This window comes from Leopardus geoffroyi, chromosome C3 (assembly GCF_018350155.1).
Source record: "Leopardus geoffroyi isolate Oge1 chromosome C3, O.geoffroyi_Oge1_pat1.0, whole genome shotgun sequence".
Classification (NCBI taxonomy): domain Eukaryota; kingdom Metazoa; phylum Chordata; class Mammalia; order Carnivora; family Felidae; genus Leopardus; species Leopardus geoffroyi.
Window position 1 is genome coordinate 48,197,883 of NC_059338.1, and position 246,079 is coordinate 48,443,961.

At 39.7% G+C, this 246,079-nt stretch overlaps 3 protein-coding genes, 2 long non-coding RNA genes, 1 other non-coding gene and 1 pseudogene across 13 annotated transcripts; 3 read left to right on the forward strand and 4 right to left on the reverse strand.

Annotated features, from left to right (window-relative positions):
• Positions 1-16,581: 16,581 nt before the first annotated feature.
• TDRD5 (tudor domain containing 5) lies at positions 16,582-123,076 on the reverse strand. Of its 5 annotated transcripts, XM_045452724.1 has the most exons (23): positions 122,888-123,076; positions 120,761-120,896; positions 120,460-120,511; positions 119,658-119,712; positions 118,327-118,331; positions 117,542-117,801; positions 111,935-112,172; positions 110,838-111,245; positions 108,620-108,816; positions 93,008-93,091; positions 90,178-90,234; positions 68,848-69,001; positions 59,485-59,693; positions 55,228-55,448; positions 49,681-49,893; positions 49,080-49,146; positions 44,706-44,906; positions 43,809-43,967; positions 40,867-41,028; positions 28,532-28,714; positions 27,625-27,768; positions 24,834-25,044; positions 16,582-17,149 (listed from the first exon to the last, which is right to left on the reverse strand). In XM_045452724.1, the coding sequence occupies exons 4-23, from the start codon at positions 119,660-119,662 to the stop codon at positions 16,905-16,907; spliced, it is 3,423 nt and encodes a 1,140-aa protein (XP_045308680.1). In that variant the 5' UTR covers positions 119,663-119,712; positions 120,460-120,511; positions 120,761-120,896; positions 122,888-123,076; the 3' UTR covers positions 16,582-16,904. The 5 variants fall into 5 exon arrangements, with proteins under 5 accessions (XP_045308680.1, XP_045308681.1, XP_045308679.1 ...); XM_045452725.1 differs by lacking the exon at positions 120,761-120,896 and having other exon boundaries at positions 40,867-41,025; XM_045452723.1 differs by lacking the exon at positions 120,761-120,896.
• A 152-nt stretch (positions 123,077-123,228) lies between these two features.
• NPHS2 (NPHS2 stomatin family member, podocin) lies at positions 123,229-143,145 on the forward strand. The gene is made up of 8 exons (XM_045452728.1): positions 123,229-123,577; positions 127,088-127,191; positions 131,557-131,629; positions 133,597-133,679; positions 136,718-136,921; positions 139,878-139,933; positions 141,419-141,497; positions 142,603-143,145. The coding sequence occupies exons 1-8, from the start codon at positions 123,319-123,321 to the stop codon at positions 142,879-142,881; spliced, it is 1,137 nt and encodes a 378-aa protein (XP_045308684.1). The 5' UTR covers positions 123,229-123,318; the 3' UTR covers positions 142,882-143,145.
• On the reverse strand, positions 136,947-137,808 carry LOC123584997. The gene is made up of 2 exons (XR_006705832.1): positions 137,514-137,808; positions 136,947-137,269 (listed from the first exon to the last, which is right to left on the reverse strand). It is a non-coding gene; the product is annotated as an uncharacterized LOC123584997 (long non-coding RNA).
• Positions 139,203-142,609, reverse strand: LOC123584998. 2 transcript variants are annotated; one of them, XR_006705834.1, is made up of 3 exons: positions 142,496-142,609; positions 139,838-139,903; positions 139,203-139,333 (listed from the first exon to the last, which is right to left on the reverse strand). It is a non-coding gene; the product is annotated as an uncharacterized LOC123584998 (long non-coding RNA). The 2 variants fall into 2 exon arrangements; XR_006705833.1 differs by lacking the exon at positions 142,496-142,609 and adding an exon at positions 140,330-140,978.
• An 8,137-nt stretch (positions 143,146-151,282) lies between the features above and the next one.
• On the reverse strand, positions 151,283-239,365 carry AXDND1 (axonemal dynein light chain domain containing 1). Of its 3 annotated transcripts, XM_045452730.1 has the most exons (26): positions 237,937-239,357; positions 237,299-237,504; positions 235,142-235,314; positions 233,983-234,086; positions 226,897-227,017; positions 226,239-226,324; positions 224,237-224,293; positions 223,344-223,446; positions 220,851-220,972; positions 195,835-195,975; positions 195,036-195,140; positions 188,434-188,554; positions 185,940-186,041; positions 184,702-184,865; positions 182,610-182,685; positions 180,279-180,513; positions 177,166-177,367; positions 176,259-176,352; positions 173,152-173,351; positions 172,209-172,305; positions 170,261-170,371; positions 163,555-163,668; positions 161,978-162,082; positions 155,538-155,620; positions 154,204-154,457; positions 151,283-151,570 (listed from the first exon to the last, which is right to left on the reverse strand). In XM_045452730.1, exons 2-26 carry the CDS (start codon positions 237,390-237,392, stop codon positions 151,491-151,493), a joined length of 3,144 nt encoding a protein of 1,047 aa, XP_045308686.1. In that variant the 5' UTR covers positions 237,393-237,504; positions 237,937-239,357; the 3' UTR covers positions 151,283-151,490. The 3 variants fall into 3 exon arrangements, with proteins under 3 accessions (XP_045308686.1, XP_045308687.1, XP_045308688.1); XM_045452731.1 differs by lacking the exon at positions 185,940-186,041 and having other exon boundaries at positions 237,937-239,361; XM_045452732.1 differs by lacking the exons at positions 161,978-162,082; positions 163,555-163,668 and having other exon boundaries at positions 237,937-239,365.
• LOC123585728 lies at positions 217,751-218,366 on the forward strand (annotated as a pseudogene).
• On the forward strand, positions 230,533-230,640 carry LOC123587061. Its single transcript, XR_006707127.1, has one exon. It is a non-coding gene; the product is annotated as a U6 spliceosomal RNA (small nuclear RNA).
• Positions 239,366-246,079: the final 6,714 nt, after the last annotated feature.

The window sequence follows — 246,079 nt, forward strand, 5'->3', positions numbered from 1 at the left end:
TCTCAGTACTTAAATACACATACAGAGTTAGATATAGCTGGAGAGGCCATATGTCAATGGATATTGTTCTCTGAATAGACTCAGACACATAGATACAATTATTGCTTGGTATTTTATTGTTGTCTCTTTATTTTCAGACAAATAGATGTGGAGACAAGACATGGAAAAGAGCTGTATTTTCTGATAAGATCTTTAGACTTTTTCCTTTTCAGAAAGAAGTAATCTGATCCTGTCTACCCCTTTTACCACCTTTAGACTTTCATTACTCCTACATGAATTATAAATTATTGCAATAACCTCTTAGCCAATGGCCCTATTTCCAGTCTTGTGTCTTTCAGACTAGGCTTCATATTTGGTGTCAAAGTGATCTTTATAAAGTGCATTTGAAATCCTTCAATTCATAAAAAAGAATTAAATCTTGCCATTTGCAATGACATGGATAGAGCTAGAGAGTATCATGCTAAGCAAAATAAGTCAGTCAGAGAAAGACAAAAACCATATGATTTCACTCATATGTGGAATTTAAGAAAAAAAAAAAAAACATCACAGGGGAAAAAAAGAGGCAAACCAAGACAGACTCTTAACTATACAGAACAAACTGATGGTTACCAGAGGGAGGTGGGTGGGGGGTTGGGTGAAATAGGTGATGGGGATTAAGGAAGGCACTTGTGATGAGCACTGAGTGTTGTATATACATATTGAATCACTAAACTGTACACCTAAAACTAATACTACACTGTATGTGAACTAACTGGAATTTAAATTAAAACTAAAAAAGAAAAAAAAAAAAAAGAAATCCTTCAATTACTCCCTATTGCTCTCAGAAATCACAACCCCTTTGCATGACCTGCAAGGCCCATTTTCATTTTGCCCCTGCCTGCTTGGGCAGCACTTTTTCTCCATTATCTTACCTGCACTCCGTGATTCAGCCATATTGATCTACTCGAAGCTCCTTAAACACCCTCTCCCCCTGCGCCCCACATCTCTGTGCCTCTGTACATGTAGTCCCTCTCCTTGGGGCATAGCTGCTCTCCATCTTATCTATCTATACACTTGTCCCTCACTGTGGGTGCAATGAATTAAGTGAAGAAGGAATGAACTCCTTTAAAAATATCCATGGACTCACTTAAAACTTACCCCGTTTAAATTCGTATCAAAACTTTTGGATTTTGTGATGGGCAAGAGAAGTAGAAAGTATCCCAATCATGGGATTGCACTGCTTCTGGAAGGATATAAGGTGATTTCCTGGCAGGTATACGTGTTCTCTATTGCTACATGACACTGTATGGTTCTGATGTTCTCAAGTTAATCTCTGTTGAATGTATATGCTTTTCTGAGAGTATCTTTAAACCAGAAGGAGAAGCACAAATTAACATTTCCACAGATTCCCTAGATGAAGCAGTGGAAAAATATCCTTATTAGTGCATATAGATGACAGAACAATAGTTGGAATTGCTGCCTAGATAAAAATGCCGAGTCTAGAGCATTACTGAATATCATAATTTTTCTTAGGATGGAAAAACAAAGGGTAGCTAATGACGGTTGGGTAACAACAGTAAATCAAATACCTATATTGAATAAACACTTCATGTACAGAATATGCTTTTATAATGAGCTACTTATTTTCTGCTCATACTTATCCATCAAGGTGTCATTCTCAAAATTTTAAACACTTGATTCTTAAACAAAAACCAGTGAGCTCATTGCAAAGTTATATTTATGTATAATGTGTTTATTTATATATAATGATGACACCAGCAGGATGTCAAAGCTATTTTCAAAGACTCTGTGAAAACTTGGGATATGAAAACTAAGGAATGAAGAAAAAAAATAGTGAAATAAATTTGCTAAGTTAGTTTCCAATTGGTTAATGCCCAACAGGCATTAACAGACAATAAACCACAACCCTTGGAGTTTCTTCTTTACATTGGCAGGAAAGAAAATCTCATTACAAATGTTACAGACTTGTAAAATGTTTAGGCCATGATTAGCTGTGCAAGTAAGAGTTGGGTAGGCTTATCAGAAAATTCCCTAGCTTAACATAAAAGATCATAAAATGATCTTTTACACGCTTAAAAGTTTGGGGTAATTTTCCTTAAACTGATTTTTTTTTAACTTTTTTCTTTTCCCAGCCAACTGGAATGTTATTTCCCAATGGTCTGTGTCTTCCTTTTGTGCTTTTTAAGTATCTTTTAAGTGTTTTTGAAATACCTTCCATGAACTAAAACTAGACACAGGTGTATGACCTTGAAAACCCGGCCTCGGTGGCAACTTCTGAAAAAACTCCCTGCAATGTATACTGCCCTCCAAACCTACGCTGGGTCAAGCTTTCTATGTGGCCAAGGGTGCCTGTACATGCTCCCTACGGCACTTATCACATCCTATTATGGTCGTCGATCTGCAAGTTCTCTCCACCCTGTCCACCCTCTCACCCAACTGTGAAACCCTTAAATATAGGAATAATCTTTTTTCTTTAGCATCTAGTACAACGCCTGGCACAGTGGGTCCTTGGCAATTATTTGCTTCTTGAAGGTGAGCGTTAGCCGTCCAGAAGCATCCAGACATTTATTAACACTTGTTTTAGCGTCTCTTGTTAGAGCTGATTCCTCAGTTTAAAATGGGTCCTTTGAGTTTGGAAGAGTTGGAGATTTAACATATCTTGGAAGAAAACTTTTAACCGCCATCTTTCATTTTGTGTGTGATTAAATTACACACTTTTTAATAACATGATGAAGAAATGCAACATCTTTTCATAGTTAAAATGATACCACTTTGTGTTACCATATATGAGCAATTAGAAACAAGGGAACTACTTAGTCACCGACATTTGTCTGAAACAGGGGAGGATTAAGAACTGAAAGTTGTGGGGCACCTGGGTGGCTCAGTCGGTTAAGTGTCTGACTTCGGCTCAGGTCATGATCTCACAGTCTGTGGGTTTGAGCCCCTTGTTGGGCTCTGTGCTGACAGCTCAGAGCCTGGAGCCTGTTTTGGATTCTGTGTCTCCCTCTCTCTCTGTCTCAAAAATAAATAAACGTTAAAAAAAAAATTTTTTTTTTAAAAAGAACTGAAAGTTGACTCCATTATGATGAGGGTCGATGGAATGTTCTCTCCTTGGTATAATGCTCAGAATTTCACTTAGTTTTCATATTACTCTGAAGCATAAAATCTAAGAAGGAATTATTTTGTCTTAGACACTTACAGCCTCACTTTCTTTATTCATTCATTGACTTTCCAAAAGTCAAGCTCTCCAGAAAGGGTTATATAAACTATTATAGTAATCAGTACTCCTTTTAATTTGGTTTTGTCACATTCCCCTGCTAGATAGCTGAGTTTCCTGGGAATTGTTATAGGGAGGAAGACTGGGGTTTGGGATAAAGTTTTAAGCAGATCCTGTGAGATCCTACTTTTTGTAGCTGTGGAAATTTTATTAACCTTTAAAATAAAAGTAACGGCACTAGACATTCATGCCTGAACATTCCCGATAGTTATGGGAGGTCTGACAGGCCTGCCCTGGGCATTTTGTTCTTGCGACATGATCTACCAGACTGATTGAAAACAGGGTTCTTATTTTGGTGCTCAAAGTGTAATTTTTTTCCAGTAAAATTATTTAATTTTAAAGAAAACCATTTTTTTTTTTTTTTGGCAATTCAATTCTTATTTACTTCCAGACTTCCACCCCATCGAGGTAGTAAGAATAATAAATGCACAGTGCCAAAATAAGTTTAAAATACTTCCCCACAGAACATTATTGTCAAGGAACAGAAAAGCATTATATTAGGGCAAGGATGAAGAGTGTTGAAGCAAGCACTCAGAGAGCATAGATTCTCTGCCTTTTTACGTACACTGCAAAGGAAAGGCAAGGGGCGGGGGAGGTTTAGTCAGGGACACATTTCACTAGAAGACGCTCATAGTTACTAAGTAATGAGTGGAAGTTTGGACTGGGTGGAGCTGCCTGGCTGTGCGGGAGGAATGCACCATGTGCCTGGGCAGGATGGAGTCAGCCAAGGGAAGGGAGTGGGGGATGAGGTCAGAGGCAATGGGGCGAGGGGCATATCACATGGGGCCTGTGGGTACCGCTGGCCGCTAAATCCTGACTCTAAGACGTGCACCGGGATGGGGCCGGGCCAGGCACTCTGTGGCCAGTTCTGGGTCACAGCGAGCAAATTTAGAAGGGAGAGTACTGGATCAGAATGGCTCATTCCCAGTCTTGCTGGGCCAGTTCACCTGATGAGGTCCGCTTCCCTCTATATCCCCGGGCTGTCCTGTGAGGTGTCCTGAGTTCTAGCTGGCACCCGGTCATTTTTTTTTTTTTAAAGAAAGAACAAGTTCTTGCTACTGGCATATAATAGATCCCAAGGCCTGTTTTTTTTTTTTTTTTTTTTTTTTTTTTTTAACGCCCTGGTAGGCCTGGTCAGTTGCACCAGGGAGCTATGTTCTTTGAGTAAAGGATGAGCTCTCTTAGTAAATTTAATACCATGGAAACAGGAAGTTACGCAGCCTGTGTCAAACAGGCCCACAATAAATTTTCATTGAATTAGAAAATGGCAGAACCTCTCATCTAGCGACAGATACATGCCGGCAGTTCACCTAGAATGTTGGGGAAGGCAGAAGAGAAAACCATCCTCCCCCAAAGAGATTTCTTTCCCCATCTTCCTAGTTTATGCATTTTAGCCATGTCACTAGGGCACTTCTGCGGCCTGCCCTAGATTTTCCTAGTTAGCAAATTGCATGTTCAGATAGTTCTCTGTTCGGTAATTCAGGAACATAATCGTGCAGAAACAAGGTGGGTTGAAAATTTCTACAAAGCCCCTGGGTAAGCATTACCACCCCAGTTTTAATGCTCTTTGCTCCTGGGACGTGGCGGGGCGGGGGGCAAGGATTCTCAGCTGCAGATCGGCTTCTCAGCGTCCGTGTGCGCACTCGCGCTCCCTCCACCTCCCGTACCACCTTCCTGTTGGCGTCATTCGAGACTGACGCCACTGGCGTCCTGCGCCTGCTGCAATTTATCTCTGAGAGCCACGGACCGGGGTCACAGAGAGGTTAGAGCAGTTGTTCTTCTCGCTTCTCCTGCTTCAAATTCGCTGGGATTTTCTCTCGGGGATTACCAAAGTAGGAAAAAAAAAAAAAAACCAAAAACAACAACAAAAAACCTAGGGGGAGAAGACAGGATACACGGGGCACACGGAAGCTCTCTTGTTTTATTAGGAAAGGCCCCATTCCCTATCATTTTGTCAGACAGGCGGGAACCTCACTGTAAGGTCCTTCTAAGTAGGAGTTACCTTGTTTATCCTCACAGCCTTGGAGTTTTGCATGAGGCCTGACATATAGAAAATAAACTTTTTTGTTACACAGAAGGCAATGCTGAGGGCGCAGGGACATGGTAGTTACCGAGCAGAGAGGCATGGACAGCCCTGTGCCTTGACCCAGAATGCCCCAGGATAAAAGAACTCACATCTGAGATGTGAGTGCTCTACCCGCCCCGCGCCGGCCTCCCCCATCACCTCTCCAGGCTCTACACCCTCTCAGGTTCTTGAAGTATTTGTCCTAAGACGAACTGAAACAGAGGGGCTATAATGCAACGGAAAGGAACACAGGCGTTTAAAATCATTCATTCAACAATTATTTATCAACAGAAATGCATCACGTACCTGTGTGCTCTCGTGTCAGCCTCTCGGGATACAATAATGAACAAAACAGACAAAAATACCTGCTTTGTGGGAAGTTTACATTGTGGTTGATGGACATAAAACAGAATGAAAAGGTGTAGCCTAAAAGTCAGGTGCTATGGGGAAAAAGTAGAGCAGGGCAAAGGGAGCCATGAGGAGAATGGAGATTAATCATTTTCAGAATGACCTCTTTGAGACAATGCAGACACTGGAGGGAGAGCAGCCAAGGCAGAGTCAAAGGTGGGAGCTGCCTGGTTGTGCGGGAGGGAACACACCGTCTGCCTGGGCAGGATGGAGTCAGCCAAGGGAAGGGAGTGGGGGATGAGGTCAGAGGCAATGGGGCGAGGGGCATATCACGTGGGGCCTGTGGGTACTGCTGGCCGACTTTGCAAATAAAAACATGGACTCCCAGTTAACCTGAATCTCAGAGTCCTAATATTTTAAAAGCATAATTATGTCCCAAATATTGCAGGAGACATACTAAAAAGTCATTCCCTGATAACCAAATTGAACTGGGCATCCTGCATCTTACCTAGCAATGCCACCACGCGAGCGCCATTGTAGGAACTTGGGAGTAAAACTGGGAGCCCTTGGAGGGTCCTGAGCAGAAGAGGGACTCCTTTAGACTTAGAGTTTGAATGGTTCCCTCCGGCTATTTTGTGGAAAACAGATGAAAGAGTAACGTAGGATGCAGGGAAACTAGATGAAGCTGGAGCAACCCAGACTAGACACCACGATTCAGACCAGGTGGTAGGAGTGCAAGTGGTGGGAAGGGTTGCAGATACATTTTGGAAGAATGCCCAATAGGATTTTCCGGCTCACTGGGTGCAGGGTAGGAGAGAAAGAGTCGGTGGTAACTCCAAGAATTTGGTCTGTGTAGTTGGAGTTGCAGCAACTAATTTACAGAAGGCTCTGTAGATGGCATGCTTTGGGGTATAGGTGGGACAAATACCATGAGTGCCATTTTGGACCTGTTAGGTCTGAAATGGCGTTTGGGTAGCTTGAGTGGAAACGTCACATAGGAATTTGAGTATGGAGCTCAGGAGAGAGCTCGGAGCTGGAGATCCAAATGTGGGCATCTTCAGAGTGTAGATGGTAATTAAAGCCATGAGCCTGGAGGAATTCAGCAAGTTCCTTAACGCTGCCCCTCAGCAGTAAGAGGTCAGGGAAGAGAGAAGGAGCCAGAAAAGGAGGAGTGGAGGACTGACCAACTCTCTAGGTGGGAACCCTAGAGAATGTGAGGTCACTGGAGGACATGTAAAGTGTCACATGCTACTGATAAGTCAGATGAGACGGAGGCTGAGGACTGACTACTGAATTCAGCAATACGGAGATCAGTGGATGCCTCAACAGGAGAATTTCTGGAAGAATGGCACAGGGAGAATTGGAGTGGGTTTAAGAGGGAACAGGGGAAGCATAATAGAAGACAATATAGATAGTTCCTGAAACTATCGAACTATAGTTCCTGCAACTCCCTAGATTGACTTTGGGTAAATTACTTAATCTTCTGAGCTACAAGTGTCTCCTCTTGTAAAAAAAAGAAATAGTAATAAGGATGCTGTGAAAATTAAATATGTAAAGGGCACAGCATATAAGTACTTAGTAAATTAACATTAACATTGTTACGACAGTATTAATTCCTGTCAGACTGTAGTAAGATACTTAAGCTTTCTGTGCTTCAATTTCCTTATCTGTAAAGTAAAAGTAATAATAGTACCCACCCCATAGTGTTGTTGTAATGATTAAATGAGATAATCTACATACAGCACTTGGAAGCAAATAACTTGTGGCAATAAAGCTCTGATTATCCAAGCAATTCTCTTGTGAATGTTGTAAATGCAGTGCTGCTCAGAAGTGAATGGGGTGCAGAACTTATAATTTCCTGTCAGATAATACTATCCTTGGGTAATGTGATCTAAATTCATTCACTGTTTTTTTTTAAGAGAGAGAGAGCGCCTGCAAGCATGTGCAAGCTGGGGAGAGGGAGAGAAGGAGTAAGAAAGGGGGGGGAGGGGGAGAGAGAGACAGAGGGAGAGAGAGAGGGAGAGGGAGAGGGAAAGGAAGTCTTAATCAGGCTCCATGGTCACTGCAAGACTCGATCACACAACCCTGGGATCATGACCTGAGCAGAAATCAAAAGTCGGACGCTCAACCGACTGAGCCACCCAGGCGCCCCTAACCTCATTAACTTTTGATGTCTTTTGATGTTTTAACAGCAGCTGTCTCTGCTGTTTTGTGATGTGTAAAGCCCTTTGCAAGTGATGGTTATTATAACTGACTCAGGATCTCATTGTGAGTTAAACCCACTCTCTACACCAGGGATCTTTGGGAGTGAAGTCGCAAAGGTTAACACTTGTTTTCCATCTCCCTGGAGAACCTGGGAAGCAGAGTCTTAGAACACAGGATGCAGAACTCATGCAGGCGTTCTTAATCATTTCTGAGAACCTGAGGAACCTTCCTCTGAAAACATACAAACACACAACATTTAATGCCTGGAATAAAATCCCTTTAAAGACTCAAAATGTGACTAAATCGTAAGAATTTTGCTTTTCTTTTTTTTCTACAACAGAAACTTAGAAAGGAGGTAAGAACCTGGAAAGTCCAAAATAAAGATGGAAAGGTGAATTTTTTTTCCTTACAATTTTTTTCAATGGAGCCAGAGAGAATTAGTAGCTGTCGCATCTGAATATGATAGAGGCCTGTTGTGTTTCCCCACTGCCTTCGAAGAGTAAAAATAACCATACAGTATTAAAGTCTAAGTTGTGTAAAAAGGCAGCTTCCTGTAAGGCCGAGTTGGAGAAATTTTAAACTGTGGGAAAGAGGATCCTATGAAAATTCCTCCAAGACCCTACCCCAATTCACTTGTCACTTAGCTTGTTTTCAAGTGAAAAGACGGGTTGGAGGAAGTGAACTCCAAGCTCCACTTCCAACTCAACAATTCTCCATACAGTGCCATGAAACAAAGGATTTATTTTTCCTTTTTGTGAAACAAAAGTATTTCAGGGAAAGGATTTGGCTCCGGGCTTGGCAATGGAACGCCTGTCCTAGAGCGCCACCCGGTGGTAAGGAGAAGGCAAGACTTACTCTGTAAAGAATACTTCATTTCACAAACTTTTTTGTTTTTTTTTTAATCCAGCGTTGGTGAAATATTCCTTTCACCAAATCTACTCTGGCGAGTAATTCAAGTAGAAACATTCTAGGTTTATAATCCCTACGTGAAAACTCCCCCGAGGTTTTCATACACTACCTCTGTTTCAGCAGCTGCTCCTGAAAGCTGGGTTGTGTGGAGTCTAGAAGGAAAGCCCCCAGCCAGTGCCCCATGACTACCAGACCACCCTGACATTCCTACAGACTCCTTCCAAAGACAGCAGGAAATTCAGTTTTGTTCAGGTTTCCTATCAAGCCTCCAAGGTAAAACGACCACTGTTTGGTTAACAATAAAAGGAGAGCGCTGCCCCCCCCCCCCCACAACTGTGGTGTGTGCTGCTTCAAAACTCTCTGGGCGCCATAACATTCGGTCCTCACTGGGCGGGGGTAAGGTCACCACAATTCAAGGACGCAACACCACCCACATTAAACCTTTATGATACTTAGTGGGAAGGTGCCATCACAGGATATAAAAGAACATGACAATCAACTTAAGATCATTGGGTGGGCAATGGGGAGTTGCTAATCAGTGGGGTTAAAACTTCAGTAAAGTAAGATGGAGAAGTTCTAGGATCCCCTGTACGACACTGTGCCTATAGTCAACATTGTCTTGTGTTCTTGAAAATCTGTTTGATGGGGGGTGGGGAAGAGGGGAAAATGGGTGATGGACATTGAGGAGGGCACCTGCTGGGATGAGCACTGGGTGTTGTAGGGAAACCAATTTGACAATAAATTACATATTAAAAAAAAAAAAAAGGAAAGGAAAATCTGTTTAGAGGGTAAAACCCCATGCTGTGTTCTTACTACGATTAAATAAAATCTAAACGATCAGCTGTAGTAGCCTGTCACTACCGTGTTTCTAACGCAGTTCTCAACTTCTTCCCACGCCAGTCTGTCCCAGCAGCTCACTGTGTCAGGGATGCCTGGGAGGAAAGGGAGGTTGGCTGGACGATGGGCTCCACCGGAGAGAGGCAAAGGGAAAGGAGGAAAGGGCAGGACCTTCGGGGATGTGATCCAAGCAAGTTTTTGAGCACTCCTCCAGGTGATTACCATACAAGGCCAGGCCTGCAAACTGCTGCCCTCCCTGCTGGCTCAGGGGTGCTTGGTAATGGTTAGTCACAGCATTTTATTTGTCAGTGGGAATCCAGAATTTAACCGGCTAACAAATTTAAAGCTAGAGGTAATTTCCTTGCTCATTTCTTTAGTTGCCTTAGTGATTTTTTTTTTTATCACATTTTCTCACACTACACTGAATTCAAAACAGGAAGCCTCACAATATTAAATCTTCAAAGTCAATATATTCTTTAAAAAAATTAATGGCAGAAAAGTCACCACAAAACCAGAAGGTGGGGGGAATCTTGCTAAGGAGAGCAGATTCTTCAGTTTCTCTCATTTTGCCTTTGCCCCTGGAGTCACAATCTGGCTCTGGCACAGTTCAGCACTGCCACAGGCCTGCCTCCCCCTCGTTACAACACAATTCAGCCCCAAATTGAGAGGCCACCAGAAAGTCCACAAAAAGCAGTTTGCGTCCAAACTAATACATTAACCCTAAAGAGCACTTTTAAATGAATTTGTTTCATCACTGAACTGGGGTCTATGGAACTGAAGGATTTTGATGTCAGAGATGTACTTCCAGGAACAAAGAACAATGAACTAAAAAGAGCCAATTTGATAAATTAAACTTTTCTGGAAGAAGGCCAAGAGGCTGATTGCTAAGAAGCTGCAAATCATTTTTTTTTTTTTTTGCCCTTTTCTTTCACAGCCCAAACCAGAAAAATAACCAAGTATGGTTTGTACAGAAGAATAACCTAGACAAAATATTTGGGTCTTTCTACTCTGTTCTCTTACCTGAGCAATGTGCTCTTCATTCAATTCTAAATGCAAAGTTTAAATTGGGTGTCTATTCGTGTTTGATTAAACTCTTCCCAATGAAGCCTTCTGTTTCATAGACATTCAGAACATAGCATGGTAGAAAAAAGATCAAGATGTTGGTGAACCTTATTTATATCCCATTCCATCCTGTTTACTCATTCACCCAATAAAACTTACTGAACATCTACCCCATGCCAGGAGAGACGTGAAATTGGCTTGACCTAAGGTGATGGCAGATTTACAGAAAAAAAAGGAGGGCTACTGAGATACCTAGCAGGGAGAATCTGACAGGATTCGACAATGGATCAAACGTGGGGATGAAGGGCCAGGAGTATTCAAGGACGATTCTACTCCTAGGTCTTTATCTGAAGCAACTAGTGGACAATGTGGGGAACACTGGAGGTGGAGGAGGGCTATCTTTCCAACTCCTCCTGTTCAAGAAAGTGTAGGGTAAGTTACAGGGGTCATGGACTCCTGGAAATTAGGAAATAATTTTGTATGAATGTGTACTTTCTCAGGAAACGGCCCTCAGTATTTGACATTTTAAATGAAGTTAATAACATCATAAAAGGTCAGGGATCACTGGTCCATTGCTTACAGAATTTGGTAATTTTTAGACATTCATGTCAAACAGATGATTCTACCAAGCTGCTCAAGCATATGGTCTTTAATAAGGCTATGTCTCGAGAGCATTCCATGCTTCTGACCCAGTACCAGAACAAAGTAGTACCAGTGATCACGGGTTACTTTCAATTTAGCCAAAAGACTTGACAAAACTTCCACCGAACTCCAGATTTGATACCACAAACTGATTTCCACAGTGTTGAAGGACTCTCTGACTCTGACAAGATCCTAAGCCAAGCCAAAACAGAAGGCAGGTTCACTGGTAATTAACTACACTGATGCCTGTGACACCTGATTTTGGCTTTCATTGAAATACTCACCATTTCTCTTAAATCAAGTTGCTGAGGCAACTTTTCCGAGCCTCATGAATCTGGGCAGAGTCCAGGTAATTGGACCAATTCCACGTAAAAACTACATAGAGACCAAAGAGTTTTCATGGAGTTCCATTTCTGAATCTAAAAAGTTTAGCAAAAATAAACCTACATCAATTGTAGAAAAGGTTGTTGAAGCTCACACTCTATCTGATCATAAACAGATGTTCCACTGCCAAAAGCATAAGGTGTAAAAAGGATGCTATCACTTAATTAGAGCCAAATGTTCCACCTCCCTACTCTCAATTTGCTTAACTATCCTACTCCAAATCAATACAGGAAGGCCATCACTTTTAAAATTCAGAAAAGAAAGGGTAAACTTTTGGCTCTGGCCCATATATGCTCACTTAAGTTCCTTCTAAGCAAAGGGAAAGACAGGTATCATGAGGAAGAAATAGAGAACAGAAGGATACGCTGTGCCTAACAGTCAATATCCTAAATGGTACACAGAGAGTCTTATCTGGCTGACAGGTTTTTTCGTATATATGGTATCAGAAGCAATTTTTGTAAGAATATATGAGTGACAATTGCAGTCCCAGGATACTTCTGTCAAGGAGTCATTTGTTCCAGTAAGAAACTGGCTTTGGTACCTACTTATAGTCCCATCGAATGACAGATTAAGTTTGTACCAAACCACCCAAATGGAGCCTGAGAACAGAAATCATCTGCTCCGGACAGAAGACCCACTGTAGCAAAGGCTCTGAATGTGGAATCAGGAAATCAGGTAAGCAACTGAGACAGCACTGAATGACAGCTGCAAGTGGAGACTAAACTGGTATTCAGTGTGTGGAACAGTCTCAGAAGAGAATTTAAGAAACTGGAACATGGCTTACAAGGGTTTGAGATGTTGCTATTAACGAGAAATAAAACAAGTCTGAGATGTAGCTGTCAGGCACTTAAGAAGTGGCTCTAGTGGGAATGAACTTCCAACTTCATGGAATAAAAGTCTTTACCTACAACACAGCAAAGGCTTACAAAGGTCAAGAACAAAAAGCTCGTGCCAAAAATGAAGACAAACGTTTTAATCAAGAAAACTGTCAAATCTCTGTTTTCATAACTATATAAGCAACCTTTGTATTTCAGTCAATTAAGTTCTTTGGGTCATATATTAAGTGAAATTTTCATTCCTGCAGAATCATCACAACATAAACTAGACAAAACAAATAAAAAACCTAGACATTTTTTGACAAAACAAATTCCAACTTCATAAATATATAGAAGTCAAACAAAATGCTGTTACAAACTCCAAAGAGCAGGCCAATCATAATTCCTTGATCCCAGTAACTTCCCATTAGTTCTATAACAAAAGTTTAGAGAGCAGAGAAAGGGTCAGAAGTTTGGTTTCCTCATCAAATTATTTATCTAAATTGCACTAAGAAGTAATAATAATCAAGTAAACATTGTTTCTTATATTTTTCCACAAAGTAAAAAAACATTTGAAAAAATGTTAACAGAAAATATAAAACAAAGTTTATATCAAACAGAAATCTAAAAAGCATTTCCTGAAAACTATGCTTATAACCAAGAAAATTTAGCTGTGAATGAATTCTCCACTCAGTTGTTAAGTGGGTCACTCAATTTCCTGTGAGAAGTGGCACCCAAGTCAATTGTGATTCCAAATGTTAGAGAAGACCTTCTTCACCGAGAAGTTAAAGTAATTTGTCTACATGCTTAAAAACGAGCAGAATTTAAAGTATTCTGGTTCCTGCAGAACCAGAGAGTAATGACACCAAGAACTTACCAGGCTGACTGGTGACTAAGTGAGACAAATGACACCTGTTAGGAAAAGGACTGTGTTCAAAGAATATAGACAGAACTTCACTGTCATCTTGTAAAACATCAAGATCTGAATGGGCTATAGGAAGTGAAAAATTTTTGATGTCTTAGTGATGGCTCCTGTAAAATTATGAATAACGCTGTCCATGGCACTGTATATATAAATAAAATGAATTTAATTCTGAAAAGAGGATCCAAAGTTTGTTAGAAAAGCCTTGCTACACATGTATAAATATAATAGGAAGCTTCAGAAAGACTGCTCTGTAAGATGTTGGTTTCTCATCCCTTACCATGCCCCCCACCCCATTTAGATTCTTTAGCCATAGAATTGGCCCACTGTCATTTAAGCTATCTACATTCAAGAATACAAGATGTTGTAAATCAATCATTCTCCCCTCCAACACCAGGGGTTTGCCCAGCTATCAGAACCACCATTCTAGGGGCACCTGGGTGGCTCAGTCAGTTAAGCGTCTGACTTCAGCTCAGGTCATGATCTCGCGGTTTGTGGGTTCAAGCCCTGCATCCAGCTCTGTGCTGACAGCTCAGAGCCTGGAGCCTGCTCCGGATTCTGTGTCTCCCTCTCTCTCTCAAAAATAAACAAATATTAATAAAAAAAAAAAAAAAAGAATCACCATTCTTTTGGACTTATGTAGTAAGCTTTGTCTTCTGGAACCAAATCATTTAAATTACAAAACACAGAGCTGCAATATTTTCCTTTGGAAAAGGCACTGACCCTAGAAGTCAGCAGATAAGGGAATTTGAGGCATGTGACCATAGACAAGTCAGTCTTTCTAGGCTTCAAATTTCTTCATCTAATATCAAGATGTAGATCAAAACTCTACAATTCTAAGTCTCTAGGTTAGACAGAGTCTGACAGTAGGCAGAAGCCTCTAGTTAGCCTCATACCTTAAACTGGGCAACTGGCATCTCAAATGTTTGCAAGTTAAAGGGTCAGTCCAGGCATGGCTGACTGCAGTGAGGAGGGCCCCTTTTGATATCCCGTGGGGTGTTTTTAGATGGAAGACAGGTATTGGCTACAAGCCACTGGTTTTAAAACCTGAATGGCTATTAGTAAAACTACTCCTTCTTCCATCCCTAAAGAGTTTATAACCAGAATTTTCCTTTATGTTCTTATACCCATTCCTTCTCACACACCTCAGGCCCCCACATCCCAGTCAACACTTGGGGACCTCCATCACTTCTAACAGATCTTTAACAACAAAAATACAGGGGGCGGGGTCTAAGTATATGTGTCAACCAATCTTTAGACAATAAAATATAGTTAACCCTAAACTACAGAGCAGCTACCTATTGTTTTAACATCTCTTATTGTTATCCCTGCCCATATACATAAATCTATTTACTCACGTTCAAATGATCTACTAAATTTTGTTGATGTGTTGGGCTATTTTAGTTAACTACCAAGCAAAACCCACCTTATGGGATAAACAAATTGGCAGACTGGCCGTCCCAAAGTCAAGTAGTCAAAATATGTACAAGCCTCTTGGAGGCTCATTCTTCACTCTGCTCACTCAGGATGTTAACTATTAATTGCCAAATAGGCTTCTTTCAAAGTATACTGACACTTGTTAGAGATGCCTCTGTCTAAATAATCATCTGGCCATTTGCAAAAGGATGGGAATATGAAAGAGCCTTAGCACAGTGATTCTGTAATCCCCATCAGGTTACCCAGTATTGGCAGAATCCCTACTGGTAGCTCAGTGCCATTACACAGAGTTACAGTGTAACCGATGAAATATAGAAACATCGCTTCTACCAGATTCACCTCACCCCAAGCCCGATGACTGCCCACCTGGAGAAGTCAAGTATATTATTCACACTTGGTTTCTTTAAAGGAAGAACTCTAAGAAGTGTGATTCTAAAATGAATCTTCTTCTTTAGAAACAAACTGTGGATAATTACCTAAACCTACAATGAAAACCAGAACTTTTCCAGTTCATATCACAGTTGAGTAGGATATTTAACTGGTCACACTGACCCTCCATATAACTTTTCAACTGTCTTCTCCAATAAAGATGTCTGATATAAAATCACAAAAGCCCAAATGGGAACTTGCTCTTTCTACTAGGCCAGCTATCGTGATGTTTCCAGATTATTATTTTTTTTGTCAATTAGAATATCATTCTTAAAGATATATTGGAATTAAAGGTGAATCTGGATTTTCAAATTTTATTGCATTAAATATGTTTTCTCTTAAGTTTTTAAACCAAAAGCCATCAGTATTTAGAGACTTTGGGTTTAACTTTGTTTCACGATTCTTAATCCTAATAAGTCCCAGCCAGTAATAGTCTAAATTTACTCTCATCTCATTCTCTTCCTCAGTGGACATTTTCCTGATTAAGTACTTGAGAAGAAGAGAAATCCTGTATTGTAGAGAGAGAGAGAAAGGAAGTAGGGGCCAGCTCTGGCATTTAATGCTGAAATAGGAGGCCTAGAAGAGGGGCTAGAAAGGTGAAACTCTAGTTATAAGTAGCACATCAGTAATTCACAGCTCTTTCTCAAATTTTAATTCTAAGAAATGATTCTGTATTGGATTTTTTAAATTTGGGGATAAGTCTAGTATTTTACCACAAAGAATTTAAATTAGTATCACTCACATTCTTTAATTTCACCTTTCAGTCTCTTGTTTGTTCTTGATGGTTCATTCTATAAACTTAACAAAATGTCCTATAGCGTTTCCCACAATTTGACTTCAGAGAGCATCATGTTACACAGATGCTTAAACAGTACCCTCCTGAATGACTACCACCCAGGAGCTCCTGGGAACCGTGAGTCCTACAGGGAAGGCTCAGTCAGCTAAGTGTGAACAACCGGTCTCTAGAATTGCATCATGAGTCTTCAAGAAACTGCCTGTACTGAAAGACAGCTTAATTTTTTTAATGTGAAAGTTCTTTCACGACCAAAGCCTCAGGATATGGATTTTCTCACCGAGCCTAGCATTTTAAAGAAATGATAGTGGTAAGAAGTGGAGCTCTGGATTATCTCCATGATCTAGAAAATTTCAAATGAGAAAAAAAAAAAAAAAAGCAGCCTTACAATTCAGACATCCTTTTTCTGAAGAATCAGAGATCATTTTTGTCTTACTAAATATGGATCACAAGACATCAGTTTTCCAGTTTTCATTTATCAGTCATGTTATGTACAAGAAAGACATTTATAGAAACACACACACAAATTCCTTTACACTACATTAAACTGAGGTGAACAAAACTATAGGGAAGAAACAATAAAAACTGAAACATTAAATATCAATACTTACACAACAAAGTGGACTGTTAGCATAACACAGCTAACATACAATCACACAGAAAGACATAAGCATCAACTATCAAAATACCGTTTTGTCTCAATACTGCCTTATTTTGGCCTTGGGAAATCACCAAGCCCTAAAGCACCTGGCTTATTGCTTTCTCCTCGACTTCCTCCCTCAAGTTTCCATCCTTTTCACAGTGGGATACCAATGTAGGAGGCTCCTGGATGTAGCCAGCCGCGCAGCAGCTCCTAAGGCGGCAGTGGCTGTACTCCGGGGAATGTAGAGCTTCTGGGAGATCTGGTGCTCAGGAGACAAAATCAAATACAGCTGGTCCATGGCTCTGTGACTCTTGTCTTTGAACACTGTAATAGCATGGTTACTAGAAAAATCATTCTTCAGGCGCTCTGGAGAGCTCTCCACTGAAAAAGAAAGAACACACAAGTCTTCTCAAGGGGTTCTCATACTCTGCCTTCTCTCTCCCATTCTAGTTCTTTATTAACGTGTGTTACAATCAACTTCTGTTACATGGTGATACCTTCTGTTACGATCAGAGATGAGCCTGGGAAACCAGTCAACAAATGGAAAAGAAATGAGGGTGGAGAGTCATGCGTTGAGATGAAGTAAATCCTTGTCAGAAGGAGGAGAGGGAAAGAGAGGGGGGAAACGTACTTATGAACAGGAAGGGAAATTTTCTCTCTAGGACAAGATAAAAATAAGTTGGATATGGGGCGCCTGGGTGGCTCAGTCCGTTGGGCGGCCGACTTCGGCTCAGGTCATGATCTTGCGGTCCGTGATTTCGAGCCCCGCGTCGGGCTCTGTGCTGACAGCTCAGAGCCTGGAGCCTGTTTCAGATTCTGTGTCTCCCTCTCTCTGACCCTCCCCCATTCATGCTCTGTCTCTCTCTGTCTCAAAAATAAATAAACGTTAAAAAAAAATTAAAAAAAAAAAAAGAAAAAGAAAAAAAAAATAAGTTGGATATGATTCCAACTCCAGGGAGGAGCCCTTAAGCTCCCCTATTTCCATCCGGCAATGAACACAAGTGTATCCCACGGGTGTTTTCTATTGCCAAAGTGGCTCCAATTTGAGACTGTGCCAGTGTAAAAACAAAATTGACCAAGATGTTTGTAAGAAGTTCCAAAAACCAGTTATCAGCCATAAAACAAATTCCTTAGGAATTAGTTTCAACCACGAAGAAAGAACCTTTTAAATGAAATAAATTCGCTGGGAACTCCAATGCCAAAAGTTCTGAACAGCAGGAAGGGATGCCAGGCATTCTCACGCGTCTACTCCAGGCCAGCACACCCGTTTACCGCCTGCTTACAATGAGAGAAGGCGCTCTGATGCCAGCATCTAAGCAAACACACTGCTTCCTTCAAGAAAGCTCTGCTTTAGTTAAAAAAAAAATCTAGGTGAGCTAAACAATGTCCATCATCACAAACACTTCCCAAACTGCCACTGGTATGATTACATTTTGTAAAGCATTGCCCTAGATCTTAAAAACACATATTTCAGAAAATCTAGAGAAAACGCAGGCATAATCAGTACTTTATTCATCTTTGCATTTTTAGCATCTAACATAGCAGCATGTGGCATATGTTCCATACATTTGTGGTGAATTACGTTCAAGAATTTGAGAGTAAGATTCTGATCAAAAAGTTGTAATTAATGCCCACGAGAGGGGAAAAGAGCTGGTGCATTCAAATAAAACCAAGTGGTTTTACACAAAGTTTGGGTGAGTTCAGATTTTAAAAGGGATAAAGAGTAGTGAAACTTCTGCTTCCGGACATAAGGTTAATTCAACAGGAATTGAAAAACAGTCTCTTCTGCCTTAAACAACTGGAAAACTGGACAAAATGTATGAAACAACAGCTTTTATACACTGAACAGCAAGCATGCAAGATAGTAATCCCTGAGAGAAGGGAAACAAATGGAGTGAGCTTTACAAGGGCCTCAGCTCACTGTTAAGATGATTTCCTGGCTTCAGTACAAGAAGGGAGAATCCAAACTGAGCCTGGAGATCTTACTGGGTTGAAAAGACAGAATTTGGAACTCATGGAGGCCAAGCTGCCTAGAATTTGTGGGAGGAAAGTACCAGAGAAGAAGCAGATGGAAATCTGCAGAGAGGTCCCTTTGAGTCTTAGGCTGGCTAGTGATCTGGTTCTGGCACGTGAGGAGACCATGAGGCCAAGGAGAAAACCATCCTGAAAGGAACAGGCAGAACAATCATTGTAGCTTCTGGGCAAAGTAGGTCGTGTTCCTACCAGACAGAGTGTAAAGAAATCCTAACATATGGAACATCTAGTCCTATCTCTACCCTCAGAATGGTACTGCCTAAATAGCAGGGCCAACAGACTAAAGACTTTTCTAGGCCAGCCTAATGAAACCTAAAAGAAATGCAAAAATGATAAAACCAATTTCGGGTGATTAAACTGCATCTTCCCCAATCCCCCCGCAACCAATTGGTGGATGGGTGGATAGAGAAAGAGAGAGAGAGAGATACAGAGAAGGAAGGAGAAAAGAAGGAGAGAAGGGGAGGGGAGGGAAAAGAAAAAGAGGCCCAGTCAATAATGTAAAATTCAGTGTCTGCCATATAATAAAAAGTTACCAGATGTGCACAGAAGAGAGAAAAATAGGACTTGTTCTCAGGAGAAAAAGCAACAGGTAGAAGCCAATTCAGCAATGACACAAATGACAGAAATGGTACACATGCCAGAATCACAAGGAAAGGGTATTAAAATAGCTGTTCTAAGAGTACTCCAGGTATAGGGGTACCTGGGTGGCTCAGTCGGTTGAGCGTTCAGCTTCGGCTCAGGTCATGATCTCACGGTTTGTGAGTTCGAGCCCTGCGTCGGGCTCTGTGCTGACGGCTCAGAGCCTGGAGCCTGTTTCAGATTCTGTGTCTCCCTCTCTCTCTGCTCCTCCCCTGCTCATGCTCTGTCTGTCTGTCTGTCTCTCTCTCTCTCTCAAAAACAAATAAACATTAAAAAAAATTTTTTTTAAAAAAGGGTACTCCAGGTATACAAGAAGGCAGAGAAAAACACAAGTATGATGAGGAAAAAAAAAAAAAAAAAGATTTAAAAAGACCCAAACCAAACCAGTAGAGATGAAAAATACAATTTCTGAGATGAAAAATATACTGGATGGGAAAAGAATATATTAATTACTGAACAAGAAAAGGTGAGCACCATTAAGAGACAGTAATAGAAACCATCCAAAGACTAGGGAAAAGAAGTATACCAGTAGGTGTAGAAAAAGTGACCTATCGCATATAATGTGTAAAACTGGAGTTAAAAAAAAAAAAAAAAAAAAAAAAGAAGGGGGAGTGACAGAAAAACACATTTGAAGAATAATGATTGAATTTTTTTCAGATTTAATGGCAACTATAAACTTGGAGGTCCAAGAGCTCAATGAACTCTATGCAGAAGAAATACAAAGAGAACTACACCAAGCCACCTTATAATCAGATTGTTGAAAATCAGTGATGTGGGAGAAAATCTTAAAAGCATCGAGAGAAAATAACACATTACAAAGGAACAAACACAAAAATGACAACAGACTTGACGTCAAAGTGACAAAGTGACATCTTTTAATGCAGTGACAAACCTACCAACCTATGACTTTATATCCAAAAAAACCCTTAAAGAAATGAAATGAAATGAAATAAAAATAAAGGCTTTGCCTAATGTGAAAGAACTGAGAAAAGACATCAGTAGCAGACCAGCACCACAAGATATGTAAGTTCTTCAAGCAAAAAAGAAAATAATGCTGGACAGAAACCTGGACCTACAAAGGTGTTGATAAACGACAGTCTGTGGGCCAAATCCAGCCTACCTACCACCTGGTTTTTAATAAAGTTTTATTGGAAAACAGCTATGTTCATTCATTTGTGTATTATTTATGGCTGCTTTGCTTTCCTAGAAACTCACACACTACCCAAACTGAAAGAGGAAGAAATAGGAAATTTGAACAGACCCATAACCAGCAAAGAAACTGAATCAGTAATCAAATCTCTCCCAACAAACAAGGGGCCTGGGTGGCTCAGTCTGTTAAGCCTTGACTTCAGCTCAGGTCATGATCTCCCAGTTCATGAGTTCGAGCCCATGTTGGTCTCGGCGCTGACAGCACAGAACCTGGAGCCTGCTTCGAGTTCTGTGTCTCCTGCTCTCTCTGCCCCTCTCCGTCTCATGCTCTGTGTCTCTCTCTCAAAAATAAATACACATTTTTTAAAAATTAAAAAAAAAGTCTCCCAACAAACAAAGGTCCAGGGCCAAATGGCTTACAGGAGAATGCTACCACACATTTAAAGAAGAGTTAACACTTACTCTTCTCAAACTGTTCCAAATAAACAGGAAAGGAAGGAAAATGTCCAAACTCATTCTATGAATCATTACCTTGATTCCAAAACCAGACAAAGACCCCACTAAATTACAGGCCAATACTCCTGATGAAACTGGATGCAAAAATTCTTTACAAGATACCAGAAAATTCAATCCAACAGTATACATTAAAAGAATTATTCACCACAATCAAGTGGGATTTATTCCTGGGCTACAGGGCTGGTTCAATATTTGCAAATCAACCAATGTGATATATCACATTAATAAAAGAAAGGATAAGAACTAGATGATCCTGTCAATAGATGCAGAAAATGCATTTGACAAAATACAGCATCCATTCTTGATAAAAACCCTCAACAAAGTAGAGATAGATGGAACATACCTCAACATAAAACACATATACAAAAGACCCACAGCTAGTATCAACTTCAATGGGGAAAAACTGAAAGCTTTCCCTCTACATCCAAGAACAAGACCGGGTAGTCCACTCTCACTTTTACTATTTAACACAGTACTGGAAGTCTTTGCCTCAGCAATAAAACAACAGAAAGAAATAAAAAGGCATCCAAATCAGCAAAGAAGTCAAATTTTCTCTATTTGCAGGTGACATGATACCCTATATAGAAAACTCAAGACTCCACCAAAAAAAAAATTGCTAGAATATATGAATTCAGCAAAGTCACAGGATATAAAATGAATGTGCAGAAATCTGTTGCATTTCTAGACACCAATAATGAAGCAGCAGAAAAAGAAATCAAGATACCTGGGAATAAACCTAACAAAAGAGGTAAAAGATCTGTACTCTGAAAACTATACAACGCTTATGAAGAAACTAGGATACAAAGAAATAGAAAAACATTCTTTGCTCATGGACTGGAAGAACAAACATTGTTAAAATGTCTATACTACCCTAAGCAATCCACACACTTGATGCAATCCCTATCAAAATACCAACAGCATTTTTCAAAAAGCTGTAACAAACAATCCTAATATTTGTATGTAAACACTAAAAGATCCCAAATAGCCAAAGCAATCCTGAAAAAGAAAAGCAGAGCTGAAGACACCACAATTTGGGGCTTCAAATTATACTACAAAGCTGCTATAATCAAAACAGTATGGTCCTGGTACAAAAATAGACACGTATATCAACAGAACAGAAAACCCAGAAATGAACCCACGATTATATATGGTCAATTAATCTTCAACAAAGCAGGAAAGAATCTTATCATTGGTCAAAGACAGACTCTTCAACAAATGGTGTTGTAAAAACTGGACAGCAACATGCAAAACAATGAAACGGGACCACTCTCTTACATCATACACAAAAATAAATTCAAAATGGATGAAAGACCTAAATATGAGACCTGAAACCTTAAAATCCTGGAGAAGAACACATGCAGTAAGCTCTTTGACATCAGTCATAGCTCTAGATAAGTCTCCAGAGGCAAGGGAAACAAAAGCAAAAATAAACTATTGGGACTTCATCAAAACAAAAAGCTTCTACACAGCAAAGGAAACAATCAAAAACCTAAAACCTCCCTGAATGGGAGAAGGTACCTACCTGCAAAGTGATGGAGGGTAAAGAGTGTACTTGTGATGAGCACCAGATGACATATGCAAGTGGTGAATAACTATATTGTACACCTGAAACTAATATTATAACATATGAAAAAAAACTCAATAAAAACTTAGCAAGCTTTGTGTAAATTTACATTAATCCTAAAATTCATATGGAAGGGGCTCCTGGGTGGCTCAGTCGGTTAAGTGTCCCACTCTTGATTTCGACTCAGGTCATGATCTCATGGTTCATGGGTTCAAGTCCTGCATTGAGCTCTGTGCTGACAGTGCAGAGCCTGCCTGCAATTCTGTCTCCTTCTCTCTGCCCCTCCCCAACTTGCGTGCACGCACGTTCTCTCTCAAAATAAATATTTAAAAATAATAAATAAAATTCATGTGGAAAATGACCTAAAATAGCCAAAACAATCTGATAAAGAACAAAATTGTATGATTTCATGACTTATAAAGCCACACTAATCAAGGCAATGGTATAAAGACATACAGACTACTAAAACATAATAGAAGTCTAGAAATAGACCCTCACATATACAGCCTGCTGACTTTTGACAAAGATATCAATGCAGTTTAAAAGTGAAATGACAGCCTTTTCTTTTTCTTTTTTAAAGTTTATTTATTTATTTTGAGAGACAGACAGCCAGCCAGCCAGGGAGGGGCAGAGAGAGAGAGAATCCCAAGCAGGCTCAGCTCAGAGCCCAATGTGGGAGCCCAAACCCATGAATCATGAGGTCATGACCTGAGCTGAAATCAAGAGTCAGATGCTTAACCGTTGAGTACCCCAGGCGCCCCAGAAAGGACAGCCTTTTCAAGAACTGGTGCTAAAAGTGAATATTTATATGCAGTCAAAATAAACATTAATCCTTATATCGCACCATAATAATAATAATAATAACAATACAAATAGTAACTCAAAAATTAACAAATTGGATCACAGATCTAATTGTAAGACCTAAAACTAGAACTTTCATATGAAAAAGAGAAAATCAGTTACTTGGGTTAAAAAAGATTTCTGAACAGGACACAAAAAGGTCAACCTTTACACTAAGAAAAAAATCAATCAGACTTCATCAAAACGAAAACTTTTGCTCTTCCAAAGATGCTGTTAAGGAAATAACACACTTGAAAATATTTGTGATGTATATATACATATACACACACACATATATATATCTGAAAAAAGCTGTTGTGTCAAGTATAATTTTTACACATCAATGAAAAGATGATAATTTAATGAAAATGAACAAATATTTGAACGTGCAATTCACTAAAGAAGATATACAGATTGCATGTAAGCACATGAAAAGACGGTCAACATCACTGGCAAAGAGGGAAATACAAATTAAAACCACAAGATACCATTACACACGCACTAGAATGGCAAAATTTTAAGACTGATAATATCATGTGTTGGCAAGGAGATGGAGCAATTGGAACTTTCATATATTACTGGTGTGAATAAAGAATGGTACAGCCACTTTGGAAAACATTTTGGCAGTTCTTAAGAAGTTAATCATGTAATGATCATGGGAGCCAGCAATTCTACTCCTTGGCATGTACTGAGTACGTGTACACAAAGAGCTGTATGTGAACGTTCACAGCTTTTTTCATAATGGCCCAAATCTGGAAACAACGCAGATGTCTGTCATGTAATGAACAAATTATGCTATATCCATACAATGGGGTACTACTTAGCAGTATATCAGAACGAACTTCTGACCTTGGCAACAATATAAATGAATCTCTAAAACATCCTAAGTGAAAAAGTTCAGACTTAAAAACTATACACTGTATGATTCTCTTTCTATGAAATTCTAGAAAAAGGAAAGTAACATGTCAGGAACCAGCAAGCAAGGGGAGTGAATGACTGCAGACCAACAGACACATGCGAGGAACTGGTGAAATTGCTCTATATCATGATGGTGGTGGTGGTGGTTACAAGACTGGATACATATGTCAAAACTCACAGAACTGTACACGTCAAAAGTGGCAAATTTCACTGTCTGTAAAACTGACTCCCCCAACCAAACTGCAAAAGAAAAAAAAAAAAGGGAGTGGCAAAATAAAGGGGAACAGTTGAGCCCAGAATAACGTAAAGACTTGAGACAAATGCTAAAGTCAGCAATTTTTCAAGTTATGTTCTGGAAAAGATAAATGACAAACCACCGTATCTGTCAATTGTATGTAAACCTACCTGAACCAGAGTGTTTTTCTGGGGAATCCATCCCTGTAGGGGTTGCGCTGAAGGCTGCTGGGGGTAGCTGGGTTTGCTTTGCCTGAGTCTGAGTGCTGCTGGGCTCAAACTGGCTCCCTTCTGCTGACTGCTGTGACTGGATAAGAGAGATGTAGAACTCTTCCAATTTGGGCAATGTGGAAGAGTCTGAAGAACTCTCTGAGCTTGGCTGCTGCAGTATGGGAAAAGTAGGGCAAAAGCATGAAAGGTAATTCTTAGCATAACAGGAAGAATTAACCCTGTTTTGGATCCTTATACACAAGACAAATATTTTTCATATCATCATTAATAAATGACTCACTTTTAAGAACCTAGATACTCTCCAGAAGAAACAAGTCCTTTTCTAACTTAGTGACCATCCATTCAATCCAGGAAGCATTTACTGAACACATGTTATAAGCAAACATGGTACTGTCTGCTGCCACACAGAGCTAAGGAAGAGTGGCAGGAAATGAGAAAGTGCACACGGCAGGCACACTGTCAGGCACAGCGTGAAGTTACTTGCACGTGCTTCTTCCTTTAAACCACAGTACAAGGCACTAGCTTAGGTGTTAGGTCTTCCTTACTGTGGGTCCTTTAACTTAGCATAATGCTTTTCACAAGAGGCTAAGTTATCCAAGGTCAACAAGTAGGAGACAAAACAGAGACCAGAACTCAGCCCAGTCCATGTTCTCTATGCCCCACCTTCCCACCTCCTAGTAAGAGAGGATCACTGTCCCTAAACTCACAGTCCTCAGTTAGGAAATAGCGTATGTGCTGCAGCGAGCCACGAATGGAGGCATTACCTACATGGAACATAAAGTAGTTAAAGGAAGACTCCTCAGAAGAGACAAAACGGAGCATTAAGAACTAGGATTTGAGAGAAAGAGATGAACATCCCATATGGAGACTAAATTTGGGCTTCAGTGAATGGAGTGTCAAATTTTAACCATGAGATCCTGTATCCTACTATACCATCATTGCTGAAGTAGATACAATCTATGTAACTTAGCACTTATCTTCTTCAATGTTAACTGGCATTAAGTTGTGATAAGGCTAAACCCTAAACTGCAGACCACTCAGACCAAGTGATTTTTACATTATGCCCTGCTGCCTTTTTTTAAGTTTGTTTTGAGAGAGAGAGCATGCACATGCAAGTGGGGGAGGGGCAGAGAGAGAGAGAATGAATCCCAAATGGGCTCCTCACGGATAGCACGGAGCCTGATATGGGGCTCAAACTCATAAACCGTGAGATCATGACCTGAACCGAAATAAAGAGTCGGGCACTCAGCCAACTGAGCCACCCAGGCACCCACACGTCTGCTGCCTATTTTTACAAGTTTAACAAAAATCAAAATCAGAAACAAGTTTTTAAAGCTATATTCTTTTTCTTTCCTAAGTGTGATTTTTGAAGAAAGATGCACTGTTAAAACGTATTTAAGATGCACTGTGATAGCTTCTCATTCTGAAAAAAAAAACAACAACCACCCCAAACCCATGGATGAATCCTTTCTAAATCTGTATGGTACTCTGAGACCAAGTACCTTCAGTCAACTTAAGCACTTAGCGACAATCAAGATTCCTTCTCCAAAGAGCGCTGTCCAGCCTTGCTGTTCAAAGTGTGGTTCGCCAACCAGCAGTAGCAGCATCAACCGGGAGCTTGTGTTAGATATGCACAACCTGTGTCCCCGTCCCAATGCCGCCCAGTCAGAACCCACATTTTTACAAGATTCTCCGGGCCATCTGTAGGCACATTATAGTTTGAGAAGCACTGTTCTGCCAAATTCAGCTCTCTCTAGTTGTTAATGACTGACTCCATCATAGTTATCTAGAAATATACCTCATGGAACTAGAGATTAATGACAGACTTTCAAGAAACATGTTCATGATTAACATATGCAATCAAAAGCATAGCCCCAAACCACAATAACATACAATTTCACACTCACGAGGATGATTATGATATATAGTTTGAGAAAGATTGAGAAGGTTAATTCTTTAAATGTTTGGTAGAATTCACCAGTGAAGTTATCTGATCCTTTTTTGGGGAGGGGGTGGGGTTTGGTTACTAATTCAATCTTACTTGTTATTGACCTATTTATTCAGTTTTCTATTCTTTGTGATTCAGTGTTGGTAGGTTGTTATGTTTGTAGGAATTTATCCATTTCTTCCAGGTTATCCAGTTTGTATGTAATTGTAGTAAGATCATTTTTTATTTCTTTGGCATCAAATTTGATGTTTCTTCTTTTATTTTGATATTTGAGTGAAGGTTTGCAAATTTTGTTTATAGCTTCAAAAATCTAGCTCTTAATTTCATTGATATTTTTCTGTTCTCTATTTCATAGATTTTTACTCTAATTTTTATTATTTCATGCCTTCTGCTCACTTTGGTCTTAGTTTGTTTTTATCATTGCTGTTTTGGTTTGTTTGTTTTAGTTCCCAAAGATATAAAGTTAAGTCGTGTGTCACTGTTCTTTTTTATGTACGCATTTATTGCTATAAACATTCCTTATGGCTAAATTATATGAAAATATCTGTTTTCTATTCCTCTAACATAGAGGTTTAATCAATCTTTCAATTCTAGGCTTAGGATTTTCTTCTGAAGAGATAAATATATTAAATTGACTGAAATTAATTTTGAATCAACATACATTTTGTGTATATGTATTCCACCAAATGCTCAGAGTGGGATCATTAACCAGAACTTTACTTTCTAAAAATGAAAGTACTTCCCCATAAGAATCTGTCACAGTAACATTCATTAGACATTTACCTTTTGAATTCTGGTTGTGCCAGTATTTTTCTCCTGAGCACCCAGTCCCTCTTGCTTTTGAGCTTCTACTTTCATTCCATTCACAAGGCCTGAAGGCTGCCATGAATCATCCCATGTATCTTTGGGTTTAGAAAAGCACCAATCCTATAGAGAAAAAAATGCTACAATAAACTCAGATACGTTTTAGAGTGCTTTAATTTATAGTTGCTGTATGAGTACATGATCCAAACAGAGAATAACTTGGGCAAGGGAAAGGCAAAGAGGCAAAGTCAATTAAACAAGAAAAAGTGTTTATTAAGTTTCTGTATCAGTGTGACTTTCCCCCCTTATTTTATTGGTCCACACCCAATACCTTGAATTCCTTGGAACACAGCTCTCATAGAAACAAATACAACTCTGGTTTGTATTATTTTCTTCAATACTGTTTTTCATGGCCAGATGATTTTTCATGATCATCTAGTATTTTAAACAGCACAAATAATAAGGAGCAATTTAACTATAGATATTTCTTCTAATAACCAGTGGGAAATAAATTTTAAGTATATAGTTAGGCCTAATATTAGCTAATATTCTCAATGCAGAGATTCAGAGATTATATTACAAGGCTAATAAAAATAAAATTAGGGAAAACAGTTCATTTATAGATCCTAAGGCCAAAGGTTCCCAGTGATAAAACAAAAATCATTAACAGTTGAAAGGACAGATGGGACAATAAGCCCATGATTTACTCTTCCCTGTTCCAACTTGTCCTCTTCCCGACCACTGCCATCTTGAGGGAAAAAAATGAATTCTTGGGAATTATCATCTGACAGATGCTTCTGAATACCCGAGTGTATAGATTTCTTGAGGAAATTTACATTTCCGTTTTTCAGTAATGATAAGCTTTCTGTTTTCCCAGGGATCTAACCTTCTGTGGCATTTCCTCACATGACGGATAAGGCTTCTTTCCACCAAGGCTTGAGGTAAATAAGTGGGAGGCAGCATCACCTCCTTTTCCCATTTTAGCCTGCAAAGGTAGCCAGTTCTCATCCCAAACATCATCACCAATAGTCACTGATTCTAGGCATGGCATTCCAGTGGGGATCTCATCCTAGAATGTATCAGAAGACAAAGTAAAACTTTAATTTACAGTTGCTATATGAGTACATTTTAAAATTTAGGTTTACAATTTTTTTCCTGACTCCAGGTAAAGATGGCAGTTTGCCATAATTTATAAATACATAATTTATTACTGTCTTTCTTCTGAAACATCACCAAAATAAACAGATTTAGGTATAAACTCATAAAGAGAAAAGAGGAGAAAACACCACCTACAATTATAGATACAGGAAAACAGACAAGTGACAACTTACTAAGCAGTCCTGAAAAACTAGAATCCTGAGCTTATAGGCAGGAAAAACTGAGAAGCAACCCAAATTTATACTACAGATACTATAAACCCTCAGGAATTGCTACTACAAGGTTTTTGGAAGTGAGAATGTAAAGTGGGAATGAAAACAAAAGCACTGGTTGAAAGTCTGTGTAAAAAGCAGTTAGCTCTTCAGACACCCTCCCCTATTTCACAAACCCAAGAAACTATACTTTTTTTTCCCACTGGAAAACCAGAGGGTCTTCTTGGGGGATAAAACTGAGGGTAAGGCAAGCATAATAAAAACAGGGGAATTAAGTGAAGGTTTTTATCCTGAATATCAAGACCCCCCTAGCTCTGTTTTCAATAGCAGGACAGAGATGAGAGTAAACAATGTGAGTAAACAATGCATGAACTTGAAGACAGATCTAATAAAAACAACAAAGAGAAAAAAACTGGGAAAACAAAAGCAAACAGAGCCTTGGGGACAATACCAAAGGCTTAACATTTGTTTCATGGGAGTCCCAGAATGAGGAAAGGGAAGAGTGCAGTGCAGAAAATTATTTGAGGAAATGTCTGAAAACTTCACAAATTTGATGAAAGACATAAACTTACAGAGTCAAAAAGCTTAGTAAACAGGATAAACCCACAGAAATTCATGTCTAGATAGATTATAATCTACCTGCTAAAAACTAAAGACAAAGACACCATCTAAAATGTAGCCAAAAGAAAATGATAATTATAAAGGAACAACAATTTCAATACTGCAGATTTTTCATCACAAATTATTAAAGCCAGAAGGAAGTGGAATGAAATCTTTAAAGGGGTCTGAAAGAAAGGAACTAGTAATCCAGAATTCCACATCCAGCAAAAATATCTTTCAAGAATGAAGATGAAATACATTCTGAATGAAGAAAACTAAAAAAATTCTTTGTCAGCAGACATACTCTAAAGGTATTTCAAAAGGAAGTTCCTTGGACAGAAAGGAGGGGATACCAGAAGGACGATTGGAGTATCAGAAATAAAGAATAACAGAAATGATAAGTACCTGAGTAAGTACAATGGGCTATTTTTCTCCTAAATCATCTATATGTTTGAAGGTGTAAAGCAAAAAAATTTAGCATTATAAATTCTCAACATCTATAGCATAAAGGACGTGGGAAGGGGTAAAACACCTACATGGTGGCTAAGATATCTATATTCCACTTGAAATGGTAAATACGGATTATGTCTATTGTGAAAAGTCAAAGATGTATATTGTAATTCCTAGAGTAACTAGTAAAAACACTACATAAGTAGATATAATAAAAATATAATAAACTAAAATGGACTACTAAGAAAGTACTAAATAAAAAAAATACTGAAAAAGAATACTACTAAAAGAAGGAAGAAAAAGCAAAAACACGAAAAGCAGAAGGAGCAAACAGAAACATAATAAAATGGCAGACCTATCATCAAAACATACCGATAATGATATTAAATGTAAAATGTTTAAACATATTAATTAAAATTCAGATAATTAGAATGGATTAAAAAATGTCCAAGCTTCATGCTGTCTCAAAAAACACTTCAAATATAATGATATAGGTAGGTTAAGTTAGAGGTAAAAGGATGAAAAAAGATCCACTACGTCAAGAATAAAAAAATAAAGCTAGAGTGGCTATCCTGATACTAGACAATGTGGGCATCAGTGCAAAGAAAGTAACTATGAATAAAGAAAGACATTTCATAATGATAAAAGGGTCAGTTCACCAAGAAAACATACCAATCCTAACTAGATAGCACCTGACAATAAAGCTTTAAAATACATAAGGAAAAAATAAGAAGGAGAAATGGCTATAATCCAAGATTATAGTTGATGACTTCAACATCCTTTTCAGTAATGAGTAAACTAGTAGTCAGCAAGGATACGGAAGTAAATAATACCACCAATCAACTAGATCTAATTGACCTTTATAGAACACTCCACTCAACAAAGGAGAATATACAGTCTCTTGAAAGGCACATGGGACATTCACCAAGGTAGGTCACATCCTGTGTCAACAAACCTTCACAAATTTAAAAAACTGAAGTGATACAATGTAAGTCTCAGATTAGAGAATTAAACTGTAAACAAGTAAGAGAAAGATAACACGAAAATGTCTAAACACTTGGAAACTAAGCAACACACTTCTAAACAATCCATATGTATATGACCCACTGTTACACGCCCCATATAACAATTATGGGTCATATAATGAGTCAAAGATGACAGCTCAAAAGATATAACCAAATATTTGAAATGAATGAAAATATAATAGATTCAAACTTGTGAGATGTAGTTAAAGTGGTGTTTAGAAGATCATAGCATGAAATGCTTACATTAGAAGAAAAAAGTCTCAAATCAATAATCTAGGTTTCCATCTTTAAAAAAAAATTTTTTTTAATGTTTATTTATTTTTGAGATAGAGCATGAGCAGGAGACGGGCAGAGAGGGAGGGAGACACAGAATTCAAAGCAGGCTTCAGGCTCCAAGCAGTCAGCACAGAGCCCGACATGGAGATTGAACCCACAGACCGTGAGATCATGACCTGAGCCGAAGTCGGATGATTAACCAACTGAGCCACCCAGGCACTCCTCTAGGTTTCCATCTTAAGAAAGTAGAAAAAGGGGGCGCCTGGGTGGCGCAGTCGGTTGAGCGTCCGACTTCAGCCAGGTCACGATCTCGCGGTCCGTGAGTTCGAGCCCCGCGTCGGGCTCTGGGCTGATGGCTCAGAGCCTGGAGCCTGTTTCCGATTCTGTGTCTCCCTCTCTCTCTGCCCCTCCCCCGTTCATGCTCTGTCTCTCTCTGTCCCAAAAATAAATAAACGTTGAAAAAAAAAAAAAAATTTTTTTAAAAAAAAAGAAAGTAGAAAAAGAAATGAAAATAAACCCAAAGAAAGCAAAAAGAGCAATGAACAACATTGAACACTGAACAACAAAAATGAACTTGAAAACAGAAAAACAGATAAAATCAATGACACCAAAAGCTGATTATTTGGAAAAAATTCACTCAAATTGATAAACCTCTAGTAAAACTGACAAAAAAATAAAAGATACAAATTCCCAGGATCAGGAATGCAAGAGGGTATCACTGCTGCAGGATAATAAAGGAATACTATTAACAATTCTATGTAGACACATAGAATTGACAATTTAAATTAAATGAACCAATTCCTCAAAAAACACAAAATACTAACCCAAAACACTAAAACTAACCCAAAATGAAACAGTCACCTTTAATAATCTTTCATCTATTAAAGCAATGAATTAAATCTTCTGAAAAAGAAATCTCCAGGCCAGACAGTTTTACTGAAGTAATCTACAAACCATGTAAAGATTTAACCTCCACCCACCCACAAAAAAGGATCCAATTTTTACATAATCTCTTCCAGGAAATAAAAGGCAACATTTCTTTTCAACTCCTTTTATGAAGATAGTGTACTGATACTACAACCCTGATACTACAACCATACATGATAGTACAAAAAACAAAAACAAAAACCAACTACAGACTAGTATCTGTCATGAACTGAGATGCAAAATCCTCAATAAAACATTAGCAAAGCAAATATAACAATATATAAAAGAATTATATACCATGACCAGGTGCTATTATTATAGGTATGCCAAGCTAGTTTAACATGTGAAACTCAAACAGTGTAACCCACTATATGAACAATCTAAAGAAGAAAAATAATATGGTAACAATCAATGAAAAAGCATTTGATAAAATTCAGCACACACTTTTGAGAAAAACTCCCAGAAAAATAGGAATAGAGGGGAATTTCTCACCTTGATAAAAAAAAAAAAATCTTAAAAAAAAACAAAATTATATTTAATGCTTTTCTCCCCAAAATTAGGAATCAGGCAAGTTTGTCTCTCACCACTCCTATTCAACATAGTGCTAGGAAATAAAAGGCATGCAGATCAGAAAGGAAGAAACAAAACCTCCCTATTTGCAGATGACACAGTTGTCTATGTAAAAAAATGCCAAGGAATCTACAAAAAATCTGAGCAATGTCACAGAATACAAGATTGGTATAGAAAGATCAAATGCATTTCTATATGCCAGCAATGAGCATACAAAACTAAAATTTAAACACAACACCATTTACAGTCATTCCAAATAATATGAAATAAATAGGTCATACTTAAAGCATGTACAGGACCTATACATTGAAAATTACAAAATGTTGATGTAAAGATTCAAAGAAGATCTAGATAAATGTAGAAACATGTTTGTATATTATAAGGCTCAACATAGTAAAGATGTCAACTGTCCCCCACTGATGAGTAAGTGTAATGTAATTCCTAGCAAAATCCCAGCAAGGTATTTTGTTGAAGTAGACAACTTATACCAAAATTTATATGGAAAGGCACAAACCCTCAAATAGCTAAAATAATCTCGACAAAGAAAAATAATGTGAGAGGAATCACTCTAGCAGATATTAAAGCATACTATATAGCTACAGTAATCGGGTAGTATTGGTCGAGAGAGAGACATATGGATCAATGAAACAGAACAGAGAACCTGGAAATAAACCAATGCAAATATGCTCAACTGACTTTTTACAAAGGTGCATAAACAATTTAATGGAGAAAAGTAGTCTTTTAATCAAATGTTGTTAGAACGAGTGGGTATCAACAGGTACAATAATAATAGAAATAATAATAAAGCCTTGACTGGGGTGCCTGGGTAGGTCAGTCAGTTGAGCGTCCAACTTTGTCTTAGGTCATGATCTCACAGTTCATGAGTTCAAGCCCCACATCAGGCTCTTAGCTGTCAGTGCAGAGCCCATTTCAGATCCTCTGCACCCCTCTCTCTCTGCCCCTCCCCTACTTGTGCTCTCTCCCTCTCAAAAATAACCATTTATATATATAAATATAAATAAAAGCCTTGGCCTAAACTTCCTGTTTTATACAAAAATTAAGTGGATAGATTTATAAGCTAGTCAGAGAGTCTTCAGTCTTCACATCAAAATCACAATCCATCAAAAGAAAATCTGATGGCTCCGTCAACTGCATGTCTGACTTTGGCTCAGGTCACCATCTCACAGTTCATGAGTTCAAGCCGCGTGACCAGCTCTGGGCTGACAGTTCAGAGCCTGGAGCCTGCTTTTGATTCTGTCTCCCTCTCTGCCCCTCTCCCTCCCTCCCTCCCTTTCTCTCTCTTTCTCTCTCTCAAAAATAAACATTGAAAAAAAATCTGATAAAGAAAAATAAAGCTGGAAAAATCACAATCCAATTCCAAATCATACTACAAAGCTATGGTAATCTAAACAATATGGTACTGGCACAAAAATAGGCATATAAAGCAATGGAATAGAACAGGAAGCCCAGAAATAAACCTACATTTATATGGCCAATTAATCTTCAACAAAGGAGGAAAGAATATGCAATGGGGAAAAAGTCTCTTCAACAAATGGTGTTGGAAAAACAGGACAGCTACATGCAAAAGAATGAAACTAAACCACTGGCCTATGCCCAACACAAAGATAAATTCAAAATGGATTAAAGACCTAAATATGAGACCTGAAACTATAAAAATTCTAGAATAGAGCACAGACAGCAATTTCTCTGACACTGGACATAACAAATTTTTTCTAGATATTGTCTCCTAAGACAAAGTAAACAGAAGCAAAAATAAACTATTAGGACTGTAGTGAAATAAAAAGCTCCTACACAGCAAAGGAAACAGTCAACAAAACTAAGAGATCACCTACTGAATGGGAGAAGATATCTGCAAATGACATCTCTGATGAAGGGTTAGCACCCAAAATATACAAAGAACTTATACAACTCAACACCCCAAAAATAATCCAATTTAAAAATGGGTAAAAGACATGAACAGACATTTCTCCAAAGATGACATACAGATGGCCAACAGACACATGAAAAGATGCTCAACATTATTCATCATCAGAGAAATGCAAATCAAAACCACAATGAGCTATCACCTCACACCTGTCAGAATGACTAAAGTCAAAAACACAAACAACAAGTGTTGGAGAGTATATGGAAAAAGGAGAATCTTTGTGCACTGTAAGTAGGAATGCAAACTGGTACAGCCACTCTGGAAGACGGTATGTAGGTTCCTCAAAAGTTAAAAATGGAACTACCCTATGATCCAGTAATTGCACTACTGGGTATTTACCCAAAAACACTCATTCAAAGGGATACATGCACCTGTATATTTATTGCAGCATTAATTATAAGAGCCAAATTATGGAAGCAGCCCAAGGGTCTATCAATAGATGAATGGATAATGAGGTGGTGTGTGTGTATGGTGTGTAAAGAGTGGTGTCTGTTATATATATGTGTGTATACATATACACATATACATATATATACATATAAATATATAAACAATATTATTCAGCCATAAAAAAGAATGATATCTTGCCATTTACAACCACATGGATGGAGCTAGACAGTATAACGTAAGCAAAATAAGCCAGTCAGAGAAAGACAAATACCATATGGTGTCACTCATGTGTGGAATTTAAGAAACAAAACAAATGAGCAAAGGAAAAAATAAAAAAGGAGAGAGAAAGACAAACCAAGAAACAGACTTTTAACTACAGAGAACAAACTGATGGTTACCAGAGGGGAAGTGGGTGGAAGTGGGTACACTTACCATGATGGGCGCAGAGTAATGTATAGAACTTTGAATCACTATATTGTACACTTGAAACTAATATAACACTTTATTATCAACTATATTAGAATTAAAATTAAAAACTTAAAAAATGAAAATTAAAAAAAGAAAATGTGTTAAAATAGACTATATCAAAATTAAAAAATGTTTTCTCTGCAAAAGCCCATGTAAAGAGGACAAAGGATACAAACTGGGAGAAAATATTAGCAAACCAAATATCTAATAAAGGAGTGGGATCCAGAATATAAAGAACTCTCATAATTCAAGAGTAAAAACATCAAAAAAAAAAAAAAACAATTAGAAAATGGGAAAAAGACATTTCACCAAGGATGATACACAGAGGGCAAATATGCCATTAGGGAAATGCCAATAAAAGTACTGTATACCTAACAAAAGGGCTAAAAAATAGTGACAACACCAAATGCCAATAAGGATGTAGAGAAACTGGATTACTCAATACTTGGCTGGAGGTAATGTAAAGTAGTACAGCCTCTCTGGAGAACAGGATGGCTGTTTCTTATCAAACCAAACATGTAATTACCTCACAACCTAGCAATTTCGCTCCTGAATATTTATTCCAGAGGACTTATGTTCACCCAACAACCTGTATACAAATGTTCATCACAGCTTTCCAATAGCTAAACCTCCAAACATCCCAAATATTCTTCAAAGGGCTAATGGTGAAACACCGTGACATGTACATGTACATGGAACGCTACTCAGCAAAAAAAGGAAAAGAACAATTTGTGCAATAACTCAGATAAGTTATACTGAGCAAAAAATGCCAACTATATGATTTCATTTATACAGCAGTTTTAAAATGACAAAATTTTTAAAATGTAGAAATGGTTAGTGGTTGCCAGGGGTTAGGGATTATGGAGAGAGGATGAGTGTGGTTGTAATAGGACAATACAATTCTCATGAGGATGGAAGTGTTCAGTATCTTTAAAAAAAATTTTTTTAATGTTTTTATTTATTTTTGAGACACAGAGAGACAGAGCATGAGCAGGGGAGGAGCAAAGAGAGAGGGAGACACAGAACCTGAAACAGGCTCCAGGCTCCAGGCTCCAAGCTGTCAGCACAGAGCCCGAAGCAGGGCTCAAAATCACAGACTATGAGATCATGACCTGAGCTGAAGTTGACGCTAACCGACTGAGCCACCCAGGTGCCTCCGGAAGTGCTCAGTATCTTGACTGTGCTGCTGGATACACGAACCCACACATGTACTAACACTATATAAAACTACACGCACACACACACACACACACACACACACACACAAATACAATTAAAACTGGAGAAATTTGAATAAGATAGGCAGATTTTATCAATGTCGATATCCCAGTTGCAATACTTACTACAATTTTTTAAAATGTGGCCATTGGAGAAAATGGGCAAAGATTACAGAAGATCTCTCTGTATTATTTCTTATAATTGCACAAGAATCTTCAGTTACCACAAAATGTCAATTAAAAATAAAAAAGAAATAAAACTAATTTTATATAATCTTTTCCAGAAAATAGAAAAGAAAAAGAACACTTCCAAATCTATTTTATGAAGCCAGCAGTACTCAGGTACTAAAACCAGGCAAAGGGAGGGGAGGGTGGGTGATGGGTATTGAGGAGGGCACCTTTTGGGATGAGCACTGGGTGTTGTATGGAAACCAATTTGACAATAAACTTCATATGTTGAAAAAAAAATAAAATAAAATAAAATAAAAACAGGCAAAGACCGTACAAGAAAACTACAGACCAGTATCTTTCATGAAAACAGACATAAAACACCAAATATTAGCAAATGGAATCAAGCAATATAAATAGAATAATACACCATGATCAAGTCGGATTTATCCCAAGAATTCCAGTCTTCTGCAATATTTGATCAAAAGAAATCAACATGATCACATCAATACGTACAGAAAAACCATTTAACAAAATTCACACCCATGTATTCATGATAAAACCATTCAGCAGGACAACAAGATGTCCTCTCCCACAACTCTTGTTCAACATCATATTTGAAATTCTAGCCAGTATAATTATTAATAAGACAGGAAGAAAGATTAAGACATACAGATTGGAAAGGAAGAAATAAAACTGTCCCAATTCAGACATTATCATCTTTGTAGAAAATCTCAAAGGAAATCCATAAAGCACCTCCTAGTTTTGCTAGTTCATAGGATTAAGGTCAAAATACAAAACTCAACTTGTATTTATTAGCAATGAAAATATGGAAACAAAAAGGTATCACAACTGCTCCCAAAACAAGTGAAATATTTAGGCATAAAGCTAATAAAACATGTCTTGTATACTGAAATTGTAACACCCTGACAAAGGTATAAAAGAAAACCTACAGAGAGAAATATGTTGTGTTCACAGATTAAAGATGTTAATTCTCCTTGAACTTATCTATAGATTTAATGTAATTCCAATCAAAATCTCAGATATAAATTGATTCTAAAATTTACATGAAAAGTAAAAGGAAGGTGAGTATTAAAAACAAGTTTGAGGGACACCTGGGTGGCTCAGTCGGTTAAGTGGCCGACTTCAGCTCAGGTCATGATCTCATGGTTTGTGGGTTCAAGCCCCTTTCAGGCTCTGTGCTGACAGCTCAGAGCCTGGATGCTGCTTCAGATTCTGTGTCTCCCTCTCTCTCTGCCCCTCCCCTGCCTGCTCTCTGTCTCTCTCTAAAATAAACAAACATTAAAAAAATAAAAATAAAAATAATAAATAATAAATAAATAAAAACAAGTTTGAAAAAGAATAAAGGAGGAGGAATCCTACTACCTGACTTTAAGAGGTATTATAAAGCTACAGTAATCAAGACAGTGTGTGGTATTACTGAAGAGACAGGTAGATCGATGGAGCAGAACACAGAGTCCAGAAACAGACACACACAAATGTAGACAACTGATTTTTGCCAAGTCTACAAAGGCTATTCATCAATGGAGAAAGCACTGTCTTTTCAAATGATACTAAAACAACTGGACATCCATACATAACAAAATTAATATTGACCTAATCCTCATACCTTACACTAAAATTAACTCAAGATGTCTTGATACAGAAAACACTGTACATAGAAGAAAAATACTGATAAACTGGAATTTCTCAAAATTAAAAACTTTTGCCAAATAAAAGACACTATTAAGAGCATATCTGATATGCTACAAGTAGAATACATTTGAAAATCACATATCTGACAAAGCACTTGTATTCAGAATATTTAAAGAAAAAAAATGACCCAACCAAAAAATGGGCAAAACACTTGGACATTTCACCAAGAACTATGTATTATAGATGGCAAGTAAGCACATGGAAGGATGTTCAACAAGTCATTAGGGAAATGCAAATTCACACTGTGACGCTACTACATATTTGAATAGCTAAAAATAAAAATTATTAATAATATCTACTGCTCTCCAGATAAGAACAGTTTGGCATACACTTATCATATTACTCCTGATTACGTTTATAAAGAAATCTGTACACAAATATTTACAGAGGCTCTATTCATAATTACTCAAAACTGAAACAACCCAAATATTTTTCAATAAGTGAGGATACACAAATTATGGTATATCCATTCAATAAACTACTACTCATCCATCAAAAGGAACAAACTATTGATATATGCAACAATTTGGATAAATCCCAAAGGTACCATGCTAAACTGAAGACACCAGTCTCAAACAGTTACATAGTCTATGATTCCACTTACATGACACCTTAGAAATGGAAAACTCACATAGTGACGGAAAACAAATCAATGGTTGCTAAGAGTTGAGGATGTGGGAAGACTGATTATAAAGGGATAGCACCAGGGAGGTTTGTCCGGTGATTGAACCATCTTGTATCCTGATTATAATGACAGTTACACAAATTGATACATGTATTAAAGTTTATAGGACAATACACCAGAAGAAAGTCAATTTTACTCTACGTTGATTTAAAAAGAAAGAAATCCTAACACTAGAGAAAATAAAAAGTCATTCTGGAAAGGAAAAGTTGCTACAGCATACTACTTGACTGTCAATAGCATTCACAGTCATAATAATGTAAATATTGATCTAATTGAAAGCGTGGTATATAACAAGATTAGCAACGGGCGCCTGGGTGGCTCAGTCGTTAAGTGTCCGACTTCAGCTCAGGTCATGATCTCGCGGTTCGTGAGTTCGAGCCTGGCCCCACGACAGGCTCTGTGCTGACAGCTCAGAGCCTAGAGCCTGCTTCGGATTCTGTGTCTCCCTCTCTCTCTGCTCCTCCCCCACTCACACTCTGTCTCTCTCTCAAAAATAAACATTAAAAAAAAAAGTTTAACAACATTAGTAAGATGGAGGGGGAGGGGGCAGAAAGGATGTGTGTGTGTGTGTGTGTGTGTGTGTGTGTGTGTGTGTGTGTGTGGTGAGGTGAAGGGATTAAAGAGAACTAAACCCTCATCATTCATAGAGGGACATAACACAGAAAATTCAGTAAATAACAACATAAGCATGTTATTTAATGAAAGAAATAGAAGTAAATTCCAAAAGCAGCAGCTAAAAGAGATGAAATGGTTGCTCTGTGAAATACAAAATGTAGAGGAAGGGATTATAGGTCACTCTAAGGTAGGTGTACATAAACATTTGATTAAAATAAAAATAAGGGGTGCCTGGGTGTCTCAATTGGTTAAGCATCCAACCCTTGATTTCAAATAAGGTCATGATCTCACGATTTGTGGGATCGGACCTGCATCAGGGTCTGTGCTGACAGCATGGAACCTGCTTGGGATTCTCTCACCCCCTTTCTCTCTGCCTCTCCTTCGCTCACTCTAGTACACATGTTCTCTCTCTCTGCCTCTGAAAATAAACATTTTAAAACATAAGAAAATCAAAATACAATACATCCTCCAATAATGCTGTCAACACTTTTCCTCTTGGGTTTTCCCAATATTGTTTCTCAATACTAGTTTCTAATCACTACACAATTCTTGAAGACCATCCGAAGCAACAAGATAGAAACTAACACATCAAAGCCAGATGCCTTTCCTTTTTTGTGATCAAGACTATGTTGCTTCAACTTTGGTGTTGGTGACAGTTGTAGAGAAAATGTAATTCATCTGTGAAAGGTGCTCTGATGGCACCGAAAGCAGAATGTAAAGAGCTATTTTATTCCAATCCCCTTCACTTGTGAATTAATTATATTAATCACATTTTCAAAAAAATCCTTCCTTCTCCTACCTCATTTTCTTCCTTCAGATCCTTCAACTCTGGGAAGGACCACTTGGGATCTTCTCCACAGCAATTATCTTGGGTTTTCAAAGAACTGAATTCAGAATCCTTTAATGGCTCCTTTAACTCAGATTTAAGGTGACTGAAAGCCTTTTCATCATTAATATCCTGCTTGTAAATATGAAAGAAGGAATTATTTTCTAAAATAATTATTTTAGAAATTATTTTCTACAGGGGCACCTGGGTGGCTCAGTCAGTCAAGTGTCCGACTTCAGCTCAGGTCATGATCTCATGGTTTGTGGGTTCAAGCCCCATGTCAGGCTCTGTGTTGACAGCTCAGAGCCTGGAGCCTGCGTCGAATTCTGTGCCCCTCTCAGCCCCTCCCCCACTCTGCCCCTCGCCCACTCATGCTGTCTCAAAAATAAATGGTAAAAAAAAAACTGTTTTAAAGAAATTATTTTCTACACTAATGCTGTTTCTAAAATCTGTATGCCCATACATTCTAGGAGGAATTTTTCACTATGGGTCACACAAATGCTACATTATTTTCTAACTTTATCCATGACGCTGTATCTTCCTATCCTGCTAAACTGTCCAAGCCAACAAGCATTTGTTGAGCACACATTATGAAATGTACACAGGGTAGCTCTGTGGATACAGAGATGAGTGCAGCATGTCCCAGCTCTTAAGGAACTCAAAATATAGAAGGAAGACACACAATCAGATAATCAACATACAACCTTCAGTGTAGAACCATCACAGAGACATGACCAAAATATTGCTGGGGAGGAAGACGCCTGAGAAGATGCAATGAAAGAGGTAACACAAACTGTCAGGATGCTTAAAAGAAGAGTAGGAATTATAAGGAACCAGGTATATGGCGGGTGGGCGGGGGGGGGGCGTGCCAGGGGCTGGGTTTCGGGGGTGGGGGAGGGTCTTAAAATGTTAAAATATAGGTGGGGGTGGGATGCGAGAATTTTAAGTCTTATCTCTTTTGCAGAAAAGATGGCCTTATTTCATTTTCGGGACTGAACTATGATCAATACAATAATGACAGGATATTCTAAAATTACAAAGGTTGTATTCAAGCCACTATTTAAGAATGAGGAAATATAATTGTTCTAATCAAGTAATAAATATTAAGAAAATTCAGGCTTCAGAAAGTGTTATGGGCCAAACAAGCCTAAAATTTTAACATAAACTAGAAATCTAAAACTCTTTTACTGTTTCAAACATGCAGCAATAAACATTCATACATATTTTCCAGAACAGGTTAATCTCCCAGTGGTCAAACTGGCCTTCTGTTTTTATCAAATACTTTGTACATGTCTACTAAAAATATTAAGATCATATCCACAATTTGATTTTACAAGTCAAATATATAAATCCTATTTAAGCAAAATACCCTTTTCTTATTTTCTTCAAAGAGAGTAAAAAGGCTTGCTGTGCTCAAAACATGTTTGGCTCTCAAATTGAAAACACCCTGTATTCGTAGCCCAATACTTGTTGTTGTCATGAGGAATAGAAGACTCAGAGGACATACTGATTTGTTCAAAAATCATTTAAGTTCTTACTATGTGCTTCACTTTACTTATATCTAAAACAGAGATACTAAAATACCAAGCTGGTAAAAGTGATCGTGAAGACTAAATTAACCAGTACATGTGAGTGCTTCAAACAGCCCCTCCCATGTAGTACAAGTTCAATAAAGGTTGCTGTTGCTAATTTTTTTTAATTTTATTTAATTTGTTGGCTGGAATAATACCTAATTACAATAGTAGTAGTAATGATACTAATATTGTTATTATTGTGGGTGGGAGTCACCAAGGTTTACAGAGAAAGAAATAAAGTATGAAGAGTCTGAAGTGTGCAGAGGGAAGAACAGCATTTGGATGAGTATAGGTAAACTCACAAATGCACCAAGGCAGCCATGGGATTTAGCATATGCAAGAAATAATACAGAAGAAAGCATGACTGAAGCAAAGACTTCTGGGTTTTAAGTGTATTTATTCATTTTGAGAGAGTGAGAGAGAGAGGGAGAGAGGGAGGGAGGAAGAGAGAAAGAAAGAGGAGACAGAGAGAGAGAGAGAGAGAGAGAGAGAGAACGAGCAGGGGAGGAGAAGAATGAGAAGGAGAGAGAAAGAGAATCCCAAGCAGGCTCTACACCATCAGCACAGAGCCCAACACTGGGCTCGAACTCACGAACCAGGAGATCATGACCTGAGGTGAAATCAAGAGTCACTCAAATCAAGAGACGTTCAACCAAGTGAACCACCCAGGCATTCCTGAAGCAAAGTTTCAAACCAAATAATGAGAGACAAGGAACTGTTAAGATCATTGCATAAAGTTTCCAAAGTTTCCTAGGTTTGGAAAGCCTCAGATCCTCATCTATAAAATAAGGATTGGGCGCCTGGGTGACTCAGTCAGTTAAGTGTCTGACTCTTGATTTCGGACGGTTGTCATCTCACGGTTGTGAGATTGAGCCCCGTGTCGTGAAGCCTGCTCGGGATTCTCTCTCTCCCTCTCTCTCTGCCCACCCCCCAAATAAATAATTAAAAAAATAAATTTTATTTTTATTATTTTATTTTTGAGACAGAGAGACAGAGCGCAAGTGGGAGAGGGACAGAGAGATAATGAGACACAGAATCTAAAGTAGGCTCCAGGCTCTGAGATGTCAGCACAGAGCCCAACATAGGGCTGGAACCCACAAACCTCAAGAATATGACCTGAGCCGAGGTCAGATGCTTAACCGACTGAGCCACCGAGGCGTCCCCAAAAATAAATTTTAAAATAAGAACAATTATGGTAACTTTATCACAGGGATTTTATAAGAATTAAATAACACATTATGCTGAAAAGTGCTTTTTATAGGGGCTGGCATATAGCAGGTACTCATTAAATGTTAATAATAATGAAAACAATTATAATAATATTTGCAAAAAAACTCTTACCAGGGTATCTAACTCACTCTCCTTTGATTGTGGACTTATCTCTCGGTCTTTGTTAAAATAGCGTTGCTGGGAAGGATAACCCAGTTCTGTCAGGACCACGTCCTCTGGTCCTGCACCAGACTCAGTATATAAAGCTAAAGGGTTGAATTCTCTGAAACCCTAGGATTAAAAAAAGAAGGAAGAGGTTAATTAGAGAAAACAATTAAAAAGTTAGCACTTCATAATTTTCAAGTGTTGTGGAAATGTATTATCTTCAAAAACTTAACAGTTAAAAAAATTTTCCATAGTGACAATTTTTCCTAGTCACAAAAATTATCAACATCAATATTAACAGTGATACAGACATCACTATCAATATTTGCAAAATAAGAGACTGCTGTCTTCTCTAAGATGACCTCCAAGAAAATAGTCTGAGGTGGGGTGCCTGGGTGGCTCAGTCGGTTGGGCGTCCGACTTCGGCTCAGGTCATGATCTCGCGGTCCGTGAGTTCGAGCCCCGCATTGGGCTCTGGGCTGACAGCTCAGAGCCTGGAGCCTGTTTCCGATTCTGTGTCTCCCTCTCTCTCTGACCCTCCCCTGCTCATGCTCTGTCTCCTTCTGTCTCAAAAATAAATAAATGTTAAAAAAAAAAAAAAAGAAAATAGTCTGAGGTAAGATTGAATCCTCCAATCAATTATTTAAAATACAAGCACTCACATTCTAAAGAACAACAAGCCAAATGTATTTTTTGTGGTTATTTGAAAATTAAGAGAGTGCTCTGCATTAAGAGGGCAGGAATCTTACAAATGTCTCCAAGATTAAAGAGTATATCAAATAACCTCCTGCATTAAATTCTCTTACACCTTCAAGGGCTGAGATTAAATAAAATCTATTACACAATACATCCCGACTGATCCACCTTAGAAGGGACATTTTCTCGGCATACAATAGCATGGCCCTCTGTTCTCAAGACATGATGGAAGTAGATGTCTTCATTTGAGGATGTATCACAGAGAAAAATGTTAAGGATTCCATCTACATATTCATCCACTACCCCCACTAATGGCTTCAAACCACACAACTTCTGGAACTGCAAAATAGCTCTGGACGTCCAGTGTTCCTGAAATAGAATCAAGACATGAGATTTAGATGATAAATTCAAACATTAATTATAGTAACCATATACAAAAATAAATTCCTAATGAACTAGAGGTTTTAGTCGAAAAACAAAACCATAACAGTACTAGAATAACACACTTCAGGATAGTTATGATTGGGAATGAGAAAAGTAAGAAAAAAGGAAAAATTATGAAAAATGTGACTGTAGAAAATCTTTTATCATTTATGTGGTGAAAAACTTCCGTTTTCAGAAATGGTTAAATTACTGGACTAACTCTCCCACAGAAACAACTGAAATTTCTAAAGTATTTTTAAAATATGTCCAAAAGTATCCAAGAACTATCAAGAGTAACATTATTATCAGGACAAAATTAAAGGGAAAGTGGGAACTATTTTACCTTAAAAAGGAAAAGAAATAAACTAGCCTTCACATGGATTTGCAGTTCAATTTTCACATCACCTGGACAGTACACAAATCCTCAAGTTGTTCATCTAAATTAAGGTGATTCCAGACTGGTAGTATTCCTAGGCACCTGGTAGGAACAATGCAGATCTCTCTAGAGGTAGGCAGTCTCAGCCCGTATTATTCAAACATTCTTACAAATAATTTTTCAAAGACAATGAAAACTATGCAGGCAAAGATAAAAGGCACACAAAGAAACAACAAATCACAAGTAAGAACAAGGAGGAACAACATAAACCTTCAAAAACTTTAGGTATTTGATTTCCCAGACAATTATAAACAACTAGACTTACTACACTTCAAGCAAAAACAAAAAAGATTTGAAAGCTTTTGCAAGTATCAGCAATCTATAAAAATTTATCTAGCAAAATTACAGGTCAAAGAGAACTTTTAGAAAGTAACAACACAATAACCAAAACTTAAAACCCAACAGGTTGATTCAGTAGCGATTTGGTAGAATTAAAGAGTAAATCAGTAAAGTGGAAGATAATTTGGGAAAAAAATACCCAGAATGCAACATGGAAAGACAGAAATAGGTAAAATACAGAAGAGAGGTTAAAAAATACAGAAGATAAATTGAGAAAGTTTAACATACGTTCAATTGTGGTCCTGGAAAAACAGACATAAAAACAGAGACAGATGGAATATAAATATGAATAATGGGAAAGACAATAAATAACTGAAGAGATAATGGCTGGGAATTTGCCAGATTTAATAAAAAGTAACAAAGCACGGATAAAATGGAATTCAATGAACCACAAAGTAGGATAAATAAGAATAAATTCACACATAAAGATACTAACACTGAAGCTCCAAGCAACCAACAGGAAATGTTACAAAGAGCTACAGACAAAAAGGACACTGCCTTCAAAGGAACATCCATCAGACCGACTACTGACCTCTCCAATAAGGTAAGGGAGACCAGAAGCCACTGTGATGAGATCTTCAATTCACTAAATGTATTACCTGCCAACCTAAAATTCTACACCTAGTGAATGTATCTTCCAAAATTAAGTGCAAAGTTATGTTTCCAGGTAAACATAACTAAGTTTGCCATCAGCAAACCCTCACAAAATGAAATCTTAAAGGATACAGTTTAAATACAAGCAAAATGTTCCCGTAGGGTTTGAGTGGTGAGAACAAAGGGCCAAGAAACTGAGAAATACATGACTAAATCTAAATGCACATTATTTTATGTGGTCAATTTGTTGAGGGGTTAAAAACGATAACAATAATTATACAACAAAAACAGATCAGCAGAGGAGGTTAAAGAAGAAAGTGTTTTTAATGTTCTTGCATCTTTACATACAGATGTGTTTATGTCCTAGAGGAATCCCTAAAATAATATAGTGTGTTACTTAATGGAATTATTTAAAAACTTCCAAATGATGCATGCAGGGTGAGAAAAAGAAAGAATAGGTAAGCCAGTGATTTTTCACCAGGGCCACTAGGTTCTCCTAGCACCAGCAGAGTTTAGTAATCAACTAAGGATTTGGGCAGATTGCATGCACTGATTTTGGAACACCCATTCTGTGGCTCCCTCCCTTCAAGCATTTCTCCCTTAACTCTCAGCTTCAGCCAGTCCCAAATGATGTCTTCTAACTCTTCAAGCCAGCAAGGCTATGGACTGGGGAGTGACCCCAGGATAGAAGCTGAAAATTTCCTGATCTTACCTACTGCAGCTTGACCTCCAAGGATAGATTTCTGCTTCTCTGCCTGCTTTGGATTTTGTCTATGGGAGCAGTCATCCCACCATGCTACTCTATTGCTACTCTGCCATTACCAAATGCATTTACTATTTTTGAAACCAGGAAAAAGATGCAGAAATACAGTGAGAGTCACTCACTTAGTTATAAACATTAAGCACCTACCATAAAACAACCATTCATCTAAGCATCAGAGGTACAGTGGTAAAGAGACAATGCCCCTCATCTCAGGAGCTTACCCTGTGTATGTGAACAAATAATTAAGATCATACCCGACAGTATTATAAAGATAAAGTGACAATGAACGAAGTGGAAATGTGTACTTTCAATTGGCACCATGGTCAAGAAAGTCCTTCTTGGGGAAATAACATCTGAGCTTAAATCTGAATGACAAAAAGGAACCACCCATGAGAGTTCTTTGAACAAGCTATTCCAATGATCAGAATTGGCAAAAGCCCTAAGGTCAGAAGAATTTCAAGAAGGAAATAAGAAAACAAAAAGAGAAACAAAAATGGAAGCCATCTGAATAATATGAGAATAATGACCACTACCTACAAGTGGGTCACAAATTTAGCCCTGAGCTTCCTGGTAGTAGTAAAGAGAAGCCTGGTCAAGGCTAACATGCACCCTAGAAAACAATCCTGAATACTGACTTGCACAAAAGTCGTAACTGCATACATTATTCACAATAACATCAAAACAGATTGAATGTCTAACAATAAAGGGACAGTTAACCTATGGTAGACACTTACCCTAAGAGATTACTGTGAATCTATGAAAATTGAGAACTATGGCAACACATAAATTTATGCTATAATAATGCTGAGTGAAGAATATGATTACTATTTTATGTAACCCTGGAAACCCTACAAAAACCCTGACCCCCCAATATCCAATAAACTAAATTGAAAGGAACACACATCAAATTTCTAAACTGAATGTGTCTGAATGGTAGAAAAACAGGTCATGTTTTCTTCTTTTTCTTTCCTTTTACTGCGTTTTCCAGATAAAAAAAAGTTTTAAGGAATAATGCATGTACATGTAAGCAAATGATAAGGTAAGCAAATGTGGTGTAATAAGTGTGTATGCCACATGTATTTAAGCGTTCTGAGGGAAAAACACAAAGTCAGGTGCACGATAATCTTAATTACATAAACAAATGTATCTCTGTGGATGAGGACGCCTCCTGCTTCATCCCACTCACCTCGCGCAACTACATTACTAGAGAATTCTTAAAAAACCCCCACATAACTGAGTACGGCAGTTCCTGAGGTACGCCCTTCAGTTGCTCCCCCATATCTACAGGACAACGCGTAGACTCCTGAACATGGACACGGATCCCCACCACAGGGCCCTATTTCTCTGGCATAGCTTGCCGTCCATCAACTCCAGCTCACGTGCCACCACAGAGACAGAGCCACTTAACATTTCTCAAATTCAAGATGTTTTATGTTACTTTTCCCTTTGTCTGGAATGTTCTTCCTTTTGTGTCCAGTTATAGTCCTACTCTTCCTTCAAAGTTCCACTCTACCACAGGGTCATCCCTGACCAGCCTCAACAGAGATGTAAGCACAGTCCTCTCTTTGCACATCTGGCACATGCTTTTTTTTTTTTTTTTTTTTTAACATTTATTTATTATTGAGAGACAAAGACAGAGCATGAGCATGGGAGGGGCAGACAGAGGAGGAGACAGAATCTGAAGCAGGCTCCAGGCTCCGAGCTGAGCCCAACGTGAGGCTCAAACTCACAAACTGCTAGATCATGACCTAAGCCGAAGCTGGACACTTAAGCGACTGAGCCACCCAGGCACCCCTGGCACACACTATTAAATATCCCTACAGCGAATGTGACGCAGCACAGGACTGACTTCTGGCTCCATGTCCACCTTCCAGACTATCTACAACGATTTCTTTTAGGGCCCATTCCAGGTTTTGTTTTTGTATCCTGAGATCCTCAGACTGTTCTCAGCACCAAATGTTTGCTGATTAAATGGGAACAGGCATACCTGTACTGGTCTCACCCAAGCCAAGGAACAAGGAATGGCCTGAGCCGGGAGCTTTGTGTAGCAGCACCTGCAAGAGATGATCACAAACCCCAATATTCCATCATGTTTTAAAACTGCATTTTATGGAATCTCTAATCCACTCTTGATTTTAGCTGTTTACAGCACTTCAGACTATTTTACTCATGCATCTTTAAATTAATGCCTTACACTTCAACGCATTCTAAGTAATAAAAATTTTAAACATCATAGTCCTTGAAACCCATGCAATTAAAATATAGGTAGGAACAGACCAACCTTCATGCTATATAAATGCAATTCTTAGCATCACCCCAAGAATCATTTTCTTAATAAGAGATTGTTTTTTAGAGTTTCATGGTCCATTCAGATTTAGTCATGTGAAAGAAGACCTAAGAGATTATAATCCCAACGTGAAACTAAGGGACCATATGCCAAGTTCATTTGCACTAAAAAAAAAAAAAAAAAAGAGGGATGGAAGAAAGGAAGGCAAGAGAAAAGAGCAATCTTAACCCCATGCAGCTTTAGCATTATGAGCATTATGATTCAAAACTTAGTAATAATTTAACCAGATTTGTTAACTCACTTGAGAAACCTTAGGGAGGACTTCTGAACAGTTCCAATATTTCCGAAGTCTGGGTAGAATACTTCAACTTCCTGTTTCCCGAGGACTTGATGGATAATGACCCGATACCACCACTTATCCTCAGAAATCCTGACACAACAGAGATGTCCCGGCTGGATAAAATACTCCGGCATGGCATATCGATCAGAAACCAGCTGATTGGAATAGCAGCGCCTGTAGAATTCCATAAAACAGGGAATTTCAAAGAGGGAGAAAATATCATTTGATGCATCAAGACCAAGAAAGTCTTGGCAAAAAGCAGGAAAAAAAAATCCTCCTTTTCCTGATTGGTTAATGCTTATTAATACCAACTAATTTTATTTTCCTCTTTCTTTTCCAAATCCCTTCTCTTCATCAATAAACTTCTTCACATGGAAAGTTATACACTCATTTTACCTCATATTCTCTGAACAAAATGCAATCCAACTTTATTCCTCAGCACTTCCTAAAACAGACATTTTTAAGACACCAATGGCCCCTTAATTCCCAAATCCAATAGCCTGTCTCGCCAGCTTTCGATATACTTCTTTCTCTGCAACATGACCCTGATCCTATCCTCTTTCAAACTCTATCCTACTTAGTTTCCAAGACACTATTTGCTCCTACTTCTTCTCTGTCAATAATTATTCTTATATTGGCTCTCTAATTGCCTTTAAAGTTTAGGTTCTCTGGGATCTTACATTTAGGAAGTATAAAATAATAAGAGCTCAGGCTTTGAGCCCAGTCACATGAGCTCAAATCGTGACTCCATCATTTACTAGCTGTGTGACTTTATCTTTCTGTGCTTCAGTTTACTTGTTGAGCATGGAGAGGACAATAAAACCTTAGCAAAAATAGATGAATGCTAAGCACAGAGTCCAAATACAGTTAAGTACCCATTAACTATTACTATTCTTTCTGTACACCATCTCATCCATTTTCATATCTTTATACCACTACAAATAAAACGATTCTCCATCTTGATCTTTAAACTCTGAATCACTTCGGAACTTTAAAACTTTATTTCCAGCTGTACAGAGAAGATGCTAGTTGTTCCCCAATTTTCATTCTCCTAATAGAATCCCAAATTTTAACTGAGTATATAGCCATTCAGACTTCCCAGATTCCTTAGCATCTAGATGTGAATACTAAGTCCTGAGCAATGAGATGTGAGAAAAAGTGTGCATGATTAGGATGGTTAAATTTTATGTGTATTTTACCACAATTAAAGTAAAAGTATAGAAATTCTAGCTCATGTCTTTCAAAGAAAACGGCACATCTCCAACCACCTACCTTCTTCTCATTCTCCTTCCCACTGGCTGAAATGAGGATCTCATGGATGTGATGGCGAGCTACATGCTGGACCATGTAGATGGGGCAACACACTGTCTGGGACAGCAAGACAGAAAACACTTGTGTCCCTAACACCAGGGAGCTACCTTATCCACCTTTACTGCTTACATATGGACTACTATGGGAAGAAGAAATAAATTTTTATCTTTTTTAAGGTACTATGTCTTAGGCTAAGTTATGTCTCTGTAGCAGTGGCTAAACCTAATCCTAACTATTACTGTCCACTCAACATTGTCAATTCACTACTCCATGGTCACCTTAGATGCACCAGGTGTAAACTTCTAGCCCCGGCTCAAACCTACTCAATCTCTAAAGTCAACACAGGTTTCATATTCTCCTTTTCTCCTTCATCTTTCTCAAACCCATTCTTGTCACCAAGACCTGACAACTACTTCCCCAAATTTTTTCCAATTTCTTTCAACTCTCACTCTCTTACCAAGACTAGCATATTAATGGATGCTCTCCTGTTCACTCACCCATCTTCCACACTGCAACGAGAGTTATCTTGCTAAAATACAAACCTGCTGATTCCCCTACCTTCTTAAACCTTCAGAGGCTCCACACTGTCTACAGAATAAGTCAGAATTCCCGCCCATGGTGTTCATACTCCAGCTCTTCCCCAGTATTCCAGTTTCACGTTCAGTCACTGTCACCCAACCTCATGCAGTGGTGCTTCACTCCCCTATTTGTTGCTCCCAGAACACCACGCTACTCTGTTGTCAACAGTGGCCTTGGTGCCAGTGACTGGATCTACACATACCCACTCACACCTTTTTGACTGGCAAATTCTTACTTGTTTTTTAAGCCTAGCTCAAATATCTCCTTTTGTGAAGCTTTTTTCCACCTTCAACAGGCAGAATTACTGCCTCATGCAGTACCCCACTTATCCGCTCTCTGTATCCCCAGATAATCGTGGTGTTCACAAAGGCAAAGACCATGTCTGTCTTCTCCTCATACTGCTCATGCCCAAATCCCAAGCACACAGCAGATGTGGTATTAGTAACAATAGCAGCCAACAGGTGAGCTAGACTCCATTCTTTTTTTTTTTTTTTTTTTCAACGTTTATTTATTTTTGGGACAGAGAGAGACAGAGCATGAACGGGGGAGGGGCAGAGAGAGAGGGAGACACAGAATCGGAAACGGGCTCCAGGCTCTGAGCCATCAGCCCAGAGCCTGATGCGGGGCTCGAACCCACGGACCGCGAGATCGTGACCTGGCTGAAGTCGGACGCTTAACCGACTGCGCCACCCAGGCGCCCCAAGCTAGACTCCATTCTAAGTGCTTGAATCTTCCCAACTCTGTGAGGCAGGTATGAGTACTATCCCTACTTTGGAGATAAGGAGACTAGGCCCAGAGTTAAAAGTAACTTCAAGGCCATACAGCCAGTACGTGTGCTTTAAAACATGTACGAAATCTTACAGGCATACTGGAATGGAATATATAATATTTTTACTAAGTGTTTATTATGTGACTTACATTATACCAGGTGTTCTTGGGTGAGAGGAGTTGATAATGCAGTAAAATTAGATTAAAAGATGGAATGCTCTTGGATAAATAAATACATTATTCTTATATACGACATCAATGTAAAAATCAGACACTGTTGTTCATGAATAAATCTAAAGTGACTGCAAATGTACACATTTTACAGGGTGTTTTACTAAGAAAGGACATGATATTTCAGCAGATAAAAGAGATTAACTAGAGTAGTCGTTCTCCAAGTGCAGTTCACAAACCCCCAGGACCGTGATGCCCTTTTAACAAGTCCATAAGGTCAAGACTAATTTAATATTTTAGTGTTACTATGAAAATAGTTATTTGCCCTTTTCACTGCATTAACATTTGTAATGAAGGTGTAAAAGCAAGGTGCCTTAGCCAAATCAAGGCAGTGTCACCAAACTTTACTAGCAGTCACTTGTCACCGCCATGCACTCACAACAAAAGACAAAGAAGAAGAAAAAAAAGAGGCCAATGTCACGTAAGAATGTCCTTCATAAACCAATAAAACTTAAGCATATTAAATCTCAACCACTGAGTGACCATCTTTTCAATATTCTATGTGACAAAAAAGGAAGTAATAGACACATAAAACACTGCTCAAGTTGTCTTAAGAAAAGCAATTATGCATCTGAGAACTGAACTAGCTGTTTTTGTGGAACATTTTTACTTGGAAGAGGAACTAGACATTTTTTTCATGGAACATCATTTTTGCTTGAAATGACTACTATCAAACTATGTTTATTCAGACTTGAGTATCTGATGCACATTTTCTCAAAAATGAAGTGACCCTGTCACTTCAAGAAAAACACTGACAGTATTTGTCATCAATGTTAAAATTCAAGACTTTCGAGTGAAAATTTAGATTCTGGAAATGTTGCATCCACCACGAGTTTGACAGCTTCCTAATACGTAATACTTCTCTGATGAGATCAGTGGTGATATTAAAGAATGTGATTTTTTATACTATGTGATGAAATGTGTCAACATTTGGAAGACCTACATAACTCAGTGAACCAGTATTTTCCAATGCATGATGTTTTGAAATTATACATGAAGGTGCTTTCAGGGCTGGTTACACTGAGTGCCTTATGCTTGCTTTAATGTTCTGCTATTGCTGTCTTGAAATACTTAATAATTTTACAACTTGGAGACTTGCATTTTAATTTTGCACTGGAACCTGAAACAGCATAACCAAACCTGAATCTGTTCAAAGTACAAAGGAAGACCAATGAATTTTAACAGCAGCGTATGAAAAGTTCAAATTCCACATTGCAACCAATCTTTAAGAAACTACCACTTGTCAAGTTTTGGAATGTTCACAAATTTCCTTAAATATCAAAGATTATTCACAAATTTCTAAAAAGGCTACTAAAATACTCCTTTTCCCATGAGGACAAAGGGGAACCGTCTTGCAGTGTAGGTGGGAATGCAAACTGGTGCAGCCACTTTGGAAAACAGTATGGAGGTTCCTCAGAAAGTTAAAAATAGAACTACCTTATGATCCAGAACTTGCACTACTAGGTATTTACCCAAAGGATACAAAAATACAGATTCAAGGAAGTATATGCACTCTGACGTTTATAGCAGCATTATTAACAATAGCCAAACTATGGAGAGAGCCCAAATGTCCACTGACTGATGAATGGATAAAGAAGATGTGCTATATATATGCAATCATTCATCCATCAAAAAGAATGAAATCTTGCCATTTTCAATAATGTGGATGGAGCAAAAATGTATTACACTAAACAAAATAAGACAGTCACAGAAAGACAAACACCATATGATTTCACTCATATATGGAATTTAAGAAACAGATGATCACATGGGAAGGGAGAAAAACAGAGAAACCACAAGAGACTCTTGAATACAGAGAACAAACTGAGGGTTAATGGAGGGAAATGGGTGGGGGATGGGCTAGATGGGGGATGGGTATTAAGGAGGGCACTTGTGATGAGCACTGGGTGTTGTATGTAAGTGATGAATCAGTGAATTCTACTCCTGAAACCAATATTACACTGTATGTTTAACTAACTAAAATTAAAATAAAAATTTGAAAAGAGGGGTGCCTGGGTGGTTCAGTCGGTTGAGCATCCAACTTTTCATTTTGGCTTGGGTCATGATCCCAGGGTTATGGGATTAAATCCCACATCAGGCTCCATGACTGAGCATGGAGCCTGCTCAAGATTCTCTCTCTCCCCCTCTGCCCTTCACCCCCACTCACATGCTCTCTAAAATAAAAATAGGTTTTTTTGGCAAAAGCAAGAAAATACTCCTCTTCACAACTATGTATCTGTGTGACCAGATGTTTTCATACACTACAATCAAAACAACGAAGCTCAAGACATTAAAGATGAAAGCAGACATTAAAATCAAACTTTCCCCTATTAAGACAGATAATAAAGAGATCAGCAAAATGTAAAATAATGTCACTATTCTAATTTCCAGAAAGTAGTTACTGTTCATAGAAATATGTTATTTATATCCACACAAATGGACTTACTGTTTTTTTAAACAAAATTTTTTTACATGCTGCAGTTTTAATTTCTAAGATAAATATCAGTAAACAAAAGCTCTCAAGTCCTTAACTGCTAAAAGCTCTAAAACCAAAATGCTGACAAGTACTGATTTAGAATGAGATACATGAAAAATACACTGAAAACAACAGATTCCTACCGCATTTCAATCATCATGTCTTCAAGTAACTCTGATGAATCCCTGCTATAGATTCGGATGTAGAATTGACTAGGAGAGATGATATACTCCACAAAGACCCCCACAAGGGTACTGGTATCTAATGGTGGCAGTCTGCATAATTTCTTGTCCCGTACAGCATCTGGTGGGATATCATGGTTTGCAATTGCCAGGCTGAGCTGTGACTTATTAACTTCCAATTGCTACAAGTTAAAAAAAGAAATAAAAGAAATCTTTGGGTGAAATTTCAAACTCTATGATGACATTTCCCTAAGTATATTTCATGAGTCATCTGTATCAGAATCACCTGGGAAATTATAAAAACAAAGCTTCTTAGGCTTATTCCAGACTTACTAATTCAGAATACCTAGAAGTGGGACCCATAATTATGTATTAAAAAAATTCCCTAGAGGGGCGCCTGGGTGGCTCAGTCGGTTAAGCGGCCGACTTCGGCTCAGGTCATGATCTCGTGGTCCGTGAGTTCGAGCCCCGCGTCGGGCTCTGTGCTGACAGCTCAGAGCCTGGAGCCTGTTTCAGATTCTGTGTCTCCCTCTCTCTGACCCTCCCCTGTTCATGCTCTGTCTCTGTCTCAAAAATAAATAAACATTAAAAAAAAAATTAAAAAAAAAAAAAATTCCCTAGAGGGTACTGGGAGGCTCAGTAAGTTGAGTGTCTGACCCCAGATTTCGGCCCAGGTCATATCTCATGGTTCATGACATTGAGTCTCATGTTGAGCGTGGAGCCTGCCTGAGATTTCTCTCTCTCTCCCTCTGTCCCTCTCCCCAGCTAGTGCTATCTCAAAATTTAAAAAAACAAAATTCCCTATCATCAAAACAGTACGGTATTGGCACAAAAACAGACACTCAGATCAATGGAACAGAACAGGGAACCCAGAAATGGATCCACAAACATATGGCCAACTAATCTTTGACAAAGGAGAAAGAATATCCAATGGAATAAAGGCAGTCTCTTCAGCAAGTGGTGCTGGGAAAACTGGACAGCGATATGCAGAAGAATAAACCTGGACCACTTTCTTACACCATGCACGAAAATAAACTCAAAATGGATGAAAGACCAAAATGTAACAGGAAGCCATCAAAATCCTTGAGGAGAAAGCAGGCAAAAACCTCTTTGATCTTGGCCACAGCAACTTCTTACTCAACACGTCTCCAGAGGCAAGGGAAACAAAAGCAAAAATGAACAATTGGGACCTCATCAAAATAAAAAGCTTCTGCACAGCGAAGGAAACAATCAGCAAAACTAAAAGGCAACCTACAGAACAGGAGAAGATACTTGCAAACAACACATCAGATAAAGGGTTAGTATCCAAAATCTATAAAGAACTTATCAAACTCAACACCCAAGAAAACAAATAATCAAGTGAAGAAATGGGCAGAAGACATGAATAGACACTTCCCCAAAGAAGACATCCAGATGGCCAACTGACACATGAAAAAATGCTCCACATCACTCATCATCAGGGAAATACAAATCAAAACCACAATGAGACCTTACACCAGTCAGAATGGCTAACATTAACAACTCAGGCAACAACAGATGTTGGAGAGGATGTGGAGAAAGGATCTCTTTGCACTGCTGGTGTGAATACAAACTGGTGCAGCCACTCTGGAAAACAGTTTGGAGGTTCTTCAAAAAAAAAAACTAGAACTATCCTACGACCCAGCAATTGCCCTACTAGGTATTTATCCAAGGATACAGGTATGCTGTTTCAAAGGGACACATGCACCCCAATGTTTGTAGCAGCACTATCAACAATAGCCAAAGTATGGAAAGAGCCCAAATGTCCACCGATGAATGAATGGATAAAGAAGATGTGGTGTACACACACACACACACACACACACACACACACACACACACACACACACACACACGGAGTACTACTCGGCAACCAAAAAGAATTAAATCTTGCCATTTACAATATGTGGATGGAACTAGAGGTTATTATGCTAAGCAAAATTAGTCAGAGAAAGACAAATACCATATGACTTTACTCATATGAGGACTTTAAAACACAGAACAGATGAACACAAGGGAAGGGAAGCAAAAATAATATAAAAACATGGAGGGGACAAAACATAAGAGACTCTTAAATAAAGAGAACAGAGGGTTACTGGAGGGATTATGGGAGAGGGGATGGGCAAAATGGGTAAGGGGCATTAAAGAATCTACCCCTGAAATCATTGTTGCACTACATGCTAACTAACTTGGATGTAAATTTAAAAAATTAAATTAAAAAAAATTCCCTAGGTGATCCTTACCTACATTAATATATGAAAACTGCCTTATGAAATTAAGAGTCAAAAGTATGTTATACAACTGCCCCATTCAAAATTGAAAATATGGTACTTTAAATATTCAGGCTAAACGAAGACAGTCTTCCTACCCAACCCTACCAACAAAGGTAACTTTAAAGTATAAATTTCACACTAATCTTCCAATCAACAATAGTTTCTCAGGGCACCTGGGTGGCTCAGGAGGTTGAGTGTCCAAGTCTTCATTTTGGCTCAGGTCATGATCTCACAGCTGTGGGATGGAGGCCCACATTGGGCTCAGACCTGAGCGTGGAAGCTGCTTGGGACTCTCCCTCCCCTGCGCTCTCTGATCCTCCCCCATTCACATGCTCACCTGCACTTTCTCTCAAAAACTTAAAAATTATTTTTATATTTTTTAATTTAATTTTTTAAAATTTACATCCAAATCAGTTAGCATATAGTGCAACAATGATTTCAGGAGTAGATTCCTTAGTGCCCCTTACCAATTAGCCCATCCCCCCCGCAACCCCTCCAGTAACCCTCAGTTTGTTCTCCATATTTATGAGTCTCTTCTGTTTTGTCCCCCTCCCTGTTTTTATATTGTTTCCCTTCCCTTATGTTCATCTGTTTTGTCTCTTAAAGTCCTCATATGAGTGAAGTCATAAGATTTTTGTCTTTCTCTGACTAATTTCACTTGGCATAACATCCTCCAGTTCCATCCACATAGTTGCAAATGGCAAGATCTCATTGTTTTTGATTGCCGAGTAATACTCCATTGTGTGTGTGTGTGTGTGTCTATATATATATATATATATATATATATATATATAGACACACACACACACCATGTCTTCTTTATCCACTCATCCATCGATGGACACTTGGGCTCTTTCCATGCTTTGGCTATTGTAGATAGTGCTGTTGTAAACATTGGGGTGCATGTGTCCCTTCGAAACAGCATATCTGTATCCCTTGGATAAATACCTAGTAGGGCAATTGCTGGGTCATAGGGTAGTTCTATTTTTAGTTTTTTGAGGACCCTTCATACTGTTTTCCAAGGTGGCTGCACCAGCTTGCATTCCCCCCCCCAAAATTGTTTTAAATAGGGTTTCTCAAACATTTTCATTCTAAAATCTATTATTTTCCTTTAGACTTTTCTCTCACCCTCTGTAAAATATGTAGCAGTCTCTTGAAACAAAATGTTTTCCTTCCATGAAAGAAGCCAGTTACAGACGATAGAAGAAAAGAAGTGTAAGCAATTAATTCCTTAATAACAACAAAATAAATAACAGAAGATGAGAACACAAAAAAGGAAAATTGTGTGTGGAAATGTAATGAAAAATAAAAAATAAATACACCCTATAATTGAGTACACGAGCAGGGGCAATTTGCAGCAATTATTGAGACATATAGCTAAAACAAAGCTCCTCAAATCTTCCCTCTGAAGCCCTTAAGGGTTTTCCAGCCCACATTTTCAAAAACATGGACAGACCATTGGCTTTATCATCCTGAGAAAACTGGCAAATCTTCAAACCCATCTGAAAACTTTAAAATGAGAGTTGAAAGTTAGTTATACAAAAGATTGAAAACAAGAATAAATGCCGTATAAGGTGATTTCAGACCAAAACTCTGCTCTCTTCTAAAAAATCATGCATCTTGAAACAAGATTTTCCTGAATAGAATTTTGATGTAAGGAAATACTCATTTAGGGGTGCCTGTGTGGCTCAGTCACTTAAGTGTCTAACTTCAGCTCAGGTCATGATCTCATGGTTAGTGAGTTCGAGCCCATTAGGCTCTTTGCTGTCAGCACAGAGCCCACTTCAGATCCTCTGTCCTCTCTTTCTGCCCCTCCCCCACTTTCTCTCTTTCTCAAAAATAAATAAAACATTAAAAAAAGAAATATTCATTTAGTTACTTTCCATAATGCTGATCTCCAGTGTACAAAGTGTTTACACCTACTCACCAGCTGTAAAGGCTTTACCACCAGATTAGGCTTTTTGCAAATCTTCTTTTCTGGCTCTTTAGGGTTTTTAGGAAGACAATCCCAGGCAGTCTCCTTGATAGCAGCAGTAGACAGTGAATTTCTAGGGGGACTGGAGACACAAGCTTTGACTTCTATTTTCTTATCTGATTGAACTAAACATGAATTTTTGACTGATGAAATGGGTTCATCTGAAAAAATCAACAGAGTAGCCTGTGGATAGCCATTATAGTAATTTGTCTAACTGTTACAAAGCACATTCTATGGCCCAGGCACTGGGCAAATAATGACAAATGAGAGATATGAACCTAACTTTATAGACCTTTCAGTATGGAGAAACGAAATGAAGTTCTAGATGGGAACAAATCTTAAATTACTTACATTGGCAGGGAAAGGGCAAGTTTCTTGAACTTTGGTTAAAGGTTTTGTTTTTCAATATCCTGATTTCAATTTACTTCCTGCTCAACTTTCGCAGTGAATATGCATAGTTACTTAATGTATTAATGTGACTACTGAATATCCCATAATATAATGCCTTAATTTTTAGGGGATTACCAAATCAATCACATATTGTGTTCAAATTTACATGTGTATGATGATTTTAAGAGACTGACACCTTAAAACAGACCCAGATAGACCTAAAACCATAGTGGCTCCTACAGAAAAACTAGTAAGTGCACAAAGATGGAGGTACAAGAATGTTTATCACTGTATCTTTTATAATGGCAAAAAATAAATACACTCTATATGTCTGTCAACAGGAGACTAAATCAATTATAATACAGTCACATAAAAGAATTATATGTAGTTAAAAAGGATGAAATAAACTTACATATGCTGATATGGAAAAACATCCATAACATACGAAGTATAAAAAGAACATATATATACAGAACACTATCTTATGCAAGAAAATTCTACATGTAATAGATAACTATGGTATTATACAAGAGGTCCAGAAAAAAGACCTATTAAAATAATTACTAGTTACCAATCTACCTTACTGGAATTTTTGAATATTGCTTTTATAATTTTTTAAAAAATCTACGTATGCTTACATATTCATTGAAAAAAATCTCAAAGACTAATAAAAATTCTAACAGATTTTTTCAGGGAAGTAAAATGATGGGAAATATTCACTTTCAACTTATTAAAATAACACGAGTTATTTACACATTATTTATAACTCATGTTATTTTAATCAGAAAAATCAACAAAGTGGGTATGTATGTATCAAAGATACACTGATATTCTGGAAAAAAAGTTGTGATCCATCAAAACCACTTTTAGAAGCTTATAAAAATACAAGGACCCTGAACACTGCAGCATTTAGGGGCATCAACCCCCAATGCAGTCAAAAATCTGCATATAACTTTTGATTCCCCCAATATTTAACTACTAGAGCCTACTGCTGACCAGAAGCCTTACTGATAATATAAAGAGTTGATTAACATATATTTTATGTATGTATTATATACTATATTCTTTTTTCCCTCCATTACAGTTTATTTTTTTAATATGAAATTTATTTTCAAATTGGTTTCCATACAACACCCAGTGCTCATCCCAACAGGTGCCCTCCTCAATGCCCATTCTTAGAATAAAGTAAGCCAGAGAAAAGAAAATGTTAAGAAAATCATAAGGAAGAGAAATTACATTTACAATATTATACTGATTTTACCATAAAAAATCCACATATAAGTGGACCTATGCAACTCAAACCCATGTTATTTAAGAGTCAACTGTACCTTACACTACTATAATTTGGCAACATGTTACCACTGAGGGAACAAAATAAAGAATACATGGAACCTCCCTGTATTAGTTTTTAACGGTATATAAGCCTACAATACGCTCAATAAAAATTTCAAAAGAAAAACCCAAAAAACAAAAATCAAGTGCCTTAAATGCAGTGTGGTATCCTGAAGTGGATCCAGAAACAGAAAAAGAACAATTGTGAGAAAGCTGGTAAAACCTAAATAAAATCTGCAGTTTAGCTAATAATAATATATCAGAATTAATTTCTTAGTTTTGATAAATGTATCATAGTAATTAATGTAAGATGTTAATATTAGATAGATGAAAGGCACAAGAGAATCTATAATATCTTTGCAACTTTTCTGTAAACCTAAGATAATTTTTAGTTTTAGGTTTGAAAAAGTTTGTTTAAAAAACAAATACATGTGCTAGGTTCCAATGCACACCCATTTATCAAAAATGTCCTTGTATTTCTAAAAAGCTTTCTGATACACAGCCAGAGTTAACAACCGCTGATCTAGCACTTCCCCGTCGGATCACTGTTTCAGAAAACTGGTTTCTTCAAAGTTATAGAAAAATCTGGATAATGAAGAAAGTATATTTAAAAAAGTCAGATAGATGGTCTTTATTAATAATACCGATTACCCTTATTACAATAAGTATCACCAGAAAGGTCATCATATACAAAATGTTTTCAAGGCTAACGTGTAATCTGTCTGGTTCATATGCTTACAATAAAGAATATTACATAATCATGCTTTATTTTCCTTGTCCTTACAAAGACAATTAAAAATCAGGTTAGCATCTCCCAGCATACTCCAGGCCCATGCCCACTTCAGCTACAGACAACTCACCGGGGCACCCACTATGCAGAGCACTCTGGGAACTCCCAACCCACACTCATTTCAGCTCCAACTGTCCCTCCAGAATACCCCCTGTATGAAGAGCACCAGGATCCCCTGGTGTGTACCTGCTTCAGCTCCAGCCATACCACCAGGGTAGTCCCAGCACAAAGTGCCATGGGACAACCAGCCTGTACCTGCTAAAGATTAAGCCAGCCAGCCAAAGCTGCCACACACACACAGTCTACATAGAGGATGTTCCGCATAAGGCAATTCCTTCAAGTCTAGGAGAAGTAGTTGTTCCACCTAATTCATAGGAAAACAGAGCGTCAAATAAAATGAGACAGAATAACATACTTCAAATCAAAGAACAAGACAAAACCTCAAAAAAGAACTCAACAAAATGGAGATAAGCAAACTATCTTATAAATTCAAGATAATGATCATAAAGATGCTCACCTGACTTCAGAGAAGAGTGCATAAACTCAGTGAAACTTCAACAAACAGATAATATAAAAAAGAGCCAATCAGAGCTGAAGAATACAGTAAATGAAATGCAAAATACTCTAGAGGGAATCAACAGCATATCAGAGGATGCAGAAGAATGGATCAATGATATGGAAAACAGTAATAGAAAGCACCCACACTAAACAGAAAAATGTTTTTTCAAATGAGGATAAGTTTAAGAAAACTCAGATAAGTTTAAGAGATCTCTTGGACAATATCCAGCATTCTAACATTCGTATTATAAGGGTCCCAAAGAGAGAGAGAGAGACAGAGAGAGAGAGAGAGAGAGAGACAGAGAGAGACAGCACACACACAGGCGCACAGAAAAATAACTTGAAAAAATAATAGCTGAAAACTTCCTTGACCTGGAGAAGAAAACAGACATCCAAGTCCAGGAATCACAGAGAACCTCAAACAAGGACGCAAAGAGGTCCACATTAGTTAAAATGTCAAAAATTAAAGATAAAGAGAAAATCTAAAAAGTAGCAAAAGAAAAGCAACAAGTCATGTACAAGGGAAACCCCATAGGAGTATCAGCTCTGATGGGAATGGCATGGTATATTCAAACTGATGAAAGGAAAAAAAAAAAAAAACAGTAACAAAGAATATTCTGCCCAGCAAGGTTATCATTCAGAATTTAGTAAGAACTAGTTTCCCAGCAAACAAAAGTTCATCATCACCAAAACAGACTTACAAGCAATGTTAAAGAGACTTCTTTAAGTGGAAAGGAAAAGACCATAATTAGAAGAAAATTATAAAAAGAAAAAAGTTCACAAGTAAAAGCAAACAGAGAGTAGTAAATCAATCTCTTATAAAACTAGTATGAAGGTTAAAAGACAGAAGTAGTAAAATCGATGTTATCTAAAAAATTAGTTAAGGGCCTCATGAAATAAACAGATACAAAATATGATATACACAAAACAAAAATGTCTATTTTTAGAATGTGTTCAAACTTACCATCAACTAAAAATATAAAATAGACTGCTACATACACAGGATGTTATATATGAGCCTCATGGTAATCACTAAACAAAAACCTCTACCAGATACACAAAAAATAAGGAGAAAAGAATCCAAGCACACCACTGAAGGAGGTCATCACAAGGAGAGATAGAGAAGAAAAACAGAAAACTATAAAAACAACCAGAAAACAAAAACAAAATGGCAGTAAGTACATACTTAACCAATAATTACTTTAAATGTAAATGCACTAACTGCTCCAAGACAAGGGTGACTGAATGGATTAAAAAAAAAAAAAAAAAAAAAAAAAAGACATCTATAGCTGCCCATAAGAGACTCACTCCAAGCCTAAAGACATGCAGACTGAAAGTGAAGACCTGGAAAAACTTATACCATGCAAATGGAAGCAAAAAAAAAAAAAAAAAAAAAAAAAAAAAAATTTAAAGCCAGTGTAGCAATACATCAGATAAAATGGACTTTAAAATAAAGACTGTAATGAGACAAATAAGGGCAGTGTATAATGTTATAAAGATCAATCCAACAAGAAAACAGAGCCATTGTAAGTATCTACACACCCAACACAGGAGCACCTAAATAAGCAAATATGAAAAGACACAAAGGGAGAAACTGATATTAACACAGTAATAGTAGGGGACTTTATCAGCTCACTTACATTAACGATCAGATCATTCAAACACAAAATCAATAAGGAAGCAATGGCTTTGAACAACACATTAAACCAGATAGACTTAATATACACAGAACATTCCATCCAAAAACAGAATATACATTCTTTTCAAGTTTTTTCCTTCTCTATATCACGTTAAGCCACACAACAAGACTCAATAAATTTAAGAAAACTGAAATCATATAAAGCATCTTTTCCAAACACAACAGTATGAAACTGGAAATCAACTACAAGCAAGACTGCAAAAAACACCAAAACATGGAGGCCAAACAACATGCTATTAACCAAAAAAATCAATGAAGTAATTAAATAGGAAATGAAAAAAAAACAAAGACAAATGAAAATGAAAATATAATGGGGCGCCTGGGTGGCTCAGTCGGTTGGGCGTCCGACTTCGGCTCAGGTCAGGATCTCGCGGTCCGTGAGTTCGAGCCCCACGTCGGATTCTGTGCTGACAGCTCAGAGCCTGGAGCCTGTTTCAGATTCTGTGTCTCCCTCTCTCTCTGACCTTCCCCCATTCATGCTCTGTCTCTCTCTGTCTCAAAAATGAATAAACGTTAAAAAAAAATTTTTTTTTTTTTAAAGAAAATGAAAATATAATGGTCCAAAATCTTTGGGATGTAGCAAAAGCAGCTTTAAGAGGGAAGTTTATAGGGATACGGCCCTATCTCAAGAAACAAGAAAAATTTCAAGTAAACAATTATTCTTACATCTTAAGGAACTAGGAAAAGAATAAACAATGCCCAAAGTTAGTAAGAGGAAGGAAATAATGAAGATGAGAACAGAAATAAATGAAATGGAGACTAAAAAGTAACAGAGAAGATGAATAATGAAAGCAAGGGGGGCCTGGGTAGCTCAGTCGGTTAAGTCTCTGACTTTGGCTCAGGTCATGATCTCACGGTTTGTGGGTTTGAGCCCCGCATCAGGTTCTGTGCTGACAGCTCAGAGCCTGGAGCGTGTTTCAGATTCTGTGTCTCCCTCTCTCTCTGACCCCCCCTGTTCATGCTCTGTCTCTTTCTGTCTCAAAAATAAATAAACATTAAAAAAATAATAATAATGAAACCAAGAGCTGGTTCTTTGAAAAGAGAAACAAAATTGATAAATCTTTAGCCAGATTCACCAAGGGAAAAAAAGAGGTTTCAAACAAATAACATCAGAATGAAACACAAAACAACCAACATCACAGAAATACAAAGGATTATAAGAGAACACTACAAAAAAATTATATACCAACCAATTGGACAACCAATGGACAACCAATTAGAAGAAATGAATTAACTAAATCAGAAAGAAACAGAATATATCAACAGACCAATTATTAGTAACAGAATTGAATAGGTAATCAAAAAACTCCCAACAAATGAAAATCCAGGACTGGATGGCTTCACAGGTGAAGTCTATCAAACATTTAAATAATTAACAGCCACTCTTTCGAACTGTGCCAAAAATAAAAGAGGAAGGAGAGCTTCCATATTCATTCAATGAGCAAGCATTGCTCTGAAACCAAAGCCAAAGACATTACAAAAAAGACAGAAAGACAGACAGAAAGTGTGTGGGGGGAAGGGGGGAGGAGAGTGAGAAAACTACAGGTTAATATCCCTGATGAACATACAATGGAAAAATCCTCCACAAAATATTAGCAAACCAAATTCAACAATATATTAAAAGGATCATTCACCACAATCAAGTGGTGGGATTTACTCCAGGAACGGAAGAGTGTTTCAATATCCACAAATCAATCAACTTTATATATCACATTAACAAAATGAAGAGATAAAAACCATATGGTCATCTCAACAGATGCAGAAAAAGCATTTGACAAAATCTGACATCTGTTCATGATAAATTCTCAACAAAGTGTATATAGAGGGACATAATTCAATATAATAAAGGCCATATATGACAAACCCACAGCTAACATCAAAATCAATGGTGAAAAACTGAAAGATTTCCTCTCAGGAACAAAAGAAGAATGTCTACTCTTGTCATTTTTATTTAACATAGTACTGGAAGTCCCAGCTACAGCAATCAGAAAAGAAAAAGGCATCCAAATTGATTATGAAGAAATGTAACTGTCTCTACTCACAGATGACATGATACTATATATACAACACCTTTAAAACTCCACCAAAAATCTATTAGAATAAATGAATTCAGGGGCGCCTGGGTGGCTCAGTCGGTTAAGCGTCTGACTTCGGCTCAGGTCATGATCTCGCAGTCCGTGGGTTCGAGCCCCATGTCGGGCTCTGTGCTGACAGCTCAGAGCCTGGAGCCTGTTTCAGATCCTGCATCTCCCTCTTTCTCTGACCCTCCCCTGTTCATGCTCTCTCTCTCTCTCTCTCTCTGTCTCAAAAATAAATGTTAAAAAAAAATTAAAAAAAAAAAAAAAAGAATAAATGAATTCAGTAAAGTTGCAGGATACAAAATTAATATACAGAAATCTGTTGCATTTCTATACCATAATGAAGTAAGCTGAAACAAATTAAGAAAATGGTCCCATTTACAACTACACCAAAAAGAACAGAATACCTTGGAATAAATTTAACCAAGTGAAAGTTCTGTACTGTGAAAACTATAAAACACTGATGAAAGAAAATGAAGATGACACAAATGAAAAGATATACCATCCTCATGAATTAGAAGAACCAATATTGTTAAAACATCCATACTACCCAAAGCAATCTACAAATTCAATCCAATTCTCATCAAAATACCCATAGGACTTTTCACAGAACTAAACAAACAATTCTAAAATTTATGCAGAACTACAAAAGACTCTAAATAGCCAAAGCAATCTTGAAAAAGAACAAACACAGAGGTATCACAATCCCAGATTTCAAGACATACCACAAAGCTATGGTAATCAAGAGTATGGTACTGGCACAAAAACAGACACACAGAGCAATAGAAGAGAGAGCCTAGAAATAAACCCATGCTTACATGGTCAATTAATCTATGACATAGGAGGTAACAATATACAATGGGGAAAAGACAGTCTCTTCGTGCAAAAGAATGAAAATGGACCACTTATACCAAACACAAAAATAAACTCAAGACAGATTAAACACCTAAATATGAGACCTGAAGCCATAAAGCTCCTCAAAGAAAACATATGCAGTAATCTCTTGGACATCAGCCTTAGCAATGTATTTATGAATATGTTTTCTCAGACAAGGGAAACAAAAGCACAAATAAAATATTGGGACTACATCAAACTAAAAACCTTTTGCACAACAAAGGAAACTATCAGCAAAACAATAAGGCAATCTCCTGGATGGGAGAATACATTTGCAAATGATATATCCAATAAGGGATTCATACCCAAAATACATAGAGAACTTCTACAATCCAATACCAAGAAAACACAAAGAATCCAAAAAAAATGGGCAGAAGATCTTAATAGACATTTTTCCAAAGGCAACATACAGGTAGCCAACAGACACATAAAAAGATGTTGACCGTCAGTAATCATCCGAGAAATGCAAAACCAAAACCACAGTAAGAAATCACCTTATACCTTTCAGAATGGCTAATATCAAGACAAGAAATAGACAAGTGTCGGCAAGGATGTGGAGAAGAGAGAACACTTGTGCACTGTTGGTGGGAATGTAAATTGGTGCAACCACTGTGAAAAACACTGTAAAGTTACCTTAAAAAAATGAAAAATAAAAATAACATATGATCCAGTATTCCACTACTGGGTTATTTGCCCCCCCCCCCAAAAAAAATGAAAACACTAATTAAAAAAGATATATACGGGACACCTGGGTGGCTCAGTCAGTTGAGCCTCCGACTTCGGCTCAAGTCATGATCTCGCAGTTTGTGAGTTTGAACCCCATATCGGGCTCTGTGCTGACAGCTCAGAGCCTGAAGCCTGCTTTGGATTCTGTGTCTCCCTCTCTCTCTGCCCCTCCCCCCGTTCATGCTCTGTCTCTCTCTCTCAAAGATGAATAAACGTTAAAAAAAATTTTTTTTAAAAGACATATGCAACCCTATCTTTACTGCAGTATTATTTACAATTGCCAAGTTATGTAAGCAACCTAAGTGTCCATCGATAGATGAATGGATAAAGATGTAGTATATATACAATGGAATATTACTCAGCTATAAAAAGAACGAAATCTTGCCATTTGTGACAACAGGGATGAACCTAGAGGATATTAGACTAAGTAAAACAAGTCAGACAGAGAAAGACAATACTGCATGATTTCATTTATATGTGGAATGTAAACAACAAAACAAACAAAAATGGAAACAGAATCATAAATACAAAGAACTGGTAGTTGCCACAGGGGAGGATAACAGGGGAGGAGCAAAACGGGTGATGGGCATTAAGAGGCACAAACCTCCAGTTATAAAATAAATAAGTCACAGAAATGAAATACACAGCATAGGGAATATAGCCAATAATATTGTGATAATATTCTATAGTGACAGATGGTAACTACATTCATCATGGTGAGCACAGCAAAATGTATGAAATTGTCAAAACACTATGTTGTACCCCTGAAACTAATATAAATGGATGTTAACTATACTTCAATTTAAAAAGAAAAAACCAGGTTTGCATCATATTGTGATTCAACTCACCAGGTGGGAGTGGCTTCATATCAGCATCAAACACCACTAAGTCTTGTTCTCCTTCCCTGAACTCAACACGCAGAATGTCACTAAGAGCTCCAACGAGTTCTGTCACATTTAAGAAGCCCAATTTTTTTGGTGAAAGTTGCTCTTTAAAGATTATCTGCCACAAAAGAAACAAAAATAACATAAAACATTAGATAAATGGAATACAATATATACAGATACATACACAGATTAAAACAATGTCTTAATTTTATTTTAGTCAGGGGCGCCTGGGTGGCTCAGTCGGTTGAGCACCCGACTTCAGCTCAGGTCATGATCTCACAGTCTGTGAATTCAAGCCCCGCATCGGGGTCTGTGCTGACGGCTCAGAGCCTGGAGCCTGCTTCGGATTCTGTGTCTCCCTCTCTCTCTGCCCCTCCCCTGCTCATGCTCTGTCTCTGTCTCAAAAATAAATAAAAACATTAAGAAAAAAAAAATTTTTTTTTAAATTTTTGGTTTAGTCAAACTAAATTTGTAAGGGTCAGCAATCTCAGGTATTACAGTAAAGGCTTGTTTCCATATAGGTATAGTCCAAACCTAGAGACCTACAACATAAAACTTCCAGGCCAGTTTCAACTTCCTTTTAAAGTATATGGTGGGGCACCTGGGTGGCTCTGTCAATTAAGCCTCTAAATCCTGATTACGGCTCAGGTCATGATCTAACAGTTTCATGAGTTTGAGCCCCATGTTGGGCTCTGCACTGACAGTGTGAAGCCTGCTTGGGATTCTCTCTCTCCCTCTTCCCTTCCTCCACTTGCTGTCTCTCTCAAAATAAATAAATAAACTTTATAAATAAATATAGTATGTGGTACAATGAAGTGAAAATCAGGGTACTTTTTACCTCTTGTTCTTAACAATGTCTAATTATAAAGCAAAAGAATAAAGGGGGGTACACAAAATAAAAAAGTCATAATAAAACTTGATATTTCTCAGTTTTGAAAGTATTCACTACCATTTTCAACATGCAATAAATATGATTTTAAAATATTTCCTTAAAATTCTAGGATTTCACCCTAGAAACTGAGATGAATAAGCAGGTATCAGTGTATCACCCACAATATTGTTTCTCTTGCCTTAGGAAAAAATTATACCAAATAAAAAAATGTATATACGGGGTATATACTAAATATGTTTGGTTTAAACTGCACAGTAAATTGGAAGTTTGCCCTTTTTAGTAAGATCTCCTATTAAATTGTTCAAATTCTTGGAGCATCTGGGTGGCTCAGTTGAGCAACTGACTCTTGATTTCAGCTCAGGTAATGATCTCACGGTTCATGAGTTTGAGCACCACACAGGGTTCTGCACACCCTCCCTCTGCCTCTCCCTCTCTCTCCCCTATTCTCAGGCTCCCTCTAAAGAGAAAAAAATGTTCAAATTGTCAAACTTTTCTCTCCCTAACCAAGGTAAAGCAGTTGAGCTATTCATAGTTCTTTTTCTGTTCCTCCAACTTCGAGTAGGAAATAAACTTTCTCTGACTTAATAACCTTAGGGAAAAATCAATAGAAACACAGAAAGCAAACCCTCTAAAAGAATGGACCTCCAATAGAGGATGGGACAGCTGTATACCTTCTTGTTGATGGATGCTGAGACCCAACTCTACTCTTTATGACTTCTCCCAAAACACTTGAAAAATGAGGGCCCAGCATCAGCCAAGTCATGGTTTTAAACAGTCATTAATATCACCTCTATAACCAATCGTGAAAATACCAAGAGAGAAAGGTTTGGTAGAAGACAGGGGACACATAATGGTAAATGACACTGTATCTCTACTTTTTTTAAAGTTTATTTATTTTGAGGGACAGTATGTGCACAGGGGAGGGGCAGAGAGAGAATCCCAAGCAGGCTCTGCACTGTCAGCACAGAGCCTGACAGAGGGCTTGAACTCACAAACCATGACATTATGACCTGAGCCAAAATCAAAAGTCCAACACTTGACTAAGCCACCCACACAACCTTTATGTCTCTACTTCTTTGCACACTACATATTATGACTTCTTTACCTTTTATGTTCATTAGTCTCTTTAATGGTTTCTTTACCTTGTCTGTAAGTACCTAGTACTATGAACATGCAAGTCAGTCAAATACAAGACTAAGATGGAAAGGATTTTATTACTTTTTTAATACATGATATTTAGAAGGTTCAAAAAAACATACAGCAAAAACTACGTTTCTGGCCCACTCCCAACCCTCAGTGGTCCAGGAGATCACTTCCCTGGAGATAACCATTATTACCAGTTTCTTGCACAAACCAAAATCACCAGTTTCTTAGGCAACTTTCTAGAAATCGTCAAAACATGAATACACATCATGCTTCAACATATATTTATTGTGCCCATTTTTGCTTTCAGTTAATACAGAGAGAATTCCATATCAGTACATGAAAAATTGAATTTTGCTTTGTGATTCTGAAAATCAGTTTTAGTAAGTTGGTTCTGTCCACTGATTGGTATGTCAGATATATTTTTTCCTAATTTCTTTGTTATGCCTCCAGGTTGATACAGACTCCCAACCATAAGCAAGGAAGAATTGATGTATTTCTACTCCCACTTTCCTTGATTTCTCTCTTCCATCTCCAATTTTAGCTATATTATTTCTTCCATAGAGTTTATATTTATGCCTTCAAATATATGAATATTTCCTATTAACCTGATTTCATTTCCTCACTGTGTGGATTTTGCAGATGACATACTCATAGTGCAAACACTATTTTCTGCAAACTGACAGCTAGATCCAAAGGCTTGGTCAGACTCCTGCTCCATGACTGTAAGTGATGCTGTATTTATGAAGAGGCATGTAACATCTAGCTGTCTCTTTTCTGATGGTGTTAGTAGCCATTTCTGGTCAATGCCTAGATACACTATTTTACTAAGAGAAATTGTAGAGTGAAATTGTATCAATTCTTTTTTGTTATTTAGTTGGAACATTTTATAGAGATATGCTCCACTCATCTGCTGCTTGGTTACCCAGTCATACCAGATTATTTGGAAAACAGGGATAAGTGATTGGCTCCTTCTTTTAATCTTTTTTCAAGAAAATAAATTGGTACTCTATCATCCTCCAAGATAAACAATTAGTTTTCAATATCAGAGCAACTCAAAGAGTTAAACATACTTTGTGGGTTTCAAAAACACTGCAAGTATTATCATTATTGAAACCTCAACTAACTCAAGTGGATTCCTAAGCCATCCTGATGTGAACCTAGTCATTAATAAGCTTCCTTGCTAGTCTGGAATGACAAGACATTCCAGATTCTGCATATGCAACTAGACTATGTACACAATAAAAATTATCCCATAATTAATCCCATATATTCCATAGTTATTCAATGCTCTATACAATACACAACAGTCTCAAAATTGAATAGCAGTACTAACATCAATACCATTAATAAAAGCAATCAAACGTTTTTGCCTGTGCTGACCCCTTCTCTTTCTACCATTTTGTGTAATTGTTCTTTATCTACATTATCAGAGTATATAGCCATTATATATTCTCTCATTTCTAACTCTCATTTGGTCTTAGTTTTATAAGTAACACAGATTAATTCTTCTGTTGGTATCACTCAACATTTCTGGTTATCTGAAGTTCATTGTCCGGTAGACTCCTTGAGAAGGGCTCATCAGAACAACAGTTCTTAAATTCTTACATGGTGATAATAGCTTCGTTGGCTTTCTATAGTTCAAAGTCAATTTTGCTAGTTATAAAATCCTTGACCTACATTTTGTTTCCTTGAGTATAGGAAATATGTTACTCTCTTTTCTTCTAGTATAAAACACTACTGTGAAAATATCTATAACCTAATTCTGTCTCCCTTATAAGTCACTTGCTCTTTTTGTTTTAGATGCCCAAAGGACTGTTGTTTAAGTCCAGTAATTTTGGTGTGGGTCATTCTGGTCAACATTCTCACATATGTCATGTGTTCTTTCAATATATAGTTTCACAATTTCCATTTCAGTAAAGTTCACTCAAATGACAGTTTTCAGTATTTGTTCTGTTCCATTCTTTGGTTTTATTACTTCTATATTGGCTCTTCTTGGCATGTTTTCAAAATCTGTTACTTTCTCTTAAATCGTTTTCTTTGTTCATTTTTTTCCAGCATTTTCTTATGAAAAATTTCAAACACAACAAAAGGTGAAAGAGTTAGACAGTGAACATCTACCACCTACCATCTACCACCATAATTACTAGTATTCCACTAAATTTGCCTTATCATCTATCAATCCATCCACCTACCAATCCATCTTATCTTTTTATACATTTCAAAGGAACCTGCCCTTCACCCCAAAATAAGTTACCATGTACATAATTAGCTGAGTTCAAGATCTGTTCATTTTTTTAAGGTAAAAATTTACATACAGTGAAATGTTTAAAACTTAAGCTTACAATTAAATTAGCTTTGAAAAAGTGAAAGTATTCAAGATCTAGAACATTTCCAACAGTCCAGTAAGTTCTCCCTTTCCCAGAGACAAACAACTCTTTTTCACCACAGATTAACTTTGGCTATTTTGCACTTCAAATGGAACACATCCAATAATACTCCATTGTGTGAGATTTCGCTCCACAGCGTTTCTCAGATTCATCCATGTTGGTTCATGTGTCAGTAGCTTATCTCTTTTTAAAAAATTTTTAACGTTTATTTTTGAGAGACAGAGTGCAAGTGGGGGAGGGGCAGAGAGAGAAGGAGACACAGAATCCAAAGGAGTAGCTTATCTCTTAATGTTGAATAAGTATTTCATTGTAGTAGAATGTATCATAATATCTTTATTCATTTTCCCATTGATGAATAATAGCATTTTCAATTTGGGCTATTAAGCAAGTATAAAGCTGCTATATTATATAGAAGTCTTTGGCGGGAGGGAGGGAGCACAGGCTTTGATTTTTCTTGGGTAAATATCTAAGAGTATAATTCTGGGTCAAAGGGTACATATATAATTATTTTATAAGAAACAGGACATTTTCCAAAGTAATTGCACCATTTTATATTCGTACCAAAAATACAAGTTTACCATCATTTGTGCTTTATGCTATTAATCACTCACATATCTACATCTGTAAAGCGTTCAAATCTTTATGCAATTTAATGGAGTTGTCTGCCTTTCTGTAATGGAGCTACAGAAGGCTCTTTATGCATTCTAGATTTAAACCTTTTAGATGATGGTTTTAAGTATTTCTTCCGAGTCTGTAGTCTGTGCCTCTCCCAGAGAGAGTTTTAATAAAGCCTCATTGTCAATTTTCCTTTAAACAATTATTGCTACGTCCTAAGAAAGAAACTCTTATCCAAACCCAGATTGTGAATATGTGTTTTCTTCTAGATGTTTAAATTTTCATTTGGGTCTATGATGCATCTCAAATTAACTTTTGTACACAGTATGAAGTTGGGGCTGAGGTTCATTTTTTTCCTTTATGGATATTCAGATGTTCCAGAATCATTTGCTGAACAGATTTTCCTTTCCCCACTTAATTCCTTTGACACCTCTGTCAAAAATCATTTGAGTGCATCTGAGTAGATCTCTTCAAGTATACTCATATATGACTAATCCGTGGGTTTTTCAAGATTTACACATAGCCTTCAGGAATTATAATGGCAAATGTAATGAATCTAGCAATTAATAACAATACTGAGACTTCTCAGCCATAAATGTGTTACAGCTCTCTATTTAAATTCTTCTCTGTAGTAGAGGCTAAAGTCTGGGATTGTGATGCTTCCCGCTTTGGTTTTCTTTTTCAATATTACTTTGGCTATTCAGGGTCTTTTGTGGTTCCATACAAATTTTAGGATTGTTTGTTCAAGTTTTGAGAAGAATGCTGGTGCAATTTTGATTGGGATTGCATTGAATGTGTAGATTGCTTTGGGTAGTATTGACATTTTAACAGTATATTCTTCCAATCCATGAGCATGGAATGTTTTTCCCTTTCTTTGTGTCTTCTTCAATTTCCTTCATAAGTTTTCTATAGTTTTCAGCATACAGATCTTTTACATCTTTGGTTAGGTAACCGATGGAATGGGAGAAGATATTTACAAATGATGTATCAGATAAAGGGTTAGTACCCAAAATCTATAAAGAACTTACCAAACTCAAGACCTGAAAAACAAATAATCCAGGGAAGAAATGGGCAGAAGACATAAACAGACACTTTTCCAAACAAGACATCCAGATGGCAAACAGACACATGAAAAGATCCTCAAGTCAACATCACTCATCATCAGGGAAATACAAATCAAAGCCACACTGAGATACCACCTCACACCAGTCTGAGTGGCTAAAATTAACTAAGGAAACAACAGATGTTGGTGAGGATGTGGAGAAAATGGAACCCTCTCGCACTGCTGGTGGAAATGCAAACTGGTGCAGCCACTCTGGAAAACAGTATAGGGGTTCCTCAAAAAATTAAAAATAGAACTATCCTATGACCCAGCAATTGTACTACCATGAATTTATCCACAGGATACAGGAGTGCTGATTCATACGGGCACATATACCCCAATGTTTACAGCAGCGCTTTCAACAACAGCCGAATAATGGAAGGAGTCTAAATGTCAATCAACTAATGAATGGATATAAAAGATGTGGGTTATATATACAATGGAATACTACTTGGCAATGAGAAAGAATGAAATCATGCCATTTGCAACAACGTGGATGGAACTGGAAGGTATTATGCTAAGTGAAATAAGTCAGTCAGAGAAAGACAGATATCGTACGTTTTCACTCCTAAGTGGAACTCAAGAAACTTAACAGAAGACCATGGGGGGAGGTAAGGGGGAAAAATAGTTACAAACAGAGAGGGAAGGAGGCAAACCATAAGAGACTCTTAAATACAAAGAACTGAGGGTTGATGGCGGGGGGGGGGGGCGGGGGAGAGGGGGAAAATGGGTGGTGGACACTGAGGAGGACGCTTGTTGGGATGAGCACTGGGTATTGTATGTAAGCAATGAACCAGGGGAATCTACCCCCAAAACCAAGAGCCAACTGTACAAACTGTATGTTAGCCAACTTGACAATACATTATATTTAAAAATTAAATTTAAAAAAATAAATTCTTCTTGCATTTCTCTCAGCAGTGTTTAGCAGTTTTCAGTGTAAATGTTTTATGTTTCTTAATCTTATCTTCAAGTAATTTGACACTATTGTAAATAGGAATTTCTAAATTTCATTTTCCAATTGTTTTCTGCTTTATCGGGAAATGTAACAGATTTTTTAAATATTAAACCATGAACCTTTGGTCTCAGTAAATTCACTTATTATAGTAGCTTTTTCTTGGATTCCTTAATATATTCTACAGACAATCATGTTTTCTGCAAATAAAGACAATTTTATTTCTCCTCTTCAGGTTCAATTTGCCTTTTGTAGAACTTGCCCATTTCATCTAAGTTGTCAAATGACTGGCACAGTTTATAAATTCCCTTACTGTCATTTTAGTACCTGTAGAATACTAAATTATCTATAATGGCAAAATCTTCTTCCTTCATAATACTGCAATCTGTGTCCTCTCTTTTTATTCCTAAGTATTCAGTGGTTCATCAGTTTTGGTGAATCAACATTTGGCTTTGTTAACTTTCTCTTAATTGGTAATTTATTGATTTCTATCCTTAGCTTCCTCCTACTTGTTGAGTTTACTTTGCTCCTCTTTCTCTAGCCTTCTTAAGGTAAACCCCTAGATCAGTGATGGTTTTATACCTTTCTCCTTTTCTAATCTGGGCATTTCAGAGCTATAAATTCCCATATGACGACTGCTTTGGCTGCATCTCAGGGATGATATGTTCCATTTTCATTACGGTGCAGCTGGAAATATTTTCTAATTTCCCTGTAATTTCTTCTCTAATAATTATTTAGAAGAACGCTACTTAATTTCCAAATTATCTGAAGGGTTAATTCTTAATTTATTGATTTGTAATTTAATTCCTTCTTAATAAGAGAACATACTCTATGATTTCAGTATTTTGAAATTTTTTAAGACTTCATTCTATAGCTAACTCTATTCTATGTTCTATTTTGGCAAATGTCCCATGTATACTTGGATAGAATGTGTATTCTGCAACTGCGGAGTCTAGTGTTCTATAAAATAGATCAAAATGGTAAAGAGGTGTTTCAGATTTTCTATGTCCTTATTCATTTCTTTTACTATCCCATCAACTGCTGGGGAAAAAAATCTGTTTATGGAAATAATTGTTCTGTCCATTTTTGGACCATTTATTTTAAAATAATAGGTAAACACATATTTAACTGTTGTGTCTTCCTAATAAATCGATCCTTTACCCTTACGAAAGGGACCTCTGATAATATACTTTGTCTTGAACTCTGCTTTACCTGATTTTCTTAAATATTTTATTTTATTTTTTAAGTAAGCTCTATACTCAACATGGGGCTCAAACTCACAGCCCTGAGATCAAGAGTTGCACACTTCCACAGAGTGAGCCAGCCAGGTGCCCCTATCTGATTTTTTTAAATCAATTCAGTCCAGGGACGCCTGGGTGGCGCAGTCGGTTAAGCATCCGACTTCAGCCAGGTCACGATCTCGCGGTCCGGGAGTTCGAGCCCCGCATCAGGCTCTGGGCTGATGGCTCAGAGCCTGGAGCCTGTTTCCGATTCTGTGTCTCCCTCTCTCTCTGCCCCTCCCCCGTTCATGCTCTGTCTCTCTCTCTCCCAAAAATAAATAAACGTTGAAAAAAAAAATTTTAAATCAATTCAGTCCTTTTATGCTTACTGCATGTACCTGTACATGTTATTCACCTTTTCCTTTCAGTCTCTGTCTTTATATTTACAGTGTGTTTCTTATGGATGACAGCTAGTTGTACCTTGCCTTTTCACCCTGTCTTATAATTGCATTAAACCAAATATTTAGTATACTTACATTTATGAAATTAATGTAATTGGATTTACAGCTACCACTTTTCTCTTCAATTTTTTCTGATACTATCTGAATTCTGTTCCTCTCAGACTTTGTTCCTTCACCATCTTTCAAGCAAGAGAGCTGATCGGTAAGCCCTATCTTCCTTGGGGTTTACGAAGTATTTTTATATAATTCCATTTTAATTTGTCTACTGGTTTTATAGCTGCAAATCTGCATTTTTATGGCTTCTTTATAGAGCCTTAACTTTTCAGTATGACTGTACAACCTCATATAAATTATAAAGAACCTTGAAACCTATAGCTCCATGCACTCCACTCATTATGCTATAGTTTTCACATGTATTGCACCTACACGTTACAAACCCAATTATGTAATAATTTTTGCTTTAAGCAGTCATATATTTAATTGATGAAAGAAGTCATATACACCAAAAACCGTAAAATACCTAGGAATAAATTTAACCAAAGAGGTGAAAAATCTATACACTGAAAACCATAGAAAGCTTATGAAATAAATTGAAGACGACACAAAAAAATGGAAAAATATTCCATGTTCCTGGATAAGAACAAATATTGTTAAAATGTTAATACTACCCAAAGCAATCTACATATTCAATGCAATCCCTATCAAAATAACACAAGCATTCTTCACCGAGCTAGAACAAACAGCCCTAAAATTTGTATGGAACCAGAAAAGACCCCAAATAGCCAAAGCAATCTTAAAAAAGAAAACCAAAGCAGGAGGCATCACAATTCTGGACTTCAAGCTGTATTACAAAGCTGTAATCATCAAGACAGTATGGTACTGGCACAAGAATGGACATTCAGACCAATGGAACAGAGAACCCAGAAATGGACCCACAAACGTATGGCCAACTAATCTCTGACAAGGCAGTAAAGAATATTCAGTGGAATAAAGACAGTCTCTTTAGCAAGTGGTGCTGGGAAAACTGGACAGCGACATGCAGAAAAATGAACCTGGACAACTTTCTTACACCATACACAAAAATAAACTCAAAATGGATCAAAGACCTAAATATAACAGGAAGTCACCAAAATCCTTGAGGAGAGGGGCACCTGGGTGGCTCAGTTGGTTAGGCGACCGACTTTGGTTCAGGTCATGATCTCACAGTCTGTGAGTTCAAGCCCCATGTCGGGCTCTGTGCTGACAGTTCAGGGCCTGGCGCCTATTTCAGATTCTGTGTCTCCCCACACCATCCCTCCCCCACTCATGCTTTGTGTCTGTCTCTCAATAATAAACATTAAAAAAAAATTTTTTTTAAATCCTTGAGAAGTAGGCAAAAACCTCTTTGATCTTAGCAACAGCAATTTCTTACTCAACACTTCTCCAGAGGCAAGGGAAACAAATGCAAAAATGAACAATTGGGACCTCATCAACATAAAAAGCTTCTGCACAGTGAAGGAAAACAATCAGCAAAACTAAAAGGCACCTGACAGAATGGGAGAAGATACTTGCAAACAACCTATCAGATAAAGGGTTAGTATCCAAAATCTATAAAGAACTTATCAAACTCAACACCCAAAAAACAAATAATCTAGTGAAGAAATGGGCAGAAGACATGAATAGACACTTCCCCAAAGAAGACATCCAGATGGCCAACTGACACATGAAAAAATGCTCCACATCACTCATCATCAGGGAAATACAAATCAAAACCACAATGAGATACCACCTCACACCCGTCAGAATGGCTAACATTAACAACTCAGGCAACAACAGATGTTGGAGAGGATGTGGAGAAAGAGGATCTCTTTTGCACTGCTGGTGGAATACAAACTGGTGCAGCCACTCTGGAAAATAGTATGGAGGTTCTTCAAAAAATTAAAAATAGAACTACCCTACGACCCAGCAATTGCCCTACTAGGTATTTATCCAAGGGATACAGGTATGCTGTTTCAAAGGGACACATGCACCCCAATGTTTGTAGCAGCACTATCAACAATAGCCAAAGTATGGAAAGAGCCCAAATGTCCACCAATGAATGAATGGATAAAGAAGATGTGGTGTACACACACACACACACACACACACACACACACACACACACGCACGGAGTACTACTCGGCAACCAAAAAGAATTAAATCTTGCCATTTACAATATGTGGATGGAATTAGAGGTTATTATGCTAAGCAAAATTAGTCAGAGAAAGACAAATACCATATGACTTTACTCATATGAAGACTTTAAGACACAGAACAGATGAACACAAGGGAAGCAAAAATAATATAAAAACATGGAGGGGACAAAACATAAGAGACTCTTAAATATAGAGAACAAACAGAGGGCTACTAGAGGGGTTGTGGAAGGGGGGATGGGCTAAATGGGTAACTAACCCTGAAATCATTGTTGCACTATATGCTAACTAAATTGGATGTAAATTAAAAAATAAATAAAAAGAAAACTCATATATACCCATTTCCTGTGCTCTTCAATTCTTCCTGCAGATTTAAGTCCAATCTAGAATCATTTCATTGCTCCTGAAGAAAGTTCTTTAGAATTTCTTATAGTGCAAGACTGCTCACTATTCTCAATTTTTGATTATTTGAAAATGTCTTTATTTTACTTTCATTCTTAAAAGATATCATTGGATGGGCACCTGGGTCTCTCAGTCAGTTGAGCGTCTCACTCTTGATTTTGGCTCAGATCATGATCTTACAGGTGTGAAACAGAGCCCCACGTCAGACTCCACACTGAGTGTGGAGCCTGCTTAAGATTCTCCCCCTCTACCCCTCCCTTGCTTGAGTGGTCTCTCAATAAATAAAAGAAAAAATTAATTACATTAAAAAAGACACTATCACTGGATACAAAATATTGGCCTAACATTTTTCCTTTGAGCACTTTAAAGATATACTTCCACTATCTTCTAGTTATTGTTTTTAAATTTTTTTTTTCAACGTTTATTTATTTTTGGGACAGAGAGAGACAGAGCATGAACGGGGGAGGGGCAGAGAGAGAGGGAGACACAGAATCGGAAACAGGCTCCAGGCTCTGAGCCATCAGCCCAGAGCCTGACGCGGGGCTCGAACTCACGGACCGCGAGATCGTGACCTGGCTGAAGTCGGACGCTTAACCGACTGAGCCACCCAGGCCCCCCTAGTTATTGTTTTTAATGAGAAGTCAGTCATCATTTGTATCATTGTTCAACCGTGTGCATTTTGTTGGGTGCTTTCAGGATTTTCTCTGAAAATCATTTTTCTCTGGCTTCTTTCAGAATTTTCTAATTATCTTTGGTTTACTGCAGTTTGACTAGAATGTGCCTGTGTAAGGTTTTCTTTGTATTCACTGTGTGGGATTATCTGGGCTTCTTAAATATATAAACTTTTCATAAAATTTGGAATATTTCCAGCCATATTTTCAAATATTTTGCCCTTTCTCTCCACACCAATTACACATATGTTACACCACTTGGTATTTTCCCAGCAGTCTCTCAGACTCTGCTTTTTTTCTTATCTTTATTTTCTCTGTCCTTCAGATTGAATTATTTATGTTGATCTGTCTTAAAGTTCACTGATGGTTTCTTCTGCCATTTCCAATTTGTTAAGATACTACAGTGAATTTTTTACTTCTATTATTTTCAGTTCTAGAAAATCATTTTTCTCCATTAACATATGTTATCTGTTCATTCAATAAGAGCATATGTATTTTTTTAAATAGGTAAAAATCTTAGATATCGTATTAGTATAAGCAGAGATGCTGTAACAAAATGCCACAAATGGGGGGGCTTAAACAACAGACATTTATATTTTCTCACAGGTCTGGAGGCTGGAAAGCCCAAGATCAAATACATGGCAAGGAGGCTTCTCCTTGGCTTGCTGACAGCTGCTTTTTCACTGTGCCCTCATATGGACTTTACTCTGCACTCACGCACTCCTAGTATCTCTTGCTCTTCTTAAAAGGACACCAGTCTTACTGGATTAGAGCCTCACCCCATGACTTCATTTAACTTTATTTTCTTATTTTTTAAGTTTTCATCAATATTTAGTTCTGTAGAAAACAGTGGATGGTTACATGAGAAAGAAAAATTCGTAAGGATTGTCATCAATTGTGATTACACATATAAATTCCAGTAAGTTAAAAATTTATACTCCATTTCATAACTATTCAACTTAAAAACATCTGAGGAATACTCAAGATGGTGAAAAATATTACCAATAAAAACAAACAACACAGTTAAAAAATTTTGTTCTTGTCATATTGAATGAAGCCACTGTAAAAATAACTTGCAATTCATATTAGCATTAACTTCAAAACCCTCCAATCAGCTTTTGCTTTGTCATTACCAAAGGTTTTCTTGGTTTTCAATGAGAAGAATCCTCAAAAAATTTTAGTGTAGTAATCATAAAATAACTTTAATGTATCAAACTACATTGGAATTCCCCACTAGGAATTCATTTTTACAGAGTAAAATTGCTTAATATTCATATCAGTGACAATAAAGTGTTTTTTTAATTTACATTTAAATTTACAATTTATATGTTAGCATATAGTGCACTTATGATTTGAGGAGTAGAATCCAGTGATTGATTCCCTACATAGAACACCCAGGGCTCATCCCAGTAGGTGTCTTCCTTAATGCCCCCTGACCATTAGCCCATCCCCCCCACCCATAACCCTGCAACAACACTTAGTTTGTTCTTTATATTTAAGAGTCTCTTATGTTTTGTCCCCCTCTCTGTTTTATATTATTTTTGCTTCCCTTCCCTTACGTTCATCTGTTTTGTATCTTAAATTCCACACGAGTGAAATTGTGATACTTGTCTTTCTCTAGTTTTGTTTAGCATAATACACTCTAGTTCCATCCACATTGTTGCAAATGGAAAGATTTCATTCTTTTTGATTGCCGAGTAGTACTCCATTGTGTGTGTGTGTGTGTGTGTGTGTGTGTGTGTGTGTGTGTGTGTATACACACCATATCTTTTTTATCCATTCATCTGTCAATGAACACTTGGGCTCTTTCTATACTTTGGCCATTGTTGACAGCGCTGCTATAAACATTGAGGTGTATGTGCCCCTTCGAAACAACACACCTGTATCCTTTGTATAAATACTTAGTGGAATTGCTGGGTCATAGAATAGTTCTATTCTTAATTTTTCAAGGAACCTCCATACTGTTTTCCAGAGTGGCTGCACCAGTTTGCATTCCCACCAGCAGTATAAAAGGGTTCCTCTTTATCCACATCCTCTCCAACATCTGTTGTTGCCTGAGTTGTTAATGTTAGCCATTCTGACGGGTGTGAGGTGGTATCTCATTGTGGTTTTGATTTGTATTTCCCTGATGATGAGTGATGTGGAGCATTTTTTCATGTGTCAGTTGGCCATCTGGATGTCTTCCTTGGAGAAGTGTCTATTCATGTCTTTTGCCCATTTCTTCGCTGGATTATTTGTTTTTTGGGTGTTGAGTTTGATAAGTTCTTTATAGATTTTGGATACTAACCCTTTATCTGATAGGTTGTTTGCAAGTATCTTCTCCCATTCTGTCAGGTGCCTTTTAGTTTTGCTGATTGTTTCCTTCACTGTGCAGAAGCTTTTTATCTTGATGAGATCCCAGTAGTTCATTTTTGCTTTTGTTTCCCTTGCCTCCAGAGATGTGTTGATGCAGCCTAGGTCACAGAGGGTTCTGCCTTTCTCCTCGAGGATTTTGATGGCTTCTGGTCTTACATTGAGGTCTTTCATCCATTTTATTTTTGTGTATGGTGTAAGAAAGTGGTCCAGGTTCATTTTTCTGCATGCCGCTGTCCAGTTTTCCCAGCACCACTTGCTGAAGACACTGTCTTTATTCCATTGGATATTCTTTCTGCTTTGTCAGAGATCAATTGGCCATAGGTTTGTGGGTCCATTTCTGGGTTCTCTGTTCTGTGCCACTGATCTGAGTGTCTGTTCTTGTGCCAGTACCATACTGTCTTGATGATTACAGCTTTGTAATACAGCTTGAAGTCCAGAATTGTGATGCCTCCTGCTTTGGTTTTCTTTTTCAAGATTGCTTTGGCTATTTGGGGTCTTTTCTGGTTCCATACAAATTTTAGGACTGTTTGTTCCAGCTGGGTGAAGAATGCTTGTGTTATTTTGATAGGGATTGCATTGAATATGTAGATTACTTTCGGTAGTATTGACATTTTAACAATATTTGCTCTTCTTATCCAGGAGCATGGAGTATTTTTACTTTTTTGTGTCGTCTTCAATTTATTTCATAAGCTTTCTATGGTTTTCAGTGTATAAATTTTTTACCTCTTCAGTCAGGTTTATTCCTAGATATTTTATGGGTTTTGGTGCAATTGTAAACGGGATCAATTCCTTGATTTCTCTTTCTGCTACTTCATTATTGGTATATAGAAATGCAACCAATTTCTGTGCATTGATTTTATATACTGTGACGCTGCTGAATTCATGGATCAGTTCTAGCAGTTTTTTAGTGGAATCTTATGGGTTTTCCATATAGAGTATCATGTCACCTGCAAAGAGTAAAACGTTTTGACTTCCTCTGTGAGTTGGAAGCCTTTCATTTCTTTGTGTTGTCTGATTGCTGAGGCTAAGACTTCCAATACCATGTTGATTAACAGTGGTGAGAGTGGACATCCCTGTTGTGTTCCTGATCTTAGGGGGAAAGCTCTCAGGTTTTTGCCATTGAGGATGATATTAGCAGTGTGTCTTTCATATACAGCTCTTATGATCTTGAGGTATGATCCTTCTATCCCTACTTTCTTGAGGGTTTTTATCAAGAAAGGATGCCATATTTTGTCAAATCCTTTCTCTGCATCTATTGAGAGGATCATGTGGTTCTTGTCCTTTCTTTTATTAATGTGCCGTATCACACTGATTGATTTGTGGATACTGAACCAGCCCTGCAGCCCAGGAATGAACCCCACTTGATCATGGTGAATAAATTTTTTTAACGTATTGTTGGATCCAGTTGGCTAATATCTTCTTGAGAATTTTTCCATCCATGTTCATCAGGAAAACTGGTCTGTAGCTTTCCTTTTTAATGGGATCTTTGTCTGGTTTTGAAATCAAGGTAATGCTGAAAACATGTATTTCTTTATATCCTTTTATGTGACTATAAAAGTGCCTTTAAAACGCTTTTTCTAACTTCAACATCTGCGTTACCAATGTTTGCATTGATTACTTTTTCTCTTCACCAAGGATCACATTTTCTTGTTTCTTAATATATTTAGTAATTTGTTTCGTATCCTGGACATCATGAATTATATAGTGTAAAGACTTAGGAATCATTTATATTCCTTTTAAGACTATTGCTTTTTGCTTTGTTTCAGCAGGGAATTAATTTGGCTGAACTTAAACACAAAGTTTGCCTCTCTGTAATGGTCAACAGCCAAAATATATTCAGTTCTTTTAGCCTTAGTAGGCTGCTTTGAGCCTACCCTAACTATGTGCAGTTCAACTGTCAGCCAGAGATTTGGGCAGAATTTACATGCAGAATTTGATGCAACTTCTCTGTAGCTGTCTCCATCCTAAAATTTCTCATTTCTCAGCTGCTTATGTAGCTCCTTTGGTTACTTAAGGAAGTAAAAACTTCTGATTTTTTGTCCAAATTCCAAACATTGGATGGGGACCACCATCAGGACAAAATCTAGGCAAACAAGAGGTGCCAAAACAAAAACAGGGTGGGAGCCTTCCCTCCTGCCAATACTGAATCGTGTCCAGTTTCTGCCTACTTTTAGGTATTGATCTAGTAACTTCAGATAGTTTTTTTACGCTACGTCCAGAATTGGTAATACCTTCAAGACTGTTCCAATATATGCTACTCAGACACAGTATCATCTTTATTTATTTGCATACCTGAGTTTCTCACTAGATTTCAAAAACCTTACAGACTTTTTTATGCCTGGATGCCCAGTGTTTCCTTCATTTCCTTTTGATTTTCAAAAGCTTCCTCATATTTATTTGTTTTTCTGAGAGCATTATCTGTTGCATTTTTGCTCTTGTCATCTTTGCAGTTTAGTCTTCATTTTGGAAATGACTTTTTCTTTCATTTCCCATTCTTTCCAGTCTATTATTACCTTATTTTCAAACTCATGTATTTTGGATTTATGTTTTATATCATGTTTTATATCACTTTCTCAATGTATCATTTTGAAAAAGAAGATTCAGTTTTGATCAGTATAGGGGCATGTGTTTCTGATATACTTTCACTACCTGTAAATATATTCTACTTCTTCTTCTCTTTTTTCTTAACACAATGAAGAGGTTTGACCCTGATCCTCTTCTGTTGCATATTTTAGGAGAAATTCTTTCTCCTAATTTGTAAAACATCACTCTGGATGGCTTTTGTGCTACACAGAGTTCCTTCTTCTACTATTTTCATATACTGTTAAAAAATATAGTATCCTACTATAACCACTGTAGATATCCCTCAAAAAATTAAAAATAGAAATACAGGATGATCCAATAATTCCGCTAATGGGCAATTTACCCAAAGAAAATGAAAACACTAATTTATGCACCCCTATATTTATTGCAGCATTATTTACAATATCCAAGATATGGAAGCAACCTAAGAATCCATCAGTAGATGAATGGATAAGGAAGATGTGGTGTACACACACACACAATTACCCAATCATAAAAAAGAATGGGATCTTGCCAACAACATGGATGGATCTAAAAAATATTATGCTAAGTGAAATAAGTCAGAGACAAATACCATATAAGTTCACTATATGTGAAATCTAAAAGCAAACAAACAAACAAACAAACAACAAAAAGCAGAATCAGACTTGTAAACACACAGAACAAACTGATGGCTTCCAGAAGGGAGGGAATGGAATGGAGGGGCCAAATGGGTAAAGGGAAGTGGGAGATACAAGCTTCTAGTTACGGAATAAGTCACAGAAATTAAGGCACAGCACAAGAAATACAGTCCATGATATTATAAGTGTTGTATGGTGACAGATGGTAGCTACACTTTCAGTAAACACAGCATTATATTTAAACTTGTCAAGTTGCTATGTGGTACACCTGAAACTAATGCAACGTTGTCAACTACATTCAAATTTAAAAATGAATAAAAATATATATATATAGTAGCTTGTTTTTGAAGCGTCCTGGCTCTTTTCCCTTAATCCTATTTACATCTGGACTCTTCTTTTTCTATGGTCTCTATCCTGCTCAATTTCTCCCTCATTTTTGGTCCTATCTGGAAGAGAGTTCTGACCTCTCCATTTCAAGAATTCACAGGTAACTATATGTTCCAGCCTAATTCAAGGCTTACCATGAAACACTCCCTGCTTTTAGATACATGTGCTTTGCACTCTCTGCTATTAGATATATCAAAATATTATCCAGTCTCAGCTGCTGTTTTCAAAATGGCTTGCTGTACTATCTAGTGAATATCTGATGGTTATTTCATAGTTTTTTGTTTCTAGATCCATCAGACATTGGCTCCCCTGCTTCCCTCTTTTATCCTGACACAGACACTGGTATCAGTAAGACCTTGTGGCTGCTGGTAACTACTCCCCACACAATTGTTCTTGGAAAATATATTATCCAGTTTTGTTGTAGATATTATCAGTGGAGTTCTGGTTTTGCTATCTGGTTTTCTCTCTTTATGTGGAGCCTCAGGAGAAGCCAAAAACTATGCTGCCACTGCACTATATCTTCCCTTCAATTAGCAATTTAACAAGGGATCTTGAACAAATGACAGACTACTCACCAGGTATTTCAAGAGAGCAAATCATAAAGGTAGCTTTTATATCACGTTGGATAAATAAAGGTTAAGCAAGTGTTTCCACAAGTTAGAACAAAAGTTAAATTAAATCTATACTTAGTATATACTTCTAATCATCAAGGTGAATTTCTGCATAAATCTGTTTACTAGGAAGAGCAAAGAGCTCTGCCGTAACATTAAAAGGTTTTTTTTTTTTTCAATATATGAAATTTTTTTCAAATTGGTTTCCATACAACACCCAGTGCTCATCCCAAAAGGTACCCTCCTCAATACCCATCACCCACCCCCCATCAACCCTCAGTTTGTTCTCAGTTTTTAAGAGTCTCTTATGCTTTGGCTTTCTCCCACTCTAACCTCTTTTTTTTTTTTTCCTTCCCCTCCCCCATGGGTTTCTGTTAAGCTTCTCAGGATCCACATAAGAGTGAAAACATATGGTATCTGTCTTTCTCTGTATGGCTTATTTCACTTAGCATCACACTCTCCAGTTCCATCCACGTTGCTACAAAGGGCCATATTTCATTCTTTCTCATTGCCACATAGTACTCCATTGTGTATATAAACCATAATTTCTTTATCCATTCATCAGTTGATGGACATTTAGGCTCTTTCCATACTTTGGCTATTGTTGAGAGTGCTGCTATAAACATTGGGGTACAAGTGCCCCTATGCATCAGTACTCCTGTATCTCTTGGGTAAATTCCTAGCAGTGCTACTGCTGGGTCATAGGGTAGGTCTATTTTTAATTTTTTGAGGAACCTCCACACTGTCTTCCAGAGTGGCTGCACCAATTTGCATTCCCACCAACAGTGCAAGAGGGTTCCCGTTTCTCCACATCCTCTCCAGCATCTATAGTCTCCTGATTTGTTCATTTTGGCCACTCTGACTGGCGTGAGGTGATATCTGAGTGTGGTTTTGATTTGTATTTCCCTGATGAGGAGCGACGTTGAGCATCTTTTCATGTGCCTGTTGGCCATCTGGATGTCTTCTTTAGAGAAGTGTCTGTTCATGTTTTCTGCCCATTTCTTCACTGGGTTATTTGTTTTTCGGGTGTGGAGTTTGGTGAGCTCTTTACAGATTTTGGATACTAACCTAAAAGGTTTGTTTTAATTTCTCCAAGATTGCTGACTTGCAACCTTAATGCCATGAACTTTATCATAAGCTACATTTGTGGTATAAAACTATTCACTTTGAGTTATGAATCTCGCATAGGAGACTGATTTCATCCATAAATTTGTGATAATTAAGTCATATTCTCTTATAGACTTTTTTGTGGAATTTCATTAGATAAGTTAATTTTCTGGTTAAAAAAAAAAAAGAGCCCTTGTTTAAGTTCATTTGAAATAAACTGTGTGGCTCTAAAAGATTCATTTTTTTAAACAGAGTTAAGCTTTCTCTATCACTACCCCAAGCCATGATGTGTGTCTTTTCAATCTTTCTTTTTCTTCTAAGAGTTAATATTTATTGAGCAATGGCAGGCACTGTTCTAAGCATTTCATTTTGAAGTCATTACAACTTCACAAAACTGAGTAAATAATATCCTGACTTTACATATCATTTATAAACTAGCACAGGGGCGCCTGGGTGGCCCAGTCAGTTAAGCATCTGAGTCATGATCTCGCTGTTCATGGGTTTGAGCCCCGGGTCAGGCTCTGTGCTGACAGCTCAGAGCCTAGAGCCTGGAGCCTCCTTCAGATTCTGTATCTCCCTCTCTCTCTCTGCCCCTCCCCCACTCATGCTCTGCCTCTCTCAGTCTCTCAAAAATAAACATTAAAACAAATTTTTTTTACCTAGCACATAAAGGTTAATGTATCTTAACTATTATGTGGTAGTATATCACAATATCTGTGTTTATATCTGCGAATATATGACAGTTTTCATGGCACAGTAGTTAAGATTTAGGATTCTGAAGCCAGGATGCCTGGGGTTCAAATCCTGGATCTACCTGTTACTGGCTATGTGACCCTTAGGCAAGTCACTGCTCTGTGCCTCAGTCTGTTGTGAAAGTCAAATGAATTACAATATGAAAAGCAGTCAGAATGCAGCTTGGCATAGAACTTATACAGGTCTTAGCATTCTTTTAATTGGATTTACAGTAATAACTGAATTACCATTCTGCAGCTTGATTTTTTTCACTCAACAGATGGCTCCAAAAATGATCTGCATTGCACAACAAACCTAGTTCATTTTATCTACTGTGTATTATTCCAGTGCATCAATGTCCACCTCAATTTATCCATCTTCCTATGACAGTCGTTTAATCTGTTTCCAGTTTTTACTCTGCTGCCACGTGCACGTCTTACATATGTGTGCATGTGCACACATGCAGCAGTTTCTCTAGAGTATACATTAGAAGTGGAAATGCTGGATCACTGGGGGTGCAAATCTTCAACTTTACTTGATACTGACAAAATGCTCTCCAAAGGGGCTCTGTTGCACAAGCAGTGGAGGACGTATTTGGTTTCTCCACATGCCGACTAACACTTAGTATTGTCAGGCCTTAAAAATAAATTAACTTTGATTCTAATAATAATTCTAAGTTGTAAAGATATCCTTCCTATGTATAATGAAGTACTTACAAAGCACCATATTCTTAACTCTTTTGGTAAAGAAAAGGATACCAAAATGCAAAACAAAATATTTAAGTTCTAGGGCACACACTTGGAAGATCCCAGGAGTGGCAACAAAATTTCTATCCATCACAAGAAACATAAGCCATTAAAAAAAAAAAAATACTCACCTCAAACTCTCCAAGAAGTTTAGAAATAAGCAAACCCTCTGGAAATTTGGATACAACCTAATAGAAAATAAAATGCAATATAAATAGACACCATTAGGGTGCTGCTAACAAAGTATTAAAATAAAACAGTATAAACTTAAATAGCAATAAAGTAAAAAAAAATTATTAAGTGAATGAATTAAAAGTCACAATAATTTAGATCAGTTTCCAGTTTTAAAAAAGGTTATAACCGGGCGCTTGGGTGGCGCAGTCGGTTAAGCGTCCGACTTCAGCCAGGTCACGATCTCGCGGTCCGTGAGTTCGAGCCCTGCGTCGGGCTCTGGGCTGATGGCTCAGAGCCTGGAGCCTGTTTCCGATTCTGTGTCTCCCTCTCTCTCTGCCCCTCCCCCGTTCATGCTCTGTCTCTCTCTGTCCCAAAAATAAATAAACGTTGAAAAAAAAAATTTAAAAAAGGTTATAACCAAACGAAGGCAGTGATTTCCAATGTTTCCAGAGTGGGAAATCATTCTTACATAACACTGCAATGCCACAGCTCTCCAGAAATTCCTACAAATCTTTAGCAAACCTATTTAGCTTTAGCTCACATAAAATAAATACCCTACAGCATAGCTTCAAGTATTTTAAATGGAAGGAAAAAATATAATGGACACTATAGAAAACTTTGAAAAAATACCATTAAGCAAAGAAAAAAATTATCCATAGTCATCGTTGCCCATATGCACATAAAAATATCTATATTTAGTATAAAAAATAAGGTCATTTCCATAACAAGTTTTTATTATCATACCACCATCTTTCCATGGCAGTAAATATGGATCAACATATTTACTGGTTATAGGGTTTTCTAATAATTCAATATATTTATATTTACTAGATCCTCTCTTTATGGTTGTGTCCTGTTTGTTATCATCACAATTCTTATAATTATTCTCTTATTTGCATCTTTCACACTTGTCCAATTTTTAGGAAAAATTCCTAAAAGCAAACTTATTCTAACCCCTTAAAGTATAAAAAGCTTTGTTTTCCCAGATTTTTCCAAATTTTACATATTTAATTAAAAAGTCTAAATCAAGTTTCAGAAAAACATAAAAATGACTCCAAAATCCTGTGACCCAGAGATAGCTGCTGCTGGTTTTCAGAAATCATCCTTTCAGAAACCCCTTTATGTACACACACATTACACATGATTTTACATGAAAGGACAACACTTAACATGCTGTTCTATAGGGGCGCCTGGGTGGCGCAGTCGGTTGGGCGTCCGACTTCAGCCAGGTCACGATCTCGCGGTCCGTGAGTTCGAGCCCCGCGTCGGGCTCTGGGCTGATGGCTCAGAGCCTGGAGCCTGTTTCCGATTCTGTGTCTCCCTCTCTCTCTGCCCCTCCCCTGTTCGTGCTCTGTCTCTCTCTGTCCCAAAAATAAATAAACGTTGAAAAAAAAAATTAAAAAAAAAAAAAAAAAAAAATAACATGCTGTTCTATAAACCCTGTTTTTAAAGTCTAACAATATGTCAAGAAAATACTTCCGTGTAAATTAAGTGAGATATAAAGAAACATTTTTATGAGCCACATGATGTTGTCTAGTTTGGGTAGTTAATTTAACCAATGCTTTACCAGTGAATACTTAATTTTTCTCCTTTTTATTACCATAAAAAAATCATATTCAACATCCTTAAATAATCGTTGGATACATGGTCAAATGTCCAAACAAAAAAGCAGGATTTGAATGCACCATGGTTTTTGCATTTCTCCCAGTAAAATCATGACATCAGAAATGGAATAACTTCAAAAGCATAAGAGTTGTAATGGCACTCTGATCATTCAAATAAGAATAGCTCCTGCCAAAATTTCAAGTGTACATACCCTTTAGCGTGATACGTAACAGGCAAATAACTTTCACAAGTTAATAGGGAAAAACAACACATTAAGCCAAAGACAAGAAAAAGCAATTCACATAAGAAATACAAATGGCTACTAAGCATATGAAAAGATGCTCAATGTAAAAATCAAGGGGTATAAACTACAAAAACCCAATTGGATAGTAACATTTCACGGTCACTTGGGGTGTCAATCTGTTCAAACCTTTTAGAGGGTAATTAGGTATTAATGACCAAAACTACACTATTCAATACCTTTGGCAAGTCTACTTCTAGATACATGTTTGAGGACATTACCTGTAGTATTTTTTAATAGCCAAGGCTAGAATAACCCAATTTAATTAACTGCACATCTTATAAATGAAACATAGTACATCGACAGAGTAAAATGCCAGGTAACTTTTAGAATATTTGACATACATATGTACGAAACTGATACTGTAAAGATCTTGAACTGTTTGCTAACAATTTACTGGGGTAAGGGGAAGAACAAAAGGCAGGCAGCATTTCTGGCACTTCAATTTTTAAAATAATTTTGAAAACATTAAAAAATTTTAGGAGTGGGTATTTTTTTTCCTGATCTTAAACGAATAGCCACTCCATTTGCTATATATTTGAAAAGATCAGGTATAAGTGTAAAACTAATAAATATTTACAGGCAAATTAAATTCAACCACAAATGAGATCTAAATATATAATTAGAGGTGCCTGGGTGGCTTAGTCTGTTCAACGCCAACTTTTCAGCTCAGGTCATGATCTAGCAGTTTGTGAGTTTGAGTCCCACATCTGTCTCTGTGCTGACAGCTGAGAGCCTGGAGCCTGCTGTGGATTCTGTGTCTCCCTCTCTCTCTACCCCTCCCTTGTTCGTGCTCTTTCAAAAACAAACCAACATTAAAAAATTTTTAAATTGTACAATCAATCATCCCTATTCATTTCCCAGAAACAGAAAATACTTACCAATTTTATCTTATGTTTTAGTTCTGGATTGATAGTCCCTCCAGGCCCAATTTGTGCAATAACTGATTTGAATGTGTTCTCCAACTATGAAAAAAAAAAAAAAGTTCAGGTTATAATCCAAAAAGATCAAAGATAAATATGAACAATATGTAAAAGGAAACATCTACCACAGGAAATTTTATTTCAATCAAATGAAATAAAATATTATTTTTTAATATTATTAACATTCTCTTTAACAATTAGATTCTAGAGTATCCAATTTTTCAATCTCCTACTCGTACCCAGAAAGGATTCTTGTTACTAGTTTCCTTCTATTTATTTTTATTTTATTTATTTTTTTATTTAAAAAAAATTTTTTTAACATTTATTTATTTTTGAGACAGAGAGAGACAGAGCATGAACGGGGGAGGGGCAGAGAGAGAGGGAGACACAGAATCGGAAGCAGGCTCCAGGCTCTGAGCCATCAGCCCAGAGCCCGACGCGGGGCTCGAACTCACGGACCGTGAGATCGTGACCTGAGCCGAAGTCGGACGCTCAACCGACTGAGCCACCCAGGCGCCCCTAGTTTCCTTCTATTTAAAAAAATTCAGTGTTTACTAAACATATGCTTAGTGAATGCCAAATGCAAGGAAGAGACTGGATGATGGAAGGTCCCTGGGAGGCAGGAAAGCACCTGAGCCTGGTAAGAAGGAAAAGCTCTTCTGCTGTAGTAGAAAAAAAAGGGAGAAAGAACCAGGAGGCATATGATACAGAATGTGGGGTCAGGTGGAGTTACTACCTGATGACTTCAGTATTCTCTGTGAGTTGGGCAGCAAGGCCCATTCCTAAGAGTTAGAGGGAAGGGGAAGAAAGTTCAGGCAGTTGAGACAGTAGAAAAATAAAGGCGAGAAAATGATGAAGGACTGTGCAAGGGCAACAGGCCGGCAGTTCTAAAGGAAAACAGGAGAGGCCAAAGTTAAGACAACAGGGGACTCAGGATTTTAGCTGAGAGAAGCCAATGGCATGGAGAGGCCCCAGTAAGGCAGAAGATGTACAGGAATACTTGGAAAAGCAAGCTGGAAGCACAGGTAAGCATGGTCAGAGAAGCACGGAGCATATGCAGACAGCCCACACCCAGGGAACAGCTACAGCAGGGAGATCTAAAGTGGAATGAAAGATCATGGAGTTATGTTTAAAGACAATGAGTGGATAAAATATGTTAGAAAAGACACAAAAGAGAAAAACAACAAATTACCTAAAATTTTATCACACAGACGCAAACATTATTAATACTTTTTCCTTCTAAACTTTGCATTTTTTCATCTTTCTTCTTGTTGACACTTGGCCTGTTATTAGTTACAAACTGTGTAACCTTTTTAGGTCTCGGTTTCCTCATCTGAAAAATGAATTTCCCTATCTCTTAAGGTTGACAGGGAAACGGGATGGGGGCGCGGATTAGGTTCCTAAGATTATTATATCACTAGCTTTCACAAAAAGCCTCAGCCCTTGGGCTTATGTTCTTCATACATCTTCTGAATCGCCATGAGATAACCCCCTAAAGCTCCCCCAGTGAACAGTAAGAGCATCTAAAGGTAACGGATTCTTCACATCCCAACATGCTCCCCTCATTTGCAGATTCAATACAACAACTTCTTATCACTGTGCTAGGTGTTTCAGGGGACACACACACACACACACACACAGTCACCTCAGTGCCCTTCTTCTCAAGCCCCTTAAAATTAAGTAGGGAAAGGAGATAAATGGATAAACCACTATAAGCTAAGGCTGACTCTGAGCATCACTGAAGAGGTGCAGAATTGCACAAGGACATATTATCACACTAAGTTATAAATATAACGAAGGCTTCCTTTTTGAAGAGCCGGGGAACACCACAGAGAAGGGCGGTAGAGAAGGCAATAAAGGTATAAGGAACTTCATGAACACAGGAAAAAAGGAAAAAAATAATAATAATTTGCCTGCAGGGAATAAGGAAAGAGCGGAAGACAACACTGACAAAAGGAGAAGGAAGTACTACAGAATACCTCAGACGCCAAACTAAGGAGTTGCACCGGGTTATGTAGACAAATCCATATGTTGGAGATTTTTAGCAGGGGAGAGGCATCATCAGAAGTTTAATCTGGCAGCAGCAGAAAATGATACTGGGAGGGTGGACGACCAACTGGGAGGCCACGAAAACTGAGGGCAGGCATCTTCACCAGGGCACTAAGCAAGTCAGACTAGAGAGAGGGGGCACGACAAAGGTGGGACATGGAATCCGGGAAATTAGGAAAGAACACCGTGCAAAGGAGGGAACTGCTGAGGGATGAATAGGAAGAGGCCAGGGAAACAGCCTCAAAGACTATACGGTTTAGAAGGAAAAAGGACCTGGGAACACAGAGATAGGATTTTGCTGTTTTTCAATCAATTCCAAAAGCTTGAGAAACTGGGAGGTAACAGGATGAGGATTACAAATGTCATTTTTCCCTCTGAACTATGGCTTGTAACAGGCAAATCACAAGCTAAAAATTGTCTCAACATTTTTAAACAGCTAGGGGAGAAAATAATATTTTGTGACACATGAAAATTATATGAAATTCAAATTCCAGTATTCATAAAGTTTTAATGGAACATGGCCACACTCACTCATTTACACATTACCCACATGATTGCTTTTCGCACCACAAGGGCAGAGTTGGGTGGTTATAACAGCGCCTCAAATATTTACCATGTGGCCCTTTAGAGAAAACAGTTACCAAGCCTGGGTTTACAATGCTCTTACCTAGGAACAGAGTGTTTCTCAAGAAGGAAAAAAAAAAAAAAAAAACACGACAGAGGCGCCTGGGTGGCTCAGTCGGTTAAGTGTCTTGACTTCAGCTCAGGTCATGATCTCACAGTTCCTGAGTTTGAGCCCCACATCAGGCTCTGTATCGACAGCTTGGAGCCTGGAGCCTGCTTTTGGATTCTGTATCTCCCTCTCTCTCTGCCCTTCCCTCTCTCTCTCTCAAAAATAAACATTAAAAAAATTTTTTTCTTCAGGGCGCCTGGGTGGCTCAGTTGTTTAAATGTCTGACTTTGGCTCACGTCATAAGCTCGTGGTTGGTGAGTTCAAGCCCCACATCAGGCTCTGTGCTGACAGCTCAGAGCCTGGAGCCTCCTTCAGATTCTGTATCTCCTCCTCTCTCTGCCCCCAACCCCAGGTGTGCTCTGTCTCTCTCTCTCTCAAATGTGAATAAACATTAAAAAAATTTTTTTTTTATTTTTTTTTTTAAAAGTAAAAAAATGGGTTTTAGCCTCAAGCTAGACCACTATATTAAGCTAACTTTAAACTGAATGGGGTGGGGAGATTTTTTAAAGTCCAGTTAATCTTGGGGATATCTATAATTGGAGGGTAGAAATTAAAATGGGGGCCGGGGGCAGGGGTAAGAAAGGAAGGTAATGAGTGACTGACATAAGGAAAGTAATCAAGAGGGGCCTCTGATTTCAATAATCCTCCAGTCCCAGATGCCTAAATACCAAACAAAAAGAATGAATAAATCAAGTGAACAAAACATTATCAGAGCATAAAGATGGAAAGTGATGCGAAAAAATACCATATTCAGAGAGGAGCCTCTAGGAACAGAGAAGAGGCAGAGAAGAACTTTGAATCAAAAAGATGGACTCCTCAGAAAAAAGGATAAAGACGTAAATAGGCAACTGATAAATATTAAGCAATAAAAGCATCAAGCTCATAAAAAGACAATAGTCCAATATAGTTACCTATCATATTGGAAAATTAATTTTATAATAATGCCCATTCATTCAACAAAAATGTACTGAACACATACTATGTGCTGCACACTGTAGGGGTCAATAAACTAGATATGGTCACTGCCCTCCTGCAACTTGCAGTCTGGTGTGGAGAGACAGACATGAAACAATCATAAATATAATTGCAATTATAAAAAATATCATGAAAAGATCCACAGAGTGTTATGAAAGGATAATATGCCAGAAGGCATTAGAAAAGCACTGGGAGACCGAACATACTGGGTTGGTGGCGAGGGAGAGATCATTTATACTGAGTATCATCAAAGGTACAAGAAGCACATTCCTTACGCACCTTATCTCGGTGCTACCTGAAACTTTTACGAGGACAACTTAACTATATAAAAATACACACTCCTTTTGATGCAGTGACTGTTGCTCTAGAAATTTATTCTGTGGAGTAGCGGATATATGCAAATTTGAACACGATTTTCATCACAAGGCTATTTTTATTTTTTTAACTAGGCTCCATGCCCAACGTGGAGCTTAAACTCATGACCCTGAGATTAAGACTCACACACTCTACCGACTGAACCAGCGAGGTGCCCCCACAAGGCTATTTTTAATAGCAAACACTAGAAACAGCCTTAGTGCCTAACAAAAGTTACAAGTTAAACAAATTATGGTGCATCCTACTCCCATTAAAAATTGTATTGGTGGGGCACCTGGGTGGTTCAGTCGGTTAAGTGTCCACCTTCGGCTCAGGTCATGATCTCACGGTTCCTCAGTTTGAGCCCCACGTTGAGCTCTGTGCTGACAGCTCAGAGCCTGGAGTCTGCTTCGAGTTGTGTCTCCCTCTTTCTCTGTCCCTCCCCTGCTCATGCTCTGTCTCTCTCTGTCTCTCTCTCTCTCTCAAAAATAGACACTAAAAAAATTTTTTTAATTATGTTGCATTACAATATTTAACAGTGTGGGATGTTCACAATTCACAGTTATGACTTAAAAAAGCAGGTCACAAACCTGGACCAGAATGATTCTATTTAAAAAAAGAAAAAGTCACTTAGCATAATACTCTCTAGCTCTATGTACATCACTGGAAATGGCAAGATTTCATTCTTTTTTATGGTTGAATAATATTCCAGTGTATGTATATACCACATCTTCCTTATCCATTCATCAGTCAATGGACACAGGCTATTTCCATAATTTGGCTATTGTAGATAATGATATTATAAACATCTGAGTGTAGGTATCCTTTTTGAAATAAGTCAGGGCAAGAAAAATACCATATGATTCCACTCATATGTGAACTTGAAGAAACAAAACAAACAAGCAAAGAGGGGGGAAAAGAGGCACACCAAGAAACAGACCTTTAACTGCAGAGAACCAGATGATGGCTAGAGAGGCGAAGGGGTCAATAGGTGATAGGGATTAAGGAGGGCACTTGCAATGAGCACCAGGTGTTGTATGAAGGGCTGAATCACTGTATTAAACACCTGAAACTAATTACACTATGTTAGCGAACTGGAATTTAAATTAAAAAATCAGCTTTTCTGGATGATAAAAGTACAGGTGATTTTTATTTTCTTCTGTGCCTTCTTGTATTTCAAGTTTTCTATAATCAATCTATATTACTTTTGTAATAAGAAAAAAAAGGTTTTAAAAACAGACACCTGGGTGCTATTTAGAAACATGAGGGTGGAAGCATTTTGAAAAGAAGGAAGGTACAGAAGTGACATCTTAGAGGAATATACTCCAGCCCTTTGGCCATATGGTACAACATGAACACATTTCTGATAAAGATCACAAAACTGGCACCAATACACACACGGAAGCAAAGCTTTCAACTGCTTAAATATTTGCCAGATACCTCATCTGACTAAAAGCCAGGCAGCACGGAATGTGACTTGCCATACTAAAAACTTCACCCAAACTAACAAGAAAACGAGATAGTGAACAGCTACTTTGAGTTGGCCAGAGAACACAACTTCCGGAGAACTGCATTAATGAAGCCAGGAACGGCTCCTGCAGACAGGAACTGTTTAGCGTATCCAGCTGCTTGTTGAGGGAAGATACTCTTACAGGATAGTTGAGCCAGGTCACCAAGTGAGATAAAAGAAGTATCCTTTCTTATATGCAATAACCAAGCACACCTCCTTATTCACACAGAAACTACCAAATTGTTTGGTTGCAAATTAAAAGTTAGGTGCAAACTAACACCCAGCCCTGATTTTTAATTCGTTTAAGGCGAGATCTTTTTTATAATTCCAGGTTTACCTACTTTAAACCTCATGCTGAATGTTACAATGAAGTTTTCCACTATGTAAGATGGGGTAGGGTGGGGTAGGGTGGGATGGGGTACTCTTAAAGCTAGACAACCTAGAAATGTCAGATCCCTGTTCCCGGACCAACCCTGGCCATTGTTACAGGCCATGACCTATTCACAATAACAGTAACACTATGGTTACCTGTGATGTAGGACTACACAAAGCTTCATTCACTAGAAAATACAGCTAATCCATTCTCACCTACTCACATTTGCATCTCCATCCAAACTTCCCTTCAGTCAATCTAAAGGAAATTTAATAGAATGTGGTAAAAAGATTATTCGTATCTTGCAAAAGAGGCTTTAAACTGTTCTAACCATTTCCTTTGTGAAACAAAGCATTACAATGGACAAAGGGTAGATACTAGTGACCACCCTGGCTGTTTCTCTTGAAGGTGAAAGGTGAAAAAATACTAACCCTCATTTTACAAAGGAGAAACTTATTTTTCTTCTTTTTAATAACATGTTTTCCTTATTACAAAATAACGTGCTCACTGGAAATATGTGAAATACAGATGATCAAAAAGTCTGTAAATTCATAATTTAAATTTGTTATAGATCTGTTCTTTTTCTATGCTCATAAATACATGTGGAGTTTTGATCAAAAACACATAGCAAACTGATCTAAAATTTTGAAGAAATGGAATTTGTACTTTTTAGAAATAGGATTATGTAAGATCTGGTAATTATGTAGAGTATGGTCTCCTACCAAAGTGAAATACATAGTTCAAGAATGAGAGCCAACTCTTTGGAACAAGATTTAAATAGTTCCAATGGCAAAAACTTCACCCAGAAGTGAAATGTGGTTATTAGACAGCAGCTACGAGGAATTCTTGGAGCTGCAAAACACAGGATGAAACTCAAAGGAGAAAAGATATAGAAGTGTATGTGCATCTTTCTCACCCTTCTCCCTGGAGCCATGCCAGGAGCAAAGGTCCTAGACTTTGCATTTGTTATTCCCTGGCTCTGATGGCTAAACGCACAGTCGTCCCACCCAATTCTATAAAGTCTCCAAAAAACATGCTATATCATTCTCTAATATTTTGTTCGGGAATTTTTAATCAATACAATAAATTTGGAAAACGGAAATAACTTCAAACATTGGAAAAGCCAAAACAAACTTATTCATTGTGGAGCTTCACACAGTTAATTTATTTGGACTCAATCATTCTGAGTTTTGCTTTGTTAGGATAGGTATTATGTTTCCTAAAATTCATATTTTAAAAGCCTAACCCCCAATGTAATTTTTTTTTTTTTTTTGTGGTGAGGTATGAGGGTGAAGCCTTCGTGATGGGATTAGCACCCCTACAAAAAGAGAAACCAGAGAGCTTGGTCTCCTCCATGTGCACACACTGAGGAAAGGCCATGTGAGCACACTGCGAGAAGGGGCAAGCCAGCAAGAGAACTCTCAGCAGAACGCAGCTACGTTATCACCCCAGTCTGGAACTTCCAGCCTTCACAACTGTGAGAAAATAAATTTCTGTTGTTTAAAGCTACCTGATCTAAGTTACTTTATTATGGAAGCACTAGCGACTAAGACAGTCCAGAGAAAACCTTCAGTCTAGAGCTACCCACAAAGGTATTACCTTTCTGAAGATCCTATTTATAAAAGTACAACTTGCCATTTCTTCAAAATTATAGAGGAGTTTACTAGCTGTTCCTACTCAAAACTCTACAAGTATATATGTTTCCTTTATAAGCATAGAAGAATAGATTTATAACAATATTAAATGATATTATACATGGAAAACCCAACAGACTCCACCAAAAGTCTGCTAGAAGTGATACATGAATTCAGGAAAGTTGCAGGATACAAAATCAATGTACAGAAATCAGTTGCTTTCTTATACACTAATAATGAAGCAACAGAAAGACAAAGAAACTGATCCCCTTCACAATTGCACCAAGAAGCATAAAATACCTAGGAATAAACCTAACTAAAGATATAAAAGATCTATATGCTGAAAACTATACAAAGCTTATGAAGGAAATTGAAGAAGATATAAAGAAATGGAAAAACATTCCGTGCTCATGGACTGGAAGAATAAATATTGTCAAAATGTCAATGCTACCCAAAGCAATCTACACATTCAATGCAATCCCAATCAAAATTGCACCAGCATTCTTCTCGGAGCTAGAACAAGCAATCATAAAATTTGTATGGAATCACAAAAGACCCTGAATAGCCAAAGTAATATTGAAGACCAAAGTGGGAGGCATCACAATCCCAGACTTTAGCCTCTACTACAAAGCTGTAATCATCAAGACAGCATGGTATTGGCACAAAAACAGACACATAGACCAATGGAATAGGATAGAAACCCCAGAATTAGACCCACAAAAGTATGGCCAACTAATCTTTGACAAAGCAGGAAAGAATATCCAATGGAAAAAAGACAGTCCCTTTAACCAATGGTGCTGGGAGAACTGGACAGCAACAGGAAGAATGAAACTAGACCACTTTCTTACACCATGCACAAAAATAAACCCAAAATGGATAAAGGACCTGAATGTGAGACAGGAAACTATCAAAACCCTAGAGGAGAAAGCAGGAAATAATGTTTATAGCAGCACTCTCAACAATAGCCAAATTATGGAAAGAGCCTAAATGTCCATCAACTGATGAATGGATAAAGAAATTGTGGTTTATATACACAATGGAGTACTACGTGGCAATGAGAAAGAATGAAATCTGGCCCTTTGTAGCAACATGGATGGAACTGGAAAGTGTTATGCTAAGTGAAATAAGTCATACAGAGAAACAGATACCATATGTTTTCACTCTTATGTGGATCCTGAGAAACTTAACAGAAGACCATGGAGAAGGGGAAGAAAAAAAAAAATGTTAGAAAGGGAGGGAGCCAAAACATAAAAGACCCTTAAAAACTGAGAACTGAGGGTTGATGGGGGGGAGGGTGGGAGGGAGGGAAGGGGGGGTGCGCCCCCCCCATTGGGATGAACACTGGGTGTTGTATGGAAACCAATTTGACAATAAATTTCATATTAAAAATAAAAAATAAAAAAACGCCAAATAAATAAATAAATAAAAGAAAAACTTCCCAATTCCTTTTAAGAGGCCTGTATTACTTGGATTATAATTTTTTTATAATTATAATAATTTTTCTTTAGAAAAGAAAAGCACTATAGAATTCTGACTCGAATTACATGTATGTGGATTTTATCCCACACTCAAGCAATTCTCCAACATCAGCTGGGTATCTTGTACTTCAATTCATGTCTATCTACCTGGCATTACATCAGCTTCCATAAATTAAGGGCCAAGTCCAACAAGATTGTGCCCCACCCCCACCACAATTCCAAGTCCAGGTTATTATCTGTGCTTCTGATCAAGTTACTATAAATCAGAAGTTCCATGACACCCTCCTTGGGTTCAACCGAGTTGCTAAAGCAGCCACAGAACTCATAAACATTTTACTTACTGATTTATTACTGGTTTATTATAAAACAATATAATGCTACACCCACAAAAACTCAAAAAGGATTAAAATTGAATGTAAGATGTGAAACCATACAAACCCTAAAAAAAAAAAACCCACAGATGGTAAGTTCCTTGATACCATTCTGCGCAGTGATTTTTTAGATTAGACACCAAAAGTACCAAAAGCAAAAATAAACAAATGGGACCACATCAAAAAAGCTTCTACACAGCAAAGGAAACCATCAACAAAATCAAAAGGCAACCTACTTAAAAGGAGAAAAAATTTCTAAGTCCAATATTTGATAAGGGGTTAATATCCCAAATACATAAAGAACTTATACAACTCAACAGCAAGAAAACAACCAAATTTTAAAATGGGCAGAGGATCTGAATAGACATTTTTCCAAGGAAGACATACAGATGACAAACAGGTACATGAAAACGTGCTCCACATCACTAATCATCATAAAAATGCAAAGCAAAACCACAATGAAGTATTACCTCACACCTGTTAGAATGGCTATTATCAAAAGGACAAGAAACAGTAAGTGCTGGTGAGGATATGGAGAAAAAGGAACCCTGGGGCAAGTTGGTGGAATGTAAATTGGTGTAGCCACTATGGAAAACATTACAGAGGTTCCTCAAAAAAATTACACTACCACATGATCCAGCAACTTCAGTTCTGGGTACTTATCCAAAGGAAATAAAAACACTAACTCAAAAAAATATCTGAATCCCTATGTTCATTGCAGCATTATTTACAATAGCCAAGACATGGAAACAACCTAAGCATTCATCAGCGGATGAATGGACAAAGATGGTATGATACACACACACACACACACACACACACACACACACACACACACACAGGAATATTATTAAGCCATAAAAAAAAAAGCAAGGAAATCCTACCATTTGTGACAATATGAACGGACCTTGAGGGCATCACACTAAGGAAAATAAGTCAGAGAAAGACAACTGTATGATCTCACTTATACGCAGAATCTAAAAAACAAAATAAAAATAAATAAATAAAAACTTGAGTTCATAGATATAGAGAACAGATGGATGATAGCCAGAAGCAGGTATTTGGGAGTGGGTAGAATAGGTGGACAGGGTCAAAAGGTATAAAATTCCAGTTATAAAATAATTAAGTCCTGTACAGCATGTAATATACAGCATGGTAACTATAGTTCATAATGTATTAATAAATATAAAGCTACATGACACATTATACAATTATAATAATATGTATTATATATGTTACTACAGAAAATTGCTAAGACAGTAAATCTTAAGACATCACAAAAAGAATTTCTAACTATATGTGCTGATGGATGTTAAGTAGACATACTGTGATTTCCCATTATACACATATCAAAGCATCGTGTACATCTGAAACTAATATATCAACTGTATCTTAAATTGTTTTTAAAAAATCAGTTAAAAATTTTTTTAAAGATAGAACTCAGAAATAGTGAGATGGAGAAGATGCATACAGCCAGATAACTGGGAAGAGGCACAGAGCTCCATACCTTCTCCAGGCATGCCAGTCTCCCCCAAAACTCTACTGTTCACTAGCTTAAAAGCTCTCCAAATCCAGTATTTTGGGGTTTTATGGAGGTTTTACTACAACAGCACAACTGATTGATTCATTCACTAGGGGCCAGTGATTCTATCTGTAGCCCCCTTCCTCTCTCAGGAGGTTGGGGTAGGACTAAAAGTTCAGACCCTCTAATGACATCGTTTGCTCCAACTGGCAACCAGCCCCCATCCTTAGGTCCTTTCTAAAGACACTTCATTAGCAACAAAAGATACCTTTACATTTCTTACCACTTCAAAAATTCCAAGAGTTTTAGGAGCTCTATGCTAGAAATGAGAAAAGGAATATAATTTTTATATAATAAATCACAATAGCACATCCTATAATCCTCTCAAAGGATGGAGAAAATTTCAACACACATTCATGGAAAAAATTCTCAGAATCTAGGAACAGAAGAGAATTTTCTCAACCTGGTATACAGCATTTATAAAAATGCTAGAGTTAACACCATAGTTAATGATGAAAGACTGAATGTTTTCCCCCTATAGTCAGGAACAAGACAAGAATTTCCAGGCTCAGCATTTCTATGCATTATTATACCAGAGAGCCCAGCTTACGTAAGGGGAAAAAAAAAGGGGGGGGGGGCATACAGATTGAAAAGGAAGTAAAATGGTCTACTCCCAGATGGTATGATGGTCTATGCAGAAAATCCCAACTCTACGAAATAGTTACTAGAATGATGTCAACTACAGTATTGAGTTTATCAAGTACCTTGATTCAAGGTCACAAGATGCAAGGTCAAAATATAAAAAAAATCCAATTGATTTCTATGTACTAATAACAATTAACTAGAAAATAAACTGAAAATACCTGTCAACTACAGTATTGAGTTTATCAAGTACCTTGATTCAAGGTCACAAGATGCAAGGTCAATAGACAAAAATCCAATTGATTTCTATGTACTAATAACAATTAACTAGAAAATAAACTGAAAATACCCTTTATAATATCCAAAGTATGAAAAAAGGTGGTGGGGGGGGGTAAAATTTAGCAAAACATATGTAGGCCTTGAGTACTTAAAACTATAAAAGAGTACTAAAAATTTAAAGACTGAAGTGGAGAAATTATACTATGCTCATGGATCAGCAGATTCAATACTGTCAGGATGTCATTTATCCCCAAACTTACCTCTAGATCCCTTGTTTCATTCTAATCAAAATCACAAGAAGCATATTTATTTTTGGTAGAAATTGACAAGCTGATTTATATCAAATTAGGTTTATATGAAAATGCAAAGAACCTAGAGTAGCCAAAGCAATTTGAAAAAGAATAAAGCTGTAGGACTTAACTACATAATTTCAAGATGTTAAAGGGCACCTGGGTGGCTCAGTCACTGGGTTAGCGACGGACTTGGGCTCGGGTCATGATCTCGTGGTTCATGAGTTCAAGCCTCGTGTCAGGCTCTGTGCTGACAGCTCGGAACCTGGAACCTATTTCTGATTCTGTTTTTCCCTCTCTCTCTACTCTCCCCCCGCTTGCTGTCTCTCTCTCTCTCTCAAAAATAAATAAACATTAAAAAAAATAAAAAGAAAGATATTATAAAGCTATATTAAGAGAGAAGGGTACTGGCAAAAGAACCTGTAGATCAATGGACCAGAATGGACAGTCCTAAAAACAGAACCTACACATACAAGTGGTCAACAGATTTCACAGAGGTGCCAAAGTAATAAGGTAGTTCAGCAAGGAAAAGAGTATTTTTCAAAAAAATAGTGCTAGAGGAATTAGCAATCCATTGCAAAAAACTCTGGTCCATACTGGTACCTTATATAAGAATTAACTTGAGGGGCGCCTGGGTGGCGCAGTCGGTTGAGCGTCCGACTTCAGCCAGGTCACGATCTCGCGGTCCGTGAGTTCGAGCCCCGCGTCAGGCTCTGGGCTGATGGCTCAGAGCCTGAAGCCTGTTTCCGATTCTGTGTCTCCCTCTCTCTCTGCCCCTCCCCCATTCATGCTCTGTCTCTCTCTGTCCCAAAAATAAATAAACGTTGGAAAAAAAAAAAAAAAAGAATTAACTTGAAATCAGTAATAGACCTAAGAACTAAAATCATAAAACTTCTAGAAGAAAACATACAACATTTTTGTGACTTTGGATTCAACAAAGATTAGTTAGGCAAGAATCAAAAGAAAAATATAAATAAATTAGATTTCATCAAAATTAAAGGCTTCTGCTTCACAAAAGGCAGAACTAAGGAAATGAGATAAGCATATACCAGGAGAAAGTATTTGCAAAACATGTCTCTGGTAAAGGACTTGTACCCATTCATATATAAATAATTCTTCCAACTCAATACAAAAGTCAATTTTTAAGAACAAGCAAAGGATGCAAGGAGACACCTTAAGGAAAATTTACAAATGGAAAATATGCATATGAAAAGATGCCCAACATTATTCATCATTAGAGAAATTTCAACACCATAATGAAATACCACTACACACCCATAATTAAAAAAAAAATTAAGGGGCGCCTGGGTGGCGCAGTCGGTTGAGCGTCCGACTTCAGCCAGGTCACGATCTCGCGGTCCGTGAGTTCGAGCCCCGCGTCGGGCTCTGGGCTGATGGCTCAGAGCCTGGAGCCTGTTTCCGATTCTGTGTCTCCCTCTCTCTCTGCCCCTCCCCTGTTCATGCTCTGTCTCTCTCTGTCTCAAAAATAAATAAACGTTAAAAAAAAAAAAATTTAAAAAAAAATTAATGTTTATTCATTTTTCAAAGAGAGACAGAGCACGAGTCGGGGATGGGCAGAGAGAGGGAGACACAGAATCGGAAGGAGGCTCCAGGCCCTGAGCTGTCAGCACAGGTGTCACCACACCAACGCGTGGCTCAAATCCATGAACCATGAGATCATGACCCAAGCCAAACTTGGATGCTTAACCAACTGAGTCACCCAGGCGCCCCATGAATAGTAATTTTTTTAAGTGGACAATACCAAACATTAACAAAGATGCAGCTAGAACTCTCATATGTAGTTTACAGTAATGTGAAATCATACAGCCACTTTAGAAGAGTCTGACAATCTCTTATAAAGTTAAACATGCCCTTACTGAACGACCCAACAATCCTACTCCTAGGTATTCACTCAAGAGAAGTCCACGATCAAAGTGTATGCAAATGTTCATAGCAGCTTTATTTATATAAATACCCCACACAGGAAAGAACCCAGATGTCACCTGATGGGAATGGATAACAAATTGAGATAGATCAATATAGTGGAACGGTACGCAACAAGAAAAAGTAACAAACTACTGATACTGATGAATCTCGAAAGCACCATGGTAAGTTAAAGAAGCTAGACACAAACGCTAGATGTTATTTAATTCCATTTATGTGAAATTCTTGAAAAGTCAAACTTACAGAAAGCAATATTTATGTAGTGTCTACAGCTGGGGAAAGAGATCAACTACAAAGCAGCATAATGGAAATTTTTGAGAATGATGGAAGTGTTTGGCCTCTTGATTTTGATGATTATGCAATGAGGAACATTTGTCAAAATTCAAACTGTACATTTTAAATGGATAAACTATATGTAAGTTATGCTACTAAAGCTAGTATTTTTTAAGTTATAGAGGTAAGGCACTTTTATATCTTGAATTTAATTTCCATGTGCTTCTTCTAAGCTCTATGAAAGTTGTCATCTTGCTAATTTAACCAGGGTTTTTGTTGGTTATATTCTAGTAGCTTTTGTTCAAAACTCCTTCAGCATACACACAGTCAGAAAAGTACCAGGACTGTAGTGCTCAGGGCCAGCCATTCAGGTGAAGATATTCATGAGGGAAGCTGCAAATATACTTCTAGGACTTTGGTGAGAAGCTGGAACTAGAGACAGCTGCACAAAGTACAGGTGTCCCTCACTTTTCAAAAGTTCATGCTATGCCCTTTCACTTTTATGAAAAATCTAGGGTCTGTTCTCATTTTTGCTAACCCAAAGAAATCGAAAGAGGATTTTCACTTTTATCAATAAAGGCCAAAAGCAAAAAGAGCATCCAGCAATCGTTTTGCAGTGAGCGGTTATAGGGGCAGCGCACGCCGAGCAGCCAGAGTGGCATCACCAGCCTCCTTCCCCAAGAACTACATTCAGCATCAAACCACCATAGCTTTGAATTGTGCTTTACCCCCATTTATTTTGTGCATCCATTAGCAAGATGTGTCCTAAGGTAGAAAATCCATTGGCTAGATGTATCATTAGGTATCAGAAAAGTCTAAGAGAGGTTATTTTTGGGGTCTAAGAAGGCTCAAAATTTTTTCTATATAAATTAATGGCAATTGTTTCTTTGCTTTACACGGTTTCAACTTTCAAAAGGTTTCATAGGAACACCCTACTTTCCAATAGTGGGGGAAGCCTGTAACAGAAACCATGGGAGTTGATACAATTTTATTCTTTTCTCACTGCCACCTCTTACTAGCTAATAATCCACACGACCATAGAAAATGCTCAAGTTAAATCTGAAATTAAGCTTCTCCGTCTAAGTATTAACCACTGAATTTAAACACATTTTTGGTTTATACCTCCAAACTCCTATATCTCACCTGGTTTAATTTTTCAGCGTGATTCAGCCTTGAAGTCTCTACCACATTTGACTTAAAAGTATTTTCCACGTTCAGTATTTGCTTCGGTGGTTCCAAGTTTGAAGTGGGTTGCGAAAAGCGTGCCTTTGTGACTGGGGAGACTGTAGGGTAGGACCTTTGTTGTTTCATTCTAAAAGGCTGGGTAAACATTTTACCTCCTTTTGTGAATAAAAGAAGAGCGGAGAAAAGTTGTCACTAACAATTTCTACTTTATTTTCTGGTGATTCTATATAGAGGCTACTGTGACCTAACTGTTCTCAACTTAGAAATAACAATTATGGAAAGTAAGCTTACATTTTCATATTGCCAAATAAAATTTACATACAATGGAAAAGATTAGTCATCTATAAAAGAAAACCAAGGGATCATACATGTGTTACTGAAAAGGTTGGATCTAAAAACTCCATTTAAGATCACCTGAATATAATTACAGAAAGGCAGATTTCAATAGGTAAAAACCTAAAAACGTTTAGGAGGCCAAAAAGTCTCCAACTAAGAAGTCTGCTTAAAACTATGCCTCTCAAACTGAATAATCACCTAGTAGTATGGGAGCAGGAAAGGGGGATAAAAAACTATAGAATAAAGGATATTATTCTAGAGTACAGATTTTTTTCTTCAAGATTTGTAGGGAGGAAAATACCACTGGCAAGATATATGCTGATGTACAACATGAATGACCAATCACTAGACCTCACTGTGGTCTCTTTCTTTACCATAAGATCAAGCCCCCCCCCCCAACACACACAAATTGTTTCCAAGATACCCTGATGATAGGAAGAAGGGTCACAGATGAGAAACATGAACGATCCAATCACTGGGAAGGAATATCACTCCCCCCATTCAATAAGTTGGCAAGCTGCTTTATACACTATCAACCTCTTACAACTTTAATAGCATAGGTTTGTCTCCCCAAGTTCAAGTAACTCAAGAATACTGATACTGCTGATGGTTGAGGGTAAGATTCAAAACACACACTGGCCCCTATAGTCTTCCCTGACCAGAGCTTGTAAACCCCCTAGGATATCTGTATCAAATTACATTTCCTACCACAGTTTAAGTATTGGTTTCTAAACTGGGGACATTCTCATGGTTTCACCTATATTAATCTAAATACAGATTTTAGAGAAAAAGAAAAATCACTGAAATAGGCGTAGAGATTCCCAAAATAGGCTCAGTGTATAGATTCTGTATCGTCAAGGGTCTAGTGACGCACTATACAAATGATCACATTGGTCTTCTGAGACTTTAAGAGGGACAGTGATTCGGGGACGAAAGGTACAGCATACAACCCATGGTACTGTAACAACATTGTATGCAACATGGTAACTACACTGTGGGGAGCACAGCACAAGGTAGTCAAATCACTGTGCTGCACACCTGAAACTAATGTAACACTGTGTGTCAACTCAACTACTATATAGGTATACAGTAGTGTGTGTGTATAAACATAAAACAAAAACAAGAGGGACAATGACTGGGTAAGAACAGCACTGGCTAAACAGTATTAACAGCTGCGTTTCTAACCCTGGCTATAACACCTTTCTAGCTATGTAACTTTGCAAAAGTCATTTACATATCCTGAGCTTTGTTTTCCTTATCCCTAAGACTGGGTCATTTGCCCTACGGTGTGGCTAGGAGAATCCAAGGTAAAACGCTATGTAAGTGGTTATCATTACACTACATAAATTATTGCAGCGCCTGCTAGGATACCAAACATCAGTGCCAGCAAAACTCAGATGGCAAATGTTACTAACTAGTATTAGTTTTAAACTTTTCATCTTCCCTATCTTCCTTACGTGAACACACGCAACTAATGTTCGCTTACAGTGTTCCAGAGAAAGCAGATCTTGTATTTTTATAATAGCTACCACTTATTACACCCTTATAAATGCCAGGCACTTTTCAGACCTCATCTCGTTTCATCCTCAGCACTACTCCAAGAGGCAAGTATGATTATTCCTATTCTAGAGATGAGGAAACTAAGGCTCAGATGTTTTAAGTAACTGGAGTGAGATCACTCAACCAGCAAGTGGCAGAGCCAAGATGCAACTTTGACAAACTCTGGGAGCTTAGGCATTACCTACCTCTCTATCTACCATGACTGCTCCAAAATTTGCTAATCCACAATTACTAAGTACTAAGTTACTAAGTTACTAAGTACTAATGCTAACATGCTTACCTGCTGGCCATCCTCTCTGCTTTTCCTCTGTTACGCTCTTCCTTAGCATCAACAAAGAACCTGCTCTGGTCTGCTCTACTGAAATGACATCTGAAGCAGCATTAAGTACTTCGAACATAGAGAGGAATCCATACTGTACATACTGGAATGAACGTCCAAATCGCCTGGAAAATGCCTTTTCAAAATCAGAAAGGAGAACGGGAGATAACGCCAACAGGTCTTTCAACTCACTCTTCACAACAGCTGGAAGAATAGGAGGCACCCTTCCCCGGTAAGGTACTCGCCGACGGGAGCTCGGCCCAGAGCAAACACTGGCCCTTCCCCTTGGCATGGAATTTCGAACCTTATGGTTGCTCCTCTGTTTTGCAACTAAACTTGCTATTCCTTTGGTGGATTCATCCGGAATGGCTAAGGAGGTGTGAAAAAAGAAATCACAGTTAGATGAAAACTTGCTCCTTTCTTTACCTTTACATCTGTGGTTATACAATTTTAATTCTCCAAGGAGCTGTGTATCTAGGTAACATGATAAACATGAACCCTTGGTTCCTCCATTTCTTTTAGACAACCACTTGTTAGCTCCTCTATCAGAAGATGAAGACAGAAAGATCAAGCCCAATATTTAACATTACTTCTGACTCCTGAAATATCTGAAACTCTCAAGATGAACAAACTTTCCTGCAATGTTTTTTTCTGTGCGTCACGAAATTTAAAACATGAATTCATAGTTAAAGTCCCATTGTTATGCTTCTTCCAATTTAAGGTGCAATAATTTGAAATCACATGCAAAATGTAGTTCCTGTGAATGCACATTTTTCTGGAGAAATAAATTCTTGATTTTGCTAAAGCTTTAACTCTGCCCACAACTTCAAAGGTAACCATGAACCCTCTCCCCCTCAAAAAATTAAAATCCCCTGCCTGGGGTGCAGCTTTTTTCTTTTATATTTTTAATTCCAGTTAACATACAGTGTTATAGTAGTTTCAGGTGTACCACATTCAATAATTCCATACATCACCTGGCGTACTCCCCATTGCCTATTTACCAGAAAAATTCTTTACTAGTTACGTGTTACTTATAGATCTTCAAATTCTAAGCTTACCTTTCAGTATTACAGTACCATCCCCACAAGGGCAGACAGTGACAACATCAGGCATGTCCAACACCAGCTCCATAGTGGACCGATATCCAAGAACCCGGAGTGGTAAATGGCTGCCAACCATCAAAAGGTACTCCTTTTCCAACTGCTGTGGGGTCAAACCATCTTTGGTGGAGATGAGAAGTGACCTTATTTCTTTCCTCAGGCATTCCTGGATACGCTCTTGTTCAGACATAGCACCCTACCGGATTTAAGATAGAAACGTGGCTCATTAGGAAGAGCAGACAAACCCAAGTCGGAGGGAGGGGAGAGTTTAAAAGGATCAATAGTGGAATATAAACAATCGACACCAGAGTTCTAAAGGTGATAAAGCAGAAGCAAAACCATGAGGATTCTCTGAAACTCGGCGTTTCACACAATTCAAGCTCTCTCAACCTGTGTCGATTCACCTGCACGCGCCTGGAGACATCATTGCCCCTGGCTAACGTGTGGGAAGTCCAAGTTCCTGGCTCGACTTGGCTGAAGCCCCGATAACGGTTTGTCTGGGGTCTCTACACCGCAAACTTCGCTTCAGACGGGATCCCTCCTCAACGCTGGGAAAAAGCTCGGGAAGGAGGCAAACGCAATACCGCCTTCCCCAGCGCTAGGAGAGGGCTCCCGGTAAAGACGCTCGCACCGGCATACCTGGTCCGGCCCAGACCGACAGGGAGGCTGCCCGCTTCCTCTTACCCAAGTCAACGACCTCATCTGTGCCCGGGAGCGGGGTCCCCTGCCCACCCCAACGTCCCTCCCTGCCCCCAGGCGGAAGGGGAAACTTCCCTTCCCTCGATCCCTGGGGACTGCCCACGCAGCGAGGGGGTTGTGGGGCGAGGCCGGCAGGAGGCAGGCGGGTGGAGTGTCGCCCCTCACCCGTGTCGCCCACAGTGCAGGCGCTGCCGTTGCGTGGCCCAGAGACTCAAAGGCGCTCTCCCGTCCAGCCTCCTTGGAGGAGCAGCGCCAAGGCGCCCGCGCTCCTGCGCACCAGTGCTGGAGGGCGGGAGGCGTGCAACCCGCGCGGCGTTCCAGCCCCGAGGGCGCGCGGCGGGTGGGACGGTTGGGCGGGACGCTCGGGGGTCCAGGCTGGGGGCCGGCCGGCGCGGGGCCGCCACGCTAGGCTCTCGGGCGGCGTTGACTCCTTCGGGGGGGGGGGGGGGCGGAAATCGCTGGCGCCTACCTCGTCCAGCGTGGCTGGGAGACGCGAGGTGGGGCCGCGGCTCGAGAACCTCTCCGACCACATCCCCAGCCCGACAGGGGCAAGGGCAGCGGGCCGTCCCGCCATTGGGACAGGCAGGTGGGAGGAGGAAGTGGAGGGGGCCTCGAGGTTCTTGACTTGGGTGTGCCTCATAATCACCGGTGGAGCTTGTTTAAGGGGAAAAAAGATACCCAGGTCTGATCGTCGGGGGAAATTACAGGCATTTCTGACGCTAGGTGTTGAATCCCTGCAGAGTTACATGCAATTTAAGCTCCCAGAAGAGACGAATGACTGGGACCTGGAGAGAGAAACTTCCAGGTGCCATTGGAGAAAAACGAGCTGGCAAACTAAAAAAGGGAATGTATATTTGGGTAAATAACCTGGGAATGTATTTACTGGACAGGTGGAATGAGCCCGATTTTTATGGTCCTTGAAAACTAGAAAACAGTTTAAGAGGTGCAGAACAGAGGCAGACCTTTAAGATGTACACTCTAAAAAAGTAAAAAGGCAAACCAAAACATAACCAAGGAATCTGAATTAAGAAGGAAAGCTGTGCACGCACATCCACTTTAATTTCCATCTAAAATTCCATGACATGTTAAATCCAAAAAAGCTCTGGGAACAAAATGTTCCATCAATGAGGCAGGTATATTGAGGAACCCCTGACAGAAAATAGAAAAGATTTATGGGCTGGTTTATAGTCGAATGGACAAGGCTAAATAGCAAATTAACAAAAAGGAAAATGATGAGATGGGAAAAGTGTATCTAGATGTTCCAACATCCAAATGACAAATGTTACAGAAGCAATGGAAAGAATGGTGGTGAGGTCTGGGAGTTAAAAAAGAAGGACAATATCCCAGATGCGAAGAAAAACACATTTTCAGATTAAAAGGGCCGAGTGAGTCCTTAGAATAACTAATGAAAAAAAAAGATCCCATCCTAGGAGAAGATCCCATCCCAAGCCTAGAAGAAAGGGAATCAAGAGTTTTGTTTTTTCTTTAAGTTTACTTATTTTGAGAGAGTGTGTGGGGGAGGGGCAGAGAGAGGGAGAGAGAGAATCCCAAGCAGGCTCTGTACCGTCAGCACAGAGCCCCATGTGGGGCTCGAACTCACAAACAGTGGGATCATGACCCTAGCTGAAACCAAAAGTCAGATGCTTAACCAAGTGAGCCACCCAGGCACCCAAGAGATTTTATATAAAGAGATTATATAAGCACTGGACATTAGATGGCTATCGGGTTTCTCAGTAGAGCAGTATCTTCAAAGCTGAAACAAATCCTTTACCCAGCCAAACCAGCATTAAGTGCAGGAAAAGAAAAGACATTTTCAGACATGTAAGATTCAGAAAGCTTATCTAACTTGAGAATGACTCCTGCAAAATGAACAATGAATTGAAAAAACATTATCCCAGATTCTCATCCCCAATCATCTAACAGCTACCACACATTGAGCGCTTACAAGATGCTCTTTTATGTAGAATATCTAATTTTCTCCCCAGTTACTCTGAGGTACAATCATGATCCCCACGTTAAAGTGAAGAAACGGATATACAGACATGAACAAAGATACAATAAAGAGTGATAGGCAAGAAAAACATAAAACTTACGGCTCAATCTAGAAAGGTAAGAAAAAAGAGACTTTTAGAAAGCTATTCTGGAGCTAAATCCCAGATCAATAACTGAAAACCAAGAGTCAGGGGCTATTTGAATTACTCCAGTGAGGAGACCCCACTGGAAGTCCTCACATGCTTGGGTTTATGATAATGCAGTCATTCTCCAAGACCCAAAAGTCTTTTGTGATGACTCACCTGGGAAGTGAATGGAAATAAGGTAGGAACAATCACACCAGGTATCTTCCATGTCTTTGATGGTAACACTTGCCTCTGCAGTTCTCCAGGTAGGCTTTTGATGTATGTTTTTGACACTCTGCTTGGCATTTTCTACCAGAATAGCCCTTACTCAATGAGTGAATGCACCAATGCAGGAATTCTGTCTGTTACTGAGATTCCTAGTCCAGTTTTTCACTTGGCAAGCAGGGTACATAACCACAAGATGAACTCACAGTCCCACTAGCCCTATCCAAAGGTGACAGTGGGCCAGAATTCATTTATCACCAACCCCTGTACACTCAGAATGTGAATGGCAAACAGTGACTTTTGGGGTCCCAGAAATTAGAGTTAGTTAGCATTAGGAAGTGATAGTCACTGAAAAACGTAGGTGCTTCCTTTTCTTCAGAGCAGTTATCCTAAAAAGGATGAAGGTTTGCAATGTTAGGTAGGGCAGCATCTTTCTGTAAGAGAGTAGTCGGACTGCATTCAAGAGACTCTGGGTCCGGGATCTGATTTAGTTTGAGGAACACGGTGACAAAGCCAGATCTCTCACTCATGAGATGCCTCTGTTCCCTAGACCTACAATAGTGTTTTGTTGGTCTGTTTGCTTTTGTTGTTACACAAATCAAAAAAACTCCGCTGTTTTTTGAGTTCATTCCTTGGGATCCTACCATTAATTAACAACAACCAGAGAGTTCTGTGAGTTAGACCAATGTGTTTTTCCACCCTGCTGCCTATTATGATGATCAGTGAATTCTGGTAATTAACTGTCTCCAGCTGGTCTCCTCCCATCCCTGCTTGCATCTAGGAGTGTATTTCAATTGCAGCTGCTGCTACCAGCAGTTCTGCCTTAGAAAACAGCCAGGAAAGAGGTTTTTGTGTTTTGTTCAAGCTTCTGAAGCTTTAAATATGCCTCATGGCAAGAATGAGAGGATCTTTAGATAAACAGAAGAGAGAGTGGGTGAGTTCAAGTTCATGACAGAACCAATATAGCATTCCTGCCTCCCAACGTTTTTTACCATTATGCCTAATTTGGGACCATTTGATGGTATTGTTCAATTTTTCTTCCCACAAGCAATTACTCCAACTTTTGCCATCCCTCCTACACTTTTTACCCACTCCTGCCTCACCACTAGAAATTGACTTTGCTTGGACTCCCAGAGAAAGTGGAGGCTCTCATGCATGAACCTTCCGAGCTTCCAACTCAGAAACAATTCAACTAGCCCTGCTCTCAGCTTTCCTTGTGGTCTCAGCAGGTGAGGGACCATCTATCTCACCCATCCATCCTACTCTTGTGTCTATCTCCCCAACTCCTCTAGCTCCATGACCTTTGGCTATTATTACACAGTCCTGTATAATCAACATCTCTTTACACTCCTTTCCTATAACAAAATTATGCGCTAATCCTTTTAATCTTACACAACACAGACACAGGGAGTGGGAAACGTAAAAATACACTTTTGACCTATGTACCTCTGTAGCCATTCCTGTGTGGCCAAGTCCTTGAATAAACAGTCCACGCTCATTTTTTTTCCCACTTTTTCATCCACCATTCACTACTCAACCCAAAGCAAGGAGCCTGCTACTCTAAATAGCTTCCTTAAGCTACTTTTAGCAAAATCACCAATGACAAATCTTGTAATTGACAAATCTTAAGGACTTTTCAATCTTTTCATCTTTGATAATCTCTGATGTTTACTTTTGGTGTCCTCTCCTTTTCTAAAAATCTCTCCTTGGTGGGTTTCTATGCTGCACCAGCCTTGGATCCTAGCTTTCTGCTCTATTTCCTATTTCTGATATGAAATGCCCACGTACCCCAGGGTCTGTCCTTGGCCCTTCTCCTTTTTACTCTTCCCTCTTCCTGAGTGACCTTTTTCTTTCTCATGGTTTCAGCTTTGGGGGCTGCCTTTGTTCATTTAAGCAACAAATATCTTTTTAGCTCCTATTACGTTCCAGGCAGCGTTCTAGAAGATGGGACTAAAACAGCAAAACAAAGTGCCTGTTCTCCCGGACCTTAACAAGGACAAGCAAAAGGCAGATGAATATATAATGTCGAGTAATAATTGCTTAAGGGAGTGAGAAGGGACTGCTTTAAATGAAGTATTTAGAAAACTGTTTCGTTTGGCCTCTACGATAGTGGTTTTACAACGTGTGGTTCCAGAGCCGGGGCATCACCTGAAAACTTGTTAGGAACGCCAATTATCAGACCCCACCCCAGACCTGCTGAATCAGAAACGGCAGCGGGGGAGGGGTAGAGGGTCCAGCAGAGTGTTTTAATAAGCCCTCCAGGTGATTCTGAGGCATGCAAAGTGAGAACCACCACTCCAGGGCAGTTTCCCACAGCATGCGTCAAGAATACATTACAGGCGTGGAGTCTATTGCTGATTTTTCTCAGCCCACTGGGGCGGCTTCTGGGGTGGGGGCAAGCAGGTGCTGGAAGCCCTCCAGCCCAAAGTAGCCTCCACCCAGACTTTTCAGAGGCAAGCAAGTGGGGTCAGACGCAGTACCCACAGGGACCCAGGTAGGAAGGCAAGGGCCGTTCAACACTCACCAACAGGCTCAAGAAGCTAGGCGCTAAAGGTTCTACTTCTGCTTCAGGGCCACCCCTGCGGCTGCGCGGATGAAGTTCCCGACCTGAACGCAGAGTCTGCGCAGCACAGCGCGAAGCTAGGCCCGCGACGGTGGAGGGGCGTGGCTCTTGCTGGGCCCTTGTCTGCGCACTCAGAGCAGCTTCCGCTCTAGCTGTGCTTTGAGCGCTCTTAGTAAGGCACCTGGTCCTTAAGGTTTCATTGTGATTCTGAAATAGTCCTTAGGAAAAAGGTTGATTGGATTTTAAATCCATTTGCATCATCACAAGGAATATCAAAATTGCATTTGTTGATGAAAGCTACTCGACTCTTCAACTGTTAACCTAAATTTTTAAGTAGTTTTCAGCTTTTTTTTTCAACGTTCTTTTATTTTGTGTGAGAGAAAATCCCAAGCAGGCTCCGCACCGTCGGTGCAGAGCCCAACGCAGGGCTCGATTCCACTAACCGTGAGATCATGACCTGAGCCAAAATCAAGAGTTCGGTGCTTAACTGAGCCACCCACACATTCCAGTTTTAAAAACTCTTTTAATCACTTTACGATGTATATCAAATTATCGTGTTAGACACCTTAAAAATAATTTTTGTCAATTATAGCTCACTAAAGCTGGAAAATAACTTTTAAAATTGTGTGAACACATTTCTCATCAATGGTGACAAAAATTTTAAAAGTTTATTAAAAAGATTTGATTAGAAATTTTATGTAACAACTTCAAACAATATATTTGTGGAAGCAAGCTCACGATTCTTCTTTTCCTCATTTAAAGTGAACTTTAATTTTTTTAATGAGGTATAATTAATTGGCATGTAACATGTTGGTTTCAGGTGTACATTATTTGATACTTGTATATATTGCAAATGAGCACCACAATAGTTAACATCCATGCCCCTACACAGTTTAGAAAAAATTTTTTTCTTGTAATGAGGACTTGTAAGATCTACTCTCTTATGAAATACAGTACTATTAACTACAGTCACCATGCCACTACATATCTCCATTATTTATTTATAACTGGAAGTTTGTGGGGCGCCTGGGTGGCGCAGTCGGTTAAGCATCCGACTTCAGCCAGGTCACGATCTCGCGGTCCGTGAGTTCGAGCCCCGAGTCAGGCTCTGGACTGATGGCTCAGAGCCTGGAGCCTGTTTCCGATTCTGTGTCTCCCTCTCTCTCTGCCCCTCCCCCGTTCATGCTCTGTCTCTCTCTGTCCCAAAAATAAATAAACGTTGAAAAAAATAAAATAAAATAAAATAAAATAAATATAACTGGAAGTTTGTATCTCTTTACTCCCTTCATGCATTTCAAGATTGTATTTTAAAATTGAAAATATTTTATTAGGGGACACCTGGGTGTCTCAGTTAACCATCTGACTCTTGATTTCAGCTCAGGTCATGATCTCACAGTTTATGAGTGAGATCTCAAGCCCCACGTTGTGCTCTGTGCTGGCAGTGCAGAGCCTGCTTGGGATTCTCTATCTTTCTCCCTCTCTGCCCTCCACTGCTCATGCTCTCACTCTTTTTCTCTCAAACATAAATAAATAAACATTTTTTCAAAGTAATTAAAAAAATATTTTATTAGTACACAAACCTTCTGATATTGAATCCCTAATACTTTTCCATTTTCTTTTTACCATGATCATATATCAAAGATACATTTTTCTAAAAAATTTTTAAGTGTTTATTTTTTGAGAGAGAGACAGAGACAGAGCATGAGAGGGGGAGGGTCAGAGACATAGGGAGACACAGAATCCAGAGCAGGCTCCAGGCTCCAAGCTGTCAGCACAAGAGTTGGACATGAGGCTCAAACTCACCACAAGATCATGATCTGAGCCAAAGTTGGACACTTAACCCACTATACCACCCAGCTCCCCTCAAAGATATAATTTTATTGCTGTGCCCTTTATAGATAACCTCAAATCCTTTTGTTTGCCCCAGTATGCTATTCAAATTTTGTTTGCCATAATGGGCAAATTAGAAGCACTGCTCTAGGATCTCAAGATCTCTCTCTCACTCTTCCTCCCCCTCCCTCTCCCTCCCCCTCCATCTCCTCCATAACCCAACACTTAAACAGGTAACATACAAAACAGCATCCTCAGGGTCACACAAGTCACCAGAAATAAGAAATTTAAGGGAATTTCATCTGCAATGGGAACAAATTATAAATTGAAGTATAATGGAGCCAAAGCTGTCCATAATCCCTTTTCCGCGTGCTATGTTCTATTTTAGTGGTTCTCTGTCTTCCCTCCCCCTTGGCAATCAGGAATACCTCCAGATTTGGGATGGAAGATTACCTACAATTAAGGAAAAGTCTTGGGGCACCTGAGTGGCTCAGTTGGTTAAGTGTCTGCCTCTTGGTTTCCGCTCAGGTCATGACCTCAGGGTTTGTGGGATCTGGGCCCCCATCAGGCTCTGCGCTAACGGTACAAAGCCTGCTTGGAATTCTCTCTCTCCTTCTCTCTCTCTCTCTCTCTCTCTCTCTCTCTCTCACACAAAATAAATAAATAAACATTAAAAAAATAAAAGGATGGGCGCCTGGGTGGCTCAGCCGCTTAAGCGGCCGACTCTTGATCACAGCCCAGGACATGATCTCACGGTTCGTGAGTTCAAGCCCCACATCAGGCTCTGCGCTGATGGCACGGAGTCTGCTTGGGATTCTGTCCCTCCTTCTCTCTGCCCCTCCCCTTCGTGTGCCCTCTCTCCCTCTCTCTCTCAAAATAAATAAATAACCCCCCGAAAAAACCTTTAAAAAAATAAAAAATAAAATAAAATAAAAGGAACAGCCTTATCCCAGGCTACCCTTCCATCATAACACTTTATTACACCTGTTTACACATTAGTTTCTCCCTGTTAGACTGTAAGTTCCTCGAGGGCATGTGCCATATCTTACCTCTACGTCCTCAGAGGTGAGCAGTGCCAAACACATAGCAGGTGCTAAGTATCTGTGAAGTGAATTAATGAGAGAAAAATCAGGTCAGTCTTACCTCACCACTGGACCTGACAAGGGGACAAGTGCATGGCCAGTGAAGAAGGTGGGAAGGAACATAGATGTTCCAGATGAGTATAGTTAGGGGAAGTGGGTCTGCCAGAGATGTCTACGGTTGTGACCAACTGCCCAGCCTATTAAGGTTAAAATACCTTCCCAAGTCTTCTGTCTCCTCACTGCCCCCCTCATTAACGCAGGTGGTCACCAAATTCTGTTGATTCTCCGCCTGAGAAGCAGCTTCTGCCTCCTGGCCATTCCCACTGCCACAGCCCAGGTCCAGCTCTCAATAGCACCACTTTTCTAGACCTCTGCTATGCCCTCCTGGTTGGCCTCTCTGCCATCTACAAATTGAGAAAGTCAAATTTAAGTCCCTGTAGTCTCCTCCAGCTCTAAAATGATAAGATTTGCAACTTTATCTAGTGACAAGGAAGTCAGGCTTTCTATTAAATAATTCAGATAAACCAATATTCACTCCACTTAGCAAATGGATATAAAATTTCAAAATACTAAATAATAACTATAATAATTTAGAAAGTCTTGAAATCGTCCAAGACCTTTGGCTTTTGACCTTGGAAACAAACTCAAAAGTCAACAACTGTAATTGGTCCTCCCTTCCTAGTAAACCCTCACAGATGCCAGTCTCATAACAAATCCAAACAAGGAGTAAAGTATTAAGAGTACAAAAATGTGCACATATACTTTCAACAAAGGGATGACCAATACTTTCAATTAAAAAGGAATCTAGAAAGAAAACAGCAACATCCTTGTAAGTACAGCCAGCCTGAGGTGCATTCTGCTGCCTCAGCACTCCCCAACCCCCCCACCCCACACCTTTCAGAGATGCTGGGTTGACCTTTCTACCATGCAACGTGATGCTCTTTCTCAGCTATTGTCATTGCCATCCATAATCTCAACAGCCTTGTGTTGTAAGCAGGTGCGTGTGTTACTGTTATATGTGGATACTGAAAATGAAGTCAGATCATGTAACTTCTCCATCGTCCCTACAGCAAAGGAGACTGACAACAGGCACCCTACATGAGCTCCAATGCCAAGTAGGGCCTTTTCTCATCAATTTTTCTCCGGCCAGAAATCCCTCTATCTTCTTGGCAGACAGGGTGCAATTTTGAGATTATCATTTGGCCAGATAGCCTGCCAATTCCTGGAGTAAAAATTGAGGGCCAAGTTGACTTTAAGAATCTATAGCTAGGACCCCAGGTCCAATTAATTTGTAACAGAATCAAAGGCTGAGAAGAAAAACAAATACTATCATCGGTTTCAGGCTTTTCTGAACAGGAAAATATTTACAGGATGATAAACTGTGTTTAATAGCAACTATTAATTTGAGTGAATATTAGGTAATCATGATACTTTTCCCTCTATGGACCAAATGAAGCTTCAGAATTTTTCTCAGTGTCCTGCTCTAGGCAGGAACTATCAATTGAGGCAGGCACTCGAAAGAAACATTTGCCTCTCTTACATTACTACCATGCAAGAATCAGGTTTAGAGAGTAAAAGCCAAATCTATTTAAGTTACTTTATTACTAATCCTCTATTTTATTCCCAGTGACCTAATTTAAAATATATGGAAGAAAGTACTGGAGTGGTTTTTCCAGAGCCATGGGAGTTACTTCGGGTCCACATTCTTTAATAAGGTTTTTGACAGGAAAACCTGTGTGAATTCAGTAACTATTGAAAAATAAAAAACATTTCTGCCACCGTGATCTGCGGTATTGGAGCAGAATCCTCAATCTTGAGTTTGAAGCGTTGCCCATTCAGTGAGAAATGAATGATTAAATAGTAAAAGAGAAATAAATTTATTCAGTGTTTCAAGTTCCTCAGAAGTGAGTGGGGCAGCTCCCCCAGTTTGTTGCTGGATGGAGCATGGCCAGGAACCTGAAAAAGTGACAGTCCTGCCTTCATCAAGGAAGCATGGGAACAGAGCCTAGCAAAGGACAAAAGCATCCTTAAAAAAAAAATCAGATCCCTTCCCTTCTATGATTCTTCAAGAAGCATTACATCATCAACAGGCTTAAGCATTAGTAAACACAATAATAAGTTAATTAAAAAAAAGAAATATAAATGTAAATAAGAAAGAGAGACTGAGAGAGAGAGAGAGAGAGAGAGAGAGAAGGGGCCTAAAAGAGTTTCCCTAATCCCCCCACCTTTTGAAATGTGGATCCTCCCAAAAGTAGTCCGACGACACTAATTCCACTTTGAAAGCACTTGCTAGAGCAGGGCCAGGATATAAAATAAATGAGGGGGAGAGGGGAAAGGCGCCCTGCGGAAGCCTCCAGGGGGTAAGGGGACGCTTGGGAGAAGTTTCTCATTTTACCTTAGGGTTACCCTAATTCGACTACCTATATTCTGTTCCCTTAAGCTGTCTAGCGCCCCCTCGAGGACCACGTCCCTAGTTCCTAGGCCGCGCAGAGGCCGCGCAGAGCGCCACCGCCCCTTCGGCGATCTGCGAGCCTCCGCGGTGGGTCAGGCAACCGAACCTGCTTTACAGCTCAAATCGTCGTCCGTAGAAACGCATGTTGATGCCACACCAAGCGGCACGCGGGCTTCTCACAAACGCCTCGTGACCAAGGTCGCGCGAGTCGCCGGGCTGGGCGGGCAGGCGTGCCTCGGGGAATCGCCGTCCCGCCTCCGGGCGAGCAGAGTCCCGCCCCGCGCACCGCCTGGGCCCGCCCACGGTCAAGATGGTCCCTGGTCCCGCCTGCGGGCCACTCTGCAGAGACCGCGATCCCGGGCCAGCTTCCGACGATGGAGAGGAGGGCTCGGAGCTCCTCCAGAGAGGCCCGCGGGAGAGGCGCCGGATCCCCCCACAGGGAGATCAGGAGGGCGAAGACCGAGAGGGGCGGTGGTGGCCGTGGGCGCCGGGACGCCGGGCGGGAGAGGGCGGGGAGCCGGGGGGAGCCCCCAGCGCCCTCAGCCACTGTGGTGGACGTGGATGAGGTCCGCGGCTCCGGTGAGGAGGGCACCGAGGTGGCGGCGCTGCTGGAGAGCGAGCGGCCCGAGGAAGGTACGGGAGGACGGGGGATATGGGCGGTGAGGTGGGAGGTGTCTCTCCAGGTGGTACCACGAGATGTCACATCAAGTGGAACGAGTCATGGCACCGAGAGCCACCGACGCCAGAGCAACCTCCTGGTCCTGCTCAGATTCCCAGGGAATGAAAGGCCTAAATTGGTTAGGACCCACCAACCCTCCACCAAGTGGTAGGGACCAAAATACATAAGAAATACAAATAACATCAACTGAATACCGTTGGTCTTAGAGGCCAGCCATGGATGGGAAGCGGAGGGGAGTGTGGTCCAGGTTGGGGACCAGTGAACATGGCAAAGGAATGTGCAGCTGGTTTTCGTGGCTAATGAGTATACCGGCACCTCATTTAAGTGAAGACATTCTTGAGTTGGTGGTTCTACGCGACTATGTAGCTTATTATTCTCTCCTCATCCCCAGTCTTACCTAAAAGTATTTTAAACTTTCTTTGGGATGATCATTTGACAGCAGAGCCAAGGAGAGAAGAGTCAGACCTGGATTCCAACTCAGCTAACTAGCCATGTGATCAGAGGCAGGGCCTTAACCACCTAAGCACCAGGGATAACAACAATAGGTACCTTGGAGGAAAGAGGTGAGGGTACAAGGAGATATGCCATCCAAAGCACTTTGCACAAAGCTTGGAGCAGAGAATATACCAAATTTGCACAGATTCCTTGCAAGAGAGAGGAAAGTGAGACTGAAGGAGGGAATCATAGGGAAACAGATATTTTTGGCTTCTGGGGGTGAAGCCACTCTTAGGAACAAATATATCTGCTTCCAGTCCTTTTCATAATGAATGGAAGAGAAAAAACTCATTACACCTTCAGTGTAGAATGACAGGGGTCTAGAGGATAGTAAATAAGGAATAGCGTGTTGTATTGCTTCCTGCTGGCAATGAAATTTTAACATAATTTCCTGGTTACCAGCAAAACAGTGTATGCTGGAACATTGAAAGCTATGATTTATGTAAGATTCCTGCAGCTGGGATGCAGTTTATACGGACCGTGTTATTGCTGTTTTGCCCAACTGAGCCCTTTCATCAGTCAGAAACTTCTGGTCATTAAAGGTTTGTTGGGTCAATGCCACAGTATGGATGAGGTTAGAGGTAAGTATTATGCCTCAGACCACATTGGCAGGATAGGCAAGGAAGAAAGCCCCCACCCTCTGCCCCGTATGGAGTTTTAACTCTGTGCCAGGCACACACTGGGTATTTTACTGAGTATTATCATTCCCATATCACTGATGAGGAAGCATGGTGAGGAATTAAGTAACTTGCCAAAAACCTACAGCTGGGAAGTGGAGGAGCCAGAATTCCAGAGTAAGGAATTCAGTCAGACCGACTGAAAAGCCCATCCTCGCGTGGTACCGCGCTTTGTGGTCCTGCTTTGTGGTCATGGTCCCGGCACTGCCACCAACCGGCTGTGTGGCCTCAGGCAAGTAACGTCGCCTTCGTGGGCTTCACTCAGTTTCTCCAGCTATTAAATGACTGGAGCCCAAGACTCCAAGCAATAGATGAGAAGTCTCACTGAAGGTGAGTCGGCCTTGCTGAGCCCTTGTCTGAACTTTCTGTGGCTTCCAGGGGACAGGGAGCAAGAGAAACAACATCCCCTTCTCACCTAGAACCACACTCCCACGGCCAGGCTGCTTTGGACGTGAGTAGAGCTTCACCTTACGGAAATGTTGGAGATTCTTAGATTATGTCATATCTAAGGCTCCTTCTGCCTTAACATTTAATATTTCACCATTCACTTAAACCAAATTGAGTATACAAGGAACTCATTTCAAGAGAATAATATTTTGTGAGTAAAGCTATAAGCTAGATTTGGAACATAACTGTTAGTTTTCTGTTCACATCCCTAACTACTGTAGGAAGGCATTTTGAGGCTTTCCTTCCCTTCTAAGATGTTATTTTGTCTGTATGTACTTTTATTTATTTTTACTTGCACGGTTACCACTGGCAAATGAAATATATTTGTAAACTAATTAAACATGGCAATAACACCCTTACCGCCCCTAAGAAAGAATGCTGTAGAAACTAATATGATGTTGCTAGAGTAGCATTTCCCAAAATAGATTGCAAAGGAAATAAATTTTATAGAACATGAATTTCCTTGGAGAAAACTTGCCTGGCCAAATGTCTGGGAAATCCTAGGTTAAACAAAGCTAAGAATGCTTCTTTACCGCAGGGACACTCGTAGCTTCAGTATGCAGGTGAACACTGGGATACAATACACAGTATTTCCTAAACTTGTTTAGCCAGGGAACTCTTGGTTTGTGGGGCACCCTGTGGGATTAGTGTTCCATGGGACAGACCTGGGGAACTATGTACTATAGCATTTAGTGCTGATGCTAGTTTCGTGCTAGCATAGCTTTGCATCTGTTTTCTTCAAGTGATCAATTTGGTGATGACCTTTCCAACTATTTCACAGGCATGGAAATCAAATATTCAAGCCTAACCGATTAATTTTCCTCTTTTTTTCCATCCCTCAAAAATAGACTTTTCACCGTTCCTAATGATTAGTCACCTTCTAGTCCTCTACGAGGTTTTTAAACTCACAAATCATATCCCTTCGGCCAGTGTCACAGTACCTTGGAGATTAAAATTCTTGAGATTTCCATAACTATTACATTTAACTAATTTTCACTATCCACTTCTTCAGTCTTAGGATTCAACAAATATTTATGGAGCACCTATGTTGTGTCAGACACTATTGTAGGCCCTGAGGATACAATGTAACCAAGACAAGGCCCCAAGAAGCTTGTGTTCTTGAGATTAACTTTCCCTCATACATTTTCCTTTGTCACCCAAGCAACCCGGATGTTCTGCAGTCCAGTTCATCATTGCTTTGGTAACGACTGTCTGGAGATCCACACCCTGATCCAAAGAAGGGACTCCAATGGAGGAATCCGGACATTTGGGGCAGGAGTGGAGGGGGAAGTAAGCTCAGGGAAGATGAGCCTCTGCACCGGACCAGAGGTCCGGTCTCCTCGGATTCAACACGTGGTACACGAGAAGCACACTTCAGTACTTTTTGTGCATCTATGCCATTTCATACTTACATCGATGCTATGAAAAATGTCTCATGAGAGTGTTGGTATGAGATTTTATGAGATAGTGTTATGTCTATATAACAGATATAGCATAGTTAGCCTCCCCATTGCATAGATGAGAAATCAGGTTCAGAAAGATCACGTGCCTTGCTTAAGGTCATTTGACAGAAAATGGTGGAGCCAGAACTCGAACCCAGACCTTCCGCCCAGATTCTGTACTTATTTGAGGCACCCCCGCCTTTCCAGGAATCTTCTCCACCTTCCACAGGCCCGCATGGCCCTTCACAGACATGCCCTATCATGGGAACTGACCACTGACATCCACCTCACTCTAAATTTCCAGCGAAGTCTGCTCTGCCCCTAATACCAAGGACTGACCAACAAGTGCTAGTCAGTGAGTATGGTAAAGTTCTAATATAATTATTCCCTGACTTTTTTTTAGGTACCAAGTCTTCAGGTTTAGGGGCCTGTGAATGGCTTCTTGTCCTCACATCCCTGCTCTTCGTCATTGTGACCTTCCCTTTTTCTATCTGGTTCTGCATAAAGGTGAGATTCCATGAGGACCCAATACGTAATCTCCCGGTGCCTCTCACTGACCACACGTCCACGTTTCTGCGGTTTGGTATGTGCCATCTGCTCTGCATAGAATGGCCTTCCGCCCACTTGTCTGCCAGGAGAGCTCTTACTCCTTTCAGACCTTGCTCAAATGTAACTGTGAAGCCTTCCCGGACTCCCCAAGACTGTCATTTCCTTCCCGGTGCTCTCGTGTCTCTCTGCTTTCACATCCATTCTAGCACTTAGCACGTGTATAATCTTTGTTGGCACCCAGTCTCTCCCGTTAGACTGAGAGCCCTCAGGTCAGGGGCTCTGTCTAGGTCATCTGTACTATGCGACACAAAGATCAACCCAGAATAGATCATGATGTCCACTTCTGGCACTTCCAGGAAACTTCTCAGGCAGCTTCTGTACTACGAACGATGATTCTCTTTGGCCCACATGCCTGTCCTCGAAGTAAATGAAGACCAAAGACCATGTCTATTCAGGAAGCACGTGCCAAGACAGGAACACAAGTGCAAGGGGTTTATTGGGAGGCATTTTCTATGAAAGGTTAAGGGGAGAGAGAATAAGAGTAGGCAAAGAAAGCCTTCAGACAATGATGCAGTTCTGATACCTGTGCTGTAAGAAGTGAAGGGAGGATTGGACAAGAAAGAGCCTCAGACTGTGGCACGGCCCCAAGGTAGTGTTGGCCTGAAAGGGAACTCCAGAGCAAAGTTTACTTAATGATGGGCAGAAACAGCCAGGCCCTAAGACCCCTGCCATTGTTACCAGTGTCTGGAGCTGCTGGGGAAGAGCATGTCCTTGGCTGGAATGCTACATGTGCTGCTGGGGCCATTGCTGATTATACTTCTCACGTTAAGACCTTCTCTTCCGCCTCCTCTCTCTCCTCCTCCTCTGTCTTCAGGAAAGGGTGTTGAATATTGTCCCACACCTTCTCTGCACCCATTGAGATGATCACGTGGTATTTGCCCTTTATTCCATTGATACGGTGTATTACATTCACTGAATTTTGAATGTTATATCAACTGCGTATTCCTAACATCAATCCCACTTGGTTGTTGTGTAAAATCCTTTTCACCGATTTCTGGATTCAGGCTGCTGGTAGTTTGTTGAGGATTTCACATCTATGTTCATAGGAGATACTGGTCTGCAGTTTTCTTTTCCTGTGATGTCTCACTCTTGTTTTGGGACCAGGACAACACTAGCCTCAGAGAATGAGTTGGACATATTTTCCTCCTCTTCTGTTTTTGGGGAGAATCTGTGAAGAACTGGTATTACTTCCTTGTCAAATGGATGACACAATTTACCAGTGAAGCCTCTGGTCCTGGACTTTTCTCTATGAGAAATTTTAAAACCACTAATTCAGTTATTTACTTCTAGGTCTTTTCAGGTTTCTTTTTTCTCAAGTCAGTTTTGGTCACTGTGTCTATATAGGAATTTGTCCATTTCACCTCAGTTATCTAATTTGGGGCATATAGTTGTTCATAGTATTTTCTTTTGTAATCTTTTTTTCCCTATAAGGACTGAAGTGATGTTCCTGTCATTCCTTTTCATTCTTGATTTTGGAAATTTGAGTCTTCTTTTTTATCTTGGTCAGGTTAGCTAAATATTTGACAACTTTGTTGATCTTTTCAAAGACCAACTTTTGGCTTAGTTGATTTTCTCTATTGGTTTTCTAATTTCAATTGCATTTATTTCCACTCTAATCTTCGTTATTTTCTTCTGTGCTTTTTTTAGGTTTAGTTTGCTCTTCTATTTCCAGTGTCTTAAGGTAGACAATTAGGGTTTTATTTTGAGATATTTCTTCTTTTTTATTATAGGCATCTACAGCTATAAATTTTCCTCTCAGCACTGCTTTAGCTGCATCCCATATGTTTTGGTATCTTGTGTTATTGTTTTTACTCAGTCAAAATATTTTCTAATTTCTCTTTTGAGTTCTTCTTTGATCCATTGGTTATTTTAGAGTGTGTTGTTCAGCTTCTATATATTTGCAAATTCCCCAAATTTCGTTGTTAATGATTTCTAACTTCATTCCTTTGTAGTCAGATAATATACTTTGTGTGTAATTTCAGTAGTTTTAAATTTATCGAGGTTTATTTTATGGCTAGTATTTAGTCCATCTTCGAGAGATTTCCTGCATTCTTGAGAAGAAAGCATACTTCGCTGTTGTTGGGTGGAGTTGTGTGTCAGCATCTGTTAGGTCTAATTTGTGTATCGTGTTGTTCAAGTCTCGTTTCCTTTTTTATCTTCTGTCTAGTTGTTCTGTCCATGATTGAAAGTGGAATATTAAAGGGGTGCCTCGGTGGCTCATTTGGTTAAGTGTCCGACTTCGGTTACAGTCATGATCTCACGGTTCATGAGTTCGAGCCCCATATCAAGCTCTGCACTGTCAGTGCAGAGCCTGATTGGGATTCCCTCACTCTCCCTCTCTTTCTGTGCCCCTCCTCTACTTGCTCACACTCTTTCTGTCTCTCTCTCTCTCAAAATAAATTAATAAACTTTAAAAAAAGGGAAGTGGAATATTAAAATCTCCAACTATTAGGGTTGCTTGAATTGTCTATTTCTGTTTTCATTCTCTTGGTGTTTGCTTCTTATGTTTTAGATCTCTGTTTTTAGGTGCATACATGTTTATCATTGTTATACTTTCCTAATGCATCAACCCTTTTATTGTTATGTAGTGTCCCTCTTTATCACCTATAACATTTTTGGGTGTTTGTTTTAAATTCCATTTTGTCTGGTATCAGTATAGCTGCTTCTGCTTTCTTTTGGTTGCTGTTTGTGTGGTATGTCTTTCCTATCCTTTTGCTTTCCATCTACGCGTAACATTTAATCCAAAATGTGTCTTCTATAGACAGCAGATAGTGGGCAGCGGGTTCTTTTGAAGGGGGATCTGAGCACCTGTATGGCTGCCATAGAGTCCAACACTAACTCAGCCACGCATTGTGGCGAAGGCTCTCAGGTCCGGCCACTTAAGATGGTAAACCCTAAAAGGCAATTAGGAAGAGCATATTGAAGCAGAATGAGGTATTACATTTGAGCAAGGTCTTGAAGGAGTGAGACTCCTCTTCGTCTCTAGGAAGAATTTGTTTCTTCCAATAAAAGCAGAAGAGAAACAAGTAATGCTAGAGAGCCAAGAAATTGTGGGTGCCTGGGGCCTGCTCTGGAAACCAAATCTAGACATTCATTCTCATTCGTTGTTTCACCAAGCAAGGCAGCGCTCAGGCACAGGAGCTGTAAGACTCAGCAGGATCAACAAGACATGGTTCTTGACTCCAAGGGACTTAGAGTGGGGTAGTGGAGCCTGTTACCCTAAGAAGCACACTTCAAAATGTGTTACTTTTGCTCTCTTTGTTACATTTTAATAATTGACTATTTTATTTTGAGAGACACAGAGACAGTGCAAATGGGGCAAGAACAGAGAGACAGTGAGTGAGAATCCCACGGAGGCTCTGCGCTGCCAGCACAGAACCTGACGTGGGGCTTGAACTCATGAACTCTGAGATCATGACCTGAGCTGAAACCAAGAGTTGAAGGCTTAACAGAATGAGCCACCCAGCACCCCTCAGTGGAGCTTTCTAAAGCGGAAAGAGAATGAAGAAGGAAAATAGATATGGCTCAGTCACAAATAATCATTTGTTCATTCAACAGTTCACAGGTGGGGGCGTATATACAAAACAACAGACCATGTAAGCTAATGATAAGCAAGCATTAGAACCCAAATCTTGATACTGGGCCAGAAAATGAAGTTTATTTTTGAAGTAGTGTTCATTAACTTTCCTGTCTCTCTTCTAACACACAGACATTTCTACACAGAGAATCTCCCCTTTTGCCATTTACAAAATAACTACACATTTCCAGGGTGCACTTAATTTTTCTAGATACATCACCAATGAGAATAGACAAATTAAAAGCCAATTGAATGATTTTGAAGCAACCTCAGAAAAATTGCAGTTTGAAACAAAATATCACAAGTGGTATTAAAATATACCCTCTCTATTAAATAGCTAATGTGTGATACATATAAAAGCTAATAATGCAGAAGTCCCAGGAAAATACAAGATAAAACATGCCTTGATTTTCTTGACTTAGATATGTTGGACATAGTAGAAGTATTTTTTAAATAATCATGACTCTTTAAACAAAATTCTGTTCATGGGTTCAAAAAAATAACATGTTTCTGAAATTCTACACTTGCTAAGTGTAGATTTTGCAAATGTAAATATTAATAGAAATTTCTTCTTGGTTCTCAGAATGAAAGTTTTCTGGTATTTAGGATCTCTCTCTTGCCAAGGCCTTTTGAAGACTTTATTTTTCTTTCTTGGAATGTTTCAAAAGTATAATCTTTCCCTTTAGGTTGTACAGGAGTATGAGAGAGTAATAATATTCCGACTGGGACATCTACTTCCTGGAAGAGCCAAAGGCCCTGGTACGAAACACATTTTTATCCCCCATAGACTTGCCAATTTCTTCAATCCATGCATATTTGTCATATGGACCCCAGATTATATGAAATAACTTGATCCATGGTATTTGCATTTTCTAATCTTTTTAAAGTTTTTAAGTTTATTTATTTTGAGAGAGAGAGAGAGCAGGTGAGGGGCAGTGAGGAAGAAAGAGAGAATCCAAGCAGGCTCTGTGCCATCAGCACAGAGCCCAATGTGGGGCTCAAACTCAAGAGCCGTAAGATCGTGACCTGAACCAAAACTAGGAGCTGGATGCTTAGCCGACTGAGCCACCCAGGCACCCCTCTCCAGGTCACAGTGACAAAGACAGAGGATGGGTGCAGAAAGTCAAATGCCAGGGCCAGGCTGGCTGGAGTAGCAAGTAGGCTTAGGGCCCATGGCTGGGCACTGGTTTGAGCAGAACGTGTTGGTTAGAGTGCTGTCAATTCTCAGAGCAAAGCTGAGCTAGTTCAGAATCTAGGGGTCAGACCAAACCATGGGAGATAGGCAAAGTCTAGCATCCAAGTGGAAAATTGGCCTTTGGTTCATGGAACTTAGAAAACATAGACTGAGCACCTCCTGTGTTTTAGATACTATATAACTACCAGGGAGATGGGGGCACCTGGGTGGCTCAGTTGGTTAAGCGGCAGACTTTGGCACAGGTCATGATCTCACTGTTCCGTGAGTTTGAGCCCGCATCAGGCTCTGTGCTGACAGAACTCATGAACTCTCTCTCTCTCTTTCTCTCTCAAAAATAAATAAATATTAAAAAAAAAAAAAAAAAACTACCAGGGAGATGAAGGTGAATAAATGAGACATGGTTTCTGATCTCTAGGACCTTACAGTTTAGTAGAGTTGCTCTCCAGAGGTCAAAGCTGATTATGGTGCACAGATAGAAGCATGGTTAGTGTATAAAGTCTAGTCGTTGGGGTTTAGAGATCCAAGCCAGCCAGGAAGTCATAGGAAGGAACAAAGTCCCACTGTGCATATATTGGAAAGGGTCCAAGTGCTAAGCCAGGAAAACAGAAACAGCAGAGAAGAGAGACTAGACTAGAGGACACAAATCAGAGTTTGACGATTCAGGACAAGCAGATGGGTCCACATAAAAGTAGAACCAGACCCTGTAGTCTAGGACAGCGACCATATTGTTCTGGTTCTAATTGTCGGCCTCCTTCTTTATTGGGGCTAGAAAGGGCCAATAGCTGGGCTGCTCCTCAGAGAGGTCCTGGCTCTGTGAGGTGCTCCTGGCTCCAGTAAGGCTTTGGGCGATTGCTGGAGCCCACATTGCCCACTGGCTCTCAGAAAATCTCGATAAATCAATCTACAACTATTTATTGCCCATTAACCCTGTACATTACATTAAGTACATAAGGAATAATGAGCCAACTCAATGGCTGGTATCATGATATTGATATTGTGCTACCTCGGGGGCTCACATTTTAAGAAGTACCACAGGGAGGTTGCTGGCTCTAAAGTTTGTCATCTTGGTACATGCATGCATTCAAAAATAATTTTACAGAGCACCTAAAAGGCACTACGTCAGGCACTAAAGCTAGCAATAGTGCATAAGACACTCTTGCTAGGGAGTTCAAATCTAGTGAAGAGGACAGACATGTTACTCAAGATCTGGAGGGGTCAGCACCATGACCGAGGTAACCATACAGCCCATTTTGCTGGGGCTAATCCCTGTTAATGCCAGTTTCCTGGAGTACATTGTAACAGTGCTCTCCTTTCATCCTCAGAAGTGTCCTAGATTGAACAAAAAAATTTATATGGTAACCTTAGCAACCACAAACACATTATAGGGGTGGAGGTGGGATTGCCCGATGATCTGTGTGTATTTGGAGGCTAAGAAAAACAATGCAATATGCAACCTGACACCAAAGAGGTGAACCCCAAGCAGTCTGCCTACTAACTATTCACCTGTTAATTTCCCTGCCCCCTCTTCTAGGCCTTTTCTTCTTTCTGCCCTGCCTGGATACCTACCACAAGGTCGACCTTCGTCTCCAAACTTTGGAGATACCCTTTCATGAGGTAAGCCAAATGATGGATTTTGCTTTCTCTCTACATTTCATATGGCTGAGCTACCAGGTCTGATCCAAGGCAAAATAATATTTAAGCTCAAAAGTACAAAAGGAAAGATATGGACTATATCAAATTAAGAACTTCTGTGTTTCAAAGGACATGATCAAAAGATGAATAGGTAATCTATGGAATGGAAGAAAATATTTGCAAATAATATACCTGATAATATTCAGAATATATAAAGAAATCTTATAACTCAACAAGAAAGCAAACAACTCAATTAAAAATGGGCAAAGGACTTTGTGATGGTTAATTTTACGTGTCGGCTTAGCTAAGCTATGGCACCCAAACTTGGTCAAACATATCTGAGTATTGTTGTGAAGGTATTTTTTAGATAAGGCTAATATTTAAATCAGTAGATTTTGAGTAGATTACCTTCCATAATGTAGGTGGGCCTCATCCAATGAGTTGAAGGCCATAAGACTAACCTCCCATTGGGAGGAGGGAATTCTGCCAGCAGACTGCTCTCAGCCTCGAGCTGCAACGTCGCTCTTCCTTGGGTCTTCAGCCTGTTGGCCTGCCCTGAAGATTTTGGACTAATCAGCCTCTACAATTGTGTAAGCCAATTACTGTTTTTCTCTCTCTCTCTCTCTCTCTCTCTCTCTCTCTCTCTCTCTCTCACACACACACACACACACACACACACACACACACACCCTAATGATTTAATGATTCTATTTCTCTGGAGAGCCCTAACTAATACAGACTTGAACAGATATTTCTCCAAAGAAGATACACAAATGGCCAACAAACACATGAACAGATGCTCAGCAGACTAATAATTAGAGAAAGGCAAATCAAAACCACAATGAGATACCACCTCACACCTGTTGGAATGACTACTATAAAAACAAACAACAACAGCAGCAACAAAATAACAAGGGTTAGCAAAGGTGTAGAGAAATTGTGTTGTGCACTGTTTGTGGGAAAGTAAAATGGTGCAGCTGCTATAGAAAACAGCTGCTATAGAAAACAATTCCTCAAAAAAATCAAAAATAGAATTAACCACTTGATCCAGCAATTCCACTTCTGGGTACATACCCCAAAGAATTGAAAGCGAGGTCTTGAAGACATATTTGCATCCCTATGTTCATGGCAGCATTATTCGCAATAGCCAAAGATGAAAATAACCCCAGTGTCCACTGATGACTGACTGGAAGACAAAATGTGGTACATACAATGGAATATTACACAGCCTTTAAAAGGAAGGAAATTCTGACATATGCTACATCATGGATGAACCTTCAGAACGTTGAGCTAAGTGAATTAAGCCATCACAAAAAGACATATATTCTTAGGATTACGTTTATATGAGGTACCTAGAGGAGTCAGATTCATAGAGACAGAAGGTAGAATGGTGGTTGCAGAGGTTGGGGGAAAGGAGTGGGGAGTTGTTTAATGGATTTCACTTCTGCAAGATAAAAGAGAGTTCTGGAGACTGGTTGACCACAATGTGACTTGTATAACATACTACTACTGAATTGTATGCTTAAAAATGGTTAAAAGAGAGGGGGCACCTGGGTAGCTCAGTCGGTTGGGCATTTGTTGATTTCAGCTCGGGTCATGACCCTGGGGTCATGGGATTGAGCCCTGCATTGGGTTCCATGTTGGGTACGGAGCCTGCTTGAGAATCTCTCCCTCACTCTCTGTCTCTCTGTCTCCCCTCTATCCCTCTCCCCAGCTCGCACTCTCTCTCCCTAAAAAAAAAAAAAATTAAAATGTAAATTGGATGTTACGTGTATTTTGCCACAATTAAAAACTAAAAGTAAATATCCAGATTTTTGTATTAGTAATTTAGATTTGTAAACTTTTTCTAAATTGTCTCCCACTGTCCATTTGAAGGTCTTTCTCATTCCATCTTTTGTTAAATACAAATAATACATAAATTTTTAAGAGGCTTATTTTGGATAATTAAAGGTAAAAAGGGAAGAAATAAAACTTACCCCTAATCCTATATGTATCATATATATACATATAAATGGTATATACGTATACATATTTATATTTATATCCTATGCATATCTAAATTCTTTTTTTTTTTTTTAATGTTTATCCATTTATTTTGAGAGAGAGAGAAAAAAAATATCCCAAGCAGTCTCTGCACTGTCAGCACAGAGCCTGATGTGGGGCTGGTTCCCATGAACCCAGTTATGACCTGAGCCGAAATCAAGAGTTGGACACTTAACCAACTAACCCACTCAGGCGCCCCATCCTATATATATCATAGATAGGTATTGTTATTTTGGAGTGTATCTTTTCAGATTTTTCTATGTGTGTTGTTATATTTACAGACAGGCATACATACCATACTGCTTCATAACATGCCTTTTTCAGTCAACACTGTTGTGATCACGTTTACATATATTAGCTATGTTTCTACCCCTTTGTGTTCAATGGACACATAGCATATGGATACACAATTCCCAATTCCCTATAGTGACTAGTTCTAATTTTTTATGATAATAAGCAACGCTGTGAATGGCATCTTTGCAGCTAAATCCTTAAAATATGTCCTTGTGGTAAGCGTCTAAGACAGAAATGTTGAGCATGTGCAGCGTTTAGGGCTCTTGGTGTGCGTCGCCAGTCTGCCCTCTAGCGTTCGTACTCCCAGCAAGCAACTCATCAGAGTGCTCGTTTCCCAGAACGTGCTTCTCTTTCAGCATCAGGGTTCTTTCGGCCTCAGGTTAAAAAGGTCTGGTATACAATTAACTGGATGTTTTCGCCTAAGAAAAGTATTCCTGATATTTTTACAAAGCCATTTACAACAGGATTCCTTTAAATTGTGAGTTCTTTATTGTATTTAATAAAAACTCTGTAATCTTCAAAAACACATCTATTTTGAATAAAGCGTGGGCCAATGACTTTTTTTTTTTCTTGCTATAATCTTACTGAGAAGCTTTCCTTTGAACACATTTAGCTTCTCTATCCCCACCTGGGAAAGGAGCCCTAACATAAGGCCTGTTATCCAAACTCTTTTTTCTGCCCAGGTTGTGACCAAAGACATGTTTATAATGGAGATAGATGCCATCTGCTACTACCGAATGGAAAATGCCTCTCTTCTCCTGAGCAGTCTTGCTCACGTGTCCAAAGCTGTCCAGTTTCTTGTGCAAACCACCATGAAGCGTCTCCTAGCACATCGGTCCCTCACTGAGATTCTTCTAGAGAGGAAGAGCATTGCCCAAGATATAAAGGTACTTAGATAAATTTAACATCAAGTATGTTGAAATAGCTCTTTTATTCATTTCTTCGTTAGCCACTTATTGAAGCATGTGCTATGGAAGCATGTGCCAGACCTTCACTGCTAAGCTGACCGCTAAGGAAGAGGCCGCCAAATTTGACCCTGGGCCAATCTGGTGATGACTAGTCAGTCACTGCCATAGGTTCTGCTCTTAACCCTGCCCCAGTGGCTTTGGACTCACTGCGAAGTGCCCACATAGCACAAAGTGTGGGAGTGAGAGCTGGCAGGGATGGCGGGGCTGGACAGGACAGGGTGGTGGTTATACACAGATGGTCAGGAATGGTTCCTGGGAGCTTACGGCCTAGTTGGGAAAACAGCAAAGTTAAATAGTAAGTTCAAATAAGACTTTCAGATCAAAAGAGGTAAGGTGTCACAGACCCTTAGTGGTTAATCTCCCAATCAGTCATCTGCATTTAATTGATTGGGGATCAGGGCAGGAATTGGGGAGCAAGAACCACCTCACAAGCAGCCCCATCCAGCCCGCAGACAGCACAGCACGCTCAGCAAACGCGCCCGCGGCCAGGCTGGACATCTTTGATTCTTACCGAGACGAGTTGGCAAAGGTGTTGAGAGTGAAAACAAAGCAGGATTCCGGGCAGCCGGCCAGTCACATGGCAGTTACCACCAGTGAGGGACCCTGTCATTGAGGCCTTGAGCCCAGGATTGAGTTAGGAGGGTACGAATGTTGTCTAGTCGAACGGAGGACCTCCAACAGCAGGGCCTCAGGGTCAAAGGCATTGGTAACGATTGCATCTGATGGGGCCTGAGCGGTCACTAATCTTAGAAGGTGAAGTACCCAGGTGTCTGTGATTTGTCCAACTTGTCACTCATAAAACTGAGATTAGCGGGGTGCCTGGGTGGCGCAGTCGGTTAAGCGTCCGACTTCAGCCAGGTCACGATCTCGCGGTCCGTGAGTTCGAGCCCCGCGTCAGGCTCTGGGCTGATGGCTCAGAGCCTGGAGCCTGTTTCCGATTCTGTGTCTCCCTCTCTCTCTGCCCCTCCCCCGTTCATGCTCTGTCTCTCTCTGTCCCAAAAATAAATAAAACGTTGAAAAAAAAAATTAAAAAAAAAAAAAAAAACAAAAAAAAACTGAGATTAGCATCTTGGTGGAAAAGGAGAAAATTCAGAAAACAAGAGAACCAAAAAAGAAAAAAGTTAGAATAAGAAGAACACAGGTAGTTGCTGCTCTGGAATTTCAAAACCACTCTAGCATGGGGGCGCCGGGGGGGCTCCATCAGTTAAGTGTCCACTCTTGATTTCGGCTCAGGTCATGGTCTCACAGTTCATGGTATCGCGTCCCCCCGTCGGGCTCTACGCTGACATCACAGAGCCTGCTTGGGATTCTCTCTCTCTGCCTCACTCTGCCCCTCATCCGCGATCACTCACACTCTCTCTCTCTCAAAACTGAACATTTAAAAAAAATAAAATAAAACCACTCCAGTGTGTTCCCCCTTGTCCCCCTCAGCCTTTCTTCCTATTCATCCCTCCCCTCTAAAGGGTAAAGGAAAGGGTCCAGACTCTGGACACACAAGCTTGCCTTTGTTACACTGAATTTTTGTGTATTCACACATTTGTCTTCCTGGATTATGGACTCCATAAGGGCAGGGGTCATATTTTATTCATCTCTCTGTTCTCAGCACCTGTCACCGGGCTTGTCCCACAGCAGTCAGATAGTGTGCTTTGGATGAGTGAATGAGTGACCCCACTGTTACTCCCCCTACTCCGCCTGGGCAGCTAACCCCATGCACTTGGCGCCTGGCCCGCATGCAACACTTCATACTTGCACGCCTCCTCTTGGGCTGCTTCCCTTCTCCCCGCAGGCAAAACCCTCTTTGTCCTTTAAGACGCCACCTCCTCTTTTCAACATCCCTTCCTGTCATCACCCCAACCCTAACCCCCAGATTAGCCAGCCTCCTCAGGGCTCTCCATGCACGAAACTAGCTGACTGTGTAGCCACTGAGAAATCATCAGAAATCATTTAAAAGGAAAAGTGTGGGTCCACATGCATAGCTCCGTCCCCTCCCCTCCTTTCCAGAGCCCACAGTTGCCTTTCTCCTGCTTTGTGGGTCTGGGAAGTGGGGGGAATGGGTGCCACTGGTGGGAAGGAGGCACCTGTATTTAAATGACAGCCATTTGGGAGACAGTAGACTCTGGTTTCTCTAATAGATGCATCTTAAAACAGATTTAACAACTACACCATCTGTATCGGTTTCCCACGGCTTCTGTAACAAATTACCACAAACTCAGGGACTTCAAACGATGCCGGTCTAGTCTGTTACACTTCTGAAGGCCAGAAGTGCCAGATCAGCTTCACTGGGGCCAAAGTCAAGGTGTCAGTCAGCAGGGCCACTTCCTTCTGGAAGTTCTGAGGGGAGAATTCGTTTCCTTGCATTTTCCAGCTTCTCTCAGCCCCCTCTCCCCCACCTTCCCCGGCTTGCGTCCCCTTCCTCCATGTTCACAACCCATCACTCCAATCTCTGCCCCCAGAATCATGTCACCTTCACCTCTCCTGTAGTCACACCTCCCTCTGCTTTCCTCTTAACAGGACACTTGTGACTGCATTTGGGGCCCAGTGGGAAGACCCAAGATACTCTCCCCATTTTCAGATCCTCTAACTTAATCCCATCTGCAAGCGCTCTTCTGGGGTAACATTCACAGGCTCTGGGCATTAGGACACGGTTGTCTTTGGAAGCCACTATTCAGCCTACCACACCATCTTTAATTCCACAAATATTTGTTGAGTGGCACCGTGCAAAGTTAAGCAACTCTTTGCAAGGTACGGTAATGCTAACACAAAAGTCCTCTCAGAGGAAATGTACTTCCTCAGTACAGAACAAGGGCCATGAGGGCGTAGAGGTGCTCCCCTCACCTGGAGGTTCTCACTGACATCTCAACTCTTCCCTCCACAGGTGGCCTTGGATTCAGTGACCTGTATCTGGGGAATCAAAGTGGAGAGAACAGAAATGTGGGTAGGAAATCAACCAGGAAAGATAATATGATAAAAGGAAATGTGTTGGGTTTTTTTCTTTAATAATTTCAAAAATTATTTTTAGTGAGTTGAGTATTATAGCCACATTAGCATAAATTTGGAAAAAGGAAAAAATTACCCAGTACTCATAGCCATAACAGAACCACTGTAACATTTAGGCAAATTCCTTTCATGGGTTAAAAAAATTTTTTTTGAGGTAAAATTCACATAACATAAAAATGGACCATTATAACCGTTTTAAAGTACAATCAAGAGTTATATTATTTTCACAGAGTGGTGTAACCATCACTACCATCTAATTCCAGAATATTTTCATCAGCCCAAAGAGAAAGCCCACACCCATTAGGCAGGAACCCCTCACTGCTCACTTACCCCCTCAGCCTGACAGCACGGGTCTCCTCTCTGGATTTGGCGGTCCTGGACATTTCATGCAAAGGTAGTCATATATTATATGGCCCTTTGCGTTTGGCTTCTTTCACTTAACATATTGTTTTTAAGGTTCCTCCATGGTGAAGCGGGTATCAGCACGTCATTCCTTTTTATGGTCAGATAATCCTCCACATCTGGCTTATCTACTCATTCAGTCACGGACATTTGGGTTGTCTCCACTTTAGGACTATTATGAATAACACTGCAGTGACCACTCAGGTGCAAGTTTTTGTGCAAACACGTTTTCAGATACAACCAGGAATAGAATTACTGGACCATACGGTCACTCTGTGTTTAACTTTGCCTGGAACTGCCAAATTGTTTTCTGTGTGATTTTCATAGTTTCAAATAGGGTAAAAATACAATTTTGTATCTTTTATGTAATACATTAAGTATTACTCTTGTCTGGTCAGTTCTACTCTTTTCAAAATCAATTCCTTAATAAACTTAGATGAGTTCCCTTATCCTTAATAGTATGGCCCTTCAAGGCTGTGTTTTTTCTTAAAGGTTATGTGCTTTTTATCTTTTATTTATTTGAGAGAGAGCACGTGAGTGGAGGAGGGGCAGAGAGGGAGAGAATCCCAAGCAGGCTCCATGCTGTCAGCACAGAGCTCTACGTGGGGCTCAGTCTCACAAACCACGAGATCATGACCTGGGCCAAAATCAAGAGTCAGACACTTAACCGACGGAGCCACCCAGGTGCCCCAAGACTGTTTTCAGTATTCAAATTTAATAGCTGGGATTTAGCCTAAACTGTAAGTGGGAAAGATCGTAACAATCCATCAACCAAAAAACGTGTTCTACTTGTCAAGAAAAAGCCACAGCTCTACGGTAACATCAGCGACAACAGCAGTCTGCATTCGAGGCACTGACTTTTGAGATGCTCTCCCCCGCCACTGTCTACCTCAGAGTCTAGGGACAGGACACCCCATTGAACGGTCCGAATTTGCTGCGCAGGTGGCCAGCCTGTAGGAAGCCCCGGCTGCTGCAAGAGTGCTGCACACCCACGTGCCCACTGTCTCTCTCTTCCAGTAAGGATGTGAGGCTGCCGGCCGGGCTCCAGCACTCACTGGCTATGGAAGCCGAAGCGCAGAGACAGGCCAGAGCGCGGGTGAGCCAGCGCCGCGCCCGCTCTCCAGGCCTGCTCCTGCAGAACATGTCCCCTTTGCTTCCTCACCTCACATCCGTGCAGGAGCTGGGAGGACTCAGGCTTGTGCCCCCCACCCCACTCTATTAAAACCATCTCTCTTACGCCCTCTCTCTGAAGCTACTGGTAACAGTGACCACCTCCTCCTTCTGGAGTCTTGCCTTCCCTCTCCTTAAGGGCGTCTCTCCACCCTTCATCCCTCTTCTCTTGTGCTGACACCTTTCCCTAGGGAATGCCAGTCACCCGTCACCTCTATGTGAATGACACCAGACCTGTGTCCCTACCTCTGTGTGAGCTGTGCAGGGGTGACCGTGATGAGGGCCCGGTTCCCACAATGCCAGAGCCGAGGGAAGGCTGCGCGGCTCGCAGCCTCCACGCGGCCACGCCAGTGAGTGGCACGGATGTGGCTGCCGGCAGCTCCCGAGGACCGAGGTGGGGGTGGGGGGACGGGTGTCAGGAAAAGGAAGATGAGGACAGAAGGAGAGACAGACGTCTCTTAAAGAACAGAAAGCACGTGGAGAAAACCCTACCACAGAAGAGGTCAGTAACCCCGGAGTGTGGAGAGGAGGAGGAGGGAGGGAAGGAAGTGGTCCTCTGGGCAGAGTACCTTCCCGATCTCTGGGTCGCCCTCTTTGTCCACTCGACGGTGGCATTTGGATGGTGAGCTGGGTGCTTTTTCTTCTGAAATGCTTACCGTTCATTTTGCCCTAGTTAGGAGTCCCCCTTTCGGGCTTCCACGACCTTGCCTAGAATGCCGGCCAACTTTTTCTCAATATGGCAAAATCCTACTAATCTTTCAAGGCCCAGCAGACATAACAACTCCCTCAACACTTCACTCTGCTTGTCAGGGCCCTTGACAGATTCTGCCCTAAATTACACCAGGGGTATCACCTGTCTCCCCTGGACCAGATCCTTGAAAAACAGGGCAGTCTGCTCTGTGCCTGACAGTGCCCGTCACTGACCAGGTGCTCCATGCTCCATGTTTGCTGAGGAACCCTGAATAGTGAGGAAAGCCTTGGAGGAATGAGGAGGAAAAGTCACTTTGCTTCTCTGCACATCCGTTCTCTAGGTGATCGCTGCCGAAGGGGAGAAGGCCGCCTCCGAGTCCCTGAGAACAGCAGCTGAGATCCTAGCGGGCACTCCGGCTGCCGCTCAGCTGCGATACCTCCACACGCTCCAGTCCTTGTCCACAGACAAACCTTCCACAGTGGTTTTGCCTTTGCCGTTCGACTTGCTCAATTTCCTGTCTTCTCCCAGCAACAGAGCTCAAGGAAGCCTCCCCTTACCAAATCCTTCCAGACCTGTTGAGCCACCGAATCCTAAAAGGAAAGACTCTCCCATGTTATAGGAAGAGCCAAGGGTAATGTGACTGGAAGGGGCCTGACTTATAACAGCCACATCCCTGAGTCAGGCACTCTGTCCTCACCTCCTGCCCTTTCTTTGGTTGCCATATGGAATGCCCTTGGAATGCACACAGTCACAATTCAGGAATCTGCATGAGAAGACAATGAGATGACGTAATGACAGAGAAACCATCTAACAGGTTTAGATGGATCATTTAATCAGAGTAATTATGGGAAGGAGCTTTAGCCAACATCCTACTTTGGAAAGAATTTTGCGTCTGTACAGGGCTAAATTTTGACTTCCGAAGATGTAGGTCAAATGTGCTCCGTAGCCCTTTCTACCTGCCCCTATTATTGTGTTCATCACACTTTACTGTAATCTTGTACTTAAGATTCAGGCTTCTCTCCAACCATACTATGAACTCCTCACAGGCACGTCTTGGTCATTTTCTCCCTGACCACACTCAACCTTGTATGTTCTACCCTATATTCACATCTAACCTTGATAATTGCACCATAGTGACACTTGAATGTTCCTGAGTAAAAGAAAAAAAATAAGATACACTTGGTCTGGATATAAAGTTTACACCTAATTAAAGAATTTAAAAGGATTTCTTTTTATGGAGTCTCCTTTAAAAAAAAAAAAAAAGTTTATGGTGGGGCGGGAGGTAGAGAGAGGGAGAGAGAGAATCCCAAGTAGGCTCCATGCTGTCAGTGCAGAGCCCATCATGGGGCTCAGTCTCATGAACCGTGAGATCATGACCTGAACAGAAACCGAGAGTCAGATGCTTACCTGACTGAGCCACCGAGGCACCCCTGGAGACCTCTTTAAAATAGAGGAATAGGGGTGCCTGGATAGATCAGTTGGTTAAGCATCCAACTTCATCTCAGGTCATGATCTCACAGTTCATGAATTTGAGCCCCGCGTCAGGCCGCATCGGGCTCTGTGCTGACAGCTCAGAGCCTGGAGCCTACTTTGGATTCTGTGTCTCCCTCTCTCTCTGCCCCTCCCCCATTCACTCTCTGTCTCTGTTTCTCTCTCTCAAAAATAAACAAACATTAAAAAAAATTTTAATAAAAAAATAAAATAGAGAAATAAAAGGACAAAAGCATTTACCTGATACATGTTGCTTCAAATCTGAAGAAACATCACTGTAAACATGGGGCTGATGTATTCTCAGTATAGAATTTACCAGCTTGCTTATTTCTCAAACAGCAATGACATTTTGTGATCCATACATGCTCTGAAGTATTCTCTTCTAGTACAGATAATCTTAAATACGAATACATTCTTGTAAATCTTAGTGTCCACTAACTCGTCTTACACAATCAGTGTAAGCTTCTCCTGTGTACTTGTCTTACACAATTAGAAATATGTGGCTACAGAAAAGAATTAACCAAGTAAATAAGAAAGCATGCTGAGGTATATGGCAAACCCTCTAAAGACTTAAAAAAATCAATAATATTATAAAATCTTACACTACAACAATACTATTAAAATCGTGTATGTTATAAAATGCTACTTATAATGGGAACTTCCATGTTGCTAGTACGGAAAGAAATGGTAACTATTTGGTGACTGCTCTGTCCTTCAGACCACCTGTTTCCTCTTCATGTTAATCCAAGGTTATTACTTTACCTTGGAGATGTGTTCCTGCCATCCCTGAGAACTTTAAACATTTTAGTAAACACACCTGTAAAGGGGTTTTGTTTATGAAGTTAGCCCATAAAACCCTACTGAGCATTATTTCACAGAGAAAATGTATCGTGAATAGAATAGGAATAGACCTAGAAATATGAAAATATGAATGAAATAGGAATGGACCTAGAAACTTTTATAGCATTTTGTCCATCGGGGACAGGGTGTTTCCCCACTATGTTTAAGTAACAGAAACAAGGCCCAGGATCAAGGATGCTTTACCTTTTCTGTTCTCTCAATCACTTCTACATTTCTGCCCTCTCCACCAATCCTCCTGTCCTCCAAAAACAAAAGACCAGAAACTCCCTAGCAGTACCTTATTATATAGCAGTTGCAATGATGCCAACCTAGGGTCGTCTGGGTTATACACCTCTAAGCCACCTCTTCACCTCCATCCACAGCTGGGAAAGCACACACTCTAGCCCAAGCCTGCGTGCCCGAGGGCTTTAGCCAAGCAATGCGTCTTCCCAAAATTAGGCAGAACCGTTAGATGATTTGTTTTGAGTTTTTATTTATTTTGAGAGAGAGAGTGAGAAGGGGTGGGGCAGAGAGAGAGAATCCCAAGGAGGCTTCGCACTGTCAGCAGGGAGCCCGACGTGGTGCTCGAACTCACGGACCCACAAGATTGTGACCTGAGCCAAGATCAAGAGTTGCATGATTAACCAGCTGAGCCACCCAGGAGCCCCAGAACTGTGAGATCATTTCAAAACCTACACATGCACGGGTGCCTGGGTGACTCAGCTGGTTGACTGTCCCACTCTTAACTTTGGCTCAGGTCGTGATCTCACGGTGGTGAGATTGAGCCCCACGTTGGGCCCCATGTTCAGCAAGCTTGAGGTTCTCTCCCTCTCCCTCTGCCCCTCCCCAGCACACTGCGCACAGGTGTGCGCTCTCTCTCAGAAAAACCCCAAACGACCTACATATGCATGCAACCATGTCCAATTCATTTATTATTTTAACAGCTTATGTGATCACTCTATACTGAGATGGTAACTTTGAATTTTGTTTCAAAAGGCTATTTCATCCAGTTCTGAAAAATATTTTTTTTTCAGTATATGAAGTTTATTGTCAAATTGGTTTCCATACAACACCCAGTGCTCATCCCAACAGGTGCCCTCCTCAATACCCATCACCCACCCTCCCCTCCCTCCCACCCCCCATCAACCCTCAGTTTGTTCTCAGTTTTTAAGAGTCTCTTATGCTTTGGCTCTCTCTCCCACTCTAACCTTTTTTTTTTTTTTCCTTCCCCTCCCCCATGGGTTTCTGTTAAGTTTCTCAGGATCCACATAAGAGTGAAACCATATGGTATCTGTCTTTCTCTGTATGGCTTATTTCACTTAGCATCACACTCTCCAGTTCCATCCACGTTGCTACAAAAGGCCATATTTCATTTTTTCTCATTGCCACGTAGTATTCCATTGTGTATATAAACCACAATTTCTTTATCCATTCATCAGTTGATGGACATTTAGGCTCTTTCCACAATTTGGCTATTGTTGAGAGTGCTGCTATAAACATTGGGGTACAAGTGCCCCTATGCATCTGAAAAATATTTCCACATCTTCTCAAAAGATGTGTCCCTCCCTACTCCCAGTGACCATACTTGGTTGTGGGGGAGTGGCAGTACTGAAAGCCACAGATTGACTAGTCTCGACTAGAGTCAATGGAAGATTCTGAAAGCCAAAGGAACAGGCAAAACTTTAAACCAGCAGAAGTGCCAAGATACAAAATATGGAATCCAAGAGACCGTCAAATCCAAGTAAGCCAAAAGCAGGTCATGAAATATGTCAGGGCCTAACATATGGTGCCAGAGAGAGGAAAGCAAGCACTGAGGAGGCAATAGATAGGATGAGAGTTGAGGGACATTCTACATGATTTCCTAGAGTACCTAACCATTGAGGGTTTGCAGTTTGCTTTTGTGGACCAGCCATGGCGCGGTCATTGACGGTCCAGCCCATTTACAGGACCAATGGCAATGAGAGCACCCCTGAAGTGGGAAATATTTCTCATTACCGTTGTGTTGGCCCACATCCATCCCAACTACTGGTTCTTGGAAAGAAGGTAGTTGGTCACTTTTCACCACATATACATGGCTCCTGATCTCAGGTTGGCAGATGTTGGCATAAGTAACGAAGGATGAGGCAGGGTCGTGCTGATTCAGGTATGACCAGAGCCAGGAACAGAACAATGAGGAGGGAGTTCCAGGGTAATAATGCGATAATGGCTTTTATGACCCGTAAGAATTCCCTGCAGTGTGGTTCCTCTTGTCAAAGGCAGATTTACCTACATGTCTGGGGAGTGCCTGTGCCACCAGCCCCGGTTGGTCGCTTCTGCTGTCTGGCTCTAGTCAACATTTAAATTTCTCATTAGCTCGCCAGAGGGCACCTTCCGGGTCTGTTCGAGCAGCCTGTGACTTATCTTCCACTATTCATTGGCTGTTGGGATGGGATGGGAGTGCTTGACGGGTGGGAAATGCCAAGGTTAAGTTGCTACGAAACTGCCCTGCGGGAAAGGGTCTAGTGATGGTCAAGGGGAAGTTCTTCAGAGGCTGGTGAGGCTTCAGTGCGCCTGCGAGTCCCAGCAGCAGTCTTCTCTTGACACCCAGGTGCTGCATTCCCGCTGGTTACTACTGATCTTGAGGTGATGGCTGGAGGACAAGCTGGACAGTACAATCCAAAACCAAGATATGCGCTAGGGAAGAGTTTTTCTCCAGAAATTTAACATTAACAGAGCAGCAGTGCCTTAGTTAGTTCAGGCTGCTCTATAACACAATATCATAAGGTGGCTTCCAAACAACAGAAATTTCTCATTTGAGGCTGGGGAGTCCGAGATGAAGATGCCAGTCGACCCGGCGAGGGCCCAATTCTTGGTTCACAGACAGCTGTCTTCTCGCCGTGTCCTCTCATGGCATAAGAGGGGAGCTCTCTGGGGTCTTTGTTATAAGGGCGCGAGTCCCACTCGTGAGGGGTCCACCCCATGACCTAATCATCTGCCAGGCCCGCCTGCTAACACCATTGCATCAGAGGCTAGGATTTCAACGTAGGAATTCTGGGGCGACACACGAATTGAGTCCATTGTAGGCAGCAAGCTGATAGAAGGGGAGATGTTCCAGTCTGGAGCTGGAGTCCACTGTGACCAATACAACATGGCTGTGAGTGGGACAAGTCCATGACAAGTTCTGTGCCAGTGCTATTCCAGGGCCTCTGGTGCTTGGCAATGACTCTTTAGTCTGTCTAGACCTGAATTTATTGTGCAGGCATGTGACTTAATGGCTGGTGTACTACACGTTGTCGGACTCCACCAGAAAGAAGCCATCTTTAAGGAGGCTTTGCAGGCTCTCCTTAAAAACTTCAAGGGCCACCCTAGCTCACCAGTAGTAGCAGGAAGGTGCTGGAGGCCTGCAGTTTGGACTCCCCTAAATCTGGGAGGCCCGCCGGGTCATTCTGCCTATGCCTTGCATCCTGTTTCTTTGAGGGCCATTTCTGGATGGCTGAGTAAGTATAATTCCCCTTGTCACATTGTTCCTGGTGGCTACCGTGTTCTCTGGCAGAGTCTACTGGGTCTACAAAGGTTCTGATGTCCTCTAGAATTTTGTGTCAGTGCATTTGCTCTGCGGTTGAGCTGAGCAACAAGTAGAGGGTATGGAAATCAAACCCTCTAAAAAGAGCGGTCATCGGGGCCCCGGGTGGCTCAGTCGGTTAAGCATCCGACTTTGGCTCAGGTCATGATCTTGCAGTTCATGGGTTTGAGCCCCGCATCAGGCTCTGTGCTGACAGCTCAGAGCCTGGAGCCCGCTTCAGATTCTGCGTCTCCCTCTCTTTCTATCCCTCCCCCCACACACACACTTGCACTCTGTCTCTCTCTCTCTCTCTCTCTCCTTCTCTCTTTCTCTCTCTCTCTCAAGAATGAACATAAAAAAAATTTTTTTGGGCGGGGGGCGCCTGGGTGGCTCAGTCAGTTAAGCGGCCGACTTCAGCTCAGGTCATGATCTCGCGGTCCGTGAGTTCAAGCCCCGCATCGGGCTCTGTGCTGACAGCTCAGAGCCTGGAGCCTGTTTCAGATTCTGTGTGTCCCTCTCTCTGACCCTCCCCTGTTCATGCTCTGTCTCTCCCTGTCTCAAAAATAAATAAAACGTTAAAAAAATTTTTTTAAATTTTTTTTTTAACAAGAGGGGCCATCAACTGCACTTGCAGCCTTTTCTGATGTGGAGAGGCAGTAATAGCACTGTCGCTGAGAGCCTGTGCTCGGCTGCTAGGCGTACCAGATTTGGTCACTCACTAGATGTTTAGCTTTAAACACGCCACTTGTCCTGACAGGAATGAGGATAAAAGTATGACCCACATCACAGAATTGTTGTGATTAAATGAGATAATATACGAAGTGCTTGGCCCAGTGATGACGCCAAGTAAATCCTCAGCACACGGCTATTACTGTCTTCTGGTTTTACCCCAGCAGCTCTAAATGACAGTGACCAAGCTGTACACAAACAGAAGACTGGCCCCCTACACAGGCTGCCCCCATGCTTCAAAGGTAGCCCTGACGGCCAGTAGCTCCCGCCCCCAGGGTGGTGGTTCTTGGACAGGACCAGTTTAAGAACTTAACGCATGGGGTCTCTTGTATTAGAATCCCACCTCAAGATTTCAAGGACTTGTTGTCAAGGTGCACAGAGGCACTGAGATTGGGGGGTAGGGGGAACACAGAGGAGTACGAGGAGGCCCACCCAGTTTCCTCTCCGGGAGGATCAGGCCAGCTCTCTGGAGCTGAGGTCAGCACGCCTTTGTCTGGACATCCGAGCAGAGCGGCTGGCCTCTCGGGAGCCCAGCTCAGGGTCACTCTGAGAAGGTGTGGCAAGGTCTCAAGGACTATCTCAAACTGCCCACAAGTCAGCTCTTTGGGAAAACGGAGCTGCCCAGGCTGTTAGGGAGCACCGGTGCAGACGCTTTCCTGTAGCACACATTTTGTTCTTTAACCCACTTCACATCCCTTATGCCCTCCTGCCACCAACCTCATCGTCTTCTGGGCATTTCCTTTCCCCATACTGTGATCTGTTTTGGTGGAATAGTAGAGCAAGGTGTCCTCCCTTCCCTTCAAGGCAGCTAGAGATCCCAGACATCCTCTTGCCACCACTGGTACATCCACAGGGTGGTTTGTGACCACAGGGTAGCCTTTCTCTCACTCAGACTTTAGCACAATCATTTAAGGACGGAAGAAACGACTGGAGTTTGTTTGGTGATAGCAACTGGGGCACATGGTGAAGCAGTTCTTGCTCCTGAAATCTAAAACTGTCTGGTCCCATCTGTTCCTGGCCTGGCTCTTTAAGACTTCCCTCTACCCCCTGGGCTCCCCAACACACTTTCGTGTGTTTGCAAGAGTGGGTTTCTGTGGCTCGCAAGCAAACCACCCAGCTAGGTTCATGGTGCCAAACGTCTCGTTCTAATCGTGGCAGCAGCCGTAACTCTGGCCTTTAGAGATGGAGCCTTGTACCTGATAGAGCTGCCGTGTTCTGAGGGGCGAGGCTCTCGTGTTCAGGTATGGGATGGGGGCTGCTGATTTGTACGGAAACGACCACTCATTGCTGCAAAGTGGGAAATTAATTAAAAAGTATTCTGAGATCCCACCAAGAGCCTCCAAATTTGCTAGAATCATCTAGAATCCCTGGGAAAGCAAAAGGGTAGGGCTGGCTCTGCCCCAGCAAATGAACTGTAAGTGGGAACATCAGCTTTGGCTTTCGGCTGAGCCACAAACACAGCCAACTGTCTGAAGTCCCGTTTTCTTCCCTCAGACTTAGAGCCATCCCGCAGGCTTCGGTAGACCCCACGCATTCTTGAAACTCATCCTACCCACACTTTGATGGTGGCCAGACGTAGGCCTGGCCGGCGACTGGGCTGACAAAGGCTGGGGACTCTGGGTCACGGGGTTTCTGAGGTGTAAGGAACAGGCAAAGGTCCAAAATTCCAGGAGATGAGTCCAAAGGAACACCAAATACGTGCAGCCAAAGCAGGTACAGAAATCTCAGCACAGGTGTTTGGCGCCCGAGATCAGAGCAAGTGCAAGCGTACCAGGAGCAGTGAGGCAGGAGGGAGTCCTTGCACAGTGACCGCCCAGAACGTCCATTTGTCACTTGCAACTTATTTTTGCAAGTTAGTCCATCTCTAGTGCCTACGTGGATCCAGGGTCATGAACAGAGCAGGTATGTGAGGCGACTGAACCAAAAAATGGAGATTCTGGGTGAATCTTTAGCAATACTCTTAAATTTCAGTAACGACCTTCCGCCCTTTCCCTGTGAAGGAAACCACCTGAACAATGGCCTGGTGTTCCATCACCATTGCCAAACATCTGGACACAGGTCCAGTAAGCTGGGGGCCCTGACATCGACCAGTTCTGTGACCGTGGGGAGTCGTATAACCCTTTGGGGCCTCAGTTTCATCTTCTGAGGAATGGGGATAACAGTATCTCCCCGACCTACTTTGCAGTGGTATTGTGAAAATCAAATAAATCATAAGGATGCCTGAAATCATAGGAAATCTGAAAATGCTGCAGAAACCTGAGAGCCTTATCAGGCTCCTCTCTTTTAAATCGAAAAAATAATGCTTTTTATTTGCCACTCTTCTTTGCAGAGTTCAGAGTCTTCAAAAAGCATTATTTTCTTGACAGTAACTGATACTTTTCACGGACCTCTGTTAGGAACTCAGCTGAAGAGGCTAGCAAACTTTTGCACAAGCTATTTTTAATCTGGGAAATAAGCTAATGCACTTATTCCCTCCAGCCACTGCTGCGACTTGTAAAAACAAAATATTCGCGGCCTTTGCAGTAGCTGTCACGCAGGAAGTCCCTCGGATCGAGCCACGCTGTCAGCTCGGTAGCACACGGGTATCGGTGAGGGCAGTCATGCTGAAGCCCAGCACCCTGAGGGTGTTACTTGGGTTTGGTCTTATGGTTGGGTTTAGTCCGGGTCCTGGACTTAGGGTTGAGAAGACCCTCCTTGCGCTGCGCTTCTGAAAAGACAAAAACAATTAGAATACTGTAGTAACGACATCTAATATTTACGGAGGACTTTTAACTTCACACAGTGTTTAAAAAATTCCAGTCTGTCTGAGTACCTCCCAAGCTACAAACAGGCAATGTACCTACCCCAAATTTGCCTCTAAGTTGGTTACTGGGATTCAGAGCACATTTTCCCAAAGTTAAAGTGCAGTCAGCTAGTCACCTGAGTTCTGGGTCCCGGAAAAGAGGACTATGTTGTCAAGGAGAGGGATTTCCTCTTCCTTTCTATACATATCCCGAGACTGGCGGGAAAAAAAAAAAAAATTCAAATAGAGCCAGGATCCAGAATCCCCATCCATTGCTGCACTGCTGTCTCCCCGCCTCCTGCACACAGACCCTACTCCAGCCCCGCCCTCGGGACGGGTGCAGGGGGCCTCCTGCCATCAAGCCGGCTCTCCCTGGCTGCTCCATGACACCAGGCTTCTCACTTCGAATCCTTCCGACTGGCTGCTGCCACCTCATCCTGCATTCGGTCCTCTTGTTCACGCCCTCGTCTTGCTCCTAGTGTATCTCCCGGCTCCCAGCTCCTAACCGAGGCAGGCCTCGCTGAGATCAGAGACTAAGCCACCATTCATCTTTGTCAACTTCCCTCTCGATTCCTGTCTTCATTTATAGCTCAGAGCACAATGATGTGCCAAATATGAAAAATACTGACATAAAACAAAAACAAATGTGTCTCCTACTCCGTCCAGATCTTCCCCATACCCAGCGTGCACAAGCCTCGTCCCTTTGCCGTATGTAAGCGTCCCTTCGCAGCCCATCTCTTGGGGGAAGGTGATCTCATGCTCTAACACAAATATGACACTGCATGTGCCATACAAGTCCCACATTGGTCTCATTGCATTTTTCAAAGGAGCTGTCTGCTCACCCTAAGGAATGTCCAATTTCTGGATTTTCCGGGGAAAGTGGTCAGGTCTCCCGCATGGCGTGCGCACTGCCAGGCTTAGGAGCCAACTCTCCTAAGCCTTGCAAAGCTTCTCATCCTCCACTTTTGAGCCCCCCTGACAATGACTCTGAAGGGGTATTTGGAAGGAAGGGGCAGGGTGGCTATGTTTGTGTAGGTAATTGTTTATAGGTTGGGGGATACACTGTATACAGTCATCCTCTACTTAAAACTATTAATACTTTTTCTATTCTGGATTTAACCTCATCCCCACGATCTTTATGGAAATCGAGAGAAACGAAGTCACTCATTCCATACTGAGGTAACCTCTCCAGGTTAACGCGAAAGCCTTTGGCATGGTTTGCATATTTATTTTTCCGTAATCTGGAAAAAGCCTAGTTTGCAAGCCGTCAGGATAAAATTACACAGTGGAAGATGAAAATTTTTCAATCTGTGAATACTATCTCACATATAGTCAAACGTAAAGCTAAAGGATTGTCACACTTGGAATAATCAGCATGTTACTAGTGGACAGTTAACAGAAAGAGAGAAACTGAGCTCAGTCTGGTGACAGTACGGATACAGCACACGTGAGCGGGAGGCTGTGGGGCACCGGCTAACCTACTGCTTTTGCTGGGGGTGTAGGTGAAGACAGGAGTGACCAAAGAAAACAGAAAGTAGCTATGTTCCCGGTGCTATCCCTTGTACTAGCAGCTGTCCTGGGATGAGACCACAGGTGGAAGATGAAGACAAAAATCAAAAAATAGCCTCCAAAACTGGGGATACAAAGAACTGCTTAAATAGCATTAATCAGAGATAAGAAAATAAAGAGTTAAATCTTTTCCTGTAGAATAATAATAATTCCTGTAGAAGAACAATTTTCATCATAGGAAATCCAACAAGTATCAAAAACTAAACTCAAAATTCCCCATAAACCTCCATCAACCAGAGACAATGTCTGTCAATATTTGGACACAATTTCCTTCTGGTCTTTTTTAAAAAAGAGTTTAAAAACGCTTTAAATAAGAGTTAAATAATGCTGTAAAAAAGTGTGTCATATCCTGTTTCCTTACATTTGATATTTAAATATAAGAACTTCCCATGTCATTATAAACCATTTTAATAGTGGTATAATATTCAAGTATATTAGTATAGCATTATTAATTAACCCTTCTTCCATGATTGGAGGTAAGTTGTTTCTATTATATACAATGATACATTGAACATCTTTGTGGATTAATCTTTTTTTCTATATTTAGGATTATTTCCTTGGACTAGATTCTCAAGGGTAAAATTACTCAGTCAGAGGTCAAAGTATATGCATGTTTTAAAGGCATATCCATACATACCTTCAAATTATTTTCTCAAAGAGCTATATGTCTATCCACCCACGAGTATCATCTGTAAAACGAACTACTTTGCCCCTTCTGATCAGCATTATGTTCTTTTGTTTTTAAAACTCTTTGCCAGTTTTAGAAGTAAAAATTGTATCTCATGTTAGTTTATTGTCGACAATTGTTAGTCGTTTGGGTTTCTTTTTTGTGAGTTGTCCAAATAAGACAGTAACATGGTTAAATGTATGTGCATTCCTGTGAAAAGTATGAACCAGTAAATAATATTCTTCTAAGATATTTGTGACCCAAACAAGTTTCATTTCATTAGTAAAACCTTAATAAAGCAAAATGAGAAAGCAAGCCTCACCTTTCTTTAGAGACTTTGAGGAACATTCTACTGCCTTGTTTCCTTCTTCTTCTTCCTCTTCTTCTTTTTCTTCTTCTTCTCTTCCCCTTTCATTTTCTTCTTCTCTTCGTCTTTCAGCCTCCCTCTCTTGAGACTTTATCAAAATATCCTCTACTTCCCTCTCTAGTTCTTTATTTCTTATGAGGGTATGATGAAGTTTCTCATTTACCTCCTCAAACTTCTCCTCTGCTTGTCTGGCTCTGCTTTCAAATTCTCTGATGTGGACAAAGACCAGAGAAAACACAACAAAATGGAAAGGTTTGAAAAAGTATCTTTCATGAATAGGAACACATAATCTAGAAGAGGCAGTAGAATTAGATATGTCCATCCAAAACGTACAAAGAAGGGAGGCAGCAGCATCAATCATTAACCCAGAACTGGGGTCCTGGAAGCTACTTGGATGGCGATATCAGAGTGGCAGTCATGCTGTGATTTAAGAATGCAACATATTTATGGGGCCCCTGGGTGGCTCAGTTGGTTAAGCGTCCAACTTCAGCTCAGGTCATGATCTCGTGGTCTGTGAGGTCGAGCCCTGCGTCAGGTTTTGTGCCGACAGCTCAGAGCCTGGAGCCTGCTTTGGATTCTGTGTCTCCCTCTCTCTCTGCCCCTCCCCTGCTCATGCTCTGTCTCTCTCTGTCTCTCAAAAAAATAAAACTTAAAAAAAAAGGATGCAACATACTTATAATTTCTTAGTGAAATCTGACTTTGGGTATTTGGATTTCTCGTCAATAGCCAAGGAACCCCTTTTTCAGTAGCTAATTTTGGCTCCTCTTCATTGATATGATCCACCATACTAAATCAATAGTGTCCTTTCTTTTCCAGTACCTCTAAAACCAGATCTGACAAAAAATAAAACCAATTTGAAACGTGCTTCTTAATTCCTAGAGTGCGTGTTATATGTCTACATGGCTGTGCTCTTCTCTTGGCACTCACAACCATCTTGACTATATCGCCCTTCCTACTCTTGGGGTTATGTAGCATTCTTTCTTGCAGAGTATTTCTCCCAGCTCCGTCTCTAGCTCATCTCTTAGAAACACACTGAATAGACCCTCCTAACACCCTATTCCCCACATACACACACATTCCCTCCCTCCATCTCCACTGTGGGCGAGGACGGATGTTCATGTGGAAGCAGTGTACTTCATTGCCATTAGCAGAAGACTTGGAGATACCCAACCAACTAGTGAGGATAAAGGAAGCAGAAGAAACACAGGTAAGCCACGAAGTGTGGATTTCTCAGCTAAACCTCCTGGCCGGCAATCTTTGTTGTTACCATTGTGGAGCCTCATACTTACATCAGCTTCTCCTGTGTGCGTTCAATTATAGCCATTGCTTCAAGATACTTTGGGGCCAGTGTACCTTGACTAGCTGATTCTCTCTGACAAAGGAAATTAGCAGTATGAGTGAACTGAGAATCCCAACAGTTAATACTCTACTTCTTCAGAATGTTTTGGACTAAGCCTTCCAGAATATTTTTTTCTACTATCCATATTTATATAGTAAATGATCAAGCAGTCTTAACACCAAAAAAGAACAGGGACTACCTATGGCCACACAGCATACCAGCTTCCAAATTATTCATGCTATAGGTGGATATAAATTTGATTAGAACTGTGAAGAAGCAGGGAAAATAATATCAACAAAAAGAAACAAGGGAAGAAGAAAAGGTTTAAAAATAAAGAGAAGGCTAAATGTGTTTCTGTAATCAATCAAGTTGATGATCAAGGAAATTAACTATTTTTCTTAAGAATTTACTTCACCAAGCACATAACATTGTAACATCCAATCAGATCTCTCAGGGCCTTAGGGAACTCAATAAATATCAAGGCAGTGAAAGTATGAAAAAAAAACCCCGCCTCTTTCATTTATCTTGACTCTACATACATTCTAGGAAACAAGAGAAAGGTAAAAGAAGGTATTTAGAAAACAAAAATTGTAAGCATATTTTAAAATAAATATGACATTTTCCCAGAACCGTACATTTTAAAAATTGAAGGATAGTTGACACACGATGTTACATTACCTCCAGGTGTACCGCATGCTGGTTGGACACATCTATACCTTATGCTGTGCTCACCGCAAGTGCAGCTTCCATCTGTCACCATACGACGCTATTACTATGTCACTGGCTATATTCCCTGTGCTGTACCTCTCATCCCCGTGACTTATTCATTCCATAACTGGAAGCCTGTACCTCCCACTCCCCTTCGCCCCTTTTTGCCCACAACTGTGTTAAAAGTCTCATTTATCCATGTTTCCGAACCTGAGGTGCGTAAAAGGTAAGCCCCACATTATAGATGGAAAAGGAGCTCTGAGAGGGTAGGCAGCCTTCCATCCACACAGAAGGATCTAGTGGGTTAAAGCAAAACCCTCATCTGGGCCTCTTCATTCTCACCCACACGGCCCATGGCACTATGCTAGTTTTTTCTAAAGGAAAACCAGAGAAAAACCACGTGAAACATTTTCACTGTTACCCTAGCTCTTTTACTCTCTTATTGTCCCAGTCACCTACTCTTGTCTTTCTGCTTTGCTCCCCTTTCTTGGGTAGTTTGTTTGGAAAGTAAATGCTATCATTGTCCAGCCTGGACCAGAAGCATGTGACTTAGTTGTGGCCACACAGCACGTGCCACTAACTTATTTGTTCTGTGAGGCCAAAAGAAAGGTGTTCAGGGCGGAGACTTCTAGAACTGGAATTCCTCACATGGTTTACAGCTCTACGGAACAACTTTGTAGGTAGAAACCAAAGTAAACCAGTACTGTGCTCTGCACACACCGGAGCCTTCAGACGCGCATTCATTCAACAGATACACAGTGGAGCCTTGAACTGCATAGGCTTGAACAGTGCATGCCCACTTTTACATGGATTTTTTTCACAGTCCAGTACTGTAAACATCTTTCCTCTTCCTTATCATTTTCTTAATAACATTTGCTTTCCTCTAGCTTACTTCATTGTAAGAATACAGTACGTAATTCGTGTGACATACAAAATATGTGTTGACTGTCCGTGTTATCTGTGAGACTTCCAGTCAACAGTAGGCTATTACTAGTTAAGTTTCTGGAGAGTCAAAAGTTACATACGAATTTTTGACTGTGCAGGGAGTCAGTGTCCCTAACCCCTGAGCTGTTCAAGAGTCCACCGTATATTTAGTTACAGTGTGCGAGGAAAATGTCCCTGTTTTGACACTGGCAAGTACAGATTAACGTTTTGTGGTCCATTTCAAATCCTTCCAGAGGAAATTCCTGTGGCATCCTCTATGTATGGCTGGTGGCAGCCTCCCCCGCATCACCCATATAATGATACTGACACCTCAAGGCTAATCACAGACATGGCTTTAGACCCTATTCTCCTATGCCTAGCCTTCCTCTGGCTTCTGTGGTCTGTCACCCTGTTTAAGAGAGACAAACACGGGCCTCGTGGCTCTTGGAAGTAATTGCATTGGACTTTCCTTATTTGTGCCGATCTGCTGTAGCTTTGCACTTAGTCTCTGACTCCAATTCTGTCTCTGGCCTTTTTGACTTGGTCTTCCTCAGGTTTGACTCCACTAATGGGCTCTGAATTGGACAATAGCTCTAGCCTGACACTATCTCAGGGAGGATCTAGCCTGACACTATCTCAGGCCTGGATCAGGGAGGATCCAGGCCTACTTCTTTGGGTCCAACTCCCAGCACTGACATAGTGCCGCAGCAGCTTTGGGCATATTTTCTAGAACCACCAATCCAAGGGCTCTTCCCTGTTGCGGTTATAAAATACGTAAATTAGTCACTGCTCTGGAGTACGTGGTATTGTGAGAGGGAAACAGACTTCTTTTTTTTTTTTTTAATTTTTTTTTTTTTCCAACGTTTTTTATTTATTTTTGGGACAGAGAGAGACAGAGCATGAACAGGGGAGGGGCAGAGAGAGAGGGAGACACAGAATCGGAAACAGGCTCCAGGCTCTGAGCCGTCAGCCCAGAGCCTGACGCGGGGCTCGAACTCACGGACCGTGAGATCGTGACCTGGCTGAAGTCAGATGCTTAACCGACTGCGCCACCCAGGCGCCCCGGGAAACAGACTTCTAAGGGCCACCTTCAGGCCAATGACAGAAGGGGAGAATGTCTAATCTTATGTTAAAAATACTGCTGATCCCCCCAAATCTGGTGCCTGCTCATCTTTCTGCAGGAGTTCACAGGTGATTCAGCAAAATCTCCTATCATCTTCATACACTTATAAGTCTTTATGGACACTCAGAACCTATGGTGTGAAGATGAGTCTGAAAGAGATCGTTTCCAATATCTTGTTTGTTGGGGTAGCTGAGCTGTGGCCAACCCTACTCATGCGGTCAAGAGGAAGCACTGGGGGGCCAGGGTAGCTCCGAGCACTTTTGGTAGCCTCGGCGGGAGCTTGCCGGATTTAGTCATCCCACGTCTCCACCAGCCAGCTGAGATGTTACAGAATTCCGGCTGCCTGTCCTACAGGAACAATGTTGGAATGATTCTGATTCAGAAAGGGCCACAAGGGGTGCGTTGCAGCAAGTAACCAGAACTGACTGAACGGGGCTGCCTCCGAAAGCAGAGGAGCCTTCTCCCAGGAAGGACGGCAGCAAAGCCAGACCGCCTACAGGGATCGCTTCGTTCACGAGTCCATCAGGCACAGTGACAAATTAGATGTGCCTGTTTCAGATGGAGCTGGCCACGTTATGCACACAGGGCCTGCTTTGAGTACAGTCCTCACGAATTTCCACAAAGCCCTAACTCCTGGCTAATTGAGGAGTGTTTGAATAGTGGACGGTCCAGCCCCATTGTGGTAGACACTAGGGCATTGGGTACCGGTATGAATGAGGCCCCGGTTTACCAGGTCAAGCTATCAGCCTCCCCCAGCTGGTGGTGACTTATCACCACCCCTGTTGAGATATCACTCATATTTCAACCCTCAGAAAAATCCGCACTGGTGTCATCTGCAGGAGGGGATACTAAGAGTAACTGGAATTCTCCATGCTTAGGTCACTAGCTTCCCAAGGGTCTGGCACTATTTCTCACTAGAAACCTGGGGCGCCTCGATCTCTTGGAGCTCTCCAGTTTTACAACTCAACTCCCAGGGACATGACAAGTTATATGTGGACATACACACCACAGGCTTTCTGCTTCCCGATCCCTTCCTTTTTTCTTGCCTTCCCCAGGGTTAATCAAATGTACTGCCTCCTGGGAGTTGTGTTTTTAGACCAGCAAAAGAGTGCAGCTGCCTGTTAGGTCTGGTGCCTTGAACCTGTATCCCTACAAAATGGTTATTTATGTTCTTAGGACCAGAGACTGTCAAAAAATAATACTAATAATAATAAATAAAGGAAACAAACAAGGAAACAAAAGCAAAAGAAAAACTTACAATAGAAGATTTGAAACCTTACAGCACCCTCAGGGAGCCCTAGTACTTTTGTAAGTGACAGGTACACGGAGCCCAGGCCCCACCTGTTCCACCTGGCCTGCAGCACAGTCCAAGATGGCGCCTCCCCCAGCTCCACCTCCTGCCCCAAATCTCTGACCTCACAAGCCAGTTGAAGGAACCTTCATTCTCTGGGAACCCACAGCCCCAAATATCAACCTTGTCTCTGCTGGCCAAGCACAATGAGGTCTCTTCTGTTGGAGCACCTGGTGATCCCTTTCCGCCTGCGAGTGTTCCAGCCACCACCACATAGGATGAATGTGATTCTTCTTTACCTCCAGGAACTTGCAAATAATTATATACCCGGCTGGCATTTTGCTCCATTCCCCAGACCTTATAGTCAACGAGCACATAAATGGTTCAATCTTCAGTGATCTATAGTAGCAGCATTAGCAACCTTCCAGAGCCTGGAGACAGACTTTCTGGGCCACATCGTCCCAGATGAGCTAGTCACATGGCACTGCACCGTGTCAGATGGAAAGGTGGTATCCTGGAGCAGTCCCCCCCTCCCCGCCCTCCCGCCACCACCACCACCACCAAAGACAAGCTCTGTACCCCTCAATTTTGCCCCAGGCTATAGGCTGTTTTCCTGCCTGGTTTGGGTATCTGGGAGACTTGACGCTGACTCCTAGCCTAGACAGCACAGCAGGGGAGACAATCTGAGGCAGGAAGGCCTTGGGTGGGATTGGTGGGGTTAGGAGATCAAACGGTGGTGCCCTTTCCGTATGTGTCTCATGGCACATGACTCCTGACTGACTCTCCACGTGATTTCCCCCAGTTCTTCCTATAAGATTTGGAGCCTACTTCCCACAACCTCCCTGGACATATACCCCTGCAATCGGCCATACCTCTGCCTTAGTCATCCAGCTGCTGCCCAGCCTGGCCCTCACCACAGCCCCACTGCACCCACCTGCTCAGATGGACCAAACCTCTGACAGTGAAATGGTTCATTACTGTGGGGGTGAAACTGGATTCGATATATGGATTTCTGGCACCACCACCCCCCGCCAGGAAAATGCACAGTATAAACATACACACAAAATGCTACATACCATTTTGGGGGATTAATGGGATGAAGGCATGACATCCTGTACACAGAGACATGCCAATCTAGAACTGACTTATGTCTACCACGGTCCTAGAACTTTCTGTGGAGGAATCTTAAATCTATTTTCCTGGGGCGCCTGGGTGGCTCAGTTGACTAAGCATCTGACTTTGGCTCAGGTCATGATCTCATGGTTTGTGAGTGGGAGGCCCACGTTGGGCTCTGTGCTGACAGCTCAGAGCCTGGAGCTTGCTTCGGATTCTCTGCCTCCCTCTCTCTCTGCCCCTCCCCTGCTCATGCTCTTTCGCGCGCTCTCTCTCTCTCTCTCTCTCTCTCTCTCAAAAATGAATAAACATTAACAAAAAATTTTTTTAATCTATTTTCCTGCTGAGTTTCTAAAAATTTCCAGTTTCCCATTAATTCTTGTGGTTGGAAGTATATGGTGATCACAGTTCTCAATAGAATCTGAATGAATATTCTAAAAAAAAAAAAAAATAGGTCAAGTTTTGACCAAGATATTGTGAAATTAAGAAAGTCAATGAAATGCTCATTTTATTTTATTTTATTTTTAATTTTTTTTTTAATTTTTTTTTTTTCCAACGTTTATTTATTTTTGGGACAGAGAGAGACAGAGCATGAACGGGGGAGGGGCAGAGAGAGAGAGGGAGACACAGAATCGGAAACAGGCTCCAGGCTCTGAGCCATCAGCCCAGAGCCCGATGCGGGGCTCGAACTCACAGACCGCGAGATCGTGACCTGGCTGAAGTCGGACGCTTAACCGACTGTGCCACCCAGGCGCCCCGAAATGCTCATTTTAAAATGAAGCTTAGGGGCACCTGGGTGGCTCAGTCGGTTGAACGTCCTACTTCGGCTCAGGTCATGATGTTACCACTCATGGGTTCAAGCCCCACATCAATCTCACCACTGCTGTCAGCACAGAACCCGCTTCAGATCTTCTGTCCCCCTCTCTCTTCCCCTTCCTCGCTTGTGCTCTATCTCTCAAAAATAGATAAATCTTAAAAAAAAAAAAAATCTTTAAACTGAGGTTTAAAGAAGAGAATGAGAAGTTTTTATAAAGTTAAGGTGAAAAACAAGAGTTTTCCAGGGATGATGCTGGGAGAAAAAAAAAAAAACCCTGAAAAATATATTATGTAGGAGCTCCTGGTCCTCTTGGAGCTAAAAGTTATATCAGATCCATATCATTTTTACATACCGTTAAATTTCCTGGCTTTTTTCTCTAGTTTTGAATCTCCGATTTGGGTTTCAAATACATACCCAGGAAGAGAATACATCGGTTTCAAATAGAGGTTTGGTATGAACGTTTTCATCTTTTTCAATTATTCGAATGAGTCTTTCCTCTTCTCTGGATGTTGAAGGCTTCTAGGGCACAGAAACACGAAGGTACCTTTAGTGAGCTGGTATGGGACACAGTGACAGGGCAAGTTGCCTGGAGGAATGTCTGAAGCTTTAATTTTCCATTTGCTCTAGTCACTCAACGAGCATTTTGAAGACTTTAGAGCAAACGCTGTGTGAGAAATTAGTGGGGACGGGGAAGCGGAGACCAGGGGAGAAAATGTGAGAAAAACAAAGAGGATTTCTTCCAGACCCCAAGAATTCATAGCACAGTGGGAGAGATGGCCCAGAAAATAATTATGGTATGCCAGATTACTGTTAGCAAAGAGGTGGGTTCCAAAAGCTGTGTGCATCCAGAAAAGAGCCCTGAATTCTGCCTAGATACTCAGGTAAGTTTTGAGAAAGAAAGTGATACCTGAAGGTTGAACAAGAGTTTGTACCGTAGAGAGGAAAGAGCCAGGACTAAGGCCTCAGAGGTGGAGAGGAGGGAATGCATTATACAGTTAAAAGGTATGACATTATTTAGTGGCCACATAACACTGTTTTCCATTTATTTTGTGTCTTCCATATGCCAAGGACTGTAGCAGAAATAAAACAGAAAATGCTGGTCCAAAGAAGCTTGGGTGTTGTTATCATATTTTTGTAGTGCTGTCCGGCATATACAGTGAGCAGAGGACCTAGGTCACAGCCTGGAGTCATACCAACATTTAAACTATTCACAGAGAAGAAACATCAGGGAAGTAAGTTAAGACAGTACAGAGAATGTTAGGTGATCATGAGTTCTAAGAGCCAAAGACAATAGTCAATCCAGGAATCAGCAAAGGGCTCTTGCCAGACTAATCTGGGTTTGAATGCTGGTTCTGCCACTTACAGCTATCTGAGTTAGGGTAGTCAGTCAACCTGAGTTCAATTTTCTTATCTGTAAAACGGGACAATAATTTTTACCTTGAAGTTGTACTGTGTAGATAAGAGGTAACATGTACAGAACATGTAGCTCACAGTAGGCACTCAATTAGTGGTGGTTATCGTTGCATTTTCATCATTATTATAAGTGCCCCAGGAAGGGTTGTTATTACTACTAATGCCTCAGCAGGGGTGGGGACAGGGTAAGGAGAAGGAAGGTGTGGGCCTGGGAGGAGGGGAAAGGCAGCCCAGAACAGGAGCTGAAGAAGTGGACACATAGAGTTTACATTACTGTTTGAAAAATCTGGCAATGAAAGGATAAAGAAACAGCATCAGAGTGAAAGGCAGATAGTGTAGGAAATAGGAGGACAGGTGTGAATGAGGCTGATGGGAAGCAGGTAGATTTTGAAAAGGAAAAGGACGTTCCTTCCGTGGAAAACAAAGAGCTAAGGGTGTCTGTGGGTATGGCTAAATCTACAAGAAGAAAGGACGCAACTTGATTTATGCCAGATGATCTATTTCTATTTTCACTAGTACCTCTAAACATATTCTTTAAAAACACAAAGGGAAAGAAAAGATAATACTAAACATCTTACCTCTTCTTTCTCTTCTTCCTTTTCCTTCTCAAGTTTCTTATCCTCCATACTTTCTCCTTCATCTTCTCTAAAAAGCCTGTCTGTTTCAGGCTCAATTAATTCTTTTACAAAATCCTGTGAGATAAAACAATAGTATAATTATAGCTTAGTGTATATTAATAATTGAGTAGTATATACCAATTATTCATTCAAAAGTATTTAATGCGTACTAATCTTCCAACTGGATACTGTGCTGGGCATAAGGACAAAAAAGTGAATAAGAATGGCCTCTGTCCTTAAGAAGCTTACAATTTAGTGGACAAGAAAATGCTATGGATACATATAGTCACATGGTAGGAACACCTAATCCAGATCTGGTAGTGGATAGGGGTGAGAGGGTTGGTCAGGAAGGTTTCCTGGAGGACGTAATGTCTGAGTTTCTTCTGGAAGGATGAATAAGGGAAAAAGATAGCTAGCATGGGGTATTCTAGGCAGAGGATGCTGCATGGGCACGATTGGCTCTTGAGGACAAAGTAGTTCAGTAGGACAGAAATTTAGGGGTAGATGGACAGGAGCACAATCATAGAGGAAGGGCTCCAGTGGCTTTTCAGGGAAACAATTTTATCCTGAAGGCAATGAGGTATTGATAAATTGGCTGATATGTTTTAATTTTAAAACAATCACTCTAGCAACATGAGAGTAGATTTAAAGAGAAAGAGGCGAGAGAGAGAGAGAGAGAGAGAGAGGAGTGAGGGAGGGAGGGAGAAAGAGAAAAAAGGAGAAAAGGTGAGAGTAGAGAATGAACAACACAGGGTTTCAGAAATGAAGAGGAGGGTGAGGATTCAAGAGGTTATTTAGGAGTTAACTCTTACTGCTTGAGTAATTCGATGGATATGGAATGGTTAGGGAATGGAAGCATCTTGAATGATACCTGATGTATGGTGTAGGCCACTACATAGATGATAATACCATTCACAGAGATAATGAACAAAGTTGCATAAGCAGGTATGGGAAGACAGATGAGTTCAGACTCAGCTATGTGACTTTGAGTTACCACTAAGATATCCAACTGGAAATATTCAGTAGGTTGTTAAATATACGGATCTAGAGTTTAGATGGAGGCATTTTGGCTAAAGATAATCATTTAACAATTATTTAATTGAATTTAGTTGAAGCCAAGAAGGTAAATTACATCACCAAAGGAGACCTTGTGAAGTGTTAGGGGACGAGGCCTTAGGACAGGAACCTAGTCACATAAAGGGCTAGGGAAGAAAGACGAGCCCCCAGAGAAGGCCAGAAGTCATGTCAGAAGTCTGAGAGGTCCACCAGGAAAGCCAAAAGAGGAGAAAGAAGGAGTCAACAGTGTTGAATACCTCAAAGAAGTCTACACAATGATCGACTGAAAAATGTCCTTCAGATGTTCACAGCAACGATGTGTAAAAAACAGAAGCTAGACATTTCTGTCTTATTTCACTCAGCATTATACCCTCTAGATCCATCTGTGTTGTTGCAAATGGCAAGATCTCATTCTTTTTTACGGCCGAGTAATATTTCTGTGTGTGTGTGTGTGTGTGTGTGTGTGTGTGTGTGTGTGTGTGTGTATCCACACGTGCATACGTGAGTGTGTATTACCACATCATCTTTATCCATTTACTTATCGATGGACACCTGGGCTGCTTCCATAGGTTGTCTATAATAAATAATGCTGCAATAAACATAGGGGTGCATATATCTTTTTGAGTTAGTGTTTTCATATTCTTTGCTTAAATACCCAGTAGTAGGATTACTTGATCACATGTAGTCTGATTTTTAATTTTTTGAGGAACCTCCATACTGTTTTCCACAATGGCTGCACCAGTTTGTATTCCTACCAGCAGTACATAAGGGTTCCTTTTTCTCCACATCCTCACCAACACTTCTTGTTTCTTGTGTGTTTGATTTTAGCCATTCTGACAGGTGTGAAGTGATATCTCATTGTGGTTTTGGTTTGCATTTCCCTGATGATGAGTGATGTTGAGCATCTTTTCAAGTATCTGTTGGCCATCTGAACGTCTTCTTTGGAGCAAAGTCTGTTCATGTCTTCTGCCCATTTGTTAATTGGATTATTTGGTTCTTTGGTATTGAGTCGCAGAGGTTCTTTATATATTTCAGATACTAACCCTTTATCAGAGCTGACATTTGCAAATATCTTTGCCTACTCGGTATTTCTCTTTTAGTTTTGTTAATTATTCCCTTTCGCTGTGTAGCTTTTTTCTTCTTTTTATAGAGAGAGAGCAGGTGAGCAGTGGAAGGGGCAGAGCAGGAGATGGAGAGAATCCTCAGTAGGCTCCAGGCTCACTGTGAAGCCCAATGCAGGACTCAGTCCCACAACCCCAGGATTCATGACCTGAGCCAAAATGAAGAGTTGGACGCTCAACCGACTACGGCACCCAGGGGCCCTGCTGCACAGAAGCTTTTTATTTTGAAGTAGTTCCAATAGTTTATTTTTGCTTTTGTTTCCCTTGCCTTAGGAGATGTATCCAGGAAAACGTTGCTATGGCTGATGCTGGAGAAATTATCTTATGTGCTCTCTGCTAGGAGTTTTATGGTTTCAGGTCTCACATTAGGCCTTTAATCCATTGTGAATTTATTTTTGTGTATGGTGCAAGAAAGTGGTCCAATTTCATTCTTCTGCATGTTACTGTCCAGTTTGTAATTAACATTCTTATACAGATATATCATATATTAGAATTATCAAATAGACTACAAAGTTATATTAACCTGTCTAAAGAAATAAAAGATTGAAAATATGAATAAAGAGACAAAGATTACAAAAATGATCAGACTCGAAAAAGAACCAAATAGAACTTTAACAATTAAATTTAAAAACTGAACAGAGCTCTTTCTCGACTCCATCATCGAGGTGATCGGCCAGGAGACGGTCGCCCAGATCAAGGTTCATGTAGCCTCTCTGGAGGGCGTCGCTCCAGAAGATCAAGTCATGCTCCTGGCAGGCACGCCCCTAGAGGATGAGGCTACCCTGGGTCAGTGTGGAGAAGAGGCTCTGACCACCCTGGAAGTAGCTTGCCGCAGGCCTGAAGGTAAAGTCCATGGTTCCCTGACCCGTGCTGGGAAAGTAAGAGGGCAGACTCCTAAGGTGGCCAAACAGGAAAAGGAAAAAGAGAAGGAGAAGGAGAAGGAGAAGGAGGAGGAGGAGGAGGAGGAGGAGGAGGAGGAGGAGGCCTAACAGGAGAAAGAGAAGGAGGAGGAGGAGGAGGAGAAGGAGAAGGAGAAGGAGAAGAAGACAGGCCGAGCCAAGTGGTGGATACTATACAACTGGCACTTTGTCAACGTTGTGCCCACCTTTGGAAAGAAGGGCCCCAATGCCAACTCTTACGTCTGATGTAATCCTGGCTTTCCCCAATAAAGCCACTTAGTCCAGTCAAAAAAATTGAAAATAAAATAAAATAAAAACTGAACACAAAGGTTTAATAGAAGATTAGTGAACAGGAAGATAAACCAGATGAAATTATTCAGGATGCAGTGCAGACACAGAGAGACAGAAAATACGAAATAAGGTTCAAAGACATGCGCATAGGTTCTAATACATATCCATTCAGTCAGAAAGAAAGGAGAGAGCAAATATAGTAGAGACAATATTTGAAGAGACAAAAACAGAATTTTCCATATCTAATTCAAGATACCAACTCAAAGATTCAGGAAACCAAGAGAATTAACAGCAAAATTTAAAAAGAAAAGGAACTCTATATTCACAATGTATCAGAGTGAAACTGCAAAATGCCAAAGATAAAAAGATCTTCAAAGCAGCCAGAGAGAAGAGAGGGTTAACTTCAAAGGAACTGACAGCTGAATTCTCAACTGTCACTTTGATAACAAAAAAATCCAGAAAACAGCAGAAACAGTGTCATCAATGGGCTAAGAGAAAATAATACCATCCTAGAATTGTATGCCCAGCAAAAAAAATTTTAAGAATGTGAGTGAAATAAAGACATTTTTAGACAAACAAAAATTAAGTTTGGCTCCAGTAAATCCTCACTAAAGAAAAATGTAAAGGTCAAGGCAGAAAGAAAATGATCTCAGGCAGAAGATCTGGGATGTATGAAGGAACAATAAAGAAATTAAAGGGGCACCTGGGTGGCACAGTCAGCTGGGTATCCGATTCGGCTCAGATCATGGTCTTGCGGTCCGTGAGTTCAAGCCCCGTGTTGGGCTCTGTGCTGACAACTCAGAGCCTGGAGCCTGCTTCAGATTTCATGCCTCCCTCTCTCTCTCTGCCCCTTCCCTGCTTGTACTCTCTCTATCCAAAAAAAAAAATTTTTTTTTTAATTTTTTTAAAAAGAAGAGGATGCTTACTATTGCTACCACTATTTAACACCTAATTGGAAGAATTACCCATTGAAATCAGACAAGAAAAAGCGATTAGAGCCATAATAATTGAAAGAAAGAGGTCAAATTATCTCTATTTGTAGATGATTTGATTAAGTATCTGGAGAACCCAAAAGAATCTATTGAAAACTACTGAAAACAGTAAGATAATTCAGTAAAGTCACAGAATATAAAATTAAAATACATAGATCAATAACATATACACAGTTCTCAATTATAAGATACAATGGAAAAGAAGATCCCATTTAAAATAGCAGTAAAAGGGGCGCCTGGGTGGCTTGGTCGGTTGAGCGTCCGACTTCGGCTCAGGTCACGATCTCACGGTCCGTGGGTTCGAGCCCCGCGTCGGGCTCTGTGCTGACAGCTCAGAGCCTGGAGCCTGTTTCAGATTCTGTGTCTCCCTCTCTCTGTGACCCTCCCCCGTTCATGCTCTGTCTCTCTCTGTCTCAAAAATAAATAAACGTTAAAAAAATTTTTTTTAAATAGCAGTAAAATAAAACAGTCAGACATAAACCTCACAAGAAATGCACAAAACGAGTAAACCATAAAACATCATTAAAAAGCATTAAAAGTAGACATCCTGTATCCCCCATTTTTGGATATGACAACCCAACAACACAAGTATCTCTGCTCTAAGTTAATATATAAATTTTAGAATGATCCCAGTTTTCAAAATTCCTATTTTTTCTAGAGGTAGATTATAGAGTTCTATAGAAGAATAAATAAGCAAAAATGGTGAAATCCTGAAGCCCATGAAAAAGATCAGTGAGGAGAGCTGACCCTACCAGATATGAAAATGCACCATAATGCCTCAAAAATTAAAATATTGTGGTGATGACCCATGAACAGATAAATAGAAAATAAATTCCAGAAATAGAGTCAGGTTGAATATCACTATTTTCAAATGTTAGAAAACACTACAACATGGAATATTAGAAACAGTACAATGTGGAAGACAAATCCACCTTGTTCACATCAACCCAAAAGGCTGAACAGGGCCAGTGAGTAGAAAAAGTTACAAGGAAATGTATTTCATCTAGTTCAATAGAAAGAATAACATTCTACTAGTGAGTGCTCACCAAAACAAATGGCTAATTCTGAAAGTAGGTCTCTGCCACTGCAGATGCTCAAATATAGGCATAGATCAAGGATGGGTGGTAATGCAAAGTTTCACACATCTGATGTTAGGCTGAATTCAATCACCTTTAAAATCCTTTCTGTTCCCTATGGTTGTGCAGAGCTCTTGAATTTAATTTTTTCATAGATCTGTTGCGTAGCCAAGATCACGTCTGTGTTACTTAATTTTCTGAAATCATTCAGTGGCTAATTCAAAATAATTCTGGCCAAGATCTGGGCAGCAAAGAAAAATAAGCATTTGTAAAAGGTGTATAATTTAGAAAGGTGGTGTTTCTTTGGTGTTTCAATATAAACCGCAAGTCCCACAGGGCGCCTGGGTGGCTCCATCCGTTGAGTGTCTGACTTTGGCTCCGGTTATGATCTCAAAGTTCGTGAGTTGGAGCCCCGCACTGGGCTCTCCGCTGACAGCACAGAGTCTGCTTCAGATCCTCTGTACTCCCCTCTCGCTGCCCCTCCAGCACTTGCCTGCATGCGCTCTCTCTCTCTCTCTCTCTCAAAAATAAACTTAGGGGCGCCTGGGTGGCTCAGTTAAGCGTCCGACTTCGGCTCAGGTCATGATCTCTCACTCTGTGAGTTCGAGCCCCCATCGGGCTCTGTGCTGACAGCTCAGAGCCTGGAACCTGTTTCAGATTCTGTGTCTCCCTCTCTCTCTCTCACCCCCCCCCCCCACCCCGTTCATGCTCTGTCTCTTTCTGTCTCAAAAATAAATTAAAAAAACGTTAAAAAATTTTAAAAAACTGTCTAAAAAAATAACATAAAATAAAATAAAATAAAAAATAAACTTAAAAAAAAATTTTAAGACACAAAAGAGAGAGGCCAATGGGCTGGGTTAGGTGCTCAAGAGAAGAAATAACCTTAAATGGAAGACAGAGCCTGAAGGGGATGAGGAAGTGTGCACACAAAAGCAGACCAGTCTGAGGACCTGCCTCAGGATGTGACAGGCAGCTCCCCTCTGAAAGCCATCCTTTCCTTTATGAAGGATAAAGCAAAATCATCCACTAAGAAAGTGAGGAGAGATACTTAGGTGGATGATTTTCTCCCTTAGAAGGGAGAAGAACTACTAATGCTCTTGGTCAGGGACCAAATTCTCTTCTGGTAAATAAGTGAGGACTCAGAACACTGATAGGAAAAAGTCACTGAAACCTTATCTACTGCAATACAGGATGAGGCTGAATAATGATCAATGCCAACACATGGCAAATACCTCTTCTCCAAACAGGTACTCCTTTTCTTCCGGTGTCAGTAACTTTATTATTCTGCCTTTAAGCCCAGAAAGGAGGTGAGAACATGTGGTGATCCACTCATGACATTCTCTCTGAGAAGAGATCAAAGATAATTACTAAGCAGAAAAAATCAGACTATAACAACTCATTTATTCACTCCTTCTATCGGGGAGCTGTTAAGTACAACTCTAAATACAACTCCATTCAATTAACTTTTTATCACTTCAGTTCAAAGATTTGTGCAGAAATGAGTCTCTATGAACACAGACCTGAAATCATACCATCTCTTATCAACAGGATTTGGTGATCTGGGTTGTAATGGGGCAAGCAGCTGTGATGTGCCATAAAACCAGATGCAGAAAGGCTGCTGCATTTACTACAGGCAAACGGTCGGTCCCAACAAATGTTTCGCAGCGGACCAGGTCAACTGTGATTGCATAGCAATAACAATAGAAATAGCCCACATTTACTTGGCTTTAATTATAGGCCAGACTCTGTTCTAAGCACGTGCAATATTAATTCATTCAGTATGTAATATGTGCTATTATTTTTTATGAGGTATAATTGAAATAACATTACACTGGGAACAAACTGATGGTTACCAGAGTGGAAGTGGGTGGGGGGATGGGTGAAACAAGCGATGAGGATTAAGGAGGGCACTTGTGATGCAGGGAATTGTTGAATCACTATATTGTATACTTGAAACTAATATAATACTGTAATGTTAACTGCAATTTAATTAAAAACTTAATTAATTTAAAAAATTAAAATTTTAAAAAATGGATTAACCCCAAAACAAATGCACACACAAAAAATAACATTATATTCATTTCAGGTGAACAACCTGATGAATCAATATTTGCATATATTGCAACATGATCACCACAATAAGCCTAGTTAATATCTGTCACCATACATAGTTACAAATTTTTTTCTTGTGATGAGAACAGAAATGTGTACCATTATTCTTCTCATGTTTTTGACGTAGAAACTGAAGGACAGAGCAATTGATCATCTTGCTCAAGGTCATATATATAGTTAAACAAAGCACTTGGATTTTAATCCAGGTGGCTTGATCAATCTTGAAAAAGAAGAACAAATTTGAAGGATACACACTACTGGATTTCAAAACTTCTTCTATGACCATAGTAATCAAGACCGCTTGATAATGGTGACAATGTCAACAAACAGATCAAGAGAACACAACAGAATGTCTAGAACAATATCCACTATGGATGACAGACCACGGTGAGTATTGGTGAGGAAGTGGCCAGGGGGAACATTCATACACTGCTGGCGGGAGTGTAAAATGGTTTAACCACATTGGAGGATAGTTTGACAGTTTCTTAAAATGTTCAACACATACATACCATGAGATTTAGACATTCCATTCCTAGATATCTGCTCAAGAGAAATGAAAGAGATGCATATATACATGAATATGCATTAAAGCTTTGTAATAACCCAAACTGGCATTCAAATGCCCATCAACAGAGAATGGATAAATTGTGTATATCCATATAATGAAATACTACTCAGCACTAAAAAGCATGCAATTTTAATAAGAGCAACAATATGTGTGATTCTCAAAATAATTATGCCAAGTAACGAAGTCAGATCAAAAAAGTACACATTCTGAATGAGTCTATTTATATATTCTAGACAATAAAAATAATCTTTGGTGTTAGAAAATGGATCAGACCTTGCATGGGGGCAGGATGATGCTGGAAGGAGAGATTACAAAGGGGTACAAGGAAACTTTGAATGTGTTAGATATTTTCCTTTTTTTAAATAATAATCATTTTATGGGTGTATCCATAATTTAGAAATTACCAGACTGTACACCTTAAATACGTGTAGTTTGTTGTAATACAAGTCAACCTAAGAAGTCTGCTAAAACAAACAAACAAAAGGGGAAGATAGTGTTACCTTCATCTCATTCAGTTCATGAAGATCCTTAGTAGGATTTTTTTCTAAATGACCTGCTTTATTCAGAGCCATAGCTGTTACCATCCCTTTGCAACAACTGGAAAAAATAAAATAAAATAAATAAAAGCACACACACACACACACACACACACAGCATGACCTATTTATTATTGGTTCCTCTTCTAAGTGTTTTAAATTCAGATACCATGGAAGTTTACCATAATAATTAAACTACTGACTCACGAAGGAAAATAATCTCTCAAGTTTCTCACCCTTGTCCTGTTCCTCCTTTTCATTCTTCTCACTCTTGACCATGAGTAACATTGAATGAAAATAAAAGCTACTTCCTGAATTTGAAGCAATTGTACTAACATATGCTTCCTAGTTAAAAAATTATAATTTTTCAGACCTTATCTGTATTTGATAAGAATCTTCTAGCTTTTCAGATATAGGGGTTTTTTCATTTGGGTTTTCTTAAGAGATGTTTCAGTGGGTGTTTGGTGAAACTGAATAGATTTAGTGAATATAAGTGTACATTCAGTTTTGCATGGAATTACATAGGGAATTACAAGCTTCTTCAAAAATGCTCCCCCCCGCCCCCGCACTGTGTGCAAACATGCAAGATGTATCTTATGAACGCAAACAAGTGGGCCTTTTTGGTTTGATTTGGTTTTCTTTTTACTAATTCTCCCGTATAAGTATACACTTCCCAACTTGCCTATGGTAACACTGTGTTCAAAAGAATTCTAAAGCCAACGGGAAAACACTAAAATCACATATTTCAACCAGGCAGTGTTGAAGCTGGTTTAAAAACTGAACTAATATTTCTTTCAAGGTTTGAAAACAATCCCTGATTGCTGCTACCTCACCACCCTTATCTCCTCTGCTTTATGTCACATTTAATCTTCAAAAGGACAATAATAAAATAATCAGATAGTTTCACCTGTTCAAATAGCTGGAGTATTGCGACAACTTTCTGGCCAGTGCGATTGCGTCCAGCTCTAACTGTGCAACTCTTACATCACGTTTCTCAGCACTTTCCTTTTCCAACTTTGGGAGAGTGTCTTGGTCAGTAAAGTCAGGCACCATTAAAATCAGCAAGCTTACCATCCACTGGATCATAGATATATGCAACTCATCCATCTGTTAAAACATGATTATAATATAAATGACTAGTTTTAAATAAATCAAACAGTAAAAACCATACCAAATTTAAAAATAGAAAGCATACCTGTGTCTAACTTGCAACAACACTACCATTCTTTTTTTTTTTTTTTTTTTTTTGAGGGGGGTAGGGACAGAGGGAGAGGAACAGAGAGAGAATCCGAAACAGCCTCCACACCCAGCACAGAGACCAAAACAGGGCGCTCGATCTCATGACCCTGAGATCATGACCTGAGGGGAAATCAAGAGTTTCCTGGAAGTTCAAATGACTGAGTCACCCAGGTGCTCCAACAACACTGTCATTCTTTTTTTTTTTTTTTTTTTAATATAATTTATTGTCAAATTGGCTAACATACAGTATGTAAAGTGTGCTCTTGGTTTTGGGGGTAGATTCCCATGATTCACCACTTACATACAACACCCAGTGCTCATCCCAACAAGTGCCTTCCTCAGTGCCCATCACCCATTCTCCCCGACTCCCCCATCCACCCTCAGTTTGTTCTCTGTATTTAAGAGTCTCTTACGGTTTGCCTCCCTCTCTCTGTGTTTGTAACTATTTTTTTCCCTTTCCTTCCCCCATGGTCTTCTGTTAAGTTTCTCAAGATCCACATATGAACACTACCATTCTTAATGAAATCAAATCATCACTACTCAGCTAGGATAACCTTGTTTTCTTACGCTCATTATACTACATTAAACTACCCTCTTCCTCTTTAGTTTGGTCAAGGATATTAACCCATTAAAGCTGCAGTTCTCCAATTGTGCACTAAGACATTGCAGAGCTCTGAAGTAAATTCTCAAGGATGTCATGGGGTTTTAAATTCTTGAGGGAAATAACAGTGATGTGTGACACCTATCAGCACAGCATGAACTTGACATAGTTCACAGTTTCAACACTGGATGCACTCTATCACTTTTGATGACATCTTTCCTTGGCAAAGCTGGTTTTATTGGTGGTTGTGTGGTTAAAAAAAAAAAAAGTACTTTGGGAAAATCGAGGTTCAACAAGAAATGAGGGTGGCACCGTCCCATCAGGTTTCAAGGTTAGAGAAGTTGTCCAGTAGTTAAGCGCATACATTGTATTAGTAAATAATGTTGATTAAATGAGAATAAAAGGGTTTCTTTTTCTTTCAACATATGTATATCTAAAAAGTTAAACTAAGACATTAAATTTTGCAAAGCTTATTTGAGCAAGCAATTAGAATCAGGCCGTGTCAAAACCAAAAAATGGTCAGGGGCATTCTGCAGGCAGGGGCCAGGAAAAAGATTTTTATAGAAAAGACACTGAAGCAAAGCAATGCAATTATTTAATTGACTATAACTCAAATGTTGCCTTATTTGGGAAAATTTAGTTATTTGGCTCTTGTGACAGATGTTCCTGAGTTTCATTTTTTCATATTCAAGAAAATCTAGTTGCCGGTTTATGATCAGTCCTTGAGTTTTGTTTTCTTAGATTCAAGTGTACTGACTCTGGCTTTGGTTTGTTTATAGAGGCTACCAAAGGGACCAGAGCTACCCCAGTATAATGGCCTCCTTGTTTAACTATTTTAACACGTATTGCTTTTCCAAACAGTTACTAAGTTATTAGGACACAAATATTTAGTAAGTTGTTCGAAACTATCTACTTAATAAACTGAACTGTGAGGGGTTTCTTTTGGTTTAGGAGTGCGAGAACACTGAGGCACAGGCAGCAGTGTGAACCAGTCAAGTTTTGGAAGTTCTGCATTATGGTGTTTGCTGAGGCTCGGTCCCAGACATAAAATGCAGAAAACATCATGAAATGCAAAAGTCATACATGCCATACCCTTCAAATGCCCTATCCCCTTTCTCTGTTTGATGAGTCCCTAAGTATTCTTCTAGGCTTACACATGACCTACTCTGAGAAGTCTTTTTAACTTCCACTGCCTTTAATTTGATCCTTTCCCCACGTTTCTATACTGTTCTGTACACGTCTATTAGAACTGTTTGCACATCTGTCACCTCAATTAGCCTATGCGTCTCTTTAAGACATGGGCCATCATTTTATCCCTCAAAACCACACACAGTACTTGACAGAGAATTAAGTGCTTAATAAATGTTGTTAAATGGACAAATAAAAATCAAACTTGGGAGCCTAGCTGGTACTAAAACCCAAGCTCCCCACCTCGGAAGGAAAGGTTGTTAATGACCTAAAGGAATGTTGATGAATGTGTTTTTATAACTTAATTGACACATCAGGAAAAGGGCAACCCCTCCTGACTTGTGATTTCACAAGTTAAAGATATTTCCCCCCACATTCACAAGCTATACCCCTGCTGTTCTCAAAGTAAATAAATTCCTAACTGTTCTTTCCTATATCAATGGCCTGGATTTATACCCTCATTCAAATAACTCATTTTTGCTTACATAAAATATTAATTGATCCTTGAACCATCCCTAATAAACAAAGAGAAACATTATTATCTTCATTTCAAAGTTGTACTGTCGAGATTAAATGGTAGAATTTAGGGCATGCTGAATTTAGGTTCATAGCTGAATTTAAAATTAGAATCAGGGGCGCCTGGGTGGCTCAGTTAGTTAAGCATTGGGACTCTTGACTTCAGCTCAGGTCATGATCCCAGGGTTGTGGGATCCACACTCAGCATGAAACCTGCTTAAGATTCTCTGTCTCTATCTCTTTCTGTTTCTGTCTGTCTCCCCTGCGCACTCTCTCAAGAAGAAAAATAAAGTAAAATAAAATTTAAAAATAAATATCCATACAAATCATTTGAGTAATTACATCACATAAGTTCCCATTTTGCCCTCCCAACCTCCTGCTCCAATTGGATAGTTATGACCTAGTTTTTCTTTTAAGAAAACTCCCAGCCAAGGCAAAATATAATTTCACAAACTCCTACAAGTACATACCTGGTGCTGAAGTTCAATGTTACCATTGTTAATCTCATTGCCTATCTTCAAAAGCCATTGTTGAATCATGTTAAATATTTGTGCTTGAAGCACCCTGAAGGAAAAGTCAAACAAAATAAAGATAAGTGACTCACATAGAGTATAAAAGTTAAACTATCAGCTAAAAGAAAGGGTTTTATTTCACCGGACCTAGTAAACTTAGGTGTTGCCAATTGTTTGAGAATTCAGGAAAGGTGAACCAAAACCTTAAATCACCTGGTGTAATGGCTTACTCATTGTCATCGCCTTCCTAACCCCATGCAGGTAGCAACTGGCATGATGCTCTTGGGACAATGTAGATCTTACCTTCAGTGCTAACTCTCTACTGCAGAAACTCACACTCCTACCCTTTACATTCACTTCTAGGCAGTGAGATCACAAAGTGAGAAAAATGAATTTTAAAATTCTCAAGAGATCAGTTTCCAACATGACAGTGTGAGGAGCAAAGCTGATCCACTCCTTAGTGAATCTGGGTGAGAACTGTTTGAAAAACACAACAAAACCAAACGACTGAAAGCCTCTGGAACAAACAGCAACCGCAGAAACATGTGGTCAAGACAATCTGTGAAAATTCAATAAGAAAGGCAAGGAGAGTCTACGGTATTTGAAACAAGACTCTTCTCTCTCTTTCCCCTCGGTGCTCAGTGAGGCAGACACTCCACTCCAGACTGCTGGAGTTATGGACACAGAGCTCCCTCATCTTCCAGTTCCCAGTTGAGGGCTTTTTTCCTGGAAGGAAAAGGACATCCAAGGTTTCTCCTTGGACCCCCACCCCCTCCCCTTGCCTGTCGCTGAGGCTAGGTACTGGGAAAATGCAGTGGAGAAGTGGGGATTCCCTTCTGTCCAGCAGAAAGGTATGGGAACTTACGAGCCAGAATCCGTGTCTATATACGGAGGGATGGTACCAACAATGTTTAATGAGGCATCCAACTGAGATATTATTTCATTAATTTTTTCATTAAGTTCCTCGTATTCTTTAAGATGCATTTCAGGAAACTCCAGGACACTTTCCATCTTGAAAGAACAGAATTCAAGAGAACTAATCAAACTTGAAAGAATTTTAGAGATACCTAGAAAAGTGAGAAAAGTAATAACTTTTAAAAGTAGTCATAAGTCTGCCATTTTAATACTAAATTATAAAATGCCAATAAATAATAAATTATATTGTAATATAATGGATGGAACTAGAATGTATTAGGCTAAGTGAAATAAGCCACTCAGAAAAAGATAAATCTTTTATTATTTCACTCATATATGGAATTTAAGATACAAAACAGATGAACATAAGGGAAGGTAAGCAAAGATAATATAAAAAACAGAGAGGGAGGGGCGCCTGGGTGGCTCAGTTGGTTGAGCGTCCGACTTCGGCTCAGGTCATGATCTCACAGTCTGTGAGTTCGAGCCCCGCATTGGGCTCCGTGCTGACAGCTCAGAGCCTGGAGCCTGTTTCGGATTCTGTGTCTCCCTCTCTCTCTGACCCTCCCCCATTCATGCTCTGTCTCTCTCTGTCTCAAAAATAAATAAACATTAATAAAAAAAAAAAAACAGAGAGGGAGACAAACCATAAGAGACTCTTAAATACAGAGAACAAACTGAAGGTTGCTAGTGGGGTGTTGGGTGGAGGGGGAGGAAGGGCTAAAGGGATGAGAGGCATTGAGGAAAACACTTGTTGCGATGAGCACTGGGTGTTATATGTAAGTGATGAAGCATTAAATTCTATTCCTGAAAACAAAACAAAAACATAAAATAAATAAGTTAATATCTGTTCTTTTGACCACTCCTAAAAAAGAAGAAAGAAGAAAGAAGAAAGAAGAAAGAAGAAAGAAGAAGAAGAAGAAGGAGGAGGAGGAGGAGGAGGAGGAGGAAGAGGAGAAAGAAGAGGAGGAGGAGGGGGAGGAGAAGAGGAAGTGCAAAACATTCTCAGAATTGTAGAAAACACTGTTAAAAGAAACTAAAGATCCAAATAATTGGAAAAACATCCCATGTTCATGGATTGGAAGATTTCACATTGTTAAAATGTCAAACCTGCCCAAACAGATCCATAGATGTAATAAAATCCCTATCAGAATCCAACCATATCCTCTCCTTATAGAAATTAATAAGCTGTTTCTGAAATTCAGATGGAATTGGAAGTGACTCAAAATGGCCAAAACAATCATAAAACACATAAAGTAGGACTCCTCACACTTACCAATTTTAAAACTTACTACAAAGCAAGAGTAATTAAGATAGTTTGATACTGACACAATGACAGACATATACATCAATGGAAAAGAATTGGGAGTCCGGAAATAAACCACTACCATCAACTAATTTTTGACAAGGGTGTCAAGGCCTTTAAATGTGGGAAATACATTTCTAAAAAATGGTAGTGGGATAATTAGATATTCACATGCAAGAGAATGAAGTTAGACCTTTACCTCACACAATATACAAAAATTACTTGAAATGGTCAAATACCATAACATAAGAGCAAAAACTGTAAAACTCTTAGAATACATAAGGATAAACTTCATGACTTTAAATTTGGAAGAGGATTCACAGACATGGCACTGGAAGCACAAACAAAAAAAAAAAAAAAGAAAAAAAAGATAAATTGAACTTCATCAAAATTTAAAATTTTTGCACTGCAAAGGACACCATCAAAAAAATGAAAAAAAAAACATCCCATAGAATCATAGAAAATACTTACAATTCATATATCTGAAAAAGCTTTTGTACCTATAAAGAACTCTTACAACTCAATAACAGAAAAACAAATAACCCAATTAAAATATGGACAAAGGATCTGTCTGAATAGACAGTTCTCCAAAGAAGAAACACAAATGGTTAATAAGCCTTAAAAAGATACCAACATCAGTAGTCATCAGAAAAACACAACTCAAAAACACAATGAGATACTATTACACATTCACTAGTATGGCTAAAATCAAAAAGTCAGATAACGATGGCAAGGATGTGGAGAAACCAGAACCCTCATATAGTGGGGATAGGCATATAAAACGATCCAGCATCTTTGGAAACAGTGTGACAGTTCTCAAAAACTTAAAGATAGAGTTATTAGTTGACCAACAACTTTACTCCTAGATATATACCTAAGAGAAATGAAAACTATTTCCACACAGAAATGTGTAAACAAAATTTTTTATCAGCATTATTCATAATAGCCAAAAAGTAGAAACAACCCAAATGTCCATCAATGTATGAAATGATACACAAGAGGCACCTGGGTGGCTCAGTTGGTTAAGTGTCCAACTTCAGCTCAGGTCATGATCTTGTGGTTTGTGAGTTCAAGCCCCCACATCAGGATCTCTGCTATCAATGCAGAGTTTGCTTCAGATCCCCTGTCCCCCTCTGTCTGCTCCTCCCCCACTTGTGTGTATGCTCTCTCTCAAAAATAAACATTAAAAAAAGAAACTATATATAAAAAATAAATGATATACAAAATGTGATATACACATACAATGGAATGTATTCATTATAAAAATGAGTACTGACACATGCTAAAACATAGGTAAACCTTTAAAACATTACGCTAAATGAAAGAAGTCAGTTACAAAACATCACGTACTATATAATCCCATTCATACAAAAGTCCAGAATAGAGAAATCCACAGAGACAGAAAATCAGGGATGGGAGGACAAAAGAGCGAGAGTTAAAGGGTACAGGGTTTCTTTTAAGAAAAATATTCTACAATTGACTGTGGTAATGGTGGCTCACATCTGTGAATGTAGTAAAAATCACTGAATTGTATACTTTAAACGGAGTTGCATTGCATATGAATTACATCTCAATAAAGCAGTGCTCAGTGCTTTCTTTTGCTTAATTTTTAAAACCATGTGTATGTATTATTTTGATTTTAAATATTAGTTGTATTATAAATATAATCACTATTATTTAGATTTTTAAATAGTAATTGTAATACAAATAATAATTCCTATCAAAATGCTTTATAATGTCAAGCATTTTTTTTTTCTTACCATTATCCCCATTTATTCTTATTTCAAATTCTTTGTAGAGTCTTCCAATGGTTTTCACAATTTCCTTCATGTGCTGTTGCTCTGGTGGCAGCTCCCCCTCCATACTTTTATGGCGACCAAATATCCCAAACCCAGTATCTGTCCAGTTTTCCTGTAAATGTTTAATAATCTTGAGAGAATCATATTTTGACACCAGACAATCTCCAGTAAACTTTTCTTTATCTTCATTCAGCATCTAGAGAATGAGAGAGGGTAAGGAAATTAGACTATTTTTCCCTAATGATTTCATCAAAGTCTACCCAGATCTTTAATTCCCAGCATCTACCAATTATTTTGGAGTTATATATCCTATTACTATCTGTTCATACCATTTTTTCATATGACATAGCTTCATTTTCAAAATTAAGTGAATTTAAATTAATGATAACACCCCATAAGATAACCCATAGCTTACCAAAATGAAAATAATTATATTAAGTCCTATTTGAGTAAAAACGAATGACAGGCAAAGAAGGACCAGGGAGCTGAGCATGTTTAATTACTATGTGCTTTGGTGAGGATATAATAGACCTGTTTACGTGATCCCCATTAGACTGGGAAAGTTGCTAGAATGTATCTGTTGTGTTCTATTTGTCTAACCCCAAGTCCAAAGCCTATAAAAGTGCAATTTACATATTTGTGACTCAGAAAATGCAAACAAATCACCCATGCTTCAAAAAGAGGAATTAGTACAAAGAAGCAATGTAGCAGAGCAATTAAGGGCAAGGATTTGGGAGCTAGAGAGACCTGGACTGGTCTGACTCTGCCAGTTACCATTTATAGACAACTTCAGTAAATTACTTGACATCTCTAAATTTCACTTCCGCATCTGGCACAGGGATTATAAAACCTGTATCCCTTGTCTGACATGAAGCGTACGTGTGATAATGTATGGAAAGTACCTTCAGCCTGACAAAGTGCTTACTGAATGAGAATTATCATTCCTACTAAAAAAAGCAGCATGATTTTTTTTCAGTCTTACCTATTCAATGTCAAAATTGCCAGATAAACAGTAAAGTCACTAAACTAGCTATATGATAAATAGGACAAAAAACATCCTCGATTTTGAGAATATTCTGCTCAAGTAATTCCATAAGACAAGAAAACGGCTTCCTGGGATCTGGATGAGACTTCTTCAGGCCATGAGTCTCACATTCACTTTGGAGGATTTCAATATCTTACATATTTTCCTTTGTCAGACTGCTAGGACATAACAGTAGTTTGATGAATGAAATCTATTTTCAAAGCTCAAACTCTTTTAAAAAAATGTTACTGGGGCCCCAGTGGTTCAGTCGGTTGGGCAACTGACTCTTAATTTGGGCTCAGGTCACATTCTCACAGTTTGTGAGTTCAAGCCCCGTGTCAGGCTCTGTGTTGATGGCTTGAAGCCTACTTGGGATTCTCTCTCTCCCTCTCTCTCTGCCCCTCCCGTGCTCATGCTCTATCTTGCTGTCAAAATAAATAAACCTAAAATAAATAAATAAATAAATAAATAAATAAATAAATAAATAAATGTTATTAATAAACAAAGTGTAGTATATACATGCAGCGGAGTATTACTCAGCCTATAAAAGGAAGGAAATTCTGACACATGCCACCAGACAGATGAACCTTAAGGACATTATGCTAAAGGAAATAAGTCACAAAGGGACAGATACTGTAATTCCAGTGCCCAGAGTAGTCAAAAATATAGAGACGGAAAGCACAATGGTGGTTGCCAGGGGCTAGGGGAGAAGGAAATAGAGGAGGCTTGGTGTTTATTGGGTAAAGTTTCAGTTCAGGAAGATGAACCAAGTCTGGACAGGAACGGTGGTGACGGGTGCACAAGAAACAATAAGTACACTTAATGCCACTGAAGTGCACACTTAAAAATCACTAAACTGGTATATTTTACGGTATGTCTATATCGTACCCCAATTTTTTAAAAAGATGTTCTGAATTTTAAAGGTCCAAGTTGTTCTTGAGACAAAAGCCAGGTACGGGAGAGGCACAAATGTTACTTCTATCTGATGATTAGAAGAAAGAATCAGAATGACCCTCACTGCCACCCAAGTATCTTTTCCCAATTTTTTCTGGCAGCCTAACTGTATTTGGCCCCCAAATCTAAAATAGAAATGAAAATAAAATACTTATGCGTATTTTTAAAAGTCCCTGGAGTCTTGTTATCTTCTTTGTCTTTCATAAAATGCCATATGGCATTCTTAAAGGATGAGATGTGACTCATTCATTGGTGAAGAGTGGCAATTTACAAACAGCACTTTGGTTACCAAACAGTTCATTAGAATGTCTTACCTTTTGCCACTGCTTGAAATCTGGAATAACTGATTCAAATATATTTTCTTTATCAGGAGATAAAATGTCTTTTTCACTGGAAGAAGGAAAAAGAATAAGAGCAGGGTCTCAGAACAGTATATAAACAAAGAAAATCATTAATCTGGGGCGCCTGGGTGGCTCAGTCGGTTGAGCGTCCGACTTTAGCTCAGGTCATGATCTCACAGTCCGTGAGTTTGAGCCCCGCGTCAGGCTCTGTGCTGACAGCTCAGAGCCTGGAGCCTGCTTCAGATTCTGTGTCTCCCTCTCTCTCTGCCCCTCCCCTGTTCATGCTCGGTCTCTCTCTGTCTCAAAAATAAATAAAAACATTTAAAAAAAAAAAAAAGAAAGAAAATCATGAATCTGTATACTGCATAATAACATTATGTTTCTCCTGAATGATTTCCAAGCATGCCTTCCAGGGTTAGCCCCTTTCCTTACAGGCATTCATCTTTAAATTTGCAAATATAAATATAAGTATAAACATAAATTCAGGCTCCAATCAGACCTGAGCAATCAAGTTATAAGGTCAGAGGCCATAACAGTACTGACAGGGCAGTGTCTGGGTCTCTGACACCCAAAATTAGATCATCATAAGAATAATTCCTGTTAAATACAGCAGCCAAAACAATATGTAATGAATAGGAAGCCTAATGAATAATTAAGACTCAACATTTAGTTCAGGAGTCCCAACTTCTGGCAAGAAAGAGTTTCTTTTAATATCTCTGAAGTCTCACAAGGTGAAAGCTCTTGATAAAGAAGTTCTTGAAGAGAAAGGGAAAAGTGAACCCTGCTCTCCGTGCTCCCCTAACCAGCTAAGAGTCAACAAACAGCAAAAACAGGAAATGGCAGTAGTCACCAGCTTGGATATGTACCAGCTTCAGCCTCCAGAACTTCCAAAAAATCTACTAACCGGAAAACCTTAGAGGATCTGAAAAACCAATACCATTGTCCTCAATCTGAAATGGAACCGGTTCCTAAATGTGTTTCCTCAACAAACCAAGCATCTTAAAGTTTTAAAAAACCTTAGAAATCATTGAGTCAAGACTAGATTCAAAGTCCAGATTCCCACTAACGTTAGCTGTGATTTCATCATCCCACCTTGACTTAACTACTTTATAGGCAGCCATTGTCAGATTTCTCTAATTGTTATAAAGTATAACACCAATCAAAATCAATCTCCTTATAACTGCCACCCACTGGTTCTATTTCTCTGCACATGCAGATGGATCTAGATATTCAGGTTTGCCAATAATAATGACATATGTTGACATGAGAGAAAAGGAAATGAGAGGAGAGAGAGGGGAGGGGAGGGAAGGGGAGGAGAGGGGAGGTGAGGGGAGGGGAAGTGAGGTGAGGAGAGGAGAGGGGAGAGGAGAGGAGAGGAGAGGAGAGGAGAGGAGAGGAGAGGAAAGGAGAGGAGAGGAGAGGGGAGGGGAGGGGAGGAGAGGAGAGGAGAGGGGAGGGGAGGGGAGGAGAGGGGAGGAGAGGAGAGGTAGGGGAAGGAGAGGAGAGGGGAGGGGAGGAGAGGAGAGGGGAGGAAAGAAAAGGAAACAAGCTGAACTGAAATAGAGGCAGCAGTTGGGTAGAGAGGTCAGGACGGACTATATAGATGGTTAGCACCAGAAACCACAAAACCACTCAAGCTCCTAGCAGGACTGCACCCTTGGAAAGGCTGCTAGTTACCCCACCAAAATCAGTGTTAGAGTTATTACATGGTAAAAGAGAACCAGAGAGAAAGAAAGAACTGGACTGAGTTACCAGACATGACACAATATAATCAAAACCAAGAGTCTTGTAGACCCAGGGCAACTGGGTGGTTCAGTCAATTGAGCATCCAACTCTTGATTTTGGCTCAGGTCATGATCCTGGGGTCATGGGATCAAGCCCCTCACTGGGCTCCACGTTCAGGGTAGAGCCTGCTTAAGATTCATTCTCTCTCTCTCTCTCTCTCTCTCTCTCTCTCTCTCTCTCTCCCCCACACACACACACTCTTTCTCTCCCTCTTTCTCTCTAAAATAAAACAAATCCACAAAACAAAACCCTTTAAAAAAAAAAGATTCTTGTAACCCACCTATTATTTCTGAAAAACTGCTGCCACTTGGTAAGGCCATCCTTAACAATTTGCAATCTCTCCCTTATAGATTCTTCATTTTGTTCCACTTCGTTTTTAAATTTATTCATTAAGTTTCTCCATTTCTGTGTCAATTTCTGCAACAGTGCAAGGTCTGCAGTGTCCTAGATAATACGTATAAAATCAAACTACTTATTCACACAATACTTATTAGCATATGCTAATAATGTTAATTAGTGTATTGATATTGTAATACTAGAGATATCCATAGAAAATGGATCAAAATTGAGAAGATAGTTCTCCTTCAAAATATCATCAGTAACATCACATAGTGCCTTTGCTGGTAGACTTTCCATGGTACATAAAATATTAGGGACAAGATTTTTTCCTTTGCAGCATGAGCCCAATTTCCCCACTTTCATGGGAGGTAGTGTGGTACATTGGAAAGAACAGGAATTTCAAAGCCAAACAAAACCAAATGTGAATCCTAGCCAGTTATTGGCTATGTAACCTTGGGGGATACTATTTCATTTATTTGGGGTTAATTTTTCTTATTCAAAAAATAAAGACCCTACTATAAAGGGCACCTGGGTGGCTCAGTGGGTTAAGTGGGTCTGACTCTTGCTTTTGGCTCAGATCATGATCTCACAGTTCATGACATCAAGCCCCACATCAGGCTCCTTGTTGACAGTGTAGAACCTGCTTGGGATTCTCTCTCTCCCTCTCTCTCTGTCCCTCCCCTGCTCGCATGCACTCCCTTTCTCTGTCTGTCTCTCTTTCTCTCTCTCAAAAATAAAGAAATAAACTTTAAAAAATTTTTAAAAAGAATTAAATTAAATGACAAGTGTAAATGGTATGACCCCAGAACACACTAAATGCCACTTCTCTCCTTTTCGACCAAGGGTGCTCTTTGAATTTTCACATAAAATTGCAAAAAATGCACAGCTACTTACATTTTACTTTTAGCTTAAACACTAATAGAATGATAAGTCTATAAATAACATTTTCAATATTATTAGCTTAGATAAATTGCTTACACTGCTTTAATTAGGATAGAAGACAATTATATAAAAAGCATTTGTTTACATTTCCTTAGATCTTTCATTCCACCCACAATAAAGCACAAATACAAAACTATATTTAAAATGTAACCTATAAACTTAGCAAACACGTCTTACAGTTTCAACCCTCAAAGGCCGGAGTCTCTTTTTCCATAACTTAAGTGAACTGATCTTTACCTTGGCTGACAGCAGTATGATGAAATGCTTAGCATATTTATTCCAGCCTTTTTCATTGAGGTAAAGTCTTTTAGCCAACACAACTCTATTTCTTTCAATTACCTATTTGAAAAAAGTACTGAAATGAGGAACCTAAGATACTAATAAACCACTGTGATTTATTAAACCCAAACCAATTTCACGTATCAATTTTCCATTGAATCATTAACTCCGTCACAATTTGTTATTTAAGTCATGAGCCAATTTGAATCATAAATTTGTGTTTTCTAAAACTACTGAACTGGAACCAAACTGAAGGATAACATATAGCACAGACTCCCAAGCAACGCTCTCACAAATTAGCGAAGATCCCAAAGAGCTTTTGTTCATATGCATTATATCTATTTGCTATTTACCATTTTGGAAATTAAAACTGAACTTATTTAAAATATGTATTTGTTTGGAATGCAAGCTGGTGCAGCCACTCTGGAAAACAGTATGGAGGTTCCTCAAAAAATTAAAAATAGAACTACAACCTAGCAACTGCACTACTAGGCATTTATCCAAGGGATACAGGTGTGCTATTTCGAAGGGACACGTGCACCCCCATGTTTACAGCAGCACTATCAACAATAGCCAAAGTATGGAAAGAGCCCAAATGTCCATCGATGGATGAATGGATAAAGAAGATGTGGTATATATATATATATATATATATATATATATATATACACACACACACATACATACACACACACACACACACACACACAATGGAGTATTCCTCGGCAATCAAAAAGAATGAAATCTTGCCATTTGCAACTAGGTGGATGGAACTGGAATGTATTATGCGAAGTAAAATTAGTCAGAGAAAGACAAAAATCACATGACTTCATTCACATGAGGACTTTAAGAGACAAAACAGATGAACATAAGGGAAGGGAAACAAAAATAATATAAAAACAGGGAGGGGGACAAAACAGAAGAGACTCTTAAATATGGAGAACAAACTGAGTGTTACTGGAGGGGTTGTGGGAGGGGGCATGGGCTAAATGGATAAGGGGTAAGGGGCATTAAGGAATCTACTCCTGAAATCATTGTTGCACTATATGCTAACTAATTTGGATGTAAATTTAAAAAAATAAAAAATAAAATGAGTTAGAAATAAAATAAAATTAAAAATTTTTAAAAATAAAATACGTATTTGTTAATTCACTTAAACATAACAAATCCATTATATGTTAACATAAATAGTATTTTTATGAAAAAAATAACTGTATTTTCTAAAACAAAAAAATAATGAAAGGAACATCATTGTTTTACTTTTTTACAATCTCTTTAATGTCTGCCTTAATAGAGCTGGATTTTCATATTTGCTTCTGCATTCAGTCGGCTACAACATCCCATTGTAAAGCCAATGTAACTCGTGTGCAAAGGAGACTGAAAAAGGCAAATAACTTCTTAGTATAACGAAGAAACTAGTTTTCACCTAGCGGAAGGGTCTCAGGGATCCCTGGTGAGGCAGGGAGGGGGCGCAGGGTGTCCTTGGACCATACTTTGAGAACCACTGGTATACGGAACCAATTATACAGTCATTCAATGAGTGACTGTTTCTAGACACTGTGCATCCAGACACAAACAAAAGAGACAAAGTCGTTATTTTCAGGAAGGTGACATTCTAGCTGTCATTTCCTGTTGGGAGGGGCTTTAGGGATGAGCTAACACAAAGCCTCCACCAATTCAAGGTATTTTTCCACAGAAGCCACTACAAGGGGTCAGTTCTCTATTGTTTAAATACTACTAGAGTGAAGAAACTCACTTGTCTTCTTTATTCCTACTGAACATGCCTGGCTCCCTGATTTATATATTCTTATATATTTACTGTCATGATTGTTTCTTCTTGAAAATTCTGCATCAGGATGAAACATTGTATACTAGATGAGGTCTGACCATTCCAGAGGAAAATGAGACAAAAGTGTGAATATGTTGAGGGTCATAATTTCTGGTTAATACTTAGTAAACACAAGTCCCAGATGTTTGGTACTTGCCTAAAGTATTACATTAATGACCTACAGACTGCCATATTTCAATTCATTTGTCATCTTAGATGCCAAGGTAATAGAACCAAAGTGATATAATCCTAATATGGTTACACTGTGCGAAAAAATATAAATAACACTTCCTAGTTTATAATTAGTATAAGCAGAAGTTGAAAATTTTAACATGCTCACAAACAATAGAAAAAGTATTCTTCCTTATACTTCTTAGATTCTGGTGAGAAAAAGAGCCCTTAACTGGGCAATAGCCAGGTACTCAATAGAGAAGAAACAAAAGAAAAAAATGTAACTTTCCTTTCTCAAGGCCCATCAATCATAGCCACATTATTCATAAATTAAATACACATCTTCTTTTGTCTAGATTATTAAAAATGGTAAAGCAAAAAAAAAAAAAAAATGGTAAAGCAAAACTGATCCAGCAAAAAAGAAGTCTGAGTTATGATTCCAGATGAACCAACCTTTAGGGCCAATTCATATGTGGCTGAGCTCCAGACATCTCTTTCTGACATTAACTGTTTAATATCACACTCCATCCTTCCTCTTTGCAATGTGTATAAGTCATGGTATTCTTCTACAATCCTAAAAAAAATTAAAAAATATATACAGACTTTGTTTTTGAGAATTCACATTTATTGAATAATTGTTATGATGGTGGACATTTAAAAAAAACAACTTTGGGGGCATGTGGGTAGATCAGTCGGTTAAGCACCTGACTCTTGATTTCAGCTCAGGTCACAATCTCATGGTTTGTGAGTTCGAGCCCCATGTCGGGCTCTGTGCTGACAGCAAGGAGCCTCCTTGGGAGTCTCTCTCTCCCTCTCTCTCTGTCCCTCCCCCATGCATGCTGTCTCTCTCTCAAAATAAATGAATAAACTTAAAAAAAATTTTTTAATAAAATAAACAACTTTGTTCTAAAATAGACAATTTGTTCCTTTAAAACTCATCATAGGGGCGCCTGGGTGGCTCAGTCGGTTGGGCGGCCGACTTCGGCTCAGGTCATGATCTCGCGGTCCGTGAGTTTGAGCCCCGCGTCAGGCTCTGTGCTGACAGCTCAGAGCCTGGTGCCTGTTTCGGATTCTGTATCTCCCTCTCTCTGACCCTCCCCCATTCATGCTCTGTCTCTCTCTCTATCTCAAAAATAAATAAACGTTAAAAAAAAATTAAAAAAAAAAAACTCATCATAAAGTAATTATGGTATAATTGCTGGATACGTTAATAACACTAATATACAGTGAAATAGAAGAAAAAATAGTCACATTTCATTTATAAAGCTTATAAAAGTCTTAAAGTAAAAAATTCAACATACTTTTACCTGCTCTAAACACTTTTCTTCATATTGTTTATTTGCTAGAATTTTCACAACATGGTATTCCAACAGAATAACAACACTATATCTCATTTAAAAACTCAGGATACAGAATAGAATTAGAAATCTTTTTTTGAGAAAGAGAGACCACGTGTACATGCACACACGCATGCAAATGGGGGAGGAGCATAGGGAGAGAGAGAATCTTAAGCAGTCTCCACGCACAGCTCGGAGCCCAATTTGACACAGGGCTTGATATGACGACCATGAGATCAGTACCTGAGTCGACATCAATAGTCTGATGCTTAACTGACTGAGCCACCCAGGCACCCTGAATCAGGCTTCTTCATTAAAAACACAAAGCCCAGGGGTGCCTGGGTGGTTCAGTTGGTTAAGCGTCCGACTTTGGCTCAGGTCATGATCTCACAGCTCGTGGATTAGAGCCCCACGACGGGTCTCTGTGCTGGCAGCTCAGAGGCTGGAGCCTGCTTCAGATTCTGTGTCTCCCCTCTCTCTGCCCCTCCACTGCTCGCTCTCTGTCTCTCTCTGTCTCTCAAAAATAAATAAACATTAAAAAAAAATTTTAAATACAAAGCCCAGTAATTATGAGCCGCTATACTTTTAAATTATATATAATTAATATAAGGTTTAAAGCAATTCTGTACCAACCAACCAAAAGATTAAGTATATTCAAGTTAAGTACCTTTTCTTAACTATTTTTTCTTCATGTTTACCAGAACATAACTTTTCCTTCCAAACTTACACCAAAGTTTACAATTAAATTGGATTTAAAAGCACTTGTGAGATTAAATGCAAACACAGAAGTTGTAAAGGGATAGCATTTCACAAGCCATTTGAGACACTACCTGCTATGGGATATTAACTTTGCTACAAGAATTAAAGGCCAATGACACAGAATTCTTCTAATTTTGATGAAAGCCAGGAACTACCAGCATCAGTTCTTGAAAGCCCTCTCTGTTTGGAGACTTCCACTTGTTCAAAGTAAGTAAGAAAAATTAATCACCCTAGGTGTCACACAGGGGAATATACATATGAAGATTCAACAAGTTATATCCCCTTAAGATTTATGCACGTTACTGTCTGAAAGTTAGACACTGATTTTGAAAAGGTAACTAATGACCCTTGTTTAAAATAGCAAAAGAAAAAAATTCAGAAATAACCTCAATGTCCAACAACAAGGGATTGGCCAAATAAATGGCTCTGTGATGAAAATATGATATAGCTAATTAAAGATCCTGTTGTTAATACTTTGGTACGTGGGAAAACTTTTCATGTTGTAACATGAGAAACCCAAATGATAAAATTATATACCCATTTTGATCTCATTTATATAAAAAATACATAGAAATAGAAAAAAGAAAATATATCAAAATATTAATAGTGATTTAACTCAGAGAACAAATTATGGATACTTACTTCCTTATTTGTGTGTTTCTGTTTTTCCTAATCTTCAATCAAATGGTTATTATTTTTAAAAAAGTATTACTAAAAATTTCTAACCACAAAAAAAAGTCCCACTTCAGAACCATCAATTTTCAAAGAAAATGAGATTTCTTTCTCCTTCTCCTTCCCTTTCTCTCTGGTTTTAGATGTTTTGCTCCTATAATGAACATTAGCACAAAGGAAGTTCTAGCTTATTTTTTAAATTCATTCAACAAATATCTGTTTAGCACCTACCAAATGCCAGGTGCTGTTCAAAATTAAACAACATAAAACAAAAACAAAAGCTTTGCCCTTACAAAGTTTATTTGGAAAAGATAATAAAGAAAAAAGGAAAACATATTAAGTAGTGATAGTGCAATAGATAAAAATAAATCAGGGAGAGGGGATTGAGAGCACAAAATGCTCTCAGTTTTAAATGGGGGGGGAGGAACAAGGTCTGAAGGAAGGAAGGAGGAAGCTAGGGAGCTCTCTGGGAAAGAGAGTTCCAGGACCCAAGGGGGGAGTCTATCTGGTATGTTCAAGAACAGCACAAAGGCAACATGTCTGAAATAAAGTAGGAGAAGTCAGAGAAATTCTGATTGGATGAGTCTTGTAAGCCATGTTTTTAAAATGTGGCCTTTTACTGTAAGATGGGGAGCCACTGCAGAATTTCAAGCAGAGAAATGACATTATTCTATTTGAGTCAAATTTTTAATAGATAATACTGACACCACATAGAAATGTAAAGATGGATGAAAATTCAGATGGACGCACTAATGCTTCGGCAAGGTTTGACTTCAAGCTGAACAAAACTTTCTCTTCCTCATTCTTGAAGCCTTCTCTTTCCCTTCACTTATTTTTCTGTAGAATCCTTTGTTCCAAGAACTTGGTATCGACGCTGATACTTAGTCACAAGTCTCAGATGGCCCACACCAGCACTAGTCATGAGATCACCTTGAAGGCATGAGGAACGTGGCTGGCAGCACATACCAGATTCCTAGCGAAACCACCCAGATCAGCCTTTTACCCCGGGCAGGTCTACAGTTTTGAAGGCAGTAGCCTACTCTAACCTCCTTTGCCTTAAAGTAATAAAACTCGGTCCTCTTTATCCCCAAACTTTGTCTTCGAGTTATATTTCGGCTACAGAACACAGAAGTTGGTTTTTGACAACAGTACTGGCTGGAATGTGGAGAAAGGCCCACAGTGGTGGGCTTACTACAGCAGATGTAAAAAGGGATTCATAGGTCCCCGCAACACCTCAGGCAAGGCATGCAGACTGCACAAACGAAAGAGGTGAGGGGTCAGCACAGATCATGAAAGGAGGTAGGATCTGCCGCTAGAGAGGTGTGAGATGTGAGAAAAAGAAAGGGACACAGAATGACTCCAAGCATTTTGGCCCCAGAAACTGGAAGGATGGAGTTGCCATTAACTGAAATGAGAAAAGAATGTGGAAGGAGTCGGTTTGGGGGAAAGAACACGTTGGGGACATTAGGCATCTAAGCAGAGTGTTAAGTCTGTTGAATACGTAAGTCTGGAATTCAAGGAGGAGAAAGAATGAAACTAGGGGTGCAGATTTGCGAAGAAGGGTGAAGCTGCAGATACATATTTGTGAGCTGAGTATATACAGGTGATGGCGTTGGAAGCTAGGAAAATGAAGAGAGTAATTTAGGAAGCAAATATGGACACAGGAAAGATCCACAGAATAAGGAACAAGCACTTTGCCAGTTGGAAATTGGTGAGATGAAAAGGAACCTGCAAGGGGTATCAGTAAGAAGGAGCAGACAGTAAAGCAGAGGAAAACTAGGAGAGTGTAACCTACTGAAAGACATTGTTTTAAGTAAGAGCAGCTGGTCAGTTGTGACAAATGCTGCTGTTAAGTCAGGTTAAATGAGAATTGAGAAGCGGCCTTCAGACTCAACAACATGAAAGTCACTGGTCACTTTGACAAGTGCATTTTGGTGGGGTTGGGGGAGTGAAAGCCTGATTGGAGTGGGTTCACAAGTGACAAAGGGGAGGACTAGGAGTGGACATATTGAGTATGACAATTTTTTAAAGAAGATTACTATAATGGCCGGGGGTTGGGGGGAGGACGGGAGGTGGGCAGGGTAACAGGGCCATAGCTAGAAGGGGATACGTGTGCCGTCTTAAGATATGGGAGTCTTTTTGTTTTTTGGTTGTTATTTTTGAGATGGGTGTTAATTATAGCATATTTGTATACTAATGGGACTAATCAGGAAGAGAGGGAAACATTAAAGATAGAGAAGAAAGAGGGAATATTTGCTGAAAATATCTCAAATAGATATGTGGGGATGTAACAGTACACAAGTGGAAAGACTTGCCTTGGGAAGAGGCAGTTCATCCACAGGAAAAGCTGGGAAGACAATGTATGAGCACAGCTGCAGGGCGTGGGTAGATGTAGGGGTGAGAGCTTGAGTTCTCTTCTGTTTGCATCTACTTTTTTGATTGTTTGCTTGCTTGCTTCTAGTTTTTAGAAAGCAAGTTCATCAGCTCAGAAAGAGGATGGTGAGATACTATTAGACAAATGAGGATAGAAGACAAAGTATAGAACAGTTATCTACTAAGACAAGAAGGGTGAATCAGCTACAGAAAACAGTAGTATATTCAGTGAGCAAAAACTGGTCAAGGTGGGCCACCTGGGTGGCTCAGTGGGTTAAGTGTCTGACTCTCAATTTCGGCTCAGGTCATGATCTCACAGTTTGTGAGATTGAGCCCCACTTCAGGCTCCATGCTAAGAGCACGGAGCCTGCTTAAGATTCTCTCTCTCCTTCTTTCTGCCCCTCCCCCACTCATGCTCATGTCCTCTCTCTCTCAAAATAAATAAATCAACACTAAAAAGATGGTCAAGGTATCCTTCTCAGTCTAGTAAGGAATAAAATAGAATAAAAGTAAGAATATACCTTTGAATTTAGATTTTGTGTACATTTGTGTTTTTGCTGACATGCCAGTCACTCTTCAATACACACACACACACATAAAAAGCAGAAGACTATGCTGGATTAAAAGGAATATAAAACAAGATACAATGTGTGGCCCTAGATTGGATACTGATTTGGACAATCCAATGTAAAATACCTTTTGGGGAACACTGGGAAAATTTGAATATTATCTGGGTAATTGAAGAAGTGAAACTGAACTGAAATAGGTAGACTGTTGACTAAAAAAAAAAAAAACAAAAACAGGCTGTAGAACAGTATATGCAGTACAATTTTGGTTTAAAACAATGCATGTGTGCACATGTACATAGAAAAAAGAATATATACTAAGATATGTATATCGGTAATCTATAGGTGGTGAAACTATAATATTTTTTATTCATTTTTGCTTGCTTATATTTTCTACTTTACTTACAGGGCACAATACTGCTTCTATGATAGTATAATAATGTTACTTTTTAATCGGTTAAATAAGAAAAACTAAAAACGCAGTCAAATTATCATTTGATAATGATAATTATCAGGCTCAGCAAACTAGAGCCTGTGGGTTAAAGACAGCTTACCACTTGTGTTTTGCATAGAACATAAGCAAAGAATTTCAGATTTTTAATTTTTTACCTATTTCACTTTGTATACGTTTAATGGTTAAAGAAGCAATAGAAAAACGGTATTTCGTGACACGTGAAAATGTTTCATTTTCATTCAAATTTCAGTGTCAGTAAACGGTTTTATTGGAACACAGCCACGTCCTGGCATCGTCCTTGCCTGCCTTTTCACCATGGTGGTGCACATTACGAAGGCAGAGTGGATTGCATAGTTGCATCAGAAACCGTATCTCACCATCTGACCCTTCACGGAAAAAGTTTGCTAACCCCAGAAAGAGGATAAAACACTAAGATGGCAGTAGATTCATTTAAATCTAAAAAAAAGAACTAGACTCACACTACTAATTAGGAAAATCAGTGACAAACAAAACAAAAACCAGACACTTATTCATACTCATCAGACTGAAAAAAAATATGGACAAAAGGAAAATCTCCTACACCGACAGGAAGGTGCACTGGCACGACTACTTTATACGGCATTTGGCAACATTTAGCAAGACAAGGCTGTGCATAGCCTGTGACCTAGCAATTCCACTTCTAGGGATGTGCCCCGGAAAACTCACACAGGAAGACATTTACAAGATGTGTATTAAGTGGTGCCTGGAGGGGTTAATATATATAAAAGTTCCTTACATATATTAATCCCTCCCGGCACTGTTATAATAAAAAACTTCAAATGTTTCTATAAAATTTTGTTCCTTCAAATAAGCTGTGAGGCCTGATGACATAATGGTTAACATTTGGTAACTCACTTAGCATTCTTTTCAGCATCTAAGAGAGCTTGTGCCAAATCCCTGTGGGCCTTCTCTGCTTCCTTTGTTAATTTCATATCATGCGCCCGAACCAGACACAGCTCCCTGAAATAAAGTAAAGAAAGTTTACATTCATAGTTGAAGAGTTCCAGGAAATCGGATTTGTATACTCAGGAATCTTCTCAGTTATGTGTACATCTCTCCCTGGTTTTCACCCTTTAGAAACCAAATCAAGAAATCTAGCATACATTTGGATGGAATTTGGGCAGGTTTGGCAATGGAATCAGGTTGGCTAGAAAGGGCAGAAAGATGATGTGGGAGATCCTCCAGAATGGAGAGAAGGCAGACGCTAACAGGCCAGGCCACCAGGCTGCTCCCTTCTACTTTCTGACATGCCTATCTTATCTTTTTCATTCTTGCCACTACTCATCTTGACACAAGCTTAGATGATCACTAACCTTGACTGCTACTTAATGCCTATCCTCCTCTTTGGGATTTAAACCTTATCATCTGTAATCATGGCACTGTCTGTAAATATGATTAAGATCTCAACATCTCAGGCCTGGAAGGAGAACAGGAGTCTTTTCCCTATCAAACACACGCATAGCCCTAGTTTTGTGTTAACCTTTGTAACCCATGTCTCTACATCTACATCCAGTCCTCTCCGTTCTCTTCCTAAACCCCACAAAAGAAAAAAAAGAGTCCTCACTTTTAACCATTCTACTTTCCCTGTTTTTTATTCTCTTTAAAGACATGGCTTTGGCCTGTGTTTTGTGTTTAAGATAATCACAGATTTTACCTGGTCAGTTCTTCAGTAACATTCTTAAAATTGTACAATTCTTCCAAAATGCGCTGGTCCATTATTCGCTGAGTTACCATGTCTTTGTAGAAGTCAATCATCTGCTGGGCAATTTGGTCAAGCATTTGTACATACCGCTCTCTGCATGAGACAGAAAGAAAACAAGGTATCATGCAAAAGAAAAGGAAAAAAGAGCCAGAAAATATGTGAGAGAGAAAGTAATGTTAGGGAAAGAAATAGGCAGACACTCATAAAAGATAGGTGAAAAGAACAAGATAGGAAAAGAAAGAGATCTAACCTGTGTTTTCCTGCCATGCTCACACAAGTAAATGAATTGTGGAGGACTTTAACCAGAGTCATAATTATGTGGAACATACTGTCTGAGATATAAAACAAAATGAGGACTTCTTTTTTCTTCTAAATTATAAACTCTATGAGGATAAAAACCATGTCTTATGAATTTATATACAATGGAGTTTTTATAAATAGTTGAATTCATGAATAAAACCACTTTTCTCAAGTTGGGTAAATGTAAAAATATACCAACTGTTTAAAAATGAACAAAGATCTTAAATACAAAGAAGTCATTTCTTTCAGTTTTGAATGAAACCAAATATTTGGAAGGATTACAAATGATAAATTTCAAATACCATGCTGAGCAGTCTTGTTTTATATTAAAAGTGATCTAGGCACAGCTGGGAAGATGGCGGCGTAGGAGGACACTGGGCTCACCGCGCGTCCTGCTGATCACTTAGATTCCACCCACACCTGCCTAAATAACCCAGAAAACCGCCAGAGGATTACCAGAAAGGAGACTCCGGAGCCAAGCGCAGACGAGAGGCCCACAGAAGAGGGTAGGAAGGGCGGAGAGGCGGTGCGCACTCCACGGACTGGCGGGAGGAAGCGGGGGCAGAGGGGCAGCCTGCCAGCCAAGCAGAGCCCCCGAGTCTGGCTTGCAAAAGCGGAGGGCCGGACGGAGTGTGTTCCGACAGCAAGCAGGACTTGACATCTGGAAGGTTATAAGCTAACAGCTCTGCTTGGAGAACGGGAGGGCTGGAGGACAACGGGAGGGAGAGTTGTTGAGCCCCAGATGACAGAGCTCAGCTTGGCAGGGAACAAAAGCGCTCGCCAGCACCGTCTCCCTCGCCCATCCCCCAGCCAAAATCCCAAAGGGAACCGGTTCCTGCCAGGGAACTTGCTTGCACCGCGCAAACACCCAACGCTGTGCTTCTGCAGATCCATCCCTCCTGCGGGTCGGACTCCCTCCTGGTGCCGCAGGGCCCCTCCCGAAGCAGATCTCCAAAGGAAAAGCGAGCTGAGCCTGCCCCTCCCGCCCCGGTGCACCTTGCCCATCCACCCCAGCTAATACGCCAGATCCCCAGCACCACAAGCCTGGCAGTGTGCAAGTAGCTCACATGGGCCACGCCACCGCACAGTGAATCCCGCCCCCAGGAGAGGGGAAGAGAAGGCACACACCAGTCTGACTGTGGCCCCAACGGTGGGCTGGGGGCAGACATCAGGTCTGACTGCGGCCCCGCCCACCAACGCAAGTTATTCAAGACAGCACAGGGGAAGTGCCCCACAGTCCCGCACCACTCCAGGGACTATCCGAAATGACGAAACGGAAGAATTCCCCTCAGAAAAACGTCCAGGAAATAACAACAGCTAACGAACTGATCAAAAATGATTTAAACAATATAACAGAAAGTGAATTTAGAATAATAGTCATAAAATTAATCGCTGGGCTTGAAAACAGTATAAAGGACAGCACAGAATCTCTTGCTACAGACATCAAGGGACTAAGGAACAGCCAGGAGGAGCTAAAAAATGGTATCAATGAGCTGCAAAATAAAATGGAGACAACTACGGCTCGGATTGAAGAGGGAGAGGAGAGAATAGGTGAACTAGAAGATAAAATTATGGAAAAAGAGGAAGCTGAGAAAAAGAGAGATAAAAAAATCCAGGAGTATGAGGGGAAAATTAGAGAACTAAGTGATGCACTAAAGAGAAATAATCTACGCATAATTGGTATCCCAGAGGAGGAAGAGAGAGGGAAAGGTGCTGAAGGGGTACTTGAAGAAATCATAGCTGAGAATTCCCTGATCTGGGGAAGGAAAAAGGCATTGAAATCCAAGAGGCACAGAGAACTCCCTTCAGACATAACTTGAATCGATCTTCTGCATGACATATCATAGTGAAACTGGCAAAATACAAGGATAAAGAGAAAATTCTGAAAGCAGCTAGAGAGAAACGTGCTCTAACATACAAAGGGAGACCTATAAGACTCGTGACCAATCTCTCTACTGAAACGTGGCAGGCCAGAAAGGATTGGCAGGAGATCTTCCATGTGATGAACAGAAAAAATATGCAGCCGAGAATCCTTTATCCAGCAAGTCTGTCATTTAGAATAGAAGGAGAGATAAAGGTCTTCCCAAACAAACAAAAACTGAAGGAATTCGTCACCACTAAACCAGCCCTACAAGAGATCCTAAGGGGGATCCTGTGAGACAAAGTACCAGAGACATCGCTACAAGCATGAAACCTACAGACATCACAATGACTCTAAACCCATATCTGTCTATAATAACACTGAATGTAAATGGACTAAATGCGCCAACCAAAAGACATAGGGTATCAGAATGGATAAAAAAACAAGACCCACCCATCTATTTGCTGTCTACAAGAGGCTCATTTTAGACCTGAGGACACCTTCAGATTGAGAGTGAGGGGATGGAGAACTATTTATCATGCCACTGGAAGTCAAAATAAAGCTGGAGTAGCCATACTTATATCAAACAAACTAGACTTTAAATTAAAGGCTGTAACAAGAGATGAAGAACGGCATTATATAATAATCACAGGGTCTATCCATCAGGAAGAGCTAACAATTATAAATGTCTATGCGCCAAATACAGGAGCCCCCAAATATATAAAACAATTACAAACATAAGCAACCTTATTGATAAGAATGTGGTAATTGCAGGGGACTTTAACACTCCACTTACAGAAATGGATAGATCATCTAGACACACGGTCAATAAAGAAACAAGGGCCCTGAAAGATACATTGGATCAGATGGACTTGACAGATATATTTAGAACTCTGCATCCCAAAGCAACAGAATATACTTTCTTCTTGAGTGCACATGGAACATTCTCCAAGTAGATCACATACTGGGTCACAAAACAGCCCTTCATAAGTATACAAGAATTGAAATCATACCATGCATACTTTCAGACCACAATGCTATGAAGCTTGAAATCAAGGAAAAAGTCTGGAAAACCTCCAAAACCATGGAGGTTAAATAACACCCTACTAAAGAATGAATGGGTCAACCAGGCAATTAGAGAAGAAATTAAAAAATATATGGAAACAAACGAAAATGAAAATACAACAATCCAAACGCTTTGGGATGCAGCGAAGGCAGTCCTGAGAGGAAAATACATTGCAATTCAGGCCTATCTCAAGAAACAAGAAAAATCCCAAATACAAAATCTAACAGCACACCTAAAGGAAACAGAAGCATAGCAGCAAAGACAGCCTAAATCCAGCAGAAGAAGAGAAATAATAAAGATCAGAGCATAAATAAACAATATAGAATCTAAAAAAACTGTAGAGCAGATCAACGAAACCAAGAGTTGGTTTTTTGAAAAAATAAACAAAATTGATAAACCTCCAACCAGGCTTCTCAAAAAGAAAAGGGAGATGACCCAAATAATAAAATCATGAATTAAAATGGAATTATTACAACCAATCCCTCAGAGATACAAGCAATTATCAGGGAATACTATGAAAAATTATATGCCAACAAACTGGACAACCTGGAAGAAATGGACAAATTCCTAAACACCCACACCTTCCAAAATTCAATCAGGAGGAAATAGAAAGCTTGAACAGACCCATAACCAGCGAAGAAATTGAATCAGTCATCAAAAATCTCCCAAAAAATAAGAGTCCAGGACCAGATGGCTTCCCAGGGGAGTTCTACCAGACGTTTAAAGCAGAGATAATACCTATCCTTCTCAAGCTATTCCAAAAAATAGAAAGGGAAGGAAAACTTCCAGACTCATTCTATAAAGCCAGTATTACTTTGATTCCTAAACCAGACAGAGACAGGCCAATATCCCTGATGAATATGGATGCAAAAATTCTCAATAAGATACTAGCAAATCGAATTCAACGGCATATAAAAAGAATTATTCACCATGATCAAGTGGGATTCATTCCTGGGATGCAGGGCTGGTTCAACATTCACAAATCAATCAACGTAATACATCACATTAACAAAAAAAAAGAGAAGAACCATATGATCCTGTCAATCGATGCAGAAAAGGCCTTTGACAAAATCCAGCACCCTTTCTTAATAAAAACCCTTGAGAGAGTCGGGATAGAAGGAACATACTTAAAGATCATAAAAGCCATTTATGAAAAGCCCACAGCTAACATCATCCTCAACGGGGAAAAACTGAGAGCTTTTTCCCTGAGATCAGGAACCCAACAGGGATGCCCACTCTCACCGCTGTTGTTTAACATAGTGCTGGAAGTTCTAGCATCAGCAATCAGACAACAAAAGGAAATCAAAGGCATCCAAATTGGCAAAGATGAAATCAACCTTTCGCTTTTTGCAGATGACATGATATTATACATGGAAAATCCGATAGACTCCACCAAAAGTCTGCTAGAATTGATACATGAATTCAGCAAAGTTGCAGGATACAAAATCAATGTACAGAAATCAGTTGCATTCTTATACACTAACAATGAAGCAACAGAAAGACAAATAAAGAAACTGATCCCATTCACAATTGCACCAAGAAGCATAAAATACCTAGGGATAAATCTAACCAAAGATGTAAAGGACCTGTATGCTGAAAACTACAGAAAGCTTATGAAGGAAATTGAAGAAGATTTAAAGAAATGGAAAGACATTCCCTGCTCATGGATTGGAAAAATAAATATTGTCAAAATGTCAATAAGACCCAAAGCTATCTACACATTCAATGCAATCCCAATCAAAATTGCACCAGCATTCTTCTCGAAACTAGAACAAGCAATCCTAAAATTCATATGGAACCACAAAAGGCCCCAAATAGCCAAAGGAATTTTGAAGAAGACCAAAGCAGGAGGCATCACAATCCCAGACTTTAGCCTCTACTACAAAGCTGTCATCATCAAGACAGCATGGTATTGGCACAAAAACAGACACATAGACCAATGGAATAGAATAGAAACTCCAGAACTAGACCCACAAACGTATGGCCAACTCATCTTTGACAAAGCAGGAAAGAACATCCAATGGAAAAAAGACAGCCTCTTTAACAAATGGTGCTGGGAGAACTGGACTGCAACATGCAGAAGATTGAAACTAGACCACTTTCTCACACCATTCACAAAAATAAACTCAAAATGGATAAAGGACCTGAATGTGAGACAGGAAACCATCAAAACCCTAGAGGAGAAAGCAGGAAAAGACCTCTCTGACCTCAGCCGTAGCAATCTCTTACTCGACACATCCCCAAAGGCAAGGGAATTAAAAGCAAAAGTGAATTACTGGGACCTTATGAAGATAAAAAGCTTCTGCACAGCAAAGGAAAAAACCAACAAAACTAAAAGGCAACCAACGGAATGGGAAAAGATATTTGCAAATGACATATCGGACAAAGGGCTAGTATCCAAAATCTATAAAGAGCTCACCAAACTCCACACCCAAAAAACAAATAACCCAGTGAAGAAATGGGCAGAAAACATGAATAGACACTTCTCTAAAGAAGACATCCGGATGGCCAACAGGCACATGAAAAGATGTTCAGCGTCACTCCTTATCAGGGAAATACAAATCAAAACCACACTCAGGTATCACCTCACGCCAGTCCGAGTGGCCAAAATGAACAAATCAGGAGACTATAGATGCTGGAGAGGATGTGGAGAAACGGGAACCCTCTTGCACTGTTGGTGGGAATGCAAATTGGTGCAGCCACTCTGGAAAGCAGTGTGGAGGTTCCTCAGAAAATTAAAAATAGACCTACCCTATGACCCAGCAATAGCACTGCTAGGAATTTATCCAAGGGATACAGGAGTACTGATGCATAGGGGCACTTGTACCCCAATGTTCATAGCAGCACTCTCAACAATAGCCAAACTTGGAAAGAGCCTAAATGCCCATCAACTGATGAATGGATAAATTGTGGTTTATATACACAATGGAATACTACGTGGCAATGAGAAAAAATGAAATATGGCCTTTTGTAGCAACGTGGATGGAACTGGAGAGTGTGATGCTAAGTGAAATAAGCCATACAGAGAAAGACAGATACCATATGGTTTCACTCTTATGTGGATCCTGAGAAACTTAACAGGAACCCATGGGGGAGGGGGAGGAAAAAAGAAAAAAAAAAAAAAAAAAAAAGAGGTTAGAGTGGGAGAGAGCCAAAGCATAAGAGACTGTTAAAAACTGAGAACAAACTGAGGGTTGATGGGGGGTGGGAGGGAGGGGAGGTTGGGTGATGGGTATTGAGGAGGGCACCTTTTGGGATGAGCACTGGGTGTTGTATGGAAACCAATTTGACATAAATTTCATATAATAAAAAAAAAAAAAAGGAAACACTAAGACAATGAAGTTAAATGCAAACTGCAAAAAAAATAAAAATAAAAAAAAATAAAAAAATAAAAATAAAAATAAAAAACTTCTACATAGGCTGAAGTAAAAAAAAAAAAAATGTTTGCCTGCTGCCTGGTGTCCTATTGATATTAGAATAAAATTTAAGCTCATTACCATGAGTTTCCAAGACAAAACAAAAAAAAAAAAACAAAAAAAAACCAGAAAGACAAATAAAGAAACTGATCCCATTCACAATTGCACCAAGAAGCATAAAATACCTAGGGATAAATCTAACCAAAGATGTAAAAGATCTGTATGCTGAAAACTACAGAAAGCTTATGAAGGACATTGAAGAAGATATAAAGAAATGGAAAAACATTCCATGCTCATGGATTGGAAGAATAAATATTGTCAAAAGGTCAACACTACCCAAAGCTATCTACACATTCAACTCAATCCCAATCAAAATTGCACCAGCATTCTTCTCGAAACTAGAACGAGCAATCCTAAAATTCATATGGAACCACAAAAGGCCCCGAATAGCCAAAGGAATTTTGAAGAAGAAGACCAAAGCAGGAGGCATCACAATCCCAGACTTTAGCCTCTACTACAAAGCTGTCATCATCAAGACAGCATGGTGTTGGCACAAAAACAGACACATAGACCAATGGAATAGAATAGAAACTCCAGAACTAGACCCACAAACGTATGGCCAACTCATCTTTGACAAAGCAGGAAAGAACATCCAATGGAAAAAAGACAGCCTCTTTAACAAATGGTGCTGGGAGAACTGGACTGCAACATGCAGAAGATTGAAACTAGACCACTTTCTCACACCATTCACAAAAATAAACTCAAAATGGATAAAGGACCTGAATGTGAGACAGGAAACCATCAAAACCCTAGAGGAGAAAGCAGGAAAAGACCTCTCTGACCTCAGCCGTAGCAATCTCTTACTTGACACATCCCCAAAGGCAAGGGAATTAAAAGCAAAAATGAACTACTGGGACCTTATGAAGATAAAAAGCTTCTGCACAGCAAAGGAAACAACCAACAAAACTAAAAGGCAACCGACAGAATGGGAAAAGATATTTGCAAATGACATATCGGACAAAGGGCTAGTATCCAAAATCTATAAAGAGCTCACCAAACTCCACACCTGAAAAACAAATAATCCAGGGAAGAAATGGGCAGAAAACATGAATAGACACTTCTCTAAAGAAGACATCCAGATGGCCAACAGGCACATGAAAAGATGCTCAACGTTGCTCCTCATCAGGGAAATACAAATCAAAACCACACTCAGATATCACCTCACACCAGTCAGAGTGGCCAAAATGAACAAATCAGGAGACTATAGATGCTGGAGAGGATGTGGAGAAACGAGAACCCTCTTGCACTGTTGGTGGGAATGCAAACTGGTGCAGCCACTCTGGAAAACAGTGTGGAGGTTCCTCAGAAAATTAAAAACAGACCTACCCTATGACCCAGCAATAGCACTGCTAGGAATTTACCCAAGGGATACAGGAGTACTGATGCATAGGGGCACTTGTACCCCAATGTTTATAGCAGCACTCTCAACAATAGCCAAATTATGGAAAGAGCCTAAATGTCCATCAACTGATGAACGGATAAAGAAATTGTGGTTTATATACACAATGGAGTACTACGTGGCAATGAGAGAGAATGAAATCTGGCCCTTTGTAGCAACGTGGATGGAACTGGAGAGTGTGATGCTAAGTGAAATAAGCCATACAGAGAAAGACAGATACCATATGATTTCACTCTTATGTGGATCCTGATAAACTTAACAGAAATCCATGGGGGAGGGGAAGGAAAAAAAAAAAAAAAGAGGTTAGAGTGGAAGACTGCCAAAGCATAAGAGACTCTTAAAAACTGAGAACAAACTGAAGGTTGATAGGGGGTGGGAGGGCGGGGAGGGTGGGTGATGGGTATTGAGGAGGGCACCTTTTGGGATGAGCACTGGGTATTGTATGGAAACCAATTTGACAATAAACTTCATATATTGAAAAAAAAAAAGTGACCTAGGTGTTATATCCTAAGCCTGAGACCACTGAGTTATATCTTTCAGTTGGAATGGCCATTTAATCTCTCACCCATAACAGAAAGAATTATGCAGCCGTTGCTTAAACCCTTATGCAGTTCACACATAGGGAAGTGTCTATTTAATTAATTTTTTTTCAACGTTTATTTATTTTTGGGACAGAGAGAGACAGAGCATGAACAGGGGAGGGGCAGAGAGAGAGGGAGACACAGAATCGGAAACAGGCTCCAGGCTCTGAGCCATCAGCCCAGAGCCTGCCGCGGGGCTCGAACTCACGGACCGTGAGATCGTGACCTGGCTGAAGTCGGACGCTTAACCGACTGTGCCACCCAGGCGCCCCTGGGAAATGTCTATTTTAAAAACCACCTTCTTGGGGTGCTTGGGTGGCTCAGTTGGTTAAGCATCCAACTTCAGCTCAGGTCATGATCTCACAATTTGTGAGTTCGAGCCCTGCATCAAGCTCTGTTGTGAGAACTCAGAGCCTGGAGCTTGCTTCAGATTCTGTGTGTGTCTCTCTCTCTGCCCATCCCTCACTAGTTCTGTCTCTCTCTCTCTCTCTCTCAAAAATAAATAAAAACATTTTAAAAAATTAAAAAAAAAAAAAACACCTTCTTTAAGACTTCTCCTCCTGAAATAGAGGGACCAAATAGTCTGAAAGGTCTGCTTAAAAAAAAAAAAAAAAAGTTTATTTATTTTGAGACAGAGCACATGAGAGGGGAAGGGACAGAGAGAGAAGGAGAGAGAGAATCCAAAGCAGACTCTATACTGTCAATACAGAACCCAACACAGGGCTCAATCCTATGAACCATCATGAGAGCATAACCTGAGCTGAAATCAAGAGTCAAACACTTAACTGACTGAGCCACCCAGTCATCCCTGAAGGGTCTTCTTATTACAATACAACTACATCCATGACATAGCACACTTTCTGAAGCATTATTGGGTTTGCAGGAAAAAATAGAAATCTCTAGGGGCAACAAAGAAAAAACAATAAACAAAATAAGCTAAGAATGGAGTGGGAGATGGTAATCAGTATTCACTAGGCAAACCCAAAGTCATGGTTGCCCCAGTAAAAATAACAACACTGCGTGAAGAGGGTAAGATGGCAGAGTAGGAAGATTCTGAACTCACATCCTCCCAGAGACATAGCAAGGCTGCAACTGCATACAGTGCAACCTACTCCGAGAAAGACCAGAAAAGCAGCAGAACAGAACTTTAACAGCTAAAGATATAAATAAAAAGTCACACAGGGGTGCTTGATCATGATCAAGTCATGATCTCATGGTTCATGGGTTCCAGCCCCACATTAGGCTCTGCGTTCACAGCTTGGAGCCTGGAGCCTGCTTCAGATTCTGTGTCTCCTTCTCTTTCTCTCTGCCCCTCCCGTGCTTGTTTTCTCTCTCTCCCCTCCCCCTCTCTCTCTAAAACAAATAAATAGAAACAAATTAAATAAATAAATAAATAAATAAATAAAATAAACAGGTGGGAGGGGCAAAGATGCCATCAGGAACTAACCCTGGTACAGAGCCCCACAGGCAGGCGGGATATCACAAGTGTGATAAGTCCCCTCACTGAGGAGCAAGGGCTTCAAGCCCCACAGTGGGCAACTCCTGCCCTGGGATCTGCACTGGCAAAATGAACCCCCATAACATCTGGCTTTGAAAATTAGCAGGGTTTAACTCTGGAAGAGCTAGAGGGTTATAGGAACTGAGACTCTGTTCTTAAAGGGCTGCCACATTATATCACTCACTCTAGGATCCAACACAAAGGCAGCAGTTTGAAAAGCACCTAGAATGTAGTAAAGATTTATTGACAAATTTTAGGGTATATGATAGAGGGGCAAGGGTCTGTAAGAAATTTCTCCAGGAAGAGAAGTGCTGGAAAGCACCCTTTTTCCCCACTCCTTCAGGTGAGATGGCCTGACACTGGGGGATGCCGGCTCTGGCACCCTCCATCTACCTTGTTAGCTCCACTGAACCTATCCCAGCCTCCCCTTCCAGATCCACCCTGCCCAACCTGCTTACCCTGACAAGTGTCTTCCTAAGCAACTACTGTTCTGTCACACCCAGCAGCTAGCCTCAGCCAGCACAGACATTCCTTTAAAGTGACTCCTTCTCCAGGGAGAGCCAGTCCCACCCATTGCCATGTCTACAATAGTCCAACTGGGCCTCAGAGCTGGCCGTGCCAGGGACCAGCCCCACCTACCAGTGCACCCACAGCAGTTGTGGCCCAATCACAACAAGAAGGTACACATAGTCCACACAAGGGTCATCCCTGGATCATGTGGTTCAGGAGACCAGCAGGCCCCATGTGCTACTGGGCCCCACAAAGACACTTCTTCAAGGCCAGGAGACACAGCTGACCTACTTAATACATACAAACAAACACAGAAAGTTAGACAAAATAATGAAACAGAGGAATATGTTCCAAATAAAAGAATAAGACAAAACCTCAGAAAAAGAACTAAATGAAACAGAGATAAGCAACCTACCTGATAAAGAGTTCAAAGTAATGATCATAAAGATACTGACCAAACTTGAGAGAAGAGTAGATGAACTTAGTAAGAATTTCAATAAAGAGATAGAAAATGTAAGAAAGAACCAATAAGAGCTGAAGAATACAATAACTGAAATGAAAAATACACTAACGGGAATCGATAGCAGATTAGAGGATGCAAAAAAGAAAAAAAAAGATTAGAGGATACAGAATGGGTCAATGATCTAGAGACAAGGTAGTGAAAATCATCTAAGCTGAACAGCAAAAAGAGAAAAGAATTTTTAAAATGAGGATAGGGTAATGGACCACCAGAGCAACATTGAGTACACAACCATTCATATTATAGGGTCTCAGAAGGAAAAGAGAGAAAGAAAGGGGTAGAAAATTTATTTGAATAAATAATAGTTGAAAATTTCCCTAATCTGAAAAAGGAAACAAACATCCAGGTCCAGGAAACACAGCCCCAGACAAGATGAATCCAAAGATGTTCACATCAAGGCACATATTAATGCCTAATGGCATTTTAATTCCAAAAACTAAAGAGAGAATATTAAAAATAGCAAGCGAAGGGGTACCTGGGTGGCTCAGTCAGTTGAGCGTCTGACTCTTAACTTTGACTCAGGTCATGATCTCACAGTTTGTGAGTTTGAGCCCCATATCAGGCTCTGTGCTGACAGTGCAGAGCCTGCTTGGGATTCTGTCTCCCTCTCTCTTTGCCCCTCCCCTGCTTGCTCTCTATCTCTCTCTCAAAATAAATAAAAATAAACATAAATTAAAAAAAAAAAAGATTATCTCTCCTTCTTTTCCTTTCCCCCAGTTGTGTTCTCTCTCTCTCTAAAATAAATAAATAAAAATAAACCTAAAAAAAAAAGAGAAGGCAAACTAGTTTAAAAAAAATAGCAAGAGAAAAGTAAGTAGTTATGTACAAGAAAACGCATATAAGAGTATCATCTGATTTTTCAACAGAAACTTTGCAAGCCAGAAAAGAATGACATGATACATTCTAAGTGCTGAAAGGAAAAAACCAACAACCAAGGATACTCTACCCAGCAAGGCTATCCCTCAGAATTAAAGGAGTTCACTCAGATTGAACTGAGTTTCCCAGGCAAACAAGAGTTAAAGGAGTTAATCACCACTAACCTGGCCTTAACAAGAAATGTTAAAGGAACTTCTTTAAGCAGAAAAGGAAAGGCCACCAGTAGAAGAAACTTATGAAACAAAAAAATTCACTGGTAAAAGCAAACATGTAATAAAGGTAATAGATCAATCACTTACAAAGTAGTATAAAGGTTAAAATACAAAAGCAGTAAACCAATTATATCTACAATAATTAGCTAAGGGACACATAAAGTAAAAAGATGTAAAATATGTTAAGTACATAAAATGCTGTGTGGGGAGTAAAATTTACTACTTTTAGAAGGTATTTAAACTTAAACATCAAATTAAAATAGACTGTTAAATAGTATAGAAGTCTTAGCCTCAGCAATCACACAACAAAAAGAAATAAAAGGCCTCCAAATCAGCAAGGAAGAAGTCAAACTTTCACTATTTGCAGACTTCTTGATAATCTGAAGAAAACCCGAAAGATTCCACCAAAAAATTGCTGAAGTCTCAGGATATGAAATAAACATACAGAAATCTATCACATTTCTATACACCAATAACGAAGCAGCAGCAGAAGAAATCAAAGAAGCGATCCTATTTACGATTGCACCAAAAACAATTAGATACCTAGGAATAAACCTAAACAAAGAGGTAAAGGTCTACACTCTAAAAACTATAGAAGACTTATGAAAGGAATTGAAGAGGACACAAAGAAATGGAAAAGCATTCCATGTTCATGGATTGGAAGAACAAACACTGTTAAAATGTCTATGCTACCCAAAGTGATCTACACATTTAATGCAATCCCCAACAAAATATCGCCAGCATTTCCCACAGAGTTACAACAAACAATCCTAAAACTTGTATGGAACTAGAAAAGACCCCAAAGAGCCAAAGCAATTTTGAAAAAGGAAAACAAAACTAGAGGCATCACAATTCCAGATTTCAAGCTATATTATAAAGCAGCAGTCATCAAGACACTAGGGTACTGGCACAAAAACAGACACATAGATCAATGGAACAGAAGAGAGTGGAGCAGAAAAAATAAATAAATAAAAATGTATAATTAATAAATAAATAAATAAATAGAAAAGAATAGAAAACCCGGAAATGGACCTACAACTATATGGTCAAGTAATCTTTGACAAAGCAGGAAAGAATATCCAAACGAAAAAGACAGTCTCTTCTGGGGCGCCTGGGTGGCGCAGTCGGTTAAGCGTCTGACTTCAGCCAGGTCACGATCTCGTGGTCCGGGAGTTCGAGCCCCGCGTCAGGCTCTGGGCTGATGGCTCAGAGCCTGGAGCCTGCTTCCGATTCTGTGTCTCCCTCTCTCTCTGCCCCTCCCCCGTTCATGCTCTGTCTCTCTCTGTCCCCAAAATAAATAAACGTTGAAAAAAAAAATTAAAAAAAAAAAAAAAAAAAAAAAAGACAGTCTCTTCAATAAATGGTGTTGGGAAAGCTGGACAGCAACATGCAGAAGAATGAAACTGGGCCTCCTTTTTTTTTTTTTGGTTATTTATTTGTTTTGAGAGAGAGAGAGAAACACAAGTGAGGGAGGGACAGAGAGAGGGGGAGAATCCCAAGCAGTCTCTGCACTGTTAGTGTAAAACCCAATGCGAAGCTCGAACTCATGAAACCATGAGATCATGACCTGAGCAGAAATCAAGAATTAGACGCTTAACTGACTGAGCCACCCAGGTGCCCCATGGACCACTTTCTTACACCACACACAAAAATAAACTCAAAATAGATAAAAGACCGAAATGTGAGACAGGAAACCATCAAAATCCTAAAGGAGAACACAGGCAGCAACCTCTTTGACCTCAGCCATAGCAATTTCTTACTAGACATGTCTCCAGAGGCAAGGAAAACAAAAGCAAAAATAAACTATTGGGACCTCATCAAGACAAAAAGCTTCTGTACAGTGAAGGAAACAATCAACAAAACTAAAAGTCAACTGACAGAATGCGAGAAGATATTTGCAAATGACATATCAGATGAAGGGTTAGCATCCAAAATCTCTAAAGAACTTACCAAAATCAACACCCAAAAAACATGTAATCCAGTGAAGAAATGGGCAGAAGACAAGAATAGATACTTTTCCAAAGAAGACATCCAGACAGCTATGAGACACATGAAAAGCTGCTCAACATCACGTATCATCAAAAAATAGAAGTCAAAACCAAGATAAGATACCACCTCACACCTGTGAGAATGGTTAAAATTAACAACATAAGAAACAACAGGTGTTGGCAAGGATGCAGAGAAAGGGAAACCCTCTTACACTATTGATGGGAATGAAAACAGGTGCAGCCACTCTGGAAAACAGTATGGAGGTTCCTCAAAAAGTTAAAAATAGAACTACCCTATGATCCAGCAATTGCACTCTAGGCATTTACCCAAAGGATACAAACATATAGATTCAATGGGGTACATGCACCTTGATGTTTACAGCAGCAATATCAACAATAGCCAGACTAGGGAGAGAGCCCAAATGTCCATCAATTGATGGATGAATAAAGAAGACGCAGTATATATACACAATGGAATATTACTTAGCCATAAAAAAGAATGAAATCTTGCCATTTGCAATGACATGGATGGAGCTAGAATGTACTATGCTAAGCAAAATAAGACAAACGCCATATGATTTCACTCATTTGTGGGACTTAAGAAACAAAACAGATGAGCATATGGGGCAGCAGGGAAAGAGAGAGGGAAACAAACCATGAGAGTCTCTTCTCCAAAAATAGGGAACAAACAGGAGGTGGGTGGGGGATGGGCTAGATGAGTGATGGGTACAAAGGAAGGCATTTGCTATGATGAGCACTGGCTGTTGTATGTAAGTGATGAATCACTGAATTCTACTCCTGAAACCAAGATTGTGCTATATGTTAACTAACTAGAATTTAAATAAAAATTTGAAAATAAAATAAAATAAAACAGACTATTAAATACATAGGGTGTTCTATATAAACCTCATGGTAACCACAAACCAAAAACTTGTAACAGATACACAAGGAATTTTAAAGACAAAGAAATCCAAGAATAACACTAAAGAAAATCATCAAATCACAAGAAAGCAAGAAAAGAAAGGAACAGAGAAGAACTATAAAAAGAACCAGAAAACAATGAACAAAATGGCAATAAGCACAAATATCAATAATTACTTTAAATGTAAATGAACTAAATGCTCCAATCAAAAGATGTAAGATGACTAAGTGATTAAACAAAACCAAAAAAACTAGATTCATCTATATGCTGCCTACAAGAGACTCACTTCACATATAGACATATACAGACTGAAAGTGAAGGGATAGAAAAAGATATTCCATACAAATGGAAATGAAAAAAAGCTGGGGTAGCAATATTTATATCACACAAAATAGACTTCAGAACAAAAAACATAACAAGGGACAAAGAACAGCATTACATAATGCTAAAGGGAGCAAAAGGATATAGCAATTGTAAATATCTATCCACCCAATATAGAAGCATCTAACTTATAAAGTAAGTATTAACAGATATAAAGGGAGAAATTGACGTAATACAAAAATAGTAGGGGACTTTAATACTCCACTTACATCAATGGATAGATCATCCCAGACAGAAAATCAATAAGGAAACAGTGGCTTTGAATGACATTAGATCAGATGGACTCAAGAGATATATAGAGAACATTTCATCCAAAAACAGCAGAATGCATTTTTTTTCAAGTATATCTGAAACACTTCAAGATAGGTCATATATCAGGCCATAAAACAGGTCTTAATACATTTAAGAAGATTTAAATCATGTCAAGCATCTTTTCTGATCACAACAGTATGAAACTAGAGGCTAAACAACATACTACTAAAAAGAAAAAAATGGGTTAACAAAGAAATCAAACAGAAAATTAAAAAATACCTTGAGGTAAATAAAAATGGGAACACATTGTTTACAAATATATAGGACACAGCAAAAGCAGTTCTAAGAGGGAAGTTTATGGTGATACGAGCTTACCTCAAGAAATAGGAAAAATATCAAATAATCTAATCTTACACCTAAGGGAACTAGAAAAAAGAAGAATAAAGCCCAAAGTTAGTTGAGGGAAGGAAATACTAAAGATCAGAGAGCAGAAATAAATAAAATATGGGGTGCCTGGGTGGCTCAGTTGATTAAGCATCTGACTTCAGCTCAGGTCATGATCTCAAAGTTCGTGAGTTCAAGCTCCATGTCGGGCCCTGTACTGACAGCTCAGAGCCTGGAGCCTGCTTCAGGTTCTGTGTCTCCCTCTCTCTCTTCCCCTCCTCTGCTAGCACTCTGTCACTCTCTCTCTCTCTCTCTCTCTCTCTCTCTCTCTCTCTTTCTCTCTCTCAAAAAATAAATAAACCTTAAAATTTTTTTTAATTAAAAAAAAAAGAAAATACAAACTGAAAAAAAAAAAAAGATCAATGAACTTAAAAGGCATTTCTCTGAAAATAACACCTTGATACACCTTTAGCCAGACTCATCAAGAAAAGAAGAGAGAGTACTCAAATAAATAAAATGAGAAATGAAATAGAAGGTACAATGACTCCACAGAAATACAAAGGACTACAAGAGACTACTAGGAAAAATTATTTACCAACAAATTCCAACAACCTAGAAGAAATGGATAAATCCCTAGAAACATACAACCTTAGCAGAATGAATCAAGAAATAGAAAATCTAAGCAGACAAATTACTAGTAATTAAATTGAATCACTAAACAAAAACCTCAAAACCAACAGAAGCCAGGATGAGATGGCTGCAAAGGTGAATTCTACCAAATATTTAAAGAAGAGTTAACACCTATTCTCAAACTATTCCAAAAAATAGAAAAGGAAGAATTGTTTCAAATTCATTCTATAAAGACAGCATTACCCCGATAGCAAGACCAAAGACATCACAAAAAAGAAAATTAGAAGTCAATTATCCTTAAGGAACATAGATGCCAAAATCCTCAACAAAATATTAGCAAGCCAAGTTCAACAACACATTAAAAGAATCAGTGACCACAATCAAGTGGGATTTATTCTAGGGATGGAAGAATGAGTCAATGTCCACAAATCAATCAGTGGGATATACCACATTAACAAAATAGAGGATAAAAACCATATGCTCATCTCAATAGATGCAGAAAAAGTATTTGATAAATTCAACATCCATTCGTGATAAAACTCTCAACAAAATGATATAGAGGGAACATAACTCAATATAATAAAGCCTATCTATGACAAACTCACAGTTAACATACTCAATGGTTAAAAGGTGAAATATTTTCTCTAACATCAGTAACAACACAAAGATGCTTACTCTCACCACTTGTATTCAACATAGTACTAGAAGTCCTAGCCAGAGCAATCAGACAAGGAACAAAAATAAAAGGAATTCAAATTGGTAAGGAAGAAATAAAACTGTCACTATTCGCATATGACATAATATTATATATGGCAAACCCTAAAGACTCCCCCCAAAAAACTATTAGAACTAGTAAGTGAATTCAGTAAATTTGCAGGATACAAAATTAATATATAGAAATGTTACATTTCTATATACTAATAACAAACTAGCAGACAGAAAAATTAAGAAAACAATCCCATCTGAGGTGCCTGGGTGGCTCAGTCGGTTAAGCCTCTGACTCTTGATTTCAGCTCAGGTCATGATCTCACAGTTTGTGAGATCAAGCCCATGTTCGGCTCTGCACTGACAGGAGCAGAGCCTGCTTAGGATTCTCTCTCTCTCTCTGCCCCTCCCCTTGAGCTCTCGATCTCTCTCTCAAAATGAATAAACGGAAAAAACAAGAAAACAATCCCATTTAGTAACAAAAACAATTTTTTAATTAAAAAAAGGAAAAAAAACAATCTCTTTTATAATCGCACCAAAAATAATAAAATATCTAGTAATACATTTTACCAAGGAGATGAAAGACCTATACTCTGAAAACTGTAAGATATTGATGTAAGAAATTAAAGATAACACAAACAAATGAAAAGATATACCCTACTCATGGATCAGAAAAATTAGTATCATTAAAATGTCCTTGCTACCCAAAGCAACCCACAGACTCAATGCAATCTCTATCAGAATGCTAACAACAATTTTCACAGAACTAGAACAAATAATCCTAAAATCATATGGAACCTTAAAAACCCTAAGAGCCAAACCAATCTTGAGAAAGCAGAACAAAGCTGAAGGTATCACACTCCCAGATTTCAAACTATACTACAACGCATTGGTAGTCAGAACAGCGTGGTACACACACAAAAACAGACACATAGATCAATGGAATAAAGCAGAGGGCCAGAAATAAACCCACACTTATATAGTCAATTAATCTATGACAAAGGAGGCAAGACTATAGCATAGGGAAAAGACAATCTCTTTGATAAATGGTATTGAGAAAACTGGACAAACATAATGAAAGGAATGAAATTAGACCACTTTCTTACATCATATAATATACAAAAATAAGCTCAAAATGGAATAAAGACTTAAATGTGGGCCCTGAAACCAAAAAACTTCTAAAAGAAAACATCGGCCATAATCTCTCTGACATTAGTCTTAGCAATATTTTTTGGATCCCTCTCTTCAGAAAAGGGCCACACAAAAGCAAAAATAAGTAAGCGGGACTACACCAAAATAAAAAGCTTTTGCACAGCGAAGAAAACCATCAACAAAACGAAAGGCAATCTACTGAAAAGGAGATATTTGCAAGTGATATATCCAATAAGGGGCTAATATCCAAAATAGATAAAGAAATCATATAAGTTAACACCAATGAAACAGTGTGATTTAAAAATAGGCAGAAGACATGAATAGATAATTTTCCAAAAAATACATGCAGATGACCAACGGGCACATGAAAAGATGCTCAACATCACTAATCATCAAGGAAATAAACATCAAAACCACAATAAGGTATCACCTCATACCTGTCACAATGGCTAGAATCAGAAAGACCCAAAATAGCACCTGCCTAGCTCAGTCAGTGGAGTGTACGACTCTTGATCTGTGGACTGTGAGTTCAAGGCCCCCATTGGGTGTAGAGATAACTTACAAATAAAATCTTTTAAAAAAAAAAAAAGGGGGTCCAAAATAACAAGTGTTGGTGAGGATGTGGAAAAAAGGAACCCTCATGCATTATTGGTGAGAATGTAAATTGGTGCAGCACTATGAAAATAGTACGGAGGTTCCTCAAAAAATTAAAAATAAAAATACCATATGATCCAGTAATTCCACTTCTGAGTATTTACCTGAAGAATATATAAAAAAAAACTCATTTGAAAAGATAAATGCACTCCTGTGTTTATTGCAGCATTATTTACAATAACAAAGATATGGAAGCAACGTAAGTATCCATCAATAGATGAATGGATAAGGAAATGGTTGTATATATAAACAATGGAATATTAGCCAGTCATTAAAAAAAATCTTGCCATTTGTGATATGGACCTAAAGGTATTATGCTAAGAGACATAAGTTAGACAAAGAAAACAAATACCATTTTGATTTCACTTATATGTGGAATCTGAAAAACAAAACAAAGAAAACAAAACAGAAGCAGACTTATAAGTACAGAGAACTGGTGGTTGCCAGAGGAGAGGGGATAAAGGGCTGGGCAAAGTAGTTGAAGGGGACTAAGAGGTACAAACTCTCAATTATAAAATAAATAAGTTATGAAGCTGTAAAGTACAGCACAGGGAATACAGTAAAAAGTATTGTATTACTTTTGTATGGTGACTTATCATGGTGAGTATTTTGTAATGTATATAATGTCAAATCACTATGTTGTACACCTGACACTAATATAATATTATATGTCAACTACACTTCAATTAAAAATAAATAAATAAATTTTTTAAAATACCAACTTTGGGTCTGACACTAAGCCTTGGACTGGCTTCAAAGTAAGAGACCTGAGTACTGGACTATCACATACGGTCAGGATTCCAGAAGGAAGAAAATACAAATCCTCTCTTCAGGAAGCGTCCATGATTTACATTCTGAGGATTTCATGATTAAGATTAACCAAATGTTAGCTATAAAAGCAAATATCGCGGGGCGCCTGGGTGGCTTGGTCGGTTAAGCGTCCGACTTCGGCTCAGGTCACGATCTCACGGTCTGTGAGTTCGAGCCCCGCGTCGGGCTCTGTGCTGACAGCTCAGAGCCTGGAGCCTGTTTCGGATTCTGTGTCTCCCTCTCTCTGACCCTCCCCCATTCATGCTCTGTCTCTCTCTGTCTCAAAAATAAATAAACGTTAAAAAAAAATTAAAAAAAAAAAAAGCAAATATCGCAAAATATGTAAATAAACCATCATAAATGAGACCCAGAAGAAACAACAAATAGTAATTCTAGATACTAATAGTTTCATATATTAGAAATATGAGATTTAGAATGTGAAACCATCCATGAAATGTTTGAGAAATGAAAGATTGAATCTAAAAATAAATGAGCAATAAAAAATATTAAATATGATGAGACAGATACAAAAACAAACAACAGAACTCTTAGGTGGATAATACAATTATTGATTATAAAACTCAAAAGATGGGTTTTAGTAGAAAAGATGCAGCTAAAGCGCTTATTAATATCTTTGAAAAAACTACCCAAAATATAGTACAGAGACAAGGTGTTGGAAATTATGAAAAAGAGATAAAGAGACAAAAAGCACAGATGAGAATGTCTAATATAAATTTAATCAGAGTTCCAAAAAGAGAAAACAGAGAAAATGGAGAACGGATATTTACCAAAGAGATCACCACTGATAATTTTCTAAAACTTATTAAGGATATTAACCTATACATAGGATTGTGGTATAGATACAGGTACAAAAATAAAAATAAATCCAGAGGAACTAAATTTATTCTCCTGCCTGAAATAACCTCAATGACGACGTCGACAACAACAAAGGCAAAGTATGTAAAACAATTTTCAAGATACGTGTGAAACAAAAATTTTCAAGACACTGAATACAAGGCAATGAAAGAGAGTAATCAGTGAGAGACTAGAAGTAAATAAAGCCCTATGATTGCTCCAAGTTGCAGACTTGAAAGTTTCCAGGCCAAAGCACAAGGAGAGAGAACGCTGGAGAAGCCCAGCGGACTGAGTTAAGGAGACAGAGCTAAGAGCCTAGGGAGAGGAAAGCAGCAAGAGTTCAGAGGACAGGGTACTGGAGAGAAAAGAGCTATTCTGAGAGATCCTCTGGAGGTCTGCAGAGGGTCCTTCTCAAGTAATCAGCTAAGGAAAGATCAGGATCATCATCAAGATCAGGAAAGATCATAAATGTGAAGAAACTACCTGAGGCTGGGGAAGAAACCATCTGAAAGGATCGGGAGGTAAGAGCACCCAGCACTCACACACTGCTAGAAATGGTGCTGGTTCTAACCAGCCAGTCTGGAAAAACTTAGGATTCAAAGAAAAGTCTTGCCAAAATATTTACAAACAATTAGCCATAAATTAAGCACTGTTCTGCTCTGCCTAAAGGCCCAAAAGCACCAAACTGTTTTCAAGTAGCTTAATCATGTCACAAATCAAAGTTCAAGAACATTTTTAGAAATGCAAAAATACACAGCATCCAATAAGCTAAAATTCACAATGTCTGCCATCCAATCAAATTTACCAGGCATGCAAAGAAAGCAGAGAACACACCTATGGGGAGAGAAAACTCACCCAGAACTGGCATAAATGTTAGAATTAACAGACAAGGACATTCAAAGCTGGAAGAGGTCATTCAGATACTAGGAGATAAGTTTTCATGCACTTTGGTGGCACAGAAAATTGCCTTGCCAAAGTCTCAGGGTGGACCTGATGAGATTTCCATATAGAAGCGTTAGGAGACAGCTCTACAGGTACAGGGGCCTGCACTGGTGGAGGACACAAATCTGTGCTTCAACGCTTTCAGGAGTCTCCCTGGCCCCTATATACAGTGGTTTCCAGAAAAGTTAAAGCCTAAAAGTCTGAACCAGCTCCTGGCTGGTTTCCAGGACAGACTTTGCCCATGTGCTCTGCACATTTCTGCTCAGCATCAGGGACCCCAGGAGGCCAGTGTGCCCGTTCAGGGGCCAGAGCTTGGGGCCAGATGGTGGTGCTCTGAGGCTGCTAGGACTTTGGCTAGGACGCCTGCCTGATGGATACAAGCAGACGTACGCAGAGATGCCCATAGCTGAAAAGAAAGTCATCTCCGATTACTTCTGGTCCCTGCTTGAGCTACACAAATATTTTTACAGCCTGATCCTTACAGTAGCCAGTGATGATCACCCTGGTTAGGGATCTGGGGAAGGCTAGCCTGAAACCTCCCCCATCAGACAGGGGCCCCTCCAAGTACTGCCTTCAGGATTACCACTTCCTAGGGGTGTTGAGACAGCCTCATCAGCCCTGTTTGGAGGAGCGGTTGGCTCTGCTTGGAGAAACTTTGGGCAAGGGACACCATTTTCTTGCACTCAGAAATTCAATAGTCCTTCCTATAGCCTCCTGGCCTGGGATCCCATGGCAGGATTGAGGGTTTGGGAAGAACCACACAAATAGCTTTAGATGTTTTTAAAACGCAGCAACTAAAAATACTGAAAGTACTCGCTTCCATTATAAAATAGATATATCAGCTTTGGGGAAAAAAAACCTATAACTACATTTTGTGTGTTTGCAATGTTAAGTAGAGACATGGCAAATATTTTTGAAATGACCCAAATTGAGCTTTCAGAGATGAAAACTACAATATCTGAGTTGGAAACATCACTGAATGGGATTTAAAGCAGATTAGATACTTTAGAAGAAAAGATTAGTGAACTTGAAGATAGAACAGTAGAAACTATACAAAATGAGGGGCCCCTGGGTGGATGGTTCAGTTGGTTAAGGATCTAACTCTTGATTCAGTGCAGGTCATGATCTCATGGTCATGGGATAGAAGCCCACATCAGGTTCTGTTCTGAGCATGGAGCCTGCTTAAGAGTCTCTCTCTTCTTCTGCCCCTCTCCCCTGTTTGCACTTTCTTCTCTCTCTCTCTCCAAAATCAAGCAATCAAGCAATCAAGCAGTAGAACAACTATATAAAATGAACAGAAAAAGATTTTAAAAGAAAAAATGTTCAAAACATTATCAGGACTATGTCATTATTAGTGGGCTGATATGTGAGTACATGGACTCCCCTGAAAAGGGGGGAGGGTAGAAAAAAATACTTGAAGAAGAAAAACTAGTTAAAAAATTCCCATATTTGATGAAAAACATAAACTCACAGATCCAAAAAGCTCAATGACCACCAATCACAAGAAACATAGAGAAAATTATACCAAGGCACATCATAATCAAATTGTTCAAAAGCAATGATATGATGCTCACAACTTAATGAATTCCACAAAATAATGGTCAGAAAATATTTCAGCAGTTAAAATTCAGGTGTGAGTAAAGCAACCAGTCTGAAAAGACTATGTGCTGCATGATCCCAACTATGTCACATTCTGCAAGAGAAAAAAGTATAGAGACAGTAGAAGGGTCAGTGGTTGCTACAGGTTCAAGGGAATGGGAATGGAGAAGGAATGAATAGGTGACATGTGGGGGCTCGGGGGCATGAAACTGTTCTTTATGACATTGTAATGGCGGTGATACGGCATGAAATCAATATTGACTAATTAGTGTGCTTTCCACACACAGTATATTTTACTAAGAAAACTTGAAAGAAGTGGGGATTTTTGGTTTTGGCTTGCCTGCCTGTCTCTTTCTGTCAGACTTGCTGGGATAGAACCCCACCTGATCTGGGCCCCTAGAAGCTAATTCCTGAAATCAGCTGGAAGAGTCCCACTCATCCCTACTCCTGATAAGGGGCAAGTCTGGATCCACTCTGAGTCATCCAGCTCCTTTATCGTGCTTCTTCATCTATCCCAGGCTTTGTTCTTAGAATGACAACTCAAACTTCAGCTGCCCCTTTCTTCATTCTAATTTGCATTCTCCAGCTGTTGAGGTGCTCTAAGAACCTACTCCTTAGTATCTAATCTTGACCAGTCTCTTATTAACGGCTTTGCTCTTCGTTTCTCAGCACCATCAGATAGGAGGACTCAGCTTCCAAAAATCAGACAGCAGGCAAATAGGGCAAATTTATGTTATTAATTCTCATTCAGAGAGAGCTAATAATTTGCTTGTGGTTCCATGGCAAGTAAACTGTAGATACAAAATTTGAACCCAGTATTCTAATTCCACTATTCCGTCCAGCTTTTCGTAAAGTACCACAGTCATAGAAAGCATTATACGACAATAGTATTTATCACGATCATCTGTAATAATTATATGTACTGAGCATCTACTTCTCGTGACAATCCTATGAAGCATCCTAAGGCTTGACACAGACACTCAACAGACATTACTGAGTGATGAATGAACAAATGGGCAAAGAAAATGTTCACAGTAGTTATTACCTGCATTTACAGATGAGGAAACTAAGGCTCACACTTTTACCAAAGTCACACATCTATGTGATGATTTAAACCAGATCAGTCTGTCTCCAAAATCTATACTTTTTCTAGTATTTCACATAGCACTTCACTCCTAATCATAAAAGACTATGGTATCAAACATCCCAACAGAAATCATCTTAAGGAAGTTCTCAACTATTATATTTTTACTATAGAAAAAATAACAGAAATGCAATTCAGTTCCTTGTTACCAATAGGCTAAAGAAGGGAATTTTTGTGATTTGCTCGGATATAAACATAATTGTAACATAAAACTCAAAAGGAAACCAGGATATTCCAATAATGGCTCTAACCTGATTTTGGACAGTAGTTCTCCTCTATCTGCACAGTCCACACTGACTTGTCGAATAAGTTCATGAAATACTGTATTGTAAATAGTCTGTTCCTTCTTCAGCATATGCAGTAGTTTGTGCATCTGGCAGAAGATAAGGAGTATCATCAGTGTTTATTACAGTCTTGTCAGTAAAAACCCATTTTAGGAGGTAAACACTCTGAATGTGAATGTTTAAGAAACACCTTGATAATTTATGTCACTTATATTTTCCTTATAAATATATACACACAAATGATATATTATTTTTAAACATCTATGTTTAATCATGTATCTCTTTATATGGTGCATTGAGGTTACGGTATTGCTTCTATATCATCCCTGACAAGAGTATATAACCTGAATCTAATCATAAGTACATGTCAGACAAACCAAACTGAAGAACATTCTACAGATTAACTGGCATCTGCTCGAATATCATGGTCAAGAAAAACAAAAAAACTGTTTCAGATTATAAATTGTCTAAAAGAACACAACAACTAAAAGCACCATGTGAGGGGGCGCCTGGGTGGCTCAGTCAGTTACGTGTCCAACTTCAGCTCAGGTCACGATCTCGTGGTTCATGGGTTTGAGCCCCGCGTCAGGCTCTGTACCGACAGCTCAGAGGCTGGAGCCTGCTTCAGATTCTGTGTCTCCCCTCTCTCTCTGCCCCACCGCCACTGGTGCTCTCTTTCTCTCTTTCAAAAATGAATAAACATTAAAAAAAGTTTTTAAATAAATAAATAAAAGCACTATGTGATCCTGGAATCCTGAAACAGAGGGGTAAATAGCTATAAAAACCAATATAGAGAGAATTGATAAAATCTGAAATTTGAATATGGACAGATAATACTCTCACATAAATGTTAAATCTCCTGACTTGGCAACTGTATTATGCATATGTAAGAGAATGTCCTTATCCATAGGAAATACACCCTGAAATGTTTGGTGATAAAGAGGCATGATGTCACCAGCTTACTCTAAAATAGTTCAGAAAAAAACTATACATATAGGGATATGTATGAAGGGGGGAAGAGAGAACGAATAAGCAAGTAGGGCACAATGTAAACTACTAGAGAATTTGTGTAAAGCTTACATAGAAATGTCTTATACTGAACTTGTCTATAAGTTTCAAATTCTGTAAAAATAAAAATTTACAAAACAGAAAGGGCCTGCATAAAGAAAAATATCTATAACTATGTAAGATTGAAAGAGCTCTTTTCATTAACAAAATAAAAATTTAAGTGGTAAGAAAGCATGGTTTAATTGGCAATGTTTTGTAATGGTACATAAAATAATAAGGGGCTTATAATCAGTGGTACCTTATAGTCAATGAAATACGGTAATAATAATACTAACAGTTATACAGTGTCTACTACATGCCAAGCACTATCTAAACCTTTTATATTCATATGCTATTTAATCTCAACAATCCTATGAAGTAGATATTATTATTACCAGTAATTTATTTTCTTTTATATAAATTTTAGTTAACATACAGCACAATATTGGTTTCAGGAGCACAGTTCAGTGATTCAACATCCAGTGCTCATCCCAACAAATGCCCTCCTTAATACCCAACACCCATCTAGCCCATCTCCCATCCACCTCCCTCCGTCAACCCTCAATTTGTTCTCTATCAGTAAGAGTCTCTTGTGGTTTGTTTCCCTCTTTTCTTTTTTCCACCTTTTTCCCATATGTTCATCATGTTTTGTTTCTTAAATTCCATATATTAGTGAAATCATATGATATTTGTCTGTCTTATTGATATTTGTCTGTCTTATTTCACTTAGTGTAATACATTGTAGCTCCATCCATGCCATTGCAAATGGCAAGATTTCATTCTTTTTGATGGTTAAGTAATATTCTATTGTATATATATATACCACATGATCTTTATCCATCCATCAGTTGATGGATATTTGGGTTCCCTCGATAGTTAGGCTATTGTTGATAGTGCTGCTATTAACTTGGGGTTCATGTACCCTTTTGAATATGTATTTTTGTATCCTTTCAGTAAATACCTAATAGTACAACTGCTGAACCGTAGGATAGTTCTATTTTTCACTTCATGAGATATTACCTCTAATGTAAAGATGAAGATATTGAGGCACAAATACATTAAATGATTTGTCTAAGGTCAGTAGCTAATAAATGGCAGGGCAGGATTTCAATCCAGTCTTTCTGGCTCCCAGAATGCATGCTTTTTTTTTTTTTTTTTTTTAATGTTAATTTATTTCTGAAACAGAGAGAGACAGAGCATGAGAGGGGGAGGGGCAGAGAGAGAGGGAGACACAGAATGGGAAGCAGGCTCCAGGCTCCGAGCTGTCAGCACAGGGCCCAACGCGGGGCTCTAACTCACGAGCCGTGAGATCATGACCTGAGCCAAAGTCAGCCGCTGAACCGACTGAGCCATCCAGGTGCCCCTCAGAATGTATGCTCTTAACCACTAGGTTACAATGATCTTTGCAATTACCTTGGTTGGCGCTGTATATTCCTGATTCTCCACACCAGCCCTCTCTAGCATGGCGTCCATCACATCATTCAGTTGGACCACTTCTACTCTTTTATTAGGTTTCCTAAAAGATTAAGGTGGCAGACTTATGATATTAGTGTTATAACAGGTCATCCTCAACTGACAAAAAGAATATAATATACAGAAAATGTATACAGTATCAAATATTTGTGATATTTTAAAGCATTAGTCCTACTACATCTAGTAGCGCTTGTACTGATCTAGTGGGTTATACCAGTACTAACATTAAAAAAAGAAGAAGAAAAAGGAAAAAGAAAATGTAAACAGTATAGCCCTCTTTTTTGTAAAGAAAATAATAGTTCCCTCCAAAAATTCTCTACACTTATTGTGTAGGATTGTAAGAACAGAGGAAAAATGTGGAGAGGTAAATACCAAGCTGTTAATACTGGTTACTTCACAGTGTAAGAAAAGAAAAGGGAGGAAAGATAAGAGAGAAGATAGGAAGAAAAGGAGAGGTAAGAAGAAGGAAAAAGGAGACAATAGTAGCAGACATCTGCTGTACAACATTGTGCCTAGACTCACTGACACTGTATTGAAAAAAAATTGTTAAGAAGCTAGATCTCATGTTAAGTGTTCCTTCCACAGTAAAATAAAATTTTAGAAGAAAGAAATTTAAAACTAAAAAAAATATTTTGCAGTACTTAAATATTATAAATATGTAAAATTGAATATGCAATTGGACAAATGAAAACACTGATTAGATGATAGAATTGGGGACAATTATTGGGTTTCTGCTACAATTTTAATATTTTCTGTATAACAAAGTACTATGAAAAATAAAAATATGCATATTTTCCTTCTAAGAAATACTTTCAAAAATAAACCATACTTACATGGATGGGAAGAGCAATAGCCTGTTTTCATTATCTGTGAGGAGAGTAGTATATTTGCTGCAATAAATAAAACGGGTCAATATTACTGGGAGAAAATTAACTGGCCTGTTTATCACATATGACAACATGATGAACCTAAAACCTAATCAAATGGAGAAGGTTGGAGGCAATCAAAACAGTGCATCATTTTACACACAAGATCATACCTACATATCTACAGACACAGATGTAATGATATTTATCATATTTGGAATATTTTCACTAAAGGAGCTTTAATCACATTCTCCATATGTTAAAATATGAAAACTTTCTTGATTCTTCTTTTTAAATGCCTTTTCAAAGGTGGAAGGGTGTTCTAAGAACACCGAAGTCAACAAAGTTAAGTAATGAAACAGGTTATAAAATAAATAAGCAAGGATGAAACTAGAACCCAGTCTACCTAACTCCCAACCATATCTAAATGAGTATCACATTTAAATTTACATTTAAATGAGTATCACAATGAGAACCACATGGTAATTCATCTAATTCATTATTATTTATGTGTCTTTTTCTTCCCCTAGTTAATAAGCATTTTCTTTGGTTCTGCCCCTTACCAGAACTCAAGTTGGTTAATAAGGTCCACTTTCAGAATTTAGATCAGTGAAAAATCTCCAGAGAACATAAAAATTCAAAATAAAGTTTCAAAAATGAGTGAGAGAAACCAGAAGCAATGATACCCCAGGAGCAATGGACACACCCACTATCCAGATCGTGATTTCTAAGTACCATTCTCCACCAAAAGGAATCAGTACTCCCAGGAGAAGCGACATAGCTCATTCCACAGCCTGAGTTGGGAAATACAGGGTGAACCTGGAAATCTTATTGAATCAGAAAATAAGGAAACACTCAAAGAATGATGGGGACATGCCCAAAGAGAATACAAGCCAGATCAAAGGAGCTAACACTGGCCAAATCAAAGAAGTTTTGAACATAAAAATAAATAATCGCAGTAAAGAATTATAACTCCCTGGGGAAAAAAAAAAAAAAAGAAATCCTTGAGTCCATATGGTAAAATGCTAACTAATAAACAGATGAGAAATGATGACGCTAAAAAAGTCATCAAAAATATCTACAGCTGGTGGGTTGTTAGGAAATTTACACTGAAATATTTGATGATAACAGGTCATGACATCTCCAACTTACTTTTGAACAGTTTTAACGTGTTTATGTATATGTGTATTTTAAAATAAATAAGGCAAAATGTAAATACTCAGTGAGTTAAAATAGAGAGTACATGAGAGCTCCTTGTCCTTCCTATTTTTATAACTTTTATATAATTTTTGAAATTATATAAAAATAAAAAATTCCCCCCCCCCAAATGAATTCCATTTAGTTCTCTTTGGCAAAATATTGTTCTGAAAGCCACTATCATAAGGACATGCCGTATAACATGAACTGGCAAGACAGCCTCTGGAGATTTTGTTATAAGACCTTAGTCCAAAGTTCTTGTGGTTTAAACTATGAAACGTTCACACACTGTTTCAGCAAATATAAGCAAGATCCCAGTTTTCACCCCATAAGCAGGATGACAAAGAAAACTGGAGATGACAAGTGCACAGGCTGGAGCGAAGCCATCGAGGGTGTGTTAGTTATGAGATGTCAGCTCACAGGGCTACTTTCCTTTGTCTCCATGGCCATGGCTCAAAACCCATTGCTAAAGAGGCACAGGCAAGCATTCAGAACAAAGATCCTTTTTCTTTTCTTTAAAGATCAATTGTTTATTTCAAAATTAAATAGTAGGCAAAGACACAGAACAATTTGACCAGTGAAATCGGAAACTTTTTTCAATAAAACTTTTTCATTAGTTTTTGACACCTTTCTTAAATTTAGGAAGGAAAGCCAAATGTTTCCCTATTTCAATGTAGACATGGGTGCACCATTCTCAGGTTCTTCTGTGTCTGGGAAGGAGGAAACAGTTCCACCCGTCAGATAGGCAGTGTGTGCATATCACAGTACTCACTCATCATAACACTCCAAACCTGAAACTCCTGTATTTGACACAATATGAAATTCTTCAGGAATCAAAGTGTCTGTTAGTTTCTTTGGCTTAAAAAGAAAGATGGACAAGAACGAAAACATTAGTAAATGAAAAAAACTGAATTGCATAAATCAACACTCCTATCCCAAAGGGATACTATTTATTAAGTTAAGCGATTTTGATTACAGAGAGAACAGTATCAGTAACTAATATGGATCATGGCAAGTAGTAAAAAACTGTTAGCAGAGAACACATTAAAAAAATAACCATAAATTAAAGAGCCTTGGTTTTAGTATTATTTACACATGTCCCTACATTCAGTAACCCACTGACTCTAAAATTCACCTTAGCAATATGCCAAAAATAAGAATTCTACAGCCTTAAACAGAAAATTAAAAAAAACCCCAGTCTCCTATACTGTATTTTCTAGATTTCTGTAACTATAGTTATATAGTTATCCACTTAGATAAATAAGGTATTCTAGATCTTTTCACACTAAATACCCTTTCCTAGAAATAATTAGAAAGTGCTACAAAACTAATAAGCAATACAGTTATAGTACAACATTGCTTTATATTTTAAGGAAATGATTTTTTTTAAGTACAGAAAGAGGAAATTATTTGTTAAATACTCTATTTACCTTATGAGGCACAATGACACCATCATTTGACTGTAACGAACGGTCCAAACGTGGGGGACAAAGCGAACTCTCCCTAGTCTCTCCTTTAACATATTTAACATCATACAGAAAAGAAATATCCCTAAAAAATAAGAAAAATATATTCAGAAAATAAATTTTCTGTCTGGCTACTGGATAAGAGTAGGTAAGGTCCTTCTAGTGCATGAAAAGGGGCACAGAACCAGTCTCCTGTCCTCATACGTCACTAAGACAGCTGAGGTATTAGACATGAACCACCCCCACCCCCATCCCACTCTTCCTCTTCTCCACCTCACATTTCTCATTCACTTCACAAATTCTTTCCCCTCCTTCAACTTCAGGCTAAGATACATTCTCTTCCCCAGGGTTATTTCCTCCATTGATGTCCTTGATTTCATCCTTAGCCACATCCTTTGGGATCTCATTCCATCAGTCTGCTTTCTGTGTGTCTCCCCTTCTCTTGGAATATAACTTTGGTCTATAACTCAAGTCTCTTCCCCTTCTAAAAATCTTCCCTTGACCATGCACTGCTGTCATGTTATCACGACCTATTTATTGATCAATGGATCTCTCACTCTGTTAAACATCAGATTCCTTGAAATTTCCTTGCAGTCTTGATTTCCATCTCCATCTCTTTGAAACCACTCTAAAAAGCTGATGACTTTCCACTGCTAAGTCATCAGTTCTTCCCTTCCACTGTTTCCCTGTAATATTTCCCAGGGTTGATCATCTCTCTTTTTAAAAACACTCTCCTTGGGGCGCCTGGGTGGCGCAGTCGGTTAAGCGTCCGACTTCAGCCAGGTCACGATCTCGCGGTCTGTGAGTTCGAGCCCCGCGTCGGGCTCTGGGCTGATGGCCCAGAGCCTGGAGCCTGTTTCCGATTCTGTGTCTCCCTCTCTCTGACCCTCCCCCGTTCATGCTCTGTCTCTCTCTGTCTCAAAAATAAAAAAAAAATAAATAAATAAATAAAAAAATAAAAAATAAAAATAAAAACACTCTCCTTTCCTCTATCCTCTGTGCTATTGGATTCTCCTTGTTCTTTTGCCGTAACTACTCCTTCTTGGACTTCTCTATGACCTCCCGCCTACTAAAGGGAAATGTTCTGCAACATTCTGACCTCATCCCTCTGTCTTCTTTCCCTATGCTTTCTCTCTAAGCAATGCCGTCAAATCTCACCTTATCACATTTGTTACCTCTCTCTATATATACCACTGGATAATTCTCGCTCCATTCTAACTTTTCACCCTCCTATCCTCACTAATTCTGTCAGGAAGTACCACCACTCCATTCATCAAAATCTCAGCATATATAGTTGATTCCTTCCCATCCATTGCCCTAATTTCCATATATCACTAACACTCATTAATTTTACAGTCACCCTCATTATCACTCTAGTATTTGATCCTATTGTCTCTTGCCAATGCCAAATCACTAGTCCAAGCTGTCCATACTTTTTAATGTGGATTCTCAAGTCTCTCTAGTATATTCTACACACTTCTTCCAGATTCATCATCCTATAGCACAGTTATAATCATGTCACTTACTGCACGTGATTTTCACATGTCTCTGTCCCTCCAATTATAATTGGTATAGCCATTATGAAAAATAGTATGGAGCTTCCTTTAAAAAATAAACAATAGAACTACCATATGATCTACCAACCCCACTTCTGGGTTTATATCCAAAGGAAAATAACCTGGTTCTTGACAAGATATCTACACTTCCATGTTCCCTGCTGCATTATTCACAATAGCTTACATATGGAAACAACTTGAATGTCCATTAGTGAATGAATGAAGAAATGTACATACACACACACACACACACACACACACACACACACACACACTGAAATGTTATTCAGCCTTTAAAAAGGAAATCCTGTGCTGACATGACAGCTCAGAGCCTAGAGCCTTCTTCGGATTCTGTGTCTCCCTCTCTCTGCCCCTCCCCCACTTGTTCTCTCTCTCTCTCTCTCTCTCTCTCTCTTTCAAAAATAAATAAAACATTTAAATAAATAAAACATTTAAATAAATAAAAATAAAAATAAAAAGGAAATCCTGCCATTTGTGATAGCATGGGTGAAACTGGAGAACATTATGCCAAGTGAAATAAGCCAGACAAAAACAAATACTGTATGATTTCATTCATATGTCAAATGAGGGTATAAAGGGAGGGAGAGAAATGAGGAGATGTTGGTCAAAAAGTACAAAGTTTCAGTTATGCAAGATGAGTGAGTTCTGGAGATCTAATGTACAGCATGGTGATGTTAATTAGCAATACTCTATTGTGCATTTGAAATGTGCTAATATATCTTAAATTTAATCTTCTTACCACACATACACATAAATGCTAACTATATAGAGGTGACAGATAAGTTATTTAGCTTGATTGTGATCTTTTCACAATGTATACATTTATTAAAACATCAAATTGTACACCTTAAATATACACAATTTTTGTGCCAAAGATATCTCAATAAAGTTGTTTTTTCAGAAAGACGCTCTCAGGATGATGGGACATTAGTCACTATTACACCAGTAACTGCCAGAGATTGGCCAATACAACTTTGTTAGCTAAAAACAATGAATGGTTCATATATATACACATATACATCTTTTGAAGGGAAATTTTGGTTTGGTAAGTGTCATTCAAATTTTCTAAGAGTAATTTTAGGAGGCTTTATATTTCTATTAAATTATTGGTTATCTTTATTTTTAGAGGAAACATTTGGTCTATTTTTTGGAATATAACTTTTCATTAAAAAATAGAGATATGTTTTATTTCTCATAAAACTCTTGTGGAAAATCACCTGCTTCCACTCTTCTGGAAAACCTATTTTTATTTAGAAAAAAAGCAAAAAACAAAAACAACTTAGATTCTGAGCCACAATATAAAAACTGGGTCCCCCAGATTATCAAACTAAATTCATCCTTCAAATGTTTTCTTCAAATCATCACTGGTTATGTTCATAAATAAGCATGTTTTTTTATCTGAAGTTGCCAGGGAATGAGGTATTTCAGAGATAGTGATTTTCCAAATCCCTGCGGTATGCTTTTTGAAAAACATTAAGTCTTTCTAAAATGTATTTAAAACTCTGTGGCTTTCTTGAACAGAATATGTGTAACTCAATATAATCTTTTCTTGACGATTCAGGTAATGACTTCTTAAGCTAGAAGTGTCTTGAGGACAGTCTGGTTATGTTTCTGAAACCTTACCGGAATATGGCAGGCACTGATGTTGGGGGTCGGGGGGTGGGGGGTGGCGGGGAGGATACCCTCTTCGGATTGGAAGGGTTGGAAAGCACTTTCCCAGACACCCCTGCAGCCAGGGTTCTGGGCATGAATTAAGCTCCATAAGTAGTGCTCACTTCGGCAGCACATATACTAAAATTGGGACAATACAGGGGCGCCTGGGTGGCGCAGTCGGTTAAGCGTCCGACTTCAGCCAGGTCACGATCTCGCGGTCTGTGAGTTCGAGCCCCGCGTCGGGCTCTGGGCTGATGGCTCAGAGCCTGGAGCCTGTTTCCGATTCTGTGTCTCCCTCTCTCTCTGCCCCTCCCCCGTTCATGCTCTGTCTCTCTCTGTCCCAAAAATAAATAAACGTTGAAAAAAAAAATTAAAAAAAAATAAAATAAAATAAAATAAAATTGGGACAATACAGAGAAGATTAGCATGACCCCTGTGCAATGATGCCATGCAAATTCGTGAAGCATTCCGTATTGAAAAATAAATAAGTTCCACAGTAGATGCACTTTTGCAAGATTTTAGAGGTAGAAGTGAGAGAGAAGCCATTTTCTTGTCATGCTTTCAGCGGATTTTGCCAGCAACACCATGGAGAAGTGGTTTTCCTGAAGCAACATGCCAGAATCCACTCTCCAGCTACCCAGATCCAGAGGGGCAGTGCAGTGACAGCAGTAACAGCTTTATGATTTCAGCTTCCTGATTCTTGGATCACAGTTAAGGGGACTTTTTTTGTTTATTATTGCAGTATCATTCACATACCATAAAATTCACCTTTTTAAAGAGTACAATTTACAAGTTTTTAGTTTAGTCACAAGTTTTTCCTATATTCACAATTTACAAGTTTTAATATATTCATTAAGTTGCATAACGACCACCAGAATCTAGTTCTAGACTATTGTTATCATCTCCCAAAAAAATCTTTACCCACTAGCAGTAATTCCCCACTCTCCTCCCCAGCCTCACCCCCAGCAACCAGTTATCTAATTTTCTCTCTACGGATTTGCCTATCCTGGACATTTCATAGAAACAGAAACACACGTGTGCCCTTTTATGACTGGCTTCCTTCATGTAGCATGTTTTCAAGGTTTGTCAATGTTGTAGCTCTTATCAGTACTACATTCCTTTTTATGGCTGAATAATATTCTATGGCAGATGACATTTTGTTTATTTTTTCAGCAGTTGATGGACAGTTGGTTTGTTTCCACGTTTTGGCTGCACGAATAATACTGCCATGAACACTCATGCAAGTTTTTGTGCAGACATATCTTGTCAATTCTCTTGGGTACACAGCTACGAGTGGAATTGCTGGGTCATGTGAGGGGCCTATGTTTACATTTTTGAGGCACTGTCAAACTGTTTTCCAAAGAGGCTGCTCCATTTTACATTCCCACCAGCAATGTCTGACACTTTCAACGTCTCTGCATCCTCATAAATGCCCGTTATCGTCTGTTTTTTGACTATGGTCATCCTAGAAGGTGTGAAATAGCATCTCTTCGTGGCTTGATTTGCATTTCCTTATGGCTAATGATGTTGAGCATCTTTTCATGTGCATGTTGGCTAGTTTTATCTTCTTTGGACAAATGTCTGTTCAAGGAGGCATACACTTTTTTTTTTTTTAATTTGAGAGAGAGAGAGCATGCATGAGTAGGTGAGAGGGGCAGAGAGAGGGAGAGAATCTCAAGCAGTCTCCACACTCACATCGAGCCTGATGTAGGGCTGATTCCACCACCCTGGGATCATGACCGGAACTAAAATCAAGAATCAGATGCTTAACTGACAGGGGCCCCAAGGGGCCCTCTTCTCGCAGCCTTGGAGGTAAATAGCCTGCACCAGGGGTGAATTCCATTCTGTTCTGAGCCTTATTCTCAAAAGTAGTGCTCCACACCTGCTCCTTTAGCCCTTCCAACCATTTTGTAAATAGTTGATTTGCTGCCTAAAATAGGTTTTATTTTCTGCCCTGAACTCTGACTGATAAAGCTGTTGAAAAACATTACTCAGAGGCTATTTGCTGGGTTGTTTTCTATTTTACTTCTGTGCTCTAAATATTTAAGGTTGCTAGACAAGCTTTCTCATGTCATACATGTATACATGTACAAGCTTTCTCATGTCATACGTGCATACATGTACTAGGTTTCTACTGGTGCCATAATGAATCACCACAAACTTAGCGGCTTAAACAACACAGGTTTATTATCTTACAGTCTGTGGGTCAGAAGTGCAACATGGGTCTCACGGGGTAAAATCAAGGTGCCTGCAGGGCTGCACTCCTTTCTGGATGCTCTAGGGGAAGATCCATTTCCACGTCCACTGGAGTTAACTCAAATTTCTTCCAGTACTAGGACCGAGGTCCCTGTTTCCTGGAAAGTTGGCAGCTGAGGGCCATACCCAGCTTCTAGAGGCCGACAGCAATTCTTAGCTTGTATCCTCCCCTCCTCCATCTGCAAAGCCAGCAATCGTAGGCTGAATCCCTTCCCTCTTGCACTTTGAATCTGTCCTCCTTCCACCTCATCTCTCCAACCACTCAACTTCCTTCTTTTTCCACTCTGAAGACTGAGGCAATTAGGTTGGGCCATCCCAAGAATCCAGGTAATCTCTCCATCGCAAAGTCCTTAACCTCAATCACATCTGCAGAGTTTCTTTTGCTATGTAAGGTATGTACTCAGGTCCTGAGCTACAGTGAGAACATCTGGGGGAAGGCCATTATCCTTTTTACCACAGTGAAGATCTTCATGGTTTAAAACTTCCAAGTCAGAAGCCATTTGACACTAGAACTTTAATGTCGGGTTATTGCCACACTCAGATATAGCTTATTATTTTTTTCAAAGTACTTCAAACATCTCGTAACTACCAATTATTACTACTAATAATTATAACCATGATCTGAAGGTATAAAGTACAGATATTTTGACACTAAAGCCCCAGGACATAAAAGTTAATAGCCCAAGTTCCTGCCACTTTTTCTAGCACTGAGACATAGCTGGGTAATAACAGCTTATATTTACCGGCAGCTGGCTGGTTCAGTTGGTGGAGCATGCAACTCCCGACCTCAGGGTCGTGAGTTCAAGCCCCATGTCGGGTGTAGGGCTTGATAGCTAGCTAGCTAGCTAGACAGCATTGTCCATTATCCCCTTTATAATACCTTCTTTCACAATATCCCTGGGAGGTACACAAAATGGAGTAAGGCCATTATTCTCTTTCTACAAATGAGCAAATGGAACTCAGACTAAATAACCTACACAACATTTCTTTCAGATGAAGCGGTCTCATGAGGGGCATACAACTGATAAATGGACCAGGCAGAGAAAATGAGCAGGTCGCAATCCTCCCAGGGAAAATGGTGACATTTAGAATATTTTTAGGAATGGTATAAAAACAACAAATAGTGCTTGCTGATTTGATCTGAAACAGTGTAAAAGTTAAGCTTTCACTCTGAGGAAAACCAGGGAGTAAGCACTTGCTTTTCAAGGTTTTCATGAAGCTATGCTACCTCACTCTTCTTAAATGAACAGGCGAAGAGGCATTAAAGGCACTCTATCAGATCTGGTCTCTTTTACTAGGGGACGACAAGGGACAGAAGAGTGAGGACAAGTACAGAAAGGCATGCAAAAGCAAATCTAAACAAACCAAAAGTAGGTAGAGATAATAACCAGACACACAGAAGGATGGTCCTGTACCTTCTTCAGATTGTATTCTGCTTCATCAAATATACTGCAGGCTTTAAACTTAAAATCTTTGATTCTATGATTTTTTCCAACTGTGATGCTCCCAAAGAAATGAGATAAAATGAGAAAATGACTCAATTCATCTGCATCTGCCTCTTTACCTTCCAGCACCCGTTAGGGAAACAGGATGGTCAATCAGGTACTTGAACTTAGTTCTTCGAACAGGGTGATGCCAGACTTGGTCAGTCGGACGCGGAAGAGTGCCCTGGGGATAAAAAAGGCAAATATATGAATACACAGCAGAGGGCGCTGTAGTCAAATGAAATCAATCCTTAATCCTTTCCAAGGTTTACATTAAGGGCAGTTGGATAGTCTGAGGAGAAAAAGAATTCTCATTCAATACTGTGGAGGAAAAGTGAAACTAGGACAATTCCAAAGTGAAAGGAAAATATCAAGACTAAGAGTAGTAATGCTCGCTTAGGTAAATCACATTTAAAAAAGCATTTCCTGGGGCGCCTGGGTGGCGCAGTCGGTTAAGCGTCCGACTTCAGCCAGGTCACGATCTCGCGGTCCGTGAGTTGGAGCCCCGCGTCGGGCTCTGGGCTGATGGCTCAGAGCCTGGAGCCTGTTTCCGATTCTGTGTCTCCCTCTCTCTCTGCCCCTCCCCCGTTCATGCTTTGTCTCTCTCTGTCCCAAAAATAAAATAAACGTTAAAAAAAAAAAAAAAAGAAATTTAAAAAAGCATTTCCTTGGCAACACTGGTACAAACGATTTTAGTTTTCAAACTAGGAAATTAATTTTAAAGTATTTTGAAAGACAATCAAGAATACATAGTGTTAAAAAAAGAAACAACAGGCCCAAAATGGAGTAAGATGTGCTAAGCCCCACATCAGCAAACCAACATTTCCGTAACATCTTACCTAACCGCAGTTCTGGCATCTCCCAAAGGGGCGTTTTAAGCCCATCAGCTGGAAGTTCCTGATCAGCACGAGTGAGGTAATCAGCCTGATAGGCTCCCACCCTTCCCCCAAGGGGAAGATGACCTTGCCTGAAATAATCCTTTCTTTTGTTAATGACTTCCTTGTCCCTGACCCCTTCTACCAGTAAAAGCCCTCTATTTTGTACAGTTCCTCAGAACTCCTTTCCACTTCCCATTTGGGATGCTGCCTGATTCACGAATTGCTGAAGAAAGCCAATTAGGTCTTCAAATTGACTCAGTTGAATTTTGGTTTTTAACAATAACACGCTCAATAAATACTTAATGAGCCGGATACCAAGAAGACATGTGTTCCCAAGTACTCGATGTATGTGTATGTTCACCTTTGGGGTTTTAGTCTTCTTAGGAGGCAGTAAGTTTTCAGGACAAGGACCAGCATTGGCTGCAGAGGCCAGAGAAAGAAGAACTTCCTCAGGGATGAACTCATTCTGAAGGGATGAAGGAAGGGGTTTTGAACGATCCACCATAGTTTTTTTCTCCGTTAGTTCAGGCAGTCCTAAGAAAGTAACGGGAAAGAAAAACCTGCTGTAGTTTTTTGTAGATTTAGTTCGGAGGTTCCCACGCTGCCTCAATACCATCTGTATATTTCCAACAGAGAAAACACTGCTTCTAGCTGCCAGAAACATAACGCTATTTTAAACACTGAACATCATCTTGTCAAGGGAAAAAAAAAATTGCCTGCCCCCCTCACTTTTACACCACACACAGCTTCAAAAACTGATGCACAATTATTCCACATTCCAAATTGAAAATTAAACTCACTTCACTTGCTCAATGAAACGGGATAGTCTTAAAATGATGGAAATGTCTATTTCCCCTTTGATGTGAGAATGACAGATCTCTCCTCAAAACTGTCAAATTATTGAGTAATTATTTCTGTGTAAAGTCAAAGGTGAGAATAATCGACATTAAATTGGGGCATTTGTAGAGTGGAAGCGATCAGAATCGGGTTTAAGAGGAAAAGCAGGATTAGGACTGTTGGCAATGAAGAGTGGAATCATCTGAGAAAATCGGCTGAGCAGGAACAGTACGAATGTTCCACTCAGCCTGACTAGGGCAGAGGGATTGTGAAGATGGGGAATGGGGGGGGGGGGGGGGGAGATAAATAGGAAAAGGCTTCCTATGAAGTCAGTCAAGGAGGGTTGGGCTGTCACTCTTAACAGATCTGCATCCCTCACAAAGTATGGCTTCTGTTAATTTCTACAAGGTCACACCTTCCTGTTCACCAACAAAACTTCTCAAGTTCACATGACCAAATCTCTTTATCTCTTGAATGTTTGAAAAGGAGTTAGAATATCACAACAGGAAAAAAAAAATGCTGGGTAGGGCTTTAGCGAAATCTTCCCTAAAAACAAGATCAAAGTGTTGGAGGGAGGTTAGCATGGGAGTAGGAATGAGTCTAGCTGATTATTATTCTTTTTTTTTTTTTTAATTTTTTGTTCAACGTTTATTTATTTTTGGGACAGAGAGAGACAGAGCATGAACGGGGGAGGGGCAGAGAGAGAGGGAGACACAGAATCAGAAACAGGCTCCAGGCTCTGAGCCATCAGCCCAGAGCCTGACGCGGGGCTCGAACTCACGGACCGCGAGATCGTGACCTGGCTGAAGTCGGACGCTTAACCGACTGCGCCACCCAGGCGCCCCTAGCTGATTATTATTCTAGTACAGATCTGCATTATCTGTATATGAAAGAAAATTCTTAAATAAGGAATTCTTAAGAATAATTACTAAAACCCGATACAAACTGGTTCCTTAAAGTCAGAGACCAGGTACCAAAAAAAATAGTTTCATGCAACTATTGGTACCTAAAATGGGTGAATTTAAAACAATATAAAACCGGGAGCCTGGGCAGCTCAGTTGGTTAAACGTCAGACTTGGGCTCAGGGCATCATCTCACAATGAGTTCCAGCCCCTCATTGGGCATCGCTGCACACAGCCTGCTATGGATCCTTAGTTCCCCCCCTCGTGCTTGTTCACTCACTCTCTCTAAAAAATAAATAAATATAAAAAATTTTAAATAATAACACAATATAAAGCTCATCATCATTTGGGGCACCTGGGTGGCATAGTCAGTTAAGCGTGGGACTCTTGGTTTCTGCTTAGGTCATGATCTCCCAGTTTACTGGGTTTTAGCCCTGCATCAGGCTCTGTGCAGGCAGCGCAGAGCCTGCTTGGGATACTTTCTCTCCCTTCCCCACTAGTACTGTCTCTCTCAAAATAAATAAATAAAACAAACAAAAAACTCAACATCTGAAAACAAAAATTAGTCTTTAGGTGGAGTAGTGAGGCAGGACTCTGACTCAAAAATACTATAAAAGGAATGTTTTTTTTTATTTTATTGAAACGAGTGTATTGGAAAATGCAACTAATTAAGGTAGCCTGATATCTCAGATTCTGGAAAAAGGTGAATGGATTGTGGATTGTGAGTTCCGACTACGGCCATGATCACTGATGTCTGCGGGATCCATGAAGAACTTTACCTGTCTCTTCCTTGGATGCAGAGACTTTTAATTTTTTGCCCTCTGCCGTTGACACGGAGGTTAGCAATGTGGAGGGCGTTTTTGGAAGAGACATAATCAACAATGCCTCCTACCACTTTCTTTAGTAATTTGGAACGTCCCTCCAAAAAGCTAACTTAGAAACAAATCCTCAGCGTCCTGGGATTTGGCAGGTTTGCCACACTGTCCTGCAGACAAAAAAAAAAGGGGGGGGGGGGGGGGAGTCCCATTAAGTGTTTAAGAAAAATATGCAAAAATATGCATTTTAGAAAAATATGCAAAGATCAGAGTTTTGAGTCTTAAGATCAGAGTTTATAATACATCTGGCGTGGGTTTTCCTTCTTTGGGGAGACTTCTGGGTTCTCTCACATCACCTGACCCGACTGAAGCCTACGGGTGGGTCAGGGTCTGGGTCCAGGCCGGGAAGGGCACGCTCGGCCCACCCACCTACCGCGGGCCCCACCCGAAGGGCGCCCCTCGGTCCAGGTGGGGAGCTCCGGTCCCCGGCCTCCCGACACGCAGCGTCCTTGAGCACGCCGCCTCCGCGGACTCCGGGCGGGTCAGGGGGCGCGCCCAGGCGGCAATGGACGTGATGGGAAACACGCACTTGGAGCCGGTACCTGTGAATTGTGTTTCCCGCCAGACATCTGATCGCTTCGCCCTTTCCCGGAACGCCTGCGTGTTGTCATAGAAACCCAGGACCCCGAGCTTTCGCAACGCTCACTGGGGGCTGTCTTGGGCGGTGCCTGCGGAGCGGAGAGACAGCTAACAAACAATCCCAACACTCGGGGATTCGGGGGTTTTCACCGCGGCATAGGTTCAGCAGCAACAGAATACAGAAATATTTAATCGGGCCGTTCTCACGGAGTGCGAAAGTGTCTAGATCCCGGTGCTTCCGCCCGCAGGTCGTCGCCAGTGCGCAGGCGCTAGCAGTGGCCGGGGTCGCTCTTCCCCTCCCCCGGGAAGGACCTCAGTGGCTCCCGACAGCAGGTATCGATGAGTTGGAGCCAGCGTCCCGTAAGAGATTTGTTTTTCCATCGATCTCTCCCACTTTTATGTTGTTTTGCATATTTTTCTAAAAGCCAGATTCAAGGAGAAATTAGGGAATCAAAAGCTCTGGGTCCCCAGCTTCCTTGCCGATGCTGCCCCCTGGCCTTGACATCTCCAACAAGTCTTCTTTGGGCGCTTAAGCACAGCCCTCTGCCCCACCCCATAACCGACCCAGCACACTGAAAGCATTCTTAGGTCTAGGCTTGTTGTGGCTGGAGGCAGGGAAGGAGACTACACTTAAGGCGAAACCAACCCAAGTAACATCGTTGGGTCTTCTTAAAACCCTGTTCTCGGGAAACTGAGAGGAGGAACTGAGATCCCAGCCCCTTACCGCCCCCAAGGATCATTTTCTGTTAAGATGGAGCCTTAATGCCAAACAATGATGGCTGGAATCCCAGTGTCTGGATGACTCCAGTCTAGCAAATAAACTTTAAAAGGAAAGGGAACTTATCTTGTTCAACAGCCCCATTTCTTAGTACCAAGCACAGTACAAGCCCGGCCCAAACACCTTCAGTCCATGGTATTTGAAAATCAACTGGACCGTTCTACTGTCCTGTGCTGAGGGATTTGGTTTTTGATGTTCAGGGTAATAGCAATGAAAAATATGAGCAAGTGTGGAAAATAAAAACAGCACAATCCCTGTGGCCCCTTCTAATTTTCCTAGGCAACCACGTTGGCTGTCTGAGCATTTTAGCCTTTAACCCTATCCCATCACCCTAGTTTTTCTCTAGATTTTCCAACAATTAAAATACACACATAGCACTCGTAGAGCACACATGAACTGGCAGTCACCAAAATCGGCTAAGGGCAGAAACAATGCAGAGGCAGGTGGACAGTAATTTTCCTGCAAATTGTATTTGTGTTTCTCCATCTTCATCGGTGTTGTGACTATCCATTTCTAGTTTGGAACCATAAGAAGACTGAACTTCAGAGGCCCTAAAATTACAGCTCTCGGCTTATACAATTTATCAAGCCTTTGGGTACTGGAAGAACAAAATAATTCATCTTACACATTCTTAACCTGTTTTTTTGTTTGTTTTTTTAATCTCAGTAGGACATTGATAGAAGAGGTGAAGACCCGCAAACAGATTCAAGAGATACATAGAAGTATAATCCAGGGGCACCTAAGTGGTGCAGTGGGTTAAGCGTCCAACTCTTGATCTCAGCTCAGGTCCTATCAGGGCTCCTGGGATTGAGCCCCGCCTCGGGTTCTTGGCTGCCAGCCTGAAGCCTGCTTGGATTCTTTCTCCCTCTTTTCTGTTCCTCCTCCATGCACTCGCTCTACAGCAAAGGTTAACTTCTCATTTTCTGTCCTGTGCAGGGGTGTGGTGATTACACAGGCTGTTTCCTGAGCAAAGTTGTAGAAGTGTATGGAGCAATAAGCACAAGAACAGATGAGAATTTAAGAACATCACAATTGGGGCGCCTGGGTGGCTCAGTCGGTCAAGCACCCGACTTGGGCTCAGGTCATGATCTGCCGGTTCATGGGTTCGAGCCCCGTGTCAGGCTCTGTGCTGACAGCTCAGAGCCTGGAGACTGCTTTGGACTGTGTCTCCCTCTCTCTCTGCCCCTCCCCCACTTTCACTCTGTCTCTGTCTCTCTCTCAAAAACAAACATAAAAAATTAAAAAAAAAATTACAGTAAGACCATAGCTATCGAAGAATACAGTTGCTACTCTTGGGAAATTCCTCTTGTAATTTTGAATGCTAGCAAGGGAACCTAAAACGGACAAAAGTGAAGTATTATTGAGGTCTTTGATGGAAAATATCACGGCAAAGGGTGCCTGGGTGGCCCAGTCGGTTAAGTGTCCGACTCTTGGTTTTGGCACAGAGCACAATCTCAAGGTTTCACGAGTTTGAGCCCCACATCAGGCTGTGCGCTGACAGTGCAGAGCCTGCTTGGAATTCTCTCTCTCTCCCTCTCTCTGCCCTTCCCCCACTTGCTTCTCTGGCTCTCTCAATAAACTTAAAAAAAAAAAAAAAAGGAAATATCACAGCAAAATCCAAGATGAGCAGGTAATAATCTTCCTAAATAGAAAACCTCACGATAGTAAAAATGTCAGCCCAAGGTAGAAGCGGGGCTAACTGAGCTGGCTGGCATTGGCTGACTTTGGTGGCAGCTTAACACCAACTCAGCAGGAGGGTCCTCCGGCTTCCAGTGGACGTGATCTCAGAACAGAACCAGTCAGTGTGATCACTAAACATGCCCTCAACTGGGAAAAGAAACTCCAAACAGAGGGAGCGTGTTTGCACCCATCTCCTTTGTACCAATTCATTTTCTAAACGAGTGGGCAGGGATTGGACACCCACCTGCGGGCACTTACATGTCGCATGCATGGCTTCAGGAGGGAGTTTGAGTGGGAAGTAGGCCAGTGTTTGTACTTAATGTAAAGAACGAAGCTACCAATAAATGTTGTGAAAGAGACGTGAGGGAAAGAAATCAAGACGTTAGGAAAAGTACTGCCCAGCCAAGCACTTCTCAGGGGAAGCGGAACGTCACCCGGTCTTAGTTCCATCATTCAATTCACTTAAGTACCCTCCTTCTGATTCCCCGTGGGTGTGCCTGCAGGAAGAACTATGCTTTCGGCTTTGTTCACAAGCATTATCTTCAGTGCAGAGCACAGTACCGGAACATGGCATTGATGCAGTCTAGAACAAACTCATCTTTCTCATCAGACCATAAAGTGGGCTTCTACAGAGCAAATTCAGTCAGCAACCGTGCTGGGCTGAGTATGCCCGTCCATGTGCGATTTCTCGTGGTACATGTACAAACCGGTATGCCAGTTTTATTCACCAGATCCATGACCGTAGGTAGTTGAGTCCAAATGCAGGCTGAGCCTAAAAGGTCAGCACCCTCAACTTCGGTGAGTTCATCAAGGAAAACTACCACACTGTGGCTTCGCCCCTAGTGCCAATCAGTACTCACGTGGTCCGAGAAACAGGGCGGGAGGGGGACACCTAAGGGGGAAGGGACTTCCCCCTTCCCACTCCTCTGGTCCTGCAGAGGCAGGTAGGTAGAGCTAGACCATGGAAGACTAGAGAAATTCTTGGATGTCCGTGTGATAAATGCTTTTATGGAAAGAGTGTTGTGATATCCAATCCTGGTCGTAATAGGTTTCTATTAGGAGGAGATTCTTTGGAGGAAGGAAAGCAACGTCTCTCGCTTCAAAATCAGTTTCCCCAAGTCTTCTCTGAAAAGGCACGCTTCTTGACCAACAGATTTTCCACCTCTCATTAGAAAATGAAGTCCCATTTCTGCCCATTAGGGGAGGGGGTAGGTGCATTTTCAGAAACAGCCATTCACAAGTTTTAAGAGGCCCAGAGCAAAAGGAATCAAGCAAGCAACAAGAAAGACCACAATAGAGAGGAGGCTCCAAGTGTCACTGTCACAACTGGGCCTTGTTATTTATTAACCTGGCATCTGTAACCTGGCTCCTCCTCTATCATTCTGGGTAAGAAAATTGTTCTTTCCCTTCTCTCTGGCTATCTTCAGCACATAAAGCTGCCTGACATGGAGATGAAAAACATTTATAATTATGAAATATGTAGATGATATGGAATAAACTTGGAAGTTACTGTGAAAACATAAGAGACTAGGTTTTCTCCAAATATATTATTATTCCCCACACTCTTCAAATATGCAACAGGTTACCATTTTTGAACGTAGATTTTAAGTTAACATTAAGACAGTGCATACTAAAGAAAGTGATGGTACCGGTGATTCGACAACCAGGGAAGGGGACGAGGGGATGGGGCTCCTGAATCGGAAACTCAGAAAAAGAGTAAACACGACTGAATTAGAAAAGACCTCGGGTTCTCCATGACCCTTCTGCTGCGCTCAGAACACGACAGATTTAAAGCACAAGCTGGACAGGTGGAGACCCAGGAAGGACGCTGCCGCACCGGCCAAACAGCAGAGTGCTGGCTGGCTGGGGCCTGAGCTCTCTCCTCTCACCCAAGAGTTGGCACATTCGCACAAGGGAATTCGAATTGTAACCCTAATCGACTGGACGCACAGACTTCCTCCCGTTTCAGAATTATTTAAAACAATGAGAAAAGTACATCTGCCACTTTGTTAAAACATGACCACCACGAAGCAGAGTGGAGTCTCTGCCAGCTTGAAAGCACGCCACCGGGACGGGCATCCTGACAGGGGAAATGGGAATGCAATGTTGTAATGTAGAAGCAAGAAGAAAGCATTTAGAAAGAAGGAATACAGAAGAGGCAATCTGGAATTAAAAAAACAAACAAACAAACCATTACTTCTGAGATTAACCCTTTCTTTTTCTCAAGTCCAAATTAGCTACTTAAAAGTCTTGATGGTTTATGGGGTCGCCTGGGTGGCTTGGTCAGTTTAGCATCCAACTCTTGATTTCAGCTCAGGTCATGATCTCGGGGTCATGAGATCGAGCCCCGCGCTTTGGGCTCTGTGCTGGGCGTGGAACCTGTTAGTTCTCTCTCTCTCCCTCTGCTCCTCCCCTGCTTGCACGCGCTCTCTCTCAAAAAAAAAAAAAGTCTTTATGCTTTATGCACACAAAAAATGGAAACTTTATTAAGAAACTTTGTAGATCATATAGATTGTACAGCATTCCTACTAATGTAAAGCTGATCAATTTTATCATTCTTGATGTTCAAACAGAGCATTAAGTTATGGTGAGAAGAGCATTGGGGGGTGGCAAATCGGAAGGCCTTTATTCTCCCTATTTCAACCAGAGTTGAAGCCGTGTTTTACCTCCTTCATAAACTGGGTTCCAACATTCTATTACCTGTTATACCGGATAGAAACTTTAGTGCTGTTAGAAACTACTCAGATGCTTATGTGAGCTTTACTAATAATACTCATTTTATTCCTCAAAACCTTTATGTCCCAGTTTCTTCGGTTTCTGAGCCATAAACATAAAGCCTGGAGATAAGATATGTAAAGCAATGTCTAAGGCCTTTCTCAGTATATATGCATACATATATAAACTGTCTTATATAAACTACATAAGTCACATAAAGTTTTGCACAAGATTAGTAAGCAAGCCCGTTACACATTATTAACAAAAGTATGAACTATGTCTTCCATTAAGAATTTTGCCTTCCAAGATGATAAGCATTCTTTACACTGGCAAAAGGCCTCATTAATTGCCTTCCTCTCCATAAATTCTAAAATTTAACTATAAAATATACACATTAGTTCTAACACTTGACTTAAATACCTAGGTAAAAGCAGACATACTTTTCTTTTTAGCAGCTTACCCCTATGCTAAACAAGATAAAGATGAAAGTAATTTTGGAGGCGGAAACATGAGTGCCACTCAATCTTGTTCAATTCTTGTCGGTTCCATTTCGGGAGAGCTTATAAATCAGTCAAGGTATGATGGGGACTGACATCATCTCGAGTCTGCGTGAAAGCACATATTCTCGGGAGTGTGCAGCATTTGAAACATTCACATTTTTAAAAGATTCCAACAAGATAATAAGGATTCAGATTTAGACTTTACGGAGGGTAAGAGGATAACGAGGCCCTTTTTTGGCCAGAACTAGTGCTCTGCAATAAACCTATGAGGTAGTTATCACCCCCATTTATAGGTGAGGAAAACTGTGGCTCTGATAAATGAAGCAACTGTGCCCACTGTCACGCTGCTAGTAAGCATGGGGTTGTCTGCATCAAATGCCTGTGCACGTTTTGCTGCACCCGTGATGCTCTGACTGGGTACTTTGGGTAGGAGAGAACAGGTGTACCAAACAACAGGGCTCCAGCCAGCCATCCCAATCTCAACCAGAAGCAGCTATATTTTATCTGTTTTGCATGCTGGGCTTATGTGTAACAATTTACTTTTTTTAATGGTTTCATAATTAAAACAAATGCTACATCAGGCCTCTGGTTACCACAGTTGTAGTAGTTTATCTTCGTTATTTTTCGCCATGCAAAACAATAAACTTTACGCAAAATTACCTGTGGCCACACAAAACAAACCTATCTTTTTGCATAAAGGGCCTCAACGATTCATAAATTGTATCTTTTTAGGCTACATAGCCCACATGACCAATCTTTAAATACACACTGTTCTGTTAGGCTTTCTACAAAGACTTCAGGATTCCATTTCTCAGGCAAGTGGAATTTTAAAATTCAATGAAAACTGCCTATCCTAAATGAATTACTTGTGCAACGTAATGTGTGTGCGATTACAGAGTATTTACACCCTACACCTTATTAACCTGCCAATGTCACCTATTTTACCCTACAACTAAAAGGAAAACAACATTTTCCCCACTCCTTATGCTTCCAAAAGCAAAAAGTAGTTACTGTTATGTTGGGTTTTCTTTTCCTTTCTTCAGCTTCAAATGCAAATTCATCATTGGGGCTCACCTCTAATAACTGCAGTATTTCCTGCCTCGGGCTTTGCAATAGAAGCCTGACAAAATAGCGTTTGCTTAGGCAATAATTTAGGGTTTACCTTATTTGGGATTGCTATTATGACTACTATAGCTAAAAGGTATAATTTTATGGTCTTCTTTAAATTTTATGCATTTGAATGTTTTTTACACTAATTTTTCCCAGTAAAGTCCACTATCAAACAAACAAATAAAAATAGTAGTTACTGAAAGGTCACAAGCAGCCTCAATGTTCTGATTAAATTCTAACATAAAGCAAGCAACTTTATTTAGGCAATTGCAGGAGATTAATCCACTGAAAACAAACAAAACCCGTTTTCCTTCACTATCCAGAACTGAAAAATGAAAGCATCTAACAGATATATAACAAAGGTTGAGATTTAGCTGTTGTTTTGGAAAAAAACACAAAAATGGCTGCTATCATTAATACTTCTCACAGGAAAAGGGGCGGCACCTGGGGGGCCTCAGCAGGTTAAGCATTAGACTCCATTATTTCAGCCCAGGTCATGACCTCAGTTTGTGAGATCAAACCCCCTCCAGACATTGAGCCTTGTATTGGGCTCCACGCTGACAGGGCAGAGCCTGCTTGGGATTCTCTCTCCCTCTCCCTCTGCCCCTCCCCAACTCATGCATACGCACACCCTCTCTGCTCTCTCAAAGTAAACAAACTTAAAATACTTCTTACAAGAACAAAATTTGAAACTCTTTCCTGTTCATAAGGAAAAAAGTATTGTCCCGTAACTAACTTTGACCCCTATTAGCAAGAGGAAAAATCAATAAACCATCCTAAAACATATAGAGGTTTTAATTTATTTAGGAGTGTAAGTAGCGTTTTTTTTTTTTTTTAACATTTACTTATTCATTTTGAGAGACAGCGACACAGCAAGAGACTGCACACACGAGTGGGGGGCCAGGGGCAGAGAAAGGAGAGAGGGAGAAAGAATCTGAAGCAGGCTCCGTGCTGTCAGCGCAGAGCCCCACGCGGGGCTCGATCTCACCAACTGTGGGATCATGACATGAGCCGAAATCAAGAGCCAGACACTCAACTGACTGAGCCACCCAGGCACCACAGTAGTGATTTAAAGAAAAAGACTTTTGCTGAAAGCAGCTAGCAGGAAGGCCACAGCTACCAAACTAGTTTCTCTCACAGAAAGCAGCTATTTTTTAAGTGTTTGTGAAAATTTCTTAGAGCATTCTTATCATTCTAGAGTCTTTAGTTTTAAGCATATTATTTGTTGTCACATCAAAGTCTTTGGGCAGAAAAACAAAATCACCAATAAAAGGAAGAGGAGAGCTTAAAAAAAAACAGCACTGGTCAGTCCAACAAATACAG

Coding starts and splice junctions, on each gene's coding strand:
- TDRD5 (XM_045452723.1), bottom strand. Junction 44,907..49,079: donor CTTGGGTGAGACCAGTACAG/GTATGCCTGTTC, acceptor ATTCTATTTCAG/GAACACTGGACGTCCAGAGC. Junction 17,150..24,833: donor AGAAAAACACTCTGGTTCAG/GTAGGTTTACAT, acceptor TTTCTTTTTCAG/TGGAGAGCTCTCCAGAGCGC.
- NPHS2 (XM_045452728.1), top strand. CDS start 123,319: ATGGAGAGGAGGGCTCGGAGCTCCTCCAGAGAGGCCCGCGGGAGAGGC. Junction 136,922..139,877: donor GCATTGCCCAAGATATAAAG/GTACTTAGATAA, acceptor TTCCCTCCACAG/GTGGCCTTGGATTCAGTGAC. Junction 139,934..141,418: donor AAAGTGGAGAGAACAGAAAT/GTGGGTAGGAAA, acceptor TCTCTCTTCCAG/TAAGGATGTGAGGCTGCCGG.
- AXDND1 (XM_045452730.1), bottom strand. CDS start 237,392: ATGTCTCTTCCAAAAACGCCCTCCACATTGCTAACCTCCGTGTCAACG. Junction 226,325..226,896: donor GTGTCATTGTGCCTCATAAG/GTAAATAGAGTA, acceptor TTTCTTTTTAAG/CCAAAGAAACTAACAGACAC. Junction 188,555..195,035: donor GATGCTGAAAAGAATGCTAA/GTGAGTTACCAA, acceptor AATTTTTTTTAG/GATTGTAGAAGAATACCATG.